The sequence below is a fragment of the Sciurus carolinensis genome, chromosome 3 (genome assembly GCF_902686445.1).
Source record: "Sciurus carolinensis chromosome 3, mSciCar1.2, whole genome shotgun sequence".
Lineage (NCBI taxonomy): Eukaryota > Metazoa > Chordata > Mammalia > Rodentia > Sciuridae > Sciurus > Sciurus carolinensis.
Genome location: NC_062215.1, coordinates 134,409,396 through 134,697,753, shown reverse-complemented (window position 1 = coordinate 134,697,753; position 288,358 = coordinate 134,409,396). Strand labels below are relative to the sequence as shown.

The following is a 288,358-nucleotide window of genomic DNA, read 5'->3' as shown; positions in this document are numbered from 1 at the left end:
CTTTTACATTACTTTTTTTTATATGTTTGGTGTTTAAAATAAAGGAATGATTGTTTTCTGAACAAGGAGAATACTTGTACTGCTTCTACAATTGGGTAATTCTTTTTATTGATGAAATATAATTGAGAAAATTGGTGAACAAGTAGGTGGAATGTTTAATTTAAAAATGACCTTCATTTTCTCAATGAACTTCAACTTCACTTTTACTGAGCAAGTAAGTGTTTTGTATAATAGGGGCTTTCAGGAAATTACAGAATTATCCTGTTATCTGCCTTTGATTTAAAAGATAAACTTTTCATTATATATTGAGTAGAAGTAAGAAATGTTGAAAATAAAAGAAGTAAATGTTTTGAAGGAAATTGTAGTATATCAAACAATATGAAAAGTACTTTACAATTCATTGCTTATAAATTATGTAAGTTGGTATAAAATATGAAGTATAATTCCATGAATAGATAAATATTTCTTCTGTTTTTTTTACTGAGAAATTTAAGGCAAAATAATATTTTGTTTAGCATAAAGTATGTGTGCAAGATGGAGATGTTAATTTTCTTTCCAACCATTTACTCTGAGGTGGATCACAAAATCTATTTCATGAGTTTTTTTTCTTTAAAAGCTATTTCTCCGGATCAAAAGAATTTGATTCAAAAAGGTAGATCTTAGATATTGCAGATAAACACTATTTAAACTATTTAAATAACAATACATTTTGCAGATTTTACTGATATCCTAATTGTTTTAGTACTTGCACAAGATTATTGATAAGGATAGGGAAACACATATACTAATAGTCAAAATTGCATATGCCAAGGTGATGATGTTCATAGTTTTATTTTTCAGACTGAAAGTACCAGATAAAATCATCACACATAAATATTATATTTTAGAGGTCTCGTGTAGGATCCATGAATGCATTGTGAGGACTCTGGGTTGTTTTTCAACTGACTAAGTAATAAATACACTTTATATGTTCTTGTTAGTTTACTTTTTGTTGTGTGGACAGCTTAACGTGACTTGTTACGTATAAAATATTTTAAGGTTTGTGTTAGTTTTTCCTTGCCTTGTAACAAATTGCAGGTTTAGTGGTTTGAAGCACTAATCTACTCTCACACAATTTCTGTGGGTCAGGAATCCCCCACATTTTCACTGGGTCCTTTTCTCAGAGTTATAGAATGCTGAAATCAAGGTATAGGCTGGACTAGGCTCTTATCTGGAGCTTGGGGTCCTCTGCAGAGCTCATTCCGGTTACTGGCAGAATCCACCTCACTGTGGTTGAAGGACTCATGACCGCCTGTGGAAGAATTTTGATTTCTGTCTGCTAAGACAAAGTAATATATGATATAACCTAATTAAAGGAGTGGCTATATTATTTGAGAGTTCTACCCACACTAGCGGGAAAGGGATTATGTGAGGTGTACATGATAGGGGTAGGAATTCGGGGACCATTTTAAAATTTTGGCTAGAACTGGGTTATTTATGTTCATATCCTTATTTGAGCATTAAAAAAAACAAAACAAAAACAACAACAACAACAACAAAAAAAAACAAACCCAAATCCAAAAGCATTGATTAAGAACTTTGTTTCCCTTATCTTTGTACTATTGTTCTTGAGGAAGATGGAGAAATATGCTCTAATAATTTAGTGCAGGGTGTGCTTCTTCTCTTTTGTATTAAATTTGGAGAAGCAGACAGTTACCATTTGGCTGATTGCTTTAGGAAGATGAAATTGTTTCTGCTTAGTAGAGATGCATAAAATGGTAACTGTATCTGTCAACAATAAGAAATTACTTAGAATGGAGGAAGGAAGAACTGTATAGAGGGAAAAGAGGGGTGGGAGGGGTGGGAGGGGTGGGGGGGAAGGGAAAAATAACAGAATGAATCAAACAACATTACCCTATGTAAATTTATGATTACACAAATGGTATGCCTTTACACCATGTACAAACAGAGAAACAACATGTATCCCATTTGTTTACAATAAAAAAAAAAAAAAAAAAAGAAATTACTTAATAGGAAATAGTTTTATTGAAATTAGTAAAATTAGTAAAATTTGGAGTTTTAAACTACTGGTAGGGACTAGAGGTGAAATACAAAGTTAATGGGAAAAATAGGAAAAATTGGAAACATGTACAAAATGGACTCTAAAACCTGCTGGAATATGATAGTAAGAAACTAGGAGGAAATTCTTAATCTTATAGAACATCTGTCATAGAAATTATACTTTCCTCTTGCCTTCTTCTTAAGTGGTATCAACCTGGTTTAAAAAATGCTTGTGAAGTAGATTAGTTATGGAAGCATAGTACCTGTGTCATTTTCTTTCTTTTTTGAAGAGGATTGAAAACCTCATTTTCTCTAGAATTATTTTAACTAATAGCAAAACTTGTTGAGATAATTAAAAAGAAATGGATAAATCAAAATCCTGTATTTTGTGTTATTAACTGGTTTTAGACTCTGCAAAATCAATAGGGGAAAGACTTCAAAGAAAAAGCAATAAAAAAATTCAAGCCCATATAAAGCATATGTGGATCTTTCCAACATAATCCTTCCTGGTTAGAAGTACTGTCAGAAGAAATGGATTAGAAAAAGAAGAAAAAAAGGGCCCTATAAGTTCAGACCTACTTCTGTGAACCAGGAATCCCAGGTACCAACTCTTGTCAGTCTGGCTAGGCTATTAACTTTATTAACTTATGTCATATTATTGGATTGGTACAATGCAAAGAGTGTGGAGCCTTCACACCTCTAACCTCTGTGATTTCCTCCTCTCATCCCCAGAAGAGATTAAAAGAGAAGTTCAGATAAGAAATCCTAGCTTTAGCTCTTCTGTCCTTTAATATTGGCTCCACTGACAGATTTTGTGGTTATTTTTGGCAGGTTTCTTGAAGTATGAGATCAATGAATAACAATTCTCAAGTGTTGTTAAAAACAGCACAAAGAACTTTAAGTAATACCTGCAGAGCTGATTTTATGGAATTTTCCAAATTATGTTTTCTTCCATCAGCAAATAGAAGCATATAGAAATGATGCAGACTTGCAATTTGATTTGGTTATGATTTATTATACTAATCATTGATTCTATCAGCAGATTCTATTGTATTTATTAACTTGTAATGTAAATTATGATTTTGATCTAAATACTTCTCATTTTATCTAGCATTCATACTTAAATTTACAGGATTTTATGAAGGTTTTAGACATACCTCCCTTCATTATTTTATGATTTAATTTTTTATAAGCAAGAGAAGCAAAACCTTTTATCTATTGTGGCACAAAATAAGGATAGGACATGAAGGAAAAATAGGTAATTCTTTCTAAATGAACTCTTGAGAATTTGAGAGACACTTTTATCTTAATAAAGATAGAAAATGCTAATTCTTACTTATAAAATATTTTATAATAGATGTTATATAGTTAAACTATGCTGCACTTTTCTCATTCACAAAGATTTAGACTCTGGATTGTGTATGATGGCTTTATACATCTTCACTCTTCATTGCACAGAACCTGAATCAAAACTACTTTGGTTAAGAATAGAAGTTCACGGATTAGACAAAGGGGAAAGAAGAGGTGGGAGAGAGGATGGGTCTAGGAAAGGCAGTAGAATAAATCAGACGTGACCTTCCTGTGATCACATATGAATACATGACCAGTGTAACTCAACATCATGTACAACCACAAGAATGGGAAGTTATACTCCATGTATCATATGTCAAAAATACATTCTACTGTCATGTATAACTAAAAAGAACAAAATAATTTAAATAATTCTTTGGTTCATTTTTAAAATTGTTTAATGTCCTAAATAGTTTAATTAATAGATAATTTGGAACCAAATACAAGCTTTTAAAACCATCTTGGTGAAAATAAAGAGTATTTAGAAATCACCACTCACCTCTGATATTAATAAAAGATGCATTATGCTAATAAGGAATAGTTTCAAGATAGAATATAGATGTGTAGATAATTATTTGTTGTCCTTTGAAGTAGTGAGTTTTCTTCTTTCTTATCCTTTTTTCAATTCCAAAAGGAAATATAGAAGCTATTTATGTCCGTTGAATTAATATGAAGTCAAAATTAATCAATCTTTGTTTAATGTTTGTTTCCTTCTAAGAATATTTAATCATTAAGCAAAAACAGCTAGAATCAGTTTTCAAAACCCCTGGAAATGAAATGGGAAAATTTGAAATGGGAGGAATATAAACGATAGTGAAATTGACTTTGGAGCAAAAGTTCAGAAAAAGAGTAGCATCCTTTGAATTAAGGGTTATAAATAGAATATTTATGTTAGCAAGTTGGGATCATTCAGGAACATGAACTCATGCAAAGTATCTAACAGTTAAGATGTAAAAAATCGACTGTAGTCAACTTTTCAAATAGCGATTCAAGTTATTTATAGTGTCTCCATTCTCCATACTACTACCAGCTTTTAGTTGAACTTGTCCTTGGTTAATCTATCAAAGCAATTTAACTTTCAAGTTTCTCATCTTTATTAGAATTTTGGTATGGCATAGATTGACAGAGAAAATACATTAAATTTTGTCCGAACTTTTATCATTAAGGCAAGTGTATTTATGATTGTTCCAGTTATTGCTGTAAAAGAAGGTCTTTATGATCAGATGCTGATGATATTTGAGCTGAGCCCTGAATAGTGAAAATAAGCCACTCCTACAAAGATCAGGAGGAAAGAGTTACAAACACAGAGATGAGAAAGTGGAAAGTTGAGAATGAGCTTGTAATAGTAAAGGAACAGAAAGCTCTACATAACTGGAGTGCATTGAACTTGAAAGAATAGAGAATGAGATACTGTGAATAGGCAAGCAGGAGTTGGATCCTATTGACTTTTGTACATCAAAGTTATAATCCTAAATTTTATTTCTAGGGTAATAAGTAGGGAAACCATTGAAGTTTTAATGCATATATGTTTTCACTTAGAAATGCATCATAAATGGAAAAGTGTGTATCTATCATTTAACAAATAGAAGACCGTCTGCAGTAACAAGTAACACTAGCACTTATTTGTTACTTTCCTAACAGGATCTCCCTCTCTCCCTCTCTACCAGGCTGAATTCTATATTTTGTATTCCTTGAATTTTGTAGGTATTTCATGTGCTACAAGTAGTTGGTTGAGTTTTTCTTCTCTTTGAATTATAAATATTGGAGTCACATAGCATGTATTCCTCTGTGACTCTTTGCCACAATTCGTTTTTCCTACAGGATAATATTTCATTATGTTGCTACATCACAATTAATTTGTTAGTCCTATTATAGATTAATAATTGGTCATTCACCAGTTCTTTTTGTTCTGAAGAAAAATATTGTTAACAAGCATGTGCTTATCTTTTGATGAGCACATGTAAGCCCACATGTAAGCCTTTTTCTACAGAATTTGTTTACCAATGAGATAAAATACTAATTCTTGGTAGTTTCACACTGGATTTTTCTTTTCTTTTTTAAAATTTGTTCTTTTTAGATATATATGATAGTACAGTGTATTTTTACGTATTGTACATATATGGAGTATAACTAATTGTAATTAGGATTCCATTTTTGTGGTTGTAAATGATGTGGATTTACATATTCATATATAAGGATAGGAAAGTTATACCTCATTCATTCTACTGTCTTTCCTATTCCCACCCCTTTCCTTCCCTCCATTCCTCTGTGTCTAATCCAATGAACTTCTAATCTTACTTTTCCTACCTTCCCTTTTTGTGAATTAGCAACCACATATCAGAGAATACATTTGACTTTTGGTTTTTTGGTACTGGCTTATTTCACTTAGCATGATATTCTCCAGTTTCATCCATTTACAATTTCATTCTTTTTATGGTTGAATAATATTCCATTGCATATATATATATACATTTTCTTTATCCATTCATCTGTTGTAGGGTACCTACATTAGTTCCATAGCTTAGCTATTGTAAATTGAGCTGCTATAAACATTGATGTGGCTGTATCATTGTAGTATGCTGATTTTAAGTCCTTTGGGTATAAACCGAGGAGTGAGATAACTGGGTCAAATGGTGGCTTCATTCTGATTTTTCTAAGGAATTACTATATTGATTTCCAGAGTGGTTGCACCAATTTACAGTCCCACCAGCAATGTTTGAGTGTACCTGTTCCCCCACATCCTTGCCAACATATATTGTTACTTGTATTCTTGATAATTGCCATTCTGACTGGAGGAGATTCCATCTTCTCATTGTAGTTTTAATTTGCATTTTTCTAATTGCTAGAGATGTTAAGCATTTTTTCATATATATTTTGACCATTCATATTTCTTCTTCTATGAAGTGTCTGTTCAGTTCCTTAGCCCATTTGTCTGGGTTATTTGTTTTTTGGTGTTAAGTTTTTTGAGTTCTTTACATATTTAATAAGTCAAGTATAATTATGTTTTCCTTTTTTCCCCATTTCCCATATTCCTTCTTTTTTTCTTAATTTGTAAATGTGTTTGGCCATAAGATATATTCCAAATATGAGTTATGAGTTATTTTAGGTATGTTTGTTGCAAATATCTTTTTGTCTCTGGTTTTCTTATTTTCTTCTTCTCTTCTTCCTTCTCCTCCTCCTCCTTCTTCTTCTTCCTTTTCCAGGTTCTCTTCTTCTTCCTCCTTTTCCTCCTTTTCTTCTTTTTCTTTCTTCTTCTTTTTTTTTTTTTTTTTAGCATTGGGGATTGAACCCAGGATCCCATACATACTAATCAATCACTGAGTTACCTTCCTGGCCCTTTTACTTGTTTTGAGACAGGATCTTACTAAATGACTTAGACTGACCTTGCATTTGTGATCCTTCTACCTCAGTTTCCTGAGTAAATGAGATTATATGCAAAGGTCTTGGCACCATTATTAAGAATCACATTCAGTGTTTAGTATGAAGTCAACTTTCATTTTTTATATGAATGTACAATTATACATGGTTTCTACTCTTATTCATAATTGATTATTTCCCTGTGTGTTTAGTGATATGCATATTTTTATATTATTCCTACCTACTATAGGCTAAATATCTATGTGTCCCAAGATTCATATGTTGAAGTCCTAACTTCTAATGTGATGATATCAGGAGGTGGAGACTTGGAGGTGATTGGGTCATGACGCTGAATCCTTCATGAATAGGACTGGTGTCCCTATAAGGAGACCTGAAGCAACCCCTTGCTCCCATGGCCATATTAGACATTGGGAAGAGAGCCCTCTATGAAACCGGAAGAGGGCCATCAGCAGATATGGAATCTGCCTGGCACCTTGATGTTGGACTCCACAACTGTGAGGAATACCTTTCTGGTGTTCGTAAGCACCAGGTGCATGGTATCCTATTGCAGTTGTCCAAATGGACTAAGACATTACCTTACTCCTTCTTTTGCTACATTTGTTATAACTCAGGAGTACACATTGCACCATGTGAACACACACATATGTGCACACACACACACTGTCATTCCTTAGTTGAAACTTTACTTTTTTCTTGTGAATGTTTAAGCTTTTACTTTTCTGAATTTTTATTTCCTTTATATTAGGTATGAATCCTCCTCCCACACTTTTTTTTTGTGGGAAGGTTTGGGATGGGTTTCCTGAAACCCATAAATGGTTTATCACATCAACTCTGGACAAATCTTGATCATTTATCTATTTAAATACTGCTATTCTTTCATCCTATCATCTTTTTCTGTATCTTCAGTAAGATGCATGTTCAAAAGTCTCACCTGATTGTTCACCTCTTCTTAACGTTATTCAAATTTTTCATCTCTCTCTCTTGGTAAATTTCTTCAAATTATTATTCCATTTTTTTGGGTTTTCTCCCCAAATATGACTCATTCTGATTAGTTCAAGCATTGAGATTCTAATATTTATTATGTTTGTCATTTCTGAGAGATATCCCTTTGGTTATTGTTTTAATCTGCCTGGTGTACATAAAAATGTTTTATGTCTTTGTCCTCATTTCAAGGCATATTTATTTTACATTATTTTATCTCATTCCACTATGTGCAGTAATTGAGAACCTTCTGCGCTGTTTGGCTTTTGGTAAACTCTTACTCATGACAACCTATTTTCTTGTGTGTAGGAAATGAGCTTACCGTAGGCAGAATTATTGCCCACAAAGATGTGAGCATCTTGATCTTGGCAAACTGTGAATATTGTGCTTTACGTGGTGAGGGACCCTGACATGGGGACGTTATCCTAAATTAGTCAGAAGGGCACTGTCTATTCCATGGGGTTTATAAGTGGAAGAGAAAGGCAGAAGAGGAGGCAGGAGAGCTGAGGCATAAGAAGAGACAGACCTACTTTTACTGGTTTTCAAGATGAAGGGGATCATGAACCAAAGAATTCTGGTAGCTTCTAGAAGCTGAGAATGGCCATCAGTTGTCAGCAGCAAGGATTTGGGGATCTTGATCCTAAAACCAGGAGAAACCAAATTTTCCCAATAACCAGAATATAGAAGAAAATACATTCTATCCTTGAGCCTCCAGATAGGAATGAAACCCACCAATACCTTGGATTACCTCAGGGAGAGACATGTGGGACTCAAAGAGACCCAGGCTTGTGACCTACATACCAAAGATAAAAATTTGTTGCTAAATTTTGTTGAATTTTTATGCTAACATTAGGAAAAAACAGAGCTCATGTTTTAGTTTTTCTAAATGTCTTAAGTAGAAGTAATAGTAGTTTGGAGATTAAATTCCTCAAGTGGATTTTCATTTACAAAAACCAACAAATTCTCATAGGCTGTGTAATTCTAAGTTGCGAGAAACAATTGAAAGTGGTAAAACATACTCTCTTTAATACTTATTCTAATCTTAGACAGATCTTTGCAGCAACTTACTCTCAATCCTTGGAGTGGCTTCTGAAAGACTCATCTAAATCCGACCAGGAAATCTCTCACTCATAGTTCTTTTCTGAAGGATTTAAAAATTTTTATTAACAGAGGAGTGCCAAGGCCCTTTCTCTTGTTGTCTTTCTGTTTATATCTTTCTTTGTATCAAATCTATTTAGTCTCTACCACAATCAGAAAGATATTTACTTATATTTTTGCTAATGATTTTAATGTTTTATTTTGATACATAAATAGTTGATTATTTGAGGTTTTTAATGATATATGTCAATGATGGAATTTATTTTTCTTGTTTACTATTTTTTAGCTATGTTCATTTAATAGATAGAAGCTCCTTTCTCCATTAAACTGGCAAACTTTCAGTTGTATATCTGAGTTTAGGACATGCAAGTATCTGCTTTGGGGTCCTTTATTGTTTTGTTCAATTTGTCTATTCCAGAGGAATTGCTACAGTGTCATAATTTTTGTGGCTTTAAAAGAAGACTCAAATTTTAACAGGGAAATTACTCCCAAAACTCTTCTTCAAGAATATTTTTCTGCACTTGGCTTTTTGCATCTCCATAAACAGAAAATCATTTTATCAGTTCCAATGAAAAGATACTTGCAGGATTCAGACTGGAATTTCAGTCTAGCTGTATGTCAGTTGGGAGAGAACTTCTGACTTTGTAATATTAAGTAGTCCTATCCACAGAGACCACATAGCTTTAATTTTTTTTTTTCACAGAGCTTACAAATGTTTTTATATTTAATAATCTTTTCACAAATGATGTTCTAAAATTTGCCTTCTAGACTTTTTTGTCTGTAGCTGGCAGTGCAATTGATTTTTGCACTTGATTATATGTCCAGCTGTTTTGCTAAATTCTTCCATGCACAGAACAAAGGGAAAAGTGCACAGAGTGGGAAGCATAGAAGTGACCCAATCTATTTTCTAAAACAATGACACTTCCCAGGTGAGGTTAGCATTTCTAAGTTTTACAGAAAGAATACACTCAGAAAAAAGCAAACTTTAGAGACGTTCAGTGCAGGCTTGGGTCTGCATTTGGATCTTTTATTGTGGTCGATGCAAGTTGGATGAGAACCTAAATGCTGTACTAATTTTTTTTTTTTGTACTAATTATTAACACCAAAAGCTGTCTTCATTGAAAGGCTTACTGCTCCACCTTACTCTTTGGAAATGATTATTTGCAGTGTATCTAAGAGCTACTATTTCTCTCTCTCAACACTCTCTTTGTGTATGTATATGTAGATTATTACTAAGTAGAGAAAATAATTTACATTATTTTATTCCAAATAGCTATTTTGGATGGTTTAAATGTTAAATTGATGTAGGTTTTTATTATGACTCTAAATTATAGTTCATTCCCTCGTCAAAAAACTCCAATAGTATTTTAGATTAAGGATCATAAATTTTATTAAAATCCATAAAATGATTCATCTTTAAGTTTTAAAGCATTTGCTCTGGTTTCTACTCAATCTACAGAAAGGGAAAATGCTTTGAACAACAGTACCCATCTCCTTCTCTGAGCCGATATGCTACACATTGCTCATTGCATTATCATGATATTATGAACTAGTTTATTTCATGGAAAAATATTTATTAGATGCTATGTTCAGAGAGGTACCTTGTGAAAACTAAGAACATAGAGATTTAGAGTGATCAAAAGTAATTACCATAGCATGGAGGTCCCATCTGATTCGTATCTACCACAACTAAGCTGCTTTGGAAAAGCTAACGGTATATCCTTTTTACATTTCCTCTTTGCAAAACTAGATTTACCTAACTTCAGCATACCTATTTCCTATTATTAAATTCCACTTCTGCAATTTTCTTGCTTCAGATTTTTTCTTTCAGTTTGGTTTGAGTATCTTGATGTTGTTTTGCTTATTATTATCTAATGCAAACACATTTGGGTTTGCTCGTTTTTATTCAGACTGATTTAAGTTTTAGAAGTCTTAACAATTACACTATTTTAATTGTTTCTAAATTACCTTGATCATGACTTTGATTTATTTTTACTCCCATAATTCTCCAGAATTTGTTTTCATGATTGAAATATGAAAAAATGTTCTTTGTGGAAAGATAGCCAACCTTTTTCTTTCTGAGACACTGAAGTAGGCTGATCTTATTTAGTTTTCTTTATAAAAAATGGGATCTGAAACCTACAATTTAATTTAGAAATATATGAAGATTTAATTTAGAAAGATGTTTCTGTTTTTCTGACAAATGTCAAGAAGCGCATAGGGAAACGTAGAGAAAGATGAGTGCCGGTTCGTTTTATGCTGCTGTAACAGAACACCCAAGACTGTGTAACACACAAAGAACAGATGTTTATTGACTCACAATATTGACTAGAAAGTGCAGGATGGAGGAGATGGTATCTAGTGAGGGTCTTCTTGCTGTCTTAGCACAGAGTAGAAGCCAAGCGGATGAGAGAGGGAAAAGGAGAGAGAAAAGGGGGCCAAACTCACCCTTTTATAGGGAATCTTCTATGGTAATGAACCAGCTCCTGTCTTATGGGTATCAGTCCATTTCTGAGGGTGGACCTGTCAGGCCTAGTTGCCTGTTGTTGGGCAACACCTTCCAACACTTTTGCATTGGGGGTAAAGTTTCCAGCACATACTTTTTGAAGAAACCATTCAAACCATAGCAAGAAGTTGTTTACTCATATGAGACATTAGATTTATCTTTGTTTTAGTGAGAATTTTTAAATTTCTGTTTTATGTTCATGACTTTTATGGTAAGTAAGATAAGAAAGAGTTGATTTAATATGAAAGTCAAAGTATCGGGTCAAGTCATATGCTCTCATGATCACCATAGGATATCATCTACTTTTAAAGAGCTCAAATCAAAACATTACTTGTTTTATGAGTGCAACTGTGGCATATATTTATGACTACTTATCTTTAGAGAAATAGATACTAATCTGGTCTTTGATGAATATATAAATTTATACTTCTTGATTGTTTATTATTTATGACCAGTTATAAAGTTTTCATCATTTTATTTTGATAAATGTAGACATAAATCATTCATAAATTAGTTCATTTTAAATTTATATTAATTATATAATTTGTCTGAGAGACAATACTTTTCTACTTTTATCACAGATGAGTTCTAATCATTAAAATATGACATACCCTTATTTTTTCCTAATTTTTGCAATTAAATGGTGGCATGTGAAGTATTTCAAGGTAAGAAATGCTGCATGAATAGATAAGACTTTTTCTGAGCTACCGACTTTAGTGGGGTCGATACAGCAACACTGCCATACTAAGTTAGAGGCTTAAAGGAATGCTTTATTCTCACACAGCTCTGTGTGGTTGCTGAGCTGCTGGCTTTGCTTCTGGATGCAGGTGTGTAAACCAGCAGGGAAGCTCTGCTCCAAATGTCTCATTCTGGGCCATGGTGGAGGGAAATGTCTACTTGGGGCTATTCTTTTTTAATGGCAGAGGTGGAAAAGTCTCAGGGTGAATGAAAATTTCTTAAACCCTTATAGTTTAAAACTTGTACTGTCACTCCTGCCTACATTCCAATGGTTAAAGCAAGTCACCAGGCCCCGTATCAATGAGGTGGGGCATGGACTCTTGGAGGTCTGGGATACACACCACGTTTGCTGAACATCATCTAACATGCCACACTGCCTTTCTGTGGCCCACTACAGACTGAATTGCCTATGATAAATGTAGTGGGTATGCCTCTGGGATAAAAGATCAAATTCAGGAGGAAGAAAGTCCAATTATATTCTCACAAAGAATAGTTTGATTTGTATTTCTTTTTGTTGACATTTGGAACAATCATTTTCATTTTCCTGAAATAATGTTCATCAGGATTTTTTCACTAAAATATATACTATGCATTTTTAACTTCAGTTTGAATTTGCAGCTTGATCTGTGAGTTTTGGGTAGAGATTAAATGTGTGAAAATAAGATAACATTGTACATTATGGGTAAGGAATTAAGTTTTATATTTTATAAGCTCTATAATGTGTTTTGGTTTAGGATCTCATCCTAATTTTCTGGGGAAATTATAGATTTAAACACATATACATTATTTACTGAATGCAAATCCTAATCAGTTCAGTGCTGATGAACTATTTCATCACCTTTCAATTTTAGACTGAATTCAGTCATTTGTGACATTACCTGTTCTCTATCAAAATCCTAAAATCCACACAACTTGGCTATACTTAAAAATGGTGTCTTTTCTCCATTTTTAGTGACAAGACAAATTGACATAGTTTGAATGTGAAAGATGATGATGTTTAGTAGAACTTTGTCAAAAAGTACCCTTCTTTTCTGTCTACTTTTGTGTGTGTGTGTGTGTGTGTGTGTGTGTGTGTGTGTGTGCTGGGGATAGAACCCAGGGCCTTGGCATGCTGTGTGAGTGCTCTTACATCAATCTGCTCCCAGCTCCTCTGTGCCCCTCTTAATTGCTGGTGTTCCTCATGGAACTTCTCATGCTTTGTCTGGTAATATCAACATTTCACATGGCTTCAATAAATATATGTTGATGATGCTTCTACATATGCCTCATTTATCCTTCACAAGTTCTAAGTCCATATTTACAAAGTATCATTTATCACCTGCATGTGAATCTATCATGAGCAACTCAAATTTGCTAAATTAAAAATTGTTTATTAAATTTCATGGAAATACAGGGATCCTCCTCTAATACTATTTGGTTAATGGGATTGCTGCTCACATAGTCTCATAAGCAGGAAAATTTATTGGTGCAGAAATAAATGGCCAAAGAACATCTGCACTTTGAGAACACGGTATCCACTCTTCCTACTATCAGGACTGATTAACCTAAGCACTTGTAATTTAGTTAATTCTACCATACTTCAAACATCCTCAGTAACCAGTTAGTATGCCCCCTCTTATTTTCCTTAACCATTCTGACCTGGTTAATGGTTGATGTATACAGGATTGAATGTTTGTGTCCCCTGTGCATTTCATATGCTGAAACCTTCTCTTCCGACAAGATGGCATTAGGAGGTGGGGCCTTTGGGAGGTAATTAGGTCATGAAACTAGAGCCCTCACAAATTGGGGTAATGACTGTAAAATAAGAGGAGACAGAGGATCCTTCTCTTTGCTCTCTGCCACAATGAGAAAACTGTCTGAAAGTCAGAAGAGGGCTTCACCAGAACCAATCATGCTGGTTTCCCGATCTCAGGGTATTTTGGACTCCAGAGTTGTGAGCTACTGTTGTTTAAGCTACTCAGTCTATGATTTTGTTATAGCAGCCCCAATAGACTAAGACAATATATACCACATGAACACACAACTTAATGCTTTTAAATGCACGATTATCAATTCAGTTTCCTGTGTGTCGATGGATTCAGCTGGGCATTTTTTACCTGGACATTGTCTAAAAGTGTCAGTTAGATTTTGGATTGGGTTGAAGTCCTCTGAAAGATTAGCAGGGCTGGATATTGAAAATGCTTTAGTAAGATGACTGACAGTTGATGCTCAGTTGGTGTTATTAAGTGGAACACCTATAAGTGGCCCCTCCAGGCAACTTGCCAATTGAGTTTTGAGATGGAGTATTCCAGAAGTCAGTTTTTCAAGAGGCAGGAAGCAAAAACAGGACAGGTAAGGGTTATTCTTGCAAGTGACTCAGCAACATTTCTATTCTATTCTTTTGATAAAGGCAGTCACAAGACAGTGAAAAAGTAAAAATAAACTGCTCCTCAGTGGAGGCAAGGTCACATTGCAGAAGGGCATAGGAGATGAGAGATAATTTTGTAGCTATCTTTGGAAAATACCATCTTCTTCAGCTAACACATCTTTTCATCAGTTTGTTCTCTCTTCTAATGAATAAGTAGGTCCCAGATCAATTTAACAAAACTTACTTGTTGAAAGATCAATTCACCAAATTGCCTATTTTTAGTTTACTCCATTTACCAATTTACCTAGAACTTATTTAACGTTTTAAAAATTTATAGTACTATTTAGTGGAGCATTAATAGCTTTTGAGTCTTCAGACCCAGCCTCGCCTTTGTGTGCTTTCTCTGCCCTCCTCCACCAGCCGCTCTATTTCCTTTCTCTTCTGCTCATTTCTCTCATCTCTCATGCTCAGCCCGCTCTTCTCTGCAGCAGCAGCTTGAGGCTGCGCTCAGTGCTGATTGTCTTTTCCATCTGTCTCTCAGCAGCTCCACTCACTCATTTTTTTCTACACGGCACTCCTACAGTACTTAGCGCATTCCTTATTTATATTATTTACTTTTTGTGTCCCTCAGTAGACAGAACAACTGGAGGTCAAAGACTGTCTTGTTTATCTTTATAGCCCCATTACCAGGCTTGACTCAGAATAGGCCATCAATAAATGTTTGCCTATTGAATTACTTATGATTCAAAAAGATCTTGATAGCTCTTAACGCAGGTCAGAAACAAGAAGATGATTTTAATAGCAGTATATCTAAATTTCATTATTTGGGCTCAAATGATTTGCTTTTGTGCAATTTGAGAATTGGTCTGCTTGGTGGTAATATGTGGAAAAGAAATCGTGGGATTTTTGGTGATTTAAATTTCAAGATTAGTCATGTATTTGAAAATTTGGTACATTGTTAGGCATGATGAAGAACCTAGGAATATTTTCATTTAAAGAAATATAAGGAGTAAGAACATGTGCCTAAGAGAAAACTTTTGAGAAAATAAGAGAATTATTTTTTTCTAATAATTGATAAGGTAGCATTTGGAGATTCTGCCAAGTGCTATGTCTGTTCCAATTCTGTATTCCAGAACTGGAGAAATAACCACAGAATGGGTTTTGGGCCTATTGAGAGATAGTTCTCAGCTAAAACTTCATTGATCACCTCACCTCCATAAGGTCGACTCTGATTGGGGGGCCATAGTGAGGTCTTGGGTCTCTTGGAATTACTGTCAGTTTAGAGTCAGTGTCCAATGGTCCCTGAAAGGTCTGTGTTTGTTTTTCCTCCGGTGTACAACTTACCCTGGTAAATAGCTGTAAGTCACTTTGGGGAAGACTGTGAGAAAGATGTTATGGCTTAGATATGAGAAGTCCTCCAAAAACTCATGTGCAAGAAGGTTTAGAGGTGAAATGATTAAGTTATAAGAGCCTTAACCTAATCAGTGCCTTAATCTCCTGATAGGGATTAACCAAGTGGTAACCGAAGGCAGGTCAGTGTGGCTGGAGAGGGCGGGTTGTTTGGGGTATGCATTTGGGGAATATATTTTGTCCTTGTTGAGCAGAGCATGTGCCTTCTCTTTCTCTCTCTGCTTCCTGAGTGCTATGTTCCCAGCTGCTTTCCTCTGCCACATACTTTTGCCATGATGTTCTCCTTCACATCGGACTTTGAGGAACAGAGTCAACTCTCTATGGACTGAGACCTCTGAAACAGTGAGCTCCCCCAGTAAACTTTTCCACCAGGGTGTCACAAGAAATTAGACACATACTCAGAAGTAGCTGGGTAAGGCAAAATTTACTTCTGCCGAAGAGTGTGCTATGGAAAAAAATCTGGCAAGCAAGCACACTTGGGCAGGCAGAATGCCTTTTTCTCTTCTCTTTTCTTTTTTCTTTTTTTAATCCCTAAAGCAGCACAGCCCCTAGTTCTCATAGAAGCTTGGGGTTATAATCTATGTGATTGGCTGATTTTAAAATTGGGCCTGGCAAAGGAAGGGTTAAGATTGGATACAGGTTGGAGAGCTCAGAATGGCCAATTGGGTTATTTAAAGAAATCCATAGGCTATGGTGCTATCCTGTAACTTTCCATCTGCTCTATTTCCCTGCGGACTGCCTTTCTTACATCCCAATTTTACACTGAAGACTAAATACTATATTCAGAAAATGAACCACCAGATTTTCTATCTTTCATTCTCCTCTAATTATTTTTGTCAGGTCTTTTGGTCACAGCAGCACAAAAGCTAACTAAAACAGATTAATAGTATAAAATTTAGTCAGTGAGCTGGGGTCCTTCCTCAAGGACCAGACCTCTCCTTCATTCAAGGGGTTCTGGATTTGAATTGAATTCAAACTGAATTGAATCTGGGAGTTTATTGGGAGGCCATGACTCTGATTTTATGATTCGGGTTAGCTTTTTTTTTTTTTTTTTTTTCCCCTCACTTCACTTGGAACTTCTCTGCTTCTATAGATCAGATAAGAATTTAGTAGACCATTTTTCTCCTAAGAACATCATGATCAAATAGTTAACCACATCATTCTGCATGAGTTAAAATATTTGGCGACTGGTTTGAACCATCTCTACAGTACGGTAGCTACACTCACCTTGCCTTTGGAGGGTGAGTGCTGCTGATCCATTGCTGCTCCTGGAGTTCCAGTTACCTCCCTGGCACTCAGGTTTCCCAAGTCAGTGACTGTAGTTCCCCATGTGAGATCTGGCCAACAAGGAAGAGCTATTGCAGAGCTCTTCAAGGAGGCCTGGGCTGGTCTTAGAAATTTATTGGTGAAACGTGTGTCTTCCGGACCCTCCACTGCAAGTGAGCATGTCCTACAACAATTCCACACTAACATTTTAATCTCCTAAAGATTTTGAATCCCTTACTCTACATTAAAGCAAGACAGGTCTAGCATTTCATCTTCCTCACTGTGGGTCAGTTTTGCTTCATATTTCATCCAACCAACCAGCTGTTAGAGCCCTTTCTGTTTCCCTGAGCTGCAACATTAAATGCCGAATCTTGTCCATCGTTATCTCACACACTCCGGACCCTCCACTGCAAGTGAGCATGTCCTACAACAATTCCACACTAACATTTTAATCTCCTAAAGATTTTGAATCCCTTACTCTACATTAAAGCAAGACAGGTCTAGCATTTCATCTTCCTCACTGTGGGTCAGTTTTGCTTCATTATTTCATCCAACCAACCAGCTGTTAGAGCCCTTTCTGTTTCCCTGAGCTGCAACATTAAATGCCGAATCTTGTCCATCGTTATCTCACACTCTTAGTATCCATTTTCACATGTTCCCCAAATTTCTATGTGTATATTAGAAAACTCAAGTAAGCCTTTTGAAGTTCTGCAACCTTACTCAGACGTCCCACTTTCTATCTCACCATTAGTGACCTACTGGGACTTGATCTAGTTACAGGTCTAGAAGGAGAGAAGAATGTTGAATTTGGGGGTCCTGTGGAGACTCAGCATTATCTTGAGCAACAACTGTTTCAGAGAGACCATTACAGTTTTCTCAAGCAATTCAAGGTTAATCCTCTCAGACAGGAATGGAGAGGCTGATGACATAGTCCCAGTCCCAAAACCAGCTGGCTTGAGACCCTGGAAGAGTTCAAGCTTCAGTTAGAGTCTGAAGACAAGGAAAAAAAAAAAAAAAAAGGGGTGAAAATATTGGAAAAATTGAGGCTAGAATTTGAAGAGTTAAAAAATTTCAGTATGGTGTTTGGAAAAACATGTGCAGATTTATAGCTACACAAACACAAAGCAGATTTCCTAAAGACTAAAGATTTTACTTTATAGAAAGCATTCAGAGAGTGAAGATATGCCTGGTTTTTGTTTTGTTTGTTTTTTGTTTTAAGATGGATGCCCACATTCAGCTAGTCTTTGTTCCTTTTAACAAACATTTACCAGCTCTTTGTGCAAGACACGTTATCATATAAACATTGTGTTTTGCATCATTATTGCTTCTAGTAGGTTTGAGAAACATCATAGAGGATTATGTAAAAGTTATAATGGGATAAATAATTTGAGTCAGGAACACAGGTGGGACTAGTAAAAGTAAAACTCAGAGGAAGGATGAAGTGACCTCTAACCTCTTTAAACCCCTGTAAGAGGCTTTAGTTCTTAAAAATGATATGGGAATATAAATAAGTTTGTTCTTTTTAATGCCCTTGTCTCATTTTTTAATCTTTTAAAATAAATCGATACTTTCAGAAATATTCATTTACTTTTGGTGACAAGACACTAATTTACTCATTAATGATAATAGAAATGTGTTATACTTATAAAAATACCTATTAATCATTTAGGCATAATTCAGGCATATCTTAGATGATTCATATATTTTCTTTTTCAGACATAAAATATTTACAAGATTTTATTTCTTTCAGGCTTAATAGTTAAAAAAAAGCGGTAAGTTGAAAAATCTGAGAGGTGATTGAGCTAAAAAAAGTGTTCATTTCTTTAAAACATTGTGTTGTTTTGTTATGGATCCATTTTTTAAAAAGGCAGGGGTGACACTCTAGGGTCCTTCATGTATTGAGGAGTTAGAGCTGGATAGTTGGATGGTAGCTGGATAGTTGGATAGTAGTTATGAGCTAAGTTTGAAAACTAAATTTTGTGATACTAACAATTGGAAATATTAAAATTCCAGGTTAGGATGGTGGCATAATGAAGAGTTAATTTGCTTTCTGAACTCTGACTGGAATTCAAATAAAGACAGAAAATAAAATCTGTCTGAGCACTGGTGGGAGTAAAAGTTTACTACAAGAAAGAAAGAAAAGGGCAATCTCATGTTCTTCAAAATTGATGAGGATGGCTTAAGAAACATGATAAAGAGCTCCATCCCCTGAACCAAAACAGAAAGCTTTTTTGAAGAATATCTGGGAGATTTCTGTGACCATCTCTATGGCTTTAGCTAAGGGATAAAGAAAGAATCCAGGCAACAAGCAGAGGATCAAGTTCGAAAACTAAAGAAATGGGAGTTATGATATGAAAGGACTTGTGGTGAGAGAAATTTTTAAGTAGGAATGTTGTCAGAGAATTAAATGCATACTCTAGAAACCATTCCAAAAAGTAAAATGTATTTTAAAAGATCATAGCAATAAAAAAGGGTTTATATTTCCAAATTCAGTTAATAGAAGAAAAGAACTGAGTTGATAAAAGCATAACAACCATTCTATATCTGATATATGATATAGATAAGAGTAACAGCAGCTTCTTTTTTTTTTTTTTTTTTTGCTTTATTTGACTAGAGAGCATAGGTTGATATGTATTTCTAAACGTAAACCAAGAGTACAATTTTCCTCTTTTAGTAGTTATATCCTACTGGTGTATACTGGCTGTTGAGATTTTTATTTGTTTTTATTTTTCCCTTCTTGGGCTATACCTTTTTGAGTTTTCCCCATTGTAACATACTCTTTCTTTCAGTCATTATTCCCCTATGGGATTGACTTGTACTGGGGATGGTAACTGAAAAACAAAAGCAAAACCAGAACAAAACAAGAAGAACAAAACCAATGACAACAACAAAACCCAAAATAAAACAACAAAACAAATCCAAAAAATTTCACAAACATACATACTTGGTCAGCATGTACTATCTGTATCTTTACTATGTTATATCTGTAATTTCAACAATAGTCCAGAAGGGCTGGTGAAATTAAGAAATATTACAGTGTAGAAGAAAAATAATTTTTTTTTCTGCTAGATGTGACTAAATCATGGGAAATTACACAAAAAATACAACAATAGGAAGTGCCCATTAGTCTGCTCCAGTTCCTTATATCTGTCTCATTTGCTCAAATCTGGATTTCACTAAAAAGTAGAAAATCTCAGATTTGTTTTTAAAAATTTTCCAGAAATATACTGACTGCAAAATTATGAATAGAATTTGAAAATAAACAGATAAATCTGAATCAAGAAAAGAGAGGTTGTAAATTTAATTGTAGATCAAACAGAATTTGTGGCAAAAACATCACATATATACAAAGAGATATTATAGAATCATGAACATATTTGCAGTCAGCAATATAGCCTTATCATAAGTAAAACAAAAGTGTACAGAACTACATATAAATAAGTAAACCAACAATAGATGTAGGTGGAAATTTTAACATATTCCTTTCAGAAATTGATATTAAGAAAGAAATAAGCAAAATATGTGAATAATATGTTTAGCATGACTTTGCTTATGTAGAGATTTATATTCAGTAAGAAGAGAGATAAATATTCTTTATAAGCACAGCTGTGATCTTTATAAAAATCATCAATAAACTAGGTTATAAAGAAAAGGTCAATAAATCCTTCACATCAGTTTTAGAGAGAGTATACCATCTCCCTAGGCACAATGTTATTAAATGATTCTTACTTTAAAAAAAAAAACTATGAAGTTCTATAGACTAGTGAGGTATAGCTAAATGTTATATACTTATGATTTGTACACTCTCTGTATATGTGTTGTACTTTAGTAAAGATTTATTAAAAAGTTAGAGATCACCCCGAACTTAAATAAAGCCAAAATAAAATCTCATTTACCATTTTGGTTGGAATTACATTAAACTTAGTTAATAATTTGGAAAGAATAATCACCTTTAAAAATTGCACTTATTTTTATTTTGGAAACAGACTTAATCTTCTGAAAAAATGTATATGTCTTACTCTAGATATATCTAACCCCTTCTGCACATCCAAACTTTGGATGGAGTTGGTCAAATGAAGAAGCATCTGGGTTATGCCTTTTTAAAAAGTAGTTTTCTTTAGGAATTGTCAGCATGTTGCTGTTGAAGTGTGGAGTTCTAACTCTGGGTGGACTATGGACAGTCAACAATATGTACTTAAAAGTTTCACTGCTGCAAAACTGGTATATTATCCAGGTACTCATACACAATTTTTTGTACTGGCTGGTCTTGTACCAGAAACATTTTTTAAAATTGTTACTTGATTTTTAAACTTTGTTTAGCCACGTAAAGAAAATCTGCTTATGGCACAATTCGTCTTAAATCTATTTCAATTTGTAATATGTTTTTCAATAAAAAATTACGATTTATCCCCCAAATAAAAAACAAATAGGAAACCCCCCAAAATAACAAGAAAACCACAAAATGTACAGAAGCTACCTTAGAATGACATTCTTGGTAATCATATAAATTGATTATTTTTTACTTTTCTTTGTATTGGATTACTTTAAAGTTATTTTGGTTAATATAGTTGTTTAGAGTTTGGTACAGTTGAATACCATGTTGCCACTTCCATTGATCCATTGTCTTAGAGATTGTATGAGTGGTAAGTCAATATTAGCATTTTATTTACCTACTTTTGAGTAGAATTGCTAATAGACTACATAAATAGTACCTAAAAGTAAAACCAATTTCACATGTCTTTTATTTCTTATATGGAACACAATAAGATATTATTGTCAACAAGGTAATGACCCACACTTTTCTAATCTGCTCATTTTACTACTGTATATGTGGACATTTACAATTTTTTCTTTAAAAGTCTATGTGTAGGCATACCTATTTTATGAGGTTTGTTTACAAGAGAACATATTTGTAAAAATGAGATGAAAATTCTGAGTTATAAATCAGCAACCAGGCCAGAAACAACTAACTTAGCTTTCATAGATTTGGTGAGGAAATGAATCAACTCCTTATATCTCTCTGTCATTTATGAGCTAAAGAGAGAGAGAGAGTGGAGAGAAAGAAAGGGAGAGAGTGGTTTTTTTATTGTTGCGCTGGGCAAGTACTCTACCACTGAACCTAATAACCAGTCTAAGAATATAATATTTTTTTATGAATTAAGAAGTACCTTAATATATTCAGTACATAATTCTGACTGTAATAGTTAATTTTTATTAGTCATCTTTAAAAAGATAATTGCATATTATTATTATCTTATCTCTGACCAAATATGATTTGCAATTTCAGAAAGCCTAAATGACATAATTCTAAATGCAAAGAGGATTGTGACCTATATTCCTTAATATATTTTCTGACATTAAATATGTTTATAGCCTGTTCTTACAAATACCTATCAAGATTGTGAAGAACTCTCATTACCAAGAGAGATACTAGCTAATCCAGATAATAGGATAAATATCATTAGTACAATTTTAATAATAAACTTTCATGGCTTATTGCTCTTTAAACCACTTTAAATCACCTTGAGCTAAATATTTTTCTTTGTAAGATCAAATTCTCTTTTTAAAATGTGTGACTGGTACTTATAATGCCCATTGTTTCATTGCATTCTTGCTGATGGAACAACATTAACTCAATTCTTTTTTATACCCAACTCTTCCTGCAAATAATTGCTGATATGAAATTAAGTATGTCAGTATTGGGTTAGAATTTTCTGGTATTGGTAATAGGTAACTGATTTATGATAGTATGTGTGGTTCTTTTCATCTTTTTTAGTAAAAGAAGTGCAAGAAAATCACCTTGAAATTACTGAACTCATTCTTGCACTATTGCCTGGGGGGAGGATTCTTTATGTAAACATTTTATATTTAGCTTACCAAAGCCCCACTCAATCTTCATGGAAAGGATTGAGATTTTCTGTCTCTTGCAGTTACAATCACTGGAACCAGTCTGGATTCAGTGCTGTTCTGGGTTGGGGGCTTGCATTAGGAGCAACTGCAAAGCTGAAATGAGAGTTCAATACTAAGGAGAGTCCCTTTAGGGTATTCTCAGGAGACCCTGCCCAGGGATAGACTTACCCTTAGGAAGAAAGTCTGAGAAGAAAGAAGCGTCATTAGCACTAGGCCCTTAGACTCCTTAAATCTCTTTCACTTCTCATTTGAAATAACCCTAAAGGTCATCTTGTGGAATTTTTCTCTTTTGTGTTATTTTATTTGATTCTCACTGAACTTTCTAGAAGGGTATTTCCAGATGCTTAAAACCTGTCTTGTCAATTATGTTGAGTGAGTTTTTAAGGTCAACTAATCTCATCAGTTATCCTGTCTTGAATCTGTTTGGGGAAAAAAAAAGTCTCTGCTCTTCCATTATGTTTTATATTTAGAAAATCATATTGGGACTTGGATGGGATGTATTCAAAGACGAAGTGCCAGTAACTCAGGAATACTTCAAATGGCATTTTAGGCAAACAGAGGCATGTTTTGTTGAGTGAACATAGAAACTGAACTTGGTTTGAATGCATAGGTCCCAACACCAGTTTTCTGGTCAACCAGCAGGTGTCACTATTGCGTATAGAATGTGTAAGAGGAAAAGCCTGTCCCTTCTGTATAGTTCCATTGTGTCTCTCCTAATCTTGCTAAATTTCCTCTAGAGTTCAGTGAAAGAAAACACTGGGGTGAAGCATTGTCTTCAAGTTGACAGGCACTGAAAAATTACTACATTCATCGGACTGGCATGTCAGTCACACACCCACGTATTTTTGTATAAAAAAAATTAAGCTATAGTGGCAGAAAAATTCCACCTCCATTAATAATTTTGTATCGTGCTAAGTGGAAATTAATAGCCACATAATATATCTGTTTTGCTTCTGCTGAGAGTATTTCTGTCATAAGCAACTTTAGTATAAATCAATTAAGAAAAATTAGACTGTTTGCAAATGCCTATGATTAAAGTAATAGCTCATTTAAAGCTGAGAAAAAATAAGCAGCCAAAATATACACTTTAACTTAAGATTAATGGGATGTCGTGAATGGAACACATTCTTAAATAATACTTGATCATTAAATTAGAGTTCTTTTTATAAAGAAAGCGTTGACATTGCTGTGGTTGGTGTTATGAGAGATGTTACAAGTGAAGCTTAATTCTTGAAAGCTATTTTCCTGTTTAGATAAAGAAACAAGGCTGGTGGGGAAGCTTGTTCATGGGTGAAGAACTTTCCTTGACATATTTTTTTCAAAGAGCACACAGTGAAGGCAGGCAATACACAGGAATTAGGTCCCAGGTGCCAGAAAGGCTTGAATAGAAAGGTGCTTGTGGTCTGCACAGCTGGACTTAATTCAGGTCACTGGCTGGTTTGACAGGCAGGATATCAAAAGCAAGGCAATTAGACAACATCAGGAATATTTTCCCTTGACTTACATATTTAGATTTCATGAAATGTATTGTTCTTTGGCTCTTTTCTTTGTTTAGTCCTACATCAAAGTCTACCTCAAGCACAAGTATTTAAACATTGAGAGAGAATGATATGTGTTTTTAATTAAAAAAAAATATTCCTTTTTCTGGTTTAGTTAGTGAAAGCAACCACCATATCTTTTTAAAAATAAAAATATAAAAACTGTGATTTATAGGGAATTTACATTTAGTTCATGCTTATCAGGTCCTTTCTATATACCAGGTACCATTCTGAGTGCTTTACATGCTCCTTCAAACCAATCTGTGAGGTAGGTTCTATTATTATTCCCATTTTACACATGGGGAAATTGAAATACAAGGTTAGTAAATGATCCAACGTTACTGTGGTAAAGACAAACGAAGTTGACATTTAAACTCAGAAAACCTGGCTTTAGAAACTCATTTTAATCACACGATTCCATATTGCTTTTCTGAAATGCATGAAATACAGCATTTGGTCTGGTTACTACTCTGCTGCAGAATTTGTTGTTTCAATTTTCTGCTGAGAGTTCAGAGCAAGTGGAAGAAGTTTTCACAATCCTCCCTAACCTACCAACATGAACTGAATGAATTGATCCTATTAAAATCTAGGTACTGATGTTATTTTTTTTATTTGTCTTAACCTATCTTGAATATTCAGAAAAGTCAGGGAGCATTCAATCTTTCTTCAGCATATCATTTCTTATGCTTATAAAAGATAATCATTAGTAAAGGATCATTAGAACCTACAAGTCTTTGAGTTGTGAGCACATTATTTAAGAAGGGAAGGAATTTGACCTACTTTGTTTTCAAGCTTTATAAGTGGCATTGTCCATTTGAAAGACTGGGGTTAGTGTGAATATTTTAAACCTGGAAAATCTCAAAACTTATTGACTCATGTATGTTTGCACTGCATAACTTGGGACCTAACACAACAGTAGGCACTTTATCAGTTTAAAGCTGAATTCAAAGCAATGCATTGTAGGATGTATTTCTATACCAAATTTTTCTTATAAAAGAAGTAAAACACATAAAGGTAAATATCTGTGCCATTTTTTTTTATGGGTTATTGATTCCAACAACCACCTGAAAGTCTTTTGAGATTTTGAGAGATATAGAGATAATGAATAATTTATCGACCCAAGGTTAAAAAAAATGCAACAAATTTTGTATTGACAAATAAAATAGAGATTTCCAGATGATAGGACCATGCCAGTGAGCCACAGGCAGTTTGCTTGAGTCACTTGCTGTAGTCACATGTAATATTTTTGAATGTGGATAGAAAACACCACACCAAAATCTTTTTTTTTTTTGAGGAAAGATTTATTTTGGTTCATGGTTTTAGAGGTCTCAGTACATGGTTGACTGGCTCCATTGCTTTGGGTTCAAGGAGGTGAGGCAAAGCATCATAGCAGAAGGATATGGCAGAGGAAAGTTGCTTGGCTATGACAGCCAGGAAGCAGAGAGTGAAAGAGTCTAGAGAAAAGATAAACTCTTCGAGGGTATAGTCCCAGTGACCTATTTCCTCCAACTAGTCCCACTTCTCAGTAGTACATAGAATGTCTTCTTATAAAAAGTCTCCATTGATGAATTGATGCCAATGCACAAATATTTATTGGTTCCCTTACTATCAAGGCTAAAGACTTAATAGAGGATATTCAACAGGCAATATCACGGTCTCATGAATTGTGTTTATTTCTATCTTGAAAGTTTATAGAATATATAATTCCTCTTATTTCTTCCTTCTGTCATTAGAGTGAATAATCTGGCTAAGGAAGGAATCTTATTTCCTTATAGAGTTTTTGGTATAGTTGAGGATACAAATTATGTCTTCATATACATATTATTTAAAGATCTTTGAGAATACAATTAATAATACAAGGGAAAAGAAGATAAAGCTAGATGAAATATGCAATCAGATCTCTGTGCATTCAGGAAAGACAGAAAGCTTACTGGATACTGAGGAAACTGGGGAATACTTTGTGAGTTATATGGAGCTTAAGTTTGCCTTGAAAAATTGGTAAGTCTCAAAAAGAAGAAACAACCAAAGATGCCTTCCAGATAGAGACAAACGTAGATAGGTAGAGCTGAGGAGGGAAGGGTTTTAGGTGAGTCTGGTTAATTAAAAATTCTGGGAAATAACTTTTGGTTGACTCAGGCAAGCCGATTTCTATTAGCAGCATTCTTAAAGTGTACATCTACTTACTACTTAAATATTGGTAACTAAAAACTTTAGGTTCAAGAATTTCATGTTTATTCCAGTTTGATATTACTGGAGAAAATAATTTTCTCTTCATTTCTTTTCCATATGAGAAAAAGTATATGTTCTATGAATTATGTTAAATTGGTAATTTACTGTTACATGTATATTCAATATGTGTAGTTCCAATATTTTTGGGATCAAACTTGTTCTGAGTGGAACCAATTTGAACCATCACATCTGAAGAATTGATTTAGGCTAATACTCCTTCTTCTCTATCAAGGGTACTATTTGAATAGTGTTCTCCTGGAACTGAAGGAGATTTAAATAACAAAATGTGAAGATGTGTATGGAGCTTTACTGAGAAATGGGATTATATGAAGCTAATAACCTCTTTTAAATACTAGAATGTCAAAATAACATCATTATCTGAATGAAAAATTCTGATATAGAAATGGAATTAATCGAAGAGGTGGAAAACTAGTTTTCAACTCTAACATGAAGTTAAATCTTTATTATTATTTATTTTTAAATTTTGTTTGTAGTTGTAGATGGACAGAATGCCTTCATTTTCTTTCTCTCTTTTTTTTTAATGTGGTGCTAAGGGTCAAACCCAGTGCCTCACACATGCCAGGCAAGCACTCTGCCACTGTGAAGTTAAATATTTAACCTTGTTTTTTTTGTCATAGAGAATAGTTCCAATGTAATTAGATAGTTATAGAATCAAAAATATATATGATGGAAATAATTTTTGATAAGCAACAACAGTACTTAGTATGTTAAATAATGCAGTTCACTGAGTATGTTAAATAATATTTAAATTTTGAGCTCAGTTGATACATTGAAATAATTTTGAAATGGCTGAAATAATTTTGAATTGGTGGCCATAATAATAAAAATTTTTGCCAACATAATTGCAAAAATTGAGAGGGGTTATTTTTTCAATACAGTAAATTGAAATACAAATATGGCTTGGGATGTAGTACCTGGATTTAATCTCCAGTCCTGCAAAAGACGAAACAAAAGAAAACAAAAAATCCCAAACAGCTGAGTTATCTAGATACTTAGATGAGAGCCATGATAAAAGTTACGAAAAATGCTATATTTTGAAAAATCTGAAAGTTTATCTCAGTTTAATTACGGTTACAGGCAAGAGTGATTTTAAATATATTTTATTTACTAAATATTGACAGAAATTTGAACATTTACCAACTTTTAAATAAATTCCATCAGGAATTGTACTTCACTTTAAGGTAGTTGGTTGTGGTCATAGAAACCATTCTGTGGAATTTTACCCTCCTTACGGCTTTATGGTGACACTAAACACTAGTAGTTTTGGCACTTACAGAAAGTATCTTTAGTGTTTCAGGGACCATTGCAGTTCCTCCATCTTCAGCAGTCACGTGAACAGAAAAAAACCTCAGAAATGGAAATTAGATCATCATTCATTGGAAAACTATAAACAGGGTTATTGCAAGATTAATTTAGTGTTACTGAATTCTGCATACCATCAATATAAATCTGGCAGCCACCTTTCTCAAAGGTAGCTTGTCCTACACTTTACTGTAGTATCTGGTGAAATTTTTGATCAAAACTGTGTTCTCAGCCCAGTGTGATGGTGCATGCTGGCAATCCCAGTGGCTCTGAATTTGAGGAAGAAGGATGGCAAGATGAAAGCCAGCCTCAGCAACTTAGTGAGACCCTGTCTGAAAATAAAAAAATAAAAAAGAGGCAGGGGATATAACTCAGTGGTTAAGTGCCGCTAGGTTCAAGCCCTGGTTAAAAAAATAAAACAAAGCAAAACAAAACAAAAAAACACAAAAAGCCAAAAACCAATCAACCAACCAATCGACCAACCAACCAAATGAACAAAACAAAATCCCTGTTCTCCTGTGTGTTTCATTAGAAATAAAGATGATATATGAGCAAACTTATGTCTATCTCTCATTTTTTTCAGACCTGGCCAAAAGTTCTTATGGAACTTTTAGTTGATCCTACTGATTCTTATGCCTATCACATTTAGATGATTTGGGATATAGAGTTTACAATTTCTATCTATTCTCACATTTAAATATTTTTCTATGATTTTTATATTTTCTCCCATTTGATTATTTTCCTTAGTCACATGGCTATTTTCTATGTCCTCAGTATAGAGAAATTTCAATGAAAGTATTGAATTTACTTTCTGTCAATTGTTCCCTGGAAGAAGAACAAAAACAAACACACAAACATATAAACATTCCTTTCTTTTAAAAAAATCATTTACCCAATTTTGATGGAAAATAAAAAATTAGAACTAATTTTAGTATGATTGATGTGTCCTAGGAATGTTTCCAATATTTAAATAAGGATGTGCTAAGCACCCGTCTCTCTGATAGAGGCAACCTTTGTATCCCTGGCCTCTAGTTTCCTTTCCTTTAGGAAGGATGACTCATTTGATAAGTTTTAGAGGAGTAACTGAGAAATTTTGCTTTTTTGTTCTTACTTCTTCATCCTGATTGCTGCAAAGTGCTTGAATTGGGATCTCCTTGTGCCTGCCGTGGGAAGCCTGCAAGAACTCAGGACTGCCTGTGCCTAAAGACGTGTCCGTCTCATCCAGAGTAAGGCAGTAAGATGTCTGACGAAATTGCTGGTCAAAACTATGTTCTCCTGTGTCTTTCACTCAAAATAAAAATGATATATGAGTAGAATTTGTATGTCTCGCTCTCATTTTTTTCAGACCTAAAAGGGGAAGAAACAAGTATTTATTTGACTCCTTAAATTCCTTCAAATCATAACATACCCTTTAAATTTTATTTTTATGCCATAACTACTGAAGCTCTAACATTATCAACTCACTGGGGGAAATGTTTTGTTCTTTCAGCACTTTTTCTCTGACTCCAAATGATGTTTAACTTGTAGAAATGAAGTACCATTAGAATCTCTAATGTTTTGCTGAGGAAAATGAAGTAGTTCCAAAAGAATCACATTTTACGTTTGTTCATTATCAAACGAACAAGGAATGGCTCTCTACAAGTGATTTAAATCTTTTAGGACATTATTATTTTAAATTTAGTATTAGCTCAATCTACAAACTGTTGTAAAAGTCGTACCTATATTCGTACAAAAAGTATAGGCCCTTGGACAAATAAAAAAGTGACTATTTGAGATGCATCAGAGTTTTCCAATGGCTTATAACTATTTTAATTTCTCTATATTTCTGCCTATTTGTCTTATGGTTAGAGAGTTGAGGATTTATTCTCTGGGGATTTAAAAATGTGAAAGAGAGGTATGATGAGTATTTTGGTTTGCCAGTTTCAGTCCTGATTATGCTTGTGAATCTATTTAATCATTATTAACAGGTCTCTCTTGTATTCTTGATAATAACCATTCTAATCCGGGTGAGATTAAATTTTAGGGTGGTCTTGATTTGCATTTCTCTAATTACCTGAGATAATGGACATTTTTTCATCTATTTGTTGATTGCTTGTATATCGTCTTCTTTGAAATGTCTGCCCAGTTCCTTAGACCATTTATTGACTGGCTTCTTTTATATTTTTGGTGTAGTTTTTTAAGTTCTTTATAAAAGGCACACTCATACATTACTGGTGGAGTTGCAAATTGGTGCAGCCACTCTGGAAAGCAGTATGGAGATTCCTTAGAAAACTTGGAATGGACCTACCTTTTTTTTTTTTAAATTATTGTAAACAAATGGGATACATGTTGTTTCTCTATTTGTACATGGAGTCAAGGCATACCATTTGTGTAATCATAAATTTACATAGGGTAATGTTGTTTGATTCATACTGTTATTTTTTTCCCTTACCCCCTACCCATCCCACCCCTCTTTTCCCTCTATACAGTCCTTCCTTCCTCCATTCTTACCACTCTCCTTATCCCTAGCCCTAATCCTAACCCTAACCCTAACCCTAACGCTAACCCCTTCCACTCCCCCATTATATGTCCTCATCTGCTTATCAGCAAGATCATTCGTCCTTTAGTTTTTTGAGATTGGCTTATCTCACTTAGCATGATATTCTCCAATTTCATCCATTTGCCCGCAAATGCCATAATTTTATCATTCTTCATGGTGGAGTAATATTCCATTGTATATATATGCCACAGTTTCTTTATCCATTCATCAACTGAAGGGCATCTAGGTTGGTTCCACAATCTGGCTATGGTGAATTGAGCAGCAATGAACATAGATGTGGCTGTATCTCTGTAGTATGCTGATTTTAAGTCCTTTGGGTATAGGCCAAAGAGTGGGATAGCTGGGTCAAATGGTGGTTCCATTCCAAGCTTTCTGAGGAATCTCCATAGTGCTTTCCAGAGTGGCTGCACTAATTTGCAACCCCACCAGCAATGTATGAGTGTACCTTTTTCCCCACATCCTCGCCAACACCTATTGTTGCTTGTGTTCTTGATAATTGCCATTCTAATTGGGGTGAGATGAAATCTTAGGGTAGTTTTGATTTGCATTTCTCTTATTACTAGAGATGTTGAACATTTTTTCATATATATGTTGATTGCTTGTATATCTTCTTCTTGAAGTGTCTGTTCATTTCCTTAGTCCATTTGTTGATTGGATTATTCTTATTCTTGGTGTAGAGTTTTTTGAGTTCTTTATAGATTCTGGAAATCAGCGCTCTATGTGAAGTATGAGTGGCAAAGATATTCTCCCACTCTGTAGGCTCTCTCTTCACATTACTGATAGTTTCTTTTGCTGAGAGAAAACTATTTAGTTTGAATCTATCCCAGTTGTTGATTCTTGCTTTCACTTCTTGTGCTATGAGAGTCCTGTTAAGGAAGTCTGATCCTAAGCCAACAAGTTGAAGGTTTGGACCTACATTTTCTTCCATAAGATGCAGGGTCTCTGGTCTGATTCTGAGGTCCTTGATCCATTTTGAGTTGAGTTTTGTGCAGGGTGAGAGATAGGGGTTTAATTTCATTCTGTTGCATATGGTTTTCCAGTTTTCCCAGCACCATTTGTTGAAGAGGCTATCTTTTCTCCATTGCATATTTTTGGAACCTTTGTCTAGTATGAGAAAATTGTATTTATTTGGGTTTGTGTCCGTGTCCTCTACTCTGTACCATTGATCTACCTGTCTATTTTGGTACCAATACCATGCCGTTTTTGTTACTATTGCTTTGTAATAGAGTTGAAGATCTGGTATTAGAATACCCACTGCTTTGCTGTTTTTACTGAGGATTGCTTTAGCTATTCTGGGTTTTTTGTTCTTCCAGATGAATTTCATAATTGCTTGCTCTATTTCTGTTAAGGTACATCATTGGGGTTTTAATTGGAATTGCATTGAATCTGTATAGCACTTTTGGTAGTATGGTCATTTTGACAATATTAATTCTTCCTATCCAAGAACATGGGAGATCTTTCCATCTTATAAAGTTTTCTTTAATTTCTTTCTGTAGTGTTCTGTAGTTCTCATTGTAGAGGTTTCACCTCTTTTGTGAGATTGATTCCCAAGTATTTTATTTTTTTCAATACGATTGTGAATAGGGTAGTTTTCCTAATTTCTCTTTCTGAAGATTCATCACTTATGTATAAAAATGCATTGGCCTTATGAGCATTGATCTGCTACTTTACTGAATTCACTGTAGTAGTAACCTGCTACTTTACTGAATTCACTTATGTGTTCTAAAAGTTTTCTGGTGGAATTTCCAGGTTCCTCTAAGTATATAATCATGTCATCAGCGAAAAGGGATAGTTTGAGTTCTTCTTTTCCAATTCGTATCCCTTTAATTTCTTTGGTTTGTCTAATTGCTCTGGCTAGAGTCTCAAGGACAATGTTGAATTGGAGTGGTGAAAGAGGGCATCCCTGCCTTGTTCCAGTTTTTAGGGGGAATGCTTTCAGTTTTTCACCATTTAGAATGATACTGGCCATGGGCTTAGTGTAGATGGCCTTTACAATGTTAAGGAATGTTTCCACTATCCCAATTATTTCTATTGTTTTGAGCATGAAGGGGTGCTGTATTTTATTTTCTGCATCTATCGAAATAATCATGTGATTCTTAACTTTAAGTCTGTTGATATGGTGAATGACATTTATTGATTTCTGGATGTTGAACCAACCTTGCATCCCTGGGATAAAACCCACTTGATCATGGTGCACTATCTTTTTAATATATTTTTGGATGCGATTTGCTAAAATTTTGTTGAGAATTTTTGCGTTGATGTTCATTAAGGATATTGGTCTGAAATTTTCTTTCCTCGATGTGTCTCTGTCTGGTTTAAGTATCAGGGTGATATTGCCTTCATAGAATGATTTTGGGAGGATTCCCTCCTCTTCTTTTTCATGGAATACTTTGAGGAGTATTGGAATGAACTCTTCTTTAAAGGTTTTATAGAACTTGGCTGAGAACCCATCTGGTCCCGGACTTTTCTTTGTTGGTAGGCTTTTGATGACCTCTTCTATTTCATTGCTTGAAATTGATTTATTTAAGTTGTGTATATACTCCTCGTTCGGTTTAGGTAATTCATATGTCTCTAGAAACTTGTTGATGTCTTCGAGGTTTTCTGTTTTGTTGGAGTATAGATTTTCAAAATAGCTTCTAATTATGTTTTGTATTTCACTCATGTCTGCTCCTTTTTCATTCCGAATTTTTGTAATTTGAGTTTTCTCCCTCTTTCTCTTTGTTAGTGTGGCTAAGGGTTTATCAATTTTGTTTATTTTTTCAAAGAACCAACTATTTATTTTGTTAATTTTTCCGATTGTTTCTTTTGTTTCAATTTCTTTGATTTAGGCTCTGATTTTAACTATTTCCTGTCTTCTACTACTTTTGGTGTTGGTCTGTTCTTCTTTTTCTAGGGCTTTGAGTTGTAGTGTTAAGTCATTTATTTGTTGATTTCTACTTCTTTTGTTGAATTTGCCCCATGAAATAAATCTTCCTCTAAGTACTGCTTTCATAGTGTCCCAGAGATTTTGATATGATGTGTCTTTGTTCTCGTTTACTTCTAAGAATTTTTTAATTTCCCTCCTGATGTCTTCTGTTATCCATTCTTCATATAATAGAATATTGTTTAATCTCCAGGTATTGGAGAAGTTTCTGTTTTTTATTCTGTCATTTATTTCTAATTTCAATCCATTATGATCTGATAGAGTACAAGGTAGTATCTCTATCTTCTTGTATTTGCTAACAGTAGCTTTGTGGCATAAAATATGGTCTATTTTAGAGAAGGATCCATGTGCTGCTGAGAAGAAAGTGTGTTCGTTCTTTGTTGGATGGTATATTCTATATATGTCAGTTAAGTCCAGATTGTTGGTTGTGTTATTGAGATCTATGGTTTCTTTATTTAATTTTTGTTTGGAAGATCTATCCAGTGGTGAGAGAGGTGTGTTAAAATTGCCTAGTATTATTGTGTTGTGGTCTATTTGATTTCTGGAATTGAGAAGGATTTGTTTGACGTACGTGGACGAGCCAATGTTTGGGGCATAGATATTTATGATTGTTATGTCTTGCTGATTTATGCTTCCCTTAAGCAGTATGTAATGTCCTTATTTATCCCTTTTGACTAGTTTTGGCTTGAAGTTCACATTTTCTGACATGAGGATGGATACTCCAGCTTTTTTGCTGTGTTCATGTGCATGGTATGTTTTTCCCCATTCTTTCATCTTTAGTCTACGGGTATCTCTTTCTATGAGATGAGTCTCTTGCAGGCAGCATATTGTTGGATTTTTCTTTTTAATCCAATCTGCCAGTCTATGTCTTTTGATTGATGAGTTCAGGCCATTAACATTCAGGGTTATTATTGTGATATGATTTGTATTCCCAGTCATTTGACTCATTTTTGTTTTTTGACATGATGTGGTTTCTCCTTTATTTGGCTATTTCTTTAGGCTAGTTCCTCCCGTTGCTGATTTGCATTGTTGTTTTTCATCTCTTCCTCATGGAATATTTTGCTGAGAATGTTTTGTAATGCTGGCTTTCTTTTTGTAAATTCCTTTAGCTTTTGTTTATCATGGAAGGATCTTATTTCGTCGTCAAATCTGAAAGTAAGTTTTGCTGGGTATAGGATTCTTGGTTGGCATCCGTTTTCTTTCTGGGCTTGGTAAATGTTGTTTCAGGTCCTTCTAGCTTTTAGGGTCTGGATTGAAAAATCTGCTGATATTCTTATTGGTTTCCCCCTGAATGTAATTTGATTCTTTTCTCTCACGGCCTTTAAAATTCTGTCTTTATTTTGTATGTTAGTCATTTTCATAATAATGTGCCTTGGTGTGGGTCTGTTGTAATTTTGTATATTTGGAGTCCTATAAGCCTCTTGTACCTGTTTTTCCATTTCATTCTTCAGATTTGGGAAATTTTCTGATATTATTTCATTGAATAGATTGCTCATTCCTTTGGTTTGTTTCTCTAAGCCTTCCTCAATCCCAATAATTCTTAAATTTAGCCTTTTCATGATATCCCATAATTCTTTAGATTCTGTTCATGATTTTTTACCATCTTTTCTGTTTGGTCAACTTTTTTTTCAAGATTAAATATTTTTTCTTCAATGTCTGAGGTTCTGTCTTCCAGGTGTTCTATCCTGTTGGTTATGCTTTCTATGGAGTTTTTAACTTGGTTTATTGTTTCCTTCTTTTCAATGATTTCTGTTTTTTTTTTTTTTTTTCAGTATCTCTAACTCTTTATGAAATGATCTCTTGCTTCCCATATTTGCTCTTTTAACTGTTGATTGATGCGTTCATTTAATGTCTGCATTTGCTGTTTCATCTCTTCCTTCAATGCCTGCATTTTCTCTTTCATCTCCTCGTTTGCTTCCCTGATTGTTTTAATTACGTACATTCTGAACTCCCTATCTGACATTTCTTCTGCTGTGCTGTCATTGGGTTTTATTGATATAGTATCTAGGTTTGTTTGGGACCTTTTCTTCCCTTGTTTTCTCATATTGGGCAGATGTCAATGGGACTCTGAGATATTGCAGATTTCCTCTATTGGCTTATAGTGTCCCTGTACATTTCCAGTGTATCACCTCCCAGCCTTCAGTGGCCTGAAGTCTTGGAGGAACTTAAAAATGCATTGCTTCTGAAGAAAGCTGCCCCTAGCCCGCTACTAGTTCCAGGGCTTGGAGCTGGCTCTGTGTGGAAAGGCTCTCACTGGGGGGTCTGCTCCAAGAAGCTGGCCCTGTGGAAGGAGTCCACCACTGGAGTGAGCAGGGCTACCTTGGGAAGACTCTAGCTGCCCTGCCCTGCTGTGATAAGCCGCCCCTATCTGTGCCTGCCGCCCAGGCCAAGCTTTACCCAGTGGGGGAGACTCACCCTGTGGCTCTATTTTAGTCTGAGACTCTCAATGCCTCCCCTTCTTGAATCCGAGGTTCTGGAGCAACTGGAGATGCAGTCACCCTCTAGTTCGCCATCTTGGATCGCCCTGTGGAAAGAGCCTGCGGCCGGAGGGGGCAGGGCCACCTGGAGAAGTCTCTGACTGCCCTGCCCTGATCCCAGAGGCTGCCTGGAGGTCGGAGCTCTCCACTGGCTTGGGGACTTGTGGCTGACTCTGTGTAGAAAAGCTCTCACTGGGCGGTCTGCTCTGAGAAGCTAGCCTTGAAAGGCGCCTCCCGACGGAGGGGGCCGGGCTGCTTGGGGAAGTCCCTGGCTGCCCTGTCCTGGTCCCTGAAGCTGCTTGTGGGCCGGAGCACACCGCACTGGCTCCGGGACTTGGAGCTGGTTCTGTGCAGAAAGGCTCTCATTGGGGGGCCTGCTCCGAGAAGCTGGAGAAGCTGGCCATGTGGGAGGAGCCCACCGCCAGAGTGTGCAGGGCTGCCTGGGGAAGACTCTAGCTGCCCTGCCCTGCTCTGATAAGCCGCCCCTATCAGTGCCTGCTGCCCAGGCCGAGCTTCACCCGGTGGGGGAGACTCACCCCGTGGCTCTATTTTAGTCCGAGTCTCTCAATGCCTCCCCGTCTTGAATCCTGGGTTCTGGAGCGACTGGAGATGCAGTCACCCTCTGGTCCGCTGGACCCACCTTTTGACTCAGTTATTTCACTCCTTGGTTCATACCCAAAAGACTTCAAATCAGCATACTACAGTAACACAGCCACATCAATGTTTATAGTAGCTCAGTTCACAGTAGCTAGATTGTGGAACCAACCTAGATCCCCTTCAATAGATGAATGAATAAAGAAACTGTGGTATATATACACAATGGAATATTATTCAGCCATAAAGAAGAATAATATTATGGCATTTGCAGTTAAATGAATGCAGTTGGAGAATATCATGCTAAGTGAAATAAGCCAATCTCCCCAAATCAATGGCCAAATTTTTTTTCTGATAAATGGATGATGATACATAACAGAGGGAGAGGGGGTAAGGGAAGAATGGAGGAACATTGGATTGTGTAGAGGGAATTTAGTGGTGGGGAGGAGGTGGGGAGAAGGAAAGATAATGGAATGAGACAAACATCATTACCCTATGTACATGTATGATTACACAAATGGTGTGATTCTACATTGTGCACAACCAGAGAAATGAAAAGTTTTACCTCATTTGAATGAATAAAAAAAAATAAAAAAAAAACTAGTCTTTTACTCTTATTGGGTGATAAATTAGAAATGACCATTCCAACAAAAAGGTACATAGTTCCTGATGTTCGTGCATACTGTAACATTATTCTCATTTATTTAAAAGTGATGGTAGAATTATTTAAGAGCCTAATGTATTTTCTTACTCTGCTTTTTATTATATGTAATTTCTTTGTGCATCCATTCCCTTTCCTGTAAAATTGTGCCAAAAATACCCAAAAAGATCTCCAGAAAAAAACTCATTGTGAGAGTTTATTATACTTACTGCCATTTAGGAGTACATTACTTTAACAGAGTCTTAGCAGCATGTAAAAGGAGGACATAAGGAAAGGGAACAGGTTAGGGCCCAGCATGGGTGATGTTAAAAGGTAAATTTTACATACTAATGTAAAAGCTTTTGATTGCAGTAATCAGTGACCCGAAGGTCTGGAAGCACGTCTTAATGAATGAGCTGCTGTTTATCAGAACAACCTTGATAAACTAGCTGTTCGTCTCGGGAAGTAAATTATTTTAGATGGTTTACAGCTTTGTTACTGGTGATAGTGTTTTCCGGAGTAAGTTGCTAAACTATTTTTGCTCTTTTGTGAAGTATAATTAGGAAATCTTGTTCATCTATGATAATTTATCCTCAGAACAACTTTTACTAGTTAAGTTGAAATAGAATTTGTTGTTTCCTTATAGTTTTAAAGTTGTTTGGGTTAGATTATTTTTTTCTACTTGTTATACTTAGGTGGAAATAATAATAGTACTGGCTGCCTAGTGTTGCTGGGAAGACTTAACCCAGATATCCATGCAGTCCCCCAGCACAGTTCTAAATAGGTTATGATGATGAAACATTTAGTAAAGGTAGATTCTGCCTGAACCAGATCTCACCTCTGAATCCTGCCATGCAATCTTGGTGCCTGATTTTTATTTGTATCTATAATTTCATGGCACTACTCACATAAAAAATCATTTGACTTTCAGGGTGTTGTTAAAATGTCCATCTCCTAATAAGATGGCATCTTCCAGTATCAGAATATCTTGAGATGTGGTTCTATACTTGTACTGATGTTGAATTTTTTTCAGATATTAAAACAATATTATTTTTTTTGCAGTAACAAATCAAATGACATTTTAATATACGAAGATGTTAACTTACTCATAAACCATGACTGTGGCTTTAAAGAAACACCAAAATGACATGTAGTAGTGGAAAAAATATACTACTTTAATTATTGTTTAGTACCGAGTAAAGAACAGTGGCAGAAATTAATACAATTTCTTTGTGAAAAGAGAAATCCAACTTCCTTCCTAGTCTCATATAAACATTTCACAGTATTTAAAATAAAATTTGGTAAGAACCAATTTATCATGTAGCACATGACATTTGAAATTCAAAAGAACAAAGAATACTGTTTGTAGGTGTTTTGCTATATTTACACCATCAGTTGGTAAATATATGTATCTATGTGTATATATATATATCAATGATTCTGTCTTTATATATAATGTGAATTTCTTTATTAGCATTGTATAAATAAATACATAAGAAATTATTTTTAATGATTGTTTTTAATGTTAAATTTTGGTATCTACTATGAAGTAGAATAGCTCATCTAAATAATGCTAAATGGTTCAAGTTCACTATTTAAAAAGGTCATCACAATGTTGAATGAGGATCCATCATGCTTTAATGGGTCAGTCTAATAACATCTGCTTATAACTAAACCCATTGGCATCAATTGATGTTCATAAAAGTTCAATATATCAAATTTGCTATGCAGTGAACTTTTTTTCCATTTAAAAAATTTGTTCTAATTAGTTACACATGACAGTAGAATGCATTTTGACACACGTACACAAATGGAGCAATCTTCTGGCTGTACCTGGTGCTGAGTCACACTGGTAGTGTAATCACACATGCATAGAGGGTAATAATGTCTCTCTCATTCTACTGTCCTTCCCATCCCCGCTGCCTCACTCCCCTCACTTTGAATATTAATTTTAAAATCTGTTTTTGATTATCAATTTATATTTTAATTTATGTAGAAATATTTCAGTCTCGTGATGAAATTACTTGTTCATAATATGATTCAATAAATACTATTTTCTTTTTAAAAAATTCATTATATAATAGATGTTTGATGAACTCTGTCCTGAAAGACACTAGGTAATCCCTCAATGGGACTGAAATGTATGAATTAGCATCATATGAATTGAAAATTTTGTCTTTTAAAGATATCAGAATACTTAAATTTGAATCTCAACTATTGTCCAACTAGTTGAATAGCCTTGAATAAGTCACTTCGTCTCATTTTCTTTATCTATAAAGTGTTAAAAACTCAAAGAGCTGCTCAAAGGATTAAGTGACAGGAGACATGACATTCACAACAGTCCCTGACAGTGGAAAGTTGTATGAGTGACGATCATTTGTATCATCTCCATTTTATTAGTAATATTATTTATTTATATCTCTGAGTTCTGGAATATTTTTGAGTTCTGTGTTTTATGAGTGTTTTGATCACCACCTCTTCAACCCCATTGGTAAGGGAGGTAATCTCATTCCAGGATCACATTCTAGAGAAGGTCAAATAGAAGACACTGGCACTGGACAGATGAGATCCTGAGAGGTTTGTTGGGTGTACACAGAATGAGGGCGGGGAGTACAGCACACACCCTATAGGGCCGTGGTGGTTGTACGTAGGCAGAGCATGAAGGAGCAGAGCCATGGGAGATAGGCTTCTTAGTCACCTATGACCAGGGAGGGCTCTGGTTTCTGTGGGAAGATGGGTTGGAGTCTGTTGGAATAGTTCTGCAGGTTGGCGGGAAACTGAAGCCCACACTCAGGGATGAGCAGGCACTGTGTCTGGCTCCTTTGGTGAGGGTGGTCTGGTTAGGGAACTTATTCATGACAGCAGAGGGGGGAAGGCAACCTGTGGTTAGGCCATCATGTCCCTCCCAGCTGTGAAAGTCAAGGAGGCACATGATGATTATTTCAGTTCTTTCACCACAGTGACATTGGCATCATGCTAGACTGGACTTTTTTAGTTCTTACTATCAATAAGTTCACATTATAGTAAACATTAAACAATATAAACAATAATAGACTACTCCCTGACTTTCAGTTTGAGTTTATATTTTTTCTTTTTTTTCTATTGATTTTTTAGAGGGGGGAACTTTAATTTATGTCATAAGTTATTCTTCATTTGGTTTCTAAAGTCTTAGGTAACAAATTTGGCTTAGAATAACATTTCTGTCACATTTACCAAGGGCATTGTGTCTTTTAAAGATATGTCAGTGACTCTTTTCATAATGTGTTTATAATCTTCAGGCTGATGTAGCCACTGTGCATTTCACAGTTTAAATGATTCTGGATGTGATTACCAGGGAGCACATTATACCCATGTTCTATAATCTAAATGAATATCAATTTGTTGAAGTTAAATTTAGTATGGGTGTTTTAGTTCTTTAAGTACTATTTGGTTATCTCTTTTATGTACTTTCATTACAATTATCATACAATATATATGGTGTGGTAAAATAGAGTCTTAAAGAACCTATTCTTCAATAATTATTGTCTCCCTTAATTCAATATAGCCCCAGGTTATTGACTTAGAATGAGTTTAACATAGATGAATGCCAATTTTAAACGCTTTCAGTAAATGCTTGAAGTTTTTTCATTGCTAAATACGGAATCTTAAATTTCTAATTTCTATATTACTTCTTTTGAGGTATTAAGAAAGCTGAACTAATTCTTTTAATAATCAACATACAGTTTTGACAGATGGTAGTTGAATTCCATAATATGATTAACTTAACCATCATTTATTACGTCCTTTGTGATTGACCATGACGATTATCAAACTTAAATGAAAACTTACGATACATTAATACATAATAATTTGAAGTAATTAATCAATGTAGGTCCTACAACATTCACAAAAAAATGATGCTTAGTATGTGAGTAATTAGTATGACCATTCATTGGTAATTTATTGTATTTTTCCCGATTATTGATTTTTCCTTTGCTTGAACTTGAAAAGAAAAAGTTACAAAAGAAAAGAGAAGTAGTCATAGTATTAAAATGATTGATCTATTTGGCAGAACTTGGTTGCTACCTGTTCAATGTTCATTTTCTTCTTTTTCCTGATAAGAAGAACTTCAAATAAAGTTATAATCTAGGTTGGTTCCATAGCTTAGCTGTTGTGAATTGAGTTGCTGTAAACATTGATGTGCGTAGTATGCTGATTTTAAGTCCTTTGGGTATAAACCAAGGAGTGGGATAGGTGAGTCAATGGTGGTTCCATTCCAAGTTTTCTGAGGATACTCCATACTGCTTTCCATAGTAGTCACACCATTCTGCAGTCCCACCAGCAGTGTATGAATGTATCTTTTCCCCCACATCCTCATCAATATTTATTGTTTATATTCATGATAATTGCCATTCTGACTGGGGTGAAATTAAATCTTAGAGTAGTTTTTATTTGCTTCTCTCTAATTGCTAGAGATGTTGAACATTTTTCCTTATATTTGTTGATTGATTGCATTTCTTCTTCTGTGAAGTGTCTGTTCAGTTCCTTTGCCCATTTGTTGATTGGGTTATTTGTTTTTTGGTGTTAAGTTTTTTGGGTTCTCTATGGAACCAACCTAGGTGCCCTTCAATGGATAAATGGATAAAAAAATGTGATATATAAATATACATATATGTATATATATATATATGTGTGTGTGTGTGTAGGCATATATATGCACACACATGATGGAATATTACTCAGTCTTAAAGAAGAATGAAATAATGGCATTTGCTGGTAAAAGGATGGAGATGAAGAATATTATGCTAAGAGAAATAAGCCAATCACAAAGAACCAAAAGCCTAAAGTTTTCTCTGATAAGCAGATGCTAATTCACAATGGGAGGGTAGTGCTAGGGAAGAATAGAGTTACTTTAGATTAGGTAGAGGGGAGTGAGGGAGGGGAAGGGGTCTGAGGATAGGAAGGATAGTAGAATGAATCAGACATTATTACCCTGTGTACATATATAACTATAGGACCGGTGGGATTCTACATCATGTATAACCAGAAGAGTGAAAAATTATACTCCATCATATATGTTTTATCAAAGTGAATTCTACTGTCATATATAACTAATTGAAACAAATAAAAAATTATAAAAATAGTTATAATCTTTTACACTCCTTTGCATTAGAGATGCTTAAATATTTAAGGCAGAGTTTATCAAATTTTCTTGATTGCTGGGTTCTTAGCGCCTTAGTAATTTTTTCATGACTCCCTTAAACCAAGTTAAACATAACTGCGGTGTTATGTGGTTCTACCCAAATAACTTAATAAAAAAACCTATATTCTAACAAGTTAGCAGCCATTTGAAGAACTAATGCAGATCCGCAGAAAGAAAAACTCTGTCATTTCATTTTTGAATAACCAAAATTACTTATTAATGAAAGGGATGTGTTTTACTACAGTGCAACTTTTCAAACCTTAGAATCTGATTGGACACCACTGCTTTCACTTCCTGGTCCTCATTGATTTTACACAGCATTTGCTTTTCTTTTCTTTCCTGCAGTGGTGGAGGTGGAATTTAGGGGTATTTTACCACTGAACTACACCCTAACCCTGTTAATTTTTTTTTAAATTTTGAGACAGGGCCTTGCTAAGCTACACAGACTGGCCCCAAACATATGATTCTCCTACCTCAGCCCCCAAAGTTGCTGAAATTACAGGTGTGTGCCACCCCACCCAGCAACCCAGTTTTTTTTTTTTTTTAAAGATAAATCATTTCAATTTAGCAGGAACAATTGTTGAAACTGAATTTGCTCAAATTCGAATTCATTCAGTGTCTGATAAATGTTGAGTCCTATGTTTTCCTTAAAAAAAAATATCCCATCATCCCTCCCTCATGAATTTGCCACTGCCATGAGGTAGACTGGTACCTAGTTTGGGAACCACAAGTGTAAAGAAAAACTGCTGGGTGGGATTCCAGGGAACAGGTGGAAGTAAGTCAAACTCAGCTGGCGTGTACCTTTGGTCTTTTGCTGTTCGTCTTCCTTCCTCCGGTGGAATATGATGCAATGTTTTACTCGGGTGATAGTGGTCATCTTACAATCAGGAGGATGGAAGATACACCCTGAAGATGGCACAAGAAGTCAGAAGGACGCTGGGTGCTTAGTGAACCCCGTCAGTCTCACTGGTTCTGGGTCACTCACCCAAGGACCTTTTGTTTTATGTAAATACACTGATCACGACAGAATGAACTGCCGATAATCTTAACTGCCTTATTCTAAAATTTTAATCACTGCCCCCCCCATCAGGTATTATCTGAATTTGGCGATTGTCATTTTATTTTATTTCACTTTATTTCATGGTGCTGGAGATTAAACCCAGGGTCTCATGTGTGTTCGGCAAGGAATCTTCCACTGACCCACATCCCTAGCCCGATTGCCAATTTAAAGGATCAATCAAGATGTAGAAGAATGGGAATATGTGAAGGCCAGCTCAAGCTGACTAAGTACAATGCTTTACCATTCTCCAGGAGAACAAAATGCTCCCACTTGCTGGATCCTTGGCAGTAAGTTGGCAAAACTGTGAAGTATTTCTGCAAAAAAGTTCTAAATTCAGTAGCTGGTTTAGGAACATTTGTTTAAAGAAATCCATTTTAATGAACAATCTGACCAACCCAATTTTCCTCCACCTTTCCGAACTTTCTCTTTTTAAGACATGAAATTGCAGGGACATTGAGCAATTGCCATTGAAATAGATGCAAATACCACAGTATCCATCCATTCAATACCAACAATTTTGCAGGTTTTCAATTTTACTTTATGTACTCCTTCCATGCTCTCTTGTTGTCACCCAATATGAACGTTCCTGGGACAAAGGCTATCACTGCTTTTTTTATTTTTATTTTTTTCCTTTCTTTAATGGAGCCTTGCCTATGACTTACAAATTAAAATTTAACTGAAAAAGAATACTCAACTCACTTGCTGGCATGAAGAATTCTTTGGGAACTGTGGGTAAAAGGGAATGAGTTGATTATTGCTAAGAAATAAACTCCTCTATACACAGTTAAGCAACACATTTTAATATCAAAGACATGTTCCTACATCCCTCCTCTCACAACTCTAGTCCCTGAAGAACATTTTGTGTACTGGCACCTTAGTTGCTACTCCTACCTCTCTGCTCCTCCCTCAGTCCAGGCAAATGGATGCATATTATTTCATTTACGAAAAGCATGAAAGAAACTTTGTTGCACAAGCTCAAAAAGTTTTTGTTGAATGTGATGTAAATATCTTTTACGAGTTAGATCTCTTTTTGGTCATTGAATTTATGCAAGAGAACAATAATCTCAACTAAATCAGGAATACATAAATATTTATTGATACCCACCATGTGCTAAGTTCTCTAGAGTACTTTCACATGTATGATTATACTAAATATTTCAGTTATTTCAGCACAGAATGAGAACATGTGAAACAAGTTATTAGGGTGGAAGTCTTGGGAGTCCAACACACTGGGTTTGCACATCGACTTTGTCCTTTAGATGATCTTGCTCAGTGCCTCACTGGAGGTATTATTTCTATGATAAAGATAAGGAGACAGCTCTTGGGAGGGTTAAAAGTTATTCTTTAACTGATTACCTAAGATTCTATGGGAAGAAGCCTCAACTTGTTCTAGACTCAGAAATTTCACAGAAACCTGTAGCCTAACAGGATCTTTTGTAATATCTGTTTTTTTAAGACTTTCACACGAGCTTTGAAATACTGTTCTTTCCCTGGAGAGCTCAGACCACTTACATCCACATAGCTAAACACTTGGAAGTGAGCACTGAGTTCACATGTGTCAACATGACTTAATATTTGTTTCAAGAAGCTCTTGCAGGAGAAAAGATGGCTCACCTAGGCAAACAGAAAACTTATCAAAAAATGGTTTACTTAAAAAGATGTGCTTCATCTTCATATGAAGAGGGAATACAACGTGCTCCTCATATGTCCACAAATCCAAAGCACTGTATTATGAACTTTGCTCAATTTAAATCAGTTTCCTGCCTTGAACCCCAGACTTTACCACTTGATCTCAGACCCTAACACTCTACATATATAACATCCTCCCGTCATCTGCTTTTTGAGACACTACTTTGAATCTGTTGATGGCGGTGTCCTCTCTTACCATGGTGGGTCTAATAAATTGGCTTTACTTGGTAACATGATCTTTTAAGCAGTTTTTAGTCAATATAACTGATTATCATAAATTTCTACTCCATCACTTAAAAAATGCTGTGCAGTAAAGAATTAACTGGCCTAAAGGAAATCTGGCCTCTGGTATTGGCTTCTGGAAGGTGATCTCTAGTTCATAGCCCATTGTTCTTGATTGTATTTGACATATTTTCACATTAATATTCTTTCAATTTTGAAAATTTTTTGTCTATGATAGAAAAAATTTAATTTTCTTTTTCATCAGAGAGTTACATTTTCTTTTTGGAATATACATCGTGTTTACAAATTTTTAAAAGTTATCCTTATTTATAAAGAAAATAATTCTTTATTCAATATTGAACTTTGATCTGTACCCCCAACATGATGATCAGAAAGATATTTTTTTCTCAAATCTCAATATGCAGGGGGTATTGTCAATGGAATGCTCAGAAATCCAGCAAGTTTGCACAGAAGCCACATTTCCATGGAAGGTGACTGAGTCCAACTGGAATATTAAGGTAAGCCCATTCTTGGGAGGTATGGAACTTCACTGGCTGGTGATGGTTTTGGGGGAAAAAAATCCACAATGGACTCTCCTAGGCCTGTACCACAATCTAAAATGCTTCCTTCCAGTCTTCCTTCCTTTCCACCTTCCCTTAATCAGGGTGAAAACTTCTTCCTGGTTGGAGGGTTCTCTCAGCCTCTCCTGGTTCCCTCCCCATTTTACCTTGTAGCACTTGCCTCTAAGGAATCTCTTCTAGAGTTAATCTCAACTTGGCTACTGCTTTTTAAAGGAGCATGCCAGCATATCCCCTTGAAGTAAAAGTCAGATTGTCACATCTTGTTTCCTTCACCATAAAGAAGGAGGTGCAGTGACTGGAAAAGTTGCAATGGTCAGAAAGTTGCATCTTTTAGATCTCTGACCGCAGGGATCATAATTGACCAATGACTCCAGCCACCATTCTCTGAGATCCATCACTGCTCCCTGGGTGCAGGGCTGCAGAGTCTTTGTACGTTGAAATCGCTTTTTAATACTCACCCCTCTTCCTCTTCGGTCAATTGAGCTATATCCCCAGCCCTGGAAGCCTGTCTTTACCTCTACAATGGTGCTAATCTGACTGCATTATACTTTCTGAATATTCTCACTGTTCTCTCCTTGTAGTATTCCCTGTGAATTCTAATGGCATTCATATTCACATACTTAAAATTTTAAGTATTTCTGCCATTGTTTCAATGGGATTTTAGAAGGAAGGAAGTGAAGTAGGAGCACCCTTGGGCTATTAATTTCTACACTTCTCTCATTGATGCCAGTTTACAGTAGTGGGTGAGAGTTTGGGTTTCTGCTCAGGGAGACCTAAGTCCACACCATTTACTGCCTTTGTGTCCGGTCTTGTTTTTTAACTTATGACCTGGGATGAAATGTCAAATAAAGTTTCTTCATATCACAAACTGGAGAGGATCTAAGTAATTTGTTTTGAATTTCATCCAAATTCCTCTATTATGCACTGTTGATCCACACCTGTTTCTCTGATTCTGGGTCTTTTTAGGTGCTGGATCAGAGAAATACACTGGTATTTTACAGGAAATACTCTTTTCACTCTGGTGAATCTTATTTATTCTACCAGCACATCTCTTACTCTAATACCAGTTGTGCCCAGTGTTTGTAAAATTCCTGAAAAAGCACCATGGGGCACAACCCCACGTGTGCATTTTACAGGCAGAAGATGGTATTTTTTTTCTTTAATGTAAAGATAGTTTATAGGTGGAAGAAGTAGTCATTAAGGGTTCAACTCAAGTGTTTTCTTAAAACCACAAAACTGAATTTTGGAAAATAACATCTAAAGGATTGGAAAAGATATATGAATGGTGACCTATTCTCAAAGACTTTACTTTTCAAGGTCTGATGATTATTAGTTCTTTGATCCAGTTCCAAATTTCTTACAGGCATCGCGTATATTTTGAGACATAAGTTATTTATAACATTTTAACACTCCTTTTTAACTTTAAGAAACAATTGTAGACAGGCATGGAGGCACAAACCTGTAATCTCAGCTATTCAGGAGTCTGAGGCAGGAGAATTTCATATTTGAGCCAGTCTGGGCAAATTAGTGAGACCTCCATCTCAGAACAACTTTTTTATTTGTTCTTTTTAGTTACAAATGAAAGTAGAGTATATTTTGACATATTAATATGAACATGGAGTACATCATATTCTAATTAAGATCCCAGTCTTGTGGCTGCACATGATGTAGAGATTCACTACAGTATGTTTATATGTGTACATGGGAAATTTAAGTCAGATTCACTGTCCTCCCTATTCCTGTCACCCCCTCCTATCCCTTCATTCCTCTTTGTCTAATTTACTGAACTTCTATTCTTCCCCGCCTTGTTTGTTGTGTGTTGGTATTCATAGAACAGAGAACGTAAACATTCAACCTTTGGTTTTTTGAGGATTGGCTTATTTCACTTAGCATAATAGTATTCAAATCCATCTATTTACCTACAAATGTCATAAAGCCATTCTTTTTTATGACTGAGTAATATTCCATTGTATATATGTACCACATTTTCTTTATCCATTCATCAGTTGAAGGGCACCTAGATTTCCATAGCTTAGTTATCGTCAATTGTACTTCTATAAACATTGATGTGGCTGTAATATGCTGATTTTAAGTCCTTTGGGTATATACTGAGGAGTGACATAACTGGGTCAAATGGTGGTTCCATTCCAAGTTTTCTGGAATCTCCATACTGCTTTCCAGAGTGGTTGCACCAATTTGCAATCCCACCAAAAATGTACGAGCATTCCCTTTACTCACATTCTCGCCAACATTTGTTGTTACTTGTATTCTTGATAATTATCATTCTGACTGGAGTGAGATGAAATCTCAGTGTAGTTTTAATTTGCATTTCTGTAATTGCTAGAGATGCTGAACATTTTTTTCACGTATTTGCTGGTCATTCCTATTTCTTCTTTGGAGAAGGATCTGTTCATTTCCTTTGCCCACTTATTGATTGGGTTATTTGTTTTTTGGTGTTAAGTTTCTTGAGTTCTTTATACATTCTGGAAATTAACACTATCTGAGATGCAGGTGGCAAAAAATTTCTCCCAACCTGAAAGGCTCTCTTTATGTTCTTGATTATTTCCTTTGCTGTAAAGAAGTTTTGTAGTTTGATACTATCCCATTTATTGATATTTTATTTCACTTCTGCACTTTGTTGAGGAAGTTGGTTCCTAAGCTTGCATGGTGGAGTGAGGGGCTTATATTTTCTTCTAGTAGGTGTAGGGTTTCTGGACTAATACCTAGGTTTTTGATCTGCTTTGAGCTGATTTTTGGTAGGATGAGAGGTAGGGGTTTCATTTTATTGTACTACATATGGGTTTCCAGTTTTTCCAGCACCATTTGTTGAAGAGGCTATCTTTTCTACAATGTATGTTTATGGCATCTTCATCTTGTATGAGCTATCTGTATTTATATGGATTTGTCTCTGTGTATTTTATTCCATTGGGTTTCATGCTTATTTTGATGTCAACACCATGCTGTTTTTGTTATTATAAGCTCAGTGGTATGATTTTTATCATAAGACCAGTGATGCCTTCTGCTTCACTTTTGGCTTTAATCACTGATCATTTGGCTATTCTGGGCCTTATGAATTTCTTGACTGATTTTTTATTTCTATGAAGAATGCCATTGGACTTTTAATAGGAATTGCATTAAATCTGTATAGTACTTTTGGTAGTATGGCCATTTTGACAATATTAATTCTGCCTATCCAGGAACATGAGAGATCTTTCCATCTTCTAAGTCTTCTTCAATTTTTTTCTTTAGTGTTCTGTAGTTTCATTGTATAGGTCTTTAAAAAAAAGGGGTTGAGGACATACTCAGTGGTAGAGTATTTGCTTAGTATGTGGGAGGCTCTGGATTCAACATTTAGTACTAAATATAATTGTGTAAGATTAAAATAAATAATTATATCAAAATGCCTTGAAATAATTTTCTTGGTGCAAACACAGTTTAAATTTGGCCCAGTAGGGCTTACTATCTAATGATTAAGATTTCAACTAGATGGAATGCAAAAATAATGGGCATGCTGACCTTGGTAGTGCATGCCTGTAATCTCAGTGACTCAGGAGGCTGAGAGAGGGGTATCAAAGATTTGAGGCCAGCCTCAGAAATTAGTGTGAACTTGTCTCAAACAACAAAAACAAAAACAAAAACAAAAGTAGAAGGGAGATTAGTAGAGTACAGCAAGTAGATCCCAGGGAGGCAGAAGAGGAGGTAAAGGTTAGTTATAGGAAATGAGATTGATCAAATGATGCTATATGCATGTATGGATGAGGTGAAATGAATCCCACTATTATTGCAATTATACTGTACCAATGAAAATAATAAAAATAAATAAATTAGAAGGGTTGGGAATGTAGTTCAATGTTAAAGTGCCCCTGGGTTCAATATCTGTTCTGTAAAAACAAAGAAAGATAGGCATTTAATGATTAATTGGCAACCTAAAAATCAGATTAAAGTTGCGTAAATCAAGTCACCTGTTATAGTGCTCTTCATCACTTCTTGAAAAATGTACTAGATGTCTAAACTTACAGTTCAGACAAGAACCATCTTCTTACAAATGAGAATCCCCAGGAACTGATTCTAGTGAAGGAAAACTTCAGAATGCATATCTATGTTTTCTCATCACAAATCTGATAAAGGATATAGTTACATTTTTAACTTGTTAAAAATGATTTCATAAAATTTCCAAAAGATAAATTAAATACAGTTTATTTGCAAAATAAACTCAATGAAATATTTTTCCATTTAAGGTCAATGGTATGGAATGAGTAGAATAAATGATAATACTAACAAAATTATTTATTTTTAAAAAATTTAAATAAGTACAATTATTTTATTTTTGTTTAGGTTCTCTATTTGATCTATCTACCAATCAGGCAGGAGTGACTTGACTTTATGATGTACACAATAGCAAAGTTACTATTGAGTATTAAATCGAGAGCTATTTTTAAAATATTCATAATGTCCCAAGCCCTGTCCAAAGTTGTATAAACAATACATGAGTTAATCCTCTCAACATCTCTGTGAGATAAGAGTTTATCATCATTCTAGGTTTAATATTAAAGAAGTGAAGGCTTAGATCTTTTGCTGATATTCCCAGAGTTAGGGTTGAAGTGTTAGAGTCAGATAGCCACGCTGCTAAGATGGTTGCCTCAAAAATATTTATTTTGCTTTTCAACACAAATTGAACTCTATTGTCTCTATCCTCAACAGACGTACAATCTGTTTCAATAGGAGATGATTGTTACCAAGGAATAAACGGGTTGAATAGAAGTATGAGCATAAAGCTGCTTAATGCAGTCTGGGAGAATTTCATGGAAAAAGTAGAATTTGAACCAAATCTCTGAGAATGAGTACAATTTTTCACCTGCTAAAGCAGGGATTGGTGTTGAGGTTGAAGAACAAGTGTGTGCGATTCTAAGGGTTAAGTGAGCATCGCATATCCGAGAAATAAAAATAATAGATATTAAAGTTTGAAAGCAGAAGTAGTTTCTTAAAAAACGAAGTATTTCAATTTTGACAGATTCATTCTCTGTCCCTCTTTCTTTCTCTGACTCTCCCCCTTTCAATTTTACACACACATACACACACACACACACACACACACACACACATATACACACAACCTACCTGAGAAAAGCCATGCTCCATTCTTTTAAATTACTGAGAAATGATACATACCTTTATTTTTCTACGGTTGACAGCTTGACACCATATTTTTTGCATGTCTGCTCAGTGAAATAATTTGGTGTCATTGGACAGTCTTACAGGTACAGAGGCTGGACTCTGTCCAGCCCACGGACTGCCATTGTCCACCATTTCACTAGTTCCATTCTTAACAACACAATTACAAATAAAAGGTGACTGTGCAGGCTGCTTCTGACACTGATGTGAGGAGAAATACTGCAGTAACCTGGCAGCCTGAGCGTTTAAAACTGTGAATCACCTCAGGTCAGGAATATCCCATTCCAATTGAGACAAGTAATGAGCAATAACATTTTCAGTGGATGACGAAAGAAGCTTTGCCCTGAGAGAAAGCTACATTGAATTGTCAACAAATTACCTTTCCCAAGTCTCTTTGTCTTCTCTCTAGTTGTAAGAAAATGTAAACTTAATCAGAGGACTGATATATACAGTTCCTTATTTGGAAGAACAAACAGTAGCATAGCCTTAGTAATTAGAACAGTCATGGAATTATTATAGGTATGCACTTCATTTCAGCAACGTTCACATAATTAAAATGTTCATGAACAACCAAATTATTTTTTCCTAGTAAAAAAATAAAAATATTGTTAAAAAACATGTAGGTAGAAGAAGGGAAGCAAACCAATATTTCTCATTGTCTTACTATTCAGGAATAATTTTGTTAACACTTAGTATTTCTTTTTAATATCTTTATGAATGATGATCAATCTTAATATTGGAATATTTCTAAGAATATATTATAAATGAACATTTATTTATGGAATTATAATGCTAATAAATTGATAGTCATAGTTTTTTTTTCCTGATAGGTTATTTTTAGCTATATATGACAATTATAATTGATATAATTATAAAAGTATGGAATATAATTTGTTCTAATTTAGTCCCCAGTACTTCCATTTTCCCTTAGTCTTACTCTACTGATCTTTCTGCTATTAACTTACATATTTTTAAAAAATTAGTATCTTATGTATGTACCTGATGATAAGATTCACTATGGTTATGTTCATATATGTGCAGAGATAAGATTCATTCTAATGTCTTTCCCTCTCCCATCCCTCGTCCTTTCCCTTCATTCCCCATTGTCTACTCTACTAATCTTTCTTCTGTTCTTTTTTTATCCCTCCCTCTTATTTTAGATTAGCTTCTGGATATCAAAGAAAACAATCAAACTCTGATTTTGGGGGACTGGCTTATGTCACTTAGCATCGTAGTCTCCAGTTCCATCCATTTACCAATGAATGCCATAAAGTCATTCTTCTTTATGGGTGAGTAATATTCCATTGTGAATATACACCACATTTTCTTTATCCACTCATCTAGATGGGCTCCATAGCTTGATTGCTCAGACTCAGTAAAGAGCTCAGTAGAAGAATGGTGTTTTCATTTAGCTATTATGAGACTGTGAAACTATAAATAGCTGTCTGTTCTATTATGTTAGTTTTTAAAATAAAATAATTCTGATATTTTTCATAAATACAGGCAGAATCAAATGCCTAGATCTAGTAATTAGAAAATCAGTCAATGCAGTTTTTCTTTTTTCATTTTCCTCTCTTCTTCTTCAGTACTCTTATACAATTTTATAAAGATATTTATTTATATATTTCCTTTAATATACTTTGAAATAGAATTTTGAAATTCAATATAGAGAAAATCATGTGGATTTCTTAAAAAAAATTTGACTAAGTCCGTTTATTTGACAAGTATATTACATGATATTGAACATGGTATATGACATTTACATTACATATATTTTATTGTTCTTATGGATAAAAAAATGAAAGTGTATCAAAGAAGAAGCTACACATTTCGGATTTGGAGGCAAATTGGAAATAACGAGGAATGTGAAGTCATTATGTCTGTGGTAAGTTTAAGTAAGGTCAGTTAACTAAGGTTAGTTTAATGATGGTGAAGTTAAGGTGAATGGTCATTAGACCTCTGAATTTTTGAAGAATTCCATTATTTTGTATTCCATCATGAAATACATTGTCTTTATTCAGCAACTTGCATCATATGACCCTTTAGTTTCTTCAATTACAAATAGAATAAATTTAAAACTAGTGCTGAACTGATATATATTTGGCCTAAACCAGTACTTCTCTGTGATTAAGAGCTAAGTTTGGTCCACAAGGGCCTCTATACATAATGCTTTTTAACCTAGCTTTATATGTAAGTAAACATACACCTAACCTAAGCTTACTTTCATAATCCAATGACTATCAACCAGTATTGCAGCTGAATGTCCAGCCAATTAGAGACTGAAAACTGCCAAAATAAATAAATAAATAAATAAAATGACCACACAAAGCAAATTGCATTTGATCATCTTGTTTCTGTATGTCACTCCTTTTCTCTGGCTATGAATATAAACTGCACATATGGTTGGCTGATATATTCTGAGATGTATTTAGTGGGGAATGCTTCCCTGTTCTAGAATCTTTTTATTTGCTCACATAAACACCACTACATTGAACAGGTCTCAATTTTTAACATTAGTGGACTACTAAAAACCTGAGATGCAATGAAGCATTCAGAGACTTTGAAGTGGTTCAGTAGGACTAGAATGTAGGACTGGAATGTAGAACTGGAATAGAGATTAATATCAGTCACAATTGAAGATATGGGCAGGATCCAAACAAGTAAAAATGTGTATCTTTATTCTGTAGACAATACAGATCCATAGAAAAATTCAAGTTGAAAGAATATGGTCAGTTTTGTGTTTTAAATTTGCTGCTGGCAGTATACAAATTATCCTTTATTAAAATTACCATTCATTTGTTTTCTGATTTTCCTTATTGGGGAATGAAGAATGGTTCTCCTTTGGCCTAGAACTGCACAAAACTGGCTTCTTTTCATGGCTTTACTCCTCGAAGTCTATCAGCACTGAGATATTATAAACATGTGCAAATAAATTAATATTTTACCCATAAGTTTTTATTTATTATTTATTAATTTTCAGTTTCATCAGAAGTTATCTGTGCTTGAGAACACCTTGCATGTTATCTTTCCCAGAAGAAAAGCAGATTGAGAATGTCTAATGCAGAGAATGTGGAGAGAAGCTTACAGGGATACTAGCTGGAGATACTCTCCATTATTTTCATGAAAAATTATGTGATCTGAACCAAGGATAGTTTCTTTTTGGGGGGGTGCTGGGGATTGAACCCAGGACCTTGTGCATGTAAGGTAAGCACTCGAAATGGTTTTTAGTTGAGAAGAGTGGATGCATATGAAAATGTTTGATGATATAATTAATAGAGCAGGCTTATTAATGGAATATGAAAAATGATAGCAGAAGAGTTAGATAATGACAAGCGTCCCAGAAGAAATGCTGTTTAAGTTGACAATGCAAGAGAGTATAAAAAAGGCATAAGAGGTCCAAAGTAGAAGGCGAACACTTGCAAAGACAAAGTGGCATCATCTTACCTATCTCTTTGCTCCCCCCTCCTTTTCCCTCTCACTCATGCTCTCTTTTCTCTGTCCCTCTCTTTTGCATGTGATTTGTGTATCAATTCCTCTTCTCTCCAGCCTTCCTTGAGGTTTCTGAAAACCCACAGATACCTTTTAAAAGAAGTTTCTTCTTTGAGCATGTGAGATGCAGGGGATTAGTGAGTTAACCAGGGGCTCATTTCCCGTTTCCACCCTTAAGGGGCCTTGATTAGGGCACACCTTGCACCACATAAGGAGATGGTTCTAGCATCTCTCTAGATGCAAGTGTCTTCCTTCCTGTTACCTCTCATGCATCTACTTTTTCTCCTCTCAGTTCTTTTATTACTCCTTCCCTTTTCATTTTTTTTCACTTATTCTCTCCTTTTCTTCTTACTTTACTTCTGCTCTAGACATAATAAAATGAATCATAAGTATACATTTATAGATATTTATTTACTTAGTAAAAATAATTGAAAGTTCCATGCTTTCATTCCATAACACATCATTTACATAGAGGTACATGGTTTTTCTTATGTATTCCTGAAAATTCTTTTCTGTGTAGGGACTTTCTTCTATAGAAAAATACTTTCCCCAAGTGTATGTACTGATAGTACATACAAATAGGTAGAATGACTATTTACTTTCTGCTTGACAAACTATAGGCTGCCATTTGTTATGAATCATGGGACGTCTCTAAGCAATGGTGTTGAATTAGTGGAAATACTTTGCTTCAGTTTGCTAATCATCAAAGTGAAACTTGCAATGCTTGTCACCCAGCCTCTGGGATAACACCCTATAAATTAAGGCAGCAATTAAATTATTTCATGCAAAAGTCAAAAGTGATTTAGGTAAAACTTTTTAGGCATTTTTGACACTATAATAGGGATAACTGAAAAATTAGTTATCTGTCAGTCATCAAAAGGTGAAATTTCAATGAATCAAAATGTAGTTTGTAAAAGTAAAAAAATTAATAATAAAATTAAATTTAAAAATGTGAAAGTTCAAAAGTATTCTACATAAGAATGAAATGAGTTGATAAATGATATATATTTTATCAGTAAAAATATACATGAAACTGTGGATACAGGATAGAAAATAAAATGTTGGGAAGGAAGACCTCTGGGTTTTGGTCCAACATGCAAGAATCTTTGAATTAGCAACAAGAAGGGGAAAAAATGGGGGGTTGCCTAGCATGTGTGAGGCCCTGGGTTTGATCCTCAGCACCACATATCGACATTAATTAAATAAAGGTTCATTGACAAATAAAAAGAAAAAAAAAACTTTTTTAAAAAAACAGAAGAAAAAAAACCAGAATAAACTGAAAAATAAACTCTTGTTAGGTTGAAGGGAATTAAGGTCATGGGACATCTTGTTGCTTCCAAATTTGGATAAACCACCAGGCAAATACAGAGAATCTCAACTTATAGGAGCAGAAATAGGAGATAAAACCTCCACGGTGACCAGTGCTGAGATAGGGAAACCTGGACTATAATTAAAGAATGACTAGAGGCTCAGTGTGTACCAAGGACAAAAACTCCAGGGGGACTCGGTCTTCAGGGAAACCACACACTTGTGTGAGTTTTACCTTCTGGAGTTCTATCAGGTCCTCACAGTGGGTATCAGAAATAAATTGCCTTTTGCTTCTGTCAGGGAGAGGAGAAAAGCCACCATTTTGAAGTATGCCAGAGTGTTCTACTCTCTACAAGGTCTGTACTCAGGAGAGACTATACTAGCAGAGCCTGGTCTGCTGCAGTTTTATTGCAGTCTAACTGATTCGGTAGATAGGGCATACCCAAATTTGGTCACTTCTAGTGTTCCATATGAAGAATAGAAATAGCCAACTCGACTCTCATCTAGCTGTGTTGTCAACCTAATGGGAGTGATAAAGCTGAGAGCATTTGTGGCATTTATAGTCCAGAGATATAAGCTCACTGAAGGACGGTACCCAGTCAAGGGAATATAAAATGCTGCTTCTTCCAATTTGCCACCACATCACTAAAGGCTTACTTGTGGCAGTTTTTTATTTTTATTTTTTAAAACTCAGTACATCATGTCTGGCTATCGTGAAAAAATCATAGGACACAACATCCCAGTTTCAACAGACAAACAAGCATTAGAAACAGAGTCAGATATGGCCTAGTTATTAAAATTATCAGAAGAAGAATTAAAAACAACTGTGATTAACATTTCAAGGGCTCTAGTGGTTAAAGTAGACAGCATACAAGAGTAAATGGGTAATATTAGTAGAGAGATGGAGATTCCTGGAAAGAACCAAAAACAAACAAACAAACAAAAAGCTAGAGTGTCATGCAGGGGCTGTGACCCAGGAAACCAGACTTGAGAATTCAGCAACTGAAAGAAAATGTGAGGCACGGTGGGAATGTTGGTCATCTATATTGGAGGCAGTTGTAGCCATTAGCAGCTCCCAGAGCCATTTTCACAGACCCTTTTTATATACAGTTCAAACAAGGCACATTACCCACAGGTTGTAACATTAGGGGGGTGTGCATACTCACAAGTTAATGTTTATGACCTTGAGTTTATATGCTGAATCACAGTGTTTTTGACCTTGACTAACCATAGCATAGCCAGTTCTCAGCCCTGGCTACACACTAAAGACATAACATAGCCCACTAGAAATCTTGGACGGGGAGCCTAACTACAGTCATTTTTGGGCCTGCTCCAACATAGAGATTAATAATACTATCACAGAAATGAAGACCACCTCTGACAGTTTTACAGAATGAATATGGCTGGAGGAAGAATCCCAGAGCTTGAGGATATCTCGATAGAAATCTCCCAGACTGAAAAACTGACAGAAAAACAAAACCAAAACCAAACAAACAAAAATCAGACTGTGGAAAAAAACACCCTAATGTCCAAGACTTGTGGGACAACTATACATGGTGTATTTATACAAAACGAACAAACAAGCATTACAAACAGAGTCAGATATGGCCTAGTTATTAAAATTATCAGAAGAAGAATTAAAAACAACTGTAATTAACATTTCAAGGGCTCTAGTGGTTAAAGTAGACAGCATGCAAGAGTAAATGGGTAATGTTAGTAGAGAGATGGAGATGGTGTATTTATACCAGCAGGAGAAGAAAGAATAGAAGAAGAAATATTCAAAATAATAATGACTAGGAATTTACCCAAATTAATGTCATACGTTAACTAAATATCAAATAGACAAAGCTCAGAGAGCAGTCAGTAGGATAAATGCAAAAACAAAATCACAAAAACACCACACTTTGGGCATATCACAGATAAAGAGAAAATCCTCAAAGAAAATAAATGAAAAATACACATTACCTACAGAGAAGCAGTTATAAGATTGACACCTGAATATTATGCAGAAACCATGAAAGTAAACAAAAATAGGAACAAAAACCAAAGGTGATATATAGTGGCAATGATACGACCTATTAACGCAACAATATCAATAATCACTTTCAATAGTCTAAATGCATCAATTGAGTAAACGATTGTCGAGATGGATTTAAAAATAAGACCTACTAAGATGACTATAAGAAATCCATTGTAAATATGAACTCACATATAGATTAAAAGTAAATGGATGGAGAAATACATACCATACTAATATTTATCAAAACAAAGCTCTAGTAGCCATATTAATTTCAGACAGAACTGACATTAGACCAAGGAAAGACCATTAGGAATAAAGTGGGCATTAAATAAGACAAAAGGAAGAATTTTCTAGGAATATACGATACACCTAATAAAAGAGTTGAACTATGAGGCAGAAACTGATAGAATTATATGGAGAAATAGAATAACTCCCTACTGTATTTGAAGACTTTGACGCACTCTACCAGAAATAGACAATCCTACAGGCAAGAGCACATGTGAAGTTTACAATCCAGAGATATAATGATATACGTGAACTCAACATTACCACCAATTGATTGTAAATAATGAACCATACATGACTTCATCCAAAGATGAATACCAAAACAGATTACATTCTTGGCCATTAAACATATTTAACAGATTTAAAAGAACTGAAATAATATAATATCTTCTCTCAGCTGACAGTGGATTTAAACTATACTTGGAGATTAAACTATACACTCTTAAATATCAGAGAAGAAGTTTCGAGAAACATTAAAAATGCTTTGAATTAAGTGAAAATGAAAAGACAATTTATCAAAATTTGTGTAATGCAGTGACAGCAGTGGCTAGAAGGAAATTAATCGCATTGAAGACCTATCTTAAAATATCTAAAATTAATCATCTAAACTTCCACCCTAAGAAGCTAGCAAAAGGAAAGCAAATTAAATCCAAGGTAATCAGAAAGAAAAAAAATAAGAAGAAATAATAAAAGTTAGAGCAAAATCATTTGAAATGAAAACAGGAAATCAACATAAATAACAATGAAAAAAATTGGTTGATTGAAAAGATTGATAAAATCTACAAGCCTCCACTCATACTAAGAGGAAAGATAACATAAATTCCTAACGCCAGAAGTGAATGAGGGGGTATCACTAAGAATTCCAGAGACATGAAAAAATAATCAACCTAAAAAGTAATTGTTATTAAATCATGAAAAGACAGCAATAAAACTTAAAGGTATATTACTAAGTGAGAAGTCAGTCTGAAAAGACTACCCACTGTAATGTTTCAACTATATAACATTCTGGAAAAGGCAAAACTACAGAGACAGTAAAAAGGTCAATGGCTGCCAGGGGTTTTGGAGAAAGAAGTGAATAGGAAAAGCACAGAGGAATGTTAGGGCCCTGAACCTACCTGGTGTGGTGGATATGTGCCTTTACATTTTGTACAGACGGACTGAATGTTTAATGCCAAGAGAGAAATGTACAGGGGATTTTCTGGGAGATCAAGATGTGTCAATGTAGGTTGGTCAGCATAACCAACCAGGAGCCACTCTGGTGGGTGAGAAATGGGGCAGGTCATGCCTGTGTGGGGCAGCAGGTAAATACTTCTGTGCCTTCTACTCTTGTTTACTGTGAACCTAAAATCATTCTAAAAAATAAATTTTGTTAAGCAAGAAAAAGTTGGAAAGGAGAGTCTGGTCTGGCAGGGCAAATACAGAAATCCAGAAGTAAATGTTATGTTGGATTTGTGAGTTACAATTTAATTCCAGCTGAACATTTCTTAAAGTGCTTTCAAAAATATCAGTGCCAATGAAGAACTAGAACAAATTCTGTTTTGTCAGGAATTGTTTGCTCTCTAAATGATTCTAATAATTGGTAAGTGTTGAGAGTCACAGTATTATATGACTAGGCCACTTAATTCATTTCTACCTTTTTTTAGTGTGTGTGTGTGTGTGTGTGTGTGTGTGTGTGTGTGTTGGGGGGGAAGGAAACTATTAACTCTTGAAACCACATGTCACAAAACTAACAGGAATTAATGAGGAAAAAAATAAAAGCTCTAGGATTTAACAATAGTATACTCCATCCCTCCTAGCTTATTTTTTTAAGCAGAAAGAAAAGAAAGTGTGAAATATCCTTTCTAATACTAATGACTAGGAGAAATACTGTTTTGTGTTGTGTGTATGTGTGTGTGTATAGCATTCCAGAAGGTTGTAAAAAACATATGAGTAGTATGTACCCATTAAGGTTTTTATTCCTTTAAAAATTTAAAAAGTATAATTATGGGATATTCTTTTGAGGAAGCACATTCTGGAGAAGCACCTATGTGAGTTGTGACTTAGCGAGAGACCACAAAGTACAACTTGTAATTATCTCATATCAATGTTCATGAATTGTCCAATCTCTGCAAGGAGAGGATCTCTGAGCCTGGGACAGAATAGGGCTCTGAAAACATTTGTTTAATGAATGAAATTTACTAGAAAGGAAAAAAAAAAAAAGCAGGTGACAGTCAACCAAAAAAGAAAATTAATTAGAGTTCCAAGGTTTGGAAGGTGGAACAAACTTTTGTTTGATGTACAATCTTGGGTGTCTCATAGAATTGGATTCCCTGATTTTGGTGAGAGGCAAGAGATATAACCAGGCTAGGTTGGGTCTTTGTAAGGGCTCTGTATATTATTTGGAGAATTAAGTTGGTGCCTGAACTTATTCTTTGGGTGCCATCTCCTTAATAAGCAGCAGAAGCTAAGGCTCAAGAACTGTCAGCCATCACCTGAGAGAAGTCACTAATATTTCATCATCTTAATGTAGTATTCATTTTAAGGTAGAAAGTAACCCCATGAGGATACTCTACCTCAGAATGAAGGGTGAGGATATGGATAGAAGGGAAAGTCAGAGTTTTAAGAGTGAAGATTTTATTAAATCTATGACTTGGTTTAGATATATTTGTATAAACTTCTTAAAATTTCATTTTGTCTTAAATTTTTCCAGGAAAAATCTATGACCACAAATCACCTAAAGAAAATGATACCTTCATGTTTTTCATGTAGTTCACTTGTATTAATTATGTTATATTATGTTATACTATGTTATGTTAATTGCATCATTTTATGTATATGAATTAGGAATTTTATTTTTACTGTTTTTTCCAATACTCTCTTTATTCAAATAGATTTTCTCTATTTCTTTATTCCCACACAAGGTAGGAATAAACAGCTAAGACAGCAAGAGATTTTTACAAAAGTTACTGAGCAAACACCACATATAACCTGATAATATAAATACAGGAAATAAAAGTACAAAAGATAATAAATAAAAATGACCTAAAAACACTTTAACATTTTAATAATATGGACCTATCATATTGAGCATCAGTTTTTAAAATATTTACAGACATAATTTTAAGTATTTATAGGAACCTTAGATTTTCCTGGGAGATCATGATGTGTTAATGTAAGTTTGTCCATATAACAAGGAGCCACCCTGGTGGGTGACAGATAAGGGAGGTTATGCATATGCAGGGCAGGAGGTATTTAAGAAACTTCCGTTCAAATTTACTGTGAAACTAAAATTATTCTAAAAATAAATTTAGGAGTAATATATCATTTCACCATTGTTTTCAAAATTTTGACAAAACTTCTCAAAATTTATGAGAATTCAAGATGAAAGTCAACTGTATTAGAAAAATTACTGATTAGTGAAATAAGATAGATGCTAATTCTCAGCAGTTAACCTTTGCCAAGTCATACAACATTATAACTCGATAAATTCAACTTAATCTAGAAATGAAATGGCGGAGACACTAAAGGAAAAGCTCAATGTTTTTTGTTTTTGTTTGGGAAATCTTGCTCCCAATTTGAACTCAGTTGATTCAAATGTAAAATCTCATGGAATTCAAGCCAAGAGAAATACCACTTCTTTCTTGGCCAAAAGAGTAGCACTGAGGAACAGCTGAAAACCACATTTTCATGTGTTTGTAATTTAATTCTCTTCTACCACCTGCATGTGGCAAACAATTCATCACCGTTTCCAACTGTAGCTTTGCCAGCTGTTGGACAAAGTGGAGAACACATTTAACTCCTTAAAAACTTTTTGATTCACTGGTGATGCTTACTTGTCAGTCATATATATACTGGCTGTCATTCTTTTAGTCGTCTAGAATACTGCCAGTTCTAAGTAGGATGGATGCTGTTGGCCCAGTCAACTGACATAGTATTGAGATAAAACCTTTTATTTGAAATTGTTACTCAAAGCTGTTGAAACTGAAGGAAAAAGGATGAACAAAACCATTCTAAGTCTCTCTGTGTATCTGACTAACTGAGACAGCTATGAGGTGAATGGTCTGCTGAATAAGCAGATAGACTTTAGAGTTTTATGTACTTGAATTCTAGTCTTGGTTCTTCTCTCTAACAGTATGACACAGAAACAAGTTTCATTATCTAAGTTCCAATTTCTGCATCTCTAATGTAGGGTTGTATTTATATTTGAATAAGTTTTGAATTTTTTATGATGTACTAGACACCACAATGGTAAAGCAGCTTACTGACAAAATGAAGATTATAGCCTAGTGAGGGATACAGCATTAAAAATAACTACAAATAAATCCATCTTTTTAAACTGGGAAACTGCTGAAAGGGAAAATATTTTAAACTATAAGAGATTATAATATAAGAATACAATTTAGAGTAGTTAGTGAAGTCTTCTTTAAGGTAATTCTACTTGTTTTGAGATTAAAATAGTGTACTGTCAATCACCATAAAAGGATTGGCAAGAGGAGAAAAGGAATAAGATGCATTTTAGTTATAGGAAATGGCACTTTCAAAGGTCTAGCACTTTCAAGGAACTGACCCTGGAGAGAAGGGGTGAGAATGCCATGAATTTAGTCTGGAGATGAAGATGATAGAGCCATATAAATAATTTGGAATTTCAACTGAAAAGCAATATTATTCCGTAAAGGTCATTTGTAAGTAAGAAAATGGTAAAAATACCAGACTGTCATTTTTAAAAAACCACTTGTATATTGTTTGGAGATTTGACTGGGGCAGAGAGACAGTGGGTCAAGGAATAATAACCAGAGTTGAATGGGTCTAGGTATGGTGTTGGAAAAAGATGAGGGAAAGTTCTAGTAAAGTTGAGATGTAAAGAAAGGGTGAAGTTCATAGATAATAATAAAAAAAAAATTTACTGACCTTAGTGGTTGATAGAACAGAGAGGATGGAATGGTAAAGAAGAGAAAGTTGTGAATGTTAGGAACTGGATGTATAATTGCACCATTCAATGAACAAGAAAAGTTCAAAGAAGACCCACAGTGATGTGGAGGAAGATGATGCATAATCTCTGGGCATGCTGAGTTTGATTCATCTGAATGGATATATCAAGGAGACTTTCAGATAGGTAGAACTGAAGATAAGGAGTTCTAACATGATGACAAAAAATTGGGAATTACCAGTGCATGGATGTTTATTGAACTCATAGATGCAGATATGATTGTCCAGGGAGAAAGTGGGGTACAGGAAAAAAGAGTATAAGAGAAGGGGGCCAGTAATTGATTCTTTAGGGTTATCAACATTAGCAGTTCTGAAAAACAGAAACTTGAAGTCAAAGTAAAATCCCAGAAGCAGGTGGGGGTAACTGAGGGGTGACTAAAGATTTAGGAGAAATGTGTCTTATTAAGTATGTATTAACATTGTTAAGAAACTGCTAAACACTTGAGAGTAACTGTGTCATTTTAAATTTCTGCCAATCACATATGTGAGTTGCAGTTTCTCTACGATATTGGCAGCACTGGGTAATGTCGTGTTTTTTTGCTGCAATTTTTTTTTCCAATTTCATAGGTGCATATTATAGCATTTCATTGTGGTCTTAGTTTATGTTTCTTTAATATCCAACAAAGTTGCAATTCTCTCATGTGCTTATTATATCTGTATAGCTTCATTGTATACTCTTTGGTGAAGTATTTGTTCAAATATTTTACCCACTTTTAAAATTGGGTTATTTCCTTTCTTACTATTGAGTTTTGAGAGTTCTTTATAAATTTTTATATAAGTCCTTGTATTCAGTTTATGTAGCTTATACATTCTGTTGTCTTTTGCAGATGTCTGATAGAGGCCCTCCTGATTCACAGAAGATGCCTCTAGCTATCTTCACTTAGTGGGAGGGATGAACCAGCTCCCTTGGGCCTGTTTACAAGGGCAGTAATATGTATGAAAAGTCCACCATGGACGTTAGGATTTTAACATAGGAATATTGGGGGACACAACAATTCATACCACAGTAGATGATGCTCACTTCATCATTTGTATCTTATGTGGATCATGATTTTGGGATTTCATCTAAAAACTCTCTGGAATGACCATTGTTTCCAGACTCTATTCTTTTCAGATCATTTGTTTGTTTATCTTGAACTCAATACCATACCGAAGCACTATAATAAACCTTGAAATTGGGTAGTTAGTCTTTCAATTTTATTTTTCTTTTCAAAGTTGCTTTAACTACTCTAAGCTTCCATCTGAATTTTATAATTACTTTGCTCATTTCTAAATAAAAGCTTGCTGGGATTTTTTTTTAAATTTTAATTTTTTAGGATGAGGATGAATCTCTACAGCAGTTTGGAAAACATGCGACAGGAAAAGTTTGAAAGTTGAAATAATCTTTCATCATTGCCACAGAGTAAAAAGATAGCTATTCAAAGAGAAATAAAATTTCTTTTGCCTTGAATGGTTTTGCCATTGTGTGCTGGTGTTTTGGAATAGTGGGCAGAAGAAAATGTAAAATGTGCTCTAGGAACAAAACTAACTGTGAGAACAGGGAGAAAATAAATTACAAGAGAATGTTTGACCATTAGAAATGAAAGTCCAATAAGATCACATGAATGATAATTGATTATTTTGTGTTTAATATGAGTGCAGGAAACATTGAAAAAATATTGAGTGATTTAGATTTGAGAGAAAAGCATACTCAATTCACATAAAAGGAACATTCAAGATTTAATAGTTGCCATAGTGGATGCAAAGCACGGTAATTATTTTAGCTGAGGAGGGGAAAGATTATACCAGAGAATTGAACTGAATTTTTGTGCACTGTAATTTCTGTCTTAAATAAAGTAACAGTAGCAACTGTGATGCTATCCATTTCCCTAACTCAAATGTCTATAATTAAGCAACTTACTTCACCCATCCCTACTTATTATGAATGTCAGAGTTTTTAAGACTTAATAGCTTTTGCAATGCTTTTCAGCTGAGCAAAATTGAATAGAACAGAATAAAAATATCCCTGGGATATCCAGGAGCTAATGAATAGATGGGTGGTTTCCTTGCCTTATGTCTTTATTAATAGATATAAAACAACTATATTAGGTGATTTTCTGCATAGACTTAAAGTTCTTGCTTTCTTACCATATTTGTTATTTTTATTATTTTAGTACCCAGGACCGAATGCAATCCTTACAAAAGAGTCTTGGAGATACAAAGTGACACAGAGACCAAGAAATAAGGGACTAATCAAGAATTAGGGTATGCCATCAGGGTTGGGCAGTGGGATATGCAATTAAAATCCTTCCTTTGTAACTGCAAGTGCTTCAAAGCAGGCTTTATTGACATCTCCACCTTGGGCAGTAGCAAAATAAGGGTTGACATTAAATGTTCAGTTTATAAAAGGTAAAGGTAGCTAATGTCAGATCTAATTATGGGCAACTCTACATCCTTTGTTTCCCTGCATTTCTTAGATTTGCTATGGTTATGTGTAATAGTGAAAAATCAAGGCTTGAGATGAAGTAATCTATAGTCTGCAATAATCTTCCTCTAAATGTGAGTCCTTTTCCTGAAAGGAAAAGTTTAAAAGTTTGGCATTACCTTTTAATCAAGTGCTTAAATTTTGTGAAAAACCTATAAACCCATAAAGTAGATAATTTGATCTTACTTCCTAGGGAGCTCATCTTGTGTACCATCTACTTTACACATCTATGGTATCTCAGGACAAGACACTAAGGCATTCACTGCTTGTTTAATATATTCAATAAATGGTAGAACTGAGACTAGGATCTTCGTTCTCTTAATTACTAGTTCTCTTTTCTAATTACTTTAAAAGTAAAATTTAAGTTCTAACAGTTTAGACACAGTAAATAAATTCCCTTACAAGAATGTAAGAAAGTGTTTTACAAATGTTATAAAAAAAAAGTGATAGGTCTTACTAAAAGTTTGGAAAAGAAGTTTAAGACATTCTGTTAAGACGTCAACAACTGACAAGTTTCCTTCCTCTTATTTAAAATTACTTCTGCATTGACTCACTCTGACTCCAATATTACATTAGCCTGCTTTACAAACGAGTAATGGAGAGATAAGGGGATTAAAACTTTTGGAGACATAGTTGGCAATAAACAATATTAAATCTTTCACTAGGCTACCAACAGCATTTGGACAACACACAGATCAAATCTGGAGGCATTTTGAGTCACAGAATTGAATTAAAGAGGCCAAGAAGCAATGTAAAATGGAACACTGGGTTTCAACACACCTGGGATTTCTCAACGTCTAAACACATGAGTCTCTACTTTTTTTGTGATACAAAAAATTCCAAATGTCAGCATCAAGACAGCCTGGAAGTTGCAGATGATAGAATTAGTTATAGCACAAGAACTCATTAAAAGGAATATATATGAAAGTGATTTCCGAATTTTATTTTAGTCTGTATTTTTACAAATTCACTAAGGCATTCAGGGCCTTGTCTGTCATTACAATTCTCAAGAAATGTTAAACAGAGTCTTAAAAAAACTTTTTTTGAATATACATTGTAGGTAGTTGTTCAAATTCTGTGAGATTATTTATTCAGTCAGTGGTGGATGTTCCTGTAAGGATGCTGCTTTTAAAAATATTGCAAATTACATATATGACTAACAGGTTGAAATGCCAAAGTTATTGAAATTCTTATGTCTGTCACTTTCCTAACATTATCTCCTAGCTCTCCTCAAACATCCCATTATACACTCTTTTAGCTGTTCTTCTGACCTTAACCTCTTTATATAGCTATATAATTGTATAGTATTTTCTTGGTCACTTTAAACCTTATCTATTGATGTCCTCTTGTGTCAGTTGTATATTTTATCCCCCTTTCCTGTTTCCTTAACTGTGTGTAGTGATAATAATTTTTTTTTGTTAAATCCGTACTCATTCTTTTCATCAATATGATTAAATAAAAATGATTAGTCCCAAAGTCAAGTGGTATATTTTGTTTATACTTCTATTCTCATACATTTTATTTTTCAGCCAATAATCTCTATAGTTTTTTCCCTTTGAGAATTAACCTAATTTCCTGCTTGCCGGCATGCCTACCTTCCTGTCTACCTGCGTACCTTCCTTTATTTTTCTTAGTTTTCTTGAGCTTGTGATACTTTGCTGGAATAATACTTTAAAATATTTGCTGAGGATGGGCTACTCCAGATCATTAATATTGGACTTTGATTCACTGCAAGTTTTCTCAGTTTTTTTAAAAAATATCTTTTTATTTGTAGACAGACACAATATCTTTATTTTATTTATTTATTTTTATGTGGTGCTGAGGATCGAACCCAGTGCCTCACATATGCTAAGCAACCGCTCTACTACTGAGCTACAAACTCAGTCCCACGTTTTGTCAGTTTTAAATTTGCTATTTAAAAGATCTGTAAGAGCTTCTTTCCTTCTAGTTCCAAAATCTGAATTTATCTTTTGAAATTTTTACATTAGTAACAAAATGAATTAGAGAAACAGAAACAACATTCTGCCATGGAATTGCTCATAGTCAACCTGGGGCAAAATCGAGAAGTAGGTGAATCTTATTTTCATTGTCCTGGTTCCAAACAACAAGGTGTCAATTTCTTCTCACACATCCAGGACCTTTGGCTGAAAAGCTTCTCCCCTATCTTATGACTCAGGGTTCTGTGTTGCTGGGTCTCTTCTCCCTGACGTGCTCTTGTGTCTTTGCTCATAAGATACATTTTGAATCGCAATAGATTTTTATCAGTCTATTACATTATAGGTAGCATATTATGTTAATGTATTATAAAGGATCTCCACATGGTATTTGAGGATTGATGACATTCTCAAAGTGAGCATATTATTATTCTGCTGGTTTATATTATTTTTCTGAATGCTTCATATTACAATATATAATCTACTCTGTCTTAGAGTGTATTGAATTGGGAGTTTGGGGATTGCCATGAGCAATAAGATTGGGTAAGTTATTAAGTTTCTCTAAATTGGGGAATTAGATTCTTTTAAAAATATTATTAAGTATTATATTAATTACTTATGGAAAGGATTACTAAATATTTAGCCTTTGCACTTGGTAGAACCCAAACCAAATTGCATTGATTTGTAAATTCAACCTGAGGAATTTGTAAGTATTTTATATATTAAAGTCAGACTATATCTTAAAAATTATGTAAAATATAATTATGAAAATACTAATAGTGTAAAAGAGTTTATTTGTATGAAATAAAGTTATGGAGAAGTGAGATTGAGAAATATTTCAAAGTACATAGCTGACCAACATTCTTTTTTATCTCCTCAGTATCATGATCATTTTTCTTGGTAAAATAATTAATGTTTTCACATAAAAATTTAAGCATTGTTAATGACTATAGTCAGTGTGGAACCTATCCTTCCAGAAGTTTTATGTATATAAAGATATAAATTTATTTACTTTAATTTTAAAGGATAATATCATACATAGGTTGTATAATTTCATTTCATAGTTATTTGAATAATAGTAATAGTGAATTCTACAGAAAGCAATAAATATTTTTACATTTTAGAATCTGAATTCATAGGCATGCCATAAAACTCTTATTAGTTATAGAGATGTTATACCCTAATGAATAAAAGGAATGACTAATGCAATTTGTCATGGAGTCTCTAATTTTTCTCTATTTTGACAAGCATATTTAATTTTAATCATTTATGATTTTGTTCACTAGAAAACTTACAAATGTGAATATTTCTTATAAGTTCTTGCCTTAATGTTGTGAGATCTTATAATTATGCTCCTTTTGATGAAATGTGGGAAAGAGCCTTTGTTGAAATTAATGTATTATAGACTAGTAAGCAATCATTACATATATGAACACTGATAAAAATCCTACAGTTTAAACTAGTATATCTCTAGATTGCAAGAGGCTGAAAGTTTGAATTCCTGATGGGGATGAAAAATTGAGAGCTGAGAGTGAAATGGCAAAGGAGGTGTTTAAGCCACCTATACATCATCCCCTGGTTGGGAATGCCAGCATCCACAGAGAAAACTGTGAAATTATCCATATTCTTTTTGGGGTTCATGACTGAGCAATGGTAACCGAAGTTCTATCTCTTCTGCCCTTTTTGTCTAGTGATGTTTCCTTTGAAGAGTTAGCAGGATGAGTTTGAGAAGTACAAGTGTATGTTAAAATTTTAATCTTTTAGGAAAATCTGAAAACTATTTCTGAGTTGCTAGTTTTTTCTATCTCCCCAGTCAAATCTCCTTCCACTCATCTCCATTCCCAATCATGATGATGAAAGAGTAGAATTTATTGGGAACAGGTTTGCCAAGAATGGTGGGTCTGTCTTCATGAGATTGCTCTACACTAGGAGCAGTGGTTATCAGTTGATTCTAAGATTTGACTTCATATGACTTCCAGTACTTTTTTTTTTTATGATTGATTCCCCTGACCTGGCATAAGAAAAGAGGGGCTATTTCATCACTTGCAGATATCTCCAAACATTTGCCAGTGATTTGCGAATTGGTCATTTTGGACCTTTATGACTTGTCTGAGAAGTAGAACTTAATCATAAGTCAACTATGGGTACATACCAACCAAATAATGGAAAGTCCAGGTCAGACTTGGCAATTACACAGTACTTGTACCTCAATTCTCAACTCCTGTGTCTGAGGCAGACATTCCTCATTCATTATGGTACTCTTTCTCACTGAACTTAAAAATGACCTGAGAATTACTTTCTACAGAGTATTCAGGACACTAATGCCAAGTTTTTGAAGTTGTGTATAAAATGAAAATGAATTTGGTCTGATGTCCAAGCTAAAAAGACCCAATGCAAAAGAAATTAAGATAAATCCTTCTGAAATTTATCATTACAGTATAAACCCTTTTTTATTAGTGCATTTTAATTATACAGAATAATGGGTTTCATTGTGGTATATTCGTACATGCATATCACCTTCCACTATATAAAATCTTATGTACCTTCTTTTTCATGGAGCATGACATGGTTCTCATGATCCCAGCCTCAGATGCTTTAGACTTTAGATTTTTAAATGCACTTTACTCCCTTCATTTTTGCTGACACCATTGACCCAAACATGCTTGCAATGGCATAGTACTGTAAAGGTAATTTTTGAATTACTTAATAGGTTGGAGTTCTGGCTCTGTCATTTACCTTTATGTTACTTAAATTTGTCTTAAGGAAAGTGTTCAAATTAATTTTTTCGTAAGTGATACTACAGGTGATATATGAGGTAAACCTTGTGAAAGCATGTTCCGATTTATAAAGTGTTATGATGTACTAGGCATGCTTATTACTGAATTCTACTTCAATATTAAAATGAAAACATGGAAACACTATACATTATGCTGAATATTGTGAAATCATGTACAAGAGAATACTGGGTACACTAGTTTTCTTGGTCAAGTGAGTTAAACCTATATTCTTCACTAAACTGTAAAAGGCTGATCATCTTAATATAAAACTACATCAAGATATACTAAATTACTTCCCAAACTCAGTAAGTCTTGTAATTCTACTTAAACAGTCCTAGATATTTAAAGAGGCAATCTTTTGAGTTCTTAGCCCTAATTGCTATAGCACTATTTAAATGGCAAAATAACATCAACCCTAGGTAGAAATATTATGCAAGTAACATTGGAGACAAGGTTTTTTCGTTTTTCTTGAATGATAAATTTGGAGAACTTATAGAAAATTAGCCTAAATCTCACATATCTAAATTCAAAGTCGATTTCTCAGCTTTGCAAAACTGAAATCAGTATCATAGAAGCTTACTTGACTTCATTCCTAGAAAAGATTTCATGTGGCATGCTTAATTAAAATAGTCAATCAAAGTGTGTTTATATGCAGTACAATAAAGATGTTAATACTTGCTTAAACACATGATTTATCCCAGGCAAAATATTTCATAGTCTCTTCTACCATTATGGTCATTTCCATACCTCAATAGTCTATCTTTTGACTGTAGTTAAATGGACTGGAAATGAGAATTGATGGTGAAAAAAAGTGCGGCTAATAGATTGGCTTGATAGAATCCTCTGAATTGTTCTGCTGCAAACAGATGAAATAGGTCAAACAGATTCCAGTATTTGACCTGGAAAAACTAGTGTGTTAGCAGCAGGCACAGCAGCCAAAGGGGTGCTGCTAAGTTGTTGGTGCACTGAAGCCTTGTACAAACTACGAGGGTAGCAAACAATGGATAAATAGGAAACCACATAGCAAAGTAAAAGAGAAAATGGAGATACTGAGATGCTAATTTCTCTCTTAAAAGAGAGAGAGAGAGCCTGGTCAACCTTTTATTTTGGTTCACTTCATACTTTTTGGTTGATGTAAATTAAGTGAATTTCTTTTCTTCCTTTAATTGAAATTAGAAAATTAGCCTAATTCTTATATATCCAAATTCAAAGTTGATTTCTTGTAAGTTTTGCAAGACTTCAGTTGGTATCAAAGAAACTCACTTGACTTCCTTTCTAGGAAAGGAAAATAAACATGAAAATAAACATGACATAATTCAATGTTGTGTTGCATTTATACTTTTTTCTGGAGCTTATTTTGAGTACTATTTCAGTAATAAATATGAAATAATATGGATAGGAAATGATGGGTTGACATATTTGACTCCATGGAAATGTTATGGGCCAGGCTATATGGGCAGTGACTAAACAGACTCCATTTTACCCTGAGACTCCATGTGATGTAGGAAGTGTTTCTCCCATGGGAACACCCCGCCTCTGTACCCATCATCAGTTGCTTAGCATGATGTGTTTGGCAACACAAAATGGCAATTCTTACATAATAAAAAACTGTTCTCTTTTTGATTCTTATTTTTCCTAAATAATGTACAATGTCAACAGTGATGTCAACAGTGATTGTGTAGATGTTAGTAACCACTCTTTATTTTGTACCTTTTTTTTTAAAAGAGTGAATTTTATTGTATGTAAATTATATTTCAATTTTTAATAAAATGAAAACCAGTTCTTGAATATCTTGTATACTAGGAAACAAGGAAGTACTCCAAGAATGATAGGGACATGGTAAAAGAACACAGATGCCAACTTGAAAGAACTCCCACAGGCCAAATCAGACAATCTGAGCATCAAAATAAATAACAATAGCAAAGAATTATAATCCACTGAATAAGGAAAACACAAAGTCTTTACAACATGAATAAATGAATCACAAGTATGTTGAAAGAGAATTTACATAGTTTCAAGGCACTTCTTCATCAAAAAAATTGTATTCATTGCCAAAATATAAAAAAGTAATGTCAAGCTGGGGAGAAGCTTGTAATCCCCAGCTACTTGGGAAACTGAGGCAGCTGAATTATGAGTTTGAGGTCAGCCTGGAAAATATAGCAAGACCTGTCTCCAAAAATGCATAAATGCATAACCTGAATCCAGTCATGAGGAAATATCAAACAAACCCAAATTAAGAAACAATCTAAAAAAGAACTTGTCTGTAATCTTCAAAAATGTCAAAGAGAGTCAAAGTCTTTAGAACATTTTTAGACTGAAGACTAAAGAGGCATGACAACTACATACAACATATGATTCTAAACTAGAGTCTCTTGATTTAAAAAACATTATTTGGACAACTAGCAAAACTTGAATGAAGATCGAAGATTAGATGGTGATAATGCATCAATGTTAATTCCTTTTAATGACTGCATAATGTTTATGTAGCAAATATCTGTTTATAGGAAACTCACAGTAAGACATTCAGAACTCATGAGACTTGCAGCTAACAATTTACTCTCATATGGGTCAAAGAAAAAATGTTCTCTGTACTATATTTGCAACTTTTCTGTAAGCTTGAGACTGTTTGATTTTGCCTTCTTAAATTACACTAAAAATCTATGTCACATTTTTAATTTCCAGTGCACTTTCTTTTTTTTTAATTTTTTTAATATTTTCTTAAATTTTTTTTGTTTATTTATTTATTTTTAACGTTTACATAGGGTAATGATGTTTTTTTTTTCCCTTCCCCCCCACCCCTCCCACCCCTCTTTTCCCTCTATACAGTCCTTCTTTCCTTCATTCTTACCGCTCTCCTTAGCCTAACTCTAAACCTAACCCTAAACCTAATGCTAACCCCTCCCAACCCCCATTATATGTCCTCATCCACTTATCAGCGAGATCATTCGTCCTTTAGTTTTTTGAGATTGGCTTATCTCACTTAGCATGATATTCTCCAATTTCGTCCATTTGCCTACAAATGCCATAATTTTATCATTCTTCATTGTGGAGTAATATTCCATTGTATAAATATGCCACAGTTTCTTTATCCATTCATCAACTGAAGGGCATCTAGGTTGGTTCTACAATCTGGCTATGATGAATAGAGCAGCAATGAACATTGATGTGGCTGTATCTCTGTAGTATGCTGATTTTAAGTCCTTTGGGTATAGACCAAGGAGTGGGATAGCTGGGTCAAATGGTGTTTCCATTCCAAGCTTTCTAAGGAATCTCCAGACTGCTTTCCAGAGTGGCTGCACTAATTTGCAACCCCACCAGCAATGTATGAGTGTTCCTTTTTCACCACATCCTCTCCAACACCTATTGTTGCTTGTGTTCTTGATAATCGCCATTCTAATTGGGGTGAGATGAAATCTTAGGGTAGTTTTGATTTGCATTTCCCTTTTTACTAGGGATGTTGAACATTTTTTCATATATCTGTTGATTACTTGTACATCTTCTTCTGTGAAGTGTCTGTTCATTTCCTTAGCCCATTTGTTGATTGGATTATTTGTATTCTTGGTGTAGAGTTTTTTGAGTTCTTTATAGATTCTGGAAATTAGCCCTCTCTCTGAGGTATGGTTGGCAAAAATATTCTCCCACTCTGTAGGCTCTCTCTTCACTTTTCAGACCAATATCCTTAATGAACATCGACACAAAAATTCTCAACAAAATTTTAGCAAATCGCATACAAATATATATTAAAAAGATAGTGCACCACGATCAAGTGGGTTTTATCCCAGGGATGCAAGGTTGGTTCAACATCCAGAAATCAATAAATGTCATTCACCATATCAACAGACTTAAAGTTAAGAATCACATGATTATTTCAATAGATGCAGAAAAAGCATTCGATAAAATACAGCATCCCTTCATGCTCAAAACACTAGAAAAAATTGGGGTAGTGGGAACATTCCTAAACATTATAAAGGCAATCTACGCTAAGCCCATGGCTAATATCATTCTAAATGGTGAAAAACTGAAAGTGTTCCCCCTAAAAACTGGAACAAGGCAGGGATGCCCTCTTTCACCACTTCTATTCAACATCGTCCTTGAGACTCTAGCCAGAGCAATCAGACAAACCAAAGAAATTAAAGGGATACGAATAGGAAAAGAAGAACTCAAACTATCCCTGTTCGCTGATGACATGATTATATATTTAGAGGAACCTGGAAATTCCACCAGAAAACTTTTAGAACTCATAAGTGAATTCAGTAAAGTAGCAGGTTACAAGATCAATGCTCATAAATCCAATGCATTTTTATACATAAGTGATGAATCTTCAGAAAGAGAAATTAGGAAAACTACCCCATTCACAATAGCATCGAAAAAAATAAAATACTTGGGAATCAATCTCACAAAAGAGGTGAAAGACCTCTACAATGAGAACTACAGAACACTAAAGAAAGAAATTAAAGAAAACCTTAGAAGATGGAAAGATCGTCCATGTTCCTGGATAGGCAGAATTAATATCGTCAAAATGGCTATACTACCTAAAGTGCTATACAGATTCAATGCAATTCCAATTAAAATCCCAATGATGTACCTTGCAGAAATAGAGCAAGCAATTATGAAATTCATCTGGAAGAATAAAAAACCTAGAATAGCTAAAGCAATCCTCAGTAGCAAGAGTGAAGCAGGGGTATTGCAATACCAGATCTTCAACTCTACTACAAAGCAATAGTAACAAAAACGGCATGGTATTGGTACCAAAATAGACAGGTAGATCAATGGTACAGAATAGAGGACATGGACACAAACCCAAATAAATACAATTTTCTCATACTAGACAAAGGTTCCAAAAATATGCAATGGAGAAAAGATAGCCTCTTCAACAAATGCTGCTGGGAAAACTGGAAAACCATATGCAATAGCATGAAATTAAACCCCTATCTCTCACCCTACACAAAACTCAACTCAAAATGGATCAAGGACCTCAGAATCAGACCAGAGACCCTGCATCTTATAGAAGAAAAAGTAGGTCCAAATCTTCAACTTGTTGGCTTAGGATCAGACTTCCTTAACAGGACTCCCATAGCACAAGAAATAAAAGCAAGAATCAACAACTGGGATAGATTCAAACTAAAAAGCTTTCTCTCAGCAAAGGAAACTATTTTGTACCTAAGTAAGGTCATTTTGACCCACTTCCCCCTTCTACTAATGATTTAGATCTCATGATGCTGGTTTGCAATTTTAAGTCATAGCAACAGACACTTATGACTGATGTACTGACTCATGGTATGAAAACCTCTATAACCCTGTTCTCCCAATAGCCATTTTTAGGGCGTTATGTGAGTCAGTCAGCCGGGCGACTAATAAAGACTCTCAAATTTGGACTCCTCAGTGGTGATCGGTCTGTTCTTAAGTTGTGCTCCATAACATAGTTTTACTAGGATCCATGACTTTTAATACTTTTATCATCACATTCCTGCTTGATAAATTTTTGGTAGCCATCATGTCTGAGATGTTAGAAAGATTTTTACTTTGCTATAAAAATAAACTATGAAGAAGAAATTTTTCTGTAACAAATTTTGAAAGTACTGGGCAACACTTTTTAAAGTGAGTTTGAGCAGATGTTAGAAATGCCACAACATGATCAGAAATACATATTCGTTTAAAAATAGCACTAAATCTTGATGAGAGGACAGAGCAGTAGGACAGATGTGGGGAACATTAAAGATACTGATGAAGTATCTCAAAATATTGTTGGCTGGCTATTTTCACTTTTCTATTTCATAAGGAAATCACCACAACTTAGTGCATTTATTTTTGCTAAAATTAAAATAGCAAAGGTCAAAAATTGAAAGCGGGTATATTACATTTAGCATGGTTGCACAGTTTCAAGAAAATGATACATTTTTGAATTTAAAAAATATATTGCACAAAAGATCCTTTAAAAATGCAAACAGGTTTCATAAAAGCATGCACACATTTATGTAAAAGCAAGCAACTATCAAGAGTTATATGCTGGCTCCAAAACCAGTGATGGGATATGTTTATATTTTTCAACATCTTGAAAGTGATTTAAAGCATGTTGTTGTTCACCATACTTTGGAAATGTAAATTGTTCTGTCTTCTCTAAAGATAGCTTATCTTTTCTAAAATCCTTCATTCACAATATTTATTACTGATTTTATCAACTCTGATTTATGTTATTTTCATAAATAGTTTCTTGGGGTGAAATTGTACTTGGTTAAATAGTAATTTAAAATCTGTCTTTCATGAATATAACAGAATAGTGCTGGCATGACATTTTTAAAAAGTGTGTTTTTACTTGAGGACTATCATATTTCTGGAACTGGCAGTTCTAAAAGAAATAACCATATAAAGTGCTTGCCAGTAGATACTTTACCTGGTAAGAAAAATATTGAAACTATTCAAGCAGGAAGGTGCTTTAATTTATATGTCATGAAAGCTACAAATGTGTTTTGATGTTTTAGGAATATTTCTTTCAATATCATCTTCCTCAAATTTGGAATCACTTGTTTGCTTTAGGGAGTATTAATACTGTGGAGTTTTTAGACCATTTAATTTCTTGTAACTGGTGAGAATTGAGAAAGATCAATATATCCGCTTGTTGAAATTACATGTTAATGAATTAAAGGAAAAAAAACCTGCCACTTTAATAAAGGTGACAGAATTACAATGTAATACTCTTGCTTTCATTATTACCCGTATATAAAAAAATCAGAACATAAAGAACTGATCCACTTCTCTAACTAACCTAAAGGGAAAATTTAATAAAGTTATTTAATGGAAGAAAGAATGTTTTCACTAAGTGAAAACATTTGAGATTTGACTTGAGAGAAATTTGACCATACAGTTGCTTAAGTATTTAAATTCAATTTTTGCTATTTTTAAAAAAAATAGCATATTTCAGGCTAATAATAACTCTTTTGCTTATAATTTTTAAATCAGTTGGTTAATTATGGATATTTTTAGACATTATTTTTGCTATTTTATATATTCTTATATTTCTTGGTGATGAAGTTATAAAATTATTTTCAAAACTCAGGAGCTCTTTTTTTTAATTTATTTATTTTTTTTATTATTGTACACAAATGGGATACATGTTGTTTCTCTATTTGTACATGGCGTAAAGACATACCATTTGTGTAATCATAAATTTACATAGGGTAATGTTTGATTCATTCTGTTATTTTTTTCCCTTCCCCCCACCCCTCCCACCCCTCTTTTCCCTCTATACAGTCCTTCCTTCCTCCATTCTTGCCCCCCTCCCTAAAACTAACTCTAAACCTAATACTAACTCTTCCCACCCCACATTATGTGTCCTCATCCACTTATCAGCGATATCATTCTTCCTTTGGTTTTTTGAGATTGGCTTATCTCACTTAGCATGATATTCTCCAGTTTCATCCATTTGCCTGCAAATGCCATAATTTTATCATTCTTTATGGCTGAGTAATATTCCATTGTATATATATACCACATTTTCTTTATCCATTCATCAATTGAAGGACATCTAGGTTGGTTCCACAATCTGGCTATTGTGAACTGAGCAGCTATGAACATTGATGTGGCTGTATCTCTGTAATATGCTGATTTTAAATCCTTTGGGTATAGGCCAAGGAGTGGGATAGCTGGGTCAAATGGTGGTTCCATTCCAAGTTTTCTAAGGAGTCTCCATACTGCTTTCCAGAGTGGCTGCCCTAATTTGCAGCCCCACCAGCAATGTCTGAGTATACCTTTCTCCCCACATCCTCGCCAACACCTGTTGTTGCTTGTATTCTTGATAATCGCCATTCTAATTGGGGTGAGATGGAATCTTAGGGTGGTTTTGATTTGCATTTCTCTTATTACTAGAGATGTTGAACATTTTTCCATATGTTTGTTGATTGCTTGTAGATCTTCTTCTGTGAAGTGTCTATTCAATTCCTTAGCCCATTTGTTGATTGGATTATTTGTACTCTTGGTGTAGTTTTTTGAGTTCTTTATAGATTCTGGAGATTAGCGCTTTATCTGAAGTATGATTGGCAAAGATTTTCTCCCACTCTGTAGGCTCTTTCTTTGCATTGCTGATAGTTTCCTTTGCTGAGAGAAAGCATTTTAGTTTGAATCTATCCCAGTTATTAATTCTTGCTTTTATTTCTTGTGCTATTGGAGTCCTGTTGAGGAAGTCTGGTCCTAAGCCAACATGTTGAAGCTCTGGACCTACTTTTTCTTCTATAAGATGCAAGGTCTCTGGTCTGATTCCGAGGTCCTTAATCCATCTTGAGTTTAGTTTCGTGCATGGTGAGAGATATGGGTTTAGTTTCATTCTGTTGCATATGGATTTCCAATTCTCCCAGCACCATTTGTTGAAGAGGCTATCTTTTCTCCATTGCATATTTTTGGCCCCTTTGTCTAGTATGAGAAAATTGTATTTATTTTGGCTTTTGTCCGTGTCCTCTATTCTGTACCATTGATCTACCTGTCTATTTTGGTACCAATACCATGCCGTTTTTGTTACTATTGCTTTGTAGAAGAGTTGAAGATCTGGTATTGCGATACCCCCTGCTTCACTCTTTCTGCTAAGGATTGCTTTAGCTATTCTGGGTTTTTTATTCTTCCAGATGAATTTCATAATTTCTTGCTCTATTTCTGCAAGGTACATCATTGGGATTTTAATTGGAATTGCATTATATCTGTATAGCACTTTTGGTAGTATGGCCATTTTGACAATATTAATTCTTCCTATCCAAGAACATGGGAGATCTTTCCATCTTCTAAGGTTTTCTTTAATTTCTTTCTTTAGTGTTCTGTAGTTCTCATTGTGGAGGTCTTTCACCTCTTTTGTGAGATTGATTCCCAAGTATTTTATTTTTTCGAAGCTATTGTGAATGGGGTAGTTTTCCTAATTTCTCTTTCTGAAGATTCATCGCTTATGTATAGAAATGCCTTAGATTTATGTGCATTGATCTTATATCCCGGTACTTTACTGAATTCACTTATGAGATCTAAAAGTTTTCTGGTGGAATTTCCTGGTTCCTCTAAGTATATAATCATATCATCAGCAAATAGGGATAGTTTGAGTTCTTCTTTTCCTATTCATATCCCTTTAATTTCTTTGGTCTGTCTAATTGCTCTGCCTAGAGTTTCAAGGATGATATTGAAAAGAAGTGGTGAAAGAGGGCATCCCTGCCTTGTTCCAGTTTTTAGAGGGAATGCTTTCAGTTTTTCACCATTTAGAATAATATTAGCTATGGGCTTAGCGTAGATGGCCTTTACAATGTTAAGGAATGTTCCCACTATCCCTATTTTTTCTAGTGTTTTGAGCATGAAGGGATGCTGTATTTTATCAAATGCTTTTTCTGCATCTATCGAAATAATCATGTTATTCTTGACTTTAAGTCTATTGATATGGTGAATTACATTTATTGATTTCCTGATGTTGAACCAACCTTGCATCCCTGGGATGAAACCCACTTGATCATGGTGCACTATCTTTTTAATATGTTTTTGTATGCGATTTGCTAAAATTTTGTTGAGAATTTTTGCGTCGATGTTCATTAAGGATTTGGTCTGAAATTTTCTTTCCTCAATGTGTCTCTGTCTGGTTTAGGTATCAGGGTAATATTGGCTTCATAGAATGAGTTTGGGAGGGTTCCCTCCTCTTCTATTTTATGGAACACTTTGAGAAGTATTGGACTGAGCTCTTCTTTAAAAGTTTTGTAGAACTTGGCTGAGAACCCATCTGGTCCTGGACTTTTCTTTGTTGGTAGGCTTTTGATGACTTCTTCTATTTCATTACTTGAAATTGGTCTATTTAAATTGTGTATGTCCTCCTCGTTTAGTTTAGGCAATTCATATGTGTCTAGAAACCTGTTGATGTCTTTGAAATTTTCTATTTTGTTGGAGTATAGATTTTCAAAATAGCTTCTAATTATGTTTTGTATTTCAGTCGTGTCTGTTGTGATATTTCCTTGTTCATTTCGAATTTTAGTGATTTGGGTTTTCTCTCATCTTCTCTTTGTTAGTGTGGCTAAAGGTTTATCAATTTTGTTTATTTTTTCGAAGAACCAACTATTTATTTTGTCAATTTTTTGTATTGTTTCTTTTGTTTCAATTTCGTTGATTTCAGCTCTGAGTTTGACTATTTCCTGTCTTCTACTACTTTTGGTGTTGGTCTGTTCTTTTTCTAGGGCTTTGAGCTGTAGTGTTAGGTCATTTATTTGTTTAGTTTTACTTTTATTAAATGTGCTCCATGAAATAAATCTTCCTCTAAGTACTGCTTTCATAGTGTCCCAGAGATTTTGATATGATGTTTCTTTGTTCTCGTTTACCTCTAAGAATTTTTTAATTTCCTTCCTAATATCTTCTGTTTTCCATTCATCATATAATAGCATATTGTTTAATCTCCAGGTGTTGGAGTAGTTTCTGTTTTTTACTCTTTCATTTATTTCTAACTTCAATCCATTATGATCTGATAGAATACAAGGTAGTGTCTCTATCTTCTTGTATTTGCTGACATTAGCTTTGTGGCATAATATATGGTCTATTTTAGAGAAGGATCCATGTGCTGCTGAGAAGAAAGTGTATTCGCTCTTGGTTGGATGGTATATTCTAATTTAGTCTGTTAAGTCTAAATTATTGATTGTGTTATTGAGATCTATGGTTTCTTTGTTCAATTTTTGTTTGGAAGATCTGTCCAGTGGTGAGAGAGGCGTGTTAAAATCACCTAGTATTATTGTGTTATGGTCTATTTGGTTTCTAAAATTGAGAAGGATTTGTGTAACATACATGGATGAGCCACTGTTTGGGGCATAGATGTTTATGATTGTTATATCTTGCTGATTTATGCTTACCTCAAGCAGTATGAAATGTCCTTCCTTATCCCTTCTGACTGACATTGGCTTGAAGTTTACATTATCTGAAATGAGGATGGATACTCCAGCTTTTTTGCTGAGTCCATGTGCATGGTATATTTTTCCCCATCCTTTCACCTTTAGTCTATGGGTATCTCTTTCTATGAGGTGAGTCTCTTGCAGGCAACATATTGTTGGATCTTTCTTTTTAATCCAATCCGCTAGTCTATGTCTTTTGATTGATGAATTCAGGCCATTAACATTCAGGGTTATTATTGAGATATGATTTGTATTCCCAGTCATTTGGTTCATATTTAAAATTTTATTTATTTATTTATTTTTTGACACACTTGGTTCCTCCTTTATTTGACAGTTCCTTTAGGATAATTCCTCCCTTTGCTGATTTGCTTCTTTGTTTTTTATTTCTTCCTCATGAAATATTTTGCCGAGAATGTTCTGTAATGCTGGCTTTCTTTTTGTAAATTCTTTTAGCTTTTGTTTATCATGGAAAGATTTTATTTCATCGTCAAATTTGAAGGTAAGCTTTGCTGGGTATAAGATTCCTGGTTGGCATCCATTTTCTTTCAGAGCTTGAAAAATGTTGTTCCAGGCTCTTCTAGCTTTTAGGGTCTGGATTCAAAAATCTGCTGATATCCGTATTGGTTTCCCCCTGAATGTAATTTGGTTCTTTTCTCTCACAGCCTTTAAAATTCTGTCTTTATTTTGTATGTTAGGTATTTTCATTATAATGTGCCTTGGTGTGGGTCTGTTGTAATTTTGTATATTTGGAGTCCTATAAGCCTCTTGAACTTGATTTTCCATGTCATTCTTCAGATTTGGGAAATTTTCTGATATTATTTCATTGAATAGATTGTTCATTCCTTTGGTTTGTTTCTCTAAGCCTTCCTCAATCCCAATAATTCTCAAATTTGGCCTTTTCATGATATCCCATAGTTCTTGCAGATTCTGTTCATGATTTCTTACCATCTTCTCTGTTTGTTCAACTTTGTTTTCGAGGTTAAATATTTTGTTTTCAATATCCGAAGTTCTGTCTTCCAGGTGTTCTATCCTATTGGTTATGCTTTCTATGGAGTTCTTAATTTGGTTTATTGTTTCCTTCATTTCAAGGATTTCTGTTTGGTTTTTTTTCAATATCTCTAACTCTTTATTGAAATGATCTTTTGCTTCCTGAATTTGCTCTGTTAACTGTCGATTGGTGCTATCATTCAATGCCTGCATTTGCTCTTTCATCTCATCATTCAATGCCTGCATTTGCTCTTTCATCTCATCGTTTGCTTCCCTAATCATTTTAATTATGTACATTCTGAACTCTCTTTCTGTCATTTCTTCTGCCATGCTGTCGTTGGATTCTATTGATGTAACATCTAGATTTGTTTGGGGCATTTTCTTCCCTTGTTTTCTCATATTGTTCAGGAAACAGTGGGTCATTAAGATATTGCAGATTTCCTCTATCGACTTATAATGTCCCTGAAGATTGCTAGTATATCCCCTCTTATCCTTCAGTAGCCTGAAGTCTTGGAGGAAGTTGACAATGCGGAGCTCCACGAAGAAGCTACCTCTCTAGGATGGTGACCCTCAGGTGGGTTATATTCCCTGCTAGTGGTCAGAGGTGTCTCCACTTGTTGACCAATGGTCATCCAACGGGGAACTAGGCTGTGGGCTGAGGCAAGTCCTGTTTGTGCCTGTGTCTCTGGTTTTACCGTCCCTGTGGGAAAACCTCTCCCGGTAGGGAAGACTCACTCGGTGGGAACGTCTCGCTGGTCAGTTCCCCTCCTAGAGGTTCCCCTCAATCTACAACTACCGCCTGGGCTGGACTGTCTTCCTCTGCAATGTTCCCAGGGGCCCGGACCTACCTCCTGGGCCTGGGAGCCTCACCCTTTGCAGACGAGTCTCCTTAGGCTGCCTCTCCCAGAGAATCTGCCCGCAGTCCTGGGAACTTCGCTCCGCCCCTAGGTGTGTCTCTGTGTGGCTCTTCCAGCAAGAAGCCACCTAGCTCCTGGGACCCTACTCTGCACCTAATCGCCTGGCTATGCGGCCCCTCCTCTGAACCGCCACCTGGAGCCCCGTACAATAGCTCCGATACCCAGAGACCCGCTACACACCTCCTCCACTGGACAGCAACCCGTTTTCTGATGCAGTCACTAGGAGTCCAAGCAACTCACTTCGCGTCTCCTCCTCCCACCAACCTCCCGTAGCCCTAGGCAGTCACTCCAAGCCCAAGTGACCCGCCCTGTTCCTCCTCCTCCTCCTTGGGGTAGCCCCCAGGGTGTTCAGGGGCGGTGGCTCCGAGACCAAGAGACCCACCGCGCTCCTCCTCCAGGCAGGCCACCGGTGTTCAGGAGCGGTCGCTTTGAGTGCAATCAACTCACCACTCACCTCCTCCTCTGGCAACCGCCTGTGGCTCTGTTGCAGTCACTCCTAGACCAAGCAACCCGCCGTGCTCCTCCTCTTCCTCCGGGCAACCCCCCGGTGTTCAGAAGTGATTACTCTGAGTCTAAACAGCTCACCACGCAGCTCCTCCTCAGGCAGCCGCCCGGAGTCCTAGTGGTTGCTCCGAGTCCAAGTGCTGTGCTGAGCCGTCTCCTCTACGATGATCCCAGTTGTCCGAGTTTACCGCTCCAGTGGGGGGAGGGGCGTCTCACCGAGCAACTCCACTTCACAAAGTTCCCTGCGTTCCGGGGCTACCGCCCCATCTGGGACGCCTCCCCAATGGGAGAGACTCACCTGGCGGCTTTGAGTTGGTCCCAAGTCTCTCACTATCTCCTCTTTTGAATCTTGCGTCCTGGAGCAACATGAAATGCAGCCGCCCTCTAGGCTGCCATCTTGAAACTCCTCCAGGAGCTCTTTCAAAGTACTATGGAGTGCTGGTGATGAACAGAAGTGCCTCTAAATTCTGCTTTACCCATTTTTTAGGCATGTGTATTACGACCAACTTGTGATTATGAAGAAACAAGAATAACTCTATTGTACAGATGTTATAATATATGAAATTCTTTGAGTACATTATCTGTTTTTGATTATTACAAAAACCTAGTGATCATGGTATCTCCCCTGCCGTAAGTTAAGTGGAGAATGATATATAATGGGGGTGGGGGTGTGAGGAGTGAGAGAAGAATGGAGGAACTTTGGACTATGTAGAAGGAAATGAGGGGAAGGGGGGGCATAAAAAATCATGGATTGAGACAGACATCATGATCCTATGTACATGTATGATTACATGAATGGTATGAATCTACATCATGTACGACCATGGAAACAAAATGATGTACCCCATTTGTGTACAATGAATCAAAATGTAGTCTCTAAAAAATTGAAAAAAAAAATTAATGTGATCCTGTTCTGAAAAAAAAAAAAAAAAAACACCTAATGAGATAGTAGGCAGTATATTTCCCCTAGTTTCATAATGAACATTATATTGTCTGCCTGAAATTTTGAGTGATTCTCACAAAACTAGACCAAGCCCAAATATTTGGCCCAAATATGATGTTCTTATTATGGACCTCATGTCTCTGGATAGGGAAAACAAGCATGTTCAGATATGGCATTACTTATTTTCTTGTCTTGGAAGTAATGTGAACAGAAAACAAACCAAGGAGCACCCAAAATAATAGATTAGAGTTGGGGACGTAGCTTAGTGAGAGTATCTACAATGTCATTAAACACAGCATGAGCAATGCAGTACATCATGTACTTTATTGAGACTTAACTCGATCTAGATCAAGATTCATAAAAGTTCCACATTATTACCTAAAATTAAAATACCTTGGCTGGGGATGTAGCTCAGTGGCTCAGTGGTAGGGTATATACTTAGTGTGTGTGGGGCCTTGGTTTCAATCCCCAGCATCAAAAAAACAAAACAAAACAAAACAAAACAAAAATAAAAACAAACAAAAAAAACTCCAAAATCCAAATACATACTTAAATAATATATTTTGTATAGAACAACAAATATTGGACTAAATACTGAAGTTGTGTTGATAACTTATAGTACTTTGAAATTTCAGCCTAATATGAGTAAATTCTGAGAATTAGCTGCAATTATACTTCTGTAATTAATCCTTCATGGGGAAATATGTGGGAGATGGAGGAATTAAATTTTTGTTTTACTTGAGCTTAGTCTTTATCTGCCACAATTTTTTCTTAAGTTACAAGGAAAAAAAATTATCTTGAACAAGAACACCACTCTTTGAGGAATTAGAGGATATGAGGTCAAAAGAGAAGCAGTTCCAAAAAAAAGTTCAGAGAATTATTTCTCAGGAACTCATCTCACTGTTAACCAGAATGATCAACTTGAGGGAATCGTATAATGCAATTGGATCCCGGTCCTGGCAATTACACAGCCATTTACCCCTTGGTGACAACTTGGGAGCTGGAGCTTCAGCACGTTCTGGGTGTTGATTTCCTACAGGAGCATGTTTATGTTTCGGATGAAGCACAGGCTGCTTAGAAGGCTTCAGATGGTTCTATTGGGCTGAGGATTAATGAGGTTAAATTAACTCAGTCACTTAATGCACATTTTTATTGAAGTTCAAGCTGTTCAGCCTGTTGCAGTGAATATGAGTGGCCCAGAATGTTGCCAGTTAAATGTAAGTTACACATCAGGGATGCCAGGGTCATTACTGACAGGAAGAAAGCAACTTTATTTGGTTATGGCATGTATCATGAAAGCATTCTCATTTTTAAAAAATCTATCAATCATTGATCTATCTATCTATCTATCTATCTATCTATCTACCTACCACCTACTTACCTGTACATTTTTCCCTCCAAAATGTCATTCATTCAGGTATGTGATTGTTACCTAGGGAAGGATTATGATCTTAGCTTTAACTGCTTTTGTCCTGATTTGGAGAGCAAAATATTGACTTAAGAAAGATAAGTGTGAAATTCTCCTTACCTCATAAATAGTGCATATGAGGAACATATTGGGATAACTGTCTTTTCCGGAACCTCTATACTATCATAAAAACAATGTCCTGAAACACGTCTGTGTTGAGAAGATAGAGTCAGACACTGCAGGCGAAACCTTGACAACCAGTCACTGACTCATACCTAACATGTGCTAGTACTGTGGATATAATAGTTCTAGTTTCCTTTTATTTAGTTTATTTATTAACTTCCACATTTAAGTGTGTGTGTGTGTGTGTGTGTATCAAGGTCTTTGAATTCTTGGAGTGCACACACAGATATACCACTGGCTTTTAAAAAATCACTTTCAGATACTCATGATGTGGAGAAACCCCTTATGTGATACAATCTAATATTCATTTAAATCACTCTATTTATTTATTCTAGACAGCAAAGGAAGGTTTAGAACATCAAAGATGACAACACCCTCTACCAAAGGACCACTCAATCCACGCTTTCTTAACATTTTATGCAGAGTTCTATGGAGGAATGCCATTACCTCTTCTATTCCCTTTTGGCTGGGCTATTACTTGGAAAGTTCCTTTTACTTTTAGGCCAGGAAAAATGAAAAAAAGTAAGTTAGACTGTGTTTCTTCATTTACGGAAAAGAACTCTTTCTCTCTTTTTCTCTGAATAAAGTGCTCATGGCAAGGCTCCAGGGATCCACATGCATACCTGCTTGGTACAATGCTGTGCTCTAAGTTTCCAGCTCTTTCCAGTCCCTAGCTCAGCACTGTGCTCCTTGGGAAGTAGGGCTTTGCCATTCCTGCTGAGAACAGGGCACTGAGAAGTGCCAGAGGGAAGAGACATTACAGTCGCCAACCACCGCCAGTTTTATTGTTCTCCTTGTCATTTCCCTGTGGTTATTTCCTGATAACCCTCCAGCTTAAAGTCACAAATGTTATTTATTTAATATGATCAAATGCTTTGTGAGCTCTTTAAGGAATACACCCTTTAGGCATTTTGGGTGAGGGAGGAGAGAGAAAGGACAAATTTATAGTGAAACAAAGTGGTATTTGCAAAGCGTGTAGAAAAAGGAACTAAAAATGAAAGGGAGAGAAAACTATCATTGGGAAAGACTTCAGGGAGGAAGAAGAACTTGAGAAGCCCTCGAACAATGGTCATCATTGCTGTAGGCGAGGTCAGCTTGTACATAGGCCAGAGATGGAAACTGGCACGATTTGTTTGGAAGTAGTAAACAGAACAGGGTACCTGAAATGTGGGCATGCATGGAGTTCCAGGAAAACTGATTAGTTGGGTGCTTGTTGTTGTAGTAGGCAGAGGGGAGTCATGTTAACGGAAAGAACAACTATTTGGTCTATGGACATTTTGTTGGATATATTGAGAAAACGGATCAATTCTCAGTTCCTCAACTGTCGCACTTAAATTTTTTTTCCAATTTCCTAAAATTGTCAAAATATATATATCAAAACACAATTTGACTCAGCTATCCCACTCCTTGGTTTATAGCCAAAAGACTTAAAATCAGCTTAGTACAGTGACATAGCCCCATCAATGTTTATAACAGCTCAATTCACAATAGCTAAACTATGGAACCAACCTAGGTGCCCTTTAAAGATGAATAGATAAAGAAAATGTGGTGTGTGTGTGTGTGTGTGTGTGTGTAATATGATGGAATATTACTCAGCTTTAAAGAAAAATAAAATGATAGCATTTGCTGGTGAATGGATGGAGTTGGAGAATATCATACTAAGTGAAATAAGCCAATTCCAAAAACCAAAGGCTGAATATTTTCTCTGATAAGTGGATGCTAATTCACAATAGCGGGGAGGGCACTAAGAAAGAATAAAGTTACTCTAGATTGAGTGAAGGGAGGGAAAGAGATATGGGGGTAGAAAGGATAGTAGAGTGAAACAGATATTGTTACCTTCATGTACATATATGACTGAATGACGGATGTGATCTTAACATGTACAATCAGAAAAATGAAAAATTACACTCCATTTATGTATAATTTATCAAAATGCATAAATGCAATATACTGTCATGTATAATTAATTAAAAAAATAAAAAAAATTAAAAATACTAGTATGTTTTGTTCTAGAAATTCATGCATCTAGGTTATCCATTTTGTTGGTACACAATTGTTCAGAGTACTTCTTTATAATCTATAATCTTTTTTATTTCTATAGATTTGGTAAGTTTCCCTCTTTCATAATTTGAATCTTCTTTCTTTTTCTTAGACCACCTAGCTAAAGATTTGCCATTTTTTTTAGATTTTAAAATAATCAACTTTTAATTTCATTAATCTTTTCTAATGATTTTGATTCTCTATTTTGCTTATGTTTCTAAGTCTGTCTATAATTTTTATTAATTAATTCTGCTACCTTTAGGTTTAGAGTTCATTTGTATCTGCAAGCTTCTTAAGTTACAAAGTTTTTATTTAGATCTTTCCTGCTTTTTAATATTTGGACTTTAAAATTTCCCCTTAGAACTGCTTTTGACCCCATAAATTTTGTACATGGTATTTTTGTTTTCATTTGTTTCTGAATATTTTTTGATTTTCCTATGATTTCTTCTCTGATCCATCAGCCAATTGAAATTGGGTTTTTCTATTTTCTGAATTTTATAAGTTTTTAAGTTTTACTTCTGCTGTTGATTTTTAACTTCATTGCCTGTGGTCTTAATTTGTGGATTAACATCTAATCTATGTTCAAATGTCCTGTGTGCACTTGAGAAGAATGTGCATGCTATTGTAGCAATGAATGGTCTGTATATGTTTGTTAGAGCTAATTGTTTGATTATGTTGTTAAATCCTCTATTTCCTAACTTATCTTGTGCCTCATTCTATCCATTATTGAGAGTGGGATGTTGAAGTGTCCTCCCCATTGTAACTACTTTGCTACAGTAAGCTGGATTGTTTATGTCATGTGGCAGAATGCACAAATAAAAAAAGTGGACAAGACTTTCAGTAGACATCTTCTACAACTAATGCACAAGATCCATAGTAAACTATTTGTATGTTACATAGGACAATCTAAAGCCCAATCCTGAATATTCTAGTTTAAACAGAAATGCCCTGCTACATGCTGAGGTAATGCAAGACTGTAAAGATGAAAGTGTGCCGTATATTCTCAGTAGAAAATCTGATATGCTCCACATTATTCAATTGTGCCAACATAGATTTTTGACAAAAAGAAAATTGTAACACCAGTAAAGAATATGATAATATACTAAAAACCAAGGATAGATCAAAAACAAACTGCTTTGGAAATTGTATAATATCAGATTTTTAGTAGACTTAGATGCTTTTTGGATGTACAATGCATTTTAGAATAGATAATAAATATTTATTTTTAATGTTATTTTTTGCTTCTGGTCTTAAAGATTTTAAAACTAGAAAAATAATGTTAGGAAAAGAAATGAAACTCTAGAATATTAAGTGTGCCAATTATACCAAGAGAGGAATTAAGAGGAATGGAGTAAAAACTCTAAAAAATATAATCAAAATTAAGAACTCAAAACATCTCTGGAAGTTCCTAATTTCCTATGTTCAGAAGTGATAATCTGAAAGTTAACAGAATGCAAAATTTTCAAGGCTAATTTTTGTTATCAGAGAAATTGCAAATCCTTACTTTCAGCCCTTCATTCATTAACTAAATCCATGTATATATTTTCATTATCTGTTTTGTATCAGGCTCTCTGTTAAGGTAAATAATATACAAAATAATAAAAAATAAATAAAAGTTTAAATATGATAATTTTCATGAAGAGAATAGATGTGTTATAGATACAGTATGCAATGGCAAAATGTTCTGTGCAAGAGAAATGTCCAAGGAAGTGACTTTTGAGTTGAGACGGAAGGATAAATAAGAAATGCCCAAGCAAAAAAAGAAGAATGTTTTCTGCCAAGAGAACACCATTTGAAAATATCCGTAGTAGGAGGAAATAAATATGTATATATATATATATGGTAGATTAAAGTGTATTTCTCCAAAATATATCTTTAAGTTCTAACATTTAGTAAACCTTGAATGTGACCTTATTTAGAAATGGAGTCATTGAAAAAAATATTTAGTTGCTAAAATGAGGTTATACTAGAGTTGGATGGGCTGTATTCTAACACGTCTATTGTGATAAGAATGAGAGAAGAGACACAGGGACGAAAGCACTTAAGGGAAGGTGATGGTGTTAGAGACTGACATGCTGACTCTGCAAACCAAGTGACATCAAGGATTGCCATTATCCACCAGACCCTGGAAAGTGGCAAGGAAGTATTCCCCCTTATAAATTTCCAAGAGAGTGTGACTCTGCTGACATACTGATTTCAAACTTCTAGACTCCAGAACCATTGGGCAATAAATTTCTCACATTTTAGGATACCCAGTTTGTGGTTCTTTGTTATAATCACCTTAGCGAACTGATGCAGTATGTTTGATAAAATAGACATAAACTAACGTGGCTGGAGATGGATGCTGCAGAACAGGGGCAATAAGGAAAGGCAGGCAGTAAAGGTAGCAAGCCACAATGTCCATGTTGCTATGGAGTTAAGGATTTTGGTCTCCAAAGACCAATAAGAAATGACTGAATGATTTCAAGCAAGTAATTGACTTGATCTAATTTGTGCCTCAAAAATTTGTGTCTAGATTGAGTAGAGACAAAAATAAACGTTGAGGGACTATCTAGCAGGTTATTACTCTAGTCCCATTAAGAGGTAACGCAATAGTTGCCTACAGAGTTGGTAGTATAAATGAGGAGTTTGGATGATTTAATATATTTTATAATGTGAGTTGATAGACCAGGTGAAGAATAGCAGGAAGGGATATAACTTGGCCAGGTTCTGCGTTTTGTTTTTAAATAGATGGTGGTATTATTCATGGACAGAGAGAACATTGGAAGGGAACTAAATTTGGAAGATAATGTATTGATTTAATATTGTTTAATTCCAGGTGTCTGTGAAACACTGAAGCAGCTGGAGATAAGGCTCAGGAGCTCTAAGGTTGTGGTGTTTCCGTTTGGGACTATCCCAATTTAGAACTGCTCTGCTGGTCTCATAATGAATAACATCTACTTTCTCAAAAGTGCTTTGGTTTGGACACTAAGCTATATTGTTACTCTGGTTGCTATTGAAAAATTTGTACACTAAGGACCCTTCAAATCCTCACATTTTGTTCTTTGTCGGAGACGTGTGTATCTTCTTTCCTAGCTCCATTTCCTTCATTCTCACCAGTGGTGCCTTAATTTTCCTGTAAAGAACTCATACCATTATTTTCATTTATGTGGGTTGGTTCAAGAATGGACCTCTATTGACTTTTCCCTATCATTTAGTTATATTCCATTAGGGAGGATACATGAAACATTTAGGGATGTTAAGAGGCAGTGAATTCCAAGACTTTGTAAGAATGGAAAAATAAAATCCATTTCCCTGGCTGATAAAGAGATAATTAGTCTGTGAGGGCTGGAACTATGGCCATCATTATTGGGCCCACGGGAGATAATCCGAAGTTTGTGCTGGTGGAAGATAGGAGACAATGTATGGCTTGAGGATTAAAGATATCAATCATAGCAGAGTAGAGAGTCAAAGAGAAAGTGGTTTTTATGGCTACATTGTTTGAGCCACTGGATCATAATTTGCTGCAATTCAAACCTGAAATTGTAGTTTTATTTATGTGTATTAAAATTTGTCCTTTATTGTTTAGGCCAGCTTGATTTGTGTTTCATTAATTTAATAATTGCAAGTACTAACTAGTGTGTTGTACTACTAAATTTATGTTCCTGTTGGTGGTAGTAGCGGGATTAAATATAGAGCTTGTTGTTGATTGAATGAAGGAAAAAGGTCATATATTATTCCTTCTGCAATTTTTCAGTCTAGTTTTAGGTTGAGTGAGAAGTCCTGTAATTTGAGGGTTTTTCAAGTTAACAGAATTTGGAAAGATAAGCATTGAATTTTCTGGAAAACATGCATTGAATTTTCTGGAAAACATACAATGCTTCCAAAAATAAAACAAATATGATGCTCAAATTTATTTAAGTAGCATCTTTAGGGTGTCCATTCTGTAGCACCATGGAAATTTGGTTCATTATTTGAGCATTATTTTTGTTTTATTATTTATTCATTTTTACAGATATAAGGGCTCTACTCCTAGCATTCTGGACTTTGACTATTAGGGTCTATTTGGAAATTTAAATAGATTTCTTTAGGTCCTACCAGAGTATTAATTTATACCTAGAATGGAATATTGTTTTCTTTTAAACAGGAATTTCTCTTAATGGTTTTTATTGGTACATTTTAACTATACATAGTAGTGGAATTCATTGTGACATATTTATTCATGCACATATCATAATTTGATCACTCTCATTCCCCGGGATCTCCCCCTGCGCCCCCCCATCCCCTTCCTCTACTCCGTGGTGTTCCTTCTGTTTTCAAGAGATCCTTTCTTATTTCTCTGTCCACATATGAGATATATGAGATAGAACATAGAATGGAATATCAAAAACTTTAAAAGAGAAGGAAATATTGCTATCGTGACAACATGGTTGAACCTGGAGATCGTCATGCTGAGTAAATTTGACATGTCACAGAAGGACAAATGCCGTATGATTCCACTCATATGAAGTATCTAAAATATTAGACTTTTTTCCCCCTTTCGTTTAGTCCCTCTTTTCTGTCTTTCTCCTTTTTGTTTTCTACCCCCTTTGCCAATATTAATGCTGTTTTCCCCTTTATATTATGTCAGAGACACAAAAAATTTATGGAAGTTGGGCATAATGGTAATGGTGCAGGCCAGTGATCCCAGCAACTCAGAAGATTGAGGCGGAAGGATCACAAGTTTGAGGCAAGCCTGGGCAACTTAGTGGGACCCTCAACAACTCAGTGAGACCCTGTCTCAGAAATAAGCAATGAAAAGGACTTGGGATGTAACTCAGTGGTATAGCACCCCTGGGTTCCATCCCCAGCACTTCCCCACTGGAAAAAAAAAAGGTTTAGGGAAAAATATAGAAAATGGAGACGTGAGTTAAGAGCAATGAGTCATCAACATATGGGAGGTGTGATCTCTACAAGTAACATGGGGGAGTTGAGATAGGATTGCATCTTTTCATGTGCTTCATTTATTCTGTTTGTTAACCAGTAGGTGTATATAGGAGATGATTCCCAATTATGGCTGCATCTTTACAATTGTTGAATTTTGCAAGAAATAATGGGACTTGGTTTCTAAGCTGGGCACACCACTGTGCCAACTTGATGTATATTGTGGAACAGGTTTTAACCAGACCTCAAATTGCCCATGATCTGGGATATAGACATTGTTTACTTTATTAACAAACCCTACATATGAATAGAAATCTCCTTGCTCAAGGGCATATAAGTAGAAAAACAGACAAACTATGGAATCTATACAAATGTCTTGTCAACTGCTTTAGTGTATAAAAAACCACCCACAAAATGTAAGCTAAAATAACAATTTTATTATTTCCCATTATATATTATTAACTAGACTCATCTACATGCATATTGTCATGTTTTGAACATGATTTAGGGACTTGACTGGACTGAAGCATCAAGATGGTTCATTCACATGATTGGCAATTGATGGAAACGTCTTTCTTTTCCATTGTGTATTAATTTTGTTTTGGTGCTTGATTTCATCTCTGGCTCCATAATTGGGTCTACTTCCCTCACCAACCATCAGTTTAAGCCTAAGTCAGTTCCTTGCTTCCTTGTTGGTCACAGTAGATTGAAAAACAGTTTAATTAAAGTGAGTTTGAGAACATTTGATAATTGTAGAAAGAAATCTCTATTTTTCCTTGGAGGATCTTTGCTGATCATAAATTTGGCACAATCATGAAGGAAGTCAGACTAAGAAGGAATTCAAGAAAAAGACAAGTATAGAGCTGAAGAAATTGCAAAGAAATTGAACTGGAGCCCTGAACAAGCAGTGTCTGAATCTTTCCTCTCTCCAAATACTTTAGGAACTGAGCCACTACTTAGATCCATTTTAATTGTTTAAGTTAATGTGGGTTAGTTTTTCTAATACTTGCAAGAAAAATCATTCTCAGAGACACAGATTTTTAAAAAATCACCCCTCAAAGGGTGAAATGAAGGATGGACACAATTGTTACTTAAGGGAAAACTTTAATGAATGAATCAGCCAAAAATATAGAACTATAATAGCAAAGATGATAGGATAAATGCAGAGGCATTTGTATCTTTAGAGAAGATAACAATCATAGCAATAACAATAACAACAAAAAATTATTTGAATGTTTGCTATAATATTCTATGAGCTTTCATTAACTATTTTAGCCTTTGTTAAAAACATTATAAAGTAAGTACCATCTTAATGTTTATTGTAGTGATGAGGATACGGAGGAAAGAGAAAGTAGTTTGGTAACTTGTTGCAGTAATGACTGTAGAACCCATATTTTATTATATGTAATTTAATAAAAATATCTGAAATTCTTGATAAATAGAAATGTGTTCTTGATTGTTAGTATTTCCAAAATAGATTTCAAAAGGAAGGGGAAAACTTGGACAGATCAATAACTATAAGAGAAATTTGAAATTAAGGAGGTATTACTTAAAATACTAAGGAATCAGATGGTCTTAAAGGTAAATGACAGGAAACAGATGATTCATTTACGAAAGTCATCTAATGTATGTTAGAATGTTATCATAATCCTATAATCAAAGATAATGTCATATGGTAGATTGTTTTATGAGAATAGTCACAAATAACCTAAATAAACCATTTCAAGTTATATTCAACTTTATATTTAAATGAATTGTCAGTATCAAATGACATTTTTCTTCTGTCTAGGTTATATGTTGACACACCCTAGCTAATATTTTGTATTAAAGTAGATTTCCATTTTCAAGATCACCTGTTTATATTTCTGAAATGTAATCCACCTGATTTTGAGTGATGCACCCCAATGCAGTAACTCAATCAATTAATAAAAGCAAGGTATTTAAAGATATAGCACAAAAGGGACTTGTAACCACTAAAGGAAACTGCTCTCTCCTGGTAAGCAATTTCATAGCTTCCCACTGTTCAAGGAGCAATGCCCTTATCTTGAATTTCCATAGGTAGTATGATTCCAGTGGAGATGGAATGGAAAAAGGGAAAACCTGCACATTCTATGAATATCATTTTACCCTCTGTGAAAGATTCAGAAATAGGCTGTAAGGGTCCCTCAATGGAAATGCCTTCTTATTCTCCCAAATATAATCATTCAATTCAACTTCTCTCTTTAGATACACTGCTTTTTTTAATGTGTGGATTTTACAAAAATGCATCTATTTTAACATTAGATTTATTAAGAGAAAGAATTTCCCAGGGAAATCTAGGTTATTTCCTAGGTATACATGACTTTACAGAATAATCATTGAATAATGAACAAATCACTAATTACTCTTGTAAGACTATGGTATCAACCATATTTTTCTATCAGGCCATGAGTATGTTATGAGGGTCACTGTCAAAATTCTCACATAGCCAGATATATAACTTCATTGGTACCTCTGCATTTATAAAGTTGTCACTGGCTAAAAGGGAATTTGATTGGGCTGACATGATTTGTTGTCCACGATTCATGTTGGTTATTACACTGCCTCCTGTGCTTTCTAGGGCTTTGCAAATTGCTTGCTGGGGGATTTGTTCCAATATCGGGAAAGGTATTGACATTAAACAAACTGATCTCTAATTTCCAAAGTGGTGTTGTACTCGGCTTCAATCTTCCACTGCTCACCTTCCAACCTCTTCAGACTCTTAGAAAAGAAGAGTTATGCTTAACCCATTCCAGTTTCAGATTATTTGACTGTGTTGCCTAAAACACACTTATGTCATTGCTATTAAAGATTTAACAAAATGTGTACTTAAGTCATTTGCCACTAATAGTTCATATTTTAAAATATATGACTTTTGAAATAATTTTGGACAATCTGCATCTATATTCTGTAATATCAGATATTTAGAACAAAATTCATGGGTTGTTTTGTACTTGTGATTGAGCTCAGGCAGTTGATTTTTTTAAAAAATATTGAAAATCTTTATACTATATGCAAGGAAATAGTCAATGTCACAATCTTTACCCTCTCACCTTACCCAAAAGAAAGATCACCAATAAATGCAAAAATCATTAAAAGTTCAGCATTTTTTAAATGCAAAAATAAGCATTCTTATTCTCTGGTCTTTCCTATTTCTATTTCAATTCTTAAAATGTCCTAACACCTTAGATGGATTTTTGTTCTTCTCCTTCTTCTAGGTCTCTTTCCCCTTTTTCCCTTTCTGCTGCTTTCCCTCATTCTTTATTTTCCTCTGTATTACGCTGATTATCACCACCTTTGTTGTCAGTTTTCATTATTATTTTTACTTGTATTCTTTATGCAATATTTAGTTAATTTGTAATCATTTTTTAGATCCTATATTTTTGAAATGTTATGCAGTTTTGATACCATTTCTTAGTAGTTAAGCTCAATTATAGTGGAATAATTCTTAAATTATATCAAATTTTTACATATTAAATTATTTATCTCTAAATATATATTCTCTATTTTTTCTATATTTTTTTCTGCTATTGTCTACTCACTTATCAATAAAATCAGAGGAGTGTTTAGCTTTGTTTGATGGGACATGTAGATAAATTTATTTCTCTTTATATTTTTACAAGGCATGTATAGTAGACACTCATCATTTTCTTTCATAGAATTATGAGTTTTGTAAGTTATTAATACACTAGGCAACTGTATATTCAACTCTACATCTTGCATGAATATGGGTGTGAAAGAAAATATTATGCAAAACTTCAGTATTCAAAATGATCAGATGTATAAAGAATGGAATCAGGAAACTCAATCGTAGGAGAATGGTTCTTCCTCAACATGGGGCTGTCTCCTGCTGATGAGCTCCTGCTGTTGTCTGAATGTACTTGGAGTTCAAAGCAGCTTGGAGCTTATGGGTAATTGTGAAGATAAATATGATGGTCAAGATAATGCTTATATTTACATCTGTATCTTATTTAAAGTGTTTTGCATATGTCTGTATAATACATATCCCATTTAATATTTCTATAAACACAAATCACTATGAACTGATTTCACACCACTGTAGTTCCATCAAAGAGTGGGTATGGGAATTAGAGTTAGCAGCTAGTGCTACTCACCACTGATGACAGATAATATGACTCTACTAAGGTACACCAGAAACAGGAAAGAATTATGCGCTTCTAGTTTATGAGTATTAGTATTATTGCTTCAAAAGAAACAGAAATAATTCATAGTAACATGAGGAAGATACCCTCCTGACATGAGAATTGTCTAAGGTATCTCTAGAAAAAAAAAAAAAAAGCTGATCCATTTTGGGGAGGCGTGCTTTCTTCTAAGTGATCAGTGGAGAAGGTGAATGAAGCTCTTACTGGTGGGGCATCTGCTCTAGGAACAGAGTTTATCATCACCTTTCTCATGTGTAGGAATAGAGCCCATCTCTTTCCCTTTGGGGAGTAGGGAGGAGAAAGCCTGGGATGCAGAAAGTCCCAAGTAGCAGAAGGTAAAGGAAGATTAGATGGCTTGACAAGTGATCTTATGGGGGTATTTGAAGGGGAGCAGTCAGGAGAGGACCAAACCGCGATGGTTTTCCCTGTGTGTACTAGAGAATGATTCAAGAATGAGTCCCTCCTTTTATTTTCTTACACAATACCTCCTCTTACAAAATCTCCTGACCCTTCAGTAAAAGAAGCACGACTCCATGAGACACCACCACTGTTTCTCTTCAGAATATAAAGGTAGAATCTATAAGGAAAATGAAGGCAACTGCTTCTTATCACCAGGTAGGAGTTGGCATTTCTGAACCCAGATATTTCTGGACATTCTTCATTGGTACCTGAATGTGATTTGGGTTGGCAGAAATGTAACAGTGGTCCACTTTATGCTTTGAATATAACCCTTGCTGCTCTGCCACTGCAACTTATTTTTAAAATGGACATGTTTCTTTCTCTTCCTCTCTCCCTGCTCCTCCCTAATCTTTCCCCATCCCTAATCTCAGGGGAATCAGGATTGCCTTTCTTCCCCATCCTAGGCAGAGCTATCTGTCCTTGAGCACTCCCCCACCACAGAATGAAGTGATCCAGACTTTGAGGATGCTAGCAGAATTACAACTCCAACACAGAACATGTGGAATGTAACCTATGAATCCCTCCTTTAAAGACTCCTGTTTCTGCTGATGGGCAGAATCACAGTCTTTGGGAGAGAGTACCCTGTGTTTCTCCTTTGCTAGCAATTCAGTAAACCTTGTTCCTTTTTCTCAAAACTGTGTCCTTGTTTGGTTTGGCATCGGGGATAAGAACTGAGCTCTGTATGAAGCTTTTGGAAATAGAAATGAAAATAACTTTCAAAGAGAGGGAATCAGTGATGCTAATAGTCACTTATGGGAGCAGTTTATTTTAAATAGCATATTATCTCTAAGATTCATGTATATTGTAATGATTTCCTTTCTTTTTAAGGCGAAATAATATTCCACTGTATGTACATTTTGTTAATATATTAATTCATCAATGGGCACTTGATTTGCTTCTACCTTTGGCTGTTGTGAGTATTGCTGCAGCTATAAACTTGCTTTCAATTCTGTTGGATGTATTTCTACTAGAGGAATTGCTGGATTCTGTGGCAATAGTTTTTTGTATGCTGTAGTGGCTATGCCATTTCACATTCTCATCAACATTTATTTTAATTTTTTAAAATAATAACTATCATACTAGGAAGCATACATAAATTTTTTAAATTGCAGAATTAAATCTGTTGCATATTTTGAAACATTTTCTTGTAGGCTGTTGTGTGTCCTTCAATTCTGTTCAAAAGTTTTTATTTTTATTTTAGGCAGATTGGTCAATTTTCCTTTTTAAAAAAATGATTTGCATCTGTGACTGTCTTAGGAAGGTTTGGAACGACTTTGAGATTATTTTTTCTAATCCTCTTGTAGTTCTAGCTTTCATTTTGCAGAAAGTTTGAGGTAAATACTTCTTTTCTCTCAGAACTTGAAATTATTGAAATTATTGTGCCACTTTCTTTTGTTTCTAATGGGAAATTATGTTTTCCTTACAGATAGGATTATCTTTTCTCCTTTATGACTTTTTTGCTGTTTTCTTTTCAACTGTTCCTCACATAGTGTCCACTGACACTGGAGGTGGTCATGGTGTTGGGGAGTGGCCCCTTACCTCATTGTGGGCTGGTTAATCCCAGTCAGGCCTTCTCTGAGACCACTGCAGTGGAGAGGAAAGGGGGAACCTCATTAAACTAGGAGGCTGACAGTCCAGACTCATCTTGTGGTCTCCATTGGCAGGGTTGGGTTGGAGCTCTTCCCAGCTCCCTGTGTACTCTTCTCTAATGCCAACTTGTGAGAAAGGGGTGTCGAGGTGTCTCCATACAGCCTCACAAGGGTGGAAATCTATATTCCCCTCTGTGGCCTTTGCTGGTTTGGTTGTGAGTGGGATCATAGCTCTTCCTATATGGTTTGAATGAAATAGAGAATTTGTCTTTAAAATTGCAATCTTGCTGGCTTTTCTCCTTGCTGGTCCTTTGGGTAGAGAGAATAGGCTTTTCTGGTCTGGTCTGTGCCTATTGGTGATTTTTAAGTTCCTGAATTCTTTGGCAACTAGTGTGGCTACTATGGGTGGCTTAACTTTTGGTTGTTCTGCAAGTTTGGGAACGACTGCAAAAGCCTGAAGTGGGGTACTGTGAGGAACAGTGCAGACATTGCCATGTCTAAGATGCACAGAACACACAACTAGTTTCAAAACTGGCACAGAATTGGCATCAAGAAATTCTGATTACATAAATATGGATGTCTTAAGGGAATGGACCCTGGGTTCCTGGAACATGTGCTTTGCCAAGAAGTACAAGAAGGGCCTGAAGAAGATGCTGATCAGCAAAGCCTCCTTGCCCTCACTGCCCACCCCAAGCCCAGGGAGCAGGTTGTGTCTGCACCACCAGAGGCTGCAGGCTTTGCTGACTAAGACCAATACCTAAAAAAAGTCCAGGTTATGGCCTTGGCTGCAGTTCCAGTTCCGGTTCTGGCTCCAGCTCAGGTACCAAGCTTCCTCTAACGACCATGAAGTAAAACCTCTGTTTGCCACTGTGAGGAAAGAAGTACTCCTGTAATTCCTGGCTACTGTTTGCATGGGGCTGGTATTCTTTTGTGCTATTTATACGAATAAACCTGAGGCAGAAGCTGTCAAACAAAAACATCAAAACCAGATGAATCTGTTTCTTTCATTATTGTCTGAAATAAATCCTACATCAATGAAAGGCCAAAATATAAAAGAAATAAAGTTCGTCAATAAATAATAGCACAGAATTCATGCATGAGTAAAAGACTGATTCAAAGTATAAGACGGATGGTTTTTAATGAAACAAAGTACAAAACTATTATTAGGATGGTCTCAGATTCTGCTTTGCAATACTTACTTTTAAAAAATTGCATTGTCAGTTGTTGTATTGATATGGGTTACAAAGAAATATTAGGGAATGGGCCAATTCTTAAATACAGATTAAGAAAATAATGTAGGTCAACTACATCTTTCCGGAAGTCAATCTCAACTATCACTTTTATAATTGGCTTATTAAACCATCGGTTTTTTCATTATTGCGATTTTAACTGTATCCCCCTGCCACCATAAATAGTCAACTGACTCAACACCTTATAATGAAGAGTCATCTATGACAGACATGTCTAGCTATTCTATAATGTCTATTCTCACTTTTTCCTTCAGTAACAGGAAATGATGTTTTTAGTTGAACACATAGCTGCTTAGAATAAGCCTACATTTCTCAAGTCTTTTGATTATAATTTTACTAATGTAAGCAGAAATTTTGTATTTGCCTTCCTGGACACTGACTTCAAGTAGAGGTGTATGTTCTTTATCTGTTTGTCTTTCTTGACAAAAAAAGCTGGGAGTCCTCCTGATTTGATGAAAATCCTCTGAAAATTTCTGACTTGCTTAGCTCCAGATTATTTTTATACATGAGAAAAATTAACTCTTATTTTATGAAAGTCACTCTTACAGATTTTATTGTTTGCAGCCAAACCTAAACGGATACTTCATTCCATATATAATGATTAATAAAACAAACAATACAAAACAAAATATTTTATATATTGAATTCCATAATATACAAAGTCTTATTTCTGAACTTTGTTAATATTACAATTATATCTTTGTAAATGTCTTTACAAATGGGACACTGTTTGAAATTCTTTGTATTTAAAATATTTTCATATCTGGTAGGGTAAAACACATGATATTAACTTTCTTCTTGAATATTTCCTTGACTAGACTTATGAATTTTCTTTTTATAAATTTTAGAAGTTGATCAATTTTAATAATAAAGATCCATATTTTCATATCAGGCAACCATGTGTTCAATTAGAAGGGAATGAGATTTTAGTCAGATTACAATGAAATGATAAGTAAGGTTAAATTAACAGTTTGACAATTTAAACATTTTTCTTTCAATAAATCCAGTGCTTTATGATTTAGGCCTTCATTATTGCCCTAAAATGAATTTTTATACATTTCTGTATGTAGATGTTACACAGTACAGGCAGGTTTCTTTGGAATGCCTCCATTCTGTGTGATGCTCCCCATAGGATCCTTTTCCATGGTTCTTTCCAGGGGTGTATTGATGGAGCATAAGGCCTCTCTCAACCTTTGTATATTAAATATGCATCCAGGAATCTTAGTAAGTATTTTTCATTTATGTTTCATATACAAATAATGATCATTTTGTTTCTTACCTGAGTATATTTACATTTTTAAATTTTGGATTTAGGACATTGACTAGGTTTTCCTATGACACTTTAGTATGCTGTGCCTTATATTGAATATCTAACATAAATGATCTTGATTAATTTTAACATATTGGGCTAAATAGAGACCATGATTATTCCTGTTTTACAAATAAGGAAATAAAGGGGACTTCCACAGGGGTAGACATTTTGCATGTGACCCAGCAGTCACACAAGGTGGTTGGTGTTTTACACACTTGTAGAGTTAGTAGGAGTCTCTCTGTAGCTCCTCACTTTAATGGCTCTCTGTGGAGATTTCTCTGCATATCTGAGAATTGTAGTGAAGGAAAATGTTTAACTTCAATCTGGTCTGCTACACTCTCTATAAGTGTCTAAATAAACAGATTCCACATTTGATGTTTGATGTGTTATCTCTTGTCATTTTATTCATATTTTTAAATTGCTAGTGGGTAGTTTCAAATTCAGCTTAAGATTTTGAATTTTTCCTTCTATGAGTTTCCCAGTTTATATATTTGACCTACTTTTAGCATTTGTGTTTTCATTTTAATTCCAAATTGTAGGCATTCTTTATTCTGAACAACATATTCTGTCATGTAAATATTGCAAATAACTAACTTTGAGTTATAACCTGACTTTTAAATTTATATGTAAAAGGGGTTCTATAAGTTTTTGGTCTCATAATTGCTTTATGTTATAGAATTTATTAAATCATCTTCAAATTTTGTTTCTATTGATTCTAAATACACTATATTAGAAATTTAAACTTACTTAAAATGATTAACTACAAATAAATTACATATTAACTTTTTTTTTTTACAAAAAGTAACTACTTTTTAAAACAAATAATCATTGAGAAGGGTAGCACTCTTATATTTTTGTAAATTTCTCTACTTTCTGGTTTAATAAAAGCTGGAATCTTTTATCTCATCTTGCTTTCAGTTTGTTGTCAAATGTCAATTTAGTTGAAGTATCTGAACAAAGCCTGAACTCACAGAAATATGTAGTTATAAAAGTGTAGAGTGTTTGCATATCTTTTCAATTGAATATCAGTATGATTTTTAGTAACATAATAAAACTTGACAATGTAATTTTTTTGGGGGGTGCAGGGGATTGAACTCAGGATTGAACTCAACCACTGAACCACATCCCCAACTGTATTTTGTATTTTATTTAGAGACAGGGACTCATTGAGTTGCTTAGTGCCTCTCCTTTGCTGAGGCTGGCTTTGAACTTGAGATCCTCCTGCCTCAGCCTCCAGAGTCTATGGGATTGCAGGCCTGTACCACCATGCCAGGCAGATAATGTAATTTTTTAAAGGTCTGTTTTGCAAAGCAGAATCTGAGACGATCCTAATAATAGTTTTGTACTTTGTTTCATTAAAAACATCCATTTGTCTTATTCTTTGAATCAGTCTTTTATTCATTCATGATTCTGTGCTATAATTTATTGACTAACTTTGTTTCTTTTATATTTTGGCCTTTCAGTGATGTAGGATTTATTTCATACAATGATGAAAGAAATAAATTCATCTTTATTTTTCTTCATCTATTAAGGAAAATTTCCAATATAATTCATTATATATCCCTTTGTTTCTCTTGTAATGAGATATAGTCACATACTCTGGTTGCTAAGCTTTCATATATGTACAGTCATGAGTCAATAATGGACCACATATGATGGTGGTCTCATAGGATTATAATGAAGCTGAAAAATTCTATTGTCTAGGAACATCATATCTTTCTTTTTTTATTATTTTTATTTGGCTTTTAATTTTTTACATGCTGCATTTTGATTCATTGTACACAAATGGGGTACATCATTTTGTTTCTATAGTTGTACACAATGTAGATTCATACCATTTGTGTAATCATACATGTATATAGGGTAATGATGTTTGTCTCATTCCACCATTTTTCATAGCCCCCTCCCTCTCATTTTCTTCTACATATTCTAAAGTTCCCCAATTATTCTCTCATTCCCCACCCCCAGCCCCATTATATATCATCCTCCACTTATCAGGGAAAACATTCGACCTTTGGTTTTTGGGCTTGGCTTATCTCACTTAGCATGATATTCTCCAATTCCAACCATTTATTTGCAAATGCCATAATATTATTCTTCTTTATGGCTGAATAGTATTCCATTGTGTATATATACCAGAATTTCTTTATCCATTCATCTGTCGAAGGGCATCTAGGTTGGTTCCACAATCTAGCTATTTTGAACTGAGCTGCTATAAACATTGATGTGGCTGTGTTACTGTAGTTTGCTGATTTTAGGTCTTTTGGGTATAAACTGAGGAGTGGGATAACTAGGTCAAAAGTTAGGTCCATTCCAAGTTTTCTTAGGATTCTCCATACTGCTTTCCAGAGTGGCTGCACCAATTTGCAACTCCACCAGCAATGTAAAAGTGTGCCTTTTTCCCCACATCCATGCCAGCATCTATTATTGTTTGTGTTCTTGATAAGAGCCATTCTATTTGGAGTAAGATGAAATCCTAGAGTTGTTTTAATTTGCATTTCTCTAATTACTACAGATGTTGAACACTTTTTCATATTATTTATTAATTGCCTGTGTGTCTTCTTCTGTGAAGTGTCTGTCCATTTCCTTGGCCCATTTATTGATTGGGTTCTTTGTATTTTTGTTGTAAAGTAAATTTTGGAGACAAGTGCTCTATCTGAAGTGCATGTGGAAAAGATTTTCTCCCACTCTGTAGGCTCTCTCTTCACATTCTTGATTTTATCCTTTGCTGAGAAAAAGCTTTTTAGTTTGAGTCCATCCCATTTATTGATTCTTGCTTTGATTTCTTGTGCTTTGGGAGTCTTATTGAGGAAGTCTGATCCTAAACCAACATGATGAAGATTTAGGCCTACTTTGTCTTCTATTAGGTGCAGGGTCTCTGGTCTAATGCCTATGTCTTTGATCCATTTTGAGTTGAGTTTTGTGCAGGGTGAGAGGTAGAGGTTTAATTTCATTTTACTGCATATGGATTTCCAGTTTTGCCAGCACCATTTGTTGAACAGGCTATCTATTCTACATTGTATGTTTTTGGCTCCTCTGTCTATGAGGTGACTGTATTTATGTGGTTTTGTCTCTGTCTTCTATTCTGTATCATTGGTCTGCCTGTCTATTTTGGTGCCAACACCATGCTGTTTTGTTACAATTGCTTTGTAGTATAGTTTAATGTCTGGTATTGTGATACCTCCTGTTTCACTTTTTCTATTCAGGATTGTTTTGGCTATTTAAGGTCTCTTGTTCTTCCAGATGAAGTTCATGATTGCTTTCTCTATTTCTATGAGGAACGTCATTGGGATTTTAATTGGAATTGCATTGAATCTGTATAGTGCCTTTGGTAGAATGTTAATTCTGCCTATCCATCATATCCTTCTTAATAACATAATATAATGTATTACTCATGTGTTTGTGGTATTGCTAGTATCAACAAGCCTACTGCACTTCTGTAAATGCACTGCATTTGTATAGAAGTATAACATATACATTATGTGTAGTTCATAATACTTGATAAAGATAACAAATGATTATATTACTGGTTTATGTGTTTACTATACTATACTATACTTTCATTGTTATTTTAGCATGTATTCCTTATACTTACAAAAAATGTTTACTGTAAAACAGTCTGCTGTGTTAAGCTGGCAGCAGCCTCATACATCTTTTGTTTATTGCATCTGTTGATTGCACCATTCTCTCTTGCTTTAGATTTAATCTCATGTTTTATCATGGCTCCCAAGCCTACAAAGTCCACTGCTAATGTTGCCAGTGAGAGGTCACATTGATTGACTGATCTGGAAACAAAATTAAATGTGAGTAATGGCTATGAAGGATGAAAATTATTAATAGTTACTGCCCAGTCAGGCATGGCCCATTCTACCACAGTGATGCTCTTGAAGAACAAGGAGAAAGTGATGAAAACTGTTAAAGGATGTGCTTCATTGAGGGCAATGAAACTCACAGAAATTTTATAGGGCCTCTATCAGATATAGAGAAATGTGTAATGACCTGGATTGGAGACCAGGCAAAAAGCATATTGTTCTCAGCCCCTTAATGTACATGACCAAAGCAAAAAGGTTGTTTGTAATGCTAAAATCAAAGACTAGTCCTTACTATGATGTTGAATTCACTGCTAACTCTGGGTGGTTTAAAAAATTCAAGAAATATGATTCATTTCATAAAGTGAAGGTGAGTGGAGAGTCTGCAAGAACCAATGTGAAGGCTACTGAAGAGTACTTGGAAAGTCTAGGCAAATCGATTGTGGCGGAAAATTGCCTGCAGAGTAATTCTTCAATGTGAATGAAATTTTCCTATTTGGGAAACTGATAGCTCAATGATTTTTATCTATAAAAAGACCACATCAATACCAGATTTCAGGAGTTTTTGTAAAGGACACTATTTTTTGTTTTTGCTTTGGTACTGGGATTGAACCTGGAGGCAGGGAGTATTTAACCACTGAGCCACATCCCCAGTCCATTTTAAATATTTTATTTAGAGACAGGGACTTGACTTTCGATTCTCTTGCCTTAGCCTCTCAAGCCACTGGGATTACAGGCATCTGCCACCAGGTCCAGACAGTCCTGATTTTTCTAAGGCAATGTTGTAGGCTATAGTTGGAACTCTTTGTGATATGGTATGGTGAGAACTTCAGGACCTTCAGGCACATCAGTAAACACACATTACCAGTGTACCATGGGGGCAATAAGGAGTCATGGATGATCATGATCAGTTGTTCTTCTAAGATGTCTTCTTTTTTTTTTTTTTTTTTTTTTTTTTTTTTGGTGCTGGGGATCAAACCCAGGGCTTTGTGCTTACAAGGCAAGCACTCTACCAACTGAGCTATCTCCCCAGCCCCTAAGATGCCTTCTTCTTTTTATTATTATTTTTTAAATTATTATTGTATACAAATGGAATACATGTTGTTTCTCTATTTGTACATGGAGTCAAGGCATACCATTTGTGTAATCATACGTTTACATAGGGCAATGATGTTTGATTCATTATTTTTTTCCCTTCCCCCCCACCCCCAACCCCTCTTTTCCCTCTATACAGTCCTTCTTTCCTTCATTCTTACCACACTCCTTATCCCTAACCCTAAACCTAACCCTAAACCTAATGCTAACCCTTCCCACCCCCCAATATATGTCCTCATCTGCTTATCAGCGAGATCATTCGTCCTTTAGTTTTTTGAGATTGGCTTATCTCACTTAGCATGATATTCTCCAATTTCATCCATTTGCCTGCAAATGCCATAATTTTATCATTCTTCATTGCAGAGTAATATTCCATTGTATATATGTGCCACAGTTTCTTTATCCATTCATCAACTGATGGGGCATAAGATGCCTTCTTGAATTGCTATGTTGGTGAAATAGAGACATACCACTTAGAGAATAACATATCTTTTGGGATTTTGCTTATTATTGGTAATGCTCCCACATATCCTCTTATTGGTGATCTTCATCCTGATTTTAATGTAGTATTTCTTCCTAACATAATCTTTTGGATCCAGTCAATGAGTCAAGATATTATAGCAGCTTTTAAGCCATATTACACAATTAGGACTTTTGCCCAACCACCACAGCAATTGAGGAAGACACTGATGAAATTCTGGAAGGTTTAATCGAGTCAAAAATTGAGGCATTAGTTCTTTGACTGCAATAAGAACTTGGCCTGAGCTTTGGGTAATGTCACCAAGGTGTATGAATGGCATGTGGAAGAAAGCCTTCAAAAGGTTCAGGCATGACTGCAAATGATTTGCCTTAGATGAGGAAGTTGCAAAATCATCAAGACTATAGTGAGAAGGCACAGAACTTTTATCTGGGTATGGATGAGGATGACTCCAAGGAACTCCTGGAGATGGCTCCTGAGGAATGAGACAAGTTGACTAATGAGACATTGTCAACTGCTGAAGGGCAGTTGGGGAAAAAAGGAAACTGAAGAAGGAAAAGTAAAACATCCAAGAATATTCACAGCAAATGCTTAGCAAAAGCTATTACAGACCTTGATGAGCTTCTTAAAAAGTTTGAAAACATGAACTCCAAAACTGAAAGCTTTTCATGACTAGAGATATGGTCTTGGTACATTATCTGCTTAGAAGTAAATCTATGACAAAAAAGGAAAAACTGAGTAAACTTCATGGACATATTTCTGGAGTGACATCCCCACAGGAAGAGCCTCAGGTGGGTCCTTCAGAAGTAATTCAGAAGAAGGCATTGCTGTGCTAGGAGATGACTGCTCCATGTGTGTTATTGTCCCTGAAGACCTTCCAGAGGGACAAGATGTGGAGGTGGAAACCAGTGATTTGATAATGCTGACTCTGAGCAGGTCTAATGAGTCTGTTTGTGTCTTAGGATTTTTGTTTTGTTTTGTTTTCATACTGGATATTGAACCCAGGGGTGCTTTACCACTGAGCTCCACCCTTAACCCTTTTTATTTTTTACTTTGAGTCATGGTTTCCGTAAGTTGAGGAGGTTGACCTCAAACTTATAATCCTCCTGCCTCAGCCTCCTCAAGTCACCAGGATTATTGACATCTATCACTGCATGTGGCTTTAAGTTTTTGAAAAAAAAAGTTTAAAAAGAAAAAAATTTTAAAACAGAGGAAGACTTACAAAGAACATAAAAAGAAAATATTTTTGTACAGTTGTATAATGTTTATGTTTTAAGTTACTATAAAAGTGAAAAGTCAAAAAATTTAAAAGTAAAAAACTTACAGTAAATTGAGGTTAGTTTATCATTTAAGAAAGAAAAATCAATAAATTTAGTGTAGTCTAATTATAAAATGTTTATAAAGTGTACAGTGGCATATGGCAATGCCCCAGGCCTTGTGTTCACTATCTACTCAGTCACCAACTCTCCAGAGCACTTTCTAGTCTAGCAAGCTCCATTAATGACATATGCCGTATACAGGTATGCTATTTTTCATCTTTCACACATATTTTTATTATAACTTTTCTATTTTTAGATACACATATACTTACCACTGTGCTACAATTGCCTATAGTAGTTAATACAGTAATTACAGGCCACACAGATTTGTAACCCAGCGGCAATAGTCATGCCTCCTTGTCTAGGTGTACAACAGGCTACACCACCTAGATTTGAATAAGTGCACTCTGATGACAACAATTTTAAATAAGGAGGTATCAACAAGTCCATTAAAGTTAGTCTATATATTTTTTAACATTTACTCAACAATAGATATTTATGTGTTCACCTCTAATATATGCTATATGTTTCAGGAGCTTGGAATGTAGTTTTGAAAAAAGGTACCAAACTCTCTGCACGGTTTGTGAAGAAGTGACCATTGCAAGTGAGAACCAAGAGATCTAGGAAGAGAACAGTGCAAGTAACATTCAGTGAGCTAACAAGGGGTGGAAGTTGGAGAAAGATCACATAGAGCCTGCTAAATACACAGTTTTCATTTTAATTCTGAGATGGGAAGTCATTTGGAGAGTTTTGGAAAAGTAGTAATAAGATTTGAATTCTGTGTTGAAAATAGACTCATGGGGAAGGTGTAAAGGTAGAAGTGGCCACACTACACATATTCGAAGGTAGAACGAATGGAATTTGCAACTTGAGTAGAAGTGGATATTAAAGAATAAAAGGGTCAGGATGGCTATAAGATTTTTAACCCCAGCAACTGGAGGGATGAGTCAAATGAGCTGGGATCAAGTTGGTTGGTGGTTAGAGTGGTTTGTGGCTAGGGGAGTGGAAAGATGATTAGAATGTCAGTTTCCAAATGTAATGTCTGACATGTGCAGATTTATGTTACCAGTCTAAGTTTAGAAGAGAGGTTTGGCCTAAACATTTAGTTTCTGGAATTTTCACCATAAAAATGAATTTGAAAGCTAGGATATAGGTTATGTCACCAGGAGAGAATATATAAAGAAAAGAGAACAAATACCTCAAGGCTCCCCAACTTTGAGAAACTGGGTAGGAAAGGAATCAACAAAAGAGACCAAAGCAACTTCCAGGGAAGAAAAGGAAAACTAAGAGTTGGGTACATAGAGGTGAAGGGATGAAAAGTGTCAACTGCGGCAGTCACTGCTGCTGACAAATGAATCAAGATAATGACGAGAGTCAACCTGCAGATTTAATGACACGCAGATTATTGGAGATATTAGTAAGAGCAACTTGATGGTGGGTGAATGCATATCTTGATCAAAATGAGTTTACAAAGGGATGAGAGGAAAAAAATTGGAAACAGCAAATATAGACACAATTTTTCTGACAAGAAAAGCAGAGAAATCACGGTTGGGGGATCAGCTCAAGGCAGGTAAAATGATTTATCTAATTATTTTTAGTGGTACAGCAGAAAGAGAGAAATCAATGCTTCAGGAGAGATTACGGTTTGTGAATTCCTTGAGCAAGTGAGAGAGGATGGGATTTAGTGGGCAAGTGGTAGGATCTAGAGGAAAGCTAAAAGTTTTCATTTTTAGTGTGTCTTAATGTGGTCATTCTTTACGTATCTTTTTTGGGCATTCTAAATGATGAGATGGTGGAAATCAATCTACATGTGTTTCCTTGGAGATGCGGAGGGGATATTTTTCAGTTCCACGGATGAAGTTGTCAATACTTTGCCTCCCATAATTCTTTACTAATTGGATTTAAGACTGTGTTACTGTTTTAAGATAAAAATTTGGGGGCTGAGTCAAATTTTTGCATTTAAATGGTTGTCACTACCTGTGTTCTAGATTTATGTACTGTATGGGTATCTTTTATCACCAATTTTAAAAGAGCTATCTCTAAGTTAAAGTTTAATTGCACTTTGAAAATTCCAGGGACATTATTATAATACCTGTGAGAAGGTGATTGTGAATTCAAAATAAATAAATCATGCTATTAGATGATGCAAATATATAAATTTTTTCCTTTAGTTTGATGATATCTACCTCTCAGGGGTCAAGATTTATCTATTGTTAAATTCCAGTTCTCAGAAAATAGCAAAGAGATGGGACTTCTAATTTTCACTTTATATTAGAAAGAAATGTAAGTAAGTGATTCCCCACTGAGAGTATCAATTACCTGCCAAAGGCAGTAGATTTGTGTTCATTCTTATCTTACCAGATCGTTCTATAGTACTTAACAATTTTTATTGCGAATTTCTTGAAACTCTGCCCTTCCTCAGCTTTTGTATAAAGGTAAGTATTTTTTAATAACATTTTTCTTATAAATCTTTTATGGTCTTTGCATTTTTAAATTTAATCATCCTTTTAAGTGTCTGTATTCATGGCTTCTGCCCCTGGCATAATGTTTCTTTGAATCCACATACTCCTATTTCCAATGATTTATTACATGATATTCATTTCCATAACTATGGCTTAGTCTGGACCCTTGACCTACACCCAGCTTCATTCTGAATATCTCCATATAACCGTCCCACAGATGTAGCAAATGATCTGTTTCTCAAACTAAACTTATTATCTACTTCTAAATATCTCAGTACTCTTTATATTCTGTCTTGTTGAACTGTGTGAGAATCCACCAATGCCCAAATTAGAACACTTATCGTAATCTGAACCCTACCTTGTCATATTGAGAAAGCTAGCAAGCAATGTTGATTTCATATTCTTAATCTCTCTCCACTTTTACTGGAACTTTTTTTGCTGCCTACATCAATTATCATTCAGAATGTTGTTAATGCAGAATAGAACATTTACTAAATATTAAGTGTATTGGAAAATTGAACATGAATTAGCTCATTAAGTTTCACAATAACCTTGTGGTGTGCAGGTACTATTATTATTCCAATTTTCCAAATGATAAAAGCTGAGATTCAGAGAGGTTATGCACTTTTTTCAAGGTCATGCAAGCAAGCGACAAATACAGGATTTCACATTAAACTTACAAATACATCGAGATCCAAATTTTTAACCAGCTTGGTGGTTGGCATTTCTCTGCTCTGAAAGAACTGAGTGTAACTTACTTTCTACTTTATTTCACAGAGAAGCTTCTAAAGTACAAATTTGATGAAAAGAAATCAAAATATAATTAAAACTTCCAAAGTGTACCATAACTCTCAAGTTAAAGTGCAAACACAAACTCTTGTGATATGATTCTTGTGCATGTCTGTAATATTGTCTTTATTAATGCTTGCATATATTTTTCTCTGGCCATTCTGACTCCTGAGGGATCCTTGAATATGCACTTCCAAGTGTAACTTGGAATGTTACCCTTCCATTTCCCCTTCCAAAGTGCTTTTTCTTTACCTTGTATGTCTGCTCCTTGTCAACTAGCTGCTGTCTGTTCATCCTTCCAAGTTCAGTTTTTACATTTCTAGTACGCTTTCCTTTACATCCCATCATAACTTAGATGCTTCGTCTTATCTGTTCCCAAGGAAATTTCTAGCATTTCTGATATGTAATAATTGATAGACTGATACTGAGGGGCAGGTATCATATTTATTACTACAGGGCACTACCATTATTTTTTTGAATGGGTGAATGATTGTAGTTTTTGCAGAATTAACAGTTTAATTTATCCCCATATATTTGACCAAATTTTGTGTTGTAGTCTAAACAATTGAATTAGGTTTACAGTTTAAAAGTTCTGTATTCTCACTAACCTGTTCCTCTGTTGTGTTCTTCATTTAATTGTTTTTTTTTGTTTTTGTTTAACAATCTGTCTTGTTAAAAAAAAAAGAAAGAAAGAAAGAAAGAAAGAAAGAAAGAAATGTAAAGCCTTGGTGGGGTCTACAATGTTGTGGGAAATTGGGAATGTGTTGAGGCCAGTGGAAAGAAAATAATATCCCTCATAAGATAACTTTTTTTGTGATTGGATATAATTAAACTTATCCTTAAAAATATGTGTCATGGTGGAATGAGACAGACATCATTACCCTATGTACATGCATGATTACACGAATGGTATGAATCTACATCGTGCACAACCATAGAAACGAAATGATGTACCCCATTTGTGCCCAATGAATCAAAATGCAGTCTGTAAAAAATTAAAAGATAAGTAAAAAAAAATGTGTCATGGTATTTTTAAGGGAGAAATAATATTTTATTAAAGGAGAAGACTAAAGCAGGTGGCAATAAATCTCGATTCCTCTTTAGGTTTTAGATTAGTTATCTAAAAACCTTTTGATTTCTCAAAGGGAGAGATGCGTAGGAGTGTATTAGGCAAAGCAATAAATGAAATAACAAAACAAATAAAACATACATTTAATTTGCCTAGTATATAGAATACATTTATGAAAATTCAACTTTATCATCATAAAATACAAAATACCAATGAAAGGTCTTTCACTTTATCCCTATTAAATGATGCACACAGTACTTGAGGACTGAATTTACCCTTAGGTTATCATTTATTTGTGGCTATGGGTTCTTAAACCTAGTTTGTAATGTAGGAGTTTTGTGCGTGGCTCCTCCAGTTCAGCTGCAGCTTCCATTGTTACATCTAGACTTTTCCATGCATTTATATGACCTGTCTGGACCTTGAAGACATGGCTTTAGAGACTGTAAATTAACTTAATGACTATTTCTATCCTCCAATTTTAATTCTTTAGTTGATGTGAGGTGATCTGACTGTAGCATGATGATAAGAATTTGCACTTAGAGGTTTCAAGATGGCGAACTAGAGGGCGACTGCATTTCATGTTGCTCCAGAACGCAAGATTCAAAAGAGGAGATAGTGAGAGACTTGGGACCAACTCAAAGCTGCCGGGTGAGTCTCTCCCGTTGGGGAGGCGTCCCGGATGGGGCGGTAGCCCCGGAACGCAGGGAACTTTGTGAAGTGGAGTTGCTCGGCGAGATGCCCCTCCCCCACTGGAGCAGTAAACACGGACAACTGGGATCATCGTAGAGAAGGCGGCTCAGCACAGCGCTTGGACTCGGAGCAACCACTGGGGCTCCGGGCGGCTGCCTGAGGAGGAGCTGCGTGGCGAGCTGTTTGCACTCAGAGTGATCCCTTCTGAACACCGGGGGGTTGCCCGGAGGAAGAGGAGAAGCGCGGGCGGGTCTCTTGGTCTAGGAGTGACTGCATCAGAGCCACAGGCGGTTGCAGGAGGAGGAGGCGAGTGGTGAGTTGTTTAGACTCAAAGCGACCACTCCTGAACACCCGGGGGGCTACCCTGAGGAGGAGGAGGAACCGGGCGGGTCACTTGGACTTGGAGTGACTGCCTAGGGCTACGGGTGGTTGGCGGGAGGAGGAGAAGTGAGTTGCTTGGACTCCTAGTGACTGCGTCGGAAACCGGGCGGCTGTCTGGAGGAGGAGGTGTGTGGCGGGTCTCTGGGTATCAGAGCTATTGTACGGGGCTCCAGGTGGTGGCTGAGAGGAGGGGCCACATAGCCAGGCGATTAGGTGCAGAGCAGGGTCCCAGGAGCTAGGTGGCTTCTTGCTGGAAGAGCTGCACAGAGACATGCCTAGGGGCAGAGTGAAGTTCCCAGGACTGCGGGCAGATTATCTGGGAAGGGTGAGGCTCCCAGGCCCAGGAGGTAGGTGCGGGTCCCTGGGAACATTGCAGAGGAAGACAGCCAGCCCAGGCGGTAGTTGTAGATTGAGGGGAACCTCTAGGAGGGGAACTGACCAGCGAGACCTCCCCACCGGGTGAGTCTTCCCCGCTGGGTGAGGTTTTCCCACAAGGACGGTAAAATAAGAGACATAGGCTCAAACAGGCCTTGCCTCAGCCCGCAGCCTAGTTCCCCTTTGGATGACCATTGGTCAACAAGTGGAGGCACCTTTGCCCACTATCAGGGAATATACACCACCTGAGGGTCACCAACCCTAGAGAGGCAGCTTCCTTGTGGAGCACCGCATTATCAACTTCCTCCAAGACTTCAGGCTACTGAAGGATAAGAGGGGATATACTAGCAATCTTCAGGGACATTATAAGTCAATAGAGGAAATCTGCAATATCTTAATGACCCACTGATCCTGAACAATATGCGAAAACAAGGGAAGAAAATGTCCCAAACAAATCTAGATGTTACATCAATAAAACCCAAAGACAGCATGGCAGAAGAAATGACAGAAAGAGAGTTCAGAAAGTACATAATTAAAATGATCAGGGAAGCAAACGATGAGATGAAAGAGCAAATGCAGGCATTGAATGATGAGATGAAAGAGCAAATGCAGGCATTGAATGATAGCACCAATCGACAGTTAAAAGAGCAAATACAGGAAGCAAAAGATCATTTCAATAAAGAGTTAGAGATATTGAAAAAAAACCAAACAGAAATCCTTGAAATGAAGGAAACAATAAACCAAATTAAGAACTCCATAGAAAGCATAACCAATAGGATAGAACACCTGGAAGACAGAACCTCAGATATTGAAGACAAAATATTTAACCTTGAAAACAAAGTTGAACAAACAGAGAAGATGGTAAGAAATCATGAACAGAATCTCCAAGAACTATGGGATATCATGAAAAGGCCAAATTTGAGAATTATTGGGATTGAGGAAGGCTTAGAGAAACAAACCAAAGGAATGAACAATCTATTCAATGAAATAATATCAGAAAATTTCCCAAATCTGAAGAATGAAATGGAAAATCAAGTTCAAAAGGCTTATCGGACTCCAAATACACAAAATTACAACAGACCCACACCAAGGCACATTATACTGAAAATACCGAACATACAAAATAAAGACAGAATTTTAAAGGCTGTGAGAGAAAAGAACCAAATTACATTCAGGGGGAAACCAATACGGATATCAGCAGATTTTTAAATCCAGACCCTAAAAGCTAGAAGGGCCTGGAACAACATTTTTCAAGCTCTGAAAGAAAATGAATGCCAACCAAGAATCTTATACCCAGCAAAACTTACCTTCAAATTTGGCGATGAAATAAAATCATTCCATGATAAACAAAAGCTAAAAGAATTTACAAAAAGAAAGCCAGCATTACAGAACATTCTCGGCAAAATATTCCATGAAGAAGAGATAAAAAATGAAGAAGCAAATCAGCAAAGGGAGGAATTATCCTAAAGGAACTCTCAAATAAAGGAGGAACTAAGGTGTGTCAAAAAAATAAATAAACAAATAAATAAAATTTAAAAAATGAACCAAATGACCGGGAATACAAATCATATCTCAATAATAACCCTGAATGTTAACGGCCTGAATTCATCAATCAAAAGACATAGACTAGCGGATTGGATTAAAAAGAAAGATCCAACAATATGTTGCCTGCAAGAGACTCACCTCATAGAAAGAGATACCCATAGACTAAAGGTGAAAGATGGGGAAAAACATACCATGCACATGGACTTAGCAAAAAAGCTGGAGTATCCATCCTCATTTCAGATAATGTGGACTTCAAGCCAATGTCAGTCAGAAGGGATAAAGAAGGACATTTCATACTGCTTGAGGTAAGCATAAATCAGCAAGATATAACAATCATAAACATCTATGCCCCAAACAATGACTCATCGATGTATGTCAAACAAATACTTCTCAATTTTAGAAACCAAATAGACCATAACACAATAATACTAGGTGATTTTAACACGCCTCTTTCACCACTGGACAGATCTTCCAAACAAAAATTGAACAAAGAAACCATAGATCTCAATAACACAATCAATAATTTAGACTTAACAGACATTTATAGAATATACCATCCAACCAAGAGCGAATACACTCTCTTCTCAGCAGCACATGGATCCTTCTCTAAAATAGACCATATATTATGCCACAAAGCTAATGTTAGCAAATACAAGAAGATAGAGACACTACCTTGTATTCTATTAGATCATAATGGATTGAAGTTAGAAATAAATGAAAGAGTAAAAAACAGAAACTAGTCCAACACCTGGAGATTAAACAATATGCTATTATATGATGAATGGATAACAGAAGATATTAGGAAGGAAATTAAAAAATTCTTAGAGGTAAATGAGAACAAAGAAACATCATATCAAAATCTGTGGGACACTATGAAAGCAGTATTAGAGGAAAATTTATTTCATGGAGCACATTTAATAAAAGAAGTAAAACTCAACAATTCAATGACCTAACACTACAGCTCAAAGCCCTAGAGAAAGAAGAACAGACCAACACCAAAAGTAGTAGAAGACAGGAAATAGTTAAACTCAGAGCTGAAATCAACGAAATTGAAACAAAAGAAACAATACAAAAAATTGACAAAATAAATAGTTGGTTCTTCGAAAAAATAAACAAAATTGATAAACCTTTAGCCACACTAACAAAGAGAAGACAAGAGAAAACCCAAATCACTAAAATTCGAAATGAACAAGGAAATATCACAACAGACACGACTGAAATACAAAACATAATTAGAAGCTATTTTGAAAACCTAAACTCCAACAAAATAGAAAATTTCGAAGACATCAACAGGTTACTAGAGACATATGAATTGCCTAAACTGAACGAGGAGACCATACACAATTTAAATAGACCAATTTCAAGTAATGAAATAGAAGAAGTCATCAAAAGTCTACCAACAAAGAAAATCGAGGACCAGATGGGTTCTCAACCGAGTTCTACAAATCCTTTAAAAAAGAGCTCATTCTAATACTTCTCAAAGTATTCCATAAAATAGAGAAGGGAACCCTCCCAAATTCATTCTATGAAGCCAATATCACCCTGATACCTAAACCACACAGAGACACATCGAGGAAAGAAAATTTCAGACCAATATCCTTAATGAACATCAACGCAAAAATTCTCAACAAAATTTTAGCAAATCGCATACAAATATGTATTAAAAAGATAGTGCACCATTATCAAGTGGGTTTCATCCCAGGGATGCAAGGTTGGTTCAACATCAGGAAATCAATAAATGTCATTCACCATATCAATAGACTTAAAGTCAAGAATCACATGATTATTTCAATAGATGCAGAAAAAGCATTTGATAAAATACAGCATCCCTTCATGCTCAAAACACTAGAAAAAATAGGGATAGTGGGAACATTCCTTAACATTGTAAAGGCCATCTACACTAAGCCCATGGCTAATATCATTCTAAATGGTGAAAAACTGAAAGCATTCCCCCTAAAAACTGGAACAAGGCAGGGATGCCCTCTTTCACCACTTTTTTTCAATATCGTCCTTGAAACTCTAGCCAGAGCAATTAGACAGACCAAAGAAATTAAAGGGATACGAATAGGAAAAGAAGAACTCAAACTATCCCTATTTGCTGATGACATGATTATATACTTAGAGGAACCAGGAAATTCCACCAGAAAACTTTTAGATCTCATAAGTGAATTCAGTAAAGTAGCGGGATATAAGATCAATGCACATAAATCTAAGGCATTTTTATACATAAGTGATGAATCTTCAGAAAGAGAAATTAGGAAAACTACCCCATTCACAATAGCATCGAAAAAAATAAAATACTTGGGAATCAATCTCACAAAAGAGGTGAAAGACCTCTACAATGAGAACTACAGAACACTAAAGAAAGAAATTAAAGAAAACCTTAGAAGATGGAAAGATCTCCCATGTTCTTGGATAGGAAGAATTAATATTGTCAAAATGGCCATACTACCAAAAGTGCTATACAGATATAATGCAATTCCAATTAAAATCCCAATGATGTACCTTACAGAAATAGAGCAAGCAATTATGGAATTCATCTGGAAGAATAAAAAACCCAGAATAGCTAAAGCAATCCTTAGCAGGAAGAGTGAAGCAGGGGGTATCGCAATACCAGATCTTCAACTCTACTACAAAGCAATAGTAACAAAAACGGCATGGTATTGGTACCAAAATAGAAAGGTGGATCAATGGTACAGAACAGAGGACACGGACAAAAACCAAAATAAATACAATTTTCTCATACTAGACAAAGGGGCCAAAAATATGCAATGGAGAAAAGATAGCCTCTTCAACAAATGGTTTTGGGAGAATTGGAAATCCATATGCAACAGAATGAAACTAAACCCATATCTCTCACCATGCATGAAACTAAACTCAAAATGGATTAAGGACCTTGGAATCAGACCAGAGACCTTGCATCTTATAGAAGAAAAAGTAGGTCCAGAGCTTCAACATGTCGGCTTAGGACCAGACTTCCTCAACAGGACTCCCATAGCACAAGAAATAAAAGCAAGAATCAATAACTGGGATAGATTCAAACTAAAAAGTTTTCTCTCAGCAAAGGAAACTATCAGCAATGCGAAGAAAGAGCCTACAGAGTGGGAGAAAATCTTTGCCACACATACTTCAGATAGAGCACTAATCTCCAGAATCTATAAAGAACTCAAAAAACTCTACACCAAAAATGCAAGTAATCCAATCGACAAATGGGCTAAGGAAATGAATAGACACTTCACAGAAGAAGATCTACAAGCAATCAACAAACATATGGAAAAATGTTCAACATCTCTAGTAATAAGAGTAATGCAAATCAAAACCACCCTAAGATTCCATCTCACCCCAATTAGAATGGCGATTATCAAGAATACAAGCAACAACAGGTGTTGGAGAGGATGTGGGGAGAAAGGTACACTCATACATTGCTGGTGGGACTGCAAACTAGTGCATCCACTCTGGAAAGCAGTATGGAGACTCCTTAGAAAACTTGGAATGGAACCACCATTTGACCCAGCTATACCACTCCTTGGCCTATACCCAAAGGTCCTAAAATCAGCATATTACAGAGATACAGCCACATCAATGTTCATAGCTGCTCAGTTCACAATAGCCAGATTGTGGAACCAACCTAGATGTCCTTCAATTGATGAATGGGTAAAGAAACTGTGGTTAATATATACAATGGAATATTACTCAGCCATAAAGAATGATAAAATTATAGCATTTGCAGGCAAATGGATGAAATTGGAGAATATCATGTTAAGTGAGATAAGCCAATCTCAAAAAACCAAAGGATGAATGATATTGCTAATAAGTGAATGATGACACATAATGGGGGGTGGGAGGGGTTAGTGTTAGGGTTAGAGTTAGGGTTAAGGGGGGGCAAGAATGGAGGAAGGAAGGACTGTATAGAGGAAAAGAGGGGTGGGAGGGTGGGGGGGAAGGGGAAAAATAACAGAAGGAATCAAACAGCATTACCCTATGTAAATTTATGATTACACAAATGGTATGCCTTTACTCCATGTACAAACAGAGAAACAACATGTATCCCATTTGTTTACATTAAAAAAAAAAGAATTTGCATTTAATAGTTTGCTTTTTACCATACTATCAATGTTTGGGTCTTGTTTTTTCAGAACCAAAGGACAATATTGGACACTAACTGTTTTGCATCCTGATCAATGTGTGTGTGTGTGTGTGTGTGTGTGTGTTTGTGTGTGTGTGTGTAAGGAAGGTGTGGCTGTTAAGGACATTACAGCCACTAAAGAAACACTAAATACTTTACCCAGAGAGGATAGGAAAATGGCTTGAGGGCATCTCAGGAATTGGCAATCCACACCCATCTCAAGCTCAAGAATGTAAAAATAAAAATTCCTTTGAGAAGAGACCATGGGGGTACTCTGCCTGCACAGGGGAGCCAAGGAAGAGTTTTCATCATCCTCAGCAGCCCAGGTACTTGGAGGCTGCTACAGCCATGACCCAAAGAGGGATTGGTACGGCTTGGTGGCAGACCTTGGTGGCATCACACGGTGTTGGTTCTGTAGGAATGCAGGATGCGGGAGTAAAGGGGCCATGGAGGCTTCCACTGAGGTTTTAAAGGAAGGCCTGGAATGTCAGGCAAAGTGCCCCAGGGTTGGATTCCCTGCAGGCAGCCCCTGAGAGGGTGATGTGTAGAGATATGAGAAGAAAGCCAGAGTTGCAGTGGTATAGTGAAGGCCTTTGAGTTGAAGAAATGGCAGTAACTCTCAGGGGCGTGGGAGGCTGAGGCAGGAGGATCATGAGGTCAAAGCCTGCCTTGGCAATTTAGTGAGGCCGTAAGCAACTCAGCAAGACTCTGTCTCTAAATAAAATATAAAAAAGGGCTGGGGATATGGTTTAGTGGTTAAGCACCTCTGGGTTCAATCCCTAGTACCAAAAAAAAATAAAAAAAGAAAAGAAAAGACAGAAATGCCAGTGCCAGGGAAAATCTGCTGAAGAAAGCTGAAGGAATTGAGCAGAGGTGAGCCAAGAGAGGTGACATGTGGGCTGCAACCAGAAACGCCATAGGGGCACAGCTACACCAGCCCTTTGGAGAGAACAATCAGGATGCCACGTCCTCCAGATGCCAGACAATAAACTATAGGACTTGTTTGCCCAGTTGGATTTTGGTCTTCTTTTGATCCCATCCCTTTTTTCTATGCCCCTATGACTCCCTTTTTTAATGTAAATGTTTACTATGCACCTTTATATGGATATATGAAACCTGATTTTGAGTTTTACAGAGGTCATGCAAAAAGTTTGCCTAGAGTCTCAAGGGAGACTTTGGACTTGGACCTTTGGGCAATCTTGAAGCTGTTAAGACTACAGGACTCTTGGAAATGGATTAAATGTACTTTGCATTGTGAGATGGTTGTAAGTCTTTGGGGGCCAGGGCTAAATGTTATGGTTTAGATGTGAAGAGTCCCCCAAAACTTACATGTGAGACAATATAGGAAAGTTTAGAGGTGAAATGTTTGGATTATGAGAATCTTAACCTCCTCGGTGTGAAATCTCTTGATTTTGATTAACTGGTCATAATATAAACCCCAAAGGCACATCCCAGGGACCCACCTCCTCCAGCCACAACCTACCCGCATACAGTTACCATCTGGTTAATCCCTATACACCAAAGTTACTTTTAAATAAAAATGTATAATCTGAATAAATCTTGGTAAATCAAATACACTGGCCATGACTAATTTTTTTTTCACACCGCCCTTAAATTGTTTTTCAGATAGATTTTTGTTATTGATTATTACCACATTCTTGGTCAGTGTACACAGGATTAACTGCCACTGGTCTTTTCCAAATTATTTTAGTTTTGAAAAAATAATCGTAGGGTTATGGATGCCATCTGTTTTAGCTGCTTTTTGTCACTGTAACTGAAAGACCCAATGAGAACAATTTTAGAGGAGAAAAAGTTTCAGAGGATCTAGCCCTCTAGTCACACCCTACCTGCCTACAGTTCCCATCCAGTTGATCCATTCAAGTGGATTAAGGCATTGGTTGGGTTTAGGCTTTTATAACCCAATCATTTCACCTCTGAACTTTCTTGCATTATCTCAAACATGAGTTTTTGAGGAACACCTCATATCTAAACCATAACATCTGCCTCAATTTCTGTTGATTTGCTTGATGTCTTCATTCAAATATATGAATATTTTCCAAGTATTCATGCACCCATGAATCCAATAGAGTCATAGAGGACCTCTTTTGTGTTAAATAATGTATTAGGCACCAGGAATAAAACCAAAAGTTAAAAGACTTACAGTCTGTTTTCTTGGAAGAATGGATTTTATGTGACGCATTACAGAATGGTAAAACAATAATGAAGGCATGATTAAAATCCTAGGGAAATATAGAAATGCTGAAGGTCTTACTCTTATTTGAAAAAATCATAAAAGATTCCAAGACAAAATTCATCATTTTAAGTCCTCAGAGGCATTTATTTTTTGTATTGATGGAAAACATTGGTTAATATTGTTAGGTTTAATTGTTACGCTAAGATAGTCTTCATTTCAAAATTTACTCATTAAATAGATCTTAGTTCTTTGGGATATCATAGAACATACATTGCACTCCTCCATCCCAACCATGCCCATCCCTATGCTTGACCTTCTAATTAATACCCGATTGCTTCTTCTGTATTGGTTTTCCCTTATTTATAAAGCTATATAGAGTTTTCTTGTACTTTGTTTTCTTCCTTTTCCCCACAATACTCAAATCTTTGCTCACAACAAACATTTATTGCAGCAGTTTGTTTTACTTTTATATATTTTGGATCAGTCTTCTAATAAATACTTCCTTATGTGCTTCTTCCCCAGAGCCATAGCTTATAAATACTTCAAGTAGTGCAGTCAGTGCTTAGTGGTGCACATTAAAAGGGATGTGAACAAAAGAAAATGGTCATAAGATAGCAACTAGTGTGGAAAGTCTTCCACTGAGAAAATGGAGAAGAGACTAGAGCTATTAGAGTAGAGAAGAATAAGGCAGAACTTGAGAGATCAACGGTCATGTAGAAATTAACTCATTAGATGTGTCCTTCAAAAGTCTATCAACACTCCATTGCACCCCCAAAGAATAAATTAAAACCAATCAGAAGGGAATAGAAGATACTGATTTTTAATTTTATATCAGGAAGCCATTTATCCACCAAACACATTTTTTATGGAAAGCTAATATTTTGCCAGACATCCTGCTAGAACTGGAGATACATGAGTGTGTGAGACAAGTCCTTGCTTTTGTATGTCTGAAAGATAAACAGTCAATGCACTTCTAAAAGTGCTGAATTTTCTCTTTTGCTCAATTTGTATTTTTTAACTTCTTGTCAGATTAAATTGTTCATTTGCAAGTACAGGAAACTCAGTGCTTTCACAGTTCTTGATTCTTGTTTAGGTATCACTTGGTCAATTACCCATGGTCCCAAATCTAATTTCAACCTCATACAACCTTATTTTAGTGTCAGAAAATGATAAGCTTACACAATGAATCATGCTAAAATATTCACATTTTTTAAAAAAGCCAGAATTGTACTCTGGCAATTAACAATTAAAATTGAACTATCAATAGACTAGATGCATTGTCATGTAGTACTAGAAATTTCTGCTTAATAAGCATAGATTTAAAGAGGAGGTAGTTAATTATGTGATTTGAATGCTTATTATCTTTACTCATTCCAGAGTAAATAAATATTTAGTATTTAGCTTCTATCATATTCCTGGCATTTATCTACACAATCACTATTGGTAGGATGGTACGTATAAATGGATAAAGATCCCTGCTTTCTTAGAGATCACAGTGTGGAAAATGACATATAAATGTAACTTTAAAACTATTACAATAATTTCAAGAGATTGCTAAACCTAAGACCCCCCTCTACACCATATGCATCTTTGTGACAAATGGAAAAAATATTCTTATAATTTTTTTATAAAACTACTTTCAAATTAATAAATTGTTTCTCAATGATAATGACTATAATGACAAAAATTATTCTCCATAAATTAATAAATCAAAATATTGGACATAAGTTAATAGAACAATTTATTTTTGAATCAAAATAATTAAACCTCAAAAATACTTTATTATTAAATATTACTTGTCTTACCTTCATGGAGATAAAATGTCTTATTTTCTATAGAAATTTACTCCTGATTTGATTATTTTTCTTGGCCCATTTTGGAACTTATGTAGTTTTTATTATATTTTTCAATTTTGAATTTTGCTTTTTACAAATACTAGCAAAATTAAGCATTTTTAAAGCAAAAGAGAATTCAGAAATATATACAAATTAGTGCTGATGTATAATCTCACTGGCAGCATATATTAAATATTTTTATCCTCTGACTTTGTATCAACTTTATAATATTTGGCTATCTCAATTCCTTTTATTGAAATAGATGGAACAGACAGCATAAACATAGTAGTAAACCATTTAGTATAATAAAGTCCACACCCATTGACCTGATTTGTTGTACAATGTCAAAGTTGAACAGAATTAAGTCTAAAAGGGGAAGAGCAGTAGTGAGCCAGGGTGTCAGGCACTAGGGTATGCTGTAGGTGGTGTGAGGATGACAGATGTGGATAATATTTAGGCTGTATCACTGTGAGTAAAATAAACCTCCTTGGATTTAATTTCATCAGCTGTGAATGAAAGTGCACAGGAAAAGATAGTTTTGATGACCATTAATGCTGTTGTCAGGTCCTGTCTAGTTCTTCACCTATTTCAGCTACATAGCAAACTATGTTCTTTGTTGCTGAGTTGGTCTCAGTGATCAGCTGAGTGAGTTTGAACAGAAATGATCTGAAAAAAATGAACCTCTATTATTTTAAGCTGAGATTTTGGAAGTGTTAGCTATAAGTAAAACAAAACAAAACAAAACAAAAACTGATATGTTGTCCACCAAAAAAAAAATCAGGTTTCAAAAATTAAAATCTAAATTTTGTAAATTAATAGCACATATATGCCTGAAACACAGAAATATACACAGAATGTTTGCAGTAATAATCTCTGGACAGTTTGATTTAGAGCAATTTTTAAAATATTATTCCCTTGTTTTTAATTTTTCACAAAAACTAGAAGTCTTTAAAAAAAAATCTTTGATATGCCTGAATGAAAATAACTGTCAACCTAGACTTATATACCAAGAAACCAATTTCTTTCCAGTAGAGAAAAATAAAGACATTTTTCAGAAATACAAAAAGCAGACTGTTACAAATCAAAATTCTAAAGTGTGGATAGCAGACAAGTTGATATACTTGAACTTGATAGAAATTCTGAGCATCCAGAAGACGAAGAGCAAATGCAATAGTATGTGAAGTCCAAAGAAAGGAACTCGAAAAAGTAAAGTAACAATATATTTGAAGTTAAAAGGAGAAAACTTAGAATAAAACTTTGAAAACATAATACAAATTATCTACTTTTTAAAAATGCAAATAATATTATAATTGGATCTGTGGAAGTGTTATCCATAATTGGGAAAACACAATCATGTTGAGATTTCCATTTCACTTCACCTAAACCAAACAGTCATTAAAATCTCAATCAAAATTTAAACAGACTTTCTTGTTTTGTTTTGTTTTAGTGGGGGTGGTAGTTGGTAAGCTGATTCTAAAGTTTGGAAATAAAGGCAAAGGAACATGCAAATTAGAAAGTAATGTGGTAGGATTTATTGTATTAGACATAAAGATTCATTATAAAAGTATGGTTTTAATTAAAATGCTGTAAAATTGACACAAGAATAGATAAAACACTAATGGAGCAGAACAAAAAACCTGGAAATAAACACTTGAATAAACGGATACTTGTCTGGTTACATCTGTCTATAACAAAGAGCAGATAAATGTTTTAAATAAGTTTAAATAAATTTCTGAAACAAGGAATTATCCAATCATACAGAAAAAATTCATTGCAAACTGTGTGTTAAGGGACAACTGAAAATTCTAGATTACAGGAAGAATATTGTTATGAACTTAGGAATAGGGAAAGATTTAATTCAGACACGGAATAAATAATAATATTGTAAAAAAATTCTAAAAAATAATAATTTTGTAATAAAATTTTAACCTTGCCCCAAATGAGGTCTGTCCTTTGCCCTCAGCTTTTAGGAAGTACCTCTAAACTCCTACAGTGTCATAGCTGAGAGGACTGTCCTTGGTAGGAGGCCTTGTGTCACACTGGATGTGATTCAGAGTGGGAGTTGGTCACACCAAGTAGTGCAGTCTAGGGCAAGGATCCTGGGTGAATCCTGGTGGTAACAACATGATTTAGGATGGAGTGTGAGTCATGAATCTCCACCTCTAGAGGCATGGGAAAATGAGACTAGTCACGTGGGAAGTCAGTCAATCATTCCTATGTGGTAGCTTTCCAATAAATACTCTGGACATGGATGGCTCAGGTGCGCTTTCTTGATTGGCAAAACTATTTCATATATATCATCACATTTCAATGTTAGGAAAATAAAACCATCCTGACTTCATGGGGAGACTATAGTGAAAGTTCTTTGGTAGTTTTCTCTGGTTTCTGAACAATGTGCTTCTTCCTTGGGTTGATTTTAATGTATATGTATATATATATATATTTTTTTTTTTTTTTCTGGAATAATTCATAGTTATGAGTATGACACTTCTTAGTGAGTTCTGTGAGCCCTTCTAAGTAGTTATTGAATCTGATGCTTGTTTGGAGAATTCTCCAAACTTTCAGTTGCTAATAGAAGTCGTGGGTGGACTAGGCAGTTGTGGGTGGACTAGGTCCCTTCTAACTTCACACTTACGTAATTTCACATAATAGAACTGAAAGTTTAAAACAGCATGAATGTTTATTACACATCCTCTTGGTGGGGGAAAATTTACAATACTAGCTTCTATTGAAAATTATTGCTAATTTGGAAAATAGGTTGGAATTTACTGAGGATGAAGATAAGGTTAGGATCATGATTTAGAGCTATAGTGGAGGAAGGTGACTGGACAAGATGTGGGAGTGGAAAACAGTGGAAATGCTCTTCATGTACTTTTTTCTTTAAGTATATTTTACATCACAAAGTAAACATAAAAATTTTAAATAAAATCTAAAAAATTAAAACTGGATAGATAATACAATAATGTTAATAGATATTGGATCACTTAAATATCTTCCTTTGTGCCTTTCAATTTTTACTACTAAATTGTGTTACTTTTATAATAAAAAGAAAACAAAAATTACTTTATAAGAAAAAGAAAAGGTGTGAGGTAAATGGATGTAATAGTTAAAAGGAATTGACACAACAATATTAAAGAAGATATTGGGCTGACTACTCATAATGTCCAGTTGAAGGAACAATTTAGGATCTGTTGTCCACGTTTTGGGTCCAGAAAAAGAGCTTTAGAAATGCTCTCAAACTAAACTACTGTTGGAGACTAATAAGTAACTGGCATGGGTCTTGAAATTCCAATCTGTTTACTTAAAATTGAGATTATTTTCTTCCTTTGCCACCTCTCATAAGTTTCCTGATGATGGGAACATGGGCAATTGAATTGATTATTAGAAAATAGTTTTGGGATGCATTCTGCAGTCTGGAAAAGTTTGATGATGGAGGCCTCTGTAAATAGATGCCTGAGATTTGGTCTTCCAGATACAGTTTTTCACTGCTTTGGAGAATCCTGAATAAACCCTACCAAACACAGACCTCCTGGACCCCCTTTCTACAGCTTTGGGTAGAATCCTTTAGTCACCAGTGACTTTATTACTCCTTTTTTTTTTTTCCTAACTGGTTTCCTCTCATAGATTGAATTAGGCTGTCCTTCAGATCCTGACAGATGTGATTAGGTTGGTAGGTTATGGTTTTTCTGCTTTGTTTTAGGCAACATCCCTTCTTGTTAGGAGGTTCCTGATGATGATTAATCTCATTCATTATACATTGATTTCAGAAGGTTAATACTCAGAGGGCCAAGTCCTGTTCTTTTCCTTTTGATATATACTATTTCTCTAATCCCAATATGTGATGTTTAAAAATTCTTAAGGTAGGATAAAGCATTTCCTCGTTAAAATACCTTTTCCCTAAATGGGATTTATTACTGATTGGGAAAAATGGGACCTGTTGTTTTTTCTGCTCCATGTGCTTGAAAAGAATGTTTTCCCTTTGTGCTAGCAGAGAAATAAAATGTATAACTTGGTTTTCTTACAGCTTTTTTTTGCCACTGAAATATTTTCTAGGCTCCACTAATATGAAGATTTTTCAGCAATTTACAGAAATGGCACTTCTGAGCATATATTTTCTCTTTTACTACTCAAAGGAAACCATGGGAACACAGCATCCAATTTTGTTTGACAGGAACCTGGTTAGCAGACCACATGTGGTGTGTTTTTGTTTTGTTCTATAGTTGTTTCCACTGTGTCGTGTAATTTATCACAAGGATTTTGAGAATGGAAAATGTCACAAACCAAACACACAAAATTAATGAATAGTTTACTCCATTGCAAAAGGCAGGTAGTGAACAGTTAGGCAGAACAAAAGCAACAAGAATCCCTGGGTGTAAAGCTATTTCACCTAATGAAGTTGAGATTTTTCTATGTGCATTATGAAGTTGTCAGGTCTCTAAAAGACATCTTCTTTAATTTTTGAATCTGTTAAAGTCTCAGATGATCTAATTTGTATCTACTTTATATGTCTATCACTTAAAAATGAACTTGTGTTCAAAGTAGTTTACAAAAGGTATCAAAAACAACTATCAGTATTTTCAGAGTAATTTTAGAATGGACTTATTACTAGCACCCAGATTCATTTCCAGTGAGTCCTGTGTTCCTGTGGCAACATGTATAATATGGAACCCAGGTTTATTTTCACATGCTTTGGAGCCAAATGGTGATATCATTCATCTTGTTTGCCAATGGTTGAGGAGACTTAGTGAATGGATGCCTTTCCCATTGTTCATCTTAAACAAAGTGTACAAAAAAGGGAGAGAAATAAGCAATGATCCTTGAGCTCTAAACTCTACTAATTGTAACATTTCATATATCTCTTCTAGTTCATTACCAAGACAACTTCAGATATTTCCAATGTAAAGTTAACATACCTCTGAGTAGTGTGTTTCTAATTAAAAAAATGATTGCATTCAGAGATCTCTCCCTATACTCTTCATGGCAAGTTCAGTTCTTTGTGACTTGAAAGTTTCACCTATGAACAGTGAAAGATTTGAACCTCAACTCTTTTATCTAAGTATCAATGAGTTTTCCTCAAGACTGGAATCAAAGGATTACCTTAAAACCTATTTTCAAAAATCTTTTGTATACATCATGAGAAGAGGAAGCATTATAAGATGCGTTGCAAAGGAAATGGCATTGGTTGAAAAGATAAGGTAATGGAGGATGACGATTGGGCAAAATATCATTTCTCTTTCAGATCTACCTCAACTGACTCCGTCACATTGCTTCCCTGCCCTCCACCTTCTAGTTGGTTTAGTCATGGAGAGTTCCAGCAGGAAATAGGAAAGTAGGAAGAGAGAGGAGCTGTGTTTATCTCCTGACACTTCCCTAATATTCATCTTTTCCCTTATGTTCAGATTACCTCTCTTGTCCAGTTGACCTGTTCTGCATGAATTTCTCTTCTTCCTGATTTTGACCCTTAGTCTCCACATGCAAAGTTCTACTACTGCTTGTCTCAGGTTTCTGCTCTTCCTTGTAGTTCTCTATGTTCAACCGCAGACTTTTGCTGTGTTAGGGATTGAACCCAGAGCCACACACATGCTAGGCAATTGTTTTATCACAGATCTATATCCCTTGTCCATTAATCACAGTTTTATAATTAACTCTCTTTTCGGAAGTTCTTCTTGAGTTATATCATTTTAAGATTGCAGATTTTTTTTTTTAACATGGAGGCTTTGATTGAAAAAGCAAACATGTTAAGAATGTCTAATCCTGAAGAACAATGTCAAAGCAATAACAAGAATAGTCCAAAGTCCAAATTTTAATTCCTTAATAGGGAATCCAAAAAATTTCCTTCAATTTCACCTAGACCTATCTTCAATACAGGAACTTAAAAGAGGGAAAATGAAATAGTGAAAAGAAAAAAAAAATCATAAATGTGCATAAAGTTCCTCTTCCCATGGAACTCTCCCTCCTAGAACTCTGCATTCTTCTCTTTAGGAGAGGACCCAGTGTCTACCTGCCTCCTACACACGTGCCCTCTCAGCACTTCACCTTCTCCATTCTGCTTTCCTCCACTGGGTCCACTGCTGCCCCTATTTTATGCTTGTCGTCTTTACTGTTTTTGTTGGCTTCGACATGGTTAGGAGGCACACTTTCTGAGACTGCAAAGTCGTAGGTAACAATATTTTTAAGGGACACTTGGACACTGGTTCTGGCTCTCAGAAAAAAAAAAAAAGTAAGTTCTAAAACTAAGTTTGGTTTGAAATCGAGGGAAAGCTCAGTTTTCTAAAGAATTTTCTAACCAGCAGTAAATGGGTAGTGAAGTTAAGTTCTTTTACAATGAAAATGAGATCACAGTATAAAAGCAGGGATTTGGATTTTCACCAGCAGCCAGGTGCTCCACAGGGGAAATGTTCCAGGTAAATGCCACCCAAAAGTAGATTCTGCCTTCTCTCTGTGTGGGCACTTCTGTTAAATTCTGTTTCCTTTGCTGTAGAAATAAGAAATGTATGACAGGCTGTACCTGTGGGTTATTTCTATTTATCTTTAACTTGTCCTTCAATGCTGCATCTACAAGTCCTAAAAACTTTTGAGACAAGGTATTTGTAAAATTAACTTTTTGGGCTTGTGCACAGTTGAAAATGCCTTCACTCTTGATTGCCATTTTGACTTAATATTAAATTTCAAGTTACCACTATAATTTAAAGCTGATTTCTACATTTTTTTACCATAGCATTTTTGTCAAGATTTTGGATGCTAATCCCATTCTTTTTGTAGAAGTTATTAAAAAATTTACTCTTTATTCTTAGTACTACCTGAAATTTTAGGAGCAGATATCAAGATTTGTTCTTTTTTTCTTTTTGCTTTCCATTTTAGTTTGAGGGCTTATTTTTCCTTACTGCCAGGAAATAATCATCTATTTTTTAAAATTTTATTATCTCCACATTTTCTTTTTGGAATTCCTGTAAGCAAAATATTTAACTCCCTGGATTAATCCCGTGTATATTGTTCTTTTATTTTCCCTTTGTCTTTTTTGAACTATGTTTTGGGAGATTTTCTTGGTTCTTCTTCTAGCCCCTTCTCACATTTTAAATTTTGGGTGTTTTACTTTTTTTCCTCTTAAGAATCCTTCTTTGATATAATTGTTCCTTCTTTCTAACACTCTAGCCTCTTTTATAAAAGTAACATATTCTCAAATCTCTAAAAAGAATATTAATTATGCTCTATTCTCTCTCCTTTCTTTTCCTTTGTGTTTATTTTTTCATTTTGTTTGATTTTGTCATTATTTTACATGCACTTAATTTTCCTCATATACTGTTGGCTACTCCTTGTATTTCAAAAAAAAAAGATAGGAATTTTTCCTTTCACATACATTATAATATACATGTATATATAATATAAATGTGGGTATGTATGCACACGTGTTTGTGTGATGCACACCCACACCCAGATGCATACACACAATGAATGTGAAGCTCATATTAGTTTTACTTTCTAAATTGGAATTATGACTGTGAATTCTGAGTATTTGACTTAAGTAAAGCATAAGAATTATCATATTTTGCTTTCAAATGACAAAATGTGTGTTTCCAAATGCCAGAATAAGCAGACATTTGGGGTATAAATATTTACATTAGAATCATTATTCAGATGATTTTTTGCATTTTTTTAAGGATGAATTCTGTGTTCTTTACTTGGCAGTAGATGATCATGGTGGGAATGCTGGAAGCAGGGACAGACTTTTCCTTCAGATTTTACCTGCTATTCCCACACTGACCATATCCCAGACCTGAGCTAGATTATTCCTCAGCAGGTGTGATTCCAAATATAGGTATTGAGTTTCATTGCCATGAAAGCAATTCCATTGTTGTTCATACATATACTTTACCATACCAATTAATGTATAGTAGGATAATTGAATTATATTTTGCTCCTTTAATTATTTTCATTTCACACTATTTTCTGAATTCAGCATATTAGATTAAAATAAACATTCCTTGATCTTTGTAGATATCTCTTCTGAATGGAATTTCATTTGTCAAATGAGTTAATTTCATATAGGTCATTTGGTATACTTCATTTGTGATTGACTTTGATGGGGAAATCATATTAAATCTATTTTCCTCCAATTTTTTTCATGAGAAAAAGAAGTCTCAATTATCATTAATAACTTGAACATTAGAGCACAAGGAATCCCTTAGGGATCTGATTTCTAGTCTTGATGTGGTAGAATTGGGGTTTCAAAATAAAACTTATTGTCCAGATGCAGGAAATGAAGTCAGGAGATGACTTCTGGCTGTCAAGACATATATTCTGGACAACCTAAACCCTTTAACTAAGTAAGAGAGGAGAATAAAGGCCAAGTTCTTTCAGTCTGTCACTGGTCACTTTGATGGCAATACCCGCCCTAGGACTGGAGCTGGGTTGTCCGAAGCTTTGTAGCACATAATTTGGGTTTTGTTTTTTTCCTTCATGCAGTACTGGTTTTCTCTTCCTCTCTTCATGCACATGGGTCCCTAATGACTCCATCTTTCTCTCCAAACTCCATTCAAGTTATATTGCTTAGTGTTTATGGACGTGATGGAGTGATTGGCTCCTTACTCTTAAATTCTAATCCCTATATGTAGCTTTACCTGTTTATTCCTAGCAGAGCAGTCGTTCTAGTGACCAAGAAGATATGTGCTTAGTCACTGAACATCTTAGCACAAACTTGCCATGTTCTCATACCACGTAGTGAATGCATTCTGTGTGCCCTTCAGCCTTCATGTCACCAGCTACTAATGGGACTGTGCAGAATACCTGGTTTCTTGGTAGTCTGTCTCACTCTGAACTTGTAACCAGTTGTTTTGTCATGACTGAGTCATGGTTCTGCCATCAATAATTGAAGCTGGTATATCCACTAAATGAGTCAATTCTTTTTCATGATGCAGATTCATACAAAAATTTGTCATTACCTTATTGTTAGGTTTTTGTTTTGTTTTGTTTTTTGCTTCTAACACTTCTTGAAACACAAACACACACACACACATGCAAAGAGAAACTTTTTGCAAATTTTTATGCATAAGGAAAAGCTCATAAAAATCTGACAGAAAGCCTATATATCTCAAAAGAACTAACAAATTGCAAAGAACAGCTTCCCCTTCACTATCAATTCCCCGAGTGCTATTGTGATAGGGATTTTGTTTCTCTGTAATCCCTCTGTGTCCTTATGCTTGAATTCTTGAGACTTATCTAGAATTCAAGAGATAAAGTAAAATCTTCTTTGTGTGTGTGTGTGTGTTTCTTTTTTAGTTTTGTTTCTTCTCTTGATTTATTTTGTGGAGTACGTGATTTTTTTAAGGAAAAACAACAAAATATAAAAATACTGTTTAAACAAAAGTTGAGCCCTAGAAAAGGTATTAGTTCTTAAATTCAACATTTCTGTTACAAAAAAGTTTGTATAATTGAGAGATTATGGATTACAATTTAGCTATGTATGGAAATTTTCATTTTTCTGTTTTATTTGTTGAAATTAAAATGACTTAAATTTATTTTTGTGATTAACTTGTGTTTTATGATCAGCTAACTAATGACCAAGTATTCTAAAAGGAGGTAAATGGAAGCACCAAATGTCTCATCATTATGATATGGAAGCATTGTAAAGAAATACTGTAGGTATAAAATAAATTCAAATCTAAATATCCTTATGGGTCATAAAATTTTACTCATAAGTGAAATAAGTGTTATACCTGCTGATCCAGAATAATTTAAAGCAGAATCATTTTGTTTTCAGGACACTTACTGTATTACTAATGTTCAGGTTCACTTTTTATTCTGAGCTATGAAATCTATGACTCCTTAATGGCAGGAGAATGCAAAGTTGTTAGTTCTAGCACAAGTGAATTCAATAGCACCTTTTATATTTATAACAGACTACCTACTTATATTGTCTCACAGTGAAGTCGTAATAGGGGGTTTGAGATATTGATAGAAAAACAAATGTAGTAGTGTACCTAAAACCACAGCTGAAAAAAAAATCATAGCAGAGAAAGAAATCTGAGGAGTTTTGACTATATACTTAGATAACTTCCTGTAGCTATTTGATTTTGAAGTTTTAGGTTAAGAAAATTGGTTTAAGAAAGTTGGCTTAAGAGAATTTAGTTTAAAAAAGTTTAAAAACTTGCTCACTGAACTATAACCATCAAGAAAGAAATTAAAGCAGACACAAATAAGTAGAAAGATATTCTGAGTTCATGGATTGAAATATTGAATATTGCTAAACAGTACACACTATTCAAGTGATCTACAAATTTAATCTAATCCTTATCAAAACCTCAAAGATATTTTTTATGTGAATAGAAAAAAAATTTCAAATTTGTATGGAATCATAGAAGATCCAAATAACCAAATCAATTTTGAATGAGAACAGAGTACAAGTCATGTTGTTTCCTAATTTAAAAAAAAATATAAAGCTACAGTATCTAAAAGAGGATGCTACTGGCATAAAAATAAACGTTTAGGTCAATAGATCAGAATAGAGAGACCATAAGTAAGCCCACACATACGTGGTCAACAGATCTTTGACAAGGGTACCAAAAATACACATGGGGAAAGGATGCTTCCTTCAATAGTAGAATTGATAACACTGGATTCATATGAAAAAGAATGAAATTAAATCTTTATCTTACCACCTAGACACATACACACAAGAATAAAAACAGAAGAAATTAGCATCTGTGAGCAAATGGATATGTAAGTTAGCTTGATTATGGTGATTATTTCAAAACATGGATATATATCAAATAATCAAGTTGTACATCATAAACATATACAATTCTAATTGTCTAAAATATTTGATTTAGAAATGAAGTTTAACTGGGAATAATGATGCATGCCTGAAATTTCAGGGACTTGTAAGGCTCAGGCAGGAGGATTATAAGTTTGACAACAGCCTCAGCAACTTAGTAAGACCCTGTCTCAGATAAAAAATAAAAAGAGCTATGGATGTAGCTCAGTGGTAAAGTACCCTTGGGTTCAATCCCTAGTATAAAAAATTATATATATTACTCACTGAGTCATTAAGTTTTAGTTATAGAACAATTATTAGAGATCTTTTCGTCCAACTTTCTATTATACATGGAAATAATGCTCCCTTTCTGATAAACACACATTCAATATTTATTGAGCACCAAATTAGTGAAAGAATAAAATAGATGTAAGTTCTCCTCCCTTTTAAAACACAAATCCTAGTAGGGCTTAAAGCAAGATATAGAAGAAAACAACCAATTAGAGTAAGAAAATTGTGTATGTGGTGTTTAAGATTTTGCCCTTAGGCATTTCTATTTACCTCTATTCTTTCTGAATTACAGATGTGATTCATTTAGGAACTTATAACATTAGTGCAAAACTGGGTAAGGTTGCTATAGCCTGCTTTCAGAAAGACATTTATAGGTCATGACCTTTACCTAGGAGGACATCATCCAAAGAACATTTTGTGCTTTTTGAATTTTAATGTATAAGCAAATCACCTGAGATCTTGGTAAAATATAGATTATGTTTTAAATAGCTGGGGTGAGGCCTGAAACTGCATTTCTGATGAGTCTTATAGATGTCAATATTTCTCTTTCTAGGACCATTCTGAATGGGAGGGCTCCTGAGCTTTTCTCTTTATATTGGATTAATATTTCCAAAAGGAAAATAATGTGGGTTGTAAATTTACCTGGTCTTTTAACATCTCAGGTATGGATTATGGTTTAATTTTCTAAAAACAAGAAGTTTCCTCTATTTATATTTTTGAAGGAATAAATTTGTGGAATCCAAATTTTAGGTACTTTTAAGAAGGAGATCTTTAACTCATTCTTGTTTGTGAAAACTGTCTTAAATAAACAAGTTGATGTAAAGTGGTCACTAATTAAGTATAGACTAAAATTTATTTGGGCTCAGCATAGGTTTATGGCCAAATAATAGCTATTATTTTCATTTTGGAATTTGGGGAATAAGAATATTTTATAGTAAAATAAAATTTCTAAAAATCCAAATCATCTCGAGTTTTTCTGTTTAAAATTCTGTTTTAAGAATCAATCATTTTTGAGGGGCTGGGGCTGGGGCTCAGTGGCAGAGCACTTGCCTAGCACGTGTGAGGCATTGGGTTCGATCCTTAGCACTGCACACTAAAATAAGCAAATAAAATAAAGGCATGCTGTCTATCTATAAGTACAAAATAAACAAATAAAGAAATAAAAATAAGAATCATTTTTGAGGCATTAAAATAGTGGTGGTTGGCTAAACCTAAACTTCGGACTTCTTTCAAAAGGGATAGTGAACAGGAGATAAAACAAACCATCCAAGTCTTTCTAAAAATTTCATATTCCAATGAGTATTTTAAAAGGTCCTGCCAGGCACAGTGGCCCATGCCTGTAATCCCAAGTTGGGAGACTGAGGCAGGAGGATCACAAGTTCAAAGCCAACTTCAGCAAAAGTGAGGCCCTAAGCAACTACTAAGACACCATCTCTACACAAATTACCAAAAAGGGATGGGGATGTGGCTCAGTGGTTAAGTGCCCCTGAGTTCAGTCCCTGGTATCAAAAAGTAAAAATAAAAAAAATCCCAATTTTTCACCAGAATTACTTTTTAAAAAACATGTTGTTTTTAGATATACATGACATATACATAGAGTACAACCCATTCTAATTAGTGTGGTTGTACATGATATGGAGTTACACTAGTTGTGTATTCATATATGAACACATGATCCTAATTTGTGTGGTTGTACATGATATGGAGTTACACTGGTTGTGTATTCATATATGAACACATGAAGGTTATGCCCAATTCATTCTATGTCTTTCCTATTCCCATTCCCCCTCCCTTCCTTTCATTATCCTTTGTCTAATCCAATAAACTTCTATTTTTCCCTTCCTACCTCCCTTGTGTGGTAAGAATCCACATATCAGAGAGAACTTTCAGCACTTGGTTTTTTGGGACTGCTTATTTTACTTAGCATGATATTCTCCATTTCCATCCATTTACTGCAAACTAGGGATAGTAATAACATACCTTATCATTGTAAAAACTGTATATGTTAAACTCAAGACCAGCATCATTCTAAATGGAGAAAAACTGAAAACACTCCCTTTAAGAATTGAATAAGACAAGGATACCCTTTTTCAACATCATCCTTGAAACTTTAGCCAGAGCAATTATGCAAAAGAAAGAAATTAAAGGGATACAAATAGGAAAAGATGAACTCAAACTACCCATATTTGCCAATGACATAATACTATATTTATAAGACTCTCCCCCCCAAAAAAACTCCACCAGAAATCTTCTAGAACTCATAAATTAATTCAGCAAAGTAGCAGGATATAAAATTGACACCCACAAATAAATTGTATTCCTATATACCAATGACAAATCAGCTGAAAGAGAATTCAGGAAAACTATAACAGCCTCATTAAAAAAAAAAAAAATAACAAACTTGGGAATCAATCTAACCACACAGGTGAAAGACCTCTATAATGAAAAATACAGAACACCAAAGAAAGAAATTGAAGAAGATTTTAGAAAATGGAACAATCTTTCATGTTCTTGGATAGGCAGAATTAATATTGCCACCATGACCATAATACCAAAAGCACTATACAGATTTAATGCAATTCCTATTAAAATTCCAATGACATTCTTCATAGAAACAGAAAAAGCACTTATGAATTCATTTGGAAAAAGAAGAGGCCCAGAATTACATTTTGAGATCAATTTGAGGCCTTGAAAAGATTGAGGGGGGCAGAAAAATGGAGCAATAAGAATCTGAGATTAAAATCAGACCCAAAAAAAGAAAGACAACTCAGTGTAAAATTCTGAAAAAGAGTTCAGACAGATTATAGTGATAACTATGGAAAGAAACTTAGAAGTACAAGTCAGACTCAGGGAGGCAATTTTTGAAAGGTAATGCTTTTTAGAGAGAGGGAGATAAAAAGATTTAACATGGAGTCTGTGGGCAAGTGAAAGGAAGTCCAGGAGAAATTTTAGATTGTGGAAAGCAAAAGAAAATAAAAGCACAATTATATTTCTCCAAAAAACACATCCAATAAAGTATAATTTTCCACATTAAAAAAAATAAACAACTTTTCTTAAGATAAAAGTCTTGTTAGCTCTTCCAAACTGCCAACTTTGTTTATCAAATGCAGGGGGTACAGAAGTAGTCTTTGCACATCTTCCAATGAAATCACTGCTATGGTTTTGACCCTAAATGTCCCCCAAAGGCTCATGTGCTGAAGGCTTGGTCACCAGGACAGCAATGTTCAGAGGGAGGCCTTTTGGGAGGTGATTAGATTGTGAGGACTCTGACATCATTAGTGAATTTATCCATTGATAGAGTCATAATCTGATGACTTTTTGGGGAGGTGGTGGAAACTATAGGAGGTAAGGCCTAGTTGAAGAAAGTGGGTCACTGGGAGTCAGGGTGTGACCTGGAAGAACATATCTTATCTTTGGTCCCTTTCTTGCTCTCTTTCTCTGCTTCTGGGCTGCCATGATGTGACCTGGTTTCTCTGCCATGCCTTTTCACCATGATGTTTCTGCCTCATTATAGACCTAAGAGCAAGGCAACCATCTGACCATGTACTGAAACCTCTAAAACCATGTGCCAAAATAAATCTCTGCTCCTTTAAGATATTTTTCTCAGGTATTTGGTCACAATGACACATACAGTTTTGGTAGGAAAAAAATTGACAATAAATTGCTAAAAATTCATTCCCTCTAACAACTATGAAGAAGAAACCTATAACAAATTAAATAATACAATCTGGATTAAATATACTAAACAAATATCTAGGGGTTTAAAAAATAATAATAAGCTAATCTTGAGCCAGAAATTAATAAACTCATACCAGAAATGGACAAAACTGGGATGAACACAAATGGACAAAACTGGGGTGAATTAATAAACTAATATCAGAAATGGACAAAACTAGGATGTACTCTGGGAAGAAATCGTAAAAAAACAGAAATGAAGACTAAACAATAGAGTCCCTAAAAGGAAAATATATATAATAAAATTTTAACAATAAAATTAATAGAAGAAAAATACAGTGACTGTATTGGTTCTGTTCTACAGAGTGCTCAAGAGAAAGACTCATACTCTGTAAAATGAAGGCCCACTGGTTCTTGTCTCATGTGTTTGAAGAACAGTCTTAATAAAGAAAAAAAATCTGTGATGTTCCTTTTTTTTCCTTAGTCACTTTATTTTTTATTTTTAATTCATTGTACACAAATGGGGTACAATTTTCATTTCTCTGGTTGTACACAAAGTAGAGTCACACCATTTGTGTAATCATACATGTACATAGGGTAATGATGTTTGTCTCATTCCATTGTCTTTCCTTCCCTCTGCCCCTGACCCCTCATTTCTTTCCACAATCCTAAATCAGGGGCCAGGATGTATTAGCCACCAAGTGAGGCAGACACATTTAAGGATAAACTCTCACACATGATAAAATTGCTGCTACTTTTAAATATTATTAACACACTTTCATAATTGTTCTTTTAATGTTTAAGTCAAAATTCTTTGGAGAAACTTATATGAGAAACCAACTAAGGTCACTGAGTCACTCAGACTCATTCTTTTATATGATATAAACTTTGTTTATTTGTATCTACTATCTTTCTTTTTTGAACCTGTGGTCTATGACCTTAAACTGAGCATGCCCCAAAATATGCGCTCACCAAGGGGAGATTCTGTTGCATCTGTGTATAGATGGAGGTGGAAGGATATTAACAACAGTGGGGTGAAATTAACAAAAGAACTGCTTCCCATTTCTGAATGTATATTGAAACTTTGACTGAAGTCCTAATGTGGTTGACCACCAGGGCAACCATGCTCTTTTGTAATAATAACCTCAACAAATCCAGTAGAACCAAGTACTATAACAGAAAATTAGAAGCTGCTTTTGATAAAAACACTGACTCTTTACTTGAGCCTGCAGTTGCCCAATGGGTAACCAAAACCAGAATAAATATTGGCATCTCTGTTTTCATTATGTATCTGTCTCCTTTATTATCTTCATATGAACATAAGCTCTATTAGCCCTAAACTTACCTATCTTGGCCACTTCAAGTCTGTGAACATCATGAAAAGAGTTACTAACTAAGGTATTTTCAAGATTTTCAGGTACATTCAACTGCCAACTTGTACAATGTCCTGCTCCAGACTTTCTGGAGCAGAGCCTACAAGTCTCCTCATTGCCCTAAACCTTCCAGAAACAGGAGAACCTTGCAGGCAAATGACCCCATGATGAGACTTCCCACTATTCATGAATAATTATCCCAGGGGACCCCTTCCAGGACCACAGGTCTGATGGATAAACATCCTGAGCAACAAATGGAGATTGCTTTCTCAAGTAATAAGGATTCTCTGGAGTTCCCTTGTAGAACCAGAACTGAGAACTGTGGTCAACCAGACCACAGTTCAACTAAAGTTGTTTTATTGTGCATACTCTCACCCTTGCCCATTTCTTCCTCTGTTTAAACCTAAAGCACAGGTTAGTTCGCCTAAGACAGGGCTGAGGTATGCGATTTCACTTTGTCTAAAGTGAAAATGACCATGATTTTCATTTTGATTAAAATTCCTTTCCTGCTTTTCACTAATACTTTTTCTGTTTGGTTTTTGGGGCAAGTGTCTAGACCTGATTTGTTGTGATTGTCACTGGAGGAGTGTTTGAAGATATACCATTGAGGGGAACCTGTATTCAGGATGAGTGGGGTTCTTGAGAAATATCACAAAAAGAATTTAAAGACATGTCAGATAGAGGAACAAGCAAATATATTTAGGAAAGCACAGATACTCAAAGATACAGAGAGAGAATGTGGACTGTCTTTAGTGGGAAACAACATCTTGGTCTGGGGTTTTCATATTTAGAGAGGAATAGTAGCTAGAGGCTGGACTCAAGGCGGAGTCAGGGCAGGTTACAATATTTTGCACTGGTTTCCCTTGGCCTTGAGCACTGTGCTGGCATCATGCTACTTTCTGTGGACAAGGACATGGATTTAAGGATGTGGGCTGGGTTGCACAGGAGTTGCTTGTTTTGCATTCCAATGGTTTATGTGTGTTTCCTGTAACTACTACAAAAGAAGAAAGTAACAAACAAACCCAAACAAAAGGACTGGTTTCAGGTGGAAAAAACAAAAATGAAACAGAATTCCATCAGCTGACTCAATTAGAAACCAAAATGTACTCATAAATTATACAACCGAAAGATAAAAGGGACACAGATTATCTTTTATCTCTCTACAGAATTAGCTTTAACATATGTTGAAATGCCCTAATTAACAAGGAAAGGCAGGAGCTTACATCTTCAAACCTAACCTGTATTTACCATGCTCTTCCTGGTCACGTCTGCACCTTTGGCCTCCCCAACACACCTCTTTCTTTGTTTCATCGGATGATATGTAAGCCTGAATTCTAAGTTACCTCTTTGAGATTTACTAGTTTTTTTCTGGATATCTACCATGTATATGTGAGGTATACATGTAAATAAATTTCTAATTGTTTTTCTTGTTCATTTGTTTTTTGCCCCAATTAACAACTCAGAAGGGTAGAAAGAAAATTATTTTTCCTACCCTAATTTTCCTAATCTCCTTTTCTTATAACTCAGATTGGATTTGGGTGTAGACTAATGACCTCATTTAACTTATCTCTGAAGTCTTATCAACAAAAGCAGTCGCATTCTGAGGTACCAGGTATTTAGGTTTCTGAATCTTGAAGGGACAAAATTCAATTCAAATAATATCTTTTTTAATAAGTTGCCTGTTTGTTTCCTTCCTTCCCTCTCTTCCTTTCTTCCTGCTTAATTCTACACCACTCCTTATTTACTTTCTTTCTCATTTTTCCTTTCCTTCTCTTTCTTTGAATATAAGATGACAAAACACTTTTATATTACCTTATATGAGGAAGAGAAAGTTAGATAAAGAATACAATATTGCATATTTTATGACAATAAAAAATACTCTATAGTTCTACATCGATTCTGGTAGACAACACAACGTTGATAGGCCTTATTATTATTATTATTTTTAAATGATCATAGAGGTTCTTTTACTTTGAAGCAAGCCTAAGACATAAAGACTCCCAAACAAAATACATATTTTCAGGCTAGTAAAGAACACAGCTCTAAATAGTGAGTGATAATACTCACAATCTAAGTCACAATGTGAGCATGATAATACTTAATTATACGTATCTGAAAACTTCTCGATTTGTTTCCAGGGAAGAAGTGGAAATACTGGACTTCGGTTACCAACAGATAATTGCCAATCTTCTCTTTACCTCTGACTGGGCCACATCTGCAGAGGATTTTCATTATTATGATCTGGGATTTCAAGGATCTGTTATGTCATTAACTGTCCCCATTCAATTCACTAAATAAATTCTGCTCACATACTGTTCGCAGTGCCTATTTTGCTGTGCAAATGGTATGGTCATCTGCTTCAAACTTTAAAAAGCATCAGAAAGAACATTGGTCCTACGTGGCTCTCTGAATTTGGTCAGAGTCCATCTGGCATAATTTGTGAATGGATAGGCTTCCACATATTGGCTATAATACTTGTGAAAGCCAACCTGTAGATGATTTTACAATTTGCAGATGGGAAATCTGACTACTGCCACCTGTTCTTATCTACAGCAAAATTCTTATTAAATACTTGGAACTTAAAAAAAAAAAGTAATGGTTATTTGCTTTACTCTTCCTTTGTTTTTATGCCAAGATAAATAATTCATTAGCAATGTGCCATAAGTATTCTCCCATTTACGTTTTTAATTAATGAGATACAATTCAGCTATTTCTTTGAAAAATAATTTCAGGAGGGTACCAGCAAGATGGTGAAATAGAATTTCTTTAGCTTCACTCTCTCACACACAAAAAAATCTAACTTAAAATATCCAGAGGTAAGAATACCATCATGAATATCTCAGAATATTCAAGGAATGAGGCTGAGTCACCTTCCTGAACTGTGTGCCTGAGAAAAATTATGACCCATAAGGTCAGAGAAAAAGTTATCTTTGTTCTTCAAACTGGCACAGGATTCTGCAATGGAAAAATTCAGTTGGAGGCATATATCCAACTTCTGAACCATTCTGGGATACCTTGCAAAAGGTTCACTTTTGTCTCATCCTATGGGAAATGTAGAATGTACCAACAGGCCTACTTTGGGATTAGTTAGAAACAATGAATGGGGGTGGGACTAACAGTGATTAGCCTATGGATCTTTGTAGTTGCTCTGCATTCTGGCTAACAGATGAATCATGCAAGAAAGACTTGCTAATATTATACTTCAGGAAACATGGTTCACAAATCTTTCAGACATAAATTTTTAGCCAGCTTCCCCACATAGTGTAGTTCTTATTAAGTCTTCCCCAGGTCAATATGCAAATGCCAATCAGTGACTAACTGAGAAGGGAGCATCTGGTTCCATCCGCTCAACTCCAGGTGGTGAGCTGGCAGCACAACTTGCCAAATATGGTGCTCTGTTCAAGCCTACTAAAGTCCAGGGGGTAAGTACAGGTCTATTCATACCTTTAGAGCATAACTTCTGGTTTTACCCATCCTGTGAGGTCATGCAACAACCCTAGTGATCTCACCTACCCTTAGAACCAACACAATGAACCTACTGAACTACATATCCCAAACAACAGTACTTTTCACTCAGGTAAAAGAACTGGACTACAAAGCATAACCGGCTATACCATTCAGAATCAGAGCAGAGGAAATGACCCACCCTGTCTAAAGAATCTGACACCAGTGTGAATCTGTCTGGGTTTGTCAATAGCCAGCCCACCCAGAGGCCCAGGCTAGACAAAATAGTAAAGGTCTTTCATCATCAAAGTGCAATGGATACTTTCAAACTCATCTTACAAAGCTAGCATAAGCTTAATACCAAAACCAGACAAGGATATTACAAGAAAAGAAAATTACAGTCAATATTCCTGTAAATATAGATGTAAAAGTCCTCAACAAAATATTAACCACCAAAATTTAAGAACATATTAAAATAACATCACAATCAAGTGGAATTTTTTCCTGGCATGAAAAATGGTTCAATATTGGTTAGTATGACATACCACATTAATGACAATAAATAATAGAAATAATATAATCATCTTTAAAAAGACAAAAAAAAAAAAAAAAGAAAAAAGTCATCACCCTTTCATGATACAAACTCTTCACAGAGTAGGTGCAGGAGGAATGCACCTAGACATTATAGGTATAAAGGGAATGTACCTCAACACAATGAAGGTCATATATGACAATCCCATAGCTAGCATCATTCTCAAAGGTAAAAAGTTTAAAGCTTTTCCCAAAAATCAGGGGATGGACTAGGATGCCACTCTCACCACTTCTTTTCAGTTTAGAACTGGACATCCTAACCAGAGCAATTAGTTAAGAAAAAGAAATAAAAGGAATCCTAAGAGGAAAGGGAGAAGTACTTTTTCTTTTCTTGTAGATGACATGACCTAATATATAGAAAACACTAAAGACACTACCAAAAATCTGATAGAAATAATAAAGAAATTCAATAAACCAGCAAGATATGAATCAGCATATAAAAATTAATCTCATTACTATACACTAATAATGAACTATCTAAAAAGGATATGAAAAAATCTTATTTACAATAGCAATAAAAAGTTAAATACTTAGATGTAAATTTAGTCATGGTGTTAAAACACAGCTATATAAAGAAAATCACAACTAAACTTCAAAAGAAATTCAATAAACACAGATAAATGTAAAGACATCCAAAGTTCATGGATTGGAAGAATTAATGTGAAAATATCCATACAACCCAAAGTGATCTGTAAATTCAGTACAATTTGTAAAATTCCAAAGTCATTTTTTTTACAGAAGTGGTAGGAGTAATCCTTAGATTTGTGTGGAGGCACAAAAGAACTCAAATAGCCAAAATAGAAGTGAACAGAAAGAACAAAGCTGGAGGCACCACACTCCCTGAATTCAAGACACATTACAGTGTTTATAATCAGAACAGCATGGTAGTGGCACAAAATCAGAGAAATTAACCAATGAAACAGGATAGAAAACCCAGAAATAAAGACAAATATGTGGTCAATTGACATCTAATAGAAGTGCCAAGAAAACAGAGTGGGAAAAGACTGTTTCTTCAATATGTGGTACTGGGAAAAGTGTTATTTACATGCAGAAGCATAAAATTAGACCTATATATTACACCATGTAAAAAATATCAAAATAGAATAAATACATGAATATAAGACCTGGAATTATAACCAAAAGAGATAAAAATGTCTCACATTGGTCTGGACAAAGAGTTTCAGGATATAACCCAGAAAACACAGACAACTAAAGCAAAAACAGATAAATGGAATGGCATCACACAGAGGATTTTGCACAGAAAGGGAAACAATTACCAAAGTGAAAACATACAGAATGGGAGAAAATATTTGCAAATCATACATCTGAGGGGGAGTTGATAGCCAAAGCACATAAAGAATTTATCCCAATAACAAGGAAACAAATAATCTGATTGAAAAACAGGCAAAGAACTTGAAAAGACATTTCTCAAAAGAAGATATATAAATGGTTAAGAAATATATGAAAAAGTACTTAGTATCACTAATCAACAGAGAAGTGCAAATCACACATGAGATATCATGCCTCACCTATTAGGATAGCTTTTACCAATAGAAGAAAGAGCAAGTATTGGAAATGAGGCAGAGAAAAGGGAACTCATACTTCACTGATGGGGATATAACCTAGCATAACCATTATGGAAATGGTATGGATATTCCTCAAAAAACTAGAAGTAGAACTATCAGATGATCTAGAAATCTCATTTCTGGGTACATATCCATATTGAAATCAATATATTGAAACAATATCTGCACTTCCATGTTCATTATTCACAGTTGCCAGGATATGAAGTCTAATTGTCATCAACAGATAAACAATAAAGCAATGTGGCATTTATGATTAATCAAATAGTATTCATTCTTCAAAAGGGGGGACATCCTGTCATTGGCAAAAGGATGAATCTGAATGACATTATGCTAAGTGAAATAAGCCAAGCACAGAAAGACAAATACTGGATGATCTCAATTATAAGTGGAATCTTATCAAGTCGAATTCATAGAAAATGATGGTGAGCAGTGGCTGGGGGTAAGGGATGGGCAAGAGTGGGGTGTTAATCAAAGGGTGAAAAGTTCCAGAGCGATGAAAAATAGTTCTTTAGATTTATTCTACTCCATGAGGATAATTATCAATAATAATGTAAAGGAGAATTAAAAATAACTGATAAATTTAAAAGGCTTCACCTTAAAAATAGGTAAATGAGATGGTGGATATGTCCATTAGTTTGATTCAATAATTCCACGTTGTATACATGTATCTAAGCATCCTGCTGCATTCATCAGAACATATAGTTATATTTATCACAAAATGATATTATCAATAAAACATTTGAAAATTGTTGTGGCAATGTCATCAGTTTTTTACTTAACGTTTTCAATTGAAAAACCAATTGAAATACAAAAGACAATTGCACTTATGGAATTACCTTTGTTAATGTGAACTTAATTAAAAATTTTTGCTAGAACAATTGATATGATATTTTATTCAGGATAGCAATGAAGTTAATATTGTAATGATTTTTGAATTGTGAAGGTGTAATTTATTGCAAATTTGCCAAGACTGGTATGAATACAATTCTTTTAACACTTTTTCCTATATACACTAGAATGGGTTTCCAACTTTTTTTTTTTAGTAGCATAGATCACCAGATTTAAAATGTTATTGAAAAGCTTAATACATAAAAGCGATAAGAGAGAAACAATTTTCTTTGCCTGAGGTCCTCCCCACTTCTACCCATTTCTTCTCTTATCTCCCTAGCCACCTGGAGAGACCACCATGATATCCCTCACACTGAATGGAATTGAGTTCCCAATAATTGCATGAGATCAGGGCTACAAATGGAAACTATTTCACCTTATCATTTTGTGTCAATTAAGTGTAGTGTTTAAGAGTACATTCTCAAATCACCTTTTCAGTGTCCTTCTTGAGTACCAGGAATATTCTGGAAATTATGAAGTCCCTGGAAAATCACCTTAGGGTTGGGGTTCTATACAGGAGCTTAGTGTGGTGGGATAGCTCTGTATTTTGTTATAATACAACTCCTTAGGCAGCAAGAAACAGCAACCTTGTGGGAGAAACCAACAGCAAAGTTGAAGGCAGAGGGGACTCTCTACCTAAGCTGCTCAGTATTGTACAGAGCAAGCTATTTCAGACATTAAGGTGATTTATAAAGAGTTGAAATATTTTAACAGACAATACTCAAATTTCGGCCCATCTGGCACATGAGGAACCAAGCTGCATTTAACTTAATCTGATGAAATAAAGGAGATATGATCATGCATGCAGTAAAGTTTATGATGCAGTTCATACTTAATAGTACCAGAAAACTTTCTGGATATCCTGTGGCAGCAGATAAACTGAGGTTTGCTTTAGAATTCCTAACCATTGAGGATAACTTTTTACTTTTGATAATGTACAGTACCTCAGTTTATGAGACCATGGCCTTTAAGGTTCCATTTTTGCAACACTTACGCAACAAAATAATAGTATTTAAAAACCCATAGATGAGGATATGACCAACTAATTATAGATTTCCCACTACTCATCTTACATGTTTATTTTCTTCAGTTCTGTATTCTACTTGTGACCAGGATCATATCTTTACTCCATGTTAAGCTTCCAGACTGATTTACTAAAAACAAATAAGCAGAAACAAATGGACAGTTGCCATTTGGTATAATTTGAATATTTACAATTTCTTGGTAAGTTGCTTTGGAGGTCTTACATAAGGATTCCTTTATTTCCTAGCCAACTGAATGCCTGCTTCCCTTTCTTTCCTGTTGCTGGAGAGAAAAGAGGGAAGAGATAAGCATTGGAACCCTGGGAGTGCCTTCTATTTCCTAGCATACATTCCCTCCTGTCATTCCTGCCCCAGGATCCCAGGAAACCGTGCCAGACAGGCCAGGGAGACAAGGCAGGCTTAGGAAGAGCTGGATGTTTTCCTCGGTGCTCTTCAAGCAGCTTTAGCCAATTTGGCATCCAGCACCCACCTTACAGCAGTTACATTACTGCATGGTGAATATGCAGGCAGCTGAAAACTATGCCTTTTGGCAGAGTTTAATAAACACGATAGTAAGTCACCTGCAGTTCTAGTCCATTAAGTTTCCTGAAATCATTCTGTATTGCTTCTTCCACTGTGGCTCATATACTACACTGTCACAAATTTATGTAGTGCAGTTTTCAATCTCTGAATAATCACTGAATGAAACTGCAGGCTTCCTTATCATGATTCACAAAAATGATTTCTTGCCCAGAAATAGTTCTCCTTATGAGGTAAGACATGTTGTTAAATAATACTGAAGCTGTGAGGTGATTAATGATGGGGGAGATTTGTTATTTAGTATTTTCATGCAGAATTTCTTTTTCTTTATGAGAATTATAGATTTAATATTGTTTTAGGTTTGAATATTTTCATGTAAAAATGTAAAAGATTATTCATATGACAAATGGCACACTTATGAAAGGTATGCCATCAAAAGTTTGGATCATAAAAATGTTTAAAAAAGAATTTCCACCTCTCTAACCATCTAAACATATGCAAGGTGTATATTTATAAGAATATTAGATATTTATATCAGTGTATGTCATTATAGAAAGATATGCTAGGGAAGAAAATCATCACTAAATTTCCTGCTCGATTTGATTCACTCATTCACTCATATTAATTCAGAATATATTTACAATCTACAAGGGCTGTAGTATTAAAAAGTGAAACAAAGCATTGGCTAAAATTATGTTTTGTAGTGAATTTGAAAGGAAGGGAACATGGTGAATGACATGCAGTCAACTGAATTTCTCCATAATGAAAAAAATGTTTCTTTCAAGAATATAGGAGAAGCAGCTAGTGGACTGTTTATCTCACTGCCTTCTTAAGATGTGAGACCTATTTTAATGTAAATTTAAATTGCTAATATCTGGTAATTCAAGCTAAATTAATCATTCTGAAATAAACAGTAGAATAAAAAATAATAAAGTGTTTCCAGTGATGACAGCAAAACCTTCTCATTTTGACAGGAGGTTGAAGGGTTACACAATGTCAGAGAGAATGAATTAAGAAAGTTCCATATGAGGGGGGACTGTCTAGATGAGTGCTGGTAATTATGTGTAGGCAAATAACCTTTTAAAATTTTGCTAAATTTGAAGCTCCTTCACATCTTTTTTATTTCTGTAAAATGGCTACCACTTTCTTTGCATTCAGCTCGAAAAGGTCTTTTTCATAGAAACAAAATTCCAGACTTGGCAAAAGTCCCTTGGAGACTTATCAGTTCACCATGTCTAAGCAAACATTGCACTGGTAAATGTTAAACAGGCAAGGAGGACTTTATCGAAGAACATTACAACAGAGGAGAGTGACTAAAAGGCAGTAGGAGCTCAGCTCCATTTCAACAAAGAATGGGAGAATTTTCAGTGTTTGCTAATTGACTTTAGTGAAAAGTAGAGTAAACTTTCACATATCCTTGTAATAGGAGGAAGTTTTTAAAACTTGGGGCAAAGTATCCACCAAAGTTAGGCTCCTACCCTTCCACAAAGACTGGGAGATAGGTGCTGTATTCCCTGATGATGACATTTAATTTTAGAAAAAAATTTGTTCTTTTTAGTTGTTCATGATAGTATATTTTGAAATACAAACATGTAGTATGTCTTATTCTAATTAGGATCCCAGTCTTGTGACTGTACATGATGTGGAAATACACTGTGGGGTATTCATATTTGTACATAGGAAAGTCATGTTAGATTCATTCCACTGTCTTTCCTATTCATATCCCCCCTACCTTCCCTTTATTCACCTTTGTCTAATCTACTGAACTTCTATTCTTCCCTTCCCTCTCTTGTGTGTTAGCATCTACAAATCAGAAAGAATTAGCTTTTGGTTTTTTTTTGGAATTGGCTATTTTACTTAACAAAATAGTCTCCAGATCCATCCACTTACTGGAAATGTCATAAAATAATTCTTTTTTATGGCTCAGTAGTATTCCATCGTGTGTGTGTGTGTGTGTGTGTGTGTGTGTGTGTGTGTACCACATTTTCTTTATCACCTGTTGAAGGGCACCTAACTTGGTACCATAGTTTAGTAACTGTGAATTGATCTGCTATAAACAGATAAATGGTGTGATTGTGCTACTGTAATACGCTGATTTTAAGTCCTTTGGATATATACCTATAAATGGTATAACTGGGTGAATTGGTGTTTCCATTCCTAGTTTTTTGAGGAATCTTTATACTGCTTTCCAGAGCAGTTGCACCAATTTGCAGTCCCACCAGCCATGTATGAGTATACCTTTCTCTCTCACATCCTCACCAACATTTGTTGTTTCTTGTATTCTTGATAATTGCCATTCTGACTGGAGTGAAATGAAATCTCAGTATTGTTTCAATTTTCACTAATTCAATTGCTAAAGATATTGAACTTCTTAGTATATTTGTTGACCATAAATGTAATTCACCACATCAATAGACTTAAAGAGAAAAATCACATGATTATTTCAATAGATGCAGAAAAAACATTTGACAAAATACAGCACTCATTCATGTTCAAAACACTAGAAAAAACTAAGGATAGTAGGAACATACCTCAAACATTGTAAAAGCTATGTATGCTAAACCCAAGGCCAACATCATTCTAAATGGAGAAAAGCTGAAAGCATTCCCTCTAAAAACTGGAACAAGACAGGGATGCCCTCATTCACCTCTTCTATGTAACATAGCTCTTGAGACACTAACTAGAACAATTAGGCAAAAGAAAGAAATTAAATGGATACGAATACAAAAAGAAGAGGTCAAACTATCCCTGTTTGCTGATGACATGATTCTATATGTAGAAGACCCAAAAAACTCCACCAGAAAGCTAGAACTCATAAATGAATTCAGCAAAGTAGGAGGATATAAAATTAACACCCCAAAATCAATTGTGTCCCTATACACCAATGATGAATCAGTTGAAAGAGAAATTAGGAGGACTATCTCTTTCATAATTGTCTAAAAAAAAATACTTGGCAAACAATCTAACAAAGGAGGTAAAAGTCCTCCATAATGAAAACTATAGAACGATAAAGAGGGAAATTTAAGAAGATGTTAGAATATGCAAAGATCTCTCATGTTCTTGGATAAACAGAATTAGTATTGTCAAAATGGCCATACTACCAATATCACTATACAGATTTAGTGAAATTCCTATTAAAATTCCAATGACATTTTTCATAGAAATAGGAAAAAGCAGACATAAAATTTTTTTGAAAAATGAGGCCCAAAATAGCCAAAGCAATTCTTAGTGAGAAGAGTAAAGCAGAAGGCATCACAACACCAGACCTTAAATTATACTGCAGAATATAATAACAAGAATAGCATGTTATTGCCACCAAAAAGACATAAAGATCAATGGAACAGTATAGAAGACACAGAGATAAACCCACATAAATACAGTTACCTCATATTGGACCATGGTGCCATAAACATGCATTAAAGAAAAGATAGCCTCAACAAATGGTGCTGGGAAAACTGGAAATCCATATGTAGCAGAATGCAATTTAATTCCCATCTCTCACCCTACACAAAACTCAAAGTGGACCAAAGAGCTAGGCATTAGACCAGAAACCTTGTGCTTACTAGAAGAAAATGTAGGCCCAACACTCCATTATGCCAGGTTAGGAATCGACTTCCTCAACAAGGCTCCTAAAGCCCAAGAAGTAAAATCAAGAATCAATAAATGGGATGGTATCAAACTAAAAAGCTTCTTCACAGCAAAGGAAACAAGAACGTGAAGAGAGAGCCTACAGAATGGGAGAAAAGTTTTACCACATGCACCTCAGATAGAACATTAATCTGCAGGATATATAAAGAACTCAAAAAACACCAAACCCCCCCAAATAACCCAATCAATAGATAGGCTAAGAAACTGAACAGACACTTCACAGAAGAAGAAATACAGATGATGATTACTTTTTTTTTTATTGTAAACAAATGGGATGCATGTTGTTTCTCTGTTTGTACATGGAGTCAAGGCATACCATTTGTGTGATCATACGTTTACATAGGGTAATGTTGTTTGATTCATTCTGTTATTTTTCTTCCCTTCTCCCCACCCCTCCCACCCCTCTTTTCCCTCTATACAGTCCTTCCTTCCTCCATTCTTACCACCCTCCTTAACCCTAACCCTAAACCTAACCCTAAACCTAACACTAACCCCTCCCACCCCCCATTATATGTCCTCATCCGCTTATCAGCAAGATCATTCGTCCTTTGGTTTTTTGAAATTGGCTTATCTCACTTAGTATGATATTCTCCAATTTCATCTATTTGCCTGCAAATGCCATAATTTTATCATTCTTCATGGTGGAGTAATATTCCATTGTATATATATATGCCACAGTTTCTTTATCCATTCATCAACTGAAGGGCATCTAGGTTGGTTCCACAATCTGGCTATGGTGAAATGAGAAGCAATGAACATTGATGTGGCTGTATCTCTGTAGTATGCTGATTTTAAGTCCTTTGTGTATAGGCCAAGGAGTGGGATAGCTGGGTCAAATGGTGGTTCCATTCCAAGCTTTCTGAGGAATCTCCAGACTGCTTTCCAGAGTGGCTGCACTAATTTTCAACCCCACCAGCAATGTATAGTGTATCTTTTTCCCCACATCCTCTCCAACACCTATTGTTGCTTGTGTTCTTGATAATTGCCATTCTAATTGGGGTGAGATGGAATCTTAGGGTAGTTTTGATTTGCTTTTCTCTTATTACTAGAGATGTTGAACATTTTTTCTATATCTGTTGATTGCTTATACATCTTCTTCTGTGAAGTGTCTGTTCATTTCCTTAGTCCATTTGTTGATTGGATTATTTGTATTCTTGGTGTAGAGTTTTTTGAGTTCTTTATATATTCTGGAAATTAGCGCTCTATCTGAAGTATGAGTGGCAAAGATATTCTCTCACTCTGTAGGCTCTCTCTTCACATTACTGATAGTTTCCTTTGCTGAAAGAAAGCTTTTTAGTTTGAATCTATCCAGTTGTTGATTCTTGTTTTTATTTCTTGTGCTATGGGAGTTCTGTTAAGGAAGTCTGACCCTAAGCCAACAAATTGAAGGTTTGGACCTACTTTTTCTTCTATAAGATGCAGGGTCTCTGGTCTGATTCTGAGGTCCTTAATCCATTTTGAGTTGAGTTTTGTGCAGGGTGAGAGATAGGGGTTTTATTTCATTCTGTTGCATATGGTTTTCCAGTTTTCCCAGCACCATTTGTTGAAGAGGCTATCTTTTCTCCATTGCATATTTTTGGCCCCTTTGACTAGTATGAGAAAATTGTATTTATTTGGGTTTGTGTCCGTGTCCTCTATTCTGTACCATTGATCTACCTGTCTATTTTGGTACCAATACCATGCCGTTTTTGTTACTGTTGCTTTGTAATAGAGTTGAAGATCTGGTATTGCGATACCCCCTGCTTCGCTCTTTCTACTGAGGATTGCTTTAGCTATTCTGGGTTTTTTATTCTTCCAGATGAATTTCATAATTGCTTGCTCTATTTCTGCAAGGTACATCATTGGGATTTTAATTGGAATTGCATTGAATCTGTATAGCACTTTTGGTAGTATGGCCATTTTGACAATATTAATTCTGCCTATCCAAGAACACGGGAGATCTTTCCATCTTCTAATGTTTTCTTTAATTTCTTTCTTTAGTATTCTGTAGTTCTCATTGTAGAGGTCTTTTGCCTCTTTTGTGAGATTGATTCCCAAGTATTTTATTTTTTTCGAGGCTATTATGAATGGGGTTAGTTTTCCTAATTTCTCTTTCTGAAGATTCATCACTTATGTATAAAAATGCATTGGATTTTTGAGCACTGATCTTGTAACCTGCTACTTTACTGAATTCACTTATGAGTTCTAAAAGTTTTCTGGTGGAATTTCCAGGTTCCTCTAAATATACAATCATGTCATCAGCAAACAGGGATAGTTTGAGTTCTTCTTTTCTAATTCGTATCCCTTTAATTTCTTTGGTTTGTCTAATTGCTCTGGCTAGAATTTCAGGACGATGTTGAATAGAAGTGGTGAAAGAGGGCATCCTTGCCTTGTTCCAGTTTTTAGGGGGAATGCTTTCAGTTTTTCTCCATTTAGTATGATATTGGCCGTGGGCTTAGCATAGATAGCCTTTACAATGTTGAGGAATGTTCCTACTATCCCTATTTTTTCTAGTGTTTTGAGCATGAAAGCATGCTGTATTTTATCAAATGCTTTTTCTGCACCTATTGAAATAATCATGTGATTCTTAACTTTAAGTCTGTTGATGTGGTGAATTGCATTTATTGATTTCTGGATTTTGAACCAACCTTGCATCCCTGGGATAAAACCCACTTGATTGTGGTGCACTATCTTTTTAATATATTTTTGTATGTAATTTGCTAAAATATTGTTGAGAATTTTTGCATCAATGTTCATTAAGGATATTGGTCTGAAATTTTCTTTCCTCCATGTGTCTCTGTCTGGTTTAGGTATTAGGGTGATATTGGCTTCGTAGAGTGAGTTTGGGAGGGTTCCCTCCTCTTCTATTTCATGGAATAGTTTGAGGAGTATTGGAATGAGCTCTTCTTTAAAGGTTTTGTAGAACTCGGCTGAGAATTCATCTGGTCCTGGACTTTTCTTTGTTGGTAGGCTTTTGATGACCTCTTCTATTTCATTGCTTGAAATTGATTTATTTAAGTTGTGTATATCCTTCTCATTCAGTTTAGGTAAGTCATGTCTCTAGAAACTTATTGATGTCTTTGAGGTTTTCTATTTTGTTGGAGTATAGATTTTAAAATAGCTTTTAATTATGTTTTGTATTTCACTCGTGTCTGTTGTGATATTTTCTTGTTCATTCTGAATTTTAGTAATTTGAGTTTTCTCCTTCTTTCTCTTTGTTAGTGTGGCTAAGGGTTTATCAATTTTGTTTACTTTTTCAAAGAACCAACTATTTATTTTGTTAATTTTTCCGATTGTTTCTTTTGTTTCAATTTTGTTGATTTCAGCTCTGATTTTAACTATTTCCTGTCTTCTACTACTTTTTGTGTTGGTCTGCTTTTCTTTCTCTAGGGCTTTGAGCTGTAGTGTTACGTTGTTTTTTTGTTGATTTCTACTTCTTTTGTTGAATGCGCCCCATGAAATAAATCTTCCTCTAAGTACTGCTTTCATCGTGTCCCAGAGATTTTGATATGATGTGTCTTTGTTCTCGTTTACTTCTAAGAATTTTTTTATTTCCCTCCTGTTGTCTTCTGTTATCCATTCATCATATAATAGCATATTGTTTAATCTCCAGGTATTGGAGAATTTTCTGTTTTTAATTCTGTCATTTATTTCTAATTTCAATCCATTATGATGTGATAGGATACAAGGTAGTATCTCTATCTTATTGTATTTGCTAACAGTAGCTTTGTGGCATAAAATATGGTCTATTTTAGAGAAGGATCCATGTGCTGCTGAGAAGAAAGTGTATTCGTTCTTTTTTGGATGGTATACTCTATATATGTCCGTTAAGTCTAAATTGTCGATTGTGTTATGGAGATCTATGATTTCTCTATTCAATTTTTGTTTGAAGGATCTATCCAGTGGTGAGAGAGGTGTGTTAAAATCGCCTAGTATTATTTTGTTGTGGTATATTTGATTTATGGAATTAAGAAGAATTTGTTTGATGTACATGGATGAACCAATGTTCGAGGCATAGATATTTATGATTGTTATGTCTTGCTGATTTATGCTTCCCTTAAGCAGTATGTAATGTCCTTCTTTATCCCTTCTGACTAGTTTTGGCTTGAAGTCCACATTATCTGAAATGAGGATGGATACTCCAGCTTTTTTGCTGTGTCCATGTGCATGGTATGTTTTTTCCCATCCTTTCACCTTTAGTCTATGGTATCTCTTTCTATGAGACGAGACTCTTGCAGGCAGCATATTGTTGGATTTTTCTTTTTAATCCAATCTGCTAGTCTATGTCTTTTGATTGATGAGTTCAGGCCATTAACATTCAGGGTTATTATTGTGATATGATTTGTATTCCCAGTCATTTGACTCATTTCTGTTTTTTGACATGATTTGATTTCTCCTTTATTTGGCTATTCCTTTAGGCTAGTTCCTCCCGTTGCTGATTTGCATTGTTGTTTTTCATCTCTTCCTCATGGAATATTTTGTTGAGAATGTTCTGTAATGCTGGCTTTCTTCTTATAAATTCCTTTAGCTTTTGTTTATCATGGAAGGATCTTATTTCGTCGTCAAATCTGAAAGTAAGTTTTGCTGGGTATAAGATGCTTGGTTGGCATCCGTTTTCTTTCAGGGCTTGGTAAATGTTGTTCCAGGCCCTTCTAGCTTTTAGGGTCTGGATTTAAAAATCTGCTGATATTCTTATTGGTTTCCCCCTGAATGTAATTTGATTCTTTTCTCTCACAGCTTTTAAAATTCTGTCTTTATTTTGTAGGCTAGGTATTTTCATAATAATGTGCCTTGGTGTGGGTCTGTTGTAATTTTGTATATTTGGAGTCCTATAAGCCTCTTGTACTTGGTTTTCCATTTCATTCTTCAGATTTGGGAAATTTTCTGATATTATTTCATTGAATATATTGTTCATTCCTTTGGTTTGTTTCTCTAAGCTTTCCTCAATCCCAATAATTCTTAAATTTGGCCTTTTCACGATATCCCATAATTCTTTAGATTCTGTTCATGATTTCTTACCATCTTCTCTGTTTGGCCAACTTTGTTTTCAAGATTAAATGTCTTCAATGTCTTCAATGCCTGAGTTTCTGTCTTCCAGGTGTTCTGTCCTATTGGTTATGCTTTCTATGGAGTTTTTAACTTGGTTTATTGTTTCCTTCATTTCAAGGATTTCTGTTTTTTTTTTTTTTTTTTTCAGTATCTCTAACTCTTTATTGAAATGATCTCTTGCTTCCCGTATTTGGTCTTTTAACTGTTGATTGGTGTGATCATTTAATGCCTGCATTTGCTCTTTCATCTCCTCCTTCTATGCGTGCATTTGTTCTTTCATCTCCTGATTTGCTTCCCTGATTGTTTTAATTATTTACATTCTGAACTCCCTTTCTGACATTTCTTCTGCTGTGCTGTCATTGTGTTTTATTGATATAGTATCTAGGTTTGTTTGGGACATTTTCTTCCCTTGTTTTCTTATATTGGTCAGATGTCAATGGGACTGTGAGATATTGTGGATTTCCTCTATTGGCTTATAGTGTCCCTGTAGATTTCCAGTATATCACCTCCCAGCCTATGTAGCCTGAAGTCTTGGAGGAACTTGATAATGCAGTGCTTCTAAAGAAAGCTGCCCTAGCCCACTACTGGTTCCAGGACTTGGAGCTGGCTCTGTGCGGAAAGGCTATCACTGGGTAGTCCACTCCGAGAGGCTGGCCGTGAAAGGAGCCTGCCACCAGAGGGAGTAGGGCTGCTTGGGGAAGTCCCTGGCTGCCCTGCCCTGGTCCCTGAAGCCGCCTGCAGTCCGGAGCTCACCGCTGGCTCTGGGAGTTGGAGCTGGTTTTGTGCAGAAAGGCTCTCACCGGGGGGCCTGCTCCGAGAAGTTGGCCATGTGGAAGGAGCCCCCCACCGGAGGGAGCAGGGCTGCCTGGGGAAGACTCTAGCTGCCCTGCCCTGCTCTGAGAAGCCGCCCCTATCCGGGCCTGCCACCCGGGCCGAGCTTCACCCGGTGGTGGAGACTCACCCTGTGGCTGTATTTTAGTCTGAGTCTCTCAATGTCTCCCTTTCTTGAATCCTGGGTTCTGGAGCAACAGGCGATGCAGTCAACCTCTAGTCCGCCATCTTGGATCGCTTCGATGATTACTTTTAAGGAATGGCTTCCAGGTCTTTAAGAAGGGTGTCCTTGGGTTATAAAACTTGTCAGAGGTTTGTGGAAAGATTTTAATCCCAAAGTACAGAGAAAGAATTTACAAATTTTCTGAAGTCCATGTATAAGAAGAGGGAAGGGAGGGATTTCTGTGGTGAAGTCATCTGCAGTTGGAGGGGTTGGGGTGACAGGAAGATGAAGGGCTTAGAGTCAGAAAGAATACTGTTTCATGTTTGGTTAAGCTCAGGGAAATGCTAAGTTCTTCTAGGTTAAATCTCATAACTTTAAAGGTAAGGACCATGAGAACCAAAGGAGGAAGGTGATACCTTGTCCACTTTGTGTGACAATTACTGTGAAAAAGTGAGACCAAATAGTATAAATTCTCAGTTCAATTCTACAATAAGAATACATGAGCATTTTGCAGTCATTCTTTGTTTTACATATTTATTCAAGCATTATTGGTATACAAATGACTACATGTATTTAACATGTACAATTATATGAGTTTGGACAAATATAAACACTTGTTCTATACTCACCAAAATCAAGGCAATAGACGTATCCAGTATTTCCTAATTTTCTCTACCCCCACCCCATTTTTAAAAAGAATTCTTTAAATGATATCTACCCTTTAGCAAACTTTGAAGTTCACATACAATATCATTAATTATAGGCACTGTCCAATGCAGATCTCTGTATCTGATTAATTTAGCATGATTGAAACTTCATACCCATATCCCAGCAATTCCTCATGTCTCTCTTACCCACCAGATCCTGGTAACAATTATTATATTCTCTTCTTCTAAGAGTTAGAATATCTTGGATACCTTATGTAAGTGAAATCATACAGTATTTGTCCTTCTGTGACTGACTTATTTTGCTTAGTGTAATGTCCTCCAGATTCATTTATGATTTTTGCAAAGGGTAAGATTACATTCTTTTTCTAAGGCTGAATAATATACCATTATATGAATGTGTCATATTTTCTTTATCCTTGCCTAATCATATAAAGAGAGAGCTATATGACATTTATTTGCAAAATTGAGTTGATTTCCATCTTTGACTATACATTTTGTTAAAAAGACTCTAACATCCATGCTTAAAAGATTTAACTCATCTTGTTTGAATGTTTACATAAGAGCAATAACTCATAATATAAATTCAGATAATTTCTGAAAGAATATAGTCTCACAGTAACCGTGTACATGACCATTTCTTGCCTCGAAAGAAATATTTATTCTATACATTTGATGCTGAATAATTTGGAAATTTTAGTTCATGTAAATTTCTCCCCATTTTTATTTACCTTATTTTTATCTGGTGTTTGAAAAGCACTAATATGTACCTAGAAGCAATTTTATAACAATAGGATTGAATTTGTTAGTTAAAAACCTTTTAAGACTATATGCTGTTCTGGGAGCTGTCACTGTGAGCTGGCAGTGCTAACAGAAAAGACAGCAAGTGTGTGTTTACTTAGTTATCAATTTAATATAATGACGTAATGATCAGTTAAAGAAGAATATTCACGACATCTTACACTCCCATAACTACTAGTGAATAGAATGAACTATGTATTCAACACTTGATTATTGATTCAATGTATAAAGAAATTAATGAGTAAGGCCAGGCCTGGTGGCACAATCCTGTAATCCCAGTGACTCAGGAGACTGAGGCAGGAGGATCATAGGTTCAAAGCCAGCCTCAGCAACCTAGTGAGGCCATAAGCAACTTAGTAAGATCCTGTTTCAAAATAAAAATAAAATTAAAAAAAGAAATGGCTAGGAATGTTGCTCAGTGGCTAAGCACTCCTGGGTTCAATCATTTCTGGTACCAAAAAAAAAAAAAAAAAGAATAAATAAGATATACCTGAAAAAACAAAACAAGCAAAAAAGGACTAAAACCTTTGGATATTTTCCTAACTTTGCCAAGATCACACCTAGATAATATTAAACAGAAATTTTTACTCTTTTAAAAATTAACCCAACAAAATTTCAAAATATCTAGTGTAATCTATTTCTCAGTCGGCAAATACTATTTCCCAATAAATTTGACCTTAATTTAATTGATTTATGTTGGAGATTAAAACCCTTTCTTTTTGCTTGGTAAGCAGGTAGAAAATAGTTGTAAATGGTCTACAGTTAGAAAATTTTAGATATGAAGCAATTTTATCCCATGGTGACCGATAGATGCCTGTTTTGGTTTGTACAGCAAATTATGGACAGAACAATGGTTGAAATCAGGTGTACTGTCCACTGATTTAAGTTTTTACTCTCCCAGAGCCTTTCTCTGAGTGGAGTCAGATGATGATAAGCAGATGGGAAGCAAGGCCAAAGACTAAGAATTTTGAATATATCCTTATTGCTGGTGATCAACTACAAGAACAAAAGGAGACAAAATCCACTACTACATGAAACAAAACTTCCTAGCATACATAATATATCAACTCCCTTAGCGACCATAATCCTTTAATTATCAGAGAAGCTTATGTGAAGTTGTCTCTAGATTCTCTAGTAGGTGTTTAAATATTGGATGAGTCATTATCAGCATTTGGACTTAGCTGAAAAAATAATACAAACAATAATTTTATATTAATATATGTAAAGTGTAATTATAAAACTCTACAGTTATTAGAAGCAAGCCCTGAATAATTATTTAATAAACTTTATTAGATCTATTAGGTCTATTGTTTTATATCTTAAATAATTCTTGAAGACTTATGTCTAATGATTATATAATTTTCTTTTTGTAAAAATTAGCTCCCATACTGGCATTACATTAATAACATTTCTAGCAAAAGCAAATAACAAGTTCAGTAACTGAATTCACATTGACAGGTTTCATTTTGATCCATTAAGCCAATTTAGGAAAAAAAGCCATATTGATCAAAGTGATAAAATTAAAAAGCACCCTTTCCTTGCTGCATATTTTTAACTAATACTCCAAGCTGAGATCAGATACAAAATCAAACTGCAGGATTATTTTAATTGACTATGGCATGGATTTGTGCCTTACATTTTCTTAAATGTAGTCATGTATATAGCTACTTAAAAACCATAGGTGCTATTGGATAAGAATCTGAAAATATATCTGTGAAATTTATGACTTGGCACTTACACTGAATTTTCATGTCATCGAGAACCCTACCTACTCTAAACGTCCTGAAATAATTTATTACTGTCATCTTTTGGGAACAGTTTTGGTACTTAACTCAAGTGTTAAGAGAATTGTATTCTAAAATCTAGGGCTTGAATTCAAACTTCCAATACTTCCACACAATTATAAATATTCAGAAATCCAAAAATCTCTAAGATCATCAAACATTTCAGAGTTATGCCTGATAAATGACATCATAACCACCCAGACCATCAGGAGTACCATATCCTCGACTATAATTGTTCCCTATTCCCATTCTTCCAACAGATCCATATCCTTCCTAATTATCCATTCCATCTTTTCCATAGCCTCCCCATTCTAGAGCCTTCTTCAGGAGTAGAATTCAAGAAGAGTTCAATGTATCCATGTTGCATGTTATTTTTATCTTTAGACAAGGCAGCTGCTACATCTTCGTGTGTCCAAATTATACATCTGTCACTGTTATCACCTCAAATATCAATATGAAGACTTAGGGGTGAGAAGAAATTAGCAATATCCTTTTCAGTTGCACAAAATGTACAAAATGACCACCATCAAAACCTGAACTTGCATCACCAGCTCCACCATAGCCATGACCCCCCCATACCTCTTCCATCTCTCATTCTGTCATCAAAACCATCATTTCCATGGTCATAATTATTACAGTCACTCTAGTCATCAAAACCTCCACAGCCACCATCATATCTATCCCCTCCTTGTCACATTCTGTCATACATACCTCCCTACTCAGCTCCATAATAACCACTTTTTCCTCCTATTGGTTTATCATATGGTCCTGGTCACCATATATCCTTTGATTTCACTCCTGTTGTTTCTGAAGGTCTCAATAATTCTGTGCCCTATTCTTTCCTTGTATTTTCCCTTAAGCATCTTCAGCTATCTCCTTTGAAGCAAACTACACAAAGGTTTCGCCTGCGCTTCTCCCCTGGCAGTTCATCCTCAATGTTCTCCCATTTGGCACAATTTCCAACCCTTGAAAGAACTGAACTATTTCATCTTTGCTGCAACCAAATGGCAATCCACAAAGTGGTACTGTCCCATTACTAATGGCTTTTGGGCCTTTATGTTTCATAACCTAATCCATCTCAATATCGTTCAGTTTAAATACCCCTTTTACTTCAGATACCCTGTCAGGCCATGTAACATCGATTCCTGCACATGGGTTGGGTCATGAGGAGGAAGAAGCTGGCCTCTTGTAGCACTCCCCACAACAAATTTTCCATCCGTCTTCTGTGGTGGCAACTCGAAGGAAGCTGCGCAGCCCAGTGACAGGCTGGGGGGCAATGAAAGAGAGCAAGAAATTAATAATCATATGATTTTCTAATAATACTTTTATTAATGTCTTTAAAGATGATTTATGTGGTAATGTATCCATCCTGCATGCACTATGAATTCTATATGGTAAAGGTTCTTTAACACAATTGATGTAGAAATAAAACAACTAATTTGAAATAATTTCACATTTCTTGCATAGCATTTACTTTGTGACAAAAATGACCAAGAAATATTTACAAACCCCATAGCAATATTCATCTTTGACTCTTGTGTTTTCAGTAAAGTATAAATAAAGATGATTTAGTAAGTATTAATGTATGAATCCTTCCTGCAGTAACGATTCTGTTATTTTCCAAGTGGGGCAATTTGAGCAACTAGAAATTCCTTGGCTAGTTCTAAAATTCCATCTTAATGCATTTTTTTCCCAGTGTCGACAAGCATTATTCTTTCAGCATCACATTTTTTTTTTTTTTTTGGAAAGGGTTATCTAAACTCTGAGGACAAAGATTAACTTTTCTCACAACTGTGCTGTTCTCAAGGAAAGAATGAGAGGATCATTAACATGAAAAAGCCTGGAAATTCATCAATTGCTCTTAACTGAAGCAAGAGTCATACTGTTGTAGTAAAGACCTGAGAGGGTATTGAAATATGCTAAGGTATTTTGAAAATTTCTTGGAATTATTCAGCATAGTTTTACTTATGCTGCAAGAAAAAATAAACTACCTTCTTGAGTCAGACCGCAACCCCCCCGCAGCCACTCCTGTAAAATCTAATGAAGTTTGGATTCACCTTCCTGGAAAGGAAGTTGGGAAATGTTTTAGTTAGTTTTTGAATCCTTGCAACACAAAGTCCTGACAAAAACAATTAGAGAAGGAAAAGTTTATTTTGGCTCACAGTTTCAGAGATTCAGCCCACAGTCCACTGACTCCATAGCTCTGGGCCCAAGATAAAGCAGAACATCATGGCAGAAGGGCATCGTGGAGCAAAGAAGCTCAGGACATGACAGCCAGGAAGAAGAAAGAGAATCCTGCTTACCAGGGACAAAATATAAACACCAAAGTCAAGCCACAGTGACTTATTTCCTCCCACTATGCCCTATTTACTAACTACACTAGTGTATTAATCCACCAATTAGGTTACAGCTCTCATGAATGATCATTTCACCTCTCATCATTTGCATTGTATCATACCTGAATTTTGGGGCACACTTTATTATCTAAACCATTTCAGGAAATATGGTCTTTCTGCATGCCTAAGAAGAGATAACAATATAATCAATATCTATCATTGAATCTATTGCAATTTCCCGCAATCTTATTCTTCCCCAACTTTACTTCCTAAATTGTGCCACAAAATTAGTCTCTAAACATTCAGTGCTTTGTTCAGTTCTTTGACATGGAGTAAAATTAGTTAAAGTAGTTAACAATATTTGTATGTACTCTGCCTACATTTAAAATATAATTTAGTGTTTTCAGTGCTTCTACCAAACTATTAAGTCATGCTATTTCTCTTAATTATCAAGCTGTTGCAAACATTGAGCTTCATTGAATTCATGGCTATATTCATGAATAAATACTGTAAGAATCAATATCCTTGGTTATTATTTAAAGGTAAGTTAAATGCTATGTTCCAAATATACAACTAGTGAGAATATGTTTTAGAATGGTTGTGCTAACTCAAAACAGTGACCCATCCCACAGTCATTACTAGGATTCCATGTTCCACATGGAATCCTATTTACAAGTTCTAAGTGAATAGTTTCCAAGAATATAATTTATGGACATGTGAAATATAATCCTTTCAAAAGTATCATAACTACTATTTAGAATAAAATGTAACTCTCACTTTTAAAAGACATTATTTATGGTCAGATAATTCACACAAATCACTGATAAATCAGATATATTGTTGGATAATTTATTTCCTTTCTTCATAATGAGTTTCAAAAATAACAGCAAAAGGTTGCATAGGTAATACTTACCATGTCTAAAAGCTCTTATTCATTCAATACCCTAGAGGAAAAATGTGATTGAAAATTCAGAATTTTTATTATTTTTGAGAGGGAGTTTAGGACTTTTCCAATTCTCTAACTATATTCTATATAAATATGTCATATCTATTATTTTGCCTTTTACTCAAATGTCAAACTCTGGGATTTGGAAAGTATTGCTAAACATTATATTTTTATTTTTCTATTAATAATAAAACAAGAAAAATTTTGCATGCCTTGGGAATAGGTTCAAAGATAGTATGAACCCATCATGTCACTTGTCTTTTCTATGTCATTTCTGTGTTATTTCCATGTGTCTCACATTATAGTACATTAAATGCAGCATGAGGTTCTATTCAAATATATTCATAACTCAAGCTGAATGAAATGCACAGTGACATTGTAATAATAAAACCCTCAATGGCATTTCCTTTTGAAATTTTGTTCAGTCGGTGGACCTAAAATAGACCACAAGGGCCTAACTATTAACCTGAATGATGTCCGAAGTGGATGCTGTGGTTTCTTAGATTCCTGTTGCAGTGGCTACGAGAATCTCTCTTTATTCTTTGCCTCTTCATGCTTGCATGTATGCTTTGACAGGCATCATGGGAATCTCCAGAGCAGCAGATGGTCTATGCACAGCTCCCTCAAGCATGAATCAAAATTTCTGTACTTGTGGTCAGGACCTTAAGTGGCACACTATTCTATCTGATTATTTTCATTTTCTGGATTTGCTATAGGATTCAAATGAAAACTATTTGTATAAAACAATTAATAGAACAAGATGAATTAAAAGGGCAAGTATTTAGGTTGAAACAATTTTATGTAGAAAGTCACACTTTCTTTGCTTGTCAGTGATGTCATTTCCCTATGACTTCTGATAATATTAGGCAGTACTTGGGTGAACATTTTCATTCAACCAAATAAATAAATACACTAAGGGTTTTTTTTTTCCTCAAATAGAATAATACCACAAACTATAAGTATATACATTATCCCCTGCCTCCAAGAATAATATGGCAAATTAGAGATATTTACCTTCTAAATTAAATTTCATGTGATTTGTGAAGATAACAAAAAGTTAAAACTTACAGTTTAAAATAAAGTATATTAAACTGACATTTAACCTACTTATCATTTGTGTTGCACACAAATTTGTCATGAGTTATTTATACCCAGATATTGAGGTAGTCCAAGGATAGCTTTGTGGACATTGGAAGAGCTTGCTAATTAAATTCAACAGCCACAGAGTTTTGAAAGAAAGATACATAAGCTTACTGAGTTTAAACAGAGGGTTAATTTGGATTTTTTACTTCATTTTCAATTTCTAGCCTTTAACTTCTCACTCTCTCAAAATGCTTTGAAATGGTGTAGAGAAGTTAGAAATTTGGATCCAGCAAAGAAACTGTTTCCAAGAGAAAAGAAAATTGTGAAGAAAATGTTTCAGAAATGAGGGGTGGGAGACATAAGCATGTGAGTTCTCATCACCACTTGAATTTTAATCCCATCCTGAGTAGCCCTTGTCTAAGGTCAAGTTCACACTCCAGTAAAAGACTTGGTCATCTGACCTGGCTCACTTTCACTACAGCATGTGGGAACCACTGCAGTATAGCATATGGTTTTATAAGTCTTCATTGGGTTCTTCATATTACTAGGACTTGTTCAAACTTTTTAAATTTCACAAGGGAAGTGATGAAAGATAAGATTTTCAGTTTAAATGATCCTTTAAGTTTCATGGATGCAAGTTTACCTACTAATGAGGATAGTTCATATAAAATTTGACAAATGGATGTTAGGTCATTGTAGAGTATGAATACCTAAGGGAATCTTATTGTCACAGGAACATGAGGAGCTTAAACTCCAAACCTCCATTCCTGTGTTCCGACAAAAGAAATTTAGTCAGACACTGAAAGTCAAACAAGAGAACTTTAAGTGAAAATGAGATAAAATTTTGAGTGAAAATGAGCCTTACTTGAGCACAGTAAGGCTGACGCAGAGAGCATTCTCAAGACAGACAGTGGGCTCTCTCTGAGCAGAGAACCACAAAGGGAGCAGTGTCATTTCTAAGTTTATTACTTTTTGATGTTTGCCTTGAGGACTGGGGACCACCTTCCGCAATCTTTGTCAATCAGGTGTTCAACTCCTCCTTCACATCAGATGGTTGAGTTTTTGACCTTAATTTGTTCTCTCCTCAGCTGTCATGGTGTCCATCCTACTCAGGGGAGCTTCATTGACAAGTCAACCCTATGTAGATATGGGTACTGTGGTCAGAAGCAAGTCAGGGGTCACCTTTCTATGCCTGCACTACTAAAGGAATCTTTCTTTCCAAGCAACCATTGTAAATGAACCCTGTCAAAAGCTAGTCCCATTAATACTTCTCTTTTAACATATTTCTCCAATTGGGTCCTTTTGCTTTGGTTTATTTTCTACAAATTAACTAACACCATTTGCTTTCTCATTCAGTGTCACTGGCTCTTTGCGGTGCCAAATCCGCGGGTATTTGTCACCGCCTGCAACAACAATTTGTGCGGGTCTTTATGGGTGGTGGACTGGAAACTGAGCTACTTCTATCTCTGTGCTGCTTCCTTCCTTGCTTGTTTATAGAGGATAGAGGAAATGAGGCTTACTTGCTTTGAGAGGAGAGAGAGAGAGGCTTTGCATAAAAGAGAAAGAGAGACTTTGCTTAAGAGAGAGAGACTACACTTTCAGAGATCTATATCTTCTTAGTTCTGCACTTCTTAAAGGTGCGTCCTGCATCCTGTGAACTAAGGGTGCATCTATCTGAGGTGCTTCTTAGTGATGCGTCCTGCATACTGCGATCTACCTATCTGTGATCTAGAGGTGTGTTCTCAATTCTCCGCTCTGTGATCTGCCTTCCCCCGCTGCCTACTGCTTCTCTCTGCTAGCTGCTTCTATCTGCTTGCCGCCTCTTCTTCTTCCTTTCTGCTAGTGGCTTCTCTCTGCCTCTTGCTGCTAGCTGCTGCTGCTTACTGCTGATCCTTACTGTCGCGCCCCTGCCCACCGCCCGCTTATATTCCCTCCAGGAGGCAGAGGGCGGGCCACGCCAGTTGCAATCAGGTGAGGAGCCAGTTGCCCTATCACGGCAAGGGTTAAAATGAGCAGGCCCGCTCGGGAACACCTGTGCATGCTTTGTGCGCATGGACTTAACTGAATACGGCCAGTGATAAATCACCTGAGTGTGCTTATGCCAACCAACCTCCTCACTGCCGATGTGATCAGGTGCCGTTCTGGCGTCGTCTGCATGTCATAGCCCCCAACAATTCACTTTGAAAGAAGACTCTAAAATTCATTTAAAGAACACTTGTGACCTTCACTGCGAATAACTAGCTATTATCTAATATTATGGTTTGGATCTTAAATGTCACCCAAAAGCTCATGTGTTGAGGGCTTGATTCCCAGCTGATGGTGATATTACAATAAAAATTTTAGGACATAGGGTCTAATTGGAGGAAGCAGACCTCTGGAGGCATGTCCTTGCAGAGTATATCTTTTTTGGCCCCTTCCTTCTTCCTTCCTTCCTTTCTCTCTCTCTCTCTTTCTATCTCTCTCTCTCTCTCTCTCTCTCTCTTTTTCTGGCTGCCCTGAGGTGAGAATATTTGTTCTACCATGTTCTCCCAGTCATGAGGTTCTGCCTCACTTCAGGCCCAGAAACAATGGAGTCAAGGGACCATGTACTAAAACTGTTGAAATCTTGAGTCAAAATATGTCTTTTCTTTTTAAAATTGATTTATCTTAGGTATTTAGGAAGGGAAAGCTAAGATAGTAGATAGGGAAAATATAATTCTTTTATTTTATAAATCTAGTTATTAGCCTTTACCACCTTTTTAATAATATTTTCTTCTTGTCTTTGTTCATTTCTGACTGGATTTAGCAAGAATTGAATTAGATATTGTTTGTCTAGGTCTGTAGTGTTCAATATGCTAGCCTATATATGATCATTCAATTTTTATTACTGAAATATAATTAAGTTTTAGTTTTTCAGTTATACTGGTTGTATTTTAGGTACACAAGAACTACAAGTGCTTAGTGGTTGCCATATTGGACAAAATGGCCATTTCCTGCATCATAGTAAGTTCTATCAGACAATACTGGTCTAGATGCCAAATACTGAGGATTAATTTTCTTTACAAAGAAAATCTATATATGCATTTATTTCATAGTCCTACTTATTATAGAACTTCCTGAACATAATTCTTGTTAGCCAGGCATGGTGACACATGCCTGTAATCCCAGCTATGTAGAAGGCTAAGGCAGGAGGATCACAAGTTCAAGGACAGCCTCAGCAATTTATTGTGCCCCTGACTCAAAGTAAAAAATAAAAAAGGACTGTGGCTCAGTTGTAGAGCACTACTGGGTTCAATCCCAGTACTGGAAACATACATAAAGAAACCAAACCAAAACAACCACCAAAAATCTTGCTAAAGTTAGCTTTTAGACATTAGTTTTCAGGATTTTAAAAATATTCTAATATTCACCCAGTTAGTTTAAATGGGTAAGCTCTTTTGCCCGACACTTAGTTTTACATTTTGGTTACAATACCACCATTTACTTAGAAATAGAAACATTGTCTGGAAATAGAGCTAGTACTTGTAGGATGACAAAATGATCTGTCCTCTAAAGTAATTCATAGGAAGGATGACTTAGAGGCAGAATAGCTAGGGCACTTTTTAGCCGTTCATCTCTCCTCTCTCATTTCTCCTCTACCTAATATATTTCCTTTACAATTAGGAAACACTGGGTTCTCATTGCACTTATTAATTTCAACATAAATTTTTTGCACCCTTTTCTCTCCATCTTCAGTAAAGAAATGCAATTTTCATGTAGAAAACTATCTCATTGTAAAATAAGTACACATTTCATTAGTGAACAACTATTTTTTTCCCACAAATCTCTGATACTTCTAGAGTTGCTATAAATAATCCGTCATGGTTTTCAAAACTGAAGTTTTGTTTTAACAATATTATGTGTACATAAAGTAAATTTAATTTGCTAACATATAAAATATAAAATCCTCAAGATAGAATTTAAGGATTTCCATTAAATGATCTTTAATCATTTTCTTCACTATGCCACCATACCAACTCCATCCTAATTTCACTGTTTTTTGAAGTAGCATTTTTCTACAACTATACTTAAGTTTGTCCCATGCCAAACACTAAAGCTTTACTCCCTATTGCCATCTAAGGGCGTAAAGGTCCTCAGTCTTCTAATTGTTCACTGTATCATTCTCTAAGGTGCCTGCCTTCCTTCCTTATAGCAGAAAGCTTATGTTTATTTATTCTTTCTATGAAACTTTATTAATGTCATTATTTTACTCCACCCCAACCCCTGTTTTGTGGTTCTGAAGCTCAGTCCCAGGGCCTCTGTATGCTAGGCAAGTGCTCTACCACCGAGTTATACCCCTGCCCTATTTTACCCTTATTTTTAAATGATGCATATAAAATTTCAGGGTGATTGTTTTTGCTTTTGACAATTTAAACATAATACTTTAGATTAATGAACTCTAATAACAGATTACAAAGTTTTCTATTGCATTGTTTGCTCAGTGAGATAATCTGTCTTTTTTCTCTAGTAGTTCATAAGATTTTTTTGTGTGTGTTCTATCTACAGTTTGTTCTATCTGCAATTTCACTATGATTTGGCTGTGTATTTGCATTTATTTATTCTTCTTGATACTGGAGTTTATTCTTGATCTGCTAATCACATACACATGGTATAAATTTACCAACTATTGTCCTCCATGATTTCTTCAACTGCTTTGGTAACACCTACTAGGTATCTACTTCTTTCTTAATTATCTGATGAAATTTATGTCTTTGTTTATCTATCCTGTTTTTCCAGTGATTTCTTCAATTTTATCTTACAGATTCTTTTATTTTTAAATTGAATTTTAGATTTTTTTCATTTCAGTGACTATATCTTTTAACGCTGTCACTTCTTCATTTTTCCATGTTACTTTTTTCATTCTTTTCTATTTTATTTCATAATTTATTGTTTCTTCTTTTCTTCCACAGTTTTTAAACTTTTATTTATGCCTTTGAGTATGAACACACTTTTATTAAAGTCTTTGCTGGTTGGTTCCATGTAGCTCTTCTGGAGTACACCTTATTTTGACGTGTTAATGTTTGATTGTTGCTGCCCTTAACATGAGATATTTTCATGATTTGTTTTTGTTTGTTTGTTTTTTGTTTTTTACCAATTTGGCAACCAATTCAAAATCTGATGTTATATTCTGGTCTGGAGTTAATCTCTAAGTACATGAGTCTTCTTATTCTGTTTCTATTCAGGTGATTTAGTTTTGTTATTTTGCCATTTTGCCTATAGCTTTCTGTCTGTTCTGGTCACACTCAGCAGATTGGGAGCAGTTTGGATTTGCCTTCTTTACAGACAGTGCTGGCTAATCCTGAGCCTTCCCACCTCTTGGCGTCAGTTCTGAGCCTGATTCCACTCCACATCTCTCTTGACGTCGTTCCTTCCTAACCCACAGCTGAGCACACATGCTGCCTCAGCTCCACTAGGCAGTTAAGCATTACTTTATGGAAAAAAAAAATATTGTTCTTGTGTTTGAGCAGTTATGACCCTTCAGTTTTATGCCTTTATGCTTCACTGATCAATGTTTTGCTTTTGTATAAGTAGATGCCTTAAAGAATGAACTCATCACTGTCTGGACTGCAATTTGCCTAATATCTTTTATTTTTATTTTTAAATATTAAGTGATGTAAGTCCTCGTCTCTCACTTCTTGGTGACTTCACCTTCCGTTCCCCTCTGTGTTGTACTGCAGAGCATTAAGCAAGCTTGAGTCCTGGGGTCACAGGGCTCTTCTGGATTAATTTGAGTTCCTGAGACTGCAACCCCCTGTGCTAGTGTGGTAGGAGGTCTGTGGGGTCCCAGAGATAGGGATACGCATGAGTTTATAACCCTGAAGCAGTATGAGTTCAGGCAAAATCTGTTTTCTCTATAGCCCTGAGCTTATAGCAACCTGGGCTCTAGGTGTCTGTGGAGAGATAAGTGAGTTCCATCCCAACACAGAGGTACCATGCAGACTCCAGGTTGCCTCCCTCTCAACTCAAGCCTATGACAAATTGAAGCTTTCTAGTAGTTAGGATTTCCAGCTTCCATGCTGATGGGTTTGCTGAAATTCTTCTGCTCCCCTTGCTGGGTGACGGTTGCCAGGGTGAATCCTTGCTCTGTCAATGCTGTCATTCCAGGACTCTGAGTCTTACAAGGCTCTAAAAGTACCCCTTGCTGAGTTCCAGCATTCTCCTATGTTCACTCTGTGGAGGAGGAAGTGAGTGCTGGGCACCTCTGTTCAACCATCTCAAATTCCTCTCTGACATCTTTTCAACTCAAAGAATTGAATTTAAAATACTAATCTCAGAGTGAGAATATGCTCAGAAAGAAGAACTGTCCCATTTCACTTCCAAATTAAGCCACTGAAGACAGTGTAAAAGGAGTGATATACTTTTAGATCTATACTCTGGTTAGTCGAAAAGCCACAGTAAGGAGATCTCTGAAGCACATCAGTTAATATTGCATTCATTACTAAAAGTGCATATTTCAGCAATTCACAATTTTGTTTTTGACGTTTTCTTTCACAAAAAAATTAAAAAAAACCTTTTTCATTATAGTTAGTTTTAAAATATCTTGAGGGTTAGGAGTTGGAAATTTGTTTTTCCTGATTCTCTTTTATCTAACAGTGGTAAACGTAGAAAGTTTTTAAAATACTTTTGAAAATGAACCATTAATTTTATGAGATGATAAAGACTTTAAACATCATCTAGTTCAACTTTCTATTTACAGATGAACAAAGGTATGCTTGAAAAAGTTAAGTGATTTGCATAAATTCAGTTAGCTAATGAGTAGCAGTTACCTTGTTTCCATGACTAAATTTGAAGTTTCTTAATTGTAAAAACTAGGAATTATAAATCTTTGTGTGCCATGTCACATATAATAACATGTTCCAAAAAAGACTTGCTCATAAAATTTCTGAAAAAATTACTGTTAAGAGTTATGAGCTCAACAAATTAAAAAAATAGTAATAGAAAATATTACTTTGTTACTCTTATTTATTACCACTATTACCAACATTAACTGTATTCATTTGCAAAGCATTTTCTGCTTTATTGAGATAAAATTTAGAAAAATTTATAGACATTTTTCTCATTATGTCTTCATGTGTTTATTATTTTTATAAATAATTCAATTTTCTATCTCTAAGGCTATTGCTATCTCAACTTAGTCATTTTGCAATATTTAAAAATCCAATTATACTTTCACTCTTAGTAGTAATAGTGTAACAAATACTCAATTGGCCCTCCTATCACATAAAGTAAAAAACTGAGCAAAATATACAAAATAATGTTTTTAAACATTGAACAACTGGCAGCACATGGTAATAATCCCTGATAGAAAACAAATAAGAAACACACCTTAAAATTATTCTCATTTTGTATTTCTGGAGTGGTTTTCAGTTCAGAGAGTAGGGAAAGAAATCTAAACAGTGTGTTGTTCTCCCTGATTTAAACAGACAGAATGGAATTTGGGAATGTGAAAGTGATTTGAAATTTATAGGTAGAGGATCAAAAATATGGTAGCTGCACAGAGAAATTCTGGAGATATATAGGAGGGTCTTCTTTAGTGTTTTTATGAGGACTAATCTCTAAATTTTCTTAGAGAAAAATCACTGAGCCAGATAGAATCTATGTTAAATAGTAGGTTGAACAATTTCCAAAGCTCATACAAGGCTGGAAATAAAGTTGCTACTAGCCAGAGATGACCTTGCAATATGTACTGTGTAGTCTTCTGAAGGTTATCATGTGGGTGGCAGAAATAAATTGGCCCTAGGCAAAAACCTTCTCTAAAAGCAAATAAAAATGCTTAAAAAATGGATGTATGCGACACATTTCAGGAAGTGGATAAATAAATAAATAAAAAGTAGTTAAGGGGGCAGCACAATATAACTTTCCCTGCTTTCAGTATGGTTTGTCTTGCTTAACTCATGTTGAAATTTAATTCCCATTGTGACACATAAGGAACATGATAACAATCTGACTATGGTGTTTGAATGTGGACTCTTTTGGAGATTAGGATTAGTAAAGTCATTAGGATAGAGCTCCCATGATTGAAGGAAAAAAAAAAAAAAAGAAAAGAAGTAATATGGACTTAGACAAGTGTACACATGCATGCTCCCTGTCACTTGCTATGTGATGCTCTGTGCCAACTTGGGATTCTACGAGCAAAAAAACAGCCATCATGGGATGTGGCCTCTAGACCTTGCATCTTCATAACCAAAATAAATATTTTTCTTGTAATTTAAACAGTTTTTGGTATTGCATTATTAACAATAGGAAATAGACTAAGAAAATGGCATCTAACAATATTTAGTTTCAATAAAAATTACAATGCAAAAAGACTGTAATGTGTCTAATGTCAAACATTGAGAGAGTTCAGATTTTACCCTGTTTTCAAACTACATTAGCCTGCTGTAGTTTCATGCATGTTGATAGAGACACAATGTTCCTGGGTCAGAGACAAAGGACTTTATTCCTCATACCTCAGCAACCTGTAGAGAATGTTAAATTCACTTCACTTACCTTGTCCTCACTCCTTCCAACTCAGACACAGAAGTGAGCCCAAGTGGGCGCCACACACATAATGGATTTGTATCAGTGCTGAGGAATCCAGGGCTTAGGAATCTTATACTGCTAGCAAATCTGCCCAATCTTTTTTATCAGAGGGAAACTTTATCTTTACTATAATGTTCAGGAAAAAAATGTGCCTTTTTTCTTGGATGGAGATAATAACTCTATCTTCCAAGATTCTTTGCTATAGAACCATCCATGAAAACATAGAATAAAATCTGACAAAAGAAATAAAGAAATGCTATGAATTATCTCTCAACATTCAAAACAACACAGGTAGGAAAGATGGTTAATATAATTCTAATATATAGATTTCCTGTGTTTGTATATCTATCTTCTGCACAAACATATTATTTTTTAAAAGTCAATTGCTTTAGATTATAAAAAGTATTCAGTAAATATAATGTAAATTAAAAATTTTTGCATAAAAATGCAACATGAGCAAGTTGCTATTAATGTTCTAATTTTGGCTTAAAGGCTAAGACACAGCATAAATGAATTCTATTAATAGTAGCATCTAATTATTGTTCTAGTGGAAATTTGGGAATGTTAGTATATTAGTGTGGCTGGAGAGACTGACATTACTTTTGTTCCCAGAACAACTAAATACAGATTTAAAACTTGCTATAAATAGATGCTAATCAAACTAATCGTACATATAATTTAAATATAGGCACTATGAAGATTATCTAAAAATTAATTCTAACATAGAGATTTGGCAAAATTATATTAAATCTACCATACTAATTGAGATGAGGTTTTTTTATTTGTTTGTTTTTTTGTTTTGTTTTTGTTTTTTGTACCAGGGATTTAACTAGGGGTGCTTAACCACTGAGCCATATCCCCAGGCCATTTTAAAAACATTTTTATTTTAAGACAGTGTCTTGCTAAGTTGCTGGGCCTGACTTTGAACTTGTGATCCTCCTGCTTCAGGCTCCTGAGCTGCTGGGATTGCAGGCCTATGCCACTACACCCTGCTAAAATAAGGTTTTTACATGCAAGTAAAAACCCCATAAGACTGGATTTGCATAATAAAAGCTAATAGATTATAAAATGGTTGAATAATGTTCCATTGTGTATATATACCACAGTTTCTTTATCCATTCACCTGTTGAAGGGCAACTAGGTTGGTTCCAGAATCTAGCTATTATGAACTGAGCTGCTGTAAACATTGATGTGACTGTGTTACTATAGTATGCTAATTTTAAGACCTTTGGGTATAAACTGAGGAGTGGGATAACTGGGTCAAAGGGTTAGAATGGAGAAAATTATACATTGTTTATTATAACACATGTAATATTTCACATTTCTTGTGTTTAACAAGTGTAGTAGTGAGCTTTTTATCACTGTAAGAATATTTGAGATAGTCTAAATTTATAGAGAAAAGAGGTTTATTTAGCTTACAGTTTTGAAAACTCAAGGGCATGGGGCCTGTACCAGCTCAGTTCTGGAATGGACCCTCTCCACTGTGCAGCTTCATTGCCAATAGCAATGGTGGCAACATGTGCAGGCAAAGTTTTTTCTCAATACAAGAAGTCAGAGAGAGTGGGGCATGACCAGGCTCAGGCTTTTATAACAACCCACTCTTGATAACTACTAAGGGACAGCAGAAGAACTACCTGAACTGCTCCCAAGGAGGTCACTGACCTAAGGATTTCCCAGTAGGCCTTACCTCTTAAAGGTCACATACCATCTCTCAGTACTGCAACCCTGGGGACCAAGCCTCCAAAACATGAACCATTGGGGGAACATATTCAAATCATATCCAAATCACAACTCATAGCTTAAAAAGTATCTGGTATATATAGGAAAAACCATCCTCAGTCAGGCATGAAACAATCTGAAACAGGTTTCATAGAATTGAAAATAATAATGGCTATTATTAATAAAAATAGCAATATTATTTTTATTAGTATCAAATTTGTGTTTGAACTTTTTATACACATTCTTTATCATTCAATATTCATAGAACATATGCAAGGATATAACCTCCCTTCAACAGATGGTGAAACAAATTTCAAAAGGTATTATGACTTGCTCCAAGTTTATAAATTGCCAACACCAGGATTTGGCCCCATGTTGGTGTGACTTTAACAACCATGCTTTTTCTCCTATGCCAGACTGCCTTTCTGTCTTTTTATAGTGAGTTTAGAACAGGGTTTATCAAACTATGCCGTGAGTCAAACCTGATGCATCACCAGGTTTTGTAAGTCTATTGTTACATTGTCTCTGACTGCTTTTGAGCAATTGTGACAGAGTTGTTAGTGGTAAAGTTGAGTAGTTGTGGTAGAGATATAGCTTGCCATGCCAACAATATTTAGTCTCTACCCTTTATAGAATATGCTTGATAACCTCTGTTTTGGAATAATTAATTACCTAAGTCTAAGGATACATGACAAAGGAAATATGTAACTGTAGAATAAGGATGGATGTGAATCAAACTTTCTTCATTATTCCTTGGATTATGAAATTCACAGGAAGTTCTTTGGAGGGAAAAATCGTCCATGAATGTCTTACTGTAGATTTATGTGTAGACAGTTGAAGTCTAGAGAATTGAGTAGCAATTCTTATGAAAAGGGAGAATGACCCAGAGCAGGGGAAAGACTAAGAGAACTCATATGTGTAATGAAATGCATGATCTGCTAAGTAAAATTATGAGTACATGTGCCAAATGATGTGGAACAAAGTCACTGGCTACTTGATAGCTGAGAATGAAGTGTTGACAAATGGTAGCCACTTGATAATCTTGGATATAAATAGCAATGATTTTGATTTTTATATCAAGTCAGAGAGCATCTGCTTGTTTTGAATAGAAATATTTTTTTTTTTAAAAAGGGTAAGCACAAATGGCTTTTTAAAGGCAACAGTCATGAAAGTGACTCAAAAATAGTCTTCCAGTGGTGTCCTTAGAAACTGAATTATATTATCAAAAAGGAAGAGAAAATCTCTGAGACAGTCTAAAAATATATTTGATTCATAAATATTCCTCAGATGGTGTGTGTCTTACCTGAATGACCAAACATCTGTTCTAACCTTAAATTTTCATCAGCTCATAAAGTCTAGTTTAAAAACTTCAGTATTCTTCCTGCTGCTTCCCAGAGTAGCAGGAAAACTAAAAGGATCTTATGAACCTTACCGTTTTATCTTATAGTAAGGGAACTTAACTCCAAATTAATTAAAATGGCACATCAAATCAGAAAGTAATTATGTGACATGTCATAGCTATGTTCTTCCTAGTTCTCTACCAAAGCAAATTAAATAAAGTTATTGGAATTCTAATTACCTAGACCTGTAAAAGAAAGTTTCAAAATCAAAAAATAGCACAAATATTTCATTCTATCAGTTCTGTTTTCTTTCTTGACATAGTCTCAGTGAATTAAGAAGTCACTGCCAGTTTTCTTTATCAAATGTTTATTCATTCCTTCCTTCACTTACACATAAAAGACCAAAAAAATGATGGAGACTGGTTAAGTAGGAAAGGTTATGAACTATATATCACCGAAGAGATTTTAACCCTTTCCACTTACTCTCTATCCTTTCTGTTCCTTCACAGACATTTTATTCATTCTGCTAGGAAAGACAACATTTTATATTTGTGTTTGGACCAGGGATTGAACCCAGGGGTACTTAATCACCGAGCCACATCCACAGCTTGTTTTTAGTTTTTTGTTTATTTATTTATTTTATTTTGAAATAGAGTTTCTTTAAATTGCTCAGGGCCTCACTAAGTTGGTGAGGCTGACTTTGAATTTGTGATCCTCATGTCTCAGCCTCCCAAGCTCCTGACAACGATATCTCTTTATAAAATGAAGAGGTAGAGGAATCATTGAGGAAGAAATGTGGAAGATAGCTGCTTAACTGGAGGTAGAATCCAGGCCATTTTAGGCAGAGAGAAGTTGAAAAGAGATTAGAGTGGTTGTAGTGTTGAATGAGTTTTAGGGGAATAGTTGCAATATTCAGATTTATTTTTACAAGTTTCCCTGTGTTGGTAGTGTTATTCTCAATGCATTATAGTGCTTTGGGGCCAGAATTTTCAGTTAGTTGTGTTACCATATAGTGAAGTACATTGGTGCAACAAAAACAAAAAAATAAGTACTGAATTCTAGTCTACACTGATAAGTCCTAAGAAGACCCAGTACAGAGTACCATTATAGCATAATTTAAACAGAGCTGTGAAAGGAATCACATTCTGAGGAAACATAGTTAACCCTCTGAAGGTCAAGTGGGAATTATTCAAGTGAAAATTTGGGTGTGGGAAGAACATATTATTGGTGTCTTCAGTGAGAGTAGTTTTGATGCAATGACAAAGATAGAAGTCAGATGGGAAGTAGGCGAAGATTGAAGGTGTGCTTAGGTGACAGAGTGGTATAAATAAAATTTCCTCTCAATAAGTTTGACTTGAAAATAATGAGACAATAATATAGCATATGGAAAGGAATGTGAGATTTGAGGGAAAGATGGCTCCCCTTACTATGAGAAATGCCAGAGAATGGTTGGGTGCTCATGGACTTGGTGTTATAGAAAGAAGGAGATAGTCAATGGATCTAAGACTCTGAGAAGGGTGAAAATAAGGTCTATAATACTTTGGGAGTGTTGCCCTTTTAGAAGAAGGGAAATTCCAACCCTGACATCTATTATAATAAGAGAGAAGAAAGAGGATTGATGCAGGTTAGGTTAAGTTTATAGTTTGGCCATTAGACAAGGTGAGTTCTTGTCTGCAGACTTCATGATTCTTGTAAAGCAGTCTGAACTTGGGGCATTAGCTGAGCAAGAGATGATCATGGGGATGAGAGAGGTTCGTTCAATTAGCATGGCAAACACATTGAAAAAGTCATCGGCAGGAATTTTTTACCAAGTATAATAAAAATTGAGTAAAATTGATGGACAGCTTGACTACTTAATTAATACTGATAATCATGAATATATTATAATGAAGCCAACATAGGTAATTTCATCTAGTAACTTTCAGTTGTTAGGATGAAAGCTCAAAGGAAACCCTTCACTTTTGACTTGCCATGCCTGAAGGATATAAAGAGGAAGATGGAAACTTCCTTTTTACAAAAAGATTTTTATGATTGTCTCTGGAATTTAAGCAGGATAAATTTAAGCAGGATAAGAAAGGCAAGGACACACTGAGGCTTATGGTAGAGGGGTCATTGTGACATTATTAATGGTAAGAACTATGATTGGGAAGTTTGCTTCTGTAAGTTGGAAAAATGGAAAAGAGTGGTCAGAGAGGAGGATGTTGAATTGATGATTTGGTAATGATGCTGAAGTTTTTGGTCACATAGTGAAAAATGGAGGAATAGGTAAACATTAAAGCTGAGTTTCTAGGCACTAAAAACATTTAATAATTAAAGTTGAAGAGGAACATAGGCGACTGACTTTATGCTGTGAAGAAATCTAGACTTTCTGTGTTTTGTTTTTACCTACTGGTTCTGGTTCTGAGACAGTATCATAAAATACACATCTTACTTTGTAGTTATTCATTCAAAAATGACTATGAAATTATAATGCACTGCAAACCTGTAATGATACATGTTCTGTGAAAGATAATGTAAAGCAGCAGAAACTATACCTGGTGGTCATTCTGCATTGGAAAATGGAAAAATCTTTTCTTCTTAAAGTGTATGCTAAATGCATTAATTTATTATTTTGTGTTTTTTTTTCTTCAAAACATTTCCTTTTTTTGCATCTTTCATCTCCTCTATGCTTTGTGTTGTTAACAACAAGTGATGTTTGATCTGTGATTCAAGGAAGACAAATCTTTGATGAAAATAGTGAAGTGAAGACTCTTCATGTGTCCTTTGACACCTTAGTAATTTGAAGCCAGCACATATTTTAAATTCTTCATTAGGAATTTAGCAATATTAGAGCATTATAAAAAACAGATCTTATTCCTTCAGTGTATGCTTTATGCTTTATGTTCTGTTTTATATACGAGGACAAAATATTAAGTGGTTTGCATTTATAATTCATTATTATAGTGACTGACATAGACTTCAACTATTTCCATGTCTTGGGTTACTAATATATTACTACTAGGCAATAAATAGTCATGTGAGACATTATGATGTGAAGTTCAGGAGCAACTTTTCATTTTGGATTTTTAAAAATTGGGACATTGACATGGACTACATGTGTGATGAACTCCTAATGATTCTGAAATTAGGCTTAGGGAAGAAATTACTCCTCTAAGCATTCACAGCTTTTTGGATATGAGAATCACCCTTTTTGGTGACCAAAGATTTTTGCTGTCGTATTGTCTAGCATACTTATTGAATTAAAATGGCTAAAACATAATGGCAAACCCAAATGATTGCCATTACCTGAAGATAAATAAAAGAAGCAACATTATTCCTGAGTTACTTTCTAATATCATAATAATTACAGTAAAAATATTTTTTCCATTGTATGACCTTCATATCTTTCTTTTACAGATATACAAGCACTATAGAGACATAGTCAGTTATCTAAATTCATCAAACCTCCTAAGCATTGGGAATTGAGGTTTTAACCCAAGTAATGAAATTCCAAATCAGAGACACTTTCTTCTACTTCATATGAAAAATCTATATCTATATCAATATATCTATGTATGTATCTATATCTACATCATCTATTTCCATATACACAAACAATATGTATGTATGTGTATACATTGGCCTAGCTAAACACACATGCACACACACACACACACACACACACACACACACACATTAGCCTTCCTATTTTACCAAAGTATTGTATGAACTATACACAAAAAACTACATAAATGAATTTGTGATAGGCAGATTTAAATTAAATGCAAGATTTTTATGATAACTTGGAAAGTTAAATTTACGGACACCTGCATCCCATATTTCAAGTGAAATTTGGTGGTAATATCTCTGAAAACGAAGTTTGAGAATGTAGTCTCTTCACTTGGTATTGACATGTTTTTTAAAAAGCAGCTGCACACGAATTCTCATCCAAGCAGAAAGATAATACCAGAGTTCCAAACTGGAAGCTGAATAGCCAAAGGAAGGTAGGCAGGCATGCTTTCAGGACTGAGTGAACATTATGAGGAAACAACACAGGAATGATGATAGTATCTAGGAATGTACTGCCCAGCATCATAATTACTTTGAGGGTATTATGAAGTAAAGTGAATGCACAGATTCCAAGATGACTATGATGAATGACTCTGTGCTTAACTTGGCAGCTAGCAGTGACAGTGAAATACTTGGCATTATTTCTCTCAAAGAGAGAGAGAAATGTTGTACAACATTTGTAAAAGCATTCCTTAAGTAAGAAAGATTCCTAAATTGCTGTTTCTAAAATCCTTCATTGTTTATCTAGTTAGTATATCTTTTTAAAGACCTTTTCTAATGTGTTTCAAACCAAACTTTTGAAACTTTATAACACCTGTATTGTTAAACTCTTGATTCCTTGAGCCTGCTTTATGGTTTGTACTTTCTCTTATTTTTTAACCCACATCTCCCCTTTAGCTTTGTGGAGTTTATTTGCCATAATTCATGGTCCATTTCAAAAATTTATCTTCTATATAGTCTTTGATTCACCTTTAACTGAAGATCTCTCTTTTCTATACTTCTGTGGGATCTTGTATCTTCTTCATCATGTGTTTAGTAAGTCCTTAGGTAAATTTCAACTGAGGAACTTTATGCAAGAATTATGAGTAAATTTGCCCTTTGAGTGTTAGGTTTCAAAATCAATGCCTAGGAAATTAGACCAGGGAAAAAAAGGAACTCAAAGTAGTACAAATGATTCTCAGATCTGAAAGACCTGATTGCAATCTTATTGGGTGTATTAACATTTAATGAATGAGTGAAACAATCACATTAATTTAGAGTTGAATGCAATAATGAAGAGAAGTCTTAGGAAAACTATAATAGTGACCTTCAAAGAAAGTTTGAAGAGAGAAAGTCTTTCAAAATGTGGTACACATACAAGTGGAATATTATTCAGTCATAAAAAGGACAAAATCTTGTCATTAGCGACAAGATGGATGGAACTGGGGCCATTATGTTAAGTAAAATAAATCAGGTTCAGAAAAAGAAGTACCACATGCTTGCTTTCTCTCTCACTTGTGAAAACCCAAATGTCACCCTCATAGAAGAATGGAGTAGAATAATGGTCACTAGAGACTTGAAAGTATAGGAGGTTAGAACAAAGTTAGATGAGAAATACCAAAACACAGGAGGAGTTAGTTCTGGATTTCTACAGCAGAGTAGGATAATTCTTAGTTCCAAAAATCTATGATGCATTTTTAAAAAAGTAGAACAGAAGAGTCTGAAAGCACCAAACATATTAAAATGATTAGTGTTTGAGGAGATGGAAATATTTATTACCTTGATTTAATCATTACACTTACATACATGTATCAAATTATCACACTTTGTCCCATACAGAAGTACAAATATTGAATTTCAATAAAAATTTAAGCAAGGAAGAAGGCTTAGGCTAAACATTTGTATATTTTAACAAGAAAGCAAAACTGGGATAGTGGAAGAGAGCTATGTAGGTGTAATATTTCTATATCTCACTGGAATTAAGTAAGCACACATCTGAATTTGGTTCTAATAAGTTAAAATGTAAGCTGTAGAACAACCACCTAGTAAAACTGTATAACTGGAAACTATGCTGAAAATATTATTAAATAAATTTAAATGATGCATCAGAAAATATTTACTTAATGCAAAATAAAACAAAAAAAGAATAAATAGAACAGCAAAAAGACATGAGATACATAGAAACAAAAATAAAATGCCAGACAAATACTGAATCATAAAAAAATAATGAAGCCCTGATACTACAACAAGGATAAAACCTGAAACACGATGTTAAGACTTGCAATGACCTTGATTGGTGTGAAATAAACTTCTAATAAAATGAAAGGTGACACATATGAAAATCAAAGATTTAGCCAGATTTACCTACTTCCATCCTTACCCGTCATGTTCAGTGAATGAAGCCAATCACAAAGATCACATATTATTTGATTCCATTTATGTGATCCTACTGTTTAGAGCTGGAAAGTTCTCCAAAGGCCCTTAAAGGCTTCGTCTTCATCTTGCTGTTAAAGTTTAAAGGGCAGGTCCTGGAGTGGGAGGTTTTCAATCACTGGGGTGTGCCCTCAAAGGGGATTGTGTGAATCCAAGCTCTTGATTCCCTGCCTAAGGATATAAGCCTCCTCTGCCACACGTGCTTCTGCCATGGATGTTCTGTGCTGCTACAGGCCCAAAACAATAGGATCAACATCTCTAGTAATAAGAGAAATGCAAATCAAATCTACCTAAGATTCCATCTCACCCCAATTAGAATGGTGATTATCAAGAATACAAGCAACAACAGGTGTTGGCGAGGATGTGGGGAAAAGTACACTCATACGTTGCTGGTGGGGCTGCAAATTAGTGCAGCCACTCTGGAAAGCAGTGTGGAGATTCCTTAGAAAACTTGGAATGGAACCACCATTTGACCCAGCTATCCCACTCCTTGGCCTATACACAAAGGACTTAAAACCAGCATACTACAGAGATACAGCCACATCAATGTTCATAGCTATTCAATTCACCATAGCCAGATTGTGGAACCAACCTAGATGCCCTTCAGTTGATGAACGGATAAAGAAAGTGTGGTATATATATATACAATGGAATATTACTCAGCCATAAATAATAATAAAATTATGGTATTTGCAGGCAAATGGATGAAATTGGAGAATATCATGCTAAGTGACGTAATCCAATCTCAAAAAACCAAAGGACGAATGATCTTGCTGATAAGCGGATGATGACACATAATGGTTGGTGGGAGGGGGGCAAGAATGGAGGAAGGAGGGACTGTATAGAGGGAAAAGAGGGGTGGGAGGGGTGGGGGGGGAAGGAAAAAATAGCAGAATCAATCAAACACCATTACCTTATGTAAATGTAGGATTACACTAATGGTATGCCTCTACTTCATGTACAAACAGAGAAACAACATGTATCCCATTTGTTTACAATAAAAATAAATTTTTAAAAAGTGTACTAAAAAAAAACATAGGATCAATTGGTTATGGACTGAAACCTTCAAAACTATGAGCCAAAACAAACCTTCCCCCTTTCCAAACTGATTTATCTCAGGTATTTGTTTCCATAGTAATGGAAAGCTAACTAAAATACATGAACTATCCAGAATAGACAATTCTATAGAGACAGAATGAAAATTAGCTGCTTCTTAGAGCTTGTCTGGAAATAGGGAGATTGAAATGAGAACTTACCAGTATGGTTTCATTTTGAGGTTATGAAAATGTTCTAAAATTGACTGTGGTGATGGGTGCACACATCTGTGATTATGACAGAAATCATTGAATTGTACACTTCAAATAGTTGAATCATCTCTATGCTAAATAGTCATGTAAATTAAATCTCAATAAAACTTTAATAAAAGGAATGTATTATCTCACTTGAGTGGTGAGGATGATTAGATATTTGTAATGTATTCCCAAGAATCATTTGTGAAGAGCTGCTTCTAGTGGTGGTGAATTCCCAGGCACATCAAGCATTTGTGCACGGGCAAAGTGTTCTTCCATGGTTTCAGCGAAAAGCTCTGCAGATGCAGAGATGCAGACACTTCAAACTTAAATTTTTCCAGACCACACTAATCATGGTAAGGTTTGAGGTAAGGGGTCCCTGAGAATATCCACTATATTTACCCTCTGGTTGCACTCAGATCTACTCACATTTCTCACATATGTTATATGTATGTCTGTTATGTATGTATGTATGTATGTATATACATAATGTGATTTCTTGTAGTGCTGGGATAGAAATCAGGTTCCAATACATAATAGGCAAGCACTCTACCACTGTGTTACACTTTCAGTTCTACATTTTACATTGTTTGCTATATCTTGTGACTGTTCCTTTGTGATGGCACCTACTTATATTTTATTTAAAAAACAAACATAAAAGAAAGCAGAAAAAGAAAACCTGGAGGTTTTCTTAAACCTGGAGGGTTACTGAGCTGCTGCAGCTGGTACTGAGGCTGCAACAGAAAATTAGTTTCTTTCTCTAACACTTGATCTAGACTCCTCAAACTCTTCTCCAGATTTGCTTCTTTGGGCAACGCAACTCTCATCAGTGAATATCTAAGCTTCTAGTTACATTTCTTCTCATGTTGTAGTGTTTATAAAAGACTGTTTAGAGTTAATACAGGTTGATAAAATCACAAAAAGCACCCCAGTGAATCTCCTTGAATCCAGTCAGTACCATTACTGTCCTTTTGTATATAATAATATTGTACCTGCTACATATGGAAGGACCCCTAGGTATGCCATTGTTTATTAACCATGACCAAATATTCATGATTTTGTTGATCACCATTTATCCTTCTGGATTTACTTTCTATTATAGTAATTGTAACCATCTTGTTTCTGACAGTTGTCCGCCTTCTGAACACCCCTATTCCAGAAACTTAACCATTCTCAATTATATTAAATCATTCAGTTCCAACATATTCTTTTTAAAAAAATTTTTTTTAGTTGTAGATGGACACAATACCTTTGTTTATCTTTGTTTTTCTTTTTCTTTTTTTTTTTTTTCTTAATGTGGTGCTGAGGATCAAACCCAGTGCTGCACTTGTGCTAGGCAGGCATTCTACTGTTGAGCTACAACCCCAATACCCAACATATTCTTAGTTTTTTGTTGCTGTAACAAAATATCATAAATTGTGTAATTTATAAATAGCTTAAATGTATTTCTTACAGTTCTGGAGGTAGTCCATGGGAAGTCCAGGATCAAGGTACCAGCAGATTGGATGTCTGGTGAGGGTATTCTCTGAGTTTCCAAAATGGTACCCTGGTGTCACAACCTTCCATGTAGGGATGTATGCTGTGTCCTCTATCGCAGTAAGGAAAAAGTAACTGATACAGTCTCTCAAGCTCTTTTATAAGGATATTAGCCCATCCAAGAAGGAGAGTTTCTTGTGGACTAATGATCTTCAATGTCCTTACCTCTTAATACTATCACCTTGTGGTTTGAGTGACACTTCATTCCTACCATAACATTCTCTCCTACTGTCTACCACAAGCTGCAAAGAACAGTCACACTGGGCTTCTTTAACATGCCAGTGCGACCCTTACTAACTTATTTCTTGAGTTTATTCTAGCATGCCTACCTCCCTGACTCCTTCACCAATACTCTGCAAGGCAGTTATAACATCTTTACTTCATTTATTTTGGACTATTTCTTAAACTCAAAGAAATTGGAAAGTAGTAGAATTCTCATCTACTCTTAACCTTGCTTTTTCCAAAGATAACATCTTAAATAACCAGCATTAAAACTGTGAAAGTGATATTGGTGGAATGCATTAATTAAACTGTAAACCTAATTCAGACCTCACCAGCATTTTTGTGTACTCATTCAACACACTTTTCATGTCTCAAGGAGCTGTTCCAGTGGTGTATTAGGTCTGACTGTTGCTGCTCTCACCTGGACATTAAATCCTAAGTCATGAGAGAGTGTTCCAACAGCAGGAAACCATTTCTTACCCATCTATTGACCTAGCCCATCACTCTTGAGATATAAAGCTTGGATGTTTTTGTTTCAGCTTTTTGGAAAATGATTACTTTTCTCCCCAAACTGGGATAGCCCTTTCCCTGATGAAAATGACTTGATCCTGGGCACTGGCCAAGAAGCCATGCAGGATACTTCTTGAGCAGGGCAAATATATTCTTAAGCATCATCTGTCTTGATGAGGTCTCTGCATTATCTCCAGAGAGAAGAAACTGCTGTCTTCTAGTAAAGTGGATGTGGCCATTTGTGCAGGTACAAAGGGTGCAAGAGAATCAGGAAATTCATAGTTTTTAAGAGCATCCAATGAGATGTTCTAATATTTCCTGTTGGTGTTTTGACATCACAAGACCTTGCTAGAACTATTAATTTAAAATGTCTCTGCAATTCTGTACTTTCACAACAAAATCCTGGACCTGGTTTCCAGACAGATCCATTGTCTCTGCAGAATGATGTTTTTTTTTTTTTTTAAAACATGACATAGTGGACTTTAAGTCTTGACCTGAGGTGGTGGTTGATAATTTCAGGCTCTTTCCTTTTCCAATAAATCAACTGCACTTAGCAACAAACAATTCTACATTCCTAGTACTACCATTGCTACCACATCCCTCAAATGACATAGATATTGACTAAAGTAGCACTTTTCTTTCCAGTTGTGTACCATCCCAATTCACCATAGTTAAAAGTCTTAGTTATTATAAAGATGCAGTATTCCAGGAATTATCACAACTCTACTTGAAACCAGAAATGGTTGCTTATTGCCACAAGGTAAGTGTAATGGTTAATTTAATGTGTTAACTCCACTGGACCATGGGGTGTGACCAAACATTAATCTGGGTGTTTCTATGATAATATTTATGACTGAGATTAATTGGTTAACTCAGTAAAACAGATAACTCTCCCTAATGTGGCTGAGCCTCATCCAATCAGTTCAAGGCCTGAATAGAACAAAAAGGCTGACTCTTTGCTCAGTAGCAGAGAATTCTTCCTGCCTGGGGTATCGCTTTTGTTGTTGCTGTTGTTTGCTTGAGCTGAATAGGCTTTTCTGGAGTCTTGAGCTTGCTGGCCTTCAGATGGGAGCTACACCACTTACTGTCTAGGTTCTCAGGCCTTCAGACTCAGACTTGAAGTAAATTGTCAATTCTGTGGGATTCCAGCTTGCCAACTCATCCTGAAGATCCTTAGGGCAATTTTTAAAAAAAATTTTTATGATTTCTTATAGTTAATATTTTCTCTCCTTGGTTGGTCTGTTTCTATCTATCTATCTATCTATCTATCTATCTATCTATCTATCTATCTGGACATAGTTTATTCATTCTGTTTCTCTAGAGAACACTGACTACTGCAATGAGTAAGTAATCTCATCCAAGAATCTTACCCAGAGGATCACTTCTGGAATTTTGGACTCACCAGTCAGTCTCTTACCATGTTCCCACTTTCCCATTAATGACATTTTAGACAATCTAGAATATATCATTCTTCCTGGAACAGTTCTGATTTTATATACATAATAGGGGATACTCTGCATTTGATAAAAATTGAATTTAGTGCATAATCCAAAAACAGAATCTGGGCTTCAGTAATAAATGACAGTTTGATCCAAGCAGGTTTGAGGCCAAGAGTTGAGCTAAGTAGGTAAGCAGGTTTAAGGGCCTTGAAATATTAACTAGAAATCCAATGACAGCCACAGAGGCATTTCTTTGGTATGTGCATGTGTGTGCGTGAGAGTGAGTAAGTGTGTGTGGTGTGTGTGTGTGTGTGTTACTGGGGTCTGAACCCAGGGTATGTCTTTTACTGTGCTGCACCTGCAGTTCTTTTGTATTTTATTTTTGAGACACAGTCTTGCAAAAGTGCCCATGCTGGTCTTGAACTTGCAACCCTCCTGCCTCAGCCTCCGGAATGGCTGGATCATAGCCAAGAGCCATGATGTCTGGTTGCACACTTTTAAATGATTTAAAGCTGATTGCCTTTTTTTTTTTTTTTTCGGTGCTGGGGATTGAACCCAGGGCCTCATACTTGTGAGGCAAGCACTCTACCAACTGAGCTATATCCCCAGCCCTGCCTTGCTTGACTATGACTTTGAATATCCACAATCCATATGGTTTGATATCTAAAAAATATTCTTTATTAAGTTCAGATAATGTAAAATAAAAATAGCTTCACTTTTTAAGACTCTATGCAATATTATCTTAGAATTAAAATATACATATAGGTCCACAGCCTAAACTCCTCAGTGCAGCTGTCTGGCCTACGAACAATCCTTCAACATTTGAAAAAACCCTCAGTAATGGAAGAGTGTGACTCTTTGGGCCAGAGCCAGAATTTCCTTTTTCTGTTGCCTCAGAATCTTCCTCTTTCTAATTTGCACTGGTGCTTAAGAGCTTTGTCTTCTGGAAGCACTGCTCTTCCCTTGTCTAGTTGCCAATTAAAATATTTCCACTACGTACGTTACTCACTCTGCATCTCCTCCACTACCTAAATCACTCTTCTCTGTCTGTACATTACTTGAACTTATATTATTCAAAATTCAAACCTCTGTGGTCTGATAAAACCAGAACAAAAGTGTAATGCTATTTTTTTTCTCTAGCACCATGTGTGCATTATTGTCGCTAAGTTAGTATTTAGAATAACCTGCACTCTTATTTACACCTACCTAAATTTGGGATAGAAAATTGTAAACTTAGAATTAATTTTTAAATTACCATCATAGCAAATTTTAGATATAAGTTGGGAGTCTCCTATCAAGGAACAGGTGGTATCTGGACCACCTTAGGGCCTCTGTCAGCTCATGTATTTCAAAATATAAAAATCTTGTTTATAATAGCTTCCACAGTGGGTATGAGTGTCCATTTAAAGAACATGGATATTTTATACAAAGATTAGTTGATGAATTTCAAAGTTAAATATGATTGATATTTAAATATTCTGCTAATTTAAAACATCTGTGAATGCAATTTTTTAATTTCTCCATTGGAACATGGAAATAAGCATCAACTATTACATTTGTAATGAAACCATCTTTTTTCAGTGTTTAATTGTCTTCTCTAAACATCCCGTTGATAGATGAAATAGCACTCTCCAGGATCCTAAGTCTTAAAAGAAGTGCTATAACTGGCAACACACCTCTCAGGACACATGATGACTAACATGTCAATCAGTGTGGGTCCTTAGTTTCTCTGGGCCAATTGGCTCCTCACATGTGGCTAACTTGTAGATCAGCAGGCAAGGTGCAATGTCAGGTTATTGTGCTAAGATTCTTTTTTGTCTAGAAAAAGGTAAGCTGTTTGTATTCCTTCAAAGTCCTGAGCAGTCTGATTTCAACATTTTGTCCTTCTTTCTATGTTTGGCAAAATAACAAGCTGTGCAGATGTCACAGAATTGAATGCTGAATAGTTGAGGGCACTATTAATAATAATAAAAAAAGAAAGAGAAAAAGCTAAGAAAGTTTTTAAACCCCCACCCTCAAAACAATTTCTGCTCCAATTGAATGTGAATATCTATTTTGGAGGAGTTTATAACTGCGGTTTAAGATCTGTTGCCAAAATAGCATTTACTAAAAGTAGGAATAAAATCTCACAATAGGAGTAATACAAGTTTAAATTATAAAAAGCATTCAGATTTCAAATGAGACTCCATAAGAGAATGATTTATAATGAGGAATGACTTGCTCTTTGAAGTCTGAATATAACTATCAAACCTGTAGACATTTGACATATGATGTTCAAAAGCTATAGTGTTTAGTTTTCTAACACTAAATGAGACAGTCAAAATTTAAAAGTACAAATGTAGTGCTGAGTGAAAAATGTCTGTTAAAAGCTTATTTAAAAATAAATTGGGTATAAACCGAGGAGTGGGATAACTGGGTCAAAAGGTGGGTCCATTCCAAGTTTTCTTAGGATTCTCCATACTGCTTTCCAGAGTGGCTGCACCATTTTGCAACTCCACCAGCAATGTAAAAGTGTGCCTTTTCCCCCACATTCACACCAACATCTATTATTGTTTGTGTTCTTGATAAAAGACATTCTAATTGGAGTAAGATGAAATCTTAGAGTTGCTTTAATTTGCATTTCTCTAATTACTAGAGATGTTGAATATTTTTTCATATATTTATTAATTGCCTGTATGTCTTCTTCTGTAAAGTGTCTGTCCAGTTCCTTGGCCCATTTATTTATTGGGTTCTTTGTATTTTTGTTGTAAAGTTTTTAAAGTTCTTTATAAATTTTGGAGATAAGTGCTCTATCTGAAGTGTGTGTGGAAAAGATTTTCTCCTGCTCTGTAGGATCTCTCTTCACATTCTTGATTATATCCTTTGCTGAGAAAAAGCTTTTTAGTTTGAGTCCATCCCATTTATTGATTCTTGCTTTGATTTCTTGTGCTTTGGGAGTCTTATTGAGTAAGTCTGATCCTAACACTCTTCGGTTTATACCCAAAGGACCTAAAATCAGCAAACTACAGTAACACAGTCACATCAATGTTTATAGTAGCTCAGTTCACAATAGCTAGATTGTGGAATCAAACTAGATGTCCTTCAATAGATGAATGGATAAAGAAACTCTGGAATATATACACAATGGAATACTATTCGGCCATAAAGAAGAAGAATATTATGGCATTTGCAAATAAATGGATGAAATTGGAGAATATCATGCTAAGTGAAATAAGCCAAGCCCAGAAAAACCAAAGGCCGAATGTTTTCCCTGATAAGTGGGGATGATATATAATGGGGGTGGGGGTGTGAAATGAGAGAATAATTGGGGAACTTTAGAATATGTAGAAGAAAATGAGAGGGAGGGGGCTATGAAAAATGATGGAATGAGACAGACATCATTGCCCTATGTACATGTATGATTACACGAATGGTATGAATCTGCATTGTGTACAACCATAGAAACAAAATTATGTACACCATTTGTGTACAATGAATCAAAATGAAGTCTGTAAAAAATTAAAAGTTAAATAAAAATAAAAAAAAGAAGTAGCAGAAGATGAGGAGGAAAAAATAAGCACATAGCTAAATAAAAAATGAAAAACACAAAGTTAATAGCAAAGTGAAAATAATTTTTGTAGCTTAAATTTTTAATACTTAATATCACCATCTTATTTACTACACCAGAATGAAATTAAAATGGAACATCAACCCAAATTTCAGTAAAATTGTGACTGTACTTCAAGTATGTAGGCCTGCTGACATTTACAATGGGTTCAACTATTTCAACAAATACATGAGGATTTTTAAAGAGCAGAATGTTCTGGTTAATTACATTGGTGATCTATTCAAATTTGCAATGGTCTTGACTGGTATTAAATAAACTTCTAATAAAACGAAAGGTGACACATGAAAATCAGAGATTTAGTCAGATTTACCCACTTTTATCTTTACCCTTCATGTTACCAACTAGCATAATAAAGCAAAAGCGAGCATATTTATACTAAACCATGACTTTCTTTTAAAAGACTAATATATCTGATTCATTCATACAACTTTAAAATATCCCTATCTTGACACAAAACAAACTTATAAAAATAAATAAATTCTTTAATATGGAATTCGATGTGATACTAAGCTAAGGACTACTAAAAGACATTTAAAATTTGCTGTCACAATAAAATCTGTGTAACAAGAACACAGAATATTTAGAAATTATGCCAAAGAAGCAATTATTATTTATAATTATGTTCATTGCCTATGAACAATCATTTCATTGAGACCCTTAATGTCATATTTTCTGTTGCTTCATAGACTTTTAATTATTACTCTTACAGACTGTATGATAATTATATAGTGATTGTTTAATAATTTACATGGCAGTTGTATTATTGTTGCACTTAATCCAAATTCTTTAAGGATTGATACAGGTATAGGGAATGTAATTATAGAAAATTCCTCAAGTGACTGTCTTCAGTGACTCATGTCTTCTAACGTACATGTCTTCGCATACTGCTTTTTCACACAGGACTTTAAGCTTAATAATGTGACTTGTTTTGAAAGCAAATGGGACACCCAGAGCCTATGATGTTATCTGAGACTTAGAAAACACCTGCACGTCATGTTTTGATGTCTTGGAAAGATGCCACTATATGAAGTATGGTCCAACAACCAGTAGCAACTTCCACACAGGTGGGTGGGGACATCTTAGACATGAGTTTGCAACTGAATTATCAGTGACCCCAACACAAACAGAACCATCCAGTTAGACACAAACTCCTAGCCCAACATTGAAGATTAATGAAATGATTGTTGTCTATGGCCCTATGTTTTGGGAATGACCACAGAAAATGGACAAAAACCCTGGGTGATGTCAGTTTTCAGGAAAGTCAGTGAAAGGGAAAACCGAGGATTATTACATACCCCACAAAAAACACAGCTGCAAACATGGTCCCCGGGGTCTCCAGGGGTGGGCAGAGAACCTGAGCTAGTACAAAACCAAAGATCTCTAAATATACTTAAAGAACATGGAGTAAAAGGGTTTGCACACAGAAAAGTTGGTGATGCCCTGGAATCAAGAGGTAAAGAAAAAATAAGTCTGTTTTAGAAAACCAGGGTTTTAAACTTGTAGGAAGCTTGAGATATTAAATAATGAAGGCTTGTTATTTTTGGGAGGTTGAAACCTGGTCATGATTTTACTGAGTCAAAATCAATAAAAACTCATTAATTTTTGATAGATAATATGTAATTCTCATTTATCTTTAAATACTTCTTTTATCTAAAAATATTTGAACCTACAAATATTAACATAATTAACATTCATGGGCCCACCATTTTAGTATTTCAACATTGCCATCTTACCAACCTCCTTTGTTTTTTGAAGTAATAAAATATCACAGATATAGTCACCTTCCCCAATGCCTCTCTCCCTGTATTGGTTACTTGAGTTATGAGCAAGTGTGATATTCACAGTAATTAATATAGCTTCCTCGGGGTAGCTGGAGACTCTCTGTCACATCATGAGGAAATGTGGAGGGACAGAGGGACCAGAAGGAAGGCTCAAAGCTGATGCTGTTCATTATAACTGGTAGTGAATTATTTTAAATATGACTGTGACCTTTATACTGGGCACTAGTTGAAGATCAGCCTTGATTGAAATATTCTTCCCCACTCTATGGCTGCCTTTTTACTTTGTTAATGGGGAATTTTGTACACTTATTTTGACTTGGGTATATAGAAGCTTTTACATGTAATGGTATCAGATGAATCCATCCTTTTCTTTCTAATCAGTGCTTTTCTATCTTGGTTAAGACATCCTTTGTTAACCAAATAGCCCCTTCTAAAAATGTATGGTAGTACTTTTAAGTTTTAGATATTGAACACATGTAAAAATAATTTTCTTCACAATTTGAGGTAGGGCTTTAATTTTTTCTTTTTTCTGAATAAATACACTGACTTTGCCACCTTTTTGAAGGATGTCCTTATCCAAATTATCTGCTCTCTCTATACCAGAGTTTTTTCATGAATGAAAAGGGAATAATATTAATCTTCACTTCCTAAATTATGATAAAAATTAAACAAAATTAAGTAATAAAATATCTGCTACATAATTACCCATACAATGATTGGCTAACAGACCTAGCCACTTGCTTCGTACTGTTAGTGACTATCCCATACTTTGCTGGCTCATTGCCTCCTGTACTTATACGTGGATGAATTTATAGACTTTCTTTTCTGCTTCTTGATATATTTATTATTCTTTGCATAAATACCGAAAGTTTTATTCTTGATTATCTGACAGAGTGCATGTCTCCTAAATACTATTTGAAATTGTATGAGCTCTTTGGTCTTGTGTATGAATTTTATGTCAAATTTGTTAATTTCCACAGAAATCACAAGCTGGAATTTTGATCAGGATTTTGTTGTACTTACGAGCTAGTTTGGGTAAAATTGTCATTTTTATGACATTGACTCTTCTGGACAATAAGCAGAGTCTATTACTTCATTGATTTAGATAATCTATTTATTTCAAAATCTTTTTGTGTTAATCAATTATTAAGAATATGCTAGTTTTTCCTGGGCAGGTAAATGCAAAATTTGTAAACAAAAACTGACTATCTCATTTGTTCCCAAAACTTGGAAATTGATCATCCACTTCCTTTATAATTATTTTCATTGTCATTTCTATACCCTGTCTGAAACAATACCTTCAGGAAACAGTGGTAAAAAAAGTATATAGGAAAAGAGGGAAAGAATTAGTTAAAAGCTCCATCTCAAACATATCTTTTTAATTTGTTCTTTTTAGATATACATGAAAAAAAGTATATTCTGACATAGTATACATGCATGGAGTATAACTTATTCTAATTAGGATCCCATTCTTGTGGTTGTATGTGAAGTGGAGCTACCCTAGGTGTGTATTCATATACAAGGATAGAAAAGTTCTGTCCATTTCATTCTACCGTGTTTTCTATTCCATCCCTCCCTTCCTCTCCTTCCCTTTTATCTAATCCAATGAACTTCTAGTCGTCCACCCCTCCTCCCATTGTCTGTCAGTATCCACATACCAAAGAGAATATTTAGCCTTTGTTTTTGTTTTGGAATTGGCTTATTTCACTTAACATGACAGACTCCAGTTCCATCCATTTACCAGCAAATGCCATAATTTCATTCTTCTTTATGGCTGAGTAATATTCCATTGTGTATATTTTCTTTATCCATTCATCTTTTGAAGGGCATTTAGGTTGGTTCCATAACTTAGCTATTTTGAATTGACCTGCTATAAACATTGATGTGGCTACATAAATATAGTAAGCTGATTTTAAGTTTGTTGTGTATATAACAAGGGGTGTGATAACTGGGTCATACAGTGAGTGGTTCCATTCCAAATTTCCTGAGGACTCTCCATACCACTTTCCATAGTGGCTGCACCAATTTGCAGTCCCACCAGCAATCCTTGTCAACATTTATTGTTACTTGTATTCTTGATATTGCCATTCTGATTGGAGATGAAATCTCAGTGTAGTTTTAATTTGAATTTCTCTAATTGCTAGAGATGTTGAACATTTTTCATATATTTGTTGTACATTTGTATTTCTTCTTTCTATGAAGTGCCTATTCAGTTCTTTTGCCCTTTTAATGATTGGTTTATTTGTTAAACATAAAGTTCTTAATGGAATGACAAAGAAGCAGGAGCTAGATAGTGACCACCAGTGCATTTTGGAGATTTATGGCTTTTCATAAAACTTTCCTTATGTCAATGTCATAAAACTCATCAAAAAATTTGATAGCACATGATTCTAATATAGCTATAGTAGATTAATACACTTGTTTCCTGAACCAAGTGCAATGCACATTAATTCATATTCCTGATATTTTTCTACCATCCTAAAGTATCCAATCTTTCCCCAGGTCAACTGTAACATGATCAAGCATTCTGAATTTTGATCAATTTTTGGTCATGATAGTCCTGTCTTATTTTGATAATAAAATAGAAAATAGCAATACTAATAAAAATAGCAATAATGAAACAGTCCTGAATGAACACTGAAATATAAGGTGAAATTTAGTTATTCACAGCTGTGGGTGATTATCAAAATCTCTGGATTTATGATGCAAAAATAAAGCAAGTGTCAGACTTTGTATGGGAAATTCCTTATGTAGAATAAAGCTAAGTTTTCTTCAACTGGAGAAAAGAAGTAAAAACAATGTATGTAGGTGCCAGAATATCACCATATTGAGGACCCAAACACATCATAAAAGAAAATCATCTTTGTATCTGTAAACATCAACTAGCCCAAATAGTCTGATTTATTGACTATCTCCCCCTAAAATTTTGCTAAAGGTTAAGGTAATTGCAATTATAATCCATTGCTCTAACTTGATCTTAAGAAAAAAATAATATGCCAAAGAATAGACCGTTTGACTCTACTCCTGGCATTCCTGTATCTCCCAATACATATACAGGCAAATATTTACACCCTTTTACACATATACACAAAAACAGTACATACACATAAACACTCCCCAAACATCCATGCTGAAGAAAGAATCTGGGAAGGCTTATCACACTTCAATGTAAGTGTGGTGAGGATAGAGGATCATGTCATAAAATATCTTAAGCTCAAATACAAACTTTTGGAGTTGCTTATATTTATTATTTGCATTATGTCCTGGAGACCAAGCACATTCTACAGAGTACCACCATGTTCCACATAATGGTGTTTTGGTCAGTGATGAACTACATAAATGCTGATGGTCCCATAAAATTAAAATGGAGCTGAAAAATTCTTATCACTTAGTGACACCATAGCACAATGCATTCCTAATATGCTTGTGGCACTACTGGTATAGACAAATGGACTGTGCTTTGCTGCCAGGCATGTGAAAGTATATATACAATTATGTGTGGTACATATTACTTGATAATGATAATACACAACATTGTACTTGTATATTTATTTGTTATACTATACTTTTATCATTATTTTAGATATTTAATCTTTTGACATTAAAAAAGTTGATGGTATAACAATATGCTGTGCTATGTCTTCAATAACCTCATGATCTCATTTTTATTGCATCAAGAGGTCACAGCAAGTGTTCAATCTGTAGTGTCTATGTTTCTGTAAGCATATTCTATGACATTCACACAATGATGAAATCATGTGACTATATACATATATATATTATAAATATATATATATATATTATAAATATATATTTATAATATATATATATTATAAATATATATTATAATATATATATTTATATATATATGAAATATTAGTTCCTGGCAAATATAATGATTGACATCTAATCCAATTTAACACATCTTAGTGTAAATTCCTTGCAGATTATTGCCATAAGGTGACTGTTGGCTCTCGTTTTTGAGGTTGTGGGAGTGCTTTTCGTTTTTCAAGGTCCGTTGTAGTTTACATGGGAATGTTCAGAGATTCTGCATCAGAGCTGACTCCTGGAGAGTCATACGTTAAAATGAAACTAGTTCCTGTTATTTTCTACAGTACAGTTTTGGAAAACAGACTTTGCTTTATACTAACTCAACTTTATAGTTCTTTCTTCTGTTTCCCCCAAGGGTCTAATTATGAATCCCCGCTATACCTTGTCTGAGCGCTAATAGGGTTTAAAGTTCTTTCAGCTCTCTGTTAATACTTTCCCCAACTAGCTAGAAAGAAGCTGTTTATTTCCTCATTTGTGGGTTCTTATTTTACCTGTGTGGTATAAACCATATTTATGGTTATTTTCTTTCTCTAATTAAGCATACACAAATTTTGGCTTACACCAAGGTTATTTATATGGCTCATTTTAAATAACTTCAATTTAATACACTTTTTTACATTTGTCAATATTGCCCATCCAGCATCTTTAAAGGTCAAGAGAGAACTAGTGATGTATTCTTGATAGATACCTATGTGCTAGAAACTAAGTCATGTATTGTGCAATTCAATGCTAATAATTGGAGTTCTTACTCTTTTTTTTCCCATTATTTTTATGTAGTCCTCCTTATTGTGCTCTACACAAGGGGGATGATACTCTGAAACAAAAGGACTGAAATATCAGGAAAATCCCAGTGTGACTTGGTACTTGAAAAGTAAGAGGATTGTTGGAAATTAAAGTTTCTAAATACAAGAATTCTGTATTGTTGGTGTGCATGTGGTGTTTTCTTATGGGAATGTGCACAGGAAGAAGAAATAAATAATGCTATACAATGAGCCAGCTCTGCAGAGCACAGGCTTCACGCTGAGGGAAGACTAAGAATAGAAACAACAGATCCAGAAAGCGTCCACTGTCCCAAACAGTTTTTCCCACAGAGAACCACTTTTGTCTGCTGCTTTCCCACAAAGACACACGCTTTAGCTGCTACATTGCACATCTTGCTCAGAAGTGTAGTAACTTTATTATCCCATTATACTTTTTCACATACTTGACCTGCCTATCAAACTGCTGTGGGAATGAGCAATACTTTGTGCACATTCAACCTCTCATCGCACTGCTCACGGGTGAGGGGCCTCCTTCGGAGGGAAGTCACGGCTAATATGCTCTGTCTTAGAGATAATAGACCAATTGTCTGTCCTCACTGGTGAACTTCTGGTATTGCATAAAGCAAACTAAAGAAAGAATGTAACCCCTTATTTTAACATTTAATACCTTTTAGTGCCTGCTGTCTAAGGTGGTTCCTCTGTGAATCTGCTGACATTTTACATTCTACTTTAGAAACTTCCTATTTCAAATATCTACTCTACTCAAAATTTTATATAAAGTTATCTCTTCCATACACTATCAATATGAAAGTTCTTCTTTCTTTCCTGAGGCATTCTAAGTCACTTCTGTAACCAGCTCCCTTAAGAGAAAACCACTAAATCTTGCTGCTTACACAGCAGCCCCAGATCTTACCATAGTGCTTGTCAAAAGAGAGAAATATTTTCAGCATAAGCTCCTGCAAGGTTCACAGGCTTACTAGATTGTGCTTTCTAGCTAATAGGAAAGAAAAGAAAACTGCAAAAACCCCAAGAGAACCTTCTGGCAGAAAGTAGATAACACAAAATAAAATCACTGTTTTATTTTATTAAGGACCTTTGTGAAGGTTCATTTGAAACAATTTAGTCTGTCTAACATAATTAAGTCACTAAGCAACATCAGATAGTAGCCAGTTACAGTCTTGGATTAATAATGTTTAATTCATCTATAATCCCTCTAATGCATGTCTAGGAAGCATAGACGGCATTTTATAAAATACAATATGATGAGTAAGGACAGTTGAATGACGACTCATAAAATAGATTAAATTGTAATCATTTGATCTGATATTTCAAATTTATGGCTGCCAGCTGGCAACCAGAGGATTTTTTTAAATATAAATTAAATAAATTCAATAAAGTTATCCAGATAAGAAATCTGTAGCTGGAATATGAGACATTTCTTCTTAGCCCTCACCAGAAATGAATTTTTAAGACACACACATTAAAGATTATGTAGGCAGGGTCACTGTGGAAGCAAATGGTATCCCATGAGATCCTTTTGGTAAAACCTCACCCATCAGCTCTTAATAATTAATATTATCCAGTTGGATGGAATTAAGCTTGATCAATTGGCATAGGAGAGAAAGTAGGACAGGAGTTACATTTACATAGAAGGTTTTTGCTGCAATGCAGATATAAAGTGATCAGGACTTGATATGGAATTGTTAGATATTTAAAAATATTATGGGTGAATACATAGCATAACACTTAATTTCAGACCAATTTCTACAGTACCATTGAAATTTAAAGATTTTTTTTTCTCTAAAATTCAGGTAGGAAAGCCCTGCTTGAGTAGAGCAGAATCTTTTGACTTTTGTGATGGGAGAGAAGCCAAATTAGGTCATTCCAACTTTTAATTAACTGGGTTAAAGGCTCAATCCAAAGGTAATTTTAGCATCTGGAAATTTTTAATCTCAAAATGTTAGATGCTATAGATGTAGAGGAACTTTGGGACTGTTGAACTCATATACTTATCAAGACTGAAGCCATTAATAAATTCTTCTGCTTGCCTAGAATCTGAATTAGAATTATTGGTTTAAAACTGTTTAAATGTGCTTTGTAAGAAACATTTATAAGCATTGCATATATTTTTATATGTTTGTAAAGTGACATAGATTTAAAATTGTTTAATTAACTCTACATTCTTTTGGTCCCAGAACCCTGAAATCTAAAAATCTGACAATACAAGAACATGCTATTTTAGAGCATGTTTAAAGGAAAGGAAATACAAACAAAACAAAATACTGATGGTAATTTCCTGGTCGTGAATAATAAGAAATCTGGGAGATACAATGATCAGTTTCTGGTTATATGAATATTGGAAAGCTTCAAAAGCACTTAAGAGGAAATACTACTGGTACTTAGGTATATTTGGATAAAGATAACAAATGCAGATTGACTACATAAAGAAAATGTATGACTGCATTATAGGGGCAGAAAGGTATAATACAAAAAGAAAATCATAACAAATTTATTTCATTAAAATTTTATGTGACATAGGAATTTCCAGAAATGAAGGCTCAAAGACCCAGGAGAAAATGTCTGTTTTTATTCTTAGATTTGATGAATGAATGGTCATACAGAAATGTGATTGAGCAAAAGAATGTGACATAATGATAATAGACTGAGAAGGGAACCCAGCAAGTCTGTCTGTTGAGATTCTTCCTTCCTCCAGGGTACATGCTAGACCCTTTCAAAATGAGGGTCTTATGGCTTAATATCACATAAGGTAGGTCAGAGAATTTCTTTATGTCCATTCAGTTCCTACACAGAAAGGTAGGGAAGGACTGAGTCTTGAGTCACAGTTTTAGTTCCTCACCTGTGCTAGGGAAGAGGAGTTCTAATTTCTATGAATTGCTTAGGGAAGAGAAAGCCATGTGGGAGGCAGGAGAGCTGGAGAAGGCAACATAGTAATCTGCCTAGGCCCATCCTGTGTCTTTCAGCTTAAAGTATGCAACATGCCAAAGTCCATACTTTAGGACGTAATTTTCTGACATCCAATAACCCCAGGTAACAGATTTCGTTTGTTCATTCAACAAAAAGTAACATACTATGTTTCAAGGACTGAATAGGTACTAGGAATATGGTAGAAAAATAACAAAAAAGTTTTACCCTCATATAAACCAATTCGGACTGAAACTGAAAACATGGTAAAAACATTATGTCAAAGAGACACCTTCACTCCATTTGTAAATGCGACTGAAGCCTTTCAAAGCATTGGTAACATAGTCTTCTCAGTGAGCAGGAGGATCTAGCCTGTGTGGAGCAGTTTCCCTAGTGTTTTATTAAAAAATCCCTATTTTATCAAGATCAGCCTCTCAGTTCCAGAAGAATGTATGTTCCTATCTTTGAATAAAATTGTGCTTAAATCAAAATTCTGTCAATGTGGGCAGAAGACAATGGCAAACATCCAAGAGATTTGGAAAATGACACCGTTGAAAGACATTTTGAGGGAGAGCTTAAACTGAAGCAAATAGGAGTATTGCAAAGCAGAAGAACAAAATGAGCCAATTATCATAGAAAACCTTGAAGAGCAAAACTCTGTAGATACCAACTAGTGCCAGAAATCACGATACCTCTTTTATAAACTATGGATAGAAATAATCCTGACTATATTTGGTTGAAGATCACAGATGGAAATTGACTATGGAAAGATGTAATATGATTGCTCTGAGATACAGATGTCACTTGTTCAGGGAAAAAGTAGTATCACAAATAGCTATGATTGGCAATGGCATTTTACTTAAAATCAAAAGATAATGGTGGTTGTTTGGCACAGTGGCACACACTTGTGGTTCCAGCTACTCAGGAGATTGAGGCAGGAGAATTGCATGTTCAAGGCCATCTGGGTCACATAGTGAGACTCTTGTCTCAAAAAAAAAAAAAAAAAAAAATGGAGCTTTTTTTTAATATTAATTTTTTTATTTGTTCTAATTAGTTGTCCATGACAATAGAATGCATTTATATATTTAGATAAAGTTTTAAAATATATTTTTTCACATATGAGCTGAAGAGTTGTAGTGGTAGTGAATAGAGTAAAACGAATCTTTCCCTTAGGATTTTTATAATCTAGTCCAAGGTCAGCATGGACAGAGTAATAAATAGAAATTTTTTACATTTTATATATTTGCTATGTACTGTGTCTGAGTTAAAAAAAAAAATAAAGAAAATACATATTTCTCCCCGCCACCTCAATAGCTATACATCCACTGGGCTGAAACCTCTGTTGTTTCAGGTTTAGTACTTGCCTTGCATGTGGAAAAACTTCAATAAATCATGTTCTGGTTATGATCCTTCTAGGGTGCAAACTCAGAAGCAGCAACTGGTGGCTGAAATGGTGCTTATACTGCCACCTCTCATTTGCCATCAGCTGTGCGGGAAAGCAGAGGCCAAAAGAGCCATTCTGTATATTTTGACAATTTGCCAGCATTGCATAAGCAACCACTTGGCCAGATCTATGTTTACTGCTAGCTAACATAAGATTTAGAGTCAGTGTAATTTTCGGCTTTTGTGAAGAGAATCAAATGATAAATAGAGTAATCAGATCTTTGCCTGAATTGCTCACTGCAGTGAAACATGGATTAAATGTGTAGTAAAAATATCAGTTAATCTGTCCAAGAAGCTGGATATATTCATTTACTTTCTTTGATCCGGTTTTGTTGTGTCATTGGAAAAGAAGCAAAATTAGAAATGATATCTCAATTATTTATGTATTTACAAGGTTTTATTTTTCTTTTTTTGCTTAGGCTATGGTTAAGCTGGCTCATTTCATATACTCTATGCCACAACAATTTAATATTTCATTAAAAAAGCATTAATGGTGTTTCTAGTGAATTTCTCCCAGCGAGGCTGTACAATGATAGCAATTCAAAAAAGAGACACACATGGAAACCAAGCCACACGAAGGGACAGCTCCAGTACTGCTCATGTTTTCTGCACCTCAAGGTAAAGCAGCAATGTTGAGGGCCACCAGATACTTTAATTGGATTAGAAAAGAGTGTTGCATTTGTTCTCAATAAATGAATTCTATAGTGGATGTGTCACTTTTAAACAAAATCTCTTAATACTAGATTAATTAATTGGTATAATGCTGGCTCTTTTAGAAGAGTTTCCAAGAGCAACACATCCCTGTTTCTGCTTTTAATTTTATAACAACATTACTCCATGAGAAAATATCTTGTTGTCTTTGAACTATTTGATCATTCACCTAAAGAAACCATAAATATCTATTAAGTGTGTATTTCTAAACTACTGTGGCCTCTGTTTCAGAGGACAGAGTTTTTCTTAAGGATATGCATTTTCTCTATATTAGGAGAAAAGAAAAATACAAATGAAAAAAGAATTCCAATGGAAAACTTAAATGATGATGGTCTCATAAGAAGTTAGATTTGTTGTATGCACAAGGGACTTATTCCAAGAATTTTAAACAGTATTAGAATTTAGGTTTAAAATAATTCAATGATGTAATTTTTATAGCTTGAAAGTAGAATATATATACAGAAGAAATTTTCTTTAGTGAAATAGTGGGGTAAGAAATGCAAAACACAAGTTGAAAGCATAATATAAAGGTCATTTTAATTGTAACTTTTGGGAAATTAATTTTATTATAGTAATTACATAAAGTGACATTATCAAAATATTTTTGGATATAAAAAGAAGTTAAAAAACCTTGCCCTTATATCTTCCTCTCAAGCATATAATCCATTTTTATTTTCTATCTTCTCTTCTACTAAAGATTTTTGAACAGTGAAATGACATGACGGAAAGTGGGTTGTAGGACTTTCAGGAGGATTAATCTATCAATAGTAAGCAAGATGGAGAGTGAAGAGAAGTGTGTGAAACCTAGAAACCAATTATAATTCTATTGAAGTAATCCAGGTGAGAAGTGATAAGGGCCTAGACAGAAATGGAAAGAAATGGGAAGTTGTAAGAGGCATCGAAATGGAAAAATCACTGATTGGATAAGGGACATTAGAGAAAAGCAATCCTTAGAGATGAATGGGAGCTTAAATTAACAGCACTTGTTTCAGAGATAGAAGGCAGAAGCAGTATGACTATAATAGGTAGCAAGCTATGGAAAGCAATCTATATGAATTCTTTGTAATCTATAATATTTGAAGAAGTATGGTTATACCAACAGTTGTTAGAATAATTAAATGCAAAAAATTGGGATTTATATATTAGATTTATATTACCAATTCTGAGATCCTTCTGAAATGTCAGTCTCTGTTAATCATATAAAACAAAAGTACCATTGGAATTACAGTTGTAAATTAAATCTAGTGTGTTAAGAAAGTAGAAAGCATTATTAGGAACTGTTCTGATAAGAAGAAAAGTACTCACTGAATAGAGTAGCTGGTGAAGTAGACACAGATGTTTCTTAAAATTAGAGAGGAGAACAAGAAAGATATAAAGAAAAAAGTTAAAACAGTATATTGAGAGCAGTAGTACAGGGAGTAAAAGAAGAAATGAGAACTAAGGGTGTTAACCTTCCATAACTAAGATCACTGGTAACACTTGAGAAGTCTGTGAATAATTCTGTTGCTAAACCATTAACTAACTAGAACATTTATTTTGAATTGAGATTTAAAAAAAAATTTTGTGAATGGAAGAAAGGACATGGAATGATAGCTAGTAGGTGGTGAAGTTAAGCAAGATTTGTCTCCCTCCTTCCACCCAATGCTCCCAGGGAAATTTAAAACAAACAGAAAAAGGAGTCACTGAGAATCGAAGTAAAAAATAGATATGTAAGCATTACATGTAAGGATCTATAGGGAAAGTCAATAAATATGGAGAGGGAAAAACTAGAGGTCTATTAAGAAGTTATTTCAATAATCCCTGAAAGAGATGTTGGTGACTTGAACTAGGGTAATTGAGGAGGTGGAAATTACTGGTTTGTTACAGTCTATAATTTGAATGTAGAGCTGACCTCATTTGATAATAAGTAAAATATGAGGTGTGAGAGTCAGAGATAAATTTTAAAAATAATGATGCTCTTTTATTGGCTTACCTAAAGAATGGTGGTACCATTTTCTGAGATGAATGAGAATGGAGAAGATGTAGAATTTATGTAGAATTTTTTTTTTTTTGCGTGTGTGTGGGGAGATAAACCAAGAGTGATCTTTTATATATGTCAAATTTGATCTTACTGGGAAACTTCCAAGTGATAGTGTCTAGAAAGTTATATATGCAAGTCTTGAACTAAGGCAAAGTATGGGACATATAAATTTGATACTCTTCATTATATTAATAATATGATCCATAAAATTATGAAATTGAGTGAGAATAGCTACAGAGTGACAATAAAGAGAACAAAGAATAGTGCCAAGAACTCAGGACTGAGCCACTCCAATGTCTAAAGGTCTGGAAATAAGGAGGAATCTGCTGTGAAGAGGAATAGTGAGGAACAGTGAGGTCTGAGGATTTGGAGGCCAGGAGGTTGAGTTTTTAAAAACAAAAGAGAAAGTGCTTCAAAGGACATGGCCAGCAGGGTCACAGCCTGGAGGGATATAGAGTGATGTGTTTCCAGAACTGGATTGGGGAGATTTTTGGTTCTGGTAGCATCTGTAATAAGCAGGAAAACAGGTTCAGTCTTGCTGATCTTATATGGGAGGTGGTTAATAAACCATAATCATATCTTTTTCTTGGAATTGGTCTTTTAGGCAGTTGTCACAGGTGAGGCTGAAGGCATTTTAATGTGGAGGAATGGAAGTTTTATATGGATCAAATCCTTGTGTTAGGTTAAGGGTAGAGTCACAAAGGGTGGAAGAAAGGCATGAGAATAGAATGCTCTGGGTTGTCTAGTCTTAAATGTAGGTCTCTGGGAGTTTCTAGGTCTCCTTTAAAGAGAGTATTAGTTGTTTCTGCTGAGGGATGATTGGCAGATCAACAAGAGCACAAGGTATTCTGAAACCTGCCATAAATCCTGCTGAGTGGGTATGAGGATCCCTTTCGAGGGATTGGGTTTATCAAGAGTGCTTGGAGATCTGGAGGGTGTACTTCTATAGAAGTACATGATACAGAGAGTAGCATTTCAGCTCTGTGCACAATAAAGATGTTACTACAAACACCCAGAATAGAGGAACGTGGGATTCTCAGAAAACTCACCGATTTTCTTTTCTTGATGTTTCTTAAGCCTTAGTTTGTAAGAGACATTATGAGGGATATTTTAGAAAATGAAAAAAATTATATAGTTTACTTACAATCTTTTTCATATTCTTTTTGTCTATGGTCTTACACATTATCATCATTTTAAATGATAAAACTTCAGAATTTAGAAAGTTAACAACAAAATAATTACTAATAACTCATGTACAGAAAACTAAAAGATCTTTTGATTTTTTCAAGGGTACACTATACTGCCAAGAGTACTTGTTAGCTGCTTTATCTATAGCACAGTTTTATAGAGGAGAGGGGGAAATCCTTTAAAAAATGAAAATTGTCTTAATTTTCATCTGGTATGCCTTATATTTCCCTTGTGTTTTTCACGTTCTCTTTCTTCTTCTGTAAATAGCAGAACTCAACAAATCTAAGAAATCTTTATTTGTACAGGTATTATTTTTGTTGAGTCTTACAATTTATTTTTGTTTTTTAATATATGTCTTGCCAAATACAAATGCATGCAAACATAATGAATTCTACTTTAAAAACTATTACTATATAATTTTATTGTGATGATGATTGTTATTTTGCTGCAAAGCAGAAAAAACAAAGTAAGATAATGAATATTTTTGCCTGATTAAATATGGTGCTATTTTAAAATGGATCTTTTTGGTTATTCATTATTTTATAATAGTTTAAAACTACACACAAACTCATCAACACCTCCTTATATTATCTTTGGGGCAATAACAATAAGAAATAAACACAAAGCAATAGGACAAATCAAGTGTAATTCCACTTACATGGGCTACCTAGAATTTTTCCCTATGTGTCTATTTCTTTGTGTGTGTGTGTGTGTGTGTGTGTGTGTGTGTGTATGTGTGTGTTTAATTAGTTCTTTTTAGTATTCAGGATAATAACATTCATTCTGACATCATTATAAAACCATGGAACATAATTTGTTCTAATTCACTCTAGTACTTTCCATTTCCACGTTCCTTATCCATGTTCCTTTCCTTCTATTCTATAAATCTTTCCGCTATTTGCTTATAGTTTTTTTTTTAATTAGTGAATTATGGATTTACATGACAATTAAATTCATTTATGTGCATAGGAATGTTAGGTCAGATTTATTCTACTGTGCTCTGCCTATCCCATCTTACCTCCCTTCTGTTCATTTCCATTAGTCTACTTCTCTTATCTTTCTATTTCTATTTATCTCCCCCCTAAAGATAGTCTGCAGTTCCATCCATTTATTGGCAAATATCATAATTCTATTCTTCTATATGAATGAGTAATATTCCATTGTGTATATTCACCGTATTTTCTTTACCCATTCATCTGTCGAAGGGTACCTAAGTTGGTTCCATAACTTGGCTATTGTGACTGGTGCTGCTATAAACATTGATGTGGCTGTGTCACTGTAGTGCACTGGTTTTAAATCTTTGGGATTTATACCTAGGAGTGAGATAGATGGGTCATATGGTGGTTTAATTCCTAGTTTTTTGAGGAGTCTTCATGCTGCTTTTCAGGTTGGTTGCACTAATTTACAGTTCCATCAACAATTTATGAGTGTACCTTTTCCCCCACATCCTCACCAACATTTATTGTTGTTTCTTGACAATTGCTATTCTGACTGGAGTGAGATAAATCTCAGTATAGCTTTAATTTGCATTTCTCTAATTGCTAGATGTGGGGGTTTCTACCACATCCTGTGTGGATGAGAAAAGGGTTAACTGCCAGAGGATGATGTTGGTTACAAATGAATCAATTACCCATAAACTTATCTAATAAATATGCAAGAGCAAATATTCTTTTTAAATGAGAGGGGGCGTGACTGGCCAGGCCACACCAGCTCTGGCCTTGAACAACATGGAGTTGCCCGACTCTCCTTTATTTATAGTCCCACAGGTAAAGGGAGGGGCTTCTTCTGTGGTGAACAGGATGGGGTGGAGTTAGGGGAGCCAAGTCGCTCAGGGAAACTATGATATAACCAGGCAGGGAACCACTCCCACAGTGCCACATACTCCCTGGTGATCTGGGACAGACCTCCGTGTCTGCGAGTTCCGAGAAGTCAGACCTCTGTGTCCTGAGACTCAACCCCATCTGATTCTGCTAGATTAGGATGGCTTCCCACAGCTAGAGATGTTGAACATTTTTCCATGTATTTGTTGACTGTTCATATTTCTTCTTTTGCAAAGTGTCTGTTTAGTTCCTTTGCCCATTTACTAATTGGGCTATTTGTCTTTTTAGTGTTAAGTTTTTTGAGTCCTTTGTATATCCTGTATATAAATGCACTTTTTGAGGAGCAGGTAGTAAAGATTTTCTCCCATCCTCTTGGCTCTCTTTCAATGTTCTGCATTATTTCCTTTGTTGTGAAGAAGTTTTTAATTTGATGTCATCCCATTTATTGATTTTTGATTGTACATTTTGTGCTGTAGGAGTTTTATTAGGAAAGTCAGTTCTTAATGTTGCATTTTGGAGTGTTGGACCTTCATTTTCTTCTAGCAGGTGCAGGGTGACTGCTCTAATGCCTAGGTCTTTGATCTACTTTGAGTTTTCTGCATTCTGGGAGATAGGGGTTAAATTTTTACTCTACTGAATGTGGATTTCCAGTTTTCCAGCAACATTTGTTAAAAAGCCTGTTTTTATCCAACATGTTTTTGGCAACATGTCTAGTATCAGCTAACTGTTTTTATGTGGGTTTGTCTTTGTGTCTTCTATTCTTTTCTACTGGTTTTCATGCCAGTCTTTGTGCCAAATCTATGCTGTTTTGTTATTATAGCTCTGTGGTATAATTTGAGGTTCAGTATTGTTATTCCTCCTGCTTTGCTTTTCCTGCTAAGGATTGTTTTGGCTATTCTAGGTTAGGCTCTTATTTTTCCAAGTGAATTTTATGACTTTTTTTCTTGTCCTGTGAAGAACACCATTGGAACTTTTTATGGGAATTGCATTGAATCTGTACAGCACTATTGGTAGTATGCTCATTTTGACAGTATTAATTCTGCCCATCCAGAGAACATGGGAGATCTTCCCATCATCTAAGGTCTTCTTCAATTTCTTTCTTTAGTGTTCTACAGTTTTCATTGCAGAAGTCCATCACCTCTTTTGTTAAATTGATTCCCAAGGATTTTTTTTTAACTATTCTGAATGGGATAAGTTTCTAAATTTCTTTTTGAAGAATTATCATTGGAATATAAGAATGCAATTGATTTATGGGTGTTGACCTTATATCCTGCAACTTTGCTGAGTTCATTTATGAGCTCTAGTAGTCTTTGGGTAAAATTTTTTGAGTCTTCTAAATATAGTATTATCTAATCAGCAAACAAATAATTTGAGCTCTTTTTTCTTATTCATAGTCCCTTAATTTCCTTTGCTTGCCTATTAGTTTTGGTTAGAGTTTCAAGGAATATATTGAACAGAAGTAGTGAAAGTGGGCAACCTTGTCTTATTCCTGTTTTTAGAGGAAATGCTTTCAGTTTTTCTCCACTCAGAATAATTTTGGCCTTGGGTTTGTCATATATAGCTTTTACAATGTTGTGATAAGTTCTTTCTATTTCTATTTTTCCACGTGTTTTACACATGAATTTGTGCTTTATTTGTCAAATACTGTTATGGTTTGGATGTGAGGTGTCCTCCAAAAACTCATGTGTGAGACAATGCAAGAAGGTTTAGAGGATAAATGATTGAGTTATGAGAGCCTTAACCCAGTTGGTGAATAAGTCCCCTGATAGAATTAACTGAATGGTAACTGAAGGTGGCTAGGGTATGTCTGGAGGAGGGTTCATTGGGGGAATGCCATTGGAGTATATATTTTGTACCTGGCAAGTGAAATCTCTTTCTCTCTGCTTTCTGATCATCATGTGAGCTACTTTCCTGTGCCACACTCTTCTGCCAAGATTTCTGCCTTCCTTGAGCCCTGAGGAAGGGAGTCAGTTATCTATCATCTGAAACCTCTGAAACCACGAACACCAAATAAACGTTCCTCCTCTAAATTATCAGTTTTTTTAGTCACAGCACTGAAAACTCTGACTAAAACAGATGCTTTTTCTGCATCAATTAAGATAATCACATGGTTCTTATCTTTAAGTCTTTTTACCTGGTGAATTGCACTTATTGATTTTCATATGTTGAACCAACCTTGCATCCCTGAAATGAAACCCACTTAATTGTGTGTCTTTTAACAAATATTTTATTAAGAATTTTTGCAACTATGTTTATCAAGATATTGATTTCACGTTTTCTTTCCTTGATCTGTCTTTGTCTGGTGATACTGGCTTCATAGAATGAGTTTGTCTGTGTTCCCTTCTTTTCTGTTTTATGGAATAATTTGAAGAGAATTGGAGTTAGTTCTTCTTTAAAGACCTGATAGAACTTGACTGAGAATTCACCCAGTCTTTGACTTTTCTTTATTGGAAGACTTTTGATAACTGTTTTAATTTCATTACTTGAAATTAAGTTTCCTACATCCTCCTGGTTCAACTTGGGTAGGTCATATGTTTCTAGGAATTTGTCAACATCTTCAAGATTTTCTAGCTTATTGGAGTATACATTTTCAAAAACAGTTTTTTAAAAATTATTTATTTATTTATTATTTTTCACAGACTGCATTTTGATTCATTGTACACAAATGGGGTACATCATTTCATTTCTATGATTGTACACGATGTAGATTCATACCATTCGTGTAATCATACATTTACATAGGGTAATGATGTCTGTCTCACTCTGCCATTTTTCATACCCATCCTCCCTCTCATTTTTTTCTATATAATCTAAAGTTCCTCCATTCTTCTGTTACTCCCCCCCAACCCCCATTATATATCACTATCCACTTATCAGGGAAAACATTCAACCTTTGGTTTTTTGATGATCCTCTGCACTTCAGAAGGGTCTATGTTGATATTTTCTTTTTCATCTCATATATTTTGAGGGTTTTATTTTCTACTTTCTTTTGATTAGTATAGCTAAGGGTTTGTCAATTTTATTTTTCCTTTCAAAAATCCAACTCTTTGTTTTATTGTTCTTTTGTATTTTTATTCTCAATTTTATTGATCTCAGTTCTGATTTTAACTATTTTTGTCTTCTACTGATTTTGGTGTTGGTTTGTTTTTTTTCTAGGGTCTTAAGATGTAATACTAGATTACTTATTTGGTATCTTTCTATTCTATTTATGTATGAATTCAATGCTATGAACTTTCCTCTTAGAATTGCCTTCATACTGTCTCAGAGATTTTGATATGAACTATAACTATTCTCTTTTACATCTAAGAATTTTTTTAAAAATTTCTTTCCTGATTTCTCTAACTATCCATTCATCATTCAAAAGTGTTTTATTTAATATTGATGTGTTAGAGTGATGTTTTTGACCTTATCATTGATTTCTAATTTCATCCCAGTATGAACAAATGCAAGGTATTAGTATTATTTCTATTTTTTATTTGCTAAGTAATTCTTTGTGACCTGAAAAATGATCTGTTTTAGAAAATATTTCATGTACTGCTGAGCAGAAAGTGAATTTAGTCACTGATGGATGATAGATTCTGTAGATGTCTGTTAGGTCAATATTATTAATTGAAATTTTAGTTCTGTAGAATCTTTAATTTTTGTTGGTATAATTTACCTAGTGATGAGAGAGACATGCTAAAGTCACCCACTATTATCATATTGTGGTCTATTTGATTCCTAATATGAAGAAGGGTTTGTTGTTGACTTGAAGTCTATTTTACCTAAAGGGAAATAGCAATCCCTGCTTGTTTATAAGACCCATGTGAATGGTATGTTTTTTCCATCTTTTCACCTTCAGTGTGGGTGCGTTTGACTCTGAGGTGAGTCTCTTGAAGACAGAATATTGTTAGGCCTTTGTTTTAAATCCAATCTGCCAACCTATGAGTTTTGTTTAGAGTTTAGACTACTTACATTCAGTGTTATTTTGGGGAGATGATTTTTATTTTCTGCCATTTTGATTTATTTCTAATGTTTAAATTGGATTTGATTCTCCTTTAATTGACTATTCTTCTAGAGTAATTCCTCCTTATGCTGGTTTTTATTTTCATTTTTTATTTCTTCTCATGAAATATTTTATTAAGTATGTTGCAGTGCAGTATTTCTAGTCATGAATTCCTTTAGTTTTTGCTTGTCATGGAAAGTTTTTACTTCATCTTCAGTCTAAAGCTTAATTTTGTGGGGTTTAGTATTCTTGGTTGGCATCAATTATATCTTCGGAGCTTTATTTATTATTCCAAGACCTCCTGGCTTTTAGGGTCCGGACTGGGAAATTAGTTGAAATTCAGATTGGTTTACCTTTAAATATGACCAGTCATTTTTCTCTTGCAGCTTTTAAAATTCTATTCTTATTCTGTAGGTGAGGCATTTTCATAATGTGTCTTAGATTGGATCTATTGTGAATTTTTATATTTGGAGTTCTATATGCTTCTTGTATTAAATTTCCATTTACTTCTTTGGCTTGGAAAATTTTTCCATATTATTTCATTGAAAATAATCCTTTTAGTTTGTATTTCAGAGTCTTCATCTATTCCAGTGCATCTTAAATTTGGTCTTTAATGTTATCTCAAATTTCTTGAGTGTTCTGTTCATTGTCTTTGAACATCTCCCTGCCCCCCCATGGTTGACTTTATCTTCAAGAACATATACTTTGTCTTCGAGGCCTGAAAATTGATCTTCAAAGTGGTTTAATCAATTGGTGATACTTTCCATTGGATTTTTAATTTGGTTTATTGATTCTTTCATTTTAAGGATTTTTGTTTTGTTCTTTTTTAGAATCTCTCTTTATTGAAGTCATTTTCCAATTTCTGTATTTTCTTTCTAATTTCACTCCTTAGATCTTATTTTATCTCACAGAACATTTTAACGATGCACTTTCTAAATTCCGCCTCTGACATTTCCTCTATCGTGTTTTTAATGAAGTCTGTTGAATCATTATAAGCTGGGATGGTTTGTTCACTTGCTTTTTCATATTGTTTGTGTGTCTTCCAATTTATTAGTATAGTTATTACTTCTTCTTTCAAGCTAAGGACTACTTTGTGAGTTTTGTTTGTTTGTTTGTTTTGTTTTATTTTTTTTCTCAAAAGCCCTAAGTTGGGTGATTATCCAGATGATGAGATGTAAGTCAATGTGTGACCTATGTTGATTCCAATATCAGAACCACTTTAAGAGATTCCATTGAGCCCTATTTCAAAGCCAAGCCTTATTCTATTCAATCTCTTTAAAAACCAAAACTTGTTGCAGTTGTTCTCTATGGTTCCTCTAATTTAGGTATAAATTTATAATGAAGTTCTGGAATAGGTTAAATAAAAAGTTGTTAAATTTAGTAAATTTAATATAACCTTAAGTGAGGTCTAAAGGTGGGGAAGAAGAAAGATTGGGCAAAAAAGGAGAGGGGAAAAAGAGAGATGGAAAGAAAGAAAAGATACAATAGGATAATTTATACCAAGATAGAAAGAAGAAATAGATGAATGGCTGGTATTTGAGGTAGTAGCAGATAATGCAAGAGGATAAGTAGGGCATAAGAGAAGCAAGTATAAATTAGATCTAGGAAAAAAATAAGAAGATTGATTCCAATTAATGCTTTAAACCGATAGACAAAATGCATTCAAATGTGTTGACAGTATAATGTTACCTATTGGGCTAACAATTATTATTAAAGAGTTATTTTGTGATTAAAGTTGAAATTTTTTTTATAGTAAACCATGTCAAGGTGAAGAAGATTCTTGTTGAATCCTGGTTTGGATTTCCTTGGAGTTTGGGCATTTAGCAGATGTCCATCAGTCTTTGGCTGTGTATCTCTCCAGAGAGGAGTTAATTCCCTAGTTCCTATGAGCCTTTTACCAGGGTGCAGTTTTGTGGCCTATTTCTACTGTGTGCAGTAGTTCAGGATGCAGACTCAGAGAGTCCCTGTGATTGCCATGGGTCACTGTGTACCTGCTGCCCTCTGTACCATCCTTTCAATGGTGGTGAAGATCCTGATGGCTGCCTGTGATTGCAGGAATTCTGGCTGTGGGATTTTTGTGGGTGTTCTGTGGTGCTGAACTATTCCCCCGTCATCACCATTCTCTGACGTACTATAGTGAAGTATTTAAAGTGGTTTACCTGGACTCTCTCTGCCCCACGGTGTGAATGGTGGGCCATGATTCCCTCTGTTTATGAAGTCTGATGCAAGGTCCCACAAGTATTCAAACAATGCCCTGTCACTTGCCAGTTTTGATCATGGTTCAGGCTGTATGCCTGTTAGGGCTGGGTCTGGCCCCTTTCTGCTACATAGACTCTGATAATTTCCAACTAGGTTTCTATGTCACTCTGGTATTTCCCTGTGTTCCCACAGACTGTCCCTAGGCTTCCCACAGTGCCTCCACCCAGTGTCAGTGGCAGGGATCTGATGAATCCACTTCCCCTGTTCAGGGCCAAATGCTTCATTGTTACCTGAGTTGAGTGAGAGGGCACTGTGCAGAGCTTTCTGCCCTTGCCTTGACCTCAGAGGCCTAGTGAGGCTACGTGCACTTCTTGGCACAGGTCCCTATCAGCCCATTTGTTCTTCTTGTTCATGGTGAGGGAGAGGAAGAATGGGTTTCAGCAATTTTTGCTAGTAGTGGTCCTTCTAGAAGTTCTGGTCAGATTCTTAAGAGTTCCCACTGTAGGGTACTTCCCTCTAGACTAATTTGCAGTTGTCTGGGGGTGGGCAGACACTGTGCTGATGTAAGGGGATGACTGGTTGGCTGCAGGCTCCACAAGATGGCTGCATATCCCTGGCTCATTTTTCTTTTCATGATTTCATTTTAAGGTATTTGTGCTGTTTTAAGGACCCTTCTATTACCATCATACTTTAAATTTTGTCTGTCTTTCCAACTGTGTTTAAGTGGGTGAGCTTAAGAGAATTTATAATTCCTTTCCTTCTCTCTCTCTTTGTTGCCCCTCCCTCTTCTGATCCATAGGTTTGGTTTTGGGTTATTGGACTCTGTTTTCTAGTCTGGTAACCTATTTCCCGGTCTCTTCAGGTCTCAGAATTTGTAATATTGTGTCTTAGAGCATTTACTTTGTCACCCACCTCTCAATTCTGTGTCTTCTTTGCTGCCTCCTTTCTATGTTGTGAGGAGATGGGGACTGCTGCCTAACTCACCTTCACCATCTTCCTCATATATTTTGTCTTCTATACAAAACAATTAGAAATTATATTAAATTGATGTTTTAGTCAGCTTTTTAACTGTGATTAAAAGACCTGACAAGAATAATTAAAGAAGGAAACGTTTATTTGGGAGCTCTCAGTTTCAGAATTTTTAGACCATAATGGTGGATGCCATCACTCAGGGACCAAGATGAGGCAGAACATCATGGTGGAAAAATACGGTGGAGGAAAAGCGGTTGGGGGATATGGGGGGAGCATTCTCTCTTCACCACATTCAAAATATCAGCCCCAAAGGCCTACCCCTAAGGACACAATTCCTCCTGTCAGAGCCCTACCTGCCTAAGTTACCACCCACTTAATCCCTATTGGGATTAATGTACTGATTAGGTCAAGGGTCTCATAACCTAATCAATTTGCCTCTATGCTTTCTTGTATTGTCTCACAAATGAGCTTTTGGGGGACTCCTCATTTCTAACCCATAGTAATCACTAACTCCTTGCATGTTGACCTTCCATTCATCTTTGAAAAGGAATGAAAATAAAGCCATTTACTCTTAAGAGAATACTACTTACTTAAAAATGAGAGAAAACAAAAGTACTGACAAGCTTGACAGAGTGTCAAAGTTCTCATCTTTCAAGAAAGAAAGCGGTCACACAACTAAGGGCAAAAAGTTCCAAGCATGTCAGAAGTTGAGTGTGCTGAGGAGAAACTCACTAGACTTATCCCAGTTATAAGATTTGCGTCATTATATATTCTCAGTTGCTCTCTTTCACCCAGTACTTTAAGGCTGTTGATGCTCTTATTAATTTCATTTTATTAAATTTGTCACTTTTCAATTGGACCTAAATGAAAGTGTTTCCTGTGGGGAAAAATTTTATTGAGCTGCTTTTGAACACCAAAACTTGAAAGAAAAAATAGTTGTACTCTTAGTTCATTTATGTTCAAACTCTTATTTTTTTCTTCTGTCTTCCCAAGTTAAGAAAAATACATATAAGTGAGAATAGTACATTGAAATGTCTTTCCCTTCCATTTCAATGCTTTGATGTTAGGCAGAGAGTTCTCTTTTTGTTTTGACAAAAATATTTATTAAACCCTTCATCCTTTCATCTCATCTCCCAGAAGTCTTCTTAGTTCTTCCAGTTGGAAAGAATCTCTCTCTTCTTTCTACCTCTGGGGGACACACTCTAATTTTGCAAATACAGTTCTACATTATGGCTTCTTCCCCTGAAAGGAGCACTTCTCTCCATTTGACTAAGTTTTCTGGAGATTAGAGAACATGCTGCAGTTTGATTGACATCTCCACAGAACCCAGCACCAGGCCTTGCACAGAGTGAGTGCTCAGTGACTATTTCTTGCACTATTTTTTCATACTGCCCTTAATAAAAGAGACTTTTTATTGTTCTTTTCAATATTGGCAAATTGTTTGGTACTGATTTCATAGTTTCTTACCTTTTTCTAAGGAGTTGCTTGTGAATCTCCTAAAATAATTCTTACTTGTATATATTTCCTTCCTTCTCTTCATTAGTTCTTTATTAATCTGCTAATCAGATAACTATCTTATCAGAATCATTTGGCATTTTAGTGACATACATTTATTTTTAAAAAGTACAACGTATTATTATTTTCCCTTTCAGCACCATAGACCATGGACTCATTCCTATATCTATTGATTAAGTCAACATTTATTTATTGAATTCCTATTAAGTGTCAAGTATATATACTGATCACACAATTGTGAATAATATGTCCACAGTATAGGCAGAGGAGGTTCATTATAGACTGAAAGTTGGTGTTCCTTCAAAATTCATATATTGAAATCCTAACCCTCCATGAGATGGGGTTTGAAAGTGAGATCTTTGGGAAGTGATCAGGTTATAGGGACAGAACCCTGATGATTAACATTGGTACCCTTAAAAAAGAAACCCCATAGAGTCCCTTACCTTTTCTACCACATGAAGAAAATGACCTTTATGAACGAGGAAGTGCACCCTCACCAGATTTAAAATCTGCTGGTGCTTTGATATTGAACTTTCTAGTCTCCATATTTGTAAGAAATAAATTCCTGTTGTTCATACGTTACCCAGTCTAAGGTATTCCACTCTAGCAGCCTGAAGGGATTAAGATAGCAGAAAAGACAAATTGATCTGACAACTACCACTAATGGTAGGTGCAAGGTATTGTAGGAGCATTTGGCAGTGGCACAAAATAGTTTTAGGGGTTTAGAAATCTAAATCATGGGTGCAAATTCCCTTGGGAAAGATAATAAAAAAAGAAGATCCGAACATGAAAACTGTGCTTTCTTTGTTTTTATTTGCTTGTTTTTAATGCCTTCCTCTGATCAGACTTCTGTGCCTTGACTATTATGAATGCTTTCAGATCAATCAGTCACAATTCCTCAGGCAGTTTCCCTTCTTTCTTCTTCATTAACCATATCTTCCTTCTATGTCAAAATTAAATAGTATGAATTCACTCCCTTTGGGGTTTTCTTAACCTCTCAAAATATTTGTTTTCTTAGAAATCTTAAGAATATAATATCCAGGTCACAAATTTCCCAAGGATAGGATTTTTCAATTCTTTTGATCTGATTTCATTCTAGTTTTTAAGCCATCGTATAAGGGAGGTATATGAACTTACTTCTCCCTAAGCAGCTTTCTCTAGAAGTAGCCAACTATCATCAGCACTTTGGCCAGAGGCAAACTGACTTAAAATATATTGGTATAAATCACAGATGGTTCTCTTTCCTTAGCCTGTCATGCCATTCTACCTCCACCCCATCATATTTTGAAGAGCTTTTTAAGGCATCCTTACATTTCTCATCCTCCAGTTTTATTCTCTAACAGCTGTTATCCCACTAGCTACTTCAAAGATGATTGTCAAACATATAGATGATCATTTCATTTTTTAATGAAAAATAAAGTTTCTTTTTATAGTCTGGATGCATGGGATGCAAGGATTGCTGTCTGCCTTTCCAAACTCACTTTCCAACACTTTCAGAGAATAGACTATAGAAAGTTTCAACATTTCACTACCCACTTATTCAATAAATTCTGAATTAGACACAGAGACTCTCAAAGAATGATCTTAATCAAATGAAATAATGACCAGATAAAAGAGGAATCTTGTCAAGGGTCTGTATCATAACTACACTAGAAATTTGGTGAATGTGTTATCACCTGAAGGCAACAAATATGCCTGGATCCCTGGAGAAATGCCCTGTCAGCCAAGAATGTGCAGAGGGTCATAGGTATCAGTTATCACTTAGAAGTTGAGAGAATTTAAAGAGGTCAGTTAGAAGAATGTCTGTTGTAATACACTAAGAAAAATGTGCTAGATGTGGTGGCACATGCCTGTGATCCGCCTGGCTTGGGAGGCTGAGGCAGGAGAATCATGAGCTCAAAGCCAGCCTCAGTAACAGTGAGGTGCTAATTAACTCAGTGAAACCCTGTCTCTAAATAAAATACAAAATAGGGCTGGGGATGGGGCTCAGTGGTTAAGTGCCCCTGAATTCAATTCCAGGTACTTCCCTTTCAATATCCCCGTAAAAAAGAAAAATGTGTCCTTTAAAATTTAGGTATCAACTTTAAGGTGATAGTTCAATTTCTGTCTTTCATGTTTAAATGCAGACATCATATATAAATTCAGTATAATGCAAGAAATTAGTACTGATTACCTTTAAAGTCATTTGAGAAGTCAGAGAATGAGGCAGTCATTTCTTTTAAAAAGAGTTTATAGTTAAGTTGAGTTCTAAATGGCTAATATTCAAAGGATTTGATAAATTCTGTAAAAGAAGGACATTAAGACAAACAATGGAGACTTTCTAAATAAATTCTTTGGAGTTTAAAAGTAAATAATATATAGTTTAGGAAAGGAAACAAAATATTATTTAAAATATTTGAGTCAAAAATATCTATTTACTATCAAAACATGATAAAGACCACATGCCTGGACTCATCTGGTGAAATTACAAAACTTTGGATCTAAAAGCAAATGATTTAAGGCTATATATGAAAAAAAAATTATGAGCAAGTGAAATGCAAAACAACTTCAGATTACTTATCAACAGCAGTGTACTTGAAAATGCAAAAGGGAAATTGAATTTGGAACTACAATTCTGTCATTTCCAAAAATAGCTAAGTATGATATACAACAATAAAGCATAGATAAGTCTGATCTGAAAGCCAAAAAATAATTAAAAGTGAATCCACTGAATCTTGATGCTTGAAGTACATGCACCAGTCACCCCATACCAACACCAATAATATAGCCACAGCCCTACTCCTGATGGATTCATTGGAACAGATTTACCTTTCACAGTCTTGCTATTTGCTTCTGTAGTGCACACTAAGCACAGTATTTTAAAGACTCTTTTATCAGTTTAAAACTACAGAGTTTTTCTATAGACAATATAGACAAAACATAAGGGTATAGAATCAGTATTAATAGTATAACTGGCAGAAATCTGAAAGATGAAGAAATAAAGTGTGGGTACTCTAGATTTCTCATCTGATACGTAGAGGGCTAATAGGGCAATTTAGAGGTGATGAAGAAAGACAGAAGTTCAAGTAGATTACTGAATATTATAAATGTAACCATGCTAAAAACTACAAATTATAACTAACACAAAGATTCACAAGGTGGAAAGAAGATAAAGTCAAAACTTATAAACTCTTGTTTTAGAAGTTCAGTGGAGAAAATGGGAAAGAGAAACTGAAACTGAAAAGTGGTCATAGTTATTTACTGTAAGCTTTTCTGTAAGGTTTGACTTTCTTCCTCTAAGTGAAGTTCTACTCTTAAAAATAAAAACACTGGAAGCATAAAAAAGGGGAAATACAAAGTACTAACAGCAAGCACCTCTTGGTGAGCATTTTAGAAAGGATTCTCTATCGCGTTCCCTCTGCCCGCAGAGAGAGACATGACAAACTGGTTGTTCGTCAGAGCTCTTTATTGTTCTTCTGTTCTTCTTCTCTAACAAGGAAGTCACGGTCATTATATATGAATCATGAGCCAATCAGGTTACAGAACATGTGGGGAGAGCCAATCAGGTTACAGAGCATGTGGGGAGAGCATGATTACTATATAGAATACATTAGGGGCATGAAGAGAGCACGCAGCGAGCACGAGTCACCTCGTCCAATCAGGTCAACTTCCTAAAGCAGTGTCAGCTGTTTGTTGCAAACCAGGCCGCCCCGGCTCAGTGCCAGACGCCATATTGAAGTCCCTGAAATGTTGCAAACCAGGCCGCCCCAGCTCAGTGCCAGGCTAGGGTGGGGTCCGCGAACCCCAACAATTCTCCCCTTAGATATTACCCCCCCACAATTTTTAAAATATATTATTTTTAAAATAAAATGTGTCAAATACAATTTATGTTTAAAAGTGATAACATCTGGCTTAGCACAATGTATTTCAAGTAGACACAAATTACTGCAAATTACTCTCAATAAACATGTATATATACAGAAATATGATTTTAAAGACTATTTTTATAGAATATATATATATTTATATACATATAGACCCTGTAAGGGTCAAGTTACTTATGTTACAAACATCTCTAATAGAGGTGTAGTGCTACTTTGATAGTTTTTTGTGTTGTAAGTATTGACTTAAGTTCCATGTAGCCCATATAACAGAACAATTCCAAAAATTAAGCTGTAAAGTAAAATGCCTTGTTACTACATAGAAAATCACTTGTTAGATTTAAATGAGTCACTCAACTGTGCAGCACTAATTTATAGCCATTATCTGTAGAGAAATAGAGCTAGAACTGACTTTAAATGTACCATATGATTCCTTTATTATAAATTTCATGTTCTCCTCAAACTCTCTAACCGCAACCATATGGCTTTCATTATGTTTGTTGCCATTTGTTATGCCCGATAAGTTAAAAACTTTATTATATATCGATTTCCTGCTGTGAATGCCTGAAAACCTTTGTGCTCTCAACACCATCATTGATCAGATATCAATTATTTTTTACTCTCAGACCACAGAACATATTAAACCAATTCTGGATTTATCTGGTACATGTGAAAGGGCATGACCCCAATTTTTCTGTTAAAGGCCTTTTAGCTTCAGTTTTAAGAGCAATTTGGTTTCTGACAATATTGTGGTGCTCTTGCTTAGAATTCCACTTTGTCATTTATTTTGCTGGAAAGCAGGATTAAAACAGTGATTGGGAAACTTGTAGGAATTTTGTGGCGGCTGGTGTTGACTTAATCAGCATATGTAAAAACAATTTAGAAACACTTCATTTGGAAAATGAGTTGTTGTACTGGTAATCATAAATAAAATTTAAAAGTGGTAGGTAATTTTAAAAAATATACCAGTAAAAAGAGTAGATATGCCTTTCCCAACCTAGATTCTATTACATGTGATTTTTAACATTCCTGTTTACATTATGAGATACATTATGGGATAAGCAATGTCCAAAGAATGACAACTGAATAATTGTTGATTTTTCCTCCATTTTATTTTTGCTTTGAGATGCCTATTTTTGAAGATGCAATATTTGAAGATGCAATGTTTTATTCTAAGCACAAAAAATTAAGATAATATATATTTTAAGTTTAATCATGAGATATAGAATACAAAGTTAAATATTTAATCAGACTAATATTTTAGTATTTTCTAAAACATGAATTTGGTGAAGCCTAAGGATTTTTTTAAGTATTATTTTCTACTAAACAGGATACTTGTAGCCTACATGATAAGAAAACTAGATAGAAATAATAAACCTCTATGACAAAAAAGCACTTTTGTTATTTAATGCTGTGTGAAAATTAGGGATGTTGGGAAGTGAATTTTGGTAGTCTGAAATCTAAAGTCAGAAAAGACTGATTTGGAAACTGAGCTTTACATGAATTTACTACTTATTGAAAATTTTTACTTTCTTCCTCAGTACTCAGATTTAAATGAGATTATGGTTATATATAAAACTTTTCTGGTACATATTATGTAATTAAATTGTTTCATGAGTTTGATTTACATTAAGAGCATCAGTATCTAAATCCTTACCTACTTCCCTAAATTAGCCTGTTGACAGATAAAAATAACCTGATTTACCAAGAAAATAGTTTTATTATTTAGAAAAGATAAACCAGGATAGGCTGCATGTCAATTTGAGATTTAAAAATATGGTTCCTTTTATAGCTATTTCTTGTCTTGTGGATATCATTCCTTTAAGGTAGTGCTTCTTAAAATGCAATGTGCATCTGAACTACTTGGGGATCCTGCAAAAATTCAGATTCTGAGTCACAGGTCTGGAGGAGGTCCTGAGGTTTTGCATTTTTGAAAATTCACCTGTAATGTTAACACTACTGGACCATAGAGGTGGGATTCAGTACTTGAACAGTGGGGTGGTACGTCAAAGATGCTGCACAATAACATTTATGCTCTCATAGCACCCCGACTGTACACCCTTGACATTATTTGGTCTTCCATCTTCTACTTCCCTCGTATTGTAAGCTTTATGAAAGCATGTCTGCTCTTATTCACTGCTGTCTGTCCCCAGCACACACAGTGTCAGAAACTTCAATGAATGTTTGTTGGCTGAGTGTTGATGAAACTCATGTCAAGAGAATTCCATGGTTGAAAAATAATAGGAATCAAGAGATTGAAAACCATGTCATGAATGTAATTATGAATAGGGGCTATAAAGAGCCTTATATAGGTATTTGGGTGGACATAAGTTTTCAACTCATGGGGTAAACACCTAAGAGCATGAATAATGGATTGTACTGTAAGATTTATATGGTAAGATTATGCTCAGCCTTGTAAGAAACTGTCAAACTATCTTCAAAAGTGGTGATGTTATTTTGCACTTCCATTATCAATGACTAAAAGCTCCTGTTCGTTCACATCCTCACTTCCAGAATAATAAAGAAAAACACTTGCTGGAGAATTTATGTAGCATGTTACTAACTAACTACATGCTTTGATTATATCAGTTTGAGCTTTGAATTTTTTAAGTAACTTTAGTTCAAAAAATTAAAACTCAATACAGATAAATAATTATACATTTAAGTAAATATGGAACCAGTACCAGAATAAAGAAGCTATTGAAAAATATATAAACAGTGAAACAATTTGAAACAATTTATCAGTAAATAAAAGAGGAAAACCTACCACATAAATGTATTAGGAGTACTGACTCTCTTTGCAACACAGAGTCTGATAAAGAATGAAGCAGGACTTAGGTCTTTGCCAGTGGAAGTGTGCCTTCCAGATAAATTATCACTCCAGTGACAACCATCTTCTCTAATAAAAATAAGTTTGGGGTCTCAAAGAATACAATTAAAATAAAAAAAAAATTTGATAGGGAAATAAGTAAGCATCTATGTTTTCATTTTAGCAAGCATATTTATTTTGAGAATAAACACATATTTAAGACTTTTCAAGCCTAAAGAGATATCTGTGGCACAATTTTGTAATTGTTTTACCTTTCTTAAAGTAAGAGAAAAAGACATGTTCCAGGAGAAATTTACATCTGAGTGTGGCAGGAAATTTGGAGGTGTTTCATTATGCTTGAGGGATTGATCTCAGTTGGAAAATTAGAGAATGTCAGACTTTAAGAAAATATAACAGAACTAAAACTGTTGGAACTCTTAAACATCAGCCCTTTTGTGCTTAAAGACAAAATGATAAACAGAGATATTCATAAAAGGTTGTGGCTTTGAATTTAAAAATACTTAAGTAATTTTAGTATTTTCTATGTTTTTTGACAAATGTATGTGATCTATTTTGAAAATTGTGCAATTTGAAATTCAAGTTAAATATTAGAATTTATATCATGAGAACAACTAAAAGTGCTGGTAGTGTAACTATGATTTCATTAATTGGAATAGTGATTAAAAAGTAAAGAATGGGTACTGGAGGAGTAGTCTGAGTGGTATAGCTTGTACATAAGACCCGAGGGATCAATCCTGACACCAAAATACTTAACAAATTTAGAATGAATAATTATGTTTGACATTTAAGCAATATAAAGGACTAGTAAAGGTTTGTTTTTAATTTAACAGTGTTATTGATGGATAATGGGTATACAAAACACTGTCTATATTTTGTGTTCAATTTGATGAGTGACATAGAGACATACCAGTGAAACTGGTATCACAATTAAGATAATGATCCTGAAAGCTTCCTACTACCCTCTGTCGTTCCTCCTGCATCCCTTCTCTATCCTCGTGCAACCACTGATCCTATTTGCCATAAAAATTTTATATAACTGGGATTGTGTGTTATGTATTTTTTATCTGACATCTTTCACTCAACAAAATTGAGATTTATCTTTGCTGTATGTATTGATAATAGTTCATTCCTTTTTCAATGAAGTGAAATTTCATTTAATGAGGAGAAATTTTTATTTTGAAGTGGAGCCTTCATTTCTCCGTAGGATGCATAGAAAATAAAATAATAAAATATAAGTTCTTTATATGTTGTTTTGTAGAAGAGAGAAATTGGTGATAAATAAACCAATTGCCTTTCTAGTATACCATAAGATACTTTTAATTATCACTTTATACATAGTTATTAAAGCATGGAAAGTAGTGTTATTGGAAAATAATTTGTACAGTATTCATATAAGCTAACATTAACCTATCAAGTCTAGTTAACACTCATGTTTTTAGCAGGTCATTAAAAACGATAGTCATTAAAAGTAATAGTGAATTATCCAGAACTAGGGTTGAGAACATTAGTGCTGTTTTGTGTCAACTGGAATTTTCTTCTTGAACAAAGTCATAAAATGTAAATTTTTATATTATGCACATGCATGGAAAGATGAAATTTCCAGTTGCTCATTTATATCAGGTTCCTGTTTTGAACCACTTCAGGGTTCAAAACTTCGGAGTTCTTGTTGTAGTTTTGTTTTTGGGTTGCTCTTTGTCTCTAGGGCAGCAGACCAATTTTTCAGCATCAATCATACTACAGAAGCAGAGTATATGTGACTCTTGTCAGCTTCAGGAAATATGCCTCTATACTCAGCACTTTTTGCCTTCTGTCACTTGGGGTTAACCAAGAAGTCCAGAGCAATGAGATAAACAAATACAGAATTTAATAGCTCTGCTTCCAATAAAATCTCAAATGTTGTTAACATTAACATGAAATTAATAGTAACAACTAAATATTACCTTTGCAGGCATTTCTTAAAACCATTCTCATGGCAATTATGAAATATTTTACCATAGTTTACAGAGAAGCATGTAAGGACATATAAAATATTCTTAAATTTTTACCTATCAAAATTTTCCATTTATCTTAGGTTTATTTGATAATTATATTATTAATCAAAATAGGTATGTTTGTAAAATACATATACATATAAACATAAATGATATTAATAAAGTTTTAAGGTTATTTGACCTTCTACCTAAAAGCTGAAATACTCTGAGTTTAGGAAGTTTGGGATTTGTTGTTGTCATTTTCTGGTTTTTATTTTTTATTTGCTTCTCTTATCAGGTGTTGTTATAGTTTGGATCTTGAATGTCCCCTGAAGGGCCAAGGAGGTGCTACAGAGGGGTGGGTGAATCTTCAAGACTGAGGCCTAGTGGGATGCCTGTAGGTAATTGGGGTCATGCCCTTGAGGAGCATGGTGGGAACCTGTACCCACTCTCTCCTTTGCTTCCTGGTCATGTGGTTTTGCTCTGCCATACACTCACATCACCATGCACTGCCTCTCCACAGACATAAAACAATGGGGCCAAGCAGTCCTCAGGGACTGCTACCTCCAAAACTGTGAGCCAAAACAGATCTTTTCTCTTTAGAAGTTGATTACCTCAGTTATTTTTTTATAGTGATGGAAAGCAGACCAACACAGGTATCTTAACATATTTCCTGATTAAGGGCATTAATTGTATTTCATGTTTTTAAAGATGAAGAAACCCCAGAAAATCAGAATTTCTTACTATTGCTTTTACTGCTCCAAGATAGACAAGGAGTAGAAGGGGTTAGACATCCTTAGTTAATCTTAGGGAATTAAATCTACCTGAGTAAAACCAATTGGAAAGGATTTTTTATCTCAGGCTTTGGGCCTTTGTTCTGCAATAACTGCAGCCATTTAAAGTAAATTGCCCATTAAAGTACCACTCCAGCTTTTGACAAATTGCATCAAACTGTTTTCTTCCTCTGGGGAAACACAAACCTGAGAATGGTGGTTTTATTTTTTCTGCTTGACATATAGGTTGCCTGAACCAGTAGGCTAAAATGCTTTTTGGTGCTTTATAGGACAACCGAAAGAGGTTATATATGGTCCAGTAGAGCCCAAGTGAAGATATTGAATTCTAGCAGCTTATCTTGTGTGATGACAAATAATTGGTCATGCTGTCATATCATTTATCATTTTGAAAACAGTTCTCACTTTTAAACCATGTTATTTGAGAACAGTGTAACAGAACTGATAAAGGCTATAAATCCCATTTTTGGTTAAAAAATCTTTGAACCATATGGAAATAATTCAAATGTCTGCCAATGTACAAATTCAAAGCACTGCTGTTGTTACCATTTAATATCTTGCTTACTTGATGAAAGTTCAAGTTGCTAAGGATAAGTGAGTAAAAATAAATCAATTTTGATGAAAACATTCTGTCAAAATTAAATTAGCTATAACCAAATATTCAAAACTAACTATAGGGTTGGAGCTGTGGCTCAGTGGCAGAGCGCTTGCCTGGCATGTGTGAGGCACTGGGTTACAGTCTCAGTACCTCATATAAATAAATAAGTAAAATAAAGGTCCAAAACTATATAACATCAACTTGAATTTTAATGAATTAAACGTTTTATTGTTTTTTAAACATATTATTTTAGCTATGTGAAAACAGTATCTGAATTATTGGCAATACTATTAAAATTAGCTATATATATTGTTTTAGTCAGCTTTTTCACTGCTGTGACTGAAAGATCCAACAAGAACACTTTTAGAGGAGGAAAAGTTTATTACGTCTCTCCATTTCAGAGGTCTTAGTCCATAAAAGGCCCCCTCCATTCCTCAGGGTTCAAGCTGAGGCAGAACATCATGGCAGAAGAGTGTGACAGAGGGAAACACCTCACATCATGATCAGGAAGCAGAGAGAGAGACTCTACTCTTCAGATACAAAATATATACCCCATAGCCACGCTGTCAATGAACCACTTCCTCCAGTCACAGTCCACCCGCCTCCAGTTTGCCCCTTAGTTAATCACATCAGGGATCAGTTCAGTGATTAGGTTAAAGTTATGATCATTTCTCTTCCAGACCTTCTTGCATTGTCTCACATGTGAGCTTTTGGGGGAACCTCATATCCAAACCATAACATATATATTTTTTCATTACTAGTGTAAGGGGACAGATAGATGAGGATGGTGGGAATATGAGGGTTAAGACAATCATTCTATAAAATGAGCCCACTGTACTGACTCCCCACATGATTTCTTTGTCAAAAAGTCATCTGCCTGCCTTCCCACTTGGTCTGAGGGGTAAGGATATGTCACATTCCTCAACAAACTGAGGCAGGGGGCAAAAATCTGGCAGTCAGTGTGGATAATGACTGATGGGGTTCAGAGAGAGGGTGATGACTGGTTATACTTGTTATCACACTTCCCAGCACAAGGAGTTGCTAAAGATCAACCCTTGTGATCTTGCTCCTTCTTTCCCTGAGGCACATACACAGAAAAGAAAGAGGGTGGGGGATTCTGGGGTCTAAAAGGAGCAGACACCCGGCTCTGAGGCCCCTTTCTTTCCAGAGAAGTCTAATTGCTATTGTCTTAAATAAAACTTGCTTTCTACAATTGTCACGGCTATTCTCAAGTGTTTAATTTTCAACACTCAGGGAACAAGGACACATTCCTGATCTCTAAGACCTGTATCACTAGGGACTGAGCCCAGAGGTGCTCTACCATTGAGTTACATGATTTTTTATTTTGAGACAGTATAGTAGCAAATTGCTGAGGCTGGCTTAGAATTAGCATTCCTCCTTCCTCAGCCGCCTGAGTTGCTGGGATTATAGGCATGTGCCACCATGCTCAGCAGCTATAATATTCTTTTTTAAGAGTATATTATGTAAAAAAAAACCCTAAGAAATATTGTCTGAGTTTTTAAAACAAAGCCGTTCACTTTAGCTTTGATTGTTGATCTATTGTGGTAATTTTTTACAAAAATTTTTCAAACTCTCAACTAAGAATTCTAACTTACAAATGTGACAAGATTGACATTATACTAAAAATAACTAAAAAGTTACTTGAATGTTTTGACCTCATTTTATGATCTAAAACATTTTCAGGAAGTATGAAATCCGCTATCTCCTACTGGCTCAATAGTCTGAAAAGTTCTAAGAAGTGTCACTTTTTTTTGATTTTTCATAACTTTGACATTTTTGAAGATAATAGACCTGCTATTTTGTAGGCTACTCTTAAATTTGTACTTGTCTGGAGATTTCTATTAATTAGATTCTAGTTTTGCACATTTGGAAGAAGTATTGCAAAGTGAAGTTATATTCCTATCAGGAATCTTGTGATTTTGATTTGTCTTATTATTTATAATATTAACTTAGATTATATGTTTAAAGTCATGTCTGCCAGACTTCATGGTAAAATTACTCTTTTTACTTTTGTAATGAATAAGGTTTGTGGAGAGATGCTTTGAAACTGTGTGAAGATTTCATTGTTTACTAAATTTTTTTATCTATTCAATTTATTTGTTTAAATCAGTATGTTAATTTTCTTTGATGCCCAATTGTCCTACATTTGACCAAAAGGAGACCCTTTTCTGGCACAATAAGATTGTCCAGATTTATTTTTTACTTATTCTACCCCAGTGGGCTATTTCTTTGAAGAAGGCCCAATTACTTTTAATAAAGAATAATATTCAGAAACCAAGTTCCAGTAGCTAGATGCATTTATGTCTTTGGGATCATCTGAACATGTACATGTACATACTTATAGTATATATAAGTGCTGTATATAAACTGTTTTAAATCTCTCAGTAATAAATAGTTGAAGACACTAAGTAATTTGTGTATACCTGTATGCATGCATTTATAACGGGGAGCTTTAAAAACCTACTAAAGTCTGAGTCCACATCCAGAGTTTTCGATTAGTGCTCTTGAATTGCCTGGGCATTAAAATTTTTGAAATCTTCCCAGGTTATTGTAATGTGTAGTCAATATTGAAAGTTTGAGAACCACTGTTTTAGACTAAGATAATCTCTTTCTATATGGTCCAGTCAATACCACCATTTCACATATGCTAATGATGTTAATGGAACCTCCCAATATGAGTTAGTCAGGACTCCTAATTCCCGGGTCACTTTAAGCCAATTTGTCTAGCTTCTCATTGAAAAGTTTCCTACTGGTATAGATATAAAAGACATTTCTAGAAAATGAGTAAGTGTACATTAGTTACCTGAATTATAAAGTTTATCAGTTTAAGATCTCTTTTTATTCTATTGGCTTAAGTGGAATCTGAAGGCAGTTCTCTTTTTGTCTCCTTTCCCATAGGCTAATGCCACCACCACTTTGGCCTTTTGAGCTTTAGCATACTTGTCATTAGAGTGTGAAAAAATCAACTTGTAAGTGTTCTTTTTTTCCCAAAGGTTTACAGTCAAACTGATCTTCAAATTTTCTATACTTTTCTTTGGGTTCTATGAGCAGCCATCCTCCTAAGCAGGATTAGTCCAAAATATCCCAATTTCATATACTTGTCAGAATTACCGAGTACCCTTATTAAAGCAAGTAAACAACAACACAAAGCAGATCCTTCAGCCCCACCCTGCCTAGTCTAAGGAGCAGCAGAAGATTGATGGAGCTCAGGAGAGAACCATTGTAAAGTCCACTAACCCCATGGTCGTGAAATATGCTATAACAGCCTCAGTAGCGACATCTATACAAGAAGTTTCTTAAGTTTATTGAGTGTAATGAACTTTTGTTAGCTCTGCTAGCTGTTTCTTACTTTGCTCTTTTCACAGCTGCTAATGTGAAAAACATTGAAATCAGCAAGTTTCTGGCTGTGAGTAAGCTAAAAGTGGCTTTTGAATAATTTTTCCGCCTACACAGCAAATTTCTCTTGTGACAATTGGATGTTTATTTGTGGTTTCATACCAGGAGGAAGAAACACAAGCAAGTTCAGTCATTTGGGGCATAAATATTCTCTCTCTTTCTGTGTGTGTGTGTGTGTGTGTACGTATATATTTGTAACGGTTATTTTTCTGTCTTTTTGAAGTTATGATTGATCTTTGGCATGTGGCCCCTTGTGTATAGCTCTGCAAAAAAGAACCTAAAAAAGAATTTTCCAAGAATTATTTGGAGCTTGTCTTTTGTTGCAATTCCAGTTTCTTCCTCACCTGAGTGTCAGTCTTCAGAGAACAGGCATAACAGGGAGTAGATACAAATACATATACGAAAGTCCGTCAAAAGATCATGGCATTATATTTGTGAAAGCCTATTTAATTTTCTGCTGAAAAATTTAATCAGAATTTTTAATCATATCTCTGTTTACTAATGTTAAATAAAAATTTTAAAAAGTAGCAATCAATAGAAACAGATAAAAGCTTCTCAAGAATAAATGAAAGGAAGTAATAAAAAGTCTCACTAAGCTCAAGTGCCTACTATCAACAGCAGCTGATAAAATATTTAAAAAGATTTGCCTTGTGTAATGTCTCTGGAGAACCGTCTTGCTGATGTACCAGTCCATGATTGACAACTTTGAGACCTTGCTGGAAGCCACAAAAGTGTCTATAATATAATGTTCAATTGCATAAATCTTTCTTCCTAAATGGGTCTAGAAATAACACACAGACAAGTGATTGGCTTTTAAATAAATTGAACATTCTTTTCAGTTCTAGCTAAAGTTGAATTTGCCCAGAATTAAATATTATGTGGCTTAAAGATCGTGAAAATAAAAAATGAAGCCAGAATATATGGTACAGTTGGGAAGGGTTAAGATATTAGTGGAGGAACTATCATGGGTATGAAGTGGTTTCTATGTCTTAATAAAGAATTAGTAATATTTATTGACACATTTTATGTACCTGGCACTGAACTAAGTGATTTATGTGTATTATCTTTTTTGATCTCAGCATATCCTGTGGCATAGGTAATCATATCGCCATTTTTTTTTTTTGAGATAAGGAACTAAAACTCGGCAGAGTTAAGAAATTGCCACAGTAATAATGTGGCATAACTTGAACTTGAACCCAGATCAACCTGACCATAAATGGCATGACAAACTGCAAGTTGACTATGAGTCACACAGTCAGCACAACAAGCGTGATTATGCTGACTTTAAGAGAAAACGAGAGAAGCAGCCCAGGTGGAAGGGACAGGAAAGAACACAGAAAATGTTATTTATTTCCCTACCAGGTTCCAGGGACTTGTTCTAATGAAAAGGATAAAAGTAGATAGAAGTCTGAGGATACTTTGAGGTTGATGTGTGAGCAGTGTGACTTCAGTGACCAAGTCATGCAGAGTTTGGGAGTGTAATGTTTTCCTTGTTTATTTCTGCATGGAAGAATGATTGTCAGTGCAGTGAGAAGGAAACTACAGTGTGATGATCTCATGCTGTGAGGGCTTCCAGGACACCTGAATATTTAGTTGACCTCCACTTCACAGAGTGTAAGGGAAGTGATGATAGGAAGTATCTCTTTCCAGTGACTTTCAGAAAAGAGGCATTATGGAGGATCTAGAGAATGAAATCAAAAGTAAAACCTTTTACCCAAGCTCATGTGAGACAGTTTTATGGAAATTAAGAAACTCCTGATGGAGGTTTGATGGGGGTGGAGCTGATTTCTATTTCAGAAGGCAATGATTGAAAAATAATCAAACTAAGTAAAGTCATGAACATAATTTTGTGCTTTAAATTTACCCTTTAAAGTTGCTGCCTTAGCATCCATTTCTAGCTTGACACAAATTGCATGGAACTCATTTACACCCTGCCACCTTTGCCTGCACAAAAACTTCCTTTCATGGCTGTTTTATTCAGCTTTCTTCGCTGCTGTGACTAAAACGACCCAAACCGAACAACTTTAGAGAAGTTTATTTGAGAGCTCACAGTTTCAGAAGTCTCAATCCATAGACAGCAGTCTTTATTCCTTGGGGTTCAAGGCGAGGCTGAACATCATGACGGCAGCATGACAGGAAGGATGTGGAGGAGCGAAGAGGCTCCAATGAAGATCTGAAAGCAGACAGTTCACTTGCCAGATGCAAATATATACCCGAAGCCACGCCCCAACTCCCACCTCCTCCAGCCACACCCTCCACTTCAGTAACCACTCAGTTAATCCCTGTCAGGGAATTAATTCACTGATTGGGTTAAGACCCTTACAACCCAATTACTTCTCCTCTGAACCTTCTTACATTGTGTCTGTCATATGTGAGCTTTTGGGGTACACCTCACATCCAAACTATAATAATGACTGTTTGTTATACAGCCCCCTTGTGCCCCTCATCTCAGTGAGCCCCAAACCCACTATTTCCCATGACTGCTTACCCCAGTAAAACCTAGAAGTCAACACCTTTAGGTCTGTAAGTTGCCTCTTCATGTGTTTTCTATAAGTCACCTCTCTATAACTCCTGAAGAAAAGCCTGAGGTGATACCCATGGGCCAAAAAAGAGACATAGTTCCAGATGTCAATGTTCACTTACCGCCCCCCCCCCCCCCGCCCCCACTGGCTGAGCACCCAGTAATCTCCAGAATTCCTATTGATTGGCCTCCAATCAACACCACTAACTCCTCCTGTTCCTGTAACAAAATTCTTCCATTTCATGTAAATTTGGTTTTGCCTCCTCGTTGTGTCTCAGCTGAAACATGCACACCATAGTGTTCTTCTCTGTATTATTTAATCTCTTTAACAAATCGTAACATAACACTCTAATTCACACTGTACTCTTTGATTTGAAACAATAAGTATTCTGCATCACAAAAGTTTATACTGAATCAAAAAAATTATCCTGAATCAAATCAGTTTTATGCCAAAACTCCATTTCAAGTAAAGCAGAAGATAAAGTAATATGTTAAATAATACTATGATCATTCAGAAAAATAGTGAATTACAATCTTCAAAAAGATAATAACTTCACCAAAAATAAGGACTTATGCATGTGTCCATGCAGGGACTCTACTCAAAAAATCAGGATACAATGACAAAAGGATCTTTGAAAGCTGATTTTATCTTGTTTTGGTGAAAATAGGAAAATTTTAGGATAGCTAGAAAATTTTGAATCTGAAATGAATTAGAAGATATTATGAAGATGTTAATTTTTTATTGTGGTATGATACTCTTAATAGAAGATGTGTCAAATTACTTAGAGATATTTTGGTATCAAATGACATTTACTTTCAAATGTAGTGGCTAGAAAGATAAGAAAATTTTTCAAAAAATTAATATTTTAGATTATAGATACTTAAGCAAATATTATTTGTAACTTTTCTGTATTTAAATTTCTTCATAATGAAAAATTATAAAAAGATAATTTCATCAAACTTTCAATTTTTATTTCATTCAGTACTTAATTATTAATATCTGCACAATGTAGCTCCCTCCACAAAACTGTAAGCTTCTTTACTACATGGTAAATTTCTTTAGGACATGGATTATATCAACTATCAATTAATCTAGAAAATTTCCTGTCACATAGTAGTATGAGTAAACAAATGATTGATAACTTGTTACAGTAGTTTTATCTGTTGTTTGAATAAAAATGAAAACTTTATATAAAACTAGACTTCATTTTCCTCCCTTCTAAGTATAATTGTGAAATTTGGCTGTTTCACTTTTCTGTTCTACTTGATTTCTGGTTTTTGCAAGCTAAAGATTTTTATTGGGTTCATATACATTTGAATTGACCTTTTTATCATTTGATATTTTCATGTTTATCCTTGATAAAATTCTCTATCTGAAATCGAATTAGACTTTTGTAACTGTAACCTTTTCCACTTTTTTTGGATGAGCTTCAGCTTGACATGTATCTTTTTCCATCCTTTTACTTTTAACATATTTGGGTCTTAATATTTAATGGATTTCTTGTAGACATGGTATAATTGGATTTTGCTTTTTTATCCTATCTGATCATCTATGTGTTTTAATCGGAGTATTTAGGCCATATATTATTTCCCTAATCCAAAAGAAAGAAGAAAAAGGGGAAACCAGAAATAAAAACAAATAACATGGAAGTATATTTAAACTGAAATATATTATCAATATATTAATATTAATCAATATTAATATAAATTGAACAATTAATATACTATCAATATATTATCAATATATTGCAGTTTAAATATATTGCCATTTTTTTTATTTCTGGTTTTCTCTTTTTCTTCTTTCTTTTGAATTAGGGAAATAATTCTTGTCTTCTGTATCATCTCCACTATAGTTTAGTGACTCTATATTTTTGTTTTTTTTCCTTAGTGCTTACTCTTGGGTATATAATATACATTTAAAACATATCTAAGATTACCTTCAAAAATATCTTCTGCCACTTAATGAATTTTAGATTCTTAGATCATATATTGCCATTTTATTTTACATTGCAATTCTTGTACATATACTGTAAACCCCACATACCTTTTTAACATTTTGTGTGTGTGTGTGTGTGTGTATGTTTGTTGTGCTATACATTGTACGCAGGGCCTCACACATTCTAGGCAAGCACTCTATACTGATCTGTACCCCCACCCATATATTTTTAACATTTTTGATTTACATGAAATTTTTATTCAGAGAAATTAAGAAAGAAAAAACTTGCATTTTTTCATATTTACCAACATATTTATTATGTCTTCTCCTTTTCATTTCTTTGTATAAATTGTAGTTTCCCTCTGCAATCATGTTTTTCTAAAGCATTTTCATTAACAATTCTTGTGATTCTGCTCTCTTTTCTAAGAATCGTCTCAGATTTTATTTTTCTGAAATAGTTTTATTTTGCTCTTTTTGAAAGACTTTTTTTTTCCAAAGATAAAATTCTATGTTGGTAGTCTTTTTTCATTCAGCATTAAAATGATGACATTTCATGCTCTTATGACTTGGATGCCTTCTAATCAGAAGTCTGTAGTAATTGCTACTTTTGTCAATTTGTGTATTATGGTTATTATATACAAGAAACAGGAGAAGTGAAAAGTATCAGAACACGTAGTATTGATGTACTTTTTCTCTCTGACTCGTTGTTATGCCTTCAAATTCAATGATCTTCTGTTTTTTAGAATCTAAACCGCTGAAGATCTCACTTAAGAAAAAATTTCCCTTCAGATGTTCCTTTTTTCTTGTTTAGAATTTCCACTTGGTTATTGTTTGCCATTTTAATTTCTCTTATTATTTTCATCTATTTTTGTATTTTTTGTGAGTATAAGGAGTAGGTTTAAAATAGCTTTTTTGAATGTCCTTGTCCGCTATTCAACTCTGTCATTTTCTGTGTTTGTTTCCATTGGCTGATTTTTTTTTTTAAACAAGGTAATAGATTACATTTTTCTGTTTCAGGACATGTATACTAATTTTTTTACTCTGTGTCAGAAATTGTGAGTTGACTTGTTTAATGTCTGTGTTTTGTTGTGATCCTTTGAAGAGTGTTTTTCTTTATTTGGAGAGAAATTTATGTTATTGGAGATTATTTTGATCCCTTCAAGGTCATATTTTAGCTTTACTAGGACAGGTTCAGAGCAGGTTCACTCTAGGTATAGATGAACCCTATTACTGAATCTCTACCCCTTTTGAGTGGCCACTGAATGCCTCAAACTTCAGTCTTTATCTCGTCAACTGAATTAGGTTGCCAGACTTTCTTTGTTTCCCCTTTGTTTTCATGGTATGGAAATTTCCTCCTGACAGAAAGTTACAGTAATTTTGTGATCTACTTCATTTATTTCCTTTGCATCATAAATCTGAGCTACCTCTTTTCCAGTTTCTGAAAACAATTTTATTTGTTTCACAATTTCCTAGTTTTTCAGATTTTTACAGTCAGAAGTTCTACCTAGATTGTTATTTCACTCTAGCTTGAAGAATCTAATAGATTTCTTAAAGAATTTTAAGAAAATTTTTGTTGAGCAAAGGCATTTTACTGAAAAATGAGACCATGTTTACTTGCATACAATATATACCAATTTAACATCATAGAAATGAAAAGGACATAATAACTCTAAGTAACATGTTAAATAGAATAGTGCTAAATATAAAAATGACTTCAAGAAATTATTAACCTGGTCGACTGTTTAATTGGTACCAATGAATACATCATTCAGGGAAAATTTATTAAGAGTTAGAATTATCTTGATATATCAAGGTGGTTCATATGAAAATTTTGTTATTCATATGAAAAGATGTTTTCGTTTAATTCACTTTCCTCGTTTTAATTTAATTCACCTCCACTTATTTGGATTCCGTTATGCTTCTTATCTCCATTCAAAGGTAGAAGTACTAAGGTATATCTCTCATATATAAAATATCCAATGGCAAAAAGAATTTGTGTATGATAATAGAGAAGGACAAGAGAAACTACCACAATACTGGTCTAAGATGTGGATTTATAACTTCTAAGTAGCTATAGAGACATTTTCTAGAATCAGGGTAAAAGTTATACAAAAGTTAGAAGTACATTAAATTTACTTTATAATGGTAAATACATTCTTACCAGTGGTCCACAGGATGTTTTTCTGTTCTTTTGTATGTACCTTTATTTAATTTTATTATGTAATGCTAGGATCAAACCCAGGGTCATATTCATTCACCCATTGAAGGACAATGTCTTGGTGGCTTCTAAGTTTGGGCAATTACAGAAGAAAAAAAAAAAAAAAAACTGCTAGAACCAACCAGAATATTCAACTCACTTTGGTAAATACCAGGAAGTGAGATTGCTGAATTCTATGGTGAGAGTATATTTAGTTTCATGAGAAACTGCCAAATCTCTTTAAGTGTCTGTTCTAGTTTGCATTCTCATCATAGTCTATTCTTAAAAATGTGAAAATAAGAAAAAGATATACCCAGATAATAACAAGAGGTAATTCTATGGAATAATGTAATCTTCCAGTACAGATTTTCCTTGGAGCCCCAGGTGCATGTATATAATATCAACACATAGGTGTCTTGTGCCTACCTTAGAGCAACATGGCCAAAATCAAGCTCTTGATATCCCTGCCCTTGTTCCATATAACTAGTTATCACACATTTCACTGTCTCAGTGATTTCACTATCCACCCAGATTGCTACTTTTCTCCTCTCGCCATTAACATTCTGTCCATCAGTAAATAGAGTTTCCCCCTTAAAATATGTCATATCCAATTCTATTATTCCTAATACTGATATTTTCTTTCTCTTTCATTGGTATGAAGATGCTATTTATTTTCAACAGCAAACACCGTGCTTGGAATATGGGAGGCATTCAATTAATATTTATTTAATAAATAAGTTAAAATAAATGATCAAGGCAGCAGACAATATTGAATGGTCATGTAACATTCAGTGCAATCTTCTGATCCCTCATTCCTTTCATACAGACCCTATTTTGTTCAGATAATCTGCTTTCCTTCTCAAGGTCCCACGTACTTCACGTAAACACCAAAATCTCATTCCCTTTGCCAATAATTCTGTTTGAATAGGCATGTGATATTTTTCTGGACAATAAGATGTGAGGCACTGTTGATGACTGGCTTCTAAAAATTATGTCCCAACCCTTAGTAAGTCATATGAGAATAGACATCCTTCTTCCTGTATGTTGTCCAGTCACCTGCATGTCACCTGTGGCTGTGGAATCTATTCTGTGGACATGAAGGAAAGTAACAAAGATGACAGTCTGAGAGTGGATGAGGAAAATAAGAGAAAAAAAATGGGTCCTAAATCTTTGATTGAGGAAATCTTGAGTTGCTGATATTGGTGTATTTTGTAATGAAGAGCATTGTATCTCCCTCATTGTTAACCAGTTGAGTTAGAATCCTGTTCAAACCATTGCAATAGATATATTTATATTAGGAAATTTAGAAGAGAGAGAAGTAAATATATTTGAAAATATATTTAAATTCATTTATTATATTAAAAGTTATACCTACTTATTAGTCCAATAAATTTAAAGAAATAGTACTGCGTCCAACTCTGAGATACTGACTTAAAGTTTTATTTTTTGCTTTTATAACCTTAATTAATTAATTAAATAATTTTTGGTACTGGGGATTAACCAAGGGTTACTTTGTCACTGAGCTACATCCTCAATCCTTTTTCTTTTCTTTCTTTCTTTCTTTCTTTTTTTTTTTTGTTTTTGTTTGAAACAGTGTCTCACTAAGTTGCTGAGGCTGTCCTTTGAACTTGGCAATCATCCTGTCTCATCCTCCCCAGTCACTAGAATTACAGGTGTGTGCCACTGTGCTAGACATAACCTGAATGAATTTCTAAGACTACACTACACTAAGTGCCAGAGGTACTGGTTTTCTTTATAATTGTTATTTTGTTATTACCTTTTTAAAAAATACTTTTAAAATATTCATTTTATTTAAAGCTTCTTCTCTTCTTGAAGAGAGATTCTGAGATTATATATACATCTTTTATAAAGCATATTTGTGTTTACTTTCAAGGACAATTAATATATTTGGAAGTTGGAGGATTTTTCTGTCTTTTGAGTTGTTCTGATGTTTTGGCACTGAATTGTGGGTAGTGTAGGTTCCAAACTGATCGAAGCCTCTGCATTTATTGCCACTCCAAAACTATCATAGCCTATAGTCAAGCTGTCACATACTTGAGGACTTTGACATCCCCAGAATGAATTTCTTTTTAATGTTTTCATTATCACTGAACAGCTCCCACAGAAAATGACTTAAAGCCTAAAATTTTTATTCTAGTGACTCTTCTATGCCAATTTGTCTGCCAATTGCTATGAAATAGCCATCTTTTAAATAGCCATTTTAAAGTCATCAAAATACATACGTTTTCAAGAATAAGAGAATAACAATAAATGGTAAAGTCATTCTGAGCTTTAGAATAGGATTGATCATAATTAACCCAACAACCCCTTTTATCTTCCAATTTCTATTCCTCTCACTGATATTTATTGGATTATTTGTACTTGGTGTATTTAACAGACGTTATGACAAATTATTCTCCTGGTATAATAAAGAATTCCAAGAAAAAAAGAAACCATTGATTTACAAAAGCAGTCCTTCAGGTTTAGATGAAACATTTATTTTCTTTCTTGGAAAGTGGAATACAGTGATTTACAATAACTGGATCACTGACACTGCTGAAATTAGATTAAAAAAACCAGGCAAGTATAAAGAAATAAAACAGTCTTAGAGAAATGCACTGTGGGTCAACGGAACCACATGCAATTGAAATGAGATATTATTTTTGGAAACTTTAAAACTAACTCTTGGGACTAACTTGGAAAGTCAAGACATCAAAGAGTCAAAAGATAAAGTTAATTAAAATTCATTTATTCAACAGATGCTTTGAGTTCCTACTATGTGACAAACATTGTTCCCAACTGTGAGATATAGAAATATGTTGTTGCACTCTTCACTCACAATTTACAATACAGTGAGGATAAAGGAAGGGAACTTTTGAACACAGAAAGTTGTAGTATGTTAGATAAAATGCTAACTAAAAATGCAGGGTAAAGTAGATTGTGCATATGAAGTATAAAGTATATTTATTGAGTCAGAGTTTAAAATAGGATGATCGGAATGGACCTCTTCTGAAGGTAATATTGAATATGTTACAGATACTCCATTATATTTTGAATAACCCAACAGTCAAAGGTCGACAGTGTGTATGACAATGTTTACACATATGTGTGCAGATGTGCACATGATTATCTTGTGCACATTACCTTATGAGGCTGTTATTATTATTAGCACGTTTTAAATGTGACACATCAGACTCCAAAAGGTTAAGTAACTTATCTGAAATCAATTAACTAGTCTTTATTTTTAGCCCTAGTTTCTCTCTTTAAATTATGTTAGTTAACTCAAGTCTAACTTGTCCAGCTCTGATAATCTTTTTTACCTGATTTGACAGCCATTATGAAAAATCATATTTTATCACTTTCACACTTTAATTTTCTGTAATTACTTTGAACAATGAATTATGGTTCTTAATTATAAGAGCCAAGATGTCATAGGTACTATTACTCTGACTGTAGAGATTTATTTATATATAATCATTAATACCTTTACCATCTAATACAATGTTTATATTCATGAGCTTTAGCATGGATAACCCATTTAATCTGGACTATTGAATGTCATCAGAGACTCAGAAGTATAGTTGAGTTTCTTTTGATTAAAAAGAAGTGCCCCAAACAGAGTTAAGTGTCAACTGTAATAACAATCTCATATTATTGAGTAATTAGCTTATGGACATTATTTAATAGATTGTCAAAAGTCATTAAAATAAAAATGATTTGAAAAATGCCATTCAGTACAGGTTATTCATGTAGAAAGCAACATTTAATTCAAAGATATAAGCACTTTTGTTTTGTTACACGTAATGATTGGATCTATGTAGATTCCACAACATGGTATTATTAAAAGTATTCTGTTATAATTGCTAGGTGTTTGACATGGTTTACTGGATGGAGTACATGAAATACAACAAAACTACATTAAAGATTATAATTATGTGGCACTACACAACTATCGCATAGGATTGACTAGAAAATGTATATTTTGTTTTTAACTTGTGATACAAAAAATACGTGAAATTCCTTTTCCATGAACAACTTATCACAGAACTTTTTTTGCTAACCTTTCTCTAACATATGCTTACTTTGTAATTTTGTCATATGGGTGATATAGCACATGTAAATTAAGAATCATAATATGTATATTATATTTATAAGAAGCATTGGTCAAAAACTTTTGTTGAGAAAGAAGCATTGAGCATGAAATGAAATGTCCATCAGAGACAGAGGTAGGACTCTGACACTACAGAGATTTTGAATGATGTAAAAAAAATTCATTTGGCTTAAGAACAGAGGAAAACAATGAGCAGGAGCTTGACATAATTAGACTTGAATTCTTCAAGATTCCCTGTCTCAATGCTAAAAATGAAGTTAAAAAATACAAGAGCAAAAACAGAGGACCACTCAGACCAGGGATCTGTCTGACTAGGGATCTGTGGCCCAAACCTGGCTTGTCACCTGTTTTTTCTAATAACCATGATATAAGACTTGTTCTTGCATTCTTAAAATCCTAAAAAGTCAAAAGAAGTATAAAATCTAATGACATGAAAATGATATGACATTCAAATTCATATAATGTCCATAAATATTTATTAGAACACAGTCATACTCATTCACTTAAATACTATTTATAACTACTATCCTCAGAATCTCAAGTTGCAACCAAGCCCATAAAACCCAAAAAGCCTAAAATATTTTATATTTGGTCCTTTACAGAAAAAAGTTTCACACTCCTGTCTTAATTTTCTATTGCTATAACAAAACACCTGAGACTGATGAGACTAAGTACTTTATTAAAAGCTGTTTTATTTACCCCTACAATTTTAGGGTCAGAAGGTCTAGATAGCATGCCACCTGTTCTGATGAGGACTTCATAGTAGGTAACTTTGCAATAGGGGAATTTATATGAGAGAGAAAGAGAGAGAATTCAGATAGCAAAATAGAAAGAGCAGAGAGGGGCTCATCTTGCTCTTTTATGACAATCTTCTCTTTAGAACTAACTGAAGTCACATAAAAATTACATTAATTCCACCTGAGAGCAACACTCTAATGACTCAATCACCTCCCACTAGTTTCCACTTCATAAAAGTTCAACATATCCCAGTATTTCTTCATTGAGAACCACGTTTCCAACACATAAATTCTTCGGGGACTCAAACTATACCTAAAATATAGCGCTCCTGGTTTCAGGTATGCAGCAGTCCAGGCAAGAGTGAATGGTAGCCTGCATTAGAGCAAAGACAAATAGTTGAATCTATGAGTATAATCATACCTTCTTTTCACCAGACATTGAATACAGAGACAAAGGAAAGCATAACATCAAAGGTTTTTCTAACTTTCTAAATTATGCATGTTGACAACATTCATTGAGTTAATTATTATTAGAAGAGCAAAAAGGGAAATAAAGGAATCAATTTTGTATATTTTGAGTTTTGGGGCCTTTAGAGGTTTACAAGTAGATATGCCAAAGTAGGCATTTAATTATACATGAGGTTCAGAGGAGTGATGCAGGCTTGAAGAATAAAATTGTGAGCAATCATTGGGTATAGATAGCTGTTAATTTTTAAATTATGAATGAGATATCTAAGGGGGAGAATGCAAAATAATTTCAGCAGTTTTAGTACTAAGTCTTGAGGTATAGCAAGATTTATTGTTCAAGTAAAGTATGATAGGCCTGTGAATAAGATAAAAAAAGGAGGGACAAGAGAGCAAGGAAGAAAATCAGGAACTAAAATTATGAGAACTTACAGGAATAGAAGAAAGAATTTCGAGAAAGATGGTGTGGTCAACTGTGTACATGCTGTCAATGTCAATGCATGCTGTACATGCATGCATTTCTCTTATTACTAGAGATGTTGAACATTTTTTCATATATCTGTTGATTGCTTGTAGATCTTCTGTGAAATGTCTGCTCATTTCCTTAACCCATTTGTTCATTGGGTTATTTGTATTGTTTGGTGTAAAGTTTTTTGAGTTCTTTAGAGATTCTGGAAATTAGCACTCTATCTGGAGTATGTGTGGCAAAGATTTTCTCCCACTCTGTAGGCTCTCTCTTCACATTGTTGATAGTTTCCTTTGCTGAGAAAAAGCTTTTTAGATTGAATCTATCCCAATTATCGATTCCTGCTTTTATTTCTTGTGCTTTGGGAGTCATGTTAAGGAGGTCTGATCCTAAGCCGACATGATGATTTGAACCTACTTTTTCTTCCATAAGATGCAGGGTCTCTGTCTGATTCCAAGGTCCTTGATTCATTTCAAGTTGAGTTTTGTGCAGGGTGAGAGATAGGGGTTTAGTTTCATTCTACTGCATATGGATTTCCAGTTTTCCCAGCAGCATTTGTTGAACAGGCTATCTTTTCTCCATTGCAAATGGTATGACTCTACTTCATGTACAACCAGAGAAATAAGTTGTATCCCAATTGTTTACAATGAATCAAAATAAATAACTTACATATATTAAAAAAGAACAACAAAAATGGAGACTATGACCAGTTACTATGTGACAGGGACGTGGTGCCTTACATGTATTCATCCATCCCCAAATATGAAAGAATATTTCACGAGTTGTAATATACTCTAAAGTTGACCAGAGCTAAAATAAATAAAACTTCTTTTCCTGGAAAAAATATAATATTTAAATATGTATATGTATATGTATATATATACATTTTTTGTTACTTAAAATAATTATTTATAATAGGAGCAAATAAGGAGTCAAAAGAGAAAAAAAATTTCATAGTTTTAATCATACAAATATTTAAAACCACTAACAACCAAAAATAAATATTGAATCAAAGAAACGTTAAAAATTAGGAAAATTATTGGCAGCATATATGATATAAAGATTTATGATACAATATTATTACAAATCAATAAGAAAATACTTGACAACTGCAACAGGAAAATGGAGCAAAAAACTTAATAGGTAGTTCAGAAAAATAACTGTTTATTAATAAACGTGAAAAAAACTTCAGTAAATAAATTTCTCATTTCCCATCCTAGTTGAGGACCAGATACTGGAAAGGAACCCTCATTTAGACAATATACTTCTACCTTCTAACCCTCAAGCCATTAAATTAAATTAATTTTACAGTCAGATTTTATAGACTGAAATTCACAAAGAGTGATGATGTCTTTCTGAAAGAGAAAAATTTTTCATTAATAATAGCTTATTAAAAAACTACTCATGGTGATCCAAGATGGCGGCCTAGAGGGTGACTGCACCCCCAGTCGCTCCAGAACCCAGGAGTTAAGAAGGAGAGGCATTGAGAGACTCGGACTGAAATAGAGCCACAGGTGAGTCTGCCCACTGGGTAAAGCTCGGCCCGGGTGGCAGGCCCAGATAGAGGTGGCTTATTGGAGCCGGGCAGGGCAGCTAGAGTCATCCACAGGCAGCCCTGCGCACTCTGGTGGTGGGCCCCGCCCACACAGCCAGCTTCTCCAGGTTCTCGGAACGGAACGGGCCCACTAGTGAGAGCCTTTCTGACCAGAACAAGCTCCGAGTCCCGGAGCCAGCGCAGTGCAGCGTACTCCGACACGCAAACAGCTTCAGGGACCAGGATAGGGCAGCCAGAGACTTCCCCAAGTAGCCTGGACCTCTGCGGAGGGAGGTGGCTTTCAAGGCTAGCTTCTCAGACCAGACCGCCCAGTGAGAGGTTTTCTACATAGAACCAGCCACAAGCCCCCGAACCAACAGAGAACTTCAATCCGCAAGCAGCCTCTGGGATCAGGGCAGGGCAGCCAGAGACCTCTTCAGGCGGCTCTGCCCACTCCGGCTGCAGGCTCTCTTCACGGGGGAATCCAAGATGGTGGCCTAGAGGGTGACTGCACCCCCCAGTCGCTCCAGAACCCAGGAGTTAATAGGGGAGGCATTGAGAGACTCGGACTGAAATAGAGCCACAGGTGAGTCTGCCCACTGGGTAGAGCTCGGCCTGGGTGGCAGGCCCAGATAGAGGTGGCTTATTGGAGTCAGGCAGGGCAGCTAGAGTCTTCCCAAGGTAGCCTTCCACACTCTGGCAGTGGGCTCCTCCCACACGGCCAGCTGCACGGTGCAGGCCCACAGTGAGAGCCTTTCCACACAGAGCCAGCTCCAAACCGTGGAACCAGTAGGGGCTAGGGGCAGTTTTCTTTGGATGCACTGCATTATCAGATTCCTCCAAGACATCAGGCTACTGAAGGCTGGGAGGTGATACACTGGAAATCTACTGGGACACTAGGAGCCAATAGCAGAAAACTGCAATATCTCAGGGTCCCACTGACAGCTGACCAATATGAGAAAACAAGGGAAGAAAATGTCCCAAACAAACCTAGATACTACATCAATAAAACCCAATGACAGCACAGCAGAAGAAATGTCAGAAAGGGAGTTCACAATGTACATAATTAAAACGACCAGGGAAGCTAATGAGGAGATGAAAGAGCAAACGCAGACATTGAAGGAGGAGATGAAAGAGCAAATGCAGGCATTAAATGATCGCACCAATCAACAGTTAAAAGACCAAATACGGGAAGCAAGAGATCATTTCAATAAAGAGTTAGAGATACTGAAAAAAAAAAAAACTGAAATACTTGAAATGAAGGAAACAATAAAACAAGTTAAAAACTCCATAGAAAGCATAACCAATAGGATAGAACACTTGGAAGACAGAACCTCAGACACTGAAGAAAAATTATTTAATCTTGAAAACAAAGTTGGCCAAACAGAAAAGATGGTAAGAAATCATGAACAGAATCTACAAGAATTATGGGATATCATGAAAAGGCCAAATTTAAGAATTATTGGGATTGAGGAAGGCTTAGAGAAACAAACCAAAGGAATGAACAATCTATTCAATGAAATAATATCAGAAAATTTCCCAAATCTGAAGGATGAAATGGAAAACCAAGTACAAGAGGCTTATAGGACTCCAAATATACAAAATTACAACAGACCCACACCAAGGCACATTATTATGAAAATACCTAGCATACAACATAAAGACAGAATTTTAAAGGCCGCAAGAGAAAAGAATCAAATTACATTCAGAGGGAAACCAATAAGAATATCAGCAGATTTTTCAATCCAGACCCTAAAAGCTAGAAGGGCCTGGAACAACATATACCAAGCCCTGAAAGAAAATGGATGCCAACCAAGAATCTTATACCCAGCAAAACTTACCATCAAATTTGACGATGAAATAAGATCCTTCCATGATGAACAAAAGCTAAGGGAATTTACAAAAAGAAAGCCAGCATTACAGAACATTCTCAGCAAAATATTCCATGAGGAAGAGATGAAAAACAACGATGCAAATCAGCAACAGGAGGCGCTAGCCTAAAGGAATAGCCAAATAAAGGAGAAACCAAATCATGTCAAAAACAAATATGAGTCAATTGACTGGGAATACAAATAATATCACAATAATAACCCTGAATGTTAATGGCCTGAATTCATCAATCAAAAGACACAGACTGGCAGATTGGATTAAAAAGAAAAATCCAACAATATGCTGCCTGCAAGAGACTCATCTCATAGAAAGAGACACCCATAGACTAAAGGTGAAAGGATGGGGAAAAACATACCATGCACATGGACACAGCAAAAAAGCTGGAGTATCCATCCTCATTTCAGATAATGTGGACTTCAAGCCAAAACTAGTCAGAAGGGATAAAGAAGGACATTACATGCTGCTTAAGGGAAGCATAAATCAGCAAGACATAACAATCATAAATATCTATGCCCCGAACATTGGCTCATCCACATATGTCAAAAAATCCTTCTCAATTGCAGAAATCAAATAGACCACAACACAATAATACTAGGCGATTTTAACACACCTCTCTCACCACTGGATAGATCGTCCAAACAAAAATTGAATAAAGAAACTATAGATCTCAACAACACAATCAACAATTTAGACTTGACGGACATATATAGAATATACCATCCAACAAAGAACGAATACACTTTCTTCTCAGCAGCACATGGATCCTTCTCTAAAATAGACCGTATTTTATGCCACAAAGCTACTGTTAGCAAATACAAGAAGATAGAGATACTACCTTGTACTCTATCAGATCATAATGGATTGAAATTAGAAATAAATGACAGAATAAAAAACAGAAACTTCTCCAATACCTGGAGATTAAATAATACACTATTATATGATGAATGGATAACAGAAGACATCAGGAGGGAAATAAAAAAATTCTTAGAAGTAAACGAGAACAAAGACACATCATATCAAAATCTCTGGGAGACTATGAAAGCAGTACTTAGAGGAAGATTTATTTCATGGGGCGCATTCAAAAAAAGAAGTAGAAATCAACAAATAAATGACTTAACTCTACAGCTCAAAGCGCTAGAAAAAGAAGAGCAGACCAATACCAAAAGTAGTAGAAGACAGGAAATAGTTAAAATCAGAGCCGAAATCAACGAAATCGAAACAAAAGAAACAATTGGAAAAATTAACAAAATAAATAGTTGGTTTTTTGAAAAAATAAATAAAATTGATAAACCCTTAGCCACACTAACAAAGAGAAAGAGGGAGAACACTCAAATTACTAAAATTTGGAATGAACAAGGAAACATCACAACAGACATGACTGAAATACAAAACATAATTAGAAGCTATTTCGAAAATCTATACTCCAACAAAACAGAAAACCTCGAAGACATCAACAAATTTCTAGAGACATATGAATTACATAAACTGAACGAGGAGGACATACACAACTTAAATAAACCAATTTCAAGCAATGAAATAGAAGAGGTCATCAAAAGCCTACCAACAAAGAAAAGTCCAGGACCAGATGGGTTCTCAGCCGAGTTCTACAAAACCTTTAAAGAAGAGCTCATTCCAATACTCCTCAAAGTATTCCATGAAATAGAAGAGGAGGGAACCCTCCCAAACTCGTTCTATGAAGCCAATATCACCCTGATACCTAAACCAGACAGAGACACATCGAGGAAAGAAAATTTCAGACCAATATCCTTAATGAACATCGACACAAAAATTCTCAACAAAATTTTAGCAAATCGCATACAAATATATATTAAAAAGATAGTGCACCACGATCAAGTGGGTTTTGTCCCAGGGATGCAAGGTTGGTTCAACATCAGGAAATCAATAAATGTCATTCACCATATCAACAGACTTAAAGTTAAGAATCACATGATTATTTCAATAGATGCAGAAAAAGCATTTCATAAAATACAGCATCCCTTCATGCTCAAAACACTAGAAAAAATTGGGGTAGTGGGAACATTCCTTAACATTATAAAGGCCATCTATGCTAAGCCCATGGCTAATATCATTCTAAATGGTGAAAAACTGAAAGCATTCCCCCTAAAAACTGGAACAAGGCAGGGATGCCCTCTTTCACCACTTCTATTCAACATCGTCCTTGAGACTCTAGCCAGAGCAATCACACAAACCAAAGCAATTAAAGGGATACGAATAGGAAAAGAAGAACTCAAACTATCCCTGTTCGCTGATGACATGATTATATATTTAGAGGAACCTGGAAATTCCACCAGAAAACTTTTAGAACTCATAAGTGAATTCAGTAAAGTAGCAGGTTACAAGATCAATGCTCATAAATCCAATGCATTTTTATACATAAGTGATGAATCTTCAGAAAGAGAAATTAGGAAAACTACCCCATTCACAATAGCATCGAAAAAAATAAAATACTTGGGAATCAATCTCACAAAAGAGGTGAAAGACCTCTACAATGAGAACTACAGAACACTAAAGAAAGAAATTCAAGAAAACCTTAGAAGATGGAAAGATCTCCCATGTTCCTGGATAGGCAGAATTAGTATTGTCAAAATGGCCATACTACCTAAAGTGCTATACAGATTCAATGCAATTCCAATTAAAATCCCAATGATGTACCTTGCAGAAATAGAGCAAGCAATTATGAAATTCATCTGGAAGAATAAAAAACCTAGAATAGCTAAACAATCCTCAGTAGCAAGAGCGAAGCAGGGGGTATTGTAATACCAGATCTTCAACTCTACTACAAAGCAATAGTAACAAAAACGGCATGGTATTGGTACCAAAATAGACAGGTAGATCAATGGTACAGAATAGAGGACATGGACACAAACCCAAATAAATACAATTTTCTCATACTAGACAAAGGTTCCAACAATATGCAATGGAGAAAAGATAGCCTCTTCAACAAATGGTGCTGGGAAAACTGGAAAACCATATGCAATAGAATGAAATTAAACCCCTATCTCTCACCCTACACAAAACTCAACTCAAAATGGATCAAGGACCTTGGAATCAGACCAGAGACCCTGCATCTTATAGAAGAAAAAGTAGGTCCAAATCTTCAACTTGTTGGCTTAGGATCAGACTTCCTTAACAGGACTCCCATAGCACAAGAAATAAAAGCAAGAATCAACAACTGGGATAGATTCAAACTAAAAAGCTTTCTCTCAGCAAAGGAAACTATCAGAAATGTGAAGAGAGAGCCTACAGAGTGGGAGAATATCTTTGCCAACCATACCTCAGATAGAGCGCTAATTTCCAGAATCTATAAAGAACTCAAAAAACTCTACACCAAGAATACAAATAATACAATCAACAAATGGGCTAAGGAAATGAACAGACACTTCACAGAAGAAGATATTCAAGTAATCAACAGATATATGAAAAAAATGTTCAACATCCCTAGTAATAAGGGAAATGCAAATCAAAACTACCCTAAGATTTCATCTCACACCAATTAGAATGGCGATTATCAAGAATACAAGCAACAATAGGTGTTGGCGAGGATGTGGTGAAAAAGGAACACTCATACATTGCTGGTGGGGTTGCAAATTAGTGCAGCCACTCTGGAAAGCAGTCTGGTTATTCCTCAGAAAGCTTGGAATGGAAACACCATTTGACCCAGCTATCCCACTCCTTGGCCTAAAATCAGCATACTACAGAGATACAGCCACATCAATGTTCATAGCTGCTCAATTCACCATAGCCAGATTGTGGAACCAACCTAGATGCCCTTCAGTTGATGAATGGATAAAGAAACTGTGGCATATATATACAATGGAATATTACTCCGCAATGAAGAATGATAAAATTATGGCATTTGTAGGCAAATGGATGAAATTGGAGAATATCATGCTATGTGAGATAAGCCAATCTCAAAAAACTAAAGGACGAATGATCTTGCTGATAAGCGGATGAGGACATATAATGGGGGTGGGAGGGGTTAGCATTAAGTTTAAGGTTAGGTTTAGGGTTAGGGATAAGGAGAGCGGTAAGAATGAAGGAAAGGACTGTATAGAGGGAAAATAGGGGTGGGAGGGAAGGAAAAAAAAATAAACATCATTGCCCTATGTAAATGTATGATTACACAAATGGTATGCCTTGACTCTATGTACAAATAGAGAAACAACATGTATCCCATTTGTATACAATAAAAAAAAAAAAACTACTCACAAGTATGATAAATGATACTGGAGTTTAGGTTACTAAAGAATTAAGAAAAATAAAGAATTCCAGCCTAAAGGAACATGTAGGTGTTACTGTATTCAAAATATAGATAAGAGCTTGGGATGTGCCTCAGGAATAGAGCACACACATATAGGCACACACACAATTAGATATAGATATAGGTGAATATTTCAATAGAGTCATAAATGGAAGTGAGTGGTCTAGAACTTGAAAGCTTTATAGTTGTATAGTTCAAGCCTTGTAAATAACATTTTGTGATGTTTTCTCATTAAAAAGAGATGTTATGGGGAATAAATAAGTTACTTCAATGGAAAAAATTAATTACAAATTTATTATGCTTTATCTTTGGGATCAAATGCATATTGACCAATATGTTATTTACCAATTCAGAATATTTAGGAATCAGTTTTACTGTGTGTGGAAATAACTGAATTATTAGCAATGATATTTAAAATGCATTATCTTTATCAGTAGAAGTTTATGCTATTTTGGTAATGTCAGGATGATGAATAGCATACAATTTAGAAAAGAATGGCCTAGAGCAAATATACAGAATTCACATAGGGTGGATTTATCCAGCAATAAATCAAACAAAATGTTCAGTTTTATGATCCTAACATTTCAAAAAGTTAGTCCTAATTTTCAATTTATTTGCATAATTTGAACATTTTGAACTCATTTAACCTCAGTTTACCCCATATTGCTTAAATGACCATCATTTTTGTATTATTAAAAAGTTTAAGTTTTCTAATGTATAGTGTTGACAGGTTCCTTTGAGATTGAGATAAATATATCTTTTGAAAGAAACAGGTTACTATCATTCCAATTTCCTGTTTCCCTCTCTATTTAATCAATAATTCTAAACAGTTTGTTTTAATGTTGGATACATTCCTTTGTAAACATGCTTAAGTTTTATTTGTACATGAATGTCCAATATAATTAATGAAATCCTTGGAGTACTGAGTTACTGTACTTTTTTAAAAAATATTTTCCTACATGCATAGTAGTTTTCAACCCTGGTGGAGCAGCAAAATGATCTGTAAAGCTTTAAAAAACATACTGAGATAAGCCAGCATCCCTATTCATTCCCAGTGAGTCTCTTGCTGAGTCTGAGTCTCCTGGAGTGGGCCCTGTCATTTTTATTTTGAAAAATTTTTACAGTTCAGAGTAGGACTGAATTAATTAAGACTTTTAACTTTATAAATAATAATAATTTTGAAAAATCACACTGTTATTACACTATTTTTTAAAAGGGACCTTTGTCTTAAGGATACAGAGGTTTCTAACACAAAGAGAGACCAGAACTCAGAAATGCTCTATAGCCAGGGACTGGGGACACTGAAGGTCCTCACAGAGGACTTCTCTTACTGTCTACTTTCAGATCCCATTGTTTTGCCTTTGTAAATCAGCTTCATTATTGTCTATTCTTATGGGCAATCATCTGTTTTCCCAACTTATGAGTTTATATTTGATTATTTCAAGAAATTGTCAGACTGATTCTCAAATCTCTTAGTTCTAACTTACTTAAGGGAAGAGCTTTTTTGCAGAGTTTGGGTGAGAATCCAAATCTTGGTTAGGGCCATATTGTACAATCATGACCATTCATAGCATGGATTGTGAGAAGGTGAGGGACTGGGGCAGGGTGTGGAAGTTGTGCAGAGAGATCTACACACCTGTACTATATGGGTGTGGGTAGTGTTCAGGATCACTGGATAATTTGTTTAAACAATATTCACTGAGCTCATACAGGTGTACCACTGGCCTAGGAATACAAAATTGAGCCGGTTGATGCAGTTCCTGCTCACAAGATGTTTAAAATGTTCCTTTTTCTTCTTGATGATTTCTCAGAAAATCACATTCAGTTATAGATTGAGTGATGGAAGAAGTAGTAAAATCAGATGTTGGAAAGCGAGATTATGAAAGCCTGGGTTCTCCTTGTAAAAATCCAGCAATCTTATCCTCTTTGCTTTCCATGAAAAGCAGATAATGAGAATGTAAAGATGATTCTACACTCGTTGTGTGTATGTGTGTGTGTGTGTGTGTGTGTGTGTGTGTGTGAGAGAGAGAGGCGGGGGGAGGGGGATGGAGGGATAGAGAAAGAACAGAGAAAAGGGAAAGGGAAATGGAAGAAGGAATGGTGCTATAGTCTCCAGCATTCCTGGTACCTCCTTTTTCTCTTTCTTGTTCTCTTGTGATGCAGGGCTATTTTCTGCATTATAGTGATTTCTCAAGGCCATAGGGGATCCCAAAAGACATTAGTCCCTGTCTTTTAAGGGCCATAGGAGATCCTAAAAGACATTAATCCCTGTCAGTACTGGTGGGTACTGGTGTCCAAGTCTTCATCTGCACCTCATTTTGCTGAGTATGCCACTAGTTCCCCACTGTCAGATAGTAATCTGAGGCTCATCACACTATTCTATGTCATGACAATTATTGAATACATGGATTAAGTAAAGACAGAGTGACAATTTTAACACTAAATTCTACCTTTAGTAAAAGGTTTCCCCAGATGTAGAGGCTAATATAATGCATAATGCCTGAAGAGCTAGTGAAAGGCATTTCTCAAAATTATCTTTCAATGTAATCTCATTCCCAAGATTCCAATTTTAGATATCATTTACATTGATTTTAAATTAATAATTGATTAAACTGGAAGTTGCTGACTTTCTCCCAGTTTCTCTCTAAAATCCTAAAACACAAGTCTCTATTGTTAATCTCTAACTGGGGGAGAGTGTGTGAGTGTGTGTGTGTGTGTTCGTGCACACACACACGTGTCCATGCCTGTAAGATAGTTCACATCACCCCTTGAATTATTTCATATTAATTAGGAAAAATAGATCTTGTCTATTTAGACTTGAAGTGAGCATGAAGATTATAAAACCCTTTTGCAACTTGTTTATAGAAGTGTCAACCTAGTAAATTTTGAAGTAGTTGTAAAACAGATTTAACTTATGATCACATTTTATTTTCTACTAGCTTATTTGTAGGTTCTGTCATGGTAAAAGTTTCAAGGAATCTACTCAGCTTATTTATTTCATACTCAAGACAATAGTAGCTCCATCAGAGACAGAATAGGAAGTTACATAATATTCAGAGAATTCATGAGACATGTTTAACTAAATAAGGTTCCAGACCTCAGAAATAAAATGGCATTTTTTAAAAAATCATAAACTTTAAATCTGAAATTTCAAAATTAATATTGTTTATTCTGTTGCTATTTTACATCAAATCAAATGAATATAAATATATGGAATTATCCATTCTGACTGATTTAAAAATATAGATAGACATATGTTTACCATTAAGGTATATTTTATATTGGAAAAAGCATTTTTAAAAGCAATCGAATGTATTTTAAATTGCTTCAGTCACTAAGGTATTCAGTCTTTTTGAAAAAAAAAGTCTTCTTTTTTGCATATTTTCCTTGTCTATCTCCCCACTTCACTTCAATACCCAATGAAGGACTGTATTAGTCAGCTTGGGCTGGTATAGCAAAATACCACAGACTGGGTGCTTTATAAAACAGAAATTGATTCCTCACAGTTCTAGGGGCTTAGAGGGTCAAGATCATGGTGTCAGTAAGCCTGGTTTCTTTGGAGACCTCTTTCTCTGGTTCATGGATAGCTGTCATCTTGTGTGCTTACATGACGTCTTCTTTGAGTGCTCACTAAGAACTAGTGAGCTCCCTGGTATCTTTTCCTATAAGAACACTAATTCTGTTAGGTAAGAGTCCACCCTTATGATCACATCTAACTTTAATTACTTTGGAGGAGACCCCAACTCCAAATACAGTCACACTGAGACAAAGAACTTCAACAAATGAATTTGGGGGATATAAACATTGAGTCCATAACAGGGACCAAGCCTAAGACAATTGGTAGAGACAATATTGCCATTGTTACTATCTTGTTTCAGATCCTTGTAAGTGCCTTTATTGATCGTAATTGTTAAACCTGACGATGTTGGTCTCACTCCTAAAATTTCAGTGATTCTTTAGAATAAAATAGACCCAGCACAGTACCTGAGGACTTCTCTATCTGCTTCTTGTTTAACACTATCTTCTATCTTCTTCTATCTGCTCCTTGTTTAACACTATGTCAGAGCACATAGAATGCTCCTTATACAACATGTGACGTAACGCTATGTATGTACAAAAGATCCCCTCAGAGTACCAGAGTTTAATTTTTGGTTTATACTTTTTGCTTTCTGAAACACCATTCCTGCACTGGAAATTGCCTACGTAATCATTATGGTCTTAGCTCAAGTATCACATCTGTAAAGTCTCAACTCTTTCTTCTTCCTGTAGACCTTGTCAATTTTCTTTTGAAGACCCACTCAATCTCATGTATGCAGCACTCATAGTACATGTAGTATTTTATATGCTGCTGTTTTACTAATCTGTGCCCTTTAAATACTGGAGCGTGTCTGCTTTATCTTGTTATTTACAGAATCTATCACAGTGCCTGACATTATAAACATTTGCTGAATCGGTGATAGAATTAATAAATTTAGGAGAGCTTACTTAGATCCAGTTTCTGCCAAAGGTGCCCACACATTCAGGATATGAGTTGAGTATAAATATTAATCAAAAGACTCTGCCTCCCAAGTGTCTGTTAATCAATGCAGGAAGTCATGTGACTTGTAGAACACATTATGGTGGTTATGGTAGTGGAGAGGAGGGAACATTACTTAAGAATTTCATCTTTTAAATGGATTTAAAAATGAAGTTACACACTTCACTAGGGAAAGAAATTTCCTGCTCAAGAGAAAAAAAGAGAATAAGATATAGAAAGGCAAACTACACCTTCCCCCAAATTAACCAATATCTGTAATCTTGAAATCAGACAGAGAGAGCAAGAGAACAAGATAAACAGACAATTACAGAAATGATCAAAGAACTGCAGATATAATGAAAACATATTAAGGACTGTTGTTTCAGTGCCTGACAACTACAGATACACACTTGCATTCTAACAAAGTTCTGCTTGTTAATCACCACAATAAGGACATGGGCACATAACTGGGACACTAGAGGAATCAGAAAGGAGCAAGGTGCGTTTGTGGGGGATTCTTGTTAAAGGGTTTGGGCCCGTGTTTAGTGACTTTGGAGATGGTTCAGGAAAGCTCAGCTGTTTTGGGTTTTGTTGCTGTCAGATAATAACATGGGTAAGAAAAAGGAAGTGCAGCTGGAATTTTCATTGGTAGATAAATAATAGGCATTCAAGTTAGCCAGGAACACAGGAAACTGTTATTTTGTTTCCTGGTTATATAAGGTTTGCATTGGTTTTGTGTGGTTACTGTAACAAATTACAACAAATTTTGTGACTCAAAAAACCCAGAAATTTATCCTGTCTCAGTTCTGGTAGACACAAGTCTATTTCAGTTTTATTGAGCTGAAAATCAAGGTGTTGGAAGAACTGTGCTTCCTCGGGAGGCTCGGTGGGAGAGTTTTTCCTATGGCAGCTTCTGGTGGCTGCTGAAATTCCCACTGCTACACTCAAGTCTCTACCCCTGTCTTCATGGTGCTTTCTCCTCCTATTCCTGTATGTAATCTGCTTCCACGTATCTTTTAAAAGGCTCATAGACTGATACTTAAGGCTCATCTGGCTAATCCAGAATGGTCTCCTCATCTCAACGTCCTTATCTCAATCTCATTTACAAAGATATTTTATTCTGAGTAACATTCTAAGTAACACTTAGAGGTTGTGGTGATTAGGCCATGGGGCCACCATTCAGCCCACTTTAGCATCCTTTATTTATCCTTTTACTTTCTTACTTTTGACTGCATGAAGATATAATTATGTGACTGTTCTGTTTATATCTTTTCCTATCATAGCCACAGTCATGGTCATGTTGCGTAGTTGCTAATTCCCCTATTTCTTATCATAAAGAGTCAGAAGACATCTTTCAAAACTTACCAATCTAGCAATAGAAATATATCTGTATTATATTATAACCACTAAGGTAAAGCAATCTAGTGGAACTGGGTGACAGAAAGGAAGAGAAAATATGAGAGAAAGAAATACTTGAGTTTCATATTTGCTCTTAGTAAATTAATACATGCTATACTTTTTTCTTAGAACTATTCATTACCTAATATGCTATATATTTTATTCATTAATCTTGTTTACTTTCTGATTCACAAATTATAAAACCTAATTCAAGAGGGCAGGGATATTTGTATATTTTTTGTTTGCTTTGTTTTGTTTTTCTATGTTTAGAAAGTAGATTAGTGGCAAATTTTGTCATAGTGTGAATGGATGAATTACTAAGCATCAATAACAAACATGGTTGAAATCATATCAAAGTATTCAATGAAATAAAGATGAATGTTTCAGGATGTGGCGATTAAGTTTCATAATGAAAACCTATAAGAACGTGTATGTACCATTTAGCACGGCATCAACACTTACAAAACAAGCTATAAAAAATGCACAGGGAAGTACAGAGACCGTTGTAAGATTACATTTTCCTTTTCCAGATTAAGAAAGTGTTAAGACTAGAGAACATAGAATACTTTATAGGTGAGACATATAAAACATAACAGATTGAAAATCAGGTTCACAGTGAACATGGCTTTCTTTCAAGGGTCAGTGGAATACTTGTATAAATTAATACAATAAGACAGAAAAAAATGAAATTCTGATCTGAAAAAAATGATATAGTATGGGAATAACCTTAAAATGAACAGATAATATTCATGCTGTTAAATTTTATGGATCATTGAAGATGCACACACAATGATGAAAGAAAGAATTCTGAAAAAAGAAAAAGAAAAACTTTCAAATTATTTTTGTGAAAACCAAGGTTGAAAGATAGCATCAAATATGAAAATCTGAAACCAAGTTTTATTTGAATGTTGCTACAAAAGTGAAAAATAAAATTAGTAAAAAACACAATCTGGCAGCACATAAAAGAATAATGAACATTAAAATAAATCAAGTTTATTCAGTAATGAAAAGGAGATCCAGTATTATGAAATGATCAACCATTTTCATAGATGTTACCGATATGTCTGATTGCATTTAATGAAATTGGAATAAATGGACATTTAATTATGATCAAACATATATGTTCTCCAATCCAAAGACCATAATTATACACAATGTAAAACAATAGATAAAGTTCTGTCATTTTGGGAATGTAAAAATTAGTTTTATTTGGAATGTCTAAGAGAACAAGAGAATTTAGCAACATGCTGGGTACAATGTTAATATTAAGAAATCAATTGTATTTTAGATAACTGATAAGAAATTAGAAATTATATTTGGAAAAAGACTCCAGTAACAGATAGCAATATACCAAATGAAATAAATGCCAATCATCACTATCTTGTGGTATTTTATCCACAACCACGGGTATTTAACTTATGAAGGTAGCTTGTCATTTCATTTTTTATGGCTTAATTCTTTTTCACTTCTTAACATGGAAAAATTCAAATGTTTAATAAGACTTATATAATCATATATAATATGTATAATGAATTTCACCTTTCACCCAACTTTAATTTTTGTCCAATCTTTCATCCAAATGCCAACCAATTTCTCACCTGCATTGGATTTCTTTTTAAATAAATCTCAAGACAGTGTATGATTTTATATGTGAATATTTTGGCATGTATTTCTAAAAGATGCACAAAATTAAAAAAAAAAAACTATTAGAGCACTATAGTTAGTAGTTGGGTTCATTTTGACAAAATCATACATGCTTGGAATTTGATTTACTTAATTTCAGTTCACAACTCCCTCCTTTTCCTTCCCCTCCTCCTTCCTCCATTCTCTACTTATCTTCCTTTCACTCATAGGTTTACTTTTGATTACTATTTTCTACTTGTACACAAAGGTGGAATTCACTGTGGTATATTTAGATATTCACATAGCATGATTTTTTTCAAGTCATTCTGCATTCTGCCTTTCCTCGCCATTCCACATCCCTCTTCCCTCTTTTGATCTCCTACTCCACTGATCTTCCCTATATTTTTACGATCTTCAGTTCCTCCCCCTTTTCCCGTATTTTGCTCTAGCCTTTGCATTTGAGAGAAAAAACATTCAACCATTTATTTTCTGAGTTTAACTTATTTCACCTAGCCTGATATTCTCCATTTTCATCCATTTACTGGCAAATGCCATAATTTCATTCTTCTTTATACCTGAGTAGAACTTTATTATATCACATTTTCTTTTCCTATTCATCTTTCCATTCTTTGGTGGGCATCTGGATGATTTCATAATTTGGCTGTTCTGAATTGGATGTGCAAGGTTTTAATTTGAACAATTATACTTATAGCAAGAAGTATGTATGCCTCATTGCCTTTTTGTAATGTTTGCAGCCAATGATTATCACTATTTAGATTTACTCTTTTTTCACTGTGAGTCACAAAATTGGAATACAGTAGTCCCGCCTTTATCCACAGTTTCACTTTCTGTGGTTTCAGTTACCTGTGCTCACCTGACATGCAAAGATATTAATATTTGTCTTGACTCTTTCAAGAAAGAGACTAAATTCACATAATTCTAACTTTAGTTTATTGTTATATTTATTCTATTTTATTATTTTCAGTTATTATTGTTAAGTTCTTACTATGTTAAATTTATAAAGTGAACTTTATCATAGGTATGAATATACTGGGGAAAAAAATATATATGGTTTAGTACTATTCACAGTTACAGGAATCCATGGAGGACTTTGGAATGCATCCTCTGTGAATAAGGGGAACTCTGTCATCCAATTTTATCAATACATTCTCTGATTAAAAAGATTAAATGGTGTCTTCCTAATAATAATACCTTAAATATTGTCTATAATTTTAATATTTTTGTAACTTTTTCTCTCCTGATAAAAGACACATCCTTACCTTTCAAAAGTCTACTTTATCCACTGTTTTTATTCTCTTCCCAACAATATTAACTGCCACAACATGTTTTAACAACACAATGAAAAATATTTACCCTAACCATGCAACTTTATTAGGGCATTACATTGAGTTATTCTAATCCAAGGAAGAAATTTCTATTCACAGAGATCTTAGAAAGTATTCTTGGTAATGACAGCTATGTGGAAGCAAGAGAAACAAAATTGGTCAGAAAAGATGTTGAACTGTTACAATTGCATTTATATGTATATGCAGTTGGGGAACCCATTATAGGGAATGTCTCTGGAGCTGGAACAACTTTCAGAGTTGTTCTGGATCAATGAAAGGGTAGGTCTCGGGACTCTGGTGGAGACCTATCATTAGGACATTGGAAAAGTGAAGGAGAGGAAGCTTTCTTCAGTTGAGGGCAATTACTGGAGAGGGAATCAGATATGAGATGTCAGCAGGCAATACTCTTGACGACCGAAGAAAGAGATCTTAGTTCTAAAGCTGGGGAAACATAGCCTCCACTCTATCTACTATGTGCCTCACAAATCCACTTGTCTCATGTGGCAAGTTCAACCCATCTAGAAATAGCTTCTCCAGATTAGGGGAAACATGCAAGAAGAATTCTGGTGGAAAGAACTCACTTCTCAACATCGGCAGCTCGTCTCAAGGACCCAATGGATGCTCATTACTTTTCTTGTCTATAACTCATTATAAATTCTCTAATATTTAACAAGAACCTCATCTAGTACGGGTGACTTAGAACATGAGGTAACCCTCTCAGACACTCATCCCTGAGAGTTCTGAGCTCCTGTTTACCATGGCTTCTTCAGGTTGAAGAGTTTTCATTTATCTATTTAGTGTCTAAATTGGCAGAATGGAGGTACAAAGAAGCAACCTAATGGCTTCTGGAGGACAAATACATTTTTCTCCATTAATGGGTGATGGCACCCTATCTCTTCTTGATAATCAAGATTAATTCATCAGCCAGTATGATGACTCTTTTCCTTTGTTCTCTTGCACAAGGAACCTGAAGTGACTTATCAATAGCTATCTCTTAAAGCTTAATAGAAATCTTGCTTTGTCCTATGATTAAAGCAATCCCTTTCTGGGAATCAGGACCTTTAAATTCATAGCAGCAAGAGTGTACAGCACAAATTCCCCAAGTAGGTAGCTAGATGTGGTAAGTAAGGTCACTTCCATCCCTTGGTTACCTGTTACTACTCTCATATTGTGGATGTAGCAATATAAAATTGTCTTCAGGAGTGAAGACCTGAGACATTGCTTTTTCTATTAACTGTATGCTTTGAGAATCTCAGGAAGAGTTCCACAAGCAAATGAAGAAAAATAAAATTTCCTTGCAAAAGTTTGCATAGTAATGAATTGAACATTTATTTGATTCTATTTTTAAGTAAGTCCACACTAAGAATTTTCTCAAAAGCTTTGTAAGGCATGCTCATTAATAATTGTGTTATTAGGATTTTGAAACAGAGCAGAAAATCATTAACAATGTATGGTCAACTAATGACCTGCTTGCTTATGTCTTTGAAATGTGGTATTTGAACTAATTGTTCTTACCCCATTTTATGAAACAATGTGTATATCTAGAACAAAGTGTGGAAAATAAAACAAATATAAATGCAGTTCATATAAACATAGATTGATGATTTTATGGTGGAAGTGAAATATAACTACTCATAGGATTAGAGGATTAGATGTTAGAACCCAGAAGGACTGTTTATTATTCACTCCTAATTATTTACCAGTTAACTCAGTATGTAGCACTTTAGACGTCTAAAATAATTATCTAAGTTAGTAACAAGTATAGAGGATATATGTCTATAGATAAAGTATGTAGGGTTTTTAAAAATATCATAAGTTGTAATAACTTTAAAATTACTAATATTTTTGAGATTTAAGGGTAAAATAAAATGTTGCAATTACAATGATATGATTCCCTTTTTAAAAAAATCCTAAATATGCATTTTTCTCCATGTATGTTATTCAAGGAACTATTTAAAATTACTGTATATTAGATCAGTTAATAAATAACCTTCTAAAATATTGAATGATATTTAATTACTTATAATGACATGGCCTGAACAACCTTTCTGCTGAGTTGACTTTGGAAATGGACTATAAAACTATGCAAGTATTTTCACGATTTGAAAAGATTTGGGATTAACGTGAACATATGATAAATTTTGGTAAATCCACTGTCATTCTGGGGATTGTGAAACTGTAATGGAAACTTCAGATTTAAAGATGAATCATTTAATAGAAGGAAAACATTCAAGTGAGTCACCTGCTCATTCCATTGTACATAATGGAATGTATAGTGTTCTTGCCACTGAAACTAGAGTGTTCAGGGAACCATGTAGTATCTCATGTATTCCTGAAATTTGTGGAACACATTATATTGCCACATTGTAACAGTTAAATGTGTAGATGTGAATTTCTTGGTTTTACATATTCAAACAACATTTTAGATTCTTATCTTTTTCCTTTACAGTATTTCAACCTACTGTCCTTTTGATTTGGAATGATTTTTCTGTGTTAAATGGTTTCATCTCAGTATAATATAATTTATAAATCAAGAGACTAAATTAAAAAATAATTGAAATAATTGCTACAACAAATTCCATAAAATTTTTTCATTGTAGGTAGAAGGTGGAAAATTGATTTTTTTTTTTTTTTTTTTTTTTTGGTGGTGGTGCTGGGCATTGAACCCAGGGCCTGGTACAGCTCAGCATGTATCTACCAGCCCAAAGCAGCTACACTACCAGTCTCTAAATTGAGTCACTTTTATGTGACTACTTTCTGTAAGCTGAATCAATAAAACAAACAAACAAAAAACCCCACAAAAATTAGATAATGATATAAGGTTTTATGATTTAATAATAAATCAATCCTAGATTTCAATGGAGGAGTTACATGCAAGGGATTTGAATATGTTACTTTGACAAAATTTTCTCCTTGGTGCATTTGTCATAAATGTCTCTGGTTAGATGTAACAATAGCTGTAGTTTAGCAATATTTTCATATAGCACCTATTAATACCTCATTAAATATTCAAATTGTCATTTTAAACATTATATTCACAGGTCACGATTTACAGTTTTGATGACAATATGAGATTATGTATTCATATCAACTTTTCAGACACAGAACATTTCTTAGTGAAGTGCAATTATTAGAATTTTTTCTTAAACATCAGAGAAGATTTTTCTTTATTTTCCTCAGATACTCTCTAATATCCTTAACTTTGACATGCTTCCAATTTTCTTTGCATACTGAGAGGCTAAAGTCAAACTTTTTATCACTCTAATCTGTATCTTGAGTTCCTGTTTCTAAGGAAAAAAAAAAAAAAAAAAAAGGCCTTAAATCAAAATGTCACAATGAGATTGGTTAAAATTATAGGGTTCTTTATTTTAAGGCAAGTGATTTTCATCAAAGCCTTCTGCAAGTTTTTAAAAACTTCTTCTAGTTTCTCTGCACTGAAACATAATGGAAACCTTGCCTTTTATATGTACATATCTCAAATTAACCTATATTGTACTTCTGTGAAGAAATTATTACCTTTCATGGTCTTTTTACACTTTTCACTTTCTTAATTTTTTTAAAAAAATTTGGGAAGTGCCTTTTTTTTAGTTTCAATAGAGTGAATATTTTCTTCCATTCAATGAGTTTCCTTGATGCAGATGTGCTTTGATGTACAAAAGTTTTGATTTTGACAGTCTAAATTACCATTTTTTTTTTTTTTTGCTTTTGTAGCTTATCATTTTTGTGTCCTAAGAATGACATATCATTGCTGAACTAAAAGTCATGAAAATATATTCTGCTTTCTTCCATGAGTTTCTATAACTTAGAACTGACTCTTCAATCTCTGGTCCAGTTTTGCACATGGACATGCAATTGTTGTGAAACAATTTGCTGAAAAGAGTATTCTTTTTTGAACAATGCTGCCACCCTTAAAAATCAAGTGACCATAAATGTGAGGGGTTATTTATGACTTCTTGATTCTATGTAATTGTTCCATTTCTATCTTTATGTCAATACCACACCGTCTTAATAATTATAATGTTGCAGCAAGTTTTGAAAATGGAAAGGCTACCATATTTGTCCTGGTCAAAATCGTTCTGATGCTTTTCAGTGTCACAGTTTGCTTTGTTGAAAAGTGGACACTTTAGATAATCATCTTTGCAGTTTCCCATACTCTATTTCAAATAAAGACAATTCCATTGCTAAATGTCACAGCTCTCTGTTCTTAATGCCTGTCTCGTATCTGGTCAAAACTCTTAGCAGTATCTTGGGGTTTTAGGTTGGGACAATGACTTGACACCATTGTGACACCCCTGTTTTAAGAGCAGGACTCTGGGGCAGGAGTCTGATCTTCTCAGCTTGTTTGTGCTGACATGGAACTTCCATCCTATGACTGAACTGGGGTGAAGGCAGACTGCAGATACTCTGAGATTGAGCTTCCATCTTATGTGGGGGCACTGGGTGGAAGAAGAGAGTCTCTCACATCTTGGCTATATTCATCTGGAGATGAGCTTCTGTAATGCACAGCTGGTGGGGATGAGAAATCCTGGCAGCTTGTCCATTCCAGGAAGATACTGTGTCATTCAACTGGACACTGCAGAGAAAGGAGTCACTGAATTTTGGGGTAAATGCATCTTAAATGGAATTTTCATTATGTTGAGTTGGAAGAATGAAGGGACAAAATGGGTCATAATACAAAACAAAAAATAAACAGAAAAACTGCCGCTTGCCACCAACCAGCGGGACAAACGACACGTACACTTCAGAAGTTCATGAAGCAACTTCCGCTTTATTCGGATAACACCCTCAATATATAAGCAGTCTCATGCATAAGCAATTGTAATCAGATATGTTCATCCAATCCTATTAAAGGTCAAGCGATCACGAGTTCAAGCATACATGTAAGATATATCTGTCCACGCGTTAGGCGGCTGAACTAATTATCACACAGTCAATGGTAAACACTTCCTGTTTTTCTCAAGGCGCATTCAGCATGCCCTTTGGCTCTCTGCCAGTCGCCATCTTGGATGCATGTGGCGTAACCCTGGGCCCCAGGTCTCGCCTTTCACATCTCCCCCTTTCTGTTTATAAAAGAGACCATGCCTGTCTTAGGTTGTCCAGGACGGAGCCACATCCTTACCTGTCGTCGGACAATGAGGCTCTAACCTTAATTCCTGTCTTAGGTCTGTATGAGCTCCCCATGAATCTCACCCGTCTTTGACTACCGGTCCAGCATATTTAACCAGACTTGGGGGGATGAGCCAGCATCAATTGCAACAAGAGCTTGGCGAATAATGACTGTTTCTCTGCACCCATGTATACGCATTTTGTATAAACACTATATGCACAGAACAGATACAACACACAATAAACCTCCCACGGACAAAAACCCAAGCCATTTTTTTCCCCATTGAACAGCGGACTGGAGAAATGTGGTCAATTGTTGTAAAAATAGGAGGATATAGAATAGAAGAGTTGGTAAGGGGTACAGGATAGGGCCACGTCTTTACTATCCCCCATAGTTCACGCGAGTCTCCTCCATTAACTTGGTGAGAAATCGCCAACACCATCAGCTGAAGAAGCCTCCTCATCTTCTTCCTGTTTTGGGGTCTCTGTTGAGGCCTTGACCAATCTCTCCGGCACCCAAATTGGCAATAGCGTGTCCTGTGGGAAAACACAAACAGACCCTCAGGTCCAGATTAATACCAGATCTGGGTCTTTCCATTGTCCTGATAGAATGTCCTTCTAGAGCAGTTGAGGTAGATGTTTTTTTATTAGGCTCTGAATGATGGTCAGCAGCCGATCGGCCCTCAGAATTTTTTCTTTCAGTATTTTCACTAGTCCTGCTGTTTTGCTGGAGGACATGTCTATGGGGTTCTTCACATTGCCATCCCAGAAGTGGAATTCCCCTTCATTCCTTACACAGTTGTGCTCACAAAACTACAGACTTTCTCTCTGAAGAACCAGGACTTTGTGATGGATTATTGCCACTCATCACTTTTTTCTACTAATGGTCTTAGCTCTTTTCTGATGTCTGATTTTATATTATTGATAAACTTTATTATAAACGTTATCCTTTCCTTATTTCAACTATAAAAAAGAAATTATTCTTCAGCAAAACAAAAGTCTAGGTTTGTACTATAGGAAATCTGAGGACACATTTCACTAGATTAAATGAAAGTAAAAATCTCAGAGCTGACCCCACCAGGGGATCATGAGCCTCTGCTAAAACCAGCCTCCTTCAGCAAGAAATTACAGTGTACATTTGAGTCTGCAGTGATGAACAGAGGTATTTTCTCACATATAAGTCAAAACAGGGACAAATTAAATCATTAAAAAGTGAAAACCACAAAGGCATTGAATTTTTTATTATCATATATCCCAGATTCTAGTATATTTAAATGTATCTACTTTGTTTGCAATTTCTCATCCTTTTTAGGGTAAAATGTTCCCACTCAGTTTCTATTTAGATATTAGTACCACTGGGAGCAGGAGCAAGAAACACCATAGGTAGATAGGGCAGCGACCTGTAATTCTGTGTACAAAGTATCTCAAAGACTAGAGAGCAAGTGTCAAGCAGGTGAATAAGCACATGAACAGCACGTGATCAACATCCCGATTGGACAGGGAGATGGATGCATGATCCCCCAGTGTCTCACTCTGATTGGATGAAAAACCTCTAAACGTCATTATTCAATAGCTTTAAAGGTCAACATATAAATCCCCAGACGGCAGCAACTCAGCGACTACTCATTTGGAACCCTTCCCTTGTGGGAGCTGTACTTCCTCTCTGTTTAAAGAAAGAAAGAAATTCTGTCACTTTACCCTCCATTTTCCATGGATCTACCTTGCTGCTGTGCCCTACCATCATATCTCAAACCTCTTCCGTATGTGTTTGGACCAATCTTAATCAGACCACGCACCCATGATTTTTACCCATCTCATAGAGAAGACTGTGGAAATTGGGTTTATTTGAAGTTCTAAGAGCTGTAAAGGGAATGGTGGTGGCACCTTGGACAGGCACTATGAGATTTGTGATTGATGGATAAGGAGAGGATTGCAAAAGACAAAAAAAAAAAAAAAAAAAAAAATAGAGACAGTTCTCTCAGTGGCAGGGAACTTCTAAGAGAGAGTGAAAATGAAAGAAGGAGCAACCAGGATCTTTAATAGTCCTTGATCCTTCTGGGGTCTGCATGTCAATATTTTTAAAAGATTTTTGTGTTTGTTTGAATATATTCTCCTTTTTCAGAGTTCTCTTAAATGATTTTCTTTTCTTGCAACAAAACACCTAGCAAGAATTCTGACAATGGGGAATTAACTTATTTATTATAAAATGGATAAAGTTGTTAGGATTATTCTTCTATTAATAGAATACACTATATAGCTATGTACATTTTTCTGTTAGAAAAATCACTTCAATGAATACAAATCATTTGTGTTGTATTCAATTTTATTTGTCTCTGTTATTGTAAAGTGCATTAAGATGAAAAACAAAGTCTATGCTTTCTCTTTTCAGTCTTTTGATTATGAGCATTTCCTAATTCTGATTTTAGTATCTGTAAAACTGAAAGAAGTGATTTATATGCCATTTTAAAAGCATTTTTGTTTTTAACATTTTGCTGTGTCTATGGAATATAATAAAAACTTTATATAGTATACATAGAATTATTTTGACACAGGGACAAGTTCAGCATCAGTAAGTGACATTTATAAATGGAAGATAATTGGATATTGATGAAGTAGGTTAAAGTATACTTTTTTCTCTGTATTTTAGTAGTTTTGGTAAGTAATCAGTTTAAAGGGTTTTTTTTTTTTTTAGTTTAAAGGTTCTGAGTTAACTATGAAAAATTTTAAAAACTATTCTCTTTGGGATGGATAGATTAATTACAAATTCATTTGATTTTAAAACTATTGCTGCTTTCTAAATGGACATAACAAAATATCTCATATGTGAGATACTGAGCATGTGAGAAATATTTTAAACATATTAGTTCAGAGATGTTTTATATTGTAGAAAGAAAAATATCTAGCTCTAGTCATATATATATATATATACATATATATATATATATATATATATTTTTTTTTTTTTTTTTTTTTTTTTTTTTTGGTACCAGGGATTGAGTCCAGGGGCACTTAACCACTGAGCCTCATACCAGCCCAATTTTGTATTTTATTTAGAGACAGGGTCTCACTGAGTTGCTTAGTGCCTTGATTTTGCTGAGGCTGGCCTTTAACAAGCAATCATGCTGCCTCAGCCTCCCTCCCGAATGCTGGGATTATACATGTGTGCCACTGTTCCTGGCTTCATTGTTATTTTAAGTGAACATTTGATGAATATATGTATGGATGCATGAGAAAAATTAATAAAATTTTTCAGTTTTCAACATCAGAAACAGAACTACATGGTTTTTTCCCCCTGTAAATTGTCACTATGCACTCACAACTTTCAAATATAGTGATATTTTCTCAATCTTTATTTTAGGTCAGTTTCATTAGAAACAGATTTGTGAATTTTGAAGTTGAAATTTGTGGACTGAACTTCACTGGGTTGTTGTGTGGGGAATGGTTATTGTTAGGAAGTGAGGAAGGAGAGGGAGTTCAGAAGCAGAAGGTGAACTGCTCTACTGTGAGTGCGGAGATCTCAGTCAACTTTGCTGTAGACTGATGCTGGAGCTAGTTTGTACTCATTCATTGGCAAGTTATTGGATGATGCTTCTGGAGATGGGTATAACCTTGGGCAAGGCAGTGGTCTTGAGCCCAGGACAATTTCTTGGGGGCTTTCAAGGGTGAGCCAGCAGAAGGCAATATCCCCAGCAACTGCAGGGATTGGCAGGGGCATCATACCTCCTTGGGGGCATCCACTCCTGACCTCCTTGTGCTGCTCAGATCCATTTAATAACTTAAGTCTATCTGGGAACTGCTCCTCTGTTATTCTAGTTTCTTGGGGAAACTGTGGTGACCAACAAAAAGAGGGATGGGAAACCATCCTGAGAAGGTAAAGCATTGGAGATTTTCCCATGCTTCAAAAGACATCTGCCAGCTTCACACTTTTCCCTACATTGATGATGATTCTCCTTCAGTCACTGAATTTCTTCAGTGCCTCTATGACATTCAGCAATCAACTCTTGACTACACTAAAAAATTTACAGACACAAAATGAATAGCTCTAATATGAAATTTTAGCCAGTCTTTCATATAATTTAGGCATAGGTACATAACAACGGCTAAGAGGCTGTTGCAGTTGAAGATCAAATCCAAAACTTGATTAGTACTTGTAGAATTGAAATGCCAGTTTAAATCACCTTAATTAGAAAGGAAGAGTTTGTTGTTATTGTTGTTTCAGTGTAATAACACTTAGCTAGATAAGGTATTGCCATTCTTTGGGTATAATGCTTCTGCCAGCAGCACCATTCAATAACTTATAGGAAGCTTACTGACTACCGAGTTGCTTCACATAACTGTGCTTCTCATCATGGTTATTATATTACAGCAAAATACATTCAGTAATGAGTATATGGTAATAGAATTCACTGATCCTGCTCCATACTCCATCACCCAAAAGAAGCAAGTATTGCATAACATAAGAATGGCCAAGTGAAGACATTTACTGTGCCATTTGGAGACAGCGTATTGCAAAATAGGAATCCTATTCTGTAGGGTGCAGTATTTGTTATCTTTGCAAAGGTAATATGTGTATGCCTATTCATAATATATGGGTCTGGAATCAATTATTGAAAATCAGATTGGTTCCTTTCATTATTTTATTAATAAACCACTTGAACAATTTCCCATCCGTGCTTTCAGTTTGAGTCTTCTTAAGTAGTCTTATTTTGCAAAGGAGGCATTTGTTTTTTCAACAAGGGACTTAACAATGGTTATGTCCATCTGGCTATTTGGGGTTTTGTTGTAAATGGATCAATAAGAAAAGTGGGAAGCAACTGTAAAAACTGGAATGACTAATAGAAATACTCACGGAGAAAATAGGTCTGTTACATAATGTAATGAAAGGCTGATTGTAATTCTACCCATTCTCTTATGTGCCATTGATGTTTAAAAGTTTGGTAGTATGAGAAATTATATTTATTTGGGTTTGTGTCCATGTCCTCTATTCTGTACCATTGATCTACCTGTTTTGGTACCAATACCATGCCGTTTTTGTTACTATTGCTTTGTAGTAGAGTTGAAGATCTGGTATTGCAATACCCCCTGCTTCATTCTTCCTGCTAAGGGTTGCTTTAGCTATTCTGGGTTTCTAATTCTTCCAGATGAATTTTATGATTGCTTGCTCTATTTCTGTAAGGTACATCACTGGGATTTAATTGGAATTGCATTGAATCTGTATAGCACTTTTGGTAGTATGGCCATTTTGACAATATTAATTCTTCCTATCCAAGAACATGGGAGATCTTTCCATCTTCTAAGGTTTTCTTTAATTTCTTTCTTTAGTGTTCTGTAGTTCTCATTGTAGAGGTCTTTCACCCCTTTCATTAGATTGATTCCCAAGTATTTTATTTTTTTTGAGGCTATTGTGAATGGGGTAGTTTTCCTAATTTCTCTTTCTGAAGATTCATCACTTATGTGTAAAAATGCATTAGATTTATGAGCATTGATCTGATATCCTGCTACTTTACTGAATTCACTTATTAGTTCTAAAAGTTTTCTGGTGGAATTTCCTGGTTCCTCTAAACATATAATCATGTCATCAGCAAATAAGGATAGTTTGAGTTCTTCTTTTCCTATTCATATCCCTTTAATTTCTTTGGTCTGTCTAATTGCTCTGCCTAGAGTTTCAAGGACAATGTTGAATAGAAGTGGTGAAAGGAGGCATCCCTGCCTTGTTCCAGTTTTTAGGGGGAATGCTTTCAGTTTTTCACCATTTAGAATGATATTGGCCATGGGCTTAGCGTAGATGGCCTTTACAATGTTAAGGAATATTCCCACTATCCCTATTTTTTCTAGTGTTTTGAGCATGAATGGGTGCTGTATTTTATTAAATGCTTTTTCTGCATCTATTGAAATAATCATGTGATTCTTGACTTTAAGTCTATTGATATGGTGAATGACATTTATTGATTTCTGGATGTTGAATCAACCTTGCATCCCTGGGATAATAAAAGTTAGTGGAAGTTCAAATGATTGGGCAGTATCTACTGAAGTTAAATGTAGGTATTTCCCAGGATTCAGAAGGTCTATTCCTTAAGTTCTATGTATATTTTTAGTGAAAGCAAGGACTAGAATGTGTGTGTATTGAGTTTGTGCCTATTATACTAGAGTATAGCAAAAAAAAAACAAAAACCAAAACCAAAACCAAAAAACTGGGTATTGGCACCAAGACAGGCATGAAGACCAGTGGAACAGAATAGAAGACACAGAGTCAAACTCACAGAAAAGCAGTTATGTAATATTGGTTCAAAGACACCAAAAACATACATTGGAGAAAAGATAGACTCTTCAACAAATGGTGCTGGGAAAACTGGAAATTCATATATACTATGTATTTGCTCACCCTGTACAAATCTCAACTCAATGTGGAATAAAGAACTTGAAATTAGGCCAGAAACCCAGTACATACTAGAAAAATAGGTAGGCCCACATTCCAACTTATGGTCTCAGGAAGTGACTTCCTTTAAAATATTCCTAAAGCACAAGAAGTAAAATCAATAATCAATAAACGGGATAGCATGAAAGTGTTAAGCTTCTTCCCAGCCAAGGAAACAATCAAGAGTGTGAAGAGAGAGCCTAGAGAACGAGAGAAAATATTTGCCACCTGTACCTCAGATAGGGTATTAATTTCCAGGATACTGAAAGAACTCAAAAAACTTAACACCAAAAAAAAAAAAAAACCCAAATATTCCAATGAATAAATGGGCAAAAGAATTGAACAGGAAGTTTAGAGAAGAAATACAAATGGTCAACAAGTATATGAAAAAATTATCAGCATCTCTAGCAAATATAAAAATGCAAATTAAAACTACACTGAGATTTCATCTCATTCTAGTCAGAATAGTAATTATCAAGTATACAAGTAATAATACTTATATTGGTAAGGACATGGGAACAAAAGTATACTCATACATTGTTGGTGAGACTGCAAATTGGTGCAATCACTCTGGAAAGCAGTATGGAGATTCCTCAAAAAGCTAAGAATGGAACCACCATATTACCTAGCTATCCCCCTCCAGGGTATATATCCAAAGAATTTGAAATCAGCATACTATAGTGATGCAGTTATATTAATGTTTATAGCAACTCAATTCACAAAAGCTAAGCTCTGGAGTCAACCTAGGTGTCCTTCAACAGATGAATGGATAAAGAAAATATGGTATATGTGTGTAATGAAGTATTACTCAGCCATAAAGAAGAATGACTTTATGACATTTTCTAGTAAATGGATGAATCTGGAGACTATCTTGCTAAGTGAAATAAGCCAGTCACCAAAAGTCAAAGGTTGAATGTTTCCACTGATATGCGAAGCTAATTCACATTCAAGGTGGGGAGGGGAGGAATAGAAGTTCAGTGGATTAGATAAAGGGGAATGAAGGGAAAAGAGCAGAGATAGGAATAGGAAAGATAATAAAATGAATCTGACATAATTTTTCTATATACATGTGAATACACCACAGTGAATTCCACCATCACGGATATCCACATGAATTGGGTCCTAATTAGAATAAGATGTATTCCATGCTTGTATAATTATATCAGAATGAATTCTACTTTCATGTATAACTAAAATGAACCTATAAAATTGTTGTCATATATATCTTTTTTCCTTCAACAAAAAGCTAAAATAACCTAATTTAACAGTTCATAAAAAATAGGGCAATATGATAAGACAGAACCTTAAGGACTTAGTGAGGATTGAGACACCCCATCAGAAATAAGCTCAAACCACAAGAGGTTCATGCTGAGGTTAAAAGTAAAAAAGAACCTGTAAGGTCTTATTAAAATTAGAAATATTAAATATAATCTTATAACAAAGAATAAAGAAGACTTAGTAGCTATCGTTATGTGCTTACTATTATTTACATATTTGAATATATTATTTCTCATTCACTAATACTTTACATAAAGCACATTATTTTTAGGTTAATTTAAAATATAATCTTAAGTTCTAGAATATACAGGTGAACCAGAAGAGGATTTAACATCACACAGAGTTGCATACATTGACTGTCAGGAATTTGTTTCCTTTCTCAGGAGAGGATAAACTTATCTTCATTTATATTATCTACAGTGGCATCTTTGTAAGTAGGAAAATAATGATGCTTTGATTATTTGGGTGTAGAAATTTAAAGAAGAGTAGAAAAACATGAAAAGATGCTGTATTGCCCCCAATCTAGTTGTGTTAGGGCAGTGGGGCCTATTGCCAAGAGACCAAAGAAGGTACCCAGGGATGGCAAGAGAGAAATAGTGTTTACTGAAAAATGCTGAGGTCAAGAGGTGACAGTTTGGGCAACTAGCACCTCTGTCCCTCAGGTGCTTTACCAGAAAATAGTATCTCTATCCCTCAAAACCCCTTATCCTGTGGTGACTAGATGGATGAGTGGTGCTTATCCTGGGTACTCATGCTTTTAATTGTGTACCAATTACTACAGGAAGAAGGGTTTTTATACATTTGTCTACAGAGGAGTTACATCACTAGCTTAACTTGCTTTCTACAGATAACACTAACTTGTGTTAACCTCTAGAATACATGAGAGACAACCAGTGCCCTTTGAAAAATTATTTATCAGACTTGCTCTCATTATTCCCTTGACTTAGCGAGGTTCTTGGAAACAAAGATGTACATTTCAGGGACATGGCATTTTGCTGTCCTCCATTTCTCCAAGGATAATACAAGTGCTGAGCTATGAAAGGAGCAGACTGCTCCATCTAGTTTCTGCTGTTCTCCCTCCCGCATCAACACTTTATACCTTTTTCTTCATTGGGTCTGGAATCCTGTAAATTACATTTCCAGAGTTTCTTATCACCTATCTTCCTGTTATATCTTCTGCCAGTAAAAAGGTGTAGGAGAAGAACTCAAAGGTAGAGAGGAGGCAAGAAACATTTACATCTGCTTCTATCAGTAATTGTCTGCAACCACAGCAACTGAAAACAAATCCATGTTCCCTCATGATCTGGAGCAATTATAACAGCATCAAGAATGTTGAGGCCTTCCTTCTTCATTGGCAGCAATTTTAAATGTAGTAGGGGTAATGGCTTCATCTGTAGTATATCAGTGACACAAACAGGAACATAGCTTACATGAAAGGGAAGCAGCTTACAAATCTCTTTTATTATTTGAATATGAAGTATCCCCAAAAGTTCCTGAGTTAATACAGCAATATTCAGAGGTGAAATGATTAGATTATGAGAACTGTGATCTAATCATTTCATCCTAGTTTGAAAGGACTGCATAGGTCATAACTGTAGACAGGTGGGGCATGGGTCACAGAGGTGAGGAACATGCCCTGGAAGGTTTTATCTTCCCTGTAACCCCTTCCCTTTCTCTGCTTTCCAATATCTTGAGCAGCTTCCATCTGTCATGCCCTACCTCCACAATGTGCTGCCTCCTCTTGGGCTCAGAGCAATGAACTCAGCTGACACTGGACTAAACTTCTAAACCCATGAGTCAAAATAACCTTTCCCTCCTCTGAGTTATTCTTGTCAGGAATTTTGGTTACAGTGATACAAACCTAATTTGTAGTTTTTCGGAGACAGGGATCCACTGAAAGTGAGGACGAATGATACCTACCCCAGTAGATTCAGACATCAGGGAGCAGGCTCGGAAGGAACAGATCTAATTTTACTTAGGATCGTACGAGACATACATAGGCACATTATCCAATCATGTTAAGATGCTTGTTAAAACATAACAAACCACCTATAGGTAAGTTATACATCGTACTAATGTAAAAAAACTAAGTATCCCTAAGTGATTCTACCCAGGAACAAGTCTAAGACAAAGGACTGGGGAAAGGGTAAGCTCCAGCACACAGCATGAGGCAAGGCGTGCTTGATGAGCGAGGTTTCCCCTCAGCTCCTAGCTTAGCCTCAGTAACTGCAAAGGCCTTCAGTCCATGGTGAGTCTTTACCATTTCCTCAGTTTCTCCATCCAGACTGGTTTATTTTGACCCTGGTGTCAGTGACTGCTGACAAATATGCTTGAGGAATGTTCCCTTCACTGACTAACACAGTTTCTTTCCCCTTTTGCTCCTAAGTCCCTCATATAGCATTGTGTCTAAGACTCTGCATTAAATCTCTCTTGCTTAAATTATCTAGACTTGCATGTCTTGATAGGATAATAAATAATAATTAAGAAATTATTATTTATATTTACATAAATATATTTTATTATATATATATAATTATATAAATTATATTTATAATTAATCCAGACTTGGAGGCACAGAGTATGTGCTAGAATTTATGAAGACTGCATGTGGGAAGCCATCCCTGTTTAGTGGAATCAGACTTGGCTGAGCCATGGGATACCGAGGTCTGACCCAGAAACTGGCAGTCATGAGAGACTGTTTCAGATAGCCTGGAGTAGGTGACCCTGTACAGAGTTGGCTCACTGTCTGAGGAAATGCTAATTCTCTAAGCATATGTCTTCCCTAACTCCACCCCATTCTTTTCCTCATAGAAGCAGCCCCTCCTGATCCTCCTTCACCTGTGTGACTATAAATAAAGGTAAAGTGGGCTTCCCATCTTGTTTTGAGGCCAGATCTTGGCATGATATCCTAACACCCCCTTCCCTTTAAAAAGATTATTGGCGTCTGCATTTATTTGATTAGATAACTTTCTTAATGATTAATCAATAGCTGGCAACTTGTTGGGAGAAATCATAGTTCTTGGCTGGCAACAGTGAATGTCTCAAGTGTGTAAGGAAAACTTGCAGGGAGTTCACTTCAGCTACCTAGGAAAGTAAACAACTGCCCCAAGTTGACTCAATGTTACCAAGGGAAACCGTATAGGAGCCTGGTGATCTGATCCCCCATGGCACATTGTGATTGGGCGAGAAACCTATAAAATATATAGCTGTTCCTCTAATAAATGTGTTTGCAGGCTGCTCACCACGAGCCTGCTTCCACCCAACTCCCGGAGTCTGGGTCTTGATTCCGTGCCCTTATCCCACGTATGAGCTAGCCTGGCACAAGAGAAACTACTATAGCACCATCCTCTGAGAGAAACCCTTTTCCTCATCCATGCCAGACATGGCAGAACCCCCACAGCCACACATTGCAAATATGCAACCAATCTAGATGGATGAGTTACAAAGAATATGACCCTGGGATAGAATTATAAGGACTTATCCCTTTATCCAAGGTAATATGTTTTGCAGAAGCCTAAGGTGGGATTTCTCTTGCCATTCTAATCAGGTACTTTAGTGGAATTCTATATACACAAAAGTGTTGAATGATTATAAATTTAAAAAATAAAGGTCTGGTATTGATCCCCTTGATATTTAATTTTGATTGTCTAGCTAGGTCTGTGGCTTCAACAACTCACAATTTCAGGGGCAGGGAAATCATTGTAGTTTTAAGGAGCTATTTGGGCAAGTGTGAGAGTAGGAGGTTATATAAGAATCTCAAATGATACAAAAATGGAAAACATGAATCAGGTGAAAAGAAAAACAGAAAATACAGAAAGGAAAATGTTGTAAAAAAGTAGATTGGACAAAAATAAAAAACAATGTACAATGTAGCATAAACAAAATAAGATGTTAGAAACGAATTTAAATATATCCATAAACATGCAATACAGATGGACTAACATTCTAGATAGGATATTAAAAACTGATTAGCTAAATGAGAAAAAAATATGGTTTTGTATAACTTACTAATAACATCCCATAAAGTAAAAAGGTAAGGCATTGGAAATACATAAGGAAAGATGAGCCAAAAAGCAGGTTTGTACACTTACAAGCTTTTTGGCTAAAAGGTATTATTAGAAAGTAACAACAAATTCTAGTATACATTTTAAAAGAATCAAATTACCAGGACTATGTGATAACCCTAAAGTAGTATGCTCTTCATAATATATAGAATAATTTATATTCCTGATGTAGCCCTCATAACATAGCTTGAAATTATTGAAGTGAGAATTGACAGAACTCACCAGGAGAAGGTGGCAACTTCTCAGAATGAATATTTACCAATTTCTTCCATCAGACACAAAATAAATAAAAATATAGAATTTTAAGAAAACCATTAATACAACTAATCCAGTGTGTGTGCATATTATACATATATTTATCTCTCCTTTTAGATCTCCATTTTCGCATCTCTGTATCTACATCCATACTGATTTTTTATCTATCCATGCATCTATCTCTCTATATATTATCTTCCTTCCTATCATCTGTCACTGTATACTATAAATAAAAAATACATATTCTTTAAAAATGTGTAACATTTAGAAATTGGCTATCTGTTGAACTATAAAAAAACTCTCAAAAAATTTGTGACCAGGTTGCTGACCACAGTACAATCAAACTCAATTAAATAATAAAAAAGATAGTTTAAAATCCCCTTAGGATTGGTCTTTGCAACACATTCATCCAATAAGAAATCAAGATGAAATCTAGAAATACTTAGTAATGAATGATAATTGTTATAGACTGAATGTTTGACTCCCCCTGATTCATATGTTAAAGCTCTAACTCCTACTGTGATGGTATGAGGAGTGGAGCAATTCCTTTTAGTTGAGGTCATGTGGATGGAACCCAAATAAAGGGACTAATGCCCTAATGAGAAGTGACATGAGATCTTGCTCTCTTTCTACCCTCTGAAGATACAGCAAGAAGTTAGCCAGCTAGGAGAGAGCCCTTAACAGGAACAAAGTCCAAGGCCTTGATATTGGACTTCCTAACCTCCAGAACAGTGACAAATCATTTGTATTGTTTAAACCACTTACTCCATAGCAACCTGAACTGACCAAGACAATAATGGAAATACTTTTCAGGACTGTGGCATGCTTAAAAAGGAATATTTAAGATAAATTTATAAAACTTAAGACTGACATTAGAGAATAAGAAAAACAGAAAATGAATCAGTTAATTTAAGAAATTAGACTATAATTTGATGAAACCCTAAAACATTCATCAAAAAGTAATATAAGAGTAAATCATAATGCAATTAAACATAAGGATAAAGGGATCTATTTACCTACTTATCTTATCTATCAACTTTGAATAAACAATAAAGCAGAAAAAATTATAATAATTTAATAACATCAAGAAAAATGGGGGGCAGGAATGGAGGAAGGAAGGACTGTATAGATGGAGGGGAAGGGTGGGAGGGGAGGGGGGGAAGGGAAAAAATGGCAGAATGAATCAAACAACATTACCCTATGTAAATTTATGATTACACAAATGGTATGCCTTTACGCCATGTACAAACAGAGAAACAACATGTATCCCATTTGTTTACAATAAAAAGAAAAAAAAAAAAAAAAAAAAAAAGAAAAATGAAGAGACAGTAAAAATAAAGAATATTATTGGTAACAAAAAGAAGATAAAAATGTTATAATAAAATATTAATGACAGTTTTTGATAACTTTAGTTTTCATTTTTCTAATAGGGTTTGAACCCTCAGGTATTTACCACTGAGCTATACCCCTAGCCTTTTTAATTTTAAGTTTAGAAAGAGTCTTATTAAGTTGCTTAGGGTCTTGCGAAATTGCTAAGGTTGGCCTTGAACTTGCAATCTTCCTGCCTTAGCCACACATTTCTGGGATAACAGGCATGCACCACTGAACCCAGATGATAACCTATTTTAAAATATGAAAATTTTATATCAAAATTTAAAAGTTTGATGATCTGGTTAACTTTCTAAATTATTAGAGGTGATCAAGAATTACTCAAGAAGAAAAGAATAATCTCAATGATGCCATGCCTACAAAATAAATTACATTATATGTACACATATATAATGTAAAGAGTACATTAGCCCGATTTTGTGTAAAAATTTTCTTGGGACCTAGTATGAGTTTAGTATTTAAGTTATAAAATTTTAAATTAAAAATGTAAATGATTTTTTCATTAAAAAGCAATTCCTCAAAGCATAACCATTATGTCATTAATTCAAATAGAAAAAAATATAAAATAAAAAATAGAATATCAAAGATTTATTTTCCTAATATAACCTTTCTTCGTTTGCTGCTATAATTTTGTTTTAAATAAAATTTTATTCTTTTGAAAGGAAAACATAATGTCCTGCAATTCAGAATTTAACTTTTCCTTCAGGTAACTGAAGTATAGCTGTATACTTTGTTTTTTGTACTGAGATCTTTGACAAATAGAAGACTAAAATTTGTTATTTTCATCTGAACTACTTATAAAAAATTGTTTTCCATAAAGAAATGCCTGATTAAACATGATAATTTTTCTTCTGAATCAGTATAAAAATTTAGGCATTTGTTAAAAATATTTATTCTGTGTTGAAGTCAGTGAAGAAAAAATAATTTCCATCAGTATGAAGAAAAGTGATAAAGTCTCTTCCTCATCCACACATGAAATATGATAACATAAAAATATCTATTTTTTTCTCTGAGATATTCTCAAGCTTGGTTAGACTACTTAATGTACTATGTGATGGAAGCATAATTTTATTACCAAACTTTATAACCTTGGTGAGGCATAATTTTTCATTCCCAATTGACATACATTTTTTAATGTCAAAGACAGACTTAAAGGAACTCAAGTACTTATGAACACTAGAATAAATGGAAATAATAAAGTATATTGTTCTGATTTATCCGTTCTATGATAAGTAGATTATAGACTGTTGAGGTCTATATATGTATATATATACCTGCACACTGTAAAGACTACATTAACCCAATTTTGTGTGAAGCTTACTTTGGGACTTAGTACTTTTTTAGTAACTTTTTAAGTTACAAACTTTTAAATGCAAAATTTTTAAATGATTTTTTCTTTAAGAAAATGATTCCTCAAACAATAAGAGCAATTAACTTTGAAAAAGCATCAACACATTCCTAAACACTCATATCTTCCCTTAAGTAACTTGCTCTATCATCTTCACTCTGCTGTTTGAGCTCTACTCCCTATTATTTACTCATTGCAAAGATTCTTTGCATTTAATTTTACTATCAATCACTTTTGATTCTCTTGAAAAAATTTTAATCCATTGCACTTTCATAGAAAATTCTTACCCCTCTTTTAACTCAATAGTTCAACTTTCTTGAACCTGCCAACAAGACACCAAGCAAACTTCTTCTGTAAAGGGCCAATCTGTTTTGCCCTTACTCAATTCTGCAATAGTAGTACAAAAGCAGTCATCAATAATCAAGTAAAGAATTTTTTTTTATTGTAAACAAATGGGATACATGTTGTTTCTCTATTTGTACATGGAGTCAAGGCATACCATTTGTGTAATCATAAATTTACATAGAGTAATGTTGTTTGATTCATTCTGTTATTTTTTTCCTTCCCCCCCATCCCTCCTACCCCTCTTTTTCCCTCTATACAGTCCTTCCTTCCTCCATTCTTACCACCCTCCTTATCCCTAACCCTAAACCTAACCCTAACCCTAACACCAATCCCTCCCACCCCCCATTATATGTCCCCATCCGCTTATCAGTGAGATCATAAGTAAAGAATTTTATTAAGGATTTTTGTGTCTATGTTCATCAAAGATATAGGTCTAAAGTTTTCTTTCCTTGATGTGTCTTTGTCTGGTTTTGGTAGTGATACTAGTTTCATAGAATGAATTTGGAAGGGTTTCCTTCTTTTCTATTTCATGGAATACTTTGAGGAGTATTGGTATAAGTTCTTCTTTAAAGGTCTTTTAGAACTCAGCTGAGAATTCCTCTGGTCCCGGGCTTTTCTTGGTTGATAGGCTTTTGATGTCTTTTTCTATTTCATTGCTTGAAATCAAATGTGTTTAAATTGGGTATGTCCTCATGGTTCAGTTTGGGAGGATCAAATATTTCTAGAAATTTGTCAATGTCTTCAAGACTTTCTATCTTGTTGGAGTATAGATTTTCAAAGCAGCTTCTAATAATGTTATGTATTTCAATGGTGTCCATTATGATATTTCCTTTTTCATTGCAAATTTTAGTAATTTGAGTTTCTCTATCCTTCTCTTCATTAGGGTGGCTAAAGCTTTATCTATTTTGTTTACTTTTTCAAAGAACCAACTTTTTGTTTTGTTAATTTTTTGAATTGTTTCTTTTGTTTCAATGTCATTGATTTCAGCTCTGATTTTAATTATTTCCTGTCTTCTGTTACTTTTGGTGTTGTTCTGTTCTTCTTTCTCTAGGGCTTTGAGAAGTAATGTTAGGTCATTTAGTTGCTGACTTTTTATTTTTTTCTTGAATGCACTCCACGTAATGAATTTTTCTCTTAGTACTACTTTCATACTGTTCCAGAGATTTCATCTAACTCCAATTAGAATAGCTACTGTCAAGAACACAAGCAACAATAAGTGTTGACATGGATGTGGGGGAAAAGGCACACTCATATATTGCTGGTGGAGTTGCAAATTGGTGCAACTACTCTGGAGAGCAGTATGGAGATTCCTCAGAAAACTTGGAATGGACCCATCATTTGACCCATTCCTTGTTTTATACCGGAAGTACCTAAAATCAGCATACTCCAGTGATGCAGCCACATCAATGTTCACAGCTGCTCAATTCACAATAACTAGATTGTGGAACCAACCTAGATGGCCTTCAATTGATGAATGGGTAAATAAACTGGTATATGTGCTCAATGGAACATTACTCAGCCATAAAGAAGAATAAAATTATGGCATTTTCTGGTAAGTGGATGGAATTGGAGAATATCATGCTAAGTGAAATAAACCAAGCCCAGAAAACCAAAGATCAAGTATTTTCTCTGATAAGTGGATGATGATACATAATGGGGGGGGTGGACAAGAGAAGAATGGGGGAACTTTGGATAGTGTAAAGGAAAATGGGGCGGGAGAGGGTGGGGGAAAGAAAGATAGTAGACTGAGACAGACATTATTACCCTATGTACATGTATGATTACATGAATGGTGTGACTCTACATTGTGTACAACCATAGAAATGTAAATTTGTACCCCATTTGTGTACAATGAATCAAAATGTAGTCTGCAAAAATTAAAATTAAAAAATAAAAAAAAAATAAAGAGTAGATAGGGTAACAGAGGTGAAGCAAGAGCAAAGCTCAGGCAGTTAGTGTAGATAGAAGAATTGAGTCAAGTCGGGAAGGTGGAAGCTGAATACGGTTGGGAAGGTGGGAGCCGGTTCAAAGGGGAATGGAATGTTGATTCCTTCAGAACACATTCCCCCTCACTCAGAGCCAAAGTCACCTGCTTCTGGAATATTGGAATGTTAATACCTTCAGTATACTTCCTCCTCCCTTAACCAAAGAGTCACCTGCATCCGGGGAGATTGTCCCTCCCAGTAGGGAAATATTAATGAATATTCCCTGAGCAGCTCCCCCTGAAATGCCCCTCTCCTGCTTTTTTGCCTTTTCACAGCATGTACTGGATAAAGGGAAGGGACACGAGAAATAAAAAACCTGGAAATTATAACAAGGACAAGATTCACCCCTCCCATGGACACCCAGCTCTGGGGCCCCTTCTCTGTAGAGAAGTCTGTGTTACTATAGTTAGCACAAAACAGACCAGGCTGATGCAAACTTGATGGATCAGACAAAAGCCTTTATTCAGGAATGGAGTCATGGGTTTGATGCACCCACTTTCCTGGTAGAAATGAGCCACTGAACAAAGGAGGGGACTGGGTTTATATAGGTTATACTAAGAGGTGACTTCATTAATCAGTGTGTCAGCTCAGGCAGTCGGGAATTTGGGGTCTGTTTTACTGGGCAAAATGGGAGGAGTCCTGGGGTCAGCAATCAGGTTGGGCACTCAGAAACAGGTTTGTGAGAATTTGAAAATTTGTTTTTACTGGGTAATGTTTTTACTTGGAGAATAATGGAGGATCTGTGATCAGCATTCAGTGCTTATCTCTTGCCCTTCAGGGTCCCATCGTACTGTCACTGGGAAAGGATCAATGTTATCAATGTATGGCTTTCTTTTTCACTCCCTTTTCCCAGCCCTCACTATTTTGGGGGTTTTCACTTTCCATATCCAACAACTATTCCTTAAATAAAACTTGTTTTCTGCGCTTGCCTCAGTGTTTCCCAGGTGTCTGATCTTCACATCTGGGGAAATGGAATGTGAACTCCTTGTCCCTGGTAACCGGTGGTAACAGTGGTCCACTTTATGCTTTGAATGTAGCCCTTGCTGCTCTGCCACTGCAACTGATTTTTTAAATAAGATGCTTCTTTCTCTTCCTCTCTTCCTGCTCCTCCCTAATCTCTCCCTCTTCCTAATCTCAGAGGAAACAGGATTACCTTTCTTCCTCATCTTAGGCAGATTTATCGCTCCTTGAGTACACATCCACTATAGGAACAAAGTAATCCAGACTTTGGGGATGGTACCAGAAGATTTCAGAAATGACTGTCTTCCAAGTTACCAAGTGAATTACAGCTCCAACAGAGAACATGTAGAATGTAGCCTTTGGATTACCTCTTTAAAAGCCCCCTGTACCTGCTGATGGGCAGAATCACAGCCTTTGGGACAGGCATCCACTGTGTTTCTCCTTTGCTAGCAAGGAAATAAATTATCTTTTTCCTTTTTTTCGATTTTAGTATATGTGCTGCCTAAGTGAGCACTTTTTTCCTTTTCTTCAAAACTGTGTCTTCCTTATTGGATTGGCATCAGGGACAAAGGCTGAGCTTTCAGTAATAATAGTAGATAAAGAACATGGCTGGGTTCCAAGAAAAATGTTTACATAAATGGGCAAAGGGACAAAATTTGCCAATTTCTTTCCGAAAGCATTGTTTTAGTCAACTTTTTTTGGGGGGGTTGTGGCCCAAAGACCTGACAAGCACAATTAGAGGAGGAAAAGTTTGTTTTGAGGCTTACAGTTTCAGAGGTCTTAGTCCATAGAAAGTTGGCTCCATTCCTCAGGGTCTGAACTCATGGCAGAGGAGAATGGCAGAGAAAGTCCAATCAGGAGGTGATGATCAGGAAGCAGAGAGAGAGCTCTGTTCAACAAGGACAAAGCATATACCCCACAGGAATGCCCCCAGAGACTTACCCCCTCCAGTCACATCCTACCTGCCTAAATTACCATCTAGTTAATCCCTATCAGGGGACTAATGCACTAATTAGATTAAGATTCTCATAACCTAATCATTTCATCTTGAAACGTTTTTACATGGTCTCACACCTAAGCTTTTCAGGGACACCTCATGTCTAGACCAATTAAAAGCATAAATTAAAACAAAAATAATTCCATTTTTGTCATTCTGTTACTGGTTATATGTAGCAGGACACAAGAAACTGCACACCCTGGCAGATAGGATGGGAGAGAAAAACTGTTTATTCTGTGTGTGTGTGTGTGTGTGTGTTTGTGTTTCTTCAATCAGTGAATTTCAACAGTTCCTGCATAGTAGAAAGCCAAGGAAACGTTTCAATGAATCAGAATTAAAAAAAAAAAAAAAATCTGATGTCCAGTCTACATAGAGATGAATTAAATCAGATATTGATTTGGTACTCAGTACTAATATTTTAGACCCAACTTGTAAAACAGATTAGAAATCACTTCTTTAGCTGTAGCCTATGGAGAAGCATGAAATGCCATAAACACATCAGCACCTCAAATGTGTAGATATCACTAGGCGCACTTAGATTCGTTGGCAGTATTCTTCTAGGTTTTATATCCTCTAATTTGTTTTGGCCCCTTTTTTTGCTCTGTTCCATGAATCCATCTAGGTCACTTCTTTGGCAACTTAGTTTTAAAATATTTATCTCAGTTTTGAACTGAAAACATTTCTTGTGTAACGTGTGAAATATTTCCGCTAGGTTCACATCCTATTAAAGTAAGTAAAAAGCACTCTGCATTCACTTCTTGCTACAGCCAAGTCAATGAAGGAATAGGTCATAATAGTCAGCTCTTACCCTTAATCAACTTGTACATGTGTCACTGTGTATGTGTGTGTGTGTGTGTGTGTGTGTGTGTGTGTATGTGTGTGTAATGAAGACAGGCAGGTTAATTATCCTCCCTGTAAGAAACTGCTGATCAGTCATTTTCAAGGTGCCCTTGCTATTGCTATTTTTAGGTACAAATATTTGTGGACACGGTTTCAGCCTCATGGGAGGACCCAACGAAATTAAATTTCAGGCTTTTTCGTAGGAACAGGGTGAATAGAATGGGCAACTTGGCATTGTAGGTGTGTGTAGGCTGGGTAGACCTCTAGGTGGCTTGAGTAATTGGTTCTGGAGTACTTCTTATTACAGTTTCTATGTAATAGCATTCACAGAATACCGAGGACACCCTCACTCTTCACTTTGAAACCAGGGGGTTGCTGGAAGACATGCTAAGGTCTGTCTGAACCCCGTTTTTTATCAGACAGTAGCATGTCCTATTTTTCACAAGTCTTATATATTTTTTCTATTGAAGATAATGACAAAATCAGTGCTTCAGAGAGTATCCAGGACTAACCCTACCTGAATGGATTGTGAGGGGGTTGATGCTGCCCATGATCAGTTTGTTTCCTTGATATCTCTTGGTTGGAACTCATGACTTGTACACATTCTGGAAAATCAATACTTTTTGCTACAGTTCTATGACCCACACTTTATTCAATTTCCTGTATTTTGTGGTCTCAGCTTTATATTTCTTCTTGGAGTCTGAATACAAGAAAACAATGCAGACCATGTAGGCCCTTGGTGTGGGTGAGTTTGGGGACATCCTTTCTGGTTATCTGATATTCTGGAGAGTTAGAGAATATCACCATTTCCTTTCATATTCATCCTGAATGAAGACTAGATAATTTAAGATTGACTCTTCCTGTTACAAACTAAAATTTTGCTCTTTTTCATTTGCATGCTTCTACTTTTTCCTCTTGAGTTGAATTAATGGTTGATCTATTTTATTGTTTGCTTATACTGCAATCATTTGGTTTTACTTATTAGTTATAAACTACTTTCTTAATATATTAATGTCTTTATTTTTCAATATTGATTTTATTCATGACATTTTCTTAGGTTCTATTATTGTTTGCTTTCTCGTTTCTTGAACTGAGTGTTTAGCTAATTTATTTTCACTTTTCAAAGCTGAGAATTTTCCTCTGAAATGCTCTAATTGTATCCCAAATGCCTCAATAATGTTACATATAACTTCTGTTTTCTCACTTATTTGAACTTATGTAAGAGTAAAATTTTTAAATTATCTTATTTTTGCTTCTGAAATTATCACAAATCATAAACAGTACAGACGGTATTCTGTTGCTATAACAAAATGAAGCTAGACAGCAGTAAAAAAAGAAAAATCCAGGCAGAGAACCCTTTTTGTCCCTCCCTTTTTCTCTAAGCCAGAAAAAGTTCAAACTCTATCTTTTTGTCCCTTCCTTTTTTTCTAAACTAGAATTAAAATACAATGAATAAATAAAATATTGTGAATATTCTTATGACTCATAGAAAGAAAATAGAAAAATATTTATTAGTTTCTATAACACTCTCTATATGATTTGTTTCAATCAACACTTTGTAAAATGGGTGTGGTGGCAAATGACTGTAATACTAGTGACTCTGGAAGCTGATGAAGGAAGATTACAAGTTCAAGGCCAATCTCAGTAATTTAGTGAGACTCTGTTTCAAAATAAAAATAATAAAAAGGGTTGAGAATATCGCTCAGTGGTAGAGTGCATCTGAATTCAATCCCTAGTACCAAAAAATAAGAGATCACAAATACTTTGTGAATGTTGAAAAAATATTTTAGCTTCATATATCAAAGCACCAATATCACTTCTTTTAATTCTCAGAAAGTATGGGAATGAGAGGTAGAATTCAAAGGCATATATTTTAATAACAATATTTCAGTCATTAAAATAAAAAACTCAAAGAAAAGATTTAGTACAATTTACATATAACTATTCTGGGAAAAATACAATTGAATAATATTTTTAGAAATTGAACAAACTCTTAAACCGTTAAGGAAACAAAATAATAACAAGAAGAAAGTAGTTAAGAAAAACATTTGGAAATAATGTAAAAGGTTGTAATTTTTTTCAGTGATGTAAATAGAATTATTAACTAAAAAATTATGGACTATTAAAGGAAAATTGAACTAGAAAAACAAATGGGATTAAGAAATAACCATTTTAAGAGATCATGGAAGTATTTAGATGGGAGAGTAGATGAATTTCACAGATTATTTCAGTAATGTCAGTGCCAATTGAAGCTGATTCATTACACAAGGAAATCAAGTGTCTGCCTGCCGTCAGGTGTCAGTTTGCTAAAACATATTTTAAAAGCAACATAATGAAGATCCTCTTAGAGACGATAAAGTAAGAATAAATGCCATAAAGATAAGAAAAAGATAAACATGAATTATGAGAAATATTATTTATGAAATCCTAGCTTGGAATTGGGAAAAAAATCCTTATTTCAATAAAGAAGAGTGTATTAGATAATGCTGAATATCCAAGGAAAAGCTAGGTAGCAAAGTACTTAAAATTTTCTTTATTTTATCCTTATACTACCAATGAGGAACCCTTAAATAACACCATCTTTTCTGGAATAACACTTATTCTTTCCAGACAAACTTCATGGTCTGGAAATAACATAAAATGTCTAAGTACTAAATACTTATAAAATCTTGCAGAAGTTAATATTATATATTATATGATACTACATACCTATGTATTTCTTTCTTCCATTATCCATCTATACCCTCTATGATATTTATGAGGCACTAGTTTTATAATTAAATTAGAAGAATGATTAATGACTATAGGTTAAGGAAATAAAATTTTTACTTATAGATAAAGTGATATTTAGCTTGGAAAACACATTTCTGCTTAGTAGAAAAGTTTAGTTATGGAAAATTCACTGCTTTAAGAAAATCCTTGATGGCTTCTATTTCTATTCTCCTATTCATTACTGATGTTTGACAGTTAACCTTCCCTATGGTCTTGCATATGATAGCTTAGGGACCAAGCTTTTGAGCACAACAACACTCTGCTTTGCCCTTGGATTTCGAGTTCTCTGTTAGCATTTACATCAGGTTGGCAGAAAGAAAATATGTAGACTTCTGCAGGTAGTTTTCATGTAAAAGACCAGAAAACATTTAACATCACTTCTGCTCCACATATTATACCTAACTCCAAGGTGTGTGTGTGTGTGTGTGTGTGTGTGTGTACTTCCACAAGCTTGGCACTGGAAGGTGATTTCTCTGTATTCAGGAAGAAAACAAAGTAAACTGTAAATAAATGCATAGTAGTTTGAGTCATATTCTATAAAGAAGAATTGTCAAATACAAATCAAGATTTTCTTATTTAAAAATTTTAGTACAGTTATGAAATGTATGAAAAGAACACATTCAATTTAAAAAATCCATGAAAGTAAAAAATAATTAGAAATGTTTTAAATCTTATGAAAAAGTAAGAAAGGATTAAAAGTACCTGAACAATTATACTCACAGTATGTTCTTGAAATGACATAATATTAGAAAGGCACTTATATGCCTATTTTAATCTAGAAATTTGATACTTTTCTATGACATAGCAATGTGAATTTATAGCTAGCAAAACTGATTCTAAATTCACATTAATCAACAAAAATTTTTAAGAAATTGTATAAAAATAAAAAATATAAGAAGATACTACTATTTCTACTGTTAAAACTAATTTAAAGTTGCTGTAATAAAAAAAGATTTAGTCAGTAATTTCACTCTTGGAAATTTATCATACAGATAAGTAAAACATATAAAACTTTACAACCAGTACTGTAATGGAACTGATCCATCTAGTTGTGTGCCCAATCTTTTAGAATAGATGGCCATTGTAACCAACTATAATGAATGTGCTGTGATAAACGCTCACTGATAGAAATTCTGTAAGCTATATTTATTGCAACAATGCTTATTACACTAAAAATTCAGAAAAATAACAAAATAATA

General features: G+C 35.0%; 1 pseudogene; it reads right to left on the bottom strand.

The window, feature by feature from the left end:
* Positions 1-161,408: 161,408 nt before the first annotated feature.
* LOC124979494 (heterogeneous nuclear ribonucleoprotein H3-like) lies at positions 161,409-162,317 on the bottom strand (annotated as a pseudogene).
* Between the last annotated feature and the right edge of the window lie 126,041 nt (positions 162,318-288,358).